This window comes from Mustela lutreola, chromosome 10 (genome assembly GCF_030435805.1).
Source record: "Mustela lutreola isolate mMusLut2 chromosome 10, mMusLut2.pri, whole genome shotgun sequence".
In the NCBI taxonomy this organism is placed as follows: Eukaryota; Metazoa; Chordata; class Mammalia; order Carnivora; family Mustelidae; genus Mustela; species Mustela lutreola.
In genome coordinates, this window is record NC_081299.1 from 34,143,699 (window position 1) to 34,387,491 (window position 243,793).

At 46.5% G+C, this 243,793-nt stretch overlaps 3 protein-coding genes and 1 pseudogene across 12 annotated transcripts; 2 read left to right on the forward strand and 2 right to left on the reverse strand.

The window, feature by feature from the left end:
- The first annotated feature begins 37,134 nt into the window (after positions 1–37,134).
- Positions 37,135–50,395, forward strand: KLF17 (KLF transcription factor 17). Its single transcript, XM_059138508.1, has 3 exons — positions 37,135–37,194; positions 48,019–48,874; positions 49,224–50,395. Exons 1-3 carry the CDS (start codon positions 37,135–37,137, stop codon positions 49,466–49,468), a joined length of 1,161 nt encoding a protein of 386 aa, XP_058994491.1. The 3' UTR covers positions 49,469–50,395.
- A 35,642-nt stretch (positions 50,396–86,037) lies between these two features.
- LOC131810492 (metaxin-3-like) lies at positions 86,038–106,823 on the reverse strand (annotated as a pseudogene).
- Positions 106,538–114,980, forward strand: DMAP1 (DNA methyltransferase 1 associated protein 1). Its single transcript, XM_059137934.1, has 10 exons — positions 106,538–106,936; positions 107,473–107,564; positions 107,824–108,019; positions 112,832–112,990; positions 113,117–113,284; positions 113,540–113,725; positions 113,855–113,926; positions 114,160–114,232; positions 114,367–114,662; positions 114,869–114,980. The coding sequence occupies exons 1-10, from the start codon at positions 106,832–106,834 to the stop codon at positions 114,926–114,928; spliced, it is 1,407 nt and encodes a 468-aa protein (XP_058993917.1). The 5' UTR covers positions 106,538–106,831; the 3' UTR covers positions 114,929–114,980.
- Positions 114,981–115,360: 380 nt separating this feature from the next.
- Positions 115,361–241,320, reverse strand: ERI3 (ERI1 exoribonuclease family member 3). Of its 10 annotated transcripts, XM_059137936.1 has the most exons (10): positions 240,853–241,125; positions 238,554–238,629; positions 226,155–226,432; positions 208,266–208,382; positions 201,930–201,989; positions 197,621–197,712; positions 175,835–175,907; positions 140,670–140,769; positions 128,506–128,603; positions 115,361–115,891 (listed from the first exon to the last, which is right to left on the reverse strand). In XM_059137936.1, exons 1-9 carry the CDS (start codon positions 240,985–240,987, stop codon positions 128,551–128,553), a joined length of 984 nt encoding a protein of 327 aa, XP_058993919.1. In that variant the 5' UTR covers positions 240,988–241,125; the 3' UTR covers positions 115,361–115,891; positions 128,506–128,550. The 10 variants fall into 10 exon arrangements, with proteins under 10 accessions (XP_058993919.1, XP_058993923.1, XP_058993921.1 ...); XM_059137940.1 differs by lacking the exons at positions 128,506–128,603; positions 240,853–241,125 and adding an exon at positions 241,221–241,282 and having other exon boundaries at positions 226,155–226,426; XM_059137938.1 differs by lacking the exons at positions 128,506–128,603; positions 240,853–241,125 and adding an exon at positions 241,221–241,281.
- Positions 241,321–243,793: the final 2,473 nt, after the last annotated feature.

The window sequence follows — 243,793 nt, forward strand, 5'->3', positions numbered from 1 at the left end:
AAAATACAAATACAATATATAATATATATGGAATATAAAATAAATACAAATACAATATATAATATATATCATATGCAAATAAATACAAATAAATATAAATATAAAATAAATATATTCTATATTATATATAAATAAATATAAATATGAAAAACGAAATCAATATAAAAACCCCTCTATAAAATGGCAAACAAAAAAACCCCAGTACAAAATCTAGGTTGCCAAGAATAGTAGCAGCGGCGGAAATCTGAATCTCCCCACCTTCCGAATAACAACACGGATGGACCTAGAAGGCATTATGCTAAGTGAAATAAGTCTGAGAACGACAAACACTGTGTCATTTCACTTATATGTGGAATCTAAAAAATAAAGCAAACAAACAAGCAACAGCAGAAGTAGACCCATAAATACAGAGAACAAACTGGTGGCTGGCAGAGGGGATGGGAGTGGGTGTGGGGCAAAATGGAAGAAGGGGGTGGGGCGTACAGGTTTCCAGCTATGAATGAAGAGGAAGCAGGGATGAAAGGTACAACACGGGGCATATAGCCAATGGCGTGATAGCGTTGTATGGTGACAGATGGGAGCTACACTCGTGGTGAGCTCAGCCAAGGAAGATGTTGAATCACTATGTTGTACACCTGGAAGTAATGGAACATTGTGTGTTAGCTATATTTCAGTTAAAACGAAAAAAAATTGAGAGGGGTGCCTGGGTGGCTCAGATGGTTAAGCATCTGCCCTTGGCTTAGATCGTGAACTCCAGGCCCTGGGATTGGGCTGCCGGCTCAGTGGGGAGTCAGCTTCTCCCTCTGCCTCTGCCTCTCCCCCAGCTCATGCTCTCTCTCTGAATTTCCCTGTCTCAAATTAATAAATAAAATACATTTTTAAAAGATTTTATTTATTTATTTGACAGAGAGAGACACAGCGAGAGAGGGGACACAAGCAGGGAGAGTGGGAGAGGGAGAAGCAGGCTTCCTGATGATCAGTGAGCCCGACATGGGGCTCCATCCCAGGACCCTGGGATCACAACCTGAGGGGAAGGCAGATGCCTAACGACTGAGACACCCAGGCACCCCAATAAATAAACTCTTAAAAAAAATTGAGTACCCTAAGGAGCTTTTGTAGGGGGTTACCTCTATCAATATTCAATATTGACTGTTAAATTAGATCTTAAGCAGAATATTAATAAAATTCACTCAGTGAAAGAATTCAGCAAAATAGCAGGACACAAAATTAACAAGCAGATATAAATAGCCATTATATAAATAATAATCAGCAGATATGATGGTAGAGAAAAAGCTAATTTACCATAGAGAAGACACTTAGGAAAAAAACTTAAGAAATGTGCAAAGTCTATCTGAGGAAAATTTGAAAAGTCTCCCGAAACATACAAAAGTAGACATAAGCAAAGGGGAAGACATCCCTTATCGTTGGACAGGATGATTCAACATAATTACATGTCAGCTCTCCCTAGGTAAGCTTAAAAATTTAATTGTGAACCCCCAAACTGTCAACAAGTTGGTACTAAAGTCCATGTGGAAAAATAAACATGTAAAAACAGGCTGGAAAGTTATGAGGGGGCTATAGCTCTGTCAGTAATTAAATTAATTAAAACACATTCTAAGACCTCTCTAATTAAAATAGTCCTGGATTACTTTTGCAGGCAATGTGTAATTTCTAAAATCATTAAGATTTGGGGGTGCTTTGGGGCACATGGGTGGCTCAGTGGGTTAAAGCCTCTGCCTTGGGCTCAGGTCATGATCTTGGGGTCCTGAGATCAAGCCCCGTGTCCGGCTCTCTGCTCAGCAAGGAGCCTGCTTCCTCCTCTCTCTCTCTCTCTCTGTCTGCCCCTCTGCCTGCTTGTGATTTCTGTCTGTCAAATAAATAAATAAAATATTTTTTAAAAAAAAGATTTGGGGATGCCTGGCTGGCTCAGTTGGTGGAGCACACAGCTCTTATTCTCCAGGTTGTGAGTTCGAGCTCCACACTGGGTGTTGATATTACTTAAAAAATAAAGAAATTTCTTTAAAAAAAAGTAAGATTTATAATTCTTTGATTTATTTTGTGACTTTCCTATTAATTCCTGTCAATGTTTGTTTTTGTTTTTAGGGAGGGCGAGAGAGTTGGAGGAGGGGCAGAGGAAGAGGGAGAGAGAGTATCATAAGCAGGCTCCATGCCCAGCACAGAGCCCAGTTTGGGTCTTGATCCCAAAATCCTGAGATCATGACCTGAGCCAAAATCAAGAATCCAACATTCAACTGACTGAGCCACCCAGGTGCCCCAAGATTCCTATGGTTTTGATAGATAGGTTGGATAACCTGATGAGATAGCTTTGGCTTATCTATTTTATTTGCTTGAGCAAATCAATTCCGAATTTTTGTTGTAATAACTAAGCCAGAGCTTTCAGCGAAATGCAGCTTCTGGTGTTATTGAAGAATCACATGTAGAGAGAAGTTAATGGAGAGCAATTTTGAGAGATTTATGGTAATGGTTTTGCTTTGTTTTTCTAATCTGTTACATAGGTTTATTAATTGAGTAAAAACATTTTTCGCCTAATGTGTACTCTACCAAATTTGTAATTGTATTATTAATACAAAAGCAAATAAATATGCCTTCTGTGTTAAATTCTTCAGCTGAATTTACAGGGGCTTTAATGCTAAAGTCAGATATCTCACCTTCAAGAGTAGAATCATTCAAAAGTTTTACTTTGGGGTACCTGGTTGGCTCATTGGGTTAAAGCTTCTGCCTTCAGCTCAGGTCATGATCTCGGGGTCCTGGGATAGAGTCTTGCATCAGGCTCTCTGCTCAGCAGGGAGCCTGCTTCCCCCTCTCTCTGCCTGCTTCTCTGCCTATTTGTGATCTCTCTCTCTGTCAAATAAATAAATAAAATCTTTAAAAAAAAGTTTTACTTTGAATGAATGGAATGAAAAAAATCTACCCATTATTGACTAATTTTTCTCTTTGATGCATATGATGTTAACGGATATCAAATTGGCCTAATTTCCACTGCTTTTATAATTACTAGTGTAGTCAATACTTAAACAGCTAAAATCATGCAAGAAAAAGGAAGAAATTGAAATGATTGAAATTAATTGAGAACAAGCACTTGATCCAGATGAAAATCATGTTTAACAGAGGGATTTTTAAATGTACCTTCTGCAGTGACACAAGTTAAATCTGACCATTTTTTTTTTTTAAGATTTATTTATTTTTGAGAGAGAGCACTTGCACAAGAACTTGGGGGATGGGGTGAGAGGGAGAATCACAAGCAGATTCCCCATGAGCTCAGAGTTAACTCAGGGCAACTCGGGGCTCAATCACACTCACGACCCATGAGATCATGACTTGAGTTGAAACCAAGAGTTGGATGTTTAAATGACTGAGCCACCCAGGCACCTCCATCTGACCATTTTTCAATGTAGTCACTAATGTCTTAGTTTTTATGAAGCCAAAGATTTTACCACATCCTCCAAAGTGGATGGTAAATGTCAGCAGACATTTTGTGCAACTCACACATTTGCATAAACCTTTTCGAGAAATGTAACACAATACATGTATTTTTATTAAATATGCACTTTTTAAAAAGTCATTGCTGTTGAAAGGATTTAAGGGAAATTTAAAAATAAGTTACTGAGCGATTATATAAATATGTATGTACAACTTAAAGTCAATGACAAAACCAGTTAGCAAGAACATTCGATTATTCTCTATACAAACTATGGGGCAATTGTTCAAACTCTATTTCCCCAAACATATTTAATGGAAAGCTGGCCTCTAATTTCTTGATTCCCACTAATACTGTTCATTGGGAAACTGATGTCTGGCTTGCGGATCAAGGTCACAGTGCACTCAGCCTAGGGCAAAATTGGCTGGTAAACCAGGTGTCTAAGTGACCAGAAGAGAGCAGCATCAATGTCACTGGCAGCTTGCTTCCAGAAGCACTTGGTTTAATCAGCAAGTGTCCCACATTTTGTCCCTGCAAGAGAAATTGATGACACATTTACATTTGACGACACATTTATGTGTACACATATATGCAACTAGAAAGAGTTGAGAGAAAAAGATAGGCTTCATCTCTGTTGATCTTTCATATTTTACCAAATGTTAAAGGAGGAACTTTGTTTCCGACACAGGCATTTTTTATGGTGTTGGATGAAATATGGAAATTGAAGGTCTACCAAATCCACAATGGCTTACTGAAGGGCAACTGTTAATAATAATACCTTTCTACTCACCAACAAGGTCAATGTATTCATTTCTTCTCATACCAAGCTGGAGTCATCTCACATGTTGGAGCCTTCTGCTTGGCCAGGTCTGGAAAGAGGAAAAGAGACAGTAACAGTTTTAACCCGTGTATGCCAAGCATAATCTTTACAAGAAAAAGCAGAAGTTACGTTATCCAAATTCCTAGTTGCCTTGGTAGCCATGTACAAGGACTCGGATGGTCTCATTTGTACTCTTTCTTGGGAAAGCTTACTGCCTTACACGGTGGTGCCAGTACCCTGCCCGGTATTGGCAGAGTTGGCAGAGGGCGCTTACACAATGTTGGGAGAAATTAGCAAGTCAGAGGGCGCCTGGCTGGCTCAGTTGGTGGAGCACATGACTCTTGATCTCAAGATTGTGAATTCAAGACCCACACTGGGTGTGGAGCTACTTAAAAAAAAAATAGCAAGAAAGCTTGTAAATAAAACACAAAAGATGTTGGCAAAGTAAATTGGGTAAGTCTGGGTAAGGTTTTCTTTTGAAGCATTTTGAAATCAAAATGAAGGAGAGAAAATTGCTGTAGTGGGGGTGGGGTGTGCATCCATGTGTGTACGCTTTCCTTATCTTCTAAAAAAATTTATTTTTAAGTAATCTCCACATGCAACTTGGGGCTTGAACTCGCAACCCTGAGATCAAGAGCCGCACACGCCACCGACTGAACCAGCCAGGGAGCTCTATAGCTCTCTTTATTTTATTTTATTTTTTTGACATTCCAGTCTCTCTTACATGTGTAGAAGTTGTGCTATTATTTGAGGGAGTGACCAGTTTCACAGTTTTCTCTGCAGAACTTCTGTCACTGCACAGACTTTGTTATAGATCACTCCTCTCCAACCATATTTTCTGAGGCATTTAAAAACTTTTTTTTTTGAAAATGAAATGTTTGATAGACTTAAGTTGGCAAATTCAGTTCTGGACCAATTCCACTGTGGGGGGAGGGGAACACCTGCCCCTACTCCAGCCCCTACTCCAGCCCCTACTCCAGCCCTCACCCCCACCCCTGCCACCAAGCTCTTCTCTGGACACCAGCTGGGTGTTCTACAATTTAACTCAGTTCTGACTCTATCCATCCAGGGATACCATCAGATCCCACAGGTGAAGGGGTCAGTCTTGCAAGACTGTCTTCTCCTACCCCACACTTAAGACACCAATTGCAACCCCAGATTATCACCTGTGTTACCGATCGACTGGCTATACATTGGAAGTTTGCACAACCCCTTCCTTGGACTCGAAACACCTGTCACAAGTTCAGGTTGTTACCTGTACTTCTGACTGACTGGCTATAAGTCAGAGGTTCTCACGAACTCCTCCTGGGCTTCGATTAATTTGCTAGAGCGGCTCCAAGACCTCAGGGAAACATTTTACTTCTTAGATCGCTGGTTTGTTGTAAAGGGTGTAACTCAGGAAAGAACAGCCCGATGGGAAAGGGGCATAAGGCAAGGTATGTATGGGGAGAAGGCCTGGAGCTTCCATGCCCTCTCGGGTGCACTGCTTTCCCAGAACCTCCATGTGTTCACCAGTCTGGAAGCTCTCTGAACCCAGGTCTTTTGGGGTTTTATGAAGGCTTCATTACATAGGCATGAGTGATTAAACCATTGGCCATGGGTGATTGAGTCAACCTCCAGGCCCTGTTCCCTTCCTAGAGGTCAGGGGGATAGGACTAAAAGTTTCAACCCTCTAATCACATGGTTGGTTCTACAGACAGCCACCCCACACTGTTAGGTGCAGTCCACCAGCCACCTCATTAACGTAACGAAAGATCTTTACTGGTCTCCTCATTTAGGAAATTCCAAGGGCTTTAGAAGCTCAGTGATAGAAGTAAGATGAAGACCAAATATACATTTCTTATTATAAATCACAATATTACAGGTGGAAATAGTTATTTTAACTTTATCATAATTTGCTAAATCTGAAAATCTATACACATTTCATCTAAAATGAAGTAAGTCAGAGATGCAATATTGGTTTATATGATAGTTTATACAGTTATTATTAACCCCTTATTAAAGAGTATATATGCATTTTCTCTGAAAAAGAATTTAAGGAAACAAGACCAAAACCTGTCAGAAACATGTGCAAGAGACATGAATAGACAATTCACGAAAAAGATATAAAAATGGCCTTAAGCAGATGAAAAGATGTCCAACCTCACTCATAGTAAGGAAAAACACAAAGTAAATTGACTCAGATATACCATTTTTCACCCATCAGCTTGGTAAAAATTTTAAATTGTGACACCTTCTGTTGGTAAGGCAGAGCTATGGGGAAACAGATCCTCTCCCAAACTGCCGGCACAATCCTTGTGGAGGAGGATTTAGGAATATCTGCGTAGATATTTATCTCTTGATCCATCCATGCCACTTGCACAAGATATGCCTCCAACAATACAAAAGTACTCATGGAAATGGGCGCCTGGGGGGCTCAGTCAGTTAAGCGTTTGCCTTCTGCTCAGGTCATGATCCCAGAGTCCTGGGATCGAGCCCCATAACAGGCTCCTTGCTCATCAGGGATCCTGCTTCTCCCTCTCCCTCTACTACACCCTCTGCTTGTGCTCTCTCTCTCTCCCACTCTCTCTCTCCATGTCAAATAAATAAAATCTTAAAAAAAAAAAAAACAAAAAACTTATGGGGCTCCTGGGTGGCACAGTTGGTTAAGCAACTGCCTTCAGCTCAGGTCATGATCCTGGCGTTCCGGGATCAAGTCCCACATAGGGCTCCCTGCTCAGAAGGGAGTCTGTTTCTCCCTCTGACCTCTCCCCTCTCACGCATTCTCTCTTTCTCAAATAAATAAATTAAAAAAAATACTTATGGACAAGGTTATTCACTTTAGTATTGTTTGTAATTGCAAATCATCAAAAGCAACCTCAATGTCAGACACAGGAAAGTGAATGAACTGTGGTACATCCATATGAATGAGTACTATGCCCTGTAAGAAAGAAGCTACACCAACAGATGCCGAGTGATTTCCAATATGTATTGTCAAGGAAATAAAACAGAAGTGCAGACGAGCAGCTACAGCGTGCCACCTTTTATGTAAGAAGAAAGAGAAAATAGGAAAGTATGTGTGTTTATCTGTTCCTTTGTGCAAAAGCAGAACAGAATGGAGAGCAGAGATAAATGATCTGGGCACGCTGGGCAGGTTGGGGTGGAAAGAACGGGGAGGGAAATGAGGGTACTGAGAAAGGGAAAGAGGAAAGATGTTTTACTGAGCACACCTTTTTGTACAGTTCTGAGTTTTAGAATCATGCTAATGTTTTGTATAGTAAAAAATAAAAAATAAAAAAATAAAAAAAAAAAAAGAGAGAGAAAGAAAAAAGCAAAAAACCAAGAATGGCAGAAGCCTACAGCAGAATAGAAAGAAACAAATGAAACAAAGTGTATTTCAAATGAAAAATATAGCCACACAGAAGGGGGGAAAGAGCAAGTTGGAATAACTCTTGAATGCGGAATTATGCGGATACACTCTCCAGTGAAAGAAAAACAGATACCTTGAGGTGTACTGAATATTGAGATCTGGTTTGGTTTTTTTTTTTTGGAATGGTATAAGCTGGATTTTTCTTTTTTCCCATCCCGGGCTAGGTTTTTCAAACTTCTTTTTCTGCGTATCCCCTGACTGGAATTCTAAGCCAGGTTTCTCACTGTTGGAGAAGGAAGTTACAAACATGGAAAGAGGGAAGGTGGGAATGAAACCCATACTCGTGTGCGCACTCGTGCGCGCGCGCGCGCGTGTGTGTGTGTGTGTGTGTGTGTGTATGTATAATCTTATTTCTTAGTTCAGGCCACTGAGGGTTTGAAAACAATGAGCTCATCTAGGGCCTAGATCTTGGTTTTTGTTTTTTTTTTTTTAATTAATATATAATGTATTATCTGTTTCAGGGGTACAGGTCTATGATTCATCAATCTTACACAATTCACAGTGCTCACCGTAAAATCTTGGTTTTTAGGGGCGCCTGGGTGGCTCAGTGGGTTAAAGCCTCTGCCTTCGGCTCAGGTCATGATCTCAGGGTTCTGGGATGGAGCCTAGCTGTCTGCTCAGTGGGGAGCCTGCTTCCTCCTCTCTCTCTCTCTGCCTGCCTCTCCGCCTAGTTGTGATTTCTGTCTGTCAAATAAATAAATAAAATCTTAAAAAAAAAAATCTCGGTTTTTAAATGCATACTAAAATGAAACCAGGGCTCTAAGGCTAGATTGGAGAACTGCACTTGAGGCTAGAATGTCTTGTGACAGAAATTAAGGTTAGTACTCAAAGAAAGATGGTGACATGTCAAAAGGAAACATAGGTGGTAGACGGAAGTGGCTCTCCCTGGCCAAATCTGGGACAAGTAGAGCATGAATATAAATAATGAGCATGGATTATAACCCATTGAGTCAAATAGGAATCCATGAGTCTATACCGTTATAGAGAAATAAACAAGAGAGAAGGAAAAGCTCTTCCATACAGTAGAAGGCCAACTAACAAATAAATGTAGGATTAGGAAGTTAGAATCTTACTGTCTAGCAACCATAATAGTAACAATTGATTCCGGCAGGACTCACAAATGGATACTAAAACTGGTGGGTGAATTAACATAGTTTCGAAGATTCTCCCCATAAAACACTGAGTGATTTTGAAAAGAAAATAGTAACTTTAATCTCCAAGTATTTGGGGATTTTCCAGCTATCCTTATATTGTTGCTTTCTAGTTTATTTCCACTATTATCTGAGAGCAGATATTGTTAGGATTTTAAATTTTTTAAATTTGTTAAGGTGTGTTTTATTGCCCAGAATGTGGTCTATCTTGTTTCATGTGAACTTGAGAAGAATTTCTTTTCTGCTATTGTTGGATGAAATAGTCTATAAGGTGTCAGTTATGTGTAGTTGATGGATGGCACCGTTGAGTTCAACTATGTCCTCACTGATTGCCTGCTGATCTGTCCGTTTCTTACGGAGGAGTATTGAAGCTTCCAACAATAATAATGGATTCGGTTATTTCTCATTGCAGTTTTATCAGCCTTTGCCCACATATTTTGTTCTTTCGTTAGGTGCATACACATTAAGGATTGTTATATCTTCTTGGAGAACCTACTCTTTAATCAGTATGTGATGCCTTTCTTTATCCTTGATAATTTTTCTTGCTCTAAAGTCTCTTGCGTCTGAAATTAATGTAGTCATTCCAGCTTTCTTTCGTTCAGTGTTAGCATGGTATATCTTTATCTATCCCTTTACTTTTAATCTACATGTGGTTTTTTTTTTTTTTAGAGATTTAATTTATTTATTTATTCAAGAGAAAAAGAGAGAGCACAAGTGGGGGTGGGGCAGAGGGAGAAGCAGACTTCCCGCTGAGCAGGGAGCCTAACGTGGGGCTAGATCTCAGGGCTCTGAGATCATGACCCAAGCCAAAGGCAGGTGCTTAATCAACTGAGCCATGCAGGTGCCCCATGTGTGTCATTATATTTAAAATGGATTTCTTAATCCCCTCCAATTGGAGCAAACCAAGCTAGAGTACAGAATAGAACTTCTGATCTTCTTCACGTTTTCATACTTCCCTCTTGCTAAAATGAAAGTATTACATACCATGAAAAGATAAAGTGGGTTTCTTGGAGAAATGTATAGTTAGGGTTGTTTTTTTTCATCCAGTCTGACAATCTCTGTCTTTTAATTGTTGTATTTAGACCATTGACATTTAAAATGATTATTGATTATAGTTGGATAAATATCAACCATATTTGTTATTGTTTCCTTTTCACGTTCTGGGTATTTATTGTTGAGATAAAATTCATATAATAAAATTCACCATCTTAACCATTTTGAAATGTACATGTTAGTGTGGTTTTTCTTAAGTTTATTTATTTTTAAGTAATCTCTACACCTACTGTGGGGCTTGAACTCGTGACCCTGAGATCAAGAGGGGCATGCTCTTGTTACTGTTTTCTATACATCACCTTTATTCTTTGTTCCTATTTTTGTCTTCCACTTTTTTTGCCTTGCGTGGTTTTACTGAGCATTTTATGTGATTTCATTTTCTCCCCTTTCATAGCATATCAATCAAAATGTTTTGGCACATCAATAAAATTATATTTTTATTTTTTATTTTTATAGTGGAGAAATTTGTGATCATATTAACATCACTAGTAAAAGGACAAATAGCTATCATATGTCTCCTGACATGTTGCGGTGAGAAGGGTACATTTCTTACCTGATATTCCTGCCAAAAAATGCATAACCTTAATTACTCTTGAGGAAACACTGAACAATCCCAAATTAAAGAACATTCCACAGAGTAACTTGATTTATTCTTCAAAAATGTTAAGATCATAAAGGACAAGGAAAGGCTGAGGAATTACTTCAGAATAAGGCTTTGTGGCATGACTACTATATGTAGCTCCTGGTCCTAGATTTTCTTTACTTAAGATGAATATTACTTAGGGGTGCCTGGGTGGTTTAGTTGGTTAAGGGTCTGCCTTCAGCTCGGGTCATGATCTTAGGGTCCTGGGATCTAATTTTGCTCAGAGGAGAGCCTGCTTCTCCCTCTCCCTCTGATGCCCCCCTTGCCTGTGCTCTCTCTCTTTGTGTCAAATAAATAAATAATAAAAACTTTTTAAAAATGAATATTTTTTGGACAATAAGAACGAGGCTATTTGGTATTATATCAGTATTATTTCCTTATTATGATATTTATGTTGTGATTTTATAAGAGAGTGTCCTTATCTTTAGGAAATATGCACTAAAGTTTTTAGGGATAGATAAAGCAAATGTGGTAAGATATTAATACCTGAGGAATCTGAGTGAAGGGCATATAGGAATTCTTTGCATTGTTCTTGGAACTTCCTTGGAAATACAAAAATTATTTGCAAATAAAAAATTAAAAATTGAAATAGGGTTTAGTCTATTGGTATTTAGATGAGTCACTGGGTGGCTCAGTCAGTTAGGCAACAGCCTTCAGATCAGGTTCTGATCTGAACCTGGGCAGAGCCCCACTTCATTAGGGAGCTCCAGGGTCTTGGGACAGAGCCCCGCTTCATTAGGGAGCCTGCTTTTCCCTCTCCTTCTGCAGCTCCCCCTGCTTGTGCACTCTTGTTCTCTCTCTCTCTCTCTCTGTCAAATAAATAAATAAAGTATTTCAAAAATAAAGAGTGCTATAAAAGCTTTATTTTAATATATCAATGTTTGTAGTACTCCAGAAATTAAATCCTTTGCAACTATTTAACTTACAGTGAACATTTTCGATATACTTGAAAATATGTGCCAATTCTTAGGCTAGTGAAACCATTCTGTATACTATAATAATGGTTCCATGTCATTTTACACTTGTCAAGAAACATATAGACTGTGCAATACCAGGAGTGAACCCTGATGTAAACTATGGGCTTTGGGCAATAATAATGTGTCCGTGTAGATGCACCAATTGTAACAAATGTTATCACTGGTGTGGGATGTTGACAGTGGAGGCTGTACATGTGTAGGGTTGTGTGTAGAGGCAGGAGGTATATGGGAACTCTGTGCATTCTGCTCAATATTTTTTGTTGAATTTAAAGCGGTGATGGTGAATTTTTGAATAAAAAACAAGGTCTATTAGAAAATGTGTGAGAGACAAACTGAGGGCTGCAGGGCTGGGGGTGTGGTAGGGAGAACGTGGTTGGGGTTATGGACATTGGGGAGGGTGTGTGCTATGGTGAGTGCTGTGAAGTGTGTAAGCCTGATGATTCACAGACCTGTACCCCTGGGGCAAATAATACATTATATGTTAATAAAAATTTTTTTTAAAATGTGTGAGAGAATGCATACATTTTTCAAGTATTTAGGGCAAGGGAGAAAAATTTGGGATCACTTTCCGAGAGGATGGTGCACAGAATATTTATATAAAACCAGAATATTTATTCTGGTTCACCATAATATTTATATAAAAACAATCATGGCATCATTTTGACAATAACCTCAACAACTCCATGGGGCATCAACAGCAGAAGAGATAAACACATTGTAACATATTCATATTCATATGGAAAATTATTCAGCAATAAAATGAATGAGTTACAATACCACAAAGGAATCTTACAGATCAAGTGCATGAAGTGCTATATACATGATTCCATTTATACAGAGTTCAAAAAATAAGCCAAACTAAACCATATTGTTTAGAGCCACATGCATATGTGGTATAAAAGAAAAAGAAGCAAGTGATTCACAGAAAATTTAGGATCATAGTTACCTCTAGGATAGAAAGGGTCATGTGATCTGGAAAGACACTTGTATGGGTGAGGAGCTGTTGTTGGGGTGCTAGTTAAGTTCCATTTTTTTGATTTGGGTGGTAGGTAAGTGGATGTTCACATTAGAATTAGTGCTTGTACTTTATATTTTATGCACTTTTACATGTGTTACATTTCACAATAAAAGAGATTTGAAAACTAATAGGGCTTATAATGGATTAAAAAACAACAACAACAACAACAAAGCACAATCTCAATTTTTCATGACACTAGTCTCCTGGAGTCCTTTCCTGAATTTGGCAGACGTGATCGCCAGAAAAGAATGCACTGAAGGGGGCACCTGGGTGGCTCAGTGGGTTAGGCCACTGCCTTCGGCTCAGGTCATGATCTCAGGATCCTGGAATCGAGTCCCGCGTCGGGCTCTCTGCTCAGCGAGGAGCCTGCTTCTTCCCTCTCTCTCTCTCTCTGCCTGCCTCTCTGTCTACTTGTGATTCTATCAAGTAAATAAATAAAATCTTTAAAAAAAAATGCACTGATGGTTGGCAGGGAGGGGGAAGACAAAAGCAGTGTGTGTCCTGGGAAAAGTACATGGCATCAGCCAGAGCAGTTTTTCTTAATTGATAGCCTGCCCACAAATCCCCTAGGGATCTTGCAAAAATGCAGATTTTGATTTCTAAATTCTGGGGAGGGACTGGAGATTCTGCATTTTTAACAAGCTCTGGGGTGATGCCGATGTTGTTAGCTCATAAACCACACTTTGAAGTGTCAAAGTTCTAGAGCGTTTCCGGGTAGAAAGATTTTTGAAGAATAATAACTTTTTTTTTTTTTTTTTTTTTTGGATAGCTGCAACAAAAGGTTAGGCGTAGAACAGAGTATAAAGACAGTTAGAAATGTTTTCTCCTCCAGAGGTGAAAAATTCCCATTTCCCCACAATGGTCTACAATCACGTATCACTTCAAATAGAAAAATGAATGGATATAAATCATGGCAGATTCATATGTAGCAAAGAAATAAGCTGGGGCAAGTTATCAGGTTTGGCTTCTTGTGCATAGCGTAAGGCAGAGGAAACCTCTTTATACCTTCCTGCTGAAACCAAAACTTCCTATGTGGAACTTCCTGGGAATATCTCATCGACCTGTCAAGATTGATATTCGGGGAGAAATTAACAGAAAATGTTATTAAATTGGTAATAACCTCAAAGCCATCACGAGCTTCTCTCATTATTGGAACTGAAAATAGGCTGGATTTAACAGGGGCATTTATTAAGGATCATGTGATCAGAAGAAGCAATATTTCATATCTGATTTGCTGGGTGTTGGAGAATGTTAGTGCTTGTTTTTAGGAGGCTATCACAGGAAGAGCCACTGTAGGAGGAAGCTTGCAGCTGCTAAGCCTACCAAACAGATTCAAGATGGCAGACCGACTGCCTCCAGTGAGCGCCACCCAACATTCGAGGAGACACAATTACAATCTAATGTTTCCAGAGAACTAATGAATAGGAAATGCTCTACCTTAGTCATTTTATGAACCTGCATAACTTTGAGGCAAAACTTGACAGGGACACTTTGAAGAAGGAAAATTATAGGCCAATCTCCCCCTTAAACACAAACACAAAAATGTGATACTTGTTAGTACACTATATCAATAGAAAAAGCATATGAGAAAATTTAATATCTATTCACAAAAAGTTCTAGCAAACTAAGAACTAAGTGACATTTCTTTAACCTGATAAAAGCTATTTACAAAAATCCCATAGTGAGCAATAAAACTCCTTTTTGAGATGGAAACAAGCTGTGGATGCCCACATTATTACTTCAGTTCAACGTTGTGCTTGAGATCATAGCCTGTGATGCATAAAAAGGAAAAGAAATTAAATAAAAGGTAAAAGATTGGGAAGGAATAAATAAAACCAGTATTGTTCACAGATGCAAGATTATCTATATTTAAAAACCTTAAATAATCTGAAAACAAATAATTATAATTCAGCATAGTTGCCAGATATGAAATCAACATAAAAATCAATTGTATTTCTATATTCCTGTAAGAAACCAGAATTGAAATTAAAATAGCATTTTTTAAAAAATGGAGTTATAGGAATAAGTCTACTGAAAATATGTGCAAGACCTCTTCAGGGAAAATTATAAACCTCTGATAAGAGACATTACAGGAGGGCGCCTGGGTGGCTCAGTGGGTTTAGCCGCTGCCTTCGGCTCAGGTCATGGTCTCAGGGTCCTGGGATCGAGTCCCGCATCGGGCTCTCTGCTCAGCAGAGAGCCTGCTTCCCTCTCTCTCTCTGCCTGCCTCTCCCTCTACTTGTGATTTCTCTCTGTCAAATAAATAAATAAAATCTTTAAAAAAAAAAAAAAAGAGACATTACAGGAGGTCTAAATAGATGGAGAGACATAATATGGATTGGAAGAGTCGTTAGTTTAAATATATCAAGTTTCTCCATGTGGATTTATAGATTCATTGCAATTCATTGCAAAAAAAAAAAAAAAAATCCCAACATGACAAGAATACTGTAAAAAATGTGTGGAAATAAAAAGGGCTAGGAATTACCACTTATCTCCTGAGAAAAACAATGCGTACATCCTATACTACCAGGGAACAGTACTTATTGCAAATCTATTGTAATTAAGTCAGTGTATTGATGCAAGGAATAGTTACAGGGAAAGTGTGAGTCTGAACAAAGGAAACACAAACCTTCGCATTGGTCAAGAGGATGAGTGAGCCCTGGGCTCCTCACATAAATCACTACCTTCCTCAGAATTGTTACTCTCCAAAGTTTGGAGTCAGAGTGTCCTTCAAGAAATGTAGCAATGGCTGGAAGAAGTGCCTTTAATGAGAGCTAGGAGAATGGCTTTGGCTACAGGCCTCTGGGAACATTCTTCTAGAGGATTTAGTAAGTCAGTTTATACAGGGAGCACACTGAAATTGAGTCAATAGAGGTCTTCACTGTCCATGACTGTACTTATGAGAGCACACCTTTTTCTTTCTTTTCTTTTCTTTTTTTTTTTTTTTTTTTTTTTTAGATTTTATTTACTTATTTGACAGAGAGAGAGCATGAGTGAGGAGGAGAGGGAGAAGTGAGAAGCAGACTCCCCACCGAGCAGGGAGCCCAATGCGGGACTCGATCCCAGGACCCTGGGATCATGACGTGAGAGCCCAAGGCAGATGCTTAACTGGCTGAGCCACCCAGGCACCCCAAGTACATCTTGTTCTGATGAAGAAATCTCACTCCGTTCATACTGAGAAAACCACTCACATCCATGAGGGGAAAACAACTTCTCAGCTCAATCTGGTGTGACCATCTCTTAGCTCAATCAATTCAATGACAGCGGTTATAATAGGATGTTGAGAGGGACTTTTGTTATTCCAGAGGGACCCTTAGGACCAGAGCTGAGGACAAAGCAGCATCGGGTACTCCAATAATCAAGGGCTAGCCACCCCTTTGAGGACTTGAGGGCTAACTGAACTAAATCTGCTACTCCTAACCATCATTCCAAACCCCCTTCTCCATGTGAGCAGAAGAAAGGGGAGGAAGGAGAGAGGGGAAGAGGACTGTTAGAGATGCGCGATGTGGGTCTCTGGCACAGGGAGAAGAGTGTACTCCTACGATGTGGAGTTGCCTGTGGGCCAGAGGCCACCATGGAAGACAGCTGAGTGTAAGCTATCCTGCCAGTTCCCTACTCACGAATGCTGCATGAGGAGACCCCAGCACTGGGAGCTGTGGAGTATACTGGCTCCATCCTGACTCATGTGAATCCCCATCTCCAACCTGATGCCACACACTTTATCGTTCCGTCCTATTCCCATCTCCACTTCCATTCCATCTCCACTCCTATCCCCATCTCCATTCCTCTCTCCTTCCCACCTCCATTCCCATCCCCATCTTCTCTAGCCCCCTCCCTATCCTCTGCTTCTTCCCCGTCTGCATGCCCATCTGGTCTCCATTCCATCCTCATCTCCATTTTCACTCTGATCTCCACTCTCCTCCATCTTTATCACCAGCCTCTTCCCAGTGTCATTCCCTTCCCATCCCAATCCCCACCCCTGGGGCCACTCGATCCCCATTACTATTTCATCCTATTCCCAGGGCACCCCATCCTTATTCTTACACATTCCTTTTCACCCTCACTTCCTCCAGGGTGAAAACCGAGGAAGATTCATGAAGAACACTAAAAGTTTGGAGAAATGTTAGGAACTATCAAGGTTGATAGTCCCTCTATACAAAATGTCCTCCCCAGGTTCCAAGTATAAACTTCAAAAGAAGTCACTCAAGTTAGATTTCAGATAGAACTTCTCCCACCATTCAAGGTGTTTACAGGGACTGGAATGCAGACAGAGTAGGAGGGAGTAGGAGGGAAACAGAGCAGCTCTGAGGGAGACACAAGGACAAAAACACGAAGAGAAGCTAAGGTGATGTCAGAGACCAGGAGACACAAAAGAGTAACAAATTGGGAGTAACAGATCTCAAGTCCAGTTCATCTGAATCTCTCTCCTGTTCTTCCCACTCTCCCCACAGGTCAGATTTTGCCACAGATACTTAGAGAAGGCGAAAGGTGTGGTCTGCCCCTTCATTCAATCCTTTATCTGTTCACTGTTGCTTTTTTATTCAAATGAAGCAGGAGAATGGAGCTGGAAATGGACAATTATCTCTGATTCACCTGGCTGCAGAGAAGATCCTCTTTAGGATGGAAAGGAAGAAGGGTGGGGTTTGAGGGAGCTGTGAACAGAGGGGCAACGGTAATGACGATAATGATGGGTTGATGAATAGGAGACTAGAGTTTTCAATTATACTGAATGACCGGAAGCTAATGCGCTTGCTCGGGACATTGTTAAGGCACTGGAAAGAGAAATGTGACAAGTGAAGTGTGACAAGTGATTTTCTAATCACTATTAGAAAAGCCAGTCACCTGCTTTGAAAATTAGTAAAGGGAAATCTCCTTTCTTTAGAATGGAGTTGGGAGGCCAGAAGAGGGCGCTCTCACCTCCTCCCACTCACCAGAGCAGGAGTCTGTAGCAGTCAAGGGCAGACCCAGCAGGGAGAGGTGCGCCTTGCAAGTTCACTACTGTAGCTCCTCCTTGACTATCCCAGCGGGAGGAAGAAAGGTTTCCTCCTACCCTGACCAACAGCCCAGCCAATGAGAGACTGTCCCAACTCAGACAATGAAGAACCGAATACACTGAACTCCCATTTTATTCTGGTAGACTTCCTTTCCTCTCTAAGAATGTTCCTACGTTTTGTTCTCTGGCCTTGCCTGCGGTTGTACGGTAGCTTGTTTGTTCCTGATTTCAATTCTCTGCTATTCCCAAAGAAACCCATTTTCCCCTGGTAAAATAACTGGCAGATTGATTGACTGATTGTAGGCGCCATGACGTGGAGCCCAACATGGGGCTTGAACTCGTGCCCTTGAGATCAAGACCTGATCTGAGATCAAGAGGTGGGCATTTAACCGACCGAGCCACCCAGCCACCCCCTGGCAGTTTTATTTTTAAGGTCAATACTGCAGTTTAGGGCCTCTTTTCCCAAGAGGCTGTGTGCTCTCCTGACCTTACCTAATAGTGAGCTTGGAGGTTTCAACGGTCAGATAAACCCATCCTAAGAAAGCCTTGCTCAGAGATTCTGAAAGTTTTCTTCCCTTAATTAGTGCTGGGAATTCAGCCCTGGAAGATCTGCCCAGTTGCCTCCTAGTAGGATTAGCAGTAGAAACGCATGGGTTCAGCCTAATCATGTATTTTCATGACTGCTGGAGTGAACCCTAGGAGGCCTTGTGACTCCACTTTTGCTCTTTTTCTTTTCTTTTCTTTTTTCCTTCTGATTCTTTGTTTTTGTTTCTGGTTATTGGCAGGGTCAGTTGGTCTATGACTTTTTTAGCTTATTTTGGGGATCCTTCCCTTCCCAGAGCTGGTCCAGGAACAGAAGGAATCAGGCCACCAGACCAGGCTGGACTGCACTGCTGAGAACATGGTGTGTACAGAAGAGCCCAGTGGTGCAGAGGTGGTTCAGTTTTCCACACAGGAAGCAGTGATGGTCAGGAATCTCGTTTTATGGTTTGACCGTTGGTGGTCTCTGCCAGGTGAGTGATGAGCTCTTTCTGTCAGGTGAGAGATGACAGAGAATCCAGTTTGTTGGTTTTGTTGGTCTTGATACCATTTGTGAGATCAGATCACTTAAAATATTTCATGCCCAATGGACAAGGGAAGGGCCCTTTGAGATGGGGACTGGTGAGTCATTGCGGTTCTGTGTCTGCTCAGACTAGTGACAGGTAAAACGGAACCTGCAAACACTGGGTATCTTCAGGCCTGCAAATGAGAAAAGCCTTAAATCTCATTGTGCGGGTGTAGGATGTTTTCCTACAGTTTAAGGGCATGAGCAAATTAGATTTTAAAGACTCTCGAATTAAAGGACATTTATTCTGATTGGTTCATAGAGACTAACAAGAGCTTATATAAATCCAATATTGCTCAAACCACCTGAAAACAAAGAAGCTGAACTTCTAATACTATAAATGGGTTAAGCAAAACCTTTTCTCCTAGAAACTGGCACCTTGGAAGCAATTTTTTGCAAAATCCAAGTTTATGCAATCAAGCAAGGCTGAATGCGGGACAAGTCAAACTGACCTGAAATTTTACCTTGAAAAAAATTTGTCTTTAAAAAATTGTCTTTTTCCTGATTTTTATCAGTGTAGAGTAGAATACAAACATACATTTTAGTTAGTTTGGTTTTTTTTTAAAAGAATTTGAGAGAGGGGGCGCCTGGGTGGCTCAGTGGGTTAAGGCCTCTGCCTTCCGCTTGGGTTGTGATCTCAAGGTCTTGGGATCGAGACCCGCCTGGGGATCTCTGCTCAGCGGGGAGCCTGCTTCCCCCTCTCTCTGCCTGCCTCTCTGCCTGCTTGTGATCTCCGTCAAAAAATAAATAAATAAAACCTTAAAAAAAAAAAAAAAGAATTTACGAGAGTTAGAGTAGGGAGGGGCAGAGGGAGAGAATCGTAGAGGGAGCCCCATGCCAGGTTCAATCCCATGACCCCAAAATCATGACTGGAGCCAAATCCAAGAGTTGAACGCTCAACCGACTGAGCCACCCAGGCGCCCCTAGTTTATTTGATTTTTAAGATTCATTTTTGTTTCCTCATGAAGAGAATTGGTGAGCTGAACATTTGAAGACACAATATACTCCTCTGCCACTTTTGCTCCTGGAATAGCGTCAATCATCTTTATTATAACCTTTACCGAAGTATCTAGGGTCTGCTTCAGAGAGAGAACAGTGAGGTAGAACACAGAGAACCCTCTATCGCTTACAAATAATGCAGGATATTGGGAAGAAAGGCAGGCAGGGACAAGTTCGCACCACCAAAAGGAAACTACCCTTTCAAGGAAAAAGACCCATCCTGCTATTACCATCACCCTGGAAGGAGGCGTTTCCCACATGAACAACTACCTGATAGGTCAATGAGCACGTGGACACTAACCTGATTGGGTGACAAATGCGTGGAGGGTTGATCAGATTAAAACAGCCTGCCTGCACTCTCAGGAAAACCGGAAGGGGGCGCCTGTGTGGCTCTGTAGGTTAAGCGCCAGCCTTCTGCTCCCGTCACAAACCCAGGATCGAGGTATCGAGTGCCCCATTGGGCTCCCTGCTCAGCGGGGAGTCTGCTGCTCCTTCTCCCTTGTCCCTTCCTCTCTACTCGTGCTCTTTGACTTACTCACTCTCTCAAATAAGTAAATAAAATCTTTTTTAAAAATCCCCAAATTCGGGGCGCCTGGGTGGCTCAGTGGGTTAAAGCCTCTGCCTTCGGCTCAGGTCATGATTCCAGGGTCCTGGGATTGAGTCCCGCATCCGGCTCTCTGCTCAGCGGGGAGCCTGCTTCCTCCTCTCTCTTTCTCTCTCTCTCTCTCTGCCTACTTTGATCTCTGTCAAATAAATAAATAAAGTCTTTAAAAAAAAAAATCCCCAAATTCGTTGATTTACCAGAGGGCAACCCTCTCTGGTCCCCTCCCCTTCTTTGGAGGCTTGGTACTATTCAACAAACTTTGCTGCCCACCACTTTTCGTCTGGCCTACCTCTCATTCTTCGAAGTGGCGTGACCAAGAACTGTGGGCACTTAGGAAAGACATCCTTAAGAATTTTATCAAATTATTTTAGATTCCTGGACCCAATTCCAGTGTGTGTGTGTGTGTGTGTGTGTGTGCGCGCGCGCGCGCGTGTGCGCCTGCCTGTGTGGCAGCTTCCCCAAACCAATAAGGAATTCTTGGACACCAGCAGGGGGTCCAAAAATTCAACTGCATTCTGGCACTATCTTCCCAGAGGTAGCAGCATCAGACTCCACAGATGAAGGATTTAGTCCTACAAGATTGTCCCTACCACTCCAACCTCAGAGGCCAGTGCTAAGTCCAGAATGTCCCCTATACTTTTGACAGACTGGCTATAAATCAGAGGTCCCACTACCACTTCCTTGGGTTCAATTAATTTGCTAGAATGGCTCACAGAACTTAAAAGGAAAGCATTTTACTCACTAGATCACCAGTTTATTGTAAAAAGGATAGAACTCAGGACCAGCCAGTTGGAAAAGATAATGGGCTGAGCTTTCATACTCTTCCCAAACATCCATGTGTTCAACCCAGAAGCTCTCCAAGCCCAGTCCTTCTGGAGTTCTATGGAGGCTTTATTATGTAGGCATAAGGGATCAAAAGAGTAACTGAGTCAACCTCCAGGCCCTGTCCCCTCCCCAGAGGTCAGGGGGATGGGACTGAAAGTTCCATCCCTCTAATCACCTGGTTGGTTCCTCTGAGGACCAGCCCCTATCCTTAGGTGCTCTAGGGGCTTTCCAAAATTTGCTTTATTAGCATAACAAAAGATACCTTGATCACTCCCTTCAGTCAAGAAATTCCAAGGGTTTTAAGTCCTCTTGGCCAGAAACGGGAGGAAAACCAGATATATATATATTTCTTACTATAAATCACAATATCACACAGACCAACAGAGTTTATTAGAAGAACACATGCTGCTTGATGTAAATGAATCAGGTCAAACACTGTAAGGCCAGAGTTTTGCGATGATTGAGAGTGATCTTTGGAGAATAGGTATGATCACAGCAGGGGACTATTAAGAAAAATTACATAAAATTGGTAATAAGGCAAAAGGATGACTATATGTCCTTTTAAAAAAAGTTTCTCTTAAAACTTATTTTGAAATAATTTTCAATTTTCAGAGAGTTTCAGTGATAGCACAAAGCGTTCTCATATACCTGTCACCAGCATCTCACAAAGTTAATATCTTATGTAACCAGGTACACTTTTTTTTTAGTTTCTTCAAGTTAATATTTTATTCTTGAAAGCTATCATGGTAAAAAGTTCAGTTCTTCCTCAAGCTTTTCTTTCATTTACTGATTATATTATTCTTTTAAAAAAATTTCTATTACTTCATGTTTGTATAATTTCATTTAAATTCATATTGCTGTAATATTTCTTATTCTATTTATAAACCCAGAAAACTTTATTAATCCCTTTAAGGTGGCTTTTACAATTCCATTACATTTCATTAAGTTTTTTTTTTTTTTTTTTAAGATTTTATTTATTTATTTGTCAGAGAGAGAGGGAGAGAAAGCAAGCACAGGCAGACATGAATGGCAGGCAGAGGCAGAGGGAGGGAGAAGCAGGCTCCCCGCCAAGCAAGGAGCCCGATGTGGGACTTGATCCCAGGACGCTGGGATCATGACCCGAGCTGAAGGCAGCTGCCTAACCAACCGAGCCACCCAGGCGTCCCGTTTAAGTTTTTTTTTTAAAGATTGTATTTATTTACTTGACAGACAGAGATCACAAGTGGGCAGAGAGAGAGAGAGGAAGAGAAGCAGGCTTCCCACTGAGCGGGAGCCCAATGCCGGGCTTGATCCCAGAACCCTGGGATCATGACCTGAGCTGAAGGCAGAGGCTTTAACCCACTGAACCACCCAGGAGCCCCACATTTCATTAAGTTTTAACTGCACATAGAGAATGCGAAACTCAGTTATCTTTTTTTGATTGGTTTTTCTAAGAGTTGATCAATACTTTTTTTTGGAAAAAGTTTATTTATTTAAGCAATCTCTACACCCCACATGGGGCTCAAACAACCCCGAAATCAAGAGTCACGTGTTTCACTGGCTGAACCAGCGAAGCACCCCAGGATTGATCAATTTTATTAATCATTTCAAAATGTCAATTTGGGCTTATCACTTTCCTTTGTTTTATGCTCATTTTCTGTTTCATTATTTCTGCCTTTTTCATTATTTCTTTTCTTCAACTTCCTATTTTTTCCCCCTAGCTTTATTGAAATATAATTGACACACCATATTGTATAAAGTTTCAGGTATACAACCTGACATTTGAAACCCACATTTATTGCAAAATGATTACAACCACTGCATTAACATTTCCATCACCTCACCTAATTACCTTTTCGTGCATGTGTCTTTGATGAAAACATAAAGATTTACTTTTTAAGCAAACTTGAAATGTATAATTAGCTATTGTTAACTATAGTCACCATGCTATACATTAGATCCACAGAACTCACTCATCCTAGAACTGAAACTTTGTATCCTTTAACTGACTTCTCTCCATTTCTCTCCACCTCCCCCATCCACCCAAGGCCCTGGCAACCACCACTCTACTGTTACTGAATTCAGCTTTTGTAGATTCCACATATAAATGAGATCATATGTTACTTGCCTTTCTCGGTCTGATTTATTTCACTTAGCAAAATGCCCTCAAGGTCCAGCCATGCAGGATTTCCTTTCTATGGCTGAATGATATACATAATATATACAATGTTACATAATAATAAATTACATGTAACAATATATATAATAATATATATAACACCATATAATATACATGCGTGTGTGTTTTCTGTGTATTGTGTATTGTTGGATAGAATGCTTTTCATATGTCTGTTGGTTCTGTTTGGTATAAAGTGCAGTTTAAGTCCATCTTTAGTTCCTGATTTTCTGTCTGGAGGGTCTATACATTGTTGAAAGTGGGGTATCGAATTCTTCCACGATAGTATTGTTGCCTATTTGTCCCTTCAGATCTGTTGGTATTTGCTTCATATATGTTAAATGCTCCAATGTTGGATGCATCTATTTTTATAATTGTTATATTTGTTGATGAGTTGGCTCCTTTATCATCATATAATGACCGTCTTTACCTCGTGTTACAGCTTTTTTTTCCTATTGAAGTTTATTTATTTATTTTTTAGTAATCTCCACGTCCAACATGGGGCTCAAAGTCACAACCCTTCTTGTTACAGCTTTATTTATTTATTTTCATTTAACTGTTGTTCGTTAACATACAGTGCAATATTGGTTTCTGGAGTAGAAATCAGTGATTCATCACTTACAGCCAACACCTACTGCTCATCACAAGTGCCGTCTTTAATTCCCATCCCCCATCTAGTCCATCCCCCATTCATCTCCCTCTTGATTTTTGTCTGTTACTGTAGAGCTCTCTTTCAGTTTCCATTTTTGTGGAATATCTCTAGTCATCTCTTCCTCTCCCTGCTGAACAGAGAGCCCGATGTGGGGCTCGATCCCAGGATTCTGGGATCACGACCTGAGCAGAAGGCAGAGGCTTTAACCAACAGAGCCATCCAGACGCCTGAGCCTACATACGTCTTTAAAGCTGATGTGAGTCTCCTGAAGACAGTGTATCTTGGGTCTTATTTTTTATCCATTCAGAAACCCTTTGTCTTTTGACTGGAGAAATCAATCCTTTTGCATTTAAAGTGATTATCGATAGATAAGAACTTAATAATGCCATCTTATTATTTTTTGGCCCTTTGTTCCTTTCTTCCTCTCTTGCTGTCCTCCTTTGTGAATTGATGATCTTTTTATGCAGTGGTATGCTTGATTCCCTTTTCCTTTGTGTACCTACCATAGGTTTTTGCTTTTTGGTTACCATGAAGCTTACACAAAACATCTTACAGATATAACAACCTGTTCTATACAGATAACAATTGTACTTGGGGTGCCTGGGTGGCTCAGAGGGTTAAACCTCTGCCTTTGGCTCAGGTCATGGTCTCAGGGTCCCGCAACAGAGCCCCGCATCGGGCTCTCTGGGCTTCCCCCTCTCTCTCTGCCTGCCTCTCTGCATACTTGTGATCTCTCTCTCTGTGTCAAATAAGTAAATAAAATCTAAAAACAAACAAACAAACAATTGAGCTTTGATTCCACAATAGACTCTACTCCTTACTCCTTCACTATGTTTTGACGTCTCAACTCATCTCTTTTTATATTGTGTGTTAACAAATGATTGTGGCTCTGGTTATTTTTAATATTCTAACCTTTCTACCAGATTAAGTGTTAATACACCGCCATATCATAATATTAGAGTGTTCTGAGTTTGACTGCACGCTTACCTTTACCAGTGAGATTTATACTTTCAGAAGTTTTCATGTTGCTCGTTAGTCTCCTTTCATTTCGGCTTGAAGAACTTCCCTTAGCATTTCATGTAAGGCAGGCTTACAGTTTTCATTCCCTGGGCTACTTGCATTAACTTGTTTGATCTCTGTCTTAGTAGGTTGGGCTGCTATGATGAAGTCCCCTGGATTGGGTGGCTTATGAAGAGCTACAAATTCTTTGTCACAGTTCCCAGGGCTGCATGTCTGAGGTCAGGGTGCCTACACAGCCAGGTGCTGGTGACATCCTCTTCTGTGTCATAGACCACCAGCTTCTCAGTGCAGACTTTCAAGGCCAGAGTAAGAGTGAGGGAGTCTGCTGGGGGACCTTGTATAAGGGCACTAATCCCATCCATGAGGGTTCCAGCCTCATGACCTAATATCCTCCCAAAACCTCCATCTCCTAATACCATCACCTTTTAACATATGAATTTTGGGAGAGTCACAAACATTTAGTCCGTAAAAGTGTCTCCTTTACAAACTTACTGAAATATCCCCTGCCTATGAAATTATGTAACTCCTCATTCCTTAAATGCTCTTTGAATCAGCTTTCCCAACCTTCTGATTAACCAGCTAACTTTTTAGAAATTCTACTTGGAAAACAATTTTTTTAAAAAACATTCTACTTTAGCAGAATTAGCATCAATCTGGGGTTGATAGTTGAAATGACATTCCTGAGAAATTAAGATATGCTCTATAGTTACATAATTTGACAACTCAGAAAGTCCTCCTGGTCTTTTTTCCTTTCTCAGAAAAAAAAAAACCCACCACATTAAAACATATAGAGAATAATATAATAATGAGTACCAATGTACTTGGCTCCCAGGTTTGTCAGATCTTAGCATCTGTGATATTTGCTCCAGATACTTCATTTTTTTAGCTTTAGGTAGAGTTTGGTGATTCATCAGTTGCATGTAACACCCAGCGCTCATGACATCATGTGCCCTACTTAATGCCAGTCACCCAATTACCCCACCCCCCCCACCCACCTCCTTTTCAGCAACCCTCCATTTGTTTCCTAGAGTTAAGCGTCTCTTGTGGTTTCTCTCCTTCTCTGTTTTGTCTTATTTTGTAATTGTTTTTAAAGATTTTTATTTATTTATCTGACAGAGAGACATCACAAGTAGGCAGAGAGGCAGGCAGAGAGAGAAAAGGGGAAGCAGGCTCCCTGCTGAGCAGAAAGCCCAATGCCGGGCTTGATCCCAGGATCCCGAGATCGCAACCTGAGCCAAAAGCAGAAGACCAACCCACTGAGCCACCCAGGCCCCCCTGTCTTATTTTATTTTTCCCTCTCTTTTCCTATACGCCTCTGTTTTGTTTCTTAAATTTCGCATACGAGTAAAATCATACAATAATCATCTTTCTCTGATTGACTTATTCCACTTAACATAATACCCTCTAGTTCCATCCACGTTGTTGCAAATGGTAAGATTTCATTTTTGATGGCTGAGTAATATTCCATGGTCTATATGCACCACATCTTCTTTATCCATTCCTCTGTCGATGGACATTCCCCCAGATTCCTTTAAAGAGGAAGAAACAGTACCCACATTTTTGAAATTCCATCACTACTTCTCTTGGATCTGCTTCCTTACTCTCTCCTCCTTCCTGCTCTGAGAAACCACTATCTTAAATTGGGTATTTTTCATTCTTATGAATTTTTTTTATATCTTTATTACATATGTATGTGTCCATAAGCCATTTGTATGGTTTGAAACTATGTATAAATGTTATCCTATTGCATTAACTAATTTTTATCTTTGAGTCTATGTTTTCTTTTTTCTTTTTTTTTTTTTTTTAAAGATTTTATTTATTTATTTGACAGAGAGAAATCACAAGTAGGCAGAGAGGCAGGCAGAGAGAGAGAGGAGGAAGCAGGCTCCCCGCTGAGCAGAGAGCCTGATGCGGGACTCGATCCCAGGACCCTGAGACCATGACCTGAGCCGAAGGCAGCGGCTCAACCCACTGAGCCACCCAGGCGCCCGAGTCTATGTTTTCATTTAAAACTTGCTTTTGGGGTGTCTGCGTGGGTCAGTTGTTAAGTGTCTGCCTTCGGCTCGGGTCATGATCCCAGGGTCCTGGGATCGAGCCCTGCATCAAGCTCCCTGCTTGGTGGGAAGCCTGCTTCTCCCTCTCCCTCTCCTCCCCCTGCTTGTTTTCCCTCTCTTGCTGTGTCTCTCTCTGTCAAATAAGTAAGTAAAATCTTTAAAAAAAAAGAAAAAAGAAAGCTTGCTTTTTTTTCTTTGAGCTTACATTTTTACAAATAAACTATCTGGGAGTCATTTAAATTTCAGGAGAGTTGCAAAGGTAGTCAGAGAGTTACTGTAAACTGCTCACTCAGCTTCTTGCAATGTTAGCGTCATACCTAACAGTGATACATCTGTCAAAGCTAAGAACAAATACTGGTAAAATCCTACTAAGTAAATTGTAGACTTTATACAGATTTCACCAGTTTTTCCACTAATGTCCTTTTCCTGTTCTAAATCCAACCCAGGACACATTACATTTAGTAGAGTGTGTTTTTGAGATTTATGATGATACCTGGCATTCTTATTCATTGTGCTTGAAGTTAGAATTCCACTTTTGATTGCAACACAATGTGTGTGTGTGATTTTTTTTACTAAGATTTTATTTATTTATTTGACAGACAGAGATCACAAGTAGGCAGAGAAGCAGGCAGGGGCAGGGCTCCCCGCTGAGCAGAGAGCTGGATGCGGGGCTCGATTTCAGGACCCTGAGATCATGACCTGAGCCGAAGGTAGAGGCTTTAACCTACTGAGCCACCCAGGCACCCCAATGTGTGTGTTTTTAAAAAGATTTATTTATTTCAGAGAGAGAGAGAGAGAACCCAAGTGGCAGGGGCAGAGGGAAGAGAGAGAGAATCTCAAGTCGGCTCCCTGCTGAGTGCAGAGCCTGACGCAGACTGCCTGGGCTACCCAGGCACCCCACACAGTGTGTTTTTTTATTCTCCTATTGGTAGATATTTGGGTTATCTCCAAGTTTCTTTTGCTATTATAAACCGGTGCAGGGGTGCCTGGGTGGCTCAGTGGATTAAGCCACTACCTTCGGCTCAGGTCATGATCTCAGGGTCCTGGGATTGAGCTCCACATCGGGCTCTCTGCTCAGCGGGAGCCTGCTTCCCTCTCTCTCTCTGCCTGCCTCTCTGCCTACTTGTGATCTCTCTCTCTGTCAAATAAATAAATAAATAAAAATCTTAAAATAAATAAATAAATAAATCGGTGCAATCCTTGTACCTTTGTCCATACCTTCTTTATACTGTCAGGAAGCAGAGAGAAAGCATCTTTCTGCAACTTACGATGAAGTTCAAGGCTGTACCTTTAAAATCTGGCTCTGACTTTCTTCTAGAGCCACCTCAGCACCCCCAGTCAGCCCTCCCGAGTTCACAGCTGAGTTCTGGCTCTCCTATGTTTTCTAATATGCCTTGTGCTTTCCTGGTTCCTAGCCTTTTCTGGTCTTCATCTTCACTGCCAGCCCCAGTGGTGCCTGTTAGAAGGCAGCACAGATTGAAAGTTGAACAGAGTTGGGCACCTGGATGGCTCAGTTGGTTAAACAACTGTTTTTTGCTCAGGTCATGATCTCGGAGTTCTGGAATCAAGTCCTGCATCGGGCTCCCAGCTCCAAGGGAGTCTGCTTCTCCCCTTTTATGCTCTCTCTCTCTCTCTCAAGTAAATAAATAAAAAGAAAAAGAAAAAAAAGAAAAAAGTCGAATTGGGTTATAAGTATGGTTTAAGGAACAATTTTGTTACTTGAAATGTGTGCATATGTGGTTTTAAAATTTTTTTTGGTTTTTGTTTTTTTATAGTCACACAGACTAAAACCACACAGAGATGTGTGAAAGAGAAGGTGGAGAAGAGGGAGGCTGGCATGCCCTGCCGAGGGCTATGAGGGCAGCACCAAAGGAACACGTTCAACCAAACAGATGGGAAACCCAGAGAGCAGGAACTGTGGACAAGTGCCTTTATGGGGGTCAGGGTGGAGTACCCAAGCAAAAGGCAGGAGGGGACGTCATTGGTGTGTTTGAATGCCACTAGTCACAGCCAGGGCAGGACAGAGGGGACTTGTAGCAGAGACCACACCTTCACACTGGTGCTCGGGGGCTCACAGCCTGTTTGTGGGGCTGTTGGGGCAGCAGGAAAATAAGAAGTTTAAAACACTTATTTTTTTTTTTTAAAGATTTTATTTATTTATTTGACAGGCAGAGATCACAAGTAGGCAGAGAAGCAGGTAGAGAGAGAGAGGAGGAAGCAGGCTCCCTGCTGAGCAGAGATCCTGATGTGGGGCTCGATCCCAGGACCCTGAGATCATGACCTGAGCTGAAGACAGAGGCTTAACCCACTGAGCCACCCAGGTGCCCCAGAAGTTTAAAACACTTATAATCCAATAAGGAAGAGTGTGGGCTTAGAATAAAATGGGCCCAGGCTCTTACCTAACAGCCTCTCTATTTGACCGAGAGTTGCTCATCGCGTCCATGTGTCAGACACGGTGCCACGCACCCAGAGGTTTCTGTAGCCACTTCTCTTCCTATTCTATATTCTAACGGCTTCAACTCGGAAATCTGCACTCTCCAGCTTTGATTTTGTGTCCTGAGCTTCTAACCCGTATCTCTAAATGCTTTCTGGGCATCCTTATGTGGCCATCTCATAGGTAACCTCAAAGTCAATCTGGTCAAATATGAATTTGTTATCTGTAAAATGTCCGAATCTGCTCCTCCTTCAATGTCCCCCATAATCTTAGGGAATGGCCTCAGCAACCGCCCAGCACTCAAGGTAAACACCTGGGAGTTTCCCTTGATGCCCCCCGTTCTTCCCCAGCATCAACGCAATGCAGCACCAAGTTCTGTTCTTTCTAATACCTTAGGGTAGACCCATTTGTCAAGTGCGTTCATTTATCCTTCACTTTTGCAGCTACTCAATGCCTTTCTATGCCAGAACCCAGGGAAATAAAAATAAACCAGTGCTTCTCAATCTGCCTGGCTGAGGGAACTTTTTCCCACCCCTAATCAGTCAGGATGGATTCTTTTCTAAAACACAGTGAAAACTAATTACCAGGAAAATAAAATGAAAAAAAAAAAAAAAGGATATACACAAGACAAGCCCCAGTTTTTCATTATTGGATTCAACACACAGAAATAACTGGCCACATAGCTAGAAGAATTTTAAACGTTTCGCTCAATTTCTGTCCGTATCTCGTTGCAGGACTGGTGAAGTCTGCAAACGGGTACCACCCATGGCCTGCACTTTGAGGAGCCCTGAGAGGCAAACACGGAATAGGGTGTGTATATGTGAGCCTCAGGGTGGGCGGGGAGAAGGCAGAAAAGGAAGATTCTTTTTTAAAAAATGATTTTATTTATTTAATTTAACCAATCAATTCAATCCATTTATTTTAATTTAATTTATATATTAACTTAATTTATTCATTACCTTAATTTATTTAATTAATTATTTTATTAATCCCCGCTGAGCAGGGAGCCGGATGCACTCGCAGATCATGACCTAAGCCAAAGGCAGACGGTTAATGACTGAACCCCCCCGTGCCCGGAAAAGGAAGACTCTTGAGCAAATAAATATCAAGCGCATTGTCAACAATGTTCTGCTCAGCAGAACAATTGGTTCAGCAATTGGTTTTCTGTGCCAGGACAGCAGGAGCATAGACGAGGCACCTAACCCAGCATGAATATCAGGATAGACTACCTTATAGGGAGTGCAAAATGGGCAGGAGTTGGTCCGGTTGGGGAAGCTCTAGAGACAATAGGGCAGGGTGTTCCCAGCAGGGAAACGAGTCTGGAGGTGTTAAGCAGCATACGGCTCGGGAATTACCTTTCCTATGATTTGAGGGGCTGCTTTTCTCTGAGTCAGCATCCATTTCTACCACATGTGTAAAGTGGGTATGCTAATCCTTTCTTTAAATGACAGAAGAGAGGCCATGAAAGTGCCTATGACAGAGCCTGACATTTGGCACTGTGCTGTGTGTGTGTAACGGGTACGCACAGGAATCAGAGATGCCTCAGGGGGAGGGGTACAGGGGGTTGGGGCACAGCTCATTAACTCAAGACTGGAGTCTAGAATGAGCCAGGTTCTGAAGGATGATAAGGCAATCAGGGGGCCATGCCTGTTAGACAGTCAGCCAATGATGGGGTGTAGTCTCAGGTTGGGGCATGAAGCAGGACCCCCAGAGTAAGCCCCTCTTTCCCACAAGCCTCTGGTGTTCAAGATGTCCACACCAAAATTAGGCTCTAGGGCAGGTACCTGGGTGGCTTAGTCAGTTAAGCATCTATCTGCCTTTGGCGCATATCATGATCTGAGGGTCCTAGGATTGAGCCCCACATTGGGCTCCCTACTCAGTGGGCAGTCTGCTCCTGCCTCCCTCCCTGTCCCTCCCCCTGCTCATGTTCTCTCTCTCTCACTCTGTCTCTCAAATAAATAAATAAAATCTTAAAAAAAAAAAAATGGGTTCTAAAGCTAAGGGGTAGTGCTTGCTCTGTCCTGCCCTGCCTGGCCTTTGCGGGGAGGTTAATAGGATAAATGACATTAATGGAACATTGATAAGTCACAAAGCTTATCTTCTCAGGGACTGGTTTCTTCCTTTCTTTTTTTCTTTTGAAGATTTTATTTTTATTTGTTTATTTATTATTTATTATTTTTATTATTTTTTCCTTAAGCTTTTTTGTTGTTGTTAGATTTTACTTATTTATTTGACAAAGAAACAGCGAGAGAGGGAGCACAAGCAGGGGAAGTGGGAGACGATGAAGCAGGATTCCACTGAGCAGGGAGCCTGATGCAGGGGCTCGATCCCATGACCCTGGGATCATGACCTGATCTAAAGATTTTAGATCACCCCAGTACCTCTAAAGATTTTATTTTTAAGTAATCTCTATACCCAACATGGAGCTCGAATTTAAAACCTGGAGATCAAGAATCCCATGGTCTTCTGACTGAGCCCTCCAGGCACCCCTCAGGGGAATCAGGAAAATTAAAAAATACATTCCAAAATCTCAGAACCAGAGCCATCACTAGGATTAAAACCCAGGCCCTGACTCCAGACCTCACCTCTTTTTTTTTTTTTTTTTAATTTTATTTATTCATTTGACAGACCGAGATCACAAGTAGGCAGAGAAGCAGGCAGAGAGAGGAGGAAGCAGGCTCCCTGTTGAGCAGAGAGCCCGTTGTGGGGCATGATCCCAGGACCCTGGAATTATGACCTGAGCCAAAGGCAGAGGCTTTAACCCACTGAGCCACCCAGGCGCCTCCAGACTTCACATCTTAACCAGATGATGCATTCAGAAAATTTTCCTGATTTTTATTTTGTTGAAAATGACTCATTTTTATTTAAAGCACAAAAAATGAGCTATAACATGTATACTTGTACACGGAGAAAAGGATACCACCGAGTATACAAAATGTTGATCACTGCCATGTATATACATATACACACAATGGAATATTATTCAGCCGTAGTAAAAAAAGAAGGAAATCCTGCCGTTTGTGACAACATAGATGGACCCTGAAGGCAGTTTGTATGTAAAATAAGTCAGGCAGAGAAAGACAAATATGATATCAGTTATATGTGGATCCTAAGCAAAAAGCAAAACAAGGCACTGAACTCATAGGTAGAACAGAAACTGCGGTCGTCAGAGGTTTGTGGGAGGCCGGTGAGGAGGTGAGGGGCGGGCAAAGTGGGTGAAGGTGGTCAAAGGTACACACTTCCAGCTGTAAGAGTCCTGGGATGTAATGTACAGCATGGTGACTGTAGTTAATAATACTGTATTGTATACCACAAAGTTGCTGAGAGAAGAAAAAGATTATAATGGTGGTGATGGATGTTAATTACACTTATTGGGGTAATCATTCTATGATATATACACATATCAAATCCTTATGTTGTACACCTGAAACTATAATGTTAAATGTCAATTATATCTCAATAAAAAAATAAAGAAAAAAACCATGAAAATAATGTACTAGCATATATTTACTACAGACCTTTTTGTAAATATTTTATTTATTTATTTGGGGGGTGTGGAGAGGAGGAGCAGAGAGAGAGGGACAAGCAGACTGAGCTAAACACGGAGCTGGGCACAGGGCCCCATCTCACAACCCTATAATCATGACCTGAGCCGAAACCAAGAGTTGGATGTTTAACCACCTGAGCCACCCAGGTGCCCCTACTGGAAGTTAATTCAGAGAGTGCTCAGTTGTGCTTGGAACTCACGTTAGGCATGGGTCATGTCTCTAACACGTGTGGTATGAGATATGCCTGTGTTCACACAGTAGCTTCCACAGCTTTACAGCGATTGATTATAAAGACAAAGAAACAGAACTTGATTTACCTCCATTCTGTCCTTCAGCGCAGCCAGCTGGAGTTTCGTGTTAAAATTTAGAACAGTGAAACAGTGCAAATGAGAGGCAAAATACTTCTGTTTGGTTAAGTGCAAATTTTTCTTTTAACTTTATTTATTTGAGGAGGGGGAATACAAACAGGGGGAAGAGCATACAGAGAGGGAGAAGCAGACTCCCTGCTGAGCAGAGAGCCCATCTCATTTCAGGGCTCAATTCCAGGACCCTGGGACCATGACCTGAGCCGAAGGCAGACAGACACCCAACTCACTGAGCCACCCAGGCGCCCCGGTTAAAGGCAAATTTTAATTCACACACGAAATGTTTTACTGAATTGGAATCACACTTTTAAAATGGAAATTTATTTTTAAAAAGTCTTAGCTGTTTTAAAATGAAAGATGAATCAGGAAAGTAAATGTTACATCATTGGTACAATTTAGCAGTTTTGGTTTTATTAAAATCATTTGTTAGTTACCGAAGATCACTTATATAAGGTCTCAGATTGCAGTGAAAGGATCAAAGTTCAAACAGGTTGATGTGAAAATGATGTAAACAGTTTTACTTTTTTCATTTTTTTGGTACTGTCATACTAATTGTATGTACTTGCTTTACAAGTAAAAGAAAATTTTCACTCCTATATTTCTTTTCTGCACATTCTTCTTCTTTTCATTTCATGGTCACTTGAAACTATGAAATTTGAAAAAAATAGCAAAATAAATTAACTTTAAAATAGTTAATTAATGGGGTGCCTGAGTGGCTCAGTGGGTTAAAGCCTCTGCCTTCGGCTCAGGTCATGGTCTCAGGGTCCTGAGATGGAGCCCCGCATCGGGCTCTCTGCTCAGCAGGGAGCCTGCTTCCCCCTCTCTCTCTGCCTGCCTCTCTACCTACTTGTGATCTCTGTCTGTCAAATAAATAAATAAAATCTTTTAAAAAATAAAATATTTAATTAAATTAACTAAAGAACTAATGAAATAATTTAAATTAATGATAATTATTAATGTTGTTATTCATAAATGATAAATGGTTTAAATTAATAGTAATTAATTAATTTAGTTTAAAAATAAATAATTTTATCCTATAGAGGGTAAGCAGTTAATAATTTGCTCCATGTATCAAATATGATTCATTCTTTTTTTTTTAAGATTTTATTTATTTATTTGACAGAGAGAGATCACAAGTAGGCAGAGAGGCAGGCAGAGAGGCAGGCAGAGAGAGAGTAAGGGAAGCAGGCCCCCTGCTGAGCAGAGAGCCTGATGTGGGACTCGATCCCAGGACCCTGCGATCATGACCTGAGCCGAAGGCAGCGGCTTAACCCACTGAGCCACCCAGGCGCCCCTCAAATATGATTCATTCTGCAGGCACAGTCGAGATGCCATGTTGGGAGAAACATTAGTTTATGGAAACTGGGAGAGGAATCACCTGAGAGTCAGAGATGGTCCCAGAAGGCAGTGACACCTGAGCTGAGACCTGAGCAGGTGTTAGTGATAGAGGCACAGCCACTATTTCCCAAGGGCCTGCTCCCAGCCCCACCATGTACTAGTGGCTGGAAACACGAAGATAGTCAAGACTCTTCTTACCCAACCTGTTACAAAAGAACAAAAGTCCCCCCTTTCACCAAAGTCCCACTTGCCCATTCGTACTCCGTCTGGGTCCTGTCTTTACTTGAATTATCAATGTCGCTCCTATAATTAAGCTATCTCCTTCAATATCAGTTTCTCTTTATTGGTGGATCCCTGTTTAGCCTCCCTCAATCCTCCTAACTACCATCTTATTTCTTTGCCCCCATTTATAGCAAAACCTCTTTTAAGCACACACACATGCTATGGGGCTAGAACTCACGACACCAAGACCAGTAGTCCCAGGCTCCATCTGCTTTTGTCAGTCACCCATGACTTCCATCTTGTCAAGTCCTGGTTCTTATCTCAGCAACCTTTGATGTGGTGGCACAGTCCCTCTTTTGAATGCACACTTCTCTTGGCTTCCCGAAATATAATCTCCTGACTCCCCTACTTCTCCGTCTGTTACTTCTCAGTCTCCTTGGATGAACTTTCTGTTCTGCTGAAACTTACATGTAGGAGATGCTCAGATTCTGTCCCCAGTCCCTTTATCTAACCAGCTCCTAGCTGATCCCACTTACTCCAATGGCCTTATGACCACCATAAGGTGTTGTGTTGTCAATGCCCAAATTTACATTTAAAACCCCTATCTCTCTCTGAGCACATTTAGTGGACCATCCAAAGTCAGTATGCCTGAAATTGAATTGGTTCAGCTGCCTCCAATCTGCTCTTCTTCTCTTTCCATATTCCCAAACAGGGCAGTCATCACTCAGTTGTTCAAGCCAGTAATCTAGGGGTCATCTTTGTTTCCTCATTTCCTCTCAGCCCTTTACCATTCCAACCCATTACCAAGTTCTTTTCCTTTTCATTCTAAAATATCCTCTAATTGCCATCACCAGCGCCCACCAAATACTAACAGCTCCTTCTTGGAGAGCTCCTTTAGCTTTCTTTCTTTCTTTCTTTCTTTCTTCCTTCCTTCCTTCCTTTCTTTCTTTTTCGTTCTTTCTTTTTTTTTTTTAAGATTTTATTTATTTATTTGACAGAGTCACAAATAGGCAGAGAGGCAGGCAGAGAGAGAGGAGGAAGCAGGCTCCCTGCTGAGCAGAGAGCCCGATGCAGGACTCCATCCCAGGACCCTGAGACCATGACCTGAGCCGAAGGCAGAGGCTCCAACCCACTGAGCCACCCAGGCGCCCTGCTTTAGTTTTCTAACTGGCGTCCCTGCTTTGATCTCATCTCCTATAATCCATAAACCTCAAAGGACCCCAATGATTATTTTAAAAACTTAGATCCTATTAATTTCCAGTTTGAAATCTTTCAGTGGCTTCCCATCACACTTTGAATGAAGTTCAGGCTGCTGTCCAAGACCATTCCCTATCATATCATTCCACTTTCCTCCACACTCACACAGTGGCTGTCCCCCAGTCCCCCTGGGATTCCTCCCGCAAGCCAAGCTCTCTTCTGCTTCAGATTTCTCCAGTCTTCCTATGGGGAGGTCCCTTTCAGGGACTCAGTGCTCAGCTCACATTTTCCTATATCATTTTCTCTGTGGCACTCGCCACCAAAGAATATATTAACTATTGACTTTATTATATTCATTTGCCCTCCCATTTCACATGAAAATTCCTTGAGAGTTAAGACCCTTGGTTCTGTCTTGTTTGCCATTATATCCCTAGTTCCGAAAAACAGTGCAACGCACAGGAGGTACTCAGTAAGAATTCTGGAATAAAGACACCGGCTAGGAAGGTCCCAGAATTTGGTTTGTACACACAAGGGAGAAAGGTACCTGGTTTATAGCAGAGAAGATCCAGGCCGCTGGGAGCTTATGACAAAGAACCCTGACCTGGTGGGGTGCTGGTTATGGTTCTCCTGTCTCCCGTACCCCTGTCTGTAGCTGCCTCCTGCCTCCCGCCCTGGTTTTTCCACTCTGAGGTCTCCAAGGCCTAGAGTCTGCAACCTCAATGTTCTTCCCCCCGCTCGGACCAAAAGGACCAAAAAGAGATGCTCAGACTGAAGGGCCAATGGGGTAAATCGGGTAGAGGCAGACTTCAGACACAAGGTGTGGTGACGGTCTGAGGTCCCCTGTTAGTGACCCTGTCGTGTCCGGGCAGGACCTGGGTGCCCCCTGCAGCGGGGCGGGGTGGGGCGGCTGCTGATGGGTGGGTCTGTGGGTGCGGCCCTTGGCTCCGCCCCCCCGGCTCGGTGAGAAGTAGAAGCTGAACTAGGCAATTGTGATTGTGGCGTGGTGGTGGCGGGGCGCTAGACCTGCGACGCCGAGCCGGAGCGTCTCAGCTGTGATCTGGCGTGGGCCTGGACCCGCACGCCGTCCTGATGTGCAGCCCATCCCAGGCTGAGATGGAGCGGGAGGCGGAGATGCAGATACAGTGGCAGCCGGCTCAGCATCAGCTCGTACAGGTGAGTCCAGACGTCAGCCCCAGGGCCGGGCGTCGGGGGGTGGGGGGTGGGTGGAGGGAAGCAGAAATCTGAGGTATCAGAAGTGTGAGGGTAGGGTTGGGAAGGGGAGGGATGGGAGATCGCGGACATAAATGATGTGACGTTTATGCAATTAATATTCACCCAGCGTTAGCGCCTGTGCTGGGCCCTGGGGGTAAAGAGGACCTGGGAACGCCCTGGATACCTGAATATCCAGGAAAGAAGACAGAGTTAGATTTCTGTCAGTAGGAAGCAAGCAGGGAGGAAAAAATTAGTAAGTAGCAGGCCTTTGCCAAGACGTTCGGGTGAGCTTACTGCAGGATACTATGCTATTATATTAATAAGTAGCTGAATGACTGGACACGTACAAATTACTATGAGGGAGAAGAACGGGGGCCACGGGAACAAATAGCAGAGGTCTTTGAGTTGATTTAGGAGGTGGGGAAGACAGCTGAGGATTTGGTCTGGACCTGGGGAACTGGCTAGGTGAAGGGTTTGCAGGGTCCGAGACCAGAGACAGGAAGGGAATCAGCCTTGGGAGGAAGTGAGAGATGGACTTAGAACTAAGGCCAAGAGAGTGATGGGTGAGTGGCCCAAGGGGAGGGAGGTGGAGATCCCACCTAACGGAAGGTCCTGCAGGGCCATAGCCCATAGGAAGCCTCTGAGGAATTTAAATGTGATCTGTTGTGATTAGATTTGCATTTTGTAAAGAGTTGCCCTGATAGGTGGGCAGAATTCCAGGTGATTGCTGGAAAGCTGCTGTGATGATCCAAGTGAGAACCAAGGTGGCAGCCTCACTAGGAAGGTGAGGGTGAACGTTGAGAAAACCAAATAGGTCTTGGACATGTTTTGGAGGTGGACACCACAAAAACTGGTCATTAACTTGCATCTAGGCGGTGAAGGAGTCATCGGGGACACCAATAAGGATCTCTGGCCTGCACGACTGGGCAAGAATAGTGACATTTTGTGAGAGAGCAAAGGATGAGAAGAACAGGCTTGCGGGGAGGGGGTGAGTTAGGATGAGTTTTAGAACCAGTCCATTGAGGGATGAGCCTTTGGGCTATCCACGTGGACTGAGCAGTAGGCAGTTGGAAGATTGCGGAGATTTCTGCCCTGGAGCTACTGGTCTAGAATAAGTGGAATATAAACCTAAATGGATCATTAGCATGAGAAAGATTGCCTGGAAAGTAGGCAGTATGGGAAACCTGTGGAGGTGGTTGAGGAAGAAGGAGAAAAACCAAGAAAGTGTGACAAAATGTGTTCCCAAGGCCGCAGGAGGAAGGCATTTGAAGCAGAGTGTGGTCAGTAGTCTCAGGAGCTCCGGAGAGGTCAAGCAAGAAGGGGTCTGACAAGTGTTTGGATTTAGTGACGCGAAGGTCGTTGATGACCTTCATGAGAGCTGTTTTCTGTGGAGAAATGGGGGCCAAATCGAATTTGGGGGAATAACTAGGCAAGGTAGTGGTGAAGGTGTATATTTTAAGCATTTCCAAAGAAGTCTGCCTGTGAAGGATCATGAAAATAAAAGAGGGCCGTCACTGAGAGGGAGGAAAAGGGGGGCTGAGCGCCCCAGAAATACCCACCTGATAGACATTATCTGGAGCCTGTTATGTGCTTGCTTTATGCGAGCTGCGTATAGTGGTGAATGAGACAGTTTCTCCCCAACCCTTCTAGGGTGAAAGAAAATTATTTTCTTTCATAGTCAGAACATTTTCAAACCTACCAGAATTCTAATTTCTTTTTTTAAATTTTTTATTTATTTTTTATAAACATATAATATATATATATTTTTAAGATTTTATTTATTTATTTGACAGAGATCACAAGTAGGCAGAGTCAGGCAGAGAGAGAGGAGGAAGCAGGCTCCCCGCTGAGCTGAGAGCCCGATCTGGGACCCGATCCAAGGATCCTGGGATCATGACCCGAGCCGAAGGCAGAGGCTTTAACCCACTGAGCCACCCAGGCGCCCCAGTATATTTTTATCCCCAGGGGTACAGGTCTGTGAATTGCCAGGTTTACACACTTCACAGTACTCACCAAAGCACATACCCTCCCCAACAGAATTCTAATTTCTTAATATCATCTTAAATGTAATTTGTTTTCAGATTTCCCTAGTTGTGCCTAAAATGTGCTTTACAATACTATGTCCAAACCAGGATCTGGTTTAAAACCACACGCCACATCTGGTTGTTCAATCTCTTGAGTTTCTTTGAAATTAGAGTAGTTTTCTTTTTTCCAGACTGACTTTCCATTTTTCATGATCCTGTCTTTGGTCTTGTGGGCTCTTCTTCTTCCGGATTTATCATCTTGCATTCTCCTGGTATAATTTAGCTTGATCCTCTGGCTCTTGGATCCATTTCTAAACTGAACTTAGACCTTAAGCTTCATTGGATTCCTGAAGAAGGTCTCATGGGTATGGTAGACTCCTTCTTCATCAGAGATGAATCTGGATCCCCACGTTTGGGTCACACTAGGCTTGGCCCTTGAATTAAGTTAGTGAAAAGCCTGATTGATCTCCTGATTCAAACTTAACTTTTAGCCTTGTGGTCAGAAAGTAATCTGTGTAACATTATCTTGGATAGATCCAAATGCGCGGTTCCCCACCAATCAGTCACCTATTGGTGTCAACCAAATGTTAATTTTTCCTTAATCGAAAGTTTTTTTTTTTTAATTTTTTTTTTAAATTTATTTAACAGACAGAGATCACAAGTAGGCGGAGAGGCAGGCACAGAGACGGGGGGAAGCAGGCTCCCTGCTCAGCAGAGAGCCCGACGTAGGGCTCGATCCCAGGACCCTGGGACCATGACCTGAGCCGAAGGCAGAGGCTTAACCCACTGAGCCACCCAGGCACCCCCCTTAATTGAAAGTTTTATGAAGGGTTGTAAAATAATGATTTTCCAATTCTACCACTCCTTTTACATTTATTAGTCTGTGTTCTTCTGTAAAGCAGGATTTTTCTTAAACCATTGGACTCTTCTGGTGATTTTGAAATGTTTCCTACCAGAACGAGATTAAAAAAAAACACTTAATTTTCACTTCAAATCACAATGTTCAAAGCTTCTGTTAAAACGAGTAGTCATTATTCTTTTTGATTCTCAAATTGTCACAAGTTTGGCCAGTAGGACCTTTTTTAGACATTTAAAGTGTGGTAAAATCTACATAACAAAAATATCATTATAACCATGTTTAAGTGTATAATTAGTGGCATTAGTCATACCACATTTCTGTGCGACCATCCCCACTATTAATCCTCACAACTTTTTTCATCTTCCCAAATTGAAACTCTTTTATTTTTATTTTTTAAATTTAAATTTAATTAATGAACATATGACGTATTATTTGTTTTAGGGGCTGTAATTCATCAGTCTTCTATAATACCCAGTGCTCATTACAACCGGGGACACCGTCCCATGTCCATCACCCAGTTCCCCCATCCCTCCATGTAGCAACCCTCATTTTGTTTCCTTTAAGAGTCCCCTGTGGGGGGCGCCTGGGTGGCTCAGTGGGTTAAGCCTCTGCCTTCAGCTTGGGTCATGGTCCCAGGGTCCTGGGATCAAGCCCCACCATTGGGCTCTCTGCTCAATGGGGGGCCTGCTTCCCCCTCTCTCTCTCTGCCTACTTATGATCTCTCTCTCTCTGTCAAATAGATTAATATCATTAAAAAAAAAAAAAAAGAGTCTCCTGCAGTTTTTCCCTCCCTTCACTATGTTCCTCTGCCTTCCAAACTGAAACTCTTCAACCAATAAAAAGTAACTTCCCAATGCCAGCCTGCCCATATCCCTGACAGGCAATCACCATTCTACTTTGTCTCTTTGAATTTGACTTCCTTAAATATCTCCTATGAATGGAACCATACATTTTTTTTGTCCTTTTGTGACCAGCTTATTTGACTTAGCTTAATGTCTTCCAGGCTCATTCATGTTGAAGTATGTATCAGAATTTCCTCTTTTTTTTTTTTTTAAAGGCTGAATAATAGAACATTTTAGGTATATGCCCCAGTTTGTTCATCCGTTCATCTGCTGATAGACACTTTGGGTTGCTTCTACATTTTGGCTTTGATGAATTCTGCTGCCCCGAATATGGGCATACAAATACCTGTTTCAGTCCCTGCTTTCAATTCTTGTAGGGAGATACCAGAAGTGGAATTGTTACATCATAAAGTAATTTTATTTTTAATTTGTTGAAGGGCTGTCCTACTCTTTTTTCCATAGTGGCTGCACCATTTTACATTGCTGCCATCAGTGCACGAGGGTTCTAATTTTTCCATGTCTTGCCATCACTATGGGGTTTTTTGTTTTTGTTTTTGGTAACAATCAAACGGGTGTGAAGTGGTATCACATTGTGGCTTTGGTTTGCATTTCCTTAATGGCTGGTTATGTTGAGCATCTTTCATTGGTTTATTGGACATTTGTATATCCTTGGAGAAAAGTCTAGTTAAGTCCCTTGCCCATTTTTGAATTGGGCTGTTTGTTTTGGGTTAAGTTCTAGGAGCTCCCTATATCTTCCAGATATTAGTCTCTGTTAGATATGTGATTTGCAGATGTATTCTCCCCTTCTGCGGGTTGCCCTTATAACTCTGCTGGTGGTGTCTTTTGATGCACAAAAGATTTTAATTTGATGAAATTCAGCTTCTCTTTTCTTCTTCTGTTGCCATGCCTTTAGTTTCATATCCGAGAAATCATTACCAAATCCAACGTCATGAAGCTTTCCCCTTATGTTTCTTCTAAGAGTTATAGTTTAGCTCTTGTGTGGAGGTCTTTGATCCATTTTGAATCAATTTTCATATGTAGTATTAAGTAAAGGCCTTTCATTCTTTGGCACGTGGATATCCCGCTTTGCCAGCACCATTTATTTAAAAGGCTGTCCTTTCCTCCATTGAACGATCTAGGCACCCTTGTTGAAAATCATTTGATCATATGTATGGGGGTTTATTTCTGGGCTCTATTCCTTTTGTTGATGAATAGGTCTATAGTTAATGCCAATATTACATTGTTTTGATGACTTAGCTTTGTAGTAAGTTTTGAAATCAGGAAGTGTGAATTTTCCAATTTTGTTCTTTTTCAAGATTGTTTTTGGCTATTTGGGGTCCCTTGCAATTCCATATGAATTTTAGGGGGTAGATTATTCTTGCAAAAAAGGTATTTTGGTAAGAGGTTGTATGGAATATGTAGGTTATTATACTTAGCATTGACATCATAACTTTTTTTTTTTTTTAAAGATTTTATTTATTTATTTGACAGAGGGAGATCACAAGTAGGCAGAGAGGCAGGCAGAGAGAAAGAGAGGGAAGCAGGCTCCCTGCTGAGCAGAGAGCCCGATGCGGGACTCGATCCCAGGACCCTGGGATCATGACCTGAGCCGAAGGCAGCGGCTTAACCCACTGAGCCACCCAGGCGCCCGACATCATAACTATTAAAGTCTTACAATCCAGGAACACTAAGATGTGTCTCCGTTTATTTTGTCTTTAATTTCTTTCAGTAATATTTTGTAGTTTTCAGTGATTAAGTTAACCTCCTTGGTTATTTCTAAATATTTAATTCTTTTTGATGCTATTATCCATTAAATTGATTTTGTAATTCCCTTTACAGATAGTTTATTGTCAGTGTATAGAAACAACTGATTTTTGTGTATTGAATTTGAATCTTTTTTATTTTTTAATTGAATTTTATTTTTATTTTTTTAAAGATTTTATTATTTATTTGTCAGAGAGAGAGAAAGACAGAGAGAGAGCACATAAGCAGGCAGAGTGTCGGCAGGCAGAAGCGGAGAGAGAAGCAGGCTCCGAGCAAAGAGCCTGATGCAGGACTTGATCCCAGGACCCTGGAATCATGGCCTGAGCCGAAGGCAGTTGTTTAACCGATTGAGCGATCCAGGCATCCCCAATTTTTTTTTTTTTAATTTGAATTTTACTTAGTTAACTTACAGTACAATATTGGTTTCAGGAGTAGAATTCAGGGACACCTGGGTGTCTCAGTCAGTTAAACGTCTGCCTTCAGCTTGGGTCATGATGCCAAGGTCCTGGAATCAAGTCCATGGTCGTGCTCCTTGCTCAGTGGGGAGCCTACTTCTCCCTCTGCCTGCTGCTCCCCTTGCTTAAGTGCTCTTGCTCTCCCTATGACAAATATATAAAATCTTTAAAAAAAGTAGAATTCAGTGATTCATATGACTGAATATATATAATATATAATTACATATAACACCCCGTGCTCATCACAAGTGCCCTCCTTAATACCACCCAACTAGCCCATCCCCACCACCTCCCTGCCCTCAAACCTCAGTTTGTTCTGTCTCAGTAAGAATCTCTTATGGTCTGTTTCCCTCTCTCCTTTTTTCCCTGCTTCCCATTTGTTCACTGTTTCCTTTTTTTGTTGTTGTTCTTTAAAGATTGATTTTTGAGAGAGAGAGAGAGAACACTGGCAGGAGAGTAATAGAGGGAGCAGGAGAAGTAGTCTCCTGACTGAGCAGGGAGCCCGATGTGGGGCTCCATCCCAGGACCCAGATATCATAACCTGAGCCAAAGCAGACACTTAACCAACTGAGCCACACAGATGCCCTGTTTTCTTTCTTAAATTCCACACATGAATGAGATTATATGGTAATTTGTCTTTCTCTGACTAATTTCATTTAGTGTAATACACTCCATCCACATCATTGCAAATGGCAGGATTTTTTTCTTTCCTTTTCCTTTTTCTTTCTTTAAGAGAGGAAGAGGGAGATGGGGAAAAGGGCAGAGGGAGAGGGAGAGAGAGAATCTTAAGCAAGTTCCACACCCAGTGCAGAGACCCATCTGGAGCCTGATCTCATGACCCTGAAGTCATGACCTGAGCTGAAGTGAAGAGTCAATCACTTAACTGACTGAGCCACACAGGTACCCCCAAGATTTCATTCTTTTTGATGGCTGAGTAATATTCCACTGTGTGATTGAGATAGATATATATCCCCCAATTTTGGCTGTTGTTGCTAATGCTGATATAAACATGGGGTGCACGTACCCGTTTGAATCTGTATTTTGTGTACTTTGGGTGAATACCCAGTAGTGCAGTTGCTGGGTCATAGGGTAGCTCTATTTTTAACTTTTTGAGGAACCTCCATACTGTTCTACTGAGTGGCTGTTCCAGTTTGCATTCCCACAACAGTGCAAGAGGATTTCCCTTTCTCAGCATCCTCGCCAACACCTGTTGTTTCTTCTCTTGTTAATTTTAGCCATTCTGACAGGTGTGAGATGGTATCTCATCCTGGTTTTGGTTTGTATTTCCCTGATGCTGAATGATGGTGAGCATCTTTTCATGAGTCTGTTAGCCTTCTGGATGTCTTCTTTGGAAAAGTATCTACTCATGCCTTGAATTTGAATCTTACTACTTATGGGGTGCCTGGGTGGCTCAGTTGGTTAAGTGTCTGACTCTTGGGTTCAGCTCAGTCATGATCCTCAGGGTCATGGGATGGAATCCTGAGTTGGGCTCCACACTCAGTGCAGTCTGCTTGAGATTATCTCCCTCTTCCTCTACCCCTCTCTGACACATGTGTTTACTCACTCTCTCAAATAAATAAATAAATAAACAATCTTTTATAAAATGACTCTTACTACTGAATTTGTTAGTTTTAACAGGTGTATGTGTAATCCTTTGGTTTTCCACATATATGATCATATCATCTGGGAACAGACAGTTCACTTCTTTTCCAATACAGGTGCCTTTTGTTTTTCTTATCTGATTGCTCTGGTTAGAACTTCCAATACAATGTGAAATAAAAATGGTCAAAGTGGGGATGCCTGGGTGGCTCAGTCGGTTTAGCTGCTGCTTTCAGCTCAGGTCGTGATCTCAGAGTCCTGAGATCAAGCCCCACATGGGGGGAGGGGGGATCTTTGCTCAGCAGGGAGCCTGCTTCTCTCTCGGCCACCTGCCACTCTGTCCACTTGTGCGCACGTGCTCTCTCTCTCTCTCTCTCCCTGGCAAATAAATAAATAAATAAATAATAAAAAGGTATAGGGGCAGAACATTTTTTTAAAAAATGGTCAAAGTGGCCATCCTTGTTTTCTTGATCTTAAAGAGCCTTCAGTCTTTCATCATGAATATGCTATAAGCTATGGGTTTTTCATAAATGCCTTTTATCAACTTGGAAGTTTCTTTCTATTCTTTGTTTTTTTGAGTTTTTTCCTTAATCACGAAAGGGTATTGTATTGTTTCAAGTGCTTTTTCTGCTTTCTCCCCCCTTTATTTTACTTTGATTTTCAGATGCTGAATCAGCCTTGTCTTCCTGGAATAAATTCCACTTGGTTATGTTGTATAATCTGATTAATATGCTGGTGGATTTGGTTTGCTGAATTTTTTTTAAAGGATTTTTTTGGTATCTGTATTCATGAAAGATGTTGTTTAGTTCACTTGTGATGTCTTTGCCTGGCTTTGGTATCAAGGCAATGCCGGAATGAGGTAGCAAGTATTCCCTCTTCTTCAATTTTTTGAAAGAATTTGAGAAGCATTGATATCCTTCCTTAAATATTTAGAATTCACCATAAGCCATCAAGTTCAGGGTTTTTCTTTGTCCTAGAGGGTTTTGATTACTGATTCAGTCTCTTTACTAGTTATGGGTCTGTATAGATTTTCTACTTCTTCATGATTCAGTGTTGGTAGATTTTTGTCTTTGTAGGTATTTATCCATATCATTTAGGTTATCCAAACTGTTGGAATGAAATTGTTCATAGTACTCTCATAATCTTTTTCGTTTCTGTAAAATGGGTAGTAATGTCCTCTCTTTCACATTTTTCTTGGCCAGTCTAGCTAAAGGTTTGGCAATTTGTTAATCTCTCTGAAGAACCAGTTCTTGGTTTCATTGATATTTTTTCTAATATTTCCTTCCTTCTGCCAGCTTTGGGGTTAGTTTGTTCTTTTTTTTAGTTCCTTAAGGTGTAAAGCTAGATGTTGAATTGAGATTTTTTTAATTATTATTATAAGCATTCACAGCTACAAATTCCCTCTTGGGAGGGAAAATGTACAGAATATTTCCTATTGAAATTCACCGTTATTTTTGCTTAATTTATTCTGATTTTAAATTAATTAACTAATTAATTATGAAAGATTTTATCTATTTATTTGACAGAGAAACAGTGAGAGAGGGAACACAAGTGGGGGTAGAGGGTGAGGGAGAAGCCGGCTTCCTGCTGAACAGGGAGCACGCGGGGCTCAATCCTAGGACCCTGAGATCATGACCTGAGCTAAAGGCAAAAGCTTAGCAACTGAGTCCCTGAGGTGCCTCTACTCTGATTTTTAAAATGGCATTTTTCACTTGCTGAAAATCCCAATTTCTTACAATATTATTTTGAAACTATTTTAATGAAAAATAACAAACAGAGAAGTGGATATAAGTGTACAGCCTAATGGATGATTACACAGTGAAGATCTGTGAAACACTGCCACCACTGCAGAAGCCCCCTCCATGCCCCTTATCATTGTCTCCCCTGCTCCCCTCTAATATAACTTGTTATCTGGACATAACTTCTTTGAATTCCGCTATCTCTGTTCTGTGATGTTTCTGTAATTGGTGTAAAAGCCGGAATTGCTTTCTTAAGTTTGCTTTCTTTTTGTGTGTGTGCGTGAACGATGCTCATTTTTCCTTGATCTGTGGCAACATTTTTCCCAGTCAATTTCTTTAAGATTTTATTTATTTATTTGAGAGAGAGAAAGAAAGCGGGAGAAGCAAGTGCCTGAGCCTGAGTTGGGGTAGGGGTGTGTGTGCAGAGGGAGAAGGAGAAGCAGTGGGGGAGGGACAGAGGGAGAAGATGCTGGGATCCATCCAAGGACCCCCTGGGATCATGACCTGACCTGAAGGCAGATGCTTAACCAACTGAGCCACCCAGGAGCCCTGATTTATTTTGTTTGTTTGTTTTGGTTTTTTGAGATTGCAATATTCAATTTCTCTTGGTGTTTTAGTATCTTCTGTGGATACTGTATTTTTTACTTACATTTTGGTTTTCTTATTTGAATGGATTGGCCTTTTCTGGACTGTCACAGTGGAGGGATAGATGGGAAACTATTCATTAAGATAGTTTCAAAATAATATTGTGAGAAATCAGGATTTTCAGCAAGAGCTCTCTCTAATGCTACAGTGATGGACAGCTTTAAAAAATATTTCCTGGATCTTGTCCTGTTTCAAGAGGTTCTACTGCCCATCTCTTCTTTATTTCCCTTTACACCAGTCAGTCTTCCAGGAATACCACCTCTTGACTTCCAAGCTCATCTCCTACCCTTGTTAAAAATCGTCCTCTTTTCCTTACCTCCTCCGGTGTTGATCTCAGACTTGTCCTCTGCAGTTCCAACTCAGTTCAGACCCTCTTCTGTAAGTAAATATTTGCAGATGCTTTCTAAGTTTGACTAGAGTCATGACCCATCTGAACCCTCAATTCTTCCCACTCTTGTGGCTTTCTGCACTTAGGCCAATTTTGTATGTTCTTTCACCCTTACACTTAAAGATATCTTTGAAGGTTTTCTCAGACTTTTACTGAAGCTATAGGCTATAGGCTAAAATATAGAATATTTTATTTGCTCTCTTGGTTCTTTTTTTTTGACATGAACATGACAAGGAGGAAAAGTGGCATGTGTCCCGTCCAGGCTTCCACTGTGCTCCTGTCAGCTAGACTTGCTTCTTAGAAAGGCCACCCAGGAGAATGGCCTGGTGCTGGGATAATTCAGGCAAAAGATCTTGGAGGCTGGATAAGGGTGGAGTCCGGAGATGGGAAAGAGGGATTGGAGTTGGGAAGGAGGGACATGTGGAATTGGAATTTGAACTAGGGGTGAATTTCACTTCTCTCTCTTCAAGGATACTGAGAAGTCAATGTCCATCTTGGACATGTCTCCATCTCCTAGACGCAGTGGAGTGCATACCTCTTGGAATGATGGCACATCAGGCATTCACTACCTCCTTCCGTGCACAGAGCTGGAGAGGATCCCTTTGGCCTTAGCTGAGGCTCCCAGGCAGAATGCAAGTGAAACGGGGCCACAGTTCAGTATGATGCTGCCTGAGCATGGTGTGAGCTACTGCTCCCAAGTGACTCGCACTCCTTCCCAGATGATTTACTGTGAGGGAATATCTCCCTCCCAGCCAGGCATGGTGATTTTCAGGGGGCCCCAGATGATGCCCTTAGGAGAGCCCAGTACTCCGGGGGTGGCCATGACCTTTGGTGGGAATCTAAGGATGCCCCGCAGTGGGCCTCCAGTTTCAGCTCCCAGTGGAATCTCAGTGACATCCCACATCAATGTTCCATCAATGCCTTATTCTGGCCCCCCCACAGTACCTTCTAACAGAGACTCTTTAACACCTAAAATGTTACTGGTCCCAACCATGCCTTCTACTGAGACCCAGGCAATGCTTCCTTCTTTGACTCAGATGTTGCCCCCTAAAGAACCCCATGACTTTAGGATGAGCCCCGCCGGGTCCCCATCATTTCTGGCTTTAGAATCCCAGGACTCTCTCAGCCAGCCAGGCTCCCAGGAAGACCCCTTACCCAAGCAGCGCATGCATGCCCCCCTGAAAGCAGAGCGGAACTCCAGGTCCCAGGAAAGGGCTCTCAGGAGGAGATCCCCGGTTTCAAGGCCTTACTGCTGCCAGTATGAAAGCTGTGGAAAAGCTTATACTAAGCGCTCCCACCTCGTGAGTCACCAACGCAAACACACAGGTGAATGAGGTGTTCAGATAGGTGGGATGAGGTTGGGTGGGGTAGAGGAGTCTCTGGGCTTTAGATTTGTGCTAGACCACTGGTTTGTAATGGCTTGGGATTAGCTTGTTATCTTTCAAGCTTGGGGTCAAACTGTATTGGCCCCACCAATGTGCTTTCCTGCTACCTAGTGTGACCATGCCAGAATCATGGGACTGCTGGTCTTGTTGCCTCCTTGCTCCTTTCCCTTGGTTTTCTCTTGGTTTCTCAACCTTGACTGCTCTTCCTCAATAGAGTCAGACCCCTTTCTAAGCACCTGCTGGCATGTTCTTCTACTTAATTTCTTCTGTCCCTTGTCACCTCCCCACAGGTGAGAGGCCCTATAAATGCATGTGGGAAAGCTGTATGTGGTCTTTTTTCCGTTCTGATGAGCTTGGACGACATATGCGGATACACACCAGATACCGACCACATAGATGTGATCAATGCGGCCGACAATTCATGAGATCTGACCATCTCAGGCAACACCGAAGGATTCACCAACGGGTGCCAGGATCCCCAGACCTCCAGGCCAGCAGTGGACAGATGGCTGGTCCTCCTGCTGCTGGTCTTTAGACGAATCTCCTCTCCTCATCTTGGTTTCTCTACCCAGATCTCGCCTGCCTCTGACCAGATAGTCTTCAGTAGGAATAGGCTTCGATGAAGACAGAGAAAGATTATGAGGTGGTGTTAAAGCCTATATGAGCTCTGGACCCAGTCAGAGACTCCTTGGAACTGTCTTGCGTGCCCTCGTCTCTCTGGGGCCACCTACTTTTGCCAAGGTTAGCCACATGGGAAAACGAAGGAAAGTAGAAATTGGGAGCTTTATCCAAAAGCTCTTTATCTTGTGTCACTGCCCAGCCTGAAACTCTTCAGCTACTTTCCTTCACCTGCTACATAAAATCCAACTTCCTTATCTTGGTCTTCTATAGTTTCCAGAACCAGACTATGTTTAAATCCTGAATTTACTTACCATTTACTAGCCATGTGACCTGGGAAAAGGTGTTTGGTCACTATGCCATGTTTCCTCATCTGGTACACAAGAAAAACAGTGTTGGACTGTTTTGGACCCATCTTAGGTACTGAATCAGATTCTCTTTGGCACTCACCAGCCACATGTCCAGAGATTGTTTCTCCTATAGCTTCGAGACTTGGATGGAATGCCACACTGCAGGGCATGGGATCTGGCATCTCAGGTTGCTATATTAGCGGCCCAGAAGTGTGGGGGAGTAAATGCTCCTGAAATAACATTTAATTCATGGGAGATGGGAGAGACTCAGGCGGATCAAGTACCTTCTTCCCTCCCTTTCCTCGGGACCTGCAAGGTACTGTTTCTCCAATGGGAGGATTGCCCGAGTAGCCATTGGACACACCTGCTGTGTTTCTTCAAGGCTTGTCATGAAGCAGGACCCAACTGCTATCAGTTTGCATTACCATCAGTTCTTCCCTGCCTTGCTTCCCTTTTCTCACTCGGTGTCCTGGGTTTGCACCTCTCAAATAAAACATAAGTACTTAGTTCTTGTTTCAGGCTCTGTTTTCTAGGTGACTTGGGGTGGAGGACAGAAGACTGGGGCGGAGAAGGACAAAGCCTACTGTAACTTCCTCTTCTCCCCTAACCGCTACCTGGGCTACCAAATACCAGGTATTAATGGCTCTGTCCTGCCCTTTTCCCTCCTGTAGGGTTGAGAGCATAATAGCTATCCTGAGTATTCAGGTGGTTTTGAGTCTCATTTCTAGACTTCTCAGCCAGCCATTCCACTGGCTGGCAAACTAAGAGGGACTTGCCTAAACTCAGGTGGCAGAGCTGGGATCCCAATCAGAATTGGGATTGTTGCCGAACGCTGCCAGGTGATAGCCACAGAGATATGAATCAGGTCCTGTGGCCAAGGGATCATCTTGATCTAGGGGCTGAGAAGTCCACCTAGGTGTGGTGGCCATGGAGAGGAGGAACACCTAAAGGGAAGGTCAGAGAGGCTTTCTGGAGGAGGTCACCCTTGAGCTCAGTGAGTGTATGTAATATTTAGTAATCCCTTAAGTGTTGGAATAAACTGAGCAGGTGAATGAAGAGAAAAGAATTCCAGACAGATTGCTAGACCAACACAACTGCTCAGAGGAGAGTCAAACCAGCAAGCTTCTATTCATTCAACAAACATTCTTTGAGTCCACTACAGAAGCATCAGAGCTGTGGGGACTCATGGTGGAGAGCACAGGAACAATGGAAGGGTGTGTCAGGGAAGAAAGACTTCCTCAAAAGGAGGTGCCTGAGCCAGTCCTGAAGGACTCATGGGCCTTAGCCAGACCCTCAATTTCCTGGATATCTACCCTTGGTCATATCCTATGTTGGACACTAAGGACTCAGAGCATGACAGTACCTTGCTGTGGGCCATCAAGACCACAGTTAAACATTCTGAAAGCACTCAGTGTTGCCAAGAAGAGCCGCCAAATCTCGGGGGGCTCAAATTTATTCCGGGCATTGTGGAAGCCCCACAGGTAGAGTGACACCTGTGACCGACCCCCATCCCCACCCTTACCTCCTCCTGCATGGCCACCTTGGTCTGTTACCTTGGTAGCCCCGGTGTACCTGCACCAGGCATTCAGTGCCTTCCACCCAAACTCTTGAGTGGGGGGAGTGGACATGATAAATAAGGGAAGGGGTGCTTGATTGGGACCCAATGCGTGGCCTCAGGTCTCAAGAGCCCAAAGTATCTCTCATTCCCACCTGGGCACCGGGTCCCTTCTGTGAAGCAGGACATCTCAAGGTCAGTGGGCCAGCACGGGTCTCCATTCCCTGCCCTTCCTGGCTCATACACATGGCTGCTGGTAGGGTCAGAAGGCCAGATTGCTTGTTGGGAGGTAAGAGCGAGGTCTGTTGGTGACCCATCACTTTCACCAAGGAATGGAACTGGAAGGAGCCAGAGAGGGCAGGGGTGTGCCAGACACTATAGAGTTGGGCAACAAGGGGCCCTGCCCTTGTGGAGGTCACAATCTAGTGGAGGAAGGACAACAGACATTTGGAATGCAATGAGGACAAATACCAGGGACTTGCATGTAAGAGGACAAGGGTTTGGAAGGCATTCCCTTGGGAAATAGGGTTTGAGCTCAGTGGTAAGGACTAACTAAGAGGAAGATAAGGAGGTGAGGAAGTTACTGGAAGGGAAAAAGTTTACAGGTTACCTTATCGCAGACCTTGGCTAAGCCTTTCCCAGAATTATCTTGTTCAACGCCAGGTAGTATGGGTGGGGTAAAGGCTTTGTGGGCTCCAGAGTGAGATTAATAGATTTTGAATCCTGCCACTGCCATTTTCTGCCCATGTGGCCTTGGGCAATTTCCTTATCTCTGCACCAGATAGCAAGTGGGGCAAGATTGACACCTTCCAACTGATGAGAGAATTAGTCCTGATTGTTCCTTCTGCTTAAGGGGAAGGGATCATTCCAGGGGAGAGTGGCAGAGAGTGGATGGTGGCTGGGACAGGGTGTGACCTGAGAGTAGTAGAAGGGTTTAAGAGATAAAATCATCCCCGGGATAGTTGGATCTGGTTGGCTAGGGAGAGGTCAAGGATAGCTCCCAAGTTAATAGCTTGTGTTCGAAGTGACGGGAAGGAGAATGGATGAAGTTTATTTTTCTGTATTTTTATTATTGATGTCAATCATGTGCAAAAAAGTTTGCTTATATACAGTTTAACGTATTTGCCCTTTAGGCCACTTAAAAAAGAAGCACACACTAATAACATTTGATGCCTCGGTGCTCCCCTCTGACCAGGGGCCTCATCCTCTACTGAGGTAACCACTATCCTGAATTTTGGTGAATTTGTGTTTGTTTTTGTTTTTACCATATGTATATATTCTTAAACCCTATAATGATTTGTTTTATGTGGTTTCAAACTTTGTTTATTCTGTTTGGGGTTCATTGAATGTCTTCCATCTAAAGGTTTTTTGTTTTTTAAAATTTATTGATTTATTTATTTATTTGACAGACAGAGATCACAAGTAGGCAGAGAGGCAGGCAGAGAGAGGAGGAAGTAGGCTCCCCGCTGAGCAGAGAGCCCGATCTGGGGCTTGATCCCAGGACTCTGGGATCATGACTTGAGCCGAAGGCAGAGGCTTTAACCCACTGAGCCACCCAGGTGCCCCCATCTAAAGGTTTATAGTCAATAAAATTTGGAATTTTTTGGCATGTTTTGTCAATTTTTTGTCCCCCTCCCCTTTTTCTCCTGACTCAGAATCTGCGCATATAATAGACTGTTTGCTGTTGTCCCACAGGCCACTGGATGCTCTGTCCATTTTTTTCAGTCTTTTCTTTCTCATTTTAGATCTTATCTTCTACAGTGTAATCTGCTGTGTTTTTCAGATACTGTACTTTTCATCTCTAGAAATTCCATCTGGATCTTTTAAAATCTCCTATTTCTCTCCTTGTCATGCCCATATTTTTCTCTCCCTCAAACACAAGAAGCATAGTTAAAAGAGCTGTTTCAATGTCCTCAGATGCCGGTTCCATCATGTTCATCATTTCTGAGTCTGTAATGGTTGGTTTTTCTCTTGATAATTGCCCTTATTTTCCTGCTTTGAATAGCTGATAATTTTGTACTCGAGGCCAGACCATTGTGAATGTACATTGTTGGTTGCTGGATTTTGTTTTATTCCTTTACATATTGTTAGTTTTAAATTCTGGCATGCATTGCACTTTCTTGGAGTTAGTTGGATCTCTTTGAGGCTTACTTTTCTTTCCCTCGGAGAATATTTATTTATTTATTTAAAGATTTTATTTATTCGTTTGTCAAAGAGCATGCAAGCAGGGAGAGCAGCAGGCAGAGGGAGAAGCAGGCTCCCTGCTGAGCAAGGAGCCCTATGTGGGACTTGATTCCAGGACCTGAGCAGAAAGGCAGATGGTTGAACGACTGAGCCACTCAGGCATCTGGGGTATTTTTATTCATGTGAGACTTACACTTTCAGCTTTTTTAGAACAGTCTCAGAACTGCATTTTTTTCTAGGGCTAATTCAACCCCACTACTAAGGCTACATTCTGAGGATTCTTCCTGATCGATATATTATGTTCTTGCATTCTGGTTGGTGAAAACAAACTATTTCCCATCCTGTGTGAGATCCAGGAATTGTTTGCCTACTTTTCAGTGTTTTTCTTCTTAGTCTCAAGTAATTTCTTCTCATGCTTGATCAGTACTTAGTCAAAGACGCAGAGGGAAACCTCTCTGGATCTTGAGCCACCCAGGTACTCCTCATCATTTTTTTTTTTTTTTTATAGAGTTAGAGGACGAATGGGGGTGTGTGTAGGGGTGGAGGGAGAGACAGAGAAGATCCCAAGAAGGCTTCATGGTCAGTGCAGAGCCTGACATGGGGCTTGATCTCACTTCTCTGAGGTCATGACCTGAGCCAAATCAAGAGTCTAATGCTTAACTGACTGAGTCACCCAGGCACCCCTCATTCCTTTTTTTTTTTTAATTGAAGTATAATTGACACACAACGTTACATTAGTTTCAGCTGTACAACATAGTGATTTGACAAGTCTGTTGGCCATTTGTGTATCTTCTTTAGAAAAATGCCTATTGAGGTCCTCTGTCCATTTTAAAATCTGATTATTTGTTTTTCTGCTGTTGAGTTGTGTAAGTTCTTTATATATTTCGGATATTAACCCCTTATGAAATACATAATTTGCAAATATCTGGGAGAACCATGTTTTTTAAGTAGCACCGTAGTGAGAGATTCCAAGGTGGATGAGATGGGAAAATGAATCTTCGGGTAGCTGGATGGGTTGGGATGTCTTCACAAGGCAGAGACGTGGCAGGACGTGAAGGCAAGAAGAAGAAACAGCTTCTTGTGGGGCGCCTGGGTGGCTCAGGGGGTTAAAGCCTCTGCCTTTGGCTCGGGTCATGATCCCAGGGTCCTGAGATCGAGCCCCGCATCGGGCTCTCTGCTCAGCGGGAAGCCGGCTTCCTCCTCTCTCTGTCTGCCTCTCCGTCTATGTGATCTCTCTCTCTGTCAAATAAATAAATAAAATCTTAAAAAAAAAATAGCTTCTTGGAGGAGATGGAGGATGTAGGGGAGTTCCCAGATTATGGAGCAATTTCAGAGCGTATAGTGGGCTAGTTTGGGAGGGAACTTGGCGGAGGGCAGGATGGGAAATAAAAAATAAAATGGGGGAAAGCTTTCCAAAGGTCTTTGGAACATTGTCCTTGAACAGTGTTAGAAGTAGGCATTCTCTTACATTCATCAGAAAATTTACTGGGTGTCTACTGGGTGCCCAGGGGTCTCAGTGATGGGGATGCAGTGGCCAAGTCGTCGGCTGGAACTTAACTCTCCCTGGAGCTCTCAGCTAAATGCAGGAAAGGCTGACTCCCAAACAGATGATTACGGTTGCATTTGGAAAGCCCATCTCGGTTGCCTTGGGTGAAGAATGGATGCATTATACTGGGCTGAGGAGCAGGCGGCTGCATTTGGAGACGATGAAGCGTGGTTTGCACAGACAAGCAGATTCACGAGAAGTGGTTGCATAAGATATGTGAGCTGAAAAGAATTTCTGACTTCCTGCTACAGGTCACCTCCCAGCCCTCCTCCACAACTGCTGCCGGTTGGCTGTGCTGGGAACTCATCCTGCCCTGGGTGCATTTGATGACGATCCTGCTCTTGTTAAACAGGTGCCGGGGGCTGCCTGGCTTGAGGCTCTGGGGCTGTAGCTAATGCCCTCCCAAAGGCAACTTTCCTGGGTCCGGCCTGGGTCCAAAGGAGAACACTCTGTCTGTGCTGGTGTAGAATTCAGCCACCTTCCACAGACTAGAGAGACAGTTTTTTGTTTGTTTGTTTGTTTAATATTTTTATTTATTTATTTGACAGAGATCACAAGTAGGCAGAGAGGCAGGCAGAGAGAGAGGGGGAAGCAGACCGATGTGCAGAGAGCCCGATGCGGGGCTCGATCCCAGGATCCCGAGATCACGACCTGAGCCGAAGGCAGAGGCTTAACCCACTGAACCACCCAGACACCCTGAGAGACAGTTTTTAAAGAGAATCCTAGGTTCTGGGGCAATGGGGATGGAAGCCACCTGCAGAATGGAGCCCCGAGTGAGTACAGAAACGGTGTGAGGAGTCAGGTGGGGGAGGGAGAGGAGGGATGACCCAGGAACAGGCTTTGTTTGAGAAAACACTGGCACAGCTATTCTACTCTTAACATATGAGGTAGCAAGAAGAGTGCCTCTTCCAATAAATACGTCTTCCTCTTTTGGCTTTCAGATGTTCATCCATTCATTCAATTCTCCCTTGCCTGACTCACACCTCACACGATGAATCAGACTTTTACTTGTATTAAATGTTGAGATAAAAGATAAGCAGGACGTCTGGCTTTCAGTCTTCTCTTCTCATTTCTGTTCTCCTTTTCCTTCGCCTGGCTCATGAAGAACATTTTAAATAGACAATATGTACATGTAGTACAAAATTCAAAAGGCGGAACATAGTAGTCAGGGAAAAGTCCTCCTCCTGCTCCTGAGCCTCTCTTTGGAAGTGATGCTTCTTTGGTAATGTGCCAAAGAATATTATATATTACATTTATATATTTATATATATCATATATGTATTAGATATATATTAATATTAATATATTATAACTATATATTAATATATTACTAATAATATTAATATTATATATCTGTAATATATAAATGGCAGATTATTCACACGGCTGGGTGTCTTGCTGTCTTTGCTTATCAGTACGTCTTGGAGCCTGTTTGGTGGAAGCAAATAGAGAATGACTAGAATCTTTTCAATGGGTGCACAGAATTCCGTTGTGTGGATGGACCATATTCATTTCTTCCATCTTCTGTTGCAGGATGTTTGGCTCATTTGCCATGAAACAATGTTATAATCTTGAGAAAGTTGTTTTATTTATTTGATAGAGTGTGTGAGAGAGATAGAGAGAGCACAAGCAGGGGGAGCAGCAGGCAGGAGAAGCAGCTCCTTGCTGAGCCAAGGAGCTTGATGTGGGACTCCATCCCAGGACCCTGGGATCATGACCTGAGCTGAAGGCAGACACTTGACTGACTGAGCCACCCAGTTGTCCCCACACTTTCCTTGTTTTTGGCAACCCTGACAGTTCTGAAGAGCACTAGTGAGATATTTTGTAGAATGTCCCTTGGTTGGGATTTATTTCTTGCAAATGGGCCACACATGTCCATGTGCATATGTATTTCTAGCCCAGTGGCCTCCAAACATTCAAAGGTTTCTTTATGGGAGCCTTGGTGGTCTGAATCAGTACTTTTCCACTTGAAGCCCTCCTCCCCATCCTCCCTCAGATTCCCTAGGTCCATAAAAAGGCAGGAGCCTTTCAGTTCAGGGCTCCTCGGCAGTGAGGGCATTCCCCTGTCTGTCTGTATCCAAGTGACTTGGGGGCTTTAGGGAGCCACCACCTCTCCTCTTCACCTCTTGCTTGTACTGTCAAAGAAAGTACATAAAGCCTTGACTTTTGCCTTCGTTTGGCTCATTGTCCTAATGAACCATCTCGGCACCTGGCAACTCAACAAACTGATGCAGCAAGACAGGGGGCCTGCTGAGCACAAAGCTGTTCTGGAAGAATAAAACCCCTGACGGCCCCACAAGGCACCTCCACAGCCATACCAACAGGATGTGGCAGTGGGGGTGCTAGCGGATTATTTACAGATACTTTTCAGTTCAAAGGGGAATCGTTGGGTCCCTTTTAGCTCTCCACTCCTGGCTGGGCTTGCCCAGTGGGTCCAGTGAGAAATCCAACTCTAGGAAACTCTAGGAACTCTAGGAAAGGCATCTGTTCCCTAGCTTCTACTACTCATGATCCTCCAGAAATGGGACCAAACACTGTGAGAACACACATGCTGAATTGCACCCCCTAACTACGAGCTCTCTTGCTGATGCCAAAGGATGTCCTGCGACGTAGTGTGATAGGAGACTTGACTTCAGTGAAAGAGTGTAGAGGTCTTTGTCCTGTGGCCCAAATAGACATAGAGACTTGGTGAATTTGCCTCTGCAATGAAATAGATCACCTTGTTGGACTAGCGACGGAGAGAGGCGCTCGTCGGACGCACTGCTACAAATTGTCTTTGCAAGTGCCCTGGCGGTGGGCAAACATCCGAGACCACCTTCCTCAATGGGTGCTATGTGGCTCCAACAGGTTTGTCCCACCTGTGACAAGTTCTGTGTTTGGACCACACTTGTAGAAGCTCTAATGTCGCCGCAAACCATCCTTGTGATCCCTTGGTCTACAATGAGGGACGGAGAACAGCAGATGGTCAGATTGTTAGCGAGACTCAAATTTCCAAGTTAGTTCATGCTACCCCTGCCGGCCCTGGTCACCAAGCCTCATTAAACCTCTGCATGAGATCAGGTCAGTTCATCTGTGATACAATCCAAGTCTTCACTGACAAATTCTTGGACAGGGAAAAAGCAGCCACTGGCAAGAAAGCAAATTGACCAGGACAAAGAGTGGCATTAAGAGTAATAAACTAGCGCCCTCTCCTGGGAAGCCTGGGTAAAGCCTTTCCAGAAAGATTTCTGAATTTGGTTCCTTTGTGACAGTCTCAAAGGAAGAAATTGGTAGGGCAAGGAAATCAGGGCTTGCGGGGTGTCTGATTAGCAGGTTCCTCCCAGTGAGTCTGGACCTCTTTGCATTAAAAAATAAGACTTTGGGATGGGCCAAGACCTCTCTGTTTCCATGGGGTATCAGAGGCCCTATGCCAAGGTCAAGGTTCAACACCGTTGTGGGGGAGAGTTGTACTTCTTGGGTCTCTGGCTGTTGGCGCATAGGTGACTTGTGATCCCTGAAATCCTAGCTCCAGGATAAGGGGGAAATAGATAAAGCTCTACCGCTGGGACCCTCCCCCATGCCTAGCTATGGGTGGGTCCTTTTGGGTCCCTGCAAACTTCCTTTGCTATGGCTCCCACTAGTGAATGTATTATTGGTATAGAAGTATTGTCTATGTCTATAAATGACTTGCCTTTGCCCCAAATCCCTGATAAGTACTGCTGCATTTTAGTGGGACCTGTGGATCAACCTACCCTATTGCCTACCAGTGCCTAGTACTGCTGTCTATTCCAAACAATACTGACTGCTTGAGGGAGAAAAAGAAATAACCATCCACACTGCCCATCTCAAGGAAGCCGAAGTTTCATGAGATGATTTCTTCATTCAGTAGACCGGTTTGGCCTGTGCACATGGCCTAGGGTATGTGGAGATTCATGATTGGTTAGAGGAGGCTCAGGACCATAGTTCTGAAGTACCTGGTTTCATGATTGTCACAGAAACTACTGCCCAAGCTGAAGAAACCTGGTATGTAGCAACTGCTATTAAAAATGTTTTTTTCTAGGGGTGCCTGGGTAACTCAGTGGGTTAAAGCCTCTGCTTTCAGCTTCCTAGGGTCTGGTCCTGGGATCAAGCCCCACATCAGGCTTTCTGCTCGGCAGGGAGCCTGCCTCCACCTCTCTCTCCCTGCCTCTTTGCCTACTTGTGATTTCTGTCTGTGAAGTAAATAAATTAAATCTTTTAAACAAATGTTTTTTCTAGCAACCCCTCTCTAGCCAGATGATCAGGATCAAATTCATCTTTATGTGCAATGCATTGCAATACACCTTTCATGTCCTATTACAAGGCTACCTAAATTTTCCAGCTCTGCCATCAGTGTGACCTGGAAAAAGTTCTGCTCCCAGAAGGAGCACTAGCCTTTGTTATATTGATAACATCCTCCTAGTGGGCCCACAAAAGGGCACCAGCCCACACCAACGGAATGCTCTATTGACCACCAAGCAACACAAAAGTGGGTCGTTAACACAGGCAGGGCACAATGACCTAGTGCCCAGTGAAACTCTTAGGCATTATCTTGGAAAGGGTGTGATGTCTCATTCCAGAGATGACTGCCCTGATAGACATTAGGGAGGCCTAGTGATTAGTGGGGTGCTCTGGCTATTGGCACTCTCATATAATCAATGTAGGAATATTGGGGGCATCCATCTATTGAGTTACCAGAAAGACAGCTCCCTTAGAGTGGGGCTTTTAACAAAATACCTGGAGGCTCTCCAATGGGCCACCCTGGCTGACCTTCCCCTGGTTCCCACAGATCCACATTTACCTTTGAGCTACAAGTTTCAGCGAACTCTGAGTTCACTAAGCACAGCTATGACAGAACTGTGCCATGAGCTAGTCTCACCACCTGGTTTTTGAATCCATAAACCCCTAGAGTTGGCTGAAAGGTACACATTCTTTGAGAGGCAATTACTGGTCTCTTAGGGTCTTTCTGGTACCTCAAGTGCACCAACTTAATGTGGATACAACACATTGCCACTGCTGGATGCTACAGGAGCAAAACAGCTCCCTAAATGTAAACTCACTCCTGTCAGAGGAGGAGACAACCAGAACATCTGGGAGAGCAGTGCAGGGTCTTCCATCAGAGCTGTTTTGGCTACAGGGGTGGCCTCCTTCCCTCCATTGACTCCTGCCCTACAGAGGCTATGTGGTTATTCTCATTGTCCTCCAATTAGAAAAGGCTGTACCAAAAAAAAAAAAAAGAGAGAGAGAGAGAGAGAGAGAGAGAGAAGGTCCTACACTTATCTGTCCTTGCTCTTGCATTGAGATTATTACTAATCCTATCCCAGCCTCAACTCCTTGGCCCAAGTACTGTTGGCTAACCGCAGAGTCCTTGGCTTCCCGCTGGCCCGCTGAGGAGGGTCTGTATAATGGCCAACAACTTGGATCAATGAATCTGGCAACAGAGAACGGTCCATTAGGTGGCTTAGATAGAAAGGCTCCTGGCTCTCTAGGATAGATGCTAAAGAGCTATGTATCTTTGTCTGGCTTGGCAGAAGTTGGGACTCGCAGCTATATTCACTCTTCTGGGCTGGCCTGATACTCTACTTAGAGTGACTTTGACCATGGCCGTCAGACTGATTAACCAGACTTATTGCAATGTCTGGCTCATCTGAGTCCCTCATGGAGCAGACTATGCTTCTCGCTCAGGCCCTGAAGGATCAAGGAGTGAAACTGAGGAGTCCAGCTCCAGGCCAAAATCCTGTTTGTGATCTTTCAGGCCCAACGGTAGGTAATTAATTACAAGACCTTGCCTGCCAGTCCTCGCGGGGAAAAAACTGCTCTCTCCACACCAGACTTGGTGCCCAGCAGGTGCAGCACAATTTTCTGAACAGAGCTATTGTCAAGAAGTCACTCCACAGGCCAGCCCTGCTCATATGCGTATCTGCATATCTGCATTCCCAGCCTGGGCACCTCCATTCAGAAGCCTCTCTTCACTGGGGAACCTGCTGAGATATTTTTTTTTTTCTCTGACTCAGTACTTTTCCAATCCTAGCACTTCCCCTATTCCTCCTTCTGTTATCCCTTCCATGAAAAGGTAGGAGAATGTTTTTACTTACGGCAGTGTGAGACTTCCCCCATCCTCACTGCATGCCCCTTAACCCTAGCCTGGTGTCCTTTCATGAGGAAAGATGCAACATTGAAGAGCTGGTGCCTCTTCTCTTTGCATCCTGCTTTCTCTATAGCCAGAAGCAAGACTTGATTGTTTTCAGTTTGGCTCATTGTCCTAATTGGTTGTCTTGACACCTGCCTGTGCACCATAGGGTGATGGGCTCCCACAGATGTTCACTTGTTTATACTTCTAATTTATATGGACTATTTCATATAATGCCAAATACAACATTAAGATAGGATTTTTAAAAAAGATTTTATTTATTTATTTGAAAGATATCACAAGTAGGCAGAGAGGCAGGCAGTGACAGAGAGAGGGGGAAGCAGGCTCCCCGCTGAGCAGAGAGTCAGATGTGGGACTTGATCCCAGGACCCTGGGATCACATCCGGAGCCGAAGGCACAGGCTTCAACCCACTGAGCCACCCAGGCGCCCCAAGACAGGATTTTTAAAATGCTGTCTGAATCCCTTAAAGACTCAGGGATCTAGTGTCTGGGGGTGAGGTGAAAGTGTGTGGGTCAAAAGCGCTTCAAATGCTGCAGAGCTGATTGAAGCCCTGGTGTTTTGTGGTCCACTCCCCTTTTAGGGTTCCAGATGGAAAGAGCTTTTCAAAGTGCTCCCTTTGGAAATGAGGAGTGGGATAGATCACATCCATGACTTTTCCCAGCCTTTTTTGCCAGGAGGATATTATATAAGCTGGGATTTGGACAAGAGCCAAGCCCAAAGAGGGAAAAATCTTTTGAGAGCTGGAAGAGTACCTAGTCAGCAAGGAAAGATGGCAGAGCTTCTCTGAAGCAGTTGTCAAATCATGCCCAGGCAAAGACCAACAGATTGCAGGTCACCCTGCCTGCAGAAGCAATGAGTGAAGGGCCTAGAGCCCAGTGGCAAGGATAGATCCTTCCCCTAGCAGCCATCCCATGACCACCCCTGTTCCAATGCGATCACTCTGTATCCTGACAGCATATGGAGAAGGTAAGGTGGGAAAGAGACACCTTGCCTGAGAAAAGAAACAGCCATGACAGGAAGTTCAACTTTTGAATAGATTTAGTACTCATCCAAATGAATTCCATTTAATTTTAGAGCTCTTTACACAAGATGTGACCAAGTGTCTCCCTCCTCTTAACTGCATAGAAATGGAGACCCAGAGAAACATGAGCTTAGATACAGAATGCTACATTCTTTGCACACTGGAACTATGTATAAATTTCAATCATCTACCTATATACATCTTTACTGGTACACATAGAGGCAAAGGCACAGAGCAAGATCTAGAAGGATCAATAGCACAGGATCAAAAGTAACCCTTGGAGTGGGAAGTGAATGAAAAGTGCTTCTGAGCCTATTGAAATGCACAGATGAATTCCTTGTATGTTTCTGGAAAAAAAATAAACAAAAACCTTAAAAACTTACAAATAATATCAAGCTCTTACTACATGCTGGCACAGTGCCAGGTACAGAGCAAACAAAGACTTAGTAGAGAGAATCTTTTAGCTGAACTCATTTTCTCTTGTTCTGATGAGTTTGTAGTCATGGGCGAGTATTATCTATGGATTCTCTGATGCTGCTTCAGGTGATCCGATCTTGCAAAATTCCGGTTGCATTTAGTACACAGGTAGGGTCGCTCCCCGCTATGCCTCCTCTTGTGTCTGTTGAGCTCATCTGAACGGGGGAATTTCCACATGCATCCCTTCACATTGCATTTGTATGGCTTCTCCCCTGGGCCAGAAAAAGAGAGAGATTTATCATGCTTCCGGGTAGCATGGGACAGGGAAGTAGAAAGAGAAAAGAGAAGATAAAGGGCTTGCGTGTGTTGCAGTGGGAGAGAGAGTGTGAGAGGAGAGGAAACCAGAGGTGGAAAGTGAAAGAGGAAAACAAGAAAGGCAGCGTGAGCTGGAAGGACAAGAGAAAAATGGTGAAGGAGGGCAAGGAAGAGAAATAGGCAAAGCCAAGGTCAGCAGGAAAGTCAGTGAGGAAATAAGGTCAGGGATAGCTATCTGTTGGGCCTCAGGAGAGGTCCATGTAGTGTCAGTCCCAGTAGAGGCAGGGTCAGAACCAACCACAGGAGGGCAAACAAAGCCTTCCACTTATTCCCATCATCCCAGCACAGGTAGCAACGCGAAAGGCTGCAGCCAGATTGGCTCTGGCCCAGAACTATGTAGTCTGTTTCTGGGACTGCTTTATATACCCTTTCAAATAGACCAACTTTTTCTAGTCTTCTGAGGTCCCAGACTTAGAGAGAGGTGACAACAATCTCAAATGATCCCAAAGTTTTATAAAGGCGCTTCCCAGTCCCTTAGCCTTCACTCACCGGTGTGTTTGCGCTCATGGATGCGGAGGTGGGAAGGCTTAGTATATGATTTCCCACAGTCCTGGTATGTGCAAGGATAGGTCTTCAAAGTCCCAGGATTCTTCTGGTATTGACGACTCTGGGTCTTGATGTTGCTCTTCTGCTTTTCTAAGGATTGTCCTTGGATCAAATGGGAACTTGAAAGATACAGGAACCCCGGATATGGCAGTGATGGTGATTGATGTGGCATCATATGGCCTCCATAGAGAGTGTGGTCATCAGCAAAGGTTGTCATATGATCCTCCTTAAGGGTCATCATCTGATTTCCATAGGGGGTCTGGTCACCACTGTATATTGTCATCTGGCCCCCAGTGAAGGTGTGGTCACCAGTGAAGGTCATTGTATAGCCCCCTTTAAGAGTTGTCGTCTGGCCTCCATAGAGGATCTGGTCCCCACTGAAGGCCATCTGTCCTCCATAAGGGGTCTGATCATCACAAAGTGTCTTCATCTGTCCCCCACACGGGGTCTGGTCCACACTAAAGGTAATCTGGCCTCCATAGAGGGTCTGGTCACCACTGATGGTCTGTATCTGCTCTTCATACAGTGCTGTCCTTTGGTTCCAATTCAGGCTATGGTCACTACTGGCAGTCATTGTATGGCCCTCAGTGAAGGTCTGGTTACCACTGACGGTCATCACATGGCCCTCTTTAAGAGTTATTCCTGGTCTTTCATAGAGGATCTGGTTGTCACTGGTCATCATCTTCATCTGGCTACCTTCACTGGGGATTGCTATCTTGTTTGCAGTGATAGTTACCTTTTGGCATTCAGTGAATGTTTTGAGGTTGTCAGTAGTATCTGTCATCCAAGAGGTTGTTGTGGGTTTTCTCTCATCAAAGAAGGGCACCTTTGGGTTCATGGAAAAAGTTTCACCTAGGTCTTCAAGGGGCATATCAAGGGCTTTAGCGGTGGGTATTATTGAGTTTTGAATCAAGTCTGTCCTAGGGATGTTAGAACATGCAGAAATCATCATTGTGGATGTCAAAGGAGTCATCACCCTCTGGGTTGACTCCTGTTGGTTGTCCTCACCAAGGACAGTCGGAGGTTTATCAAGCTGCGGTTCTGGTGCAGCTGAGGTTCTTGCCTTATATGTCTCAGAGACATCCTTCAGAAACTCTTCAATTTCCTCAACTGTTCGAAGTAAGGAGTCTGTGGAAGTCTCTTTGCTATTGCTGGATAACTGAACTGGATCTTCCATTGTGGGATCCTGAAAAAAAGTTAGAAGTTCAAGGGTCTCACCCAGCTCAAATTCCAATTCCATAAACCCTTCCTCTCCATCTTTGCTGATCCTATCCTAGTCTACCCCACCATCATCTCTTGTCTAAACCCCTGCAGTTGCCTCTCAGCTGGTCTTCCTGAGTCTGAAATAAGAAGGAACAAACACAACATAATGAAGGCCAGATATGGCAAGGCCACAGCTAACATCATACTGAAGGATGAAAGGCTGAAAGCTTTTCCTCTAAGATCAAGAACAAGACAAGGGTGCTCATTCTCACACTCCTTTTCATCACGGTGCTGGAAGTCTTACCCAGAGCACTTAGGCAAGAAAAAGAAATAAATCGTACCCAAATCAGATAAGAAGAAGTAAAATTTTCCTTGTGTACAGATGATATGATCTTATATATAGAAAACCCTACAGACTCCCCCCAAAAACCTGTTAGAACTAATAAATTCAGTCAAGTTGAAGGATGAAAAATCAATACACAAAAATCAGTTGTGTTTCTATATGCTAGCAACAAACTTGAAAAAAAAAATTTTTTTTAAAGAATTTTATTTATTTGACAGACAGACCACAAGTAGGCAGAGAGGCAGGCAGAAAGAGAGAGGAGGAAGAGGCAGGCTCCCTGCTGAGCAGAGAGCCCGATGTGAGGCTTGATCCCAGGACCCTGGGATCATGACCTGAGCCGAAGGCAGAGGCTTTAACCACTGAGCCACCCAGGTGCCCTGAAAAAAAATTTTTTTAAATCCCATTTACAAAAACATGAAAAACAATAAAATTCTTGGGAATAAATTTAACGATGGTGAAAAACCTGTATTCTGAAAACTGTAAGACACTGAAGGAAAAAACAGAAGACCCAAACAGAAAGCTATCACCTATTCTTGGATTGAAAAGATTATTGTTATAATGTCCACCCTATCCAAAATGATCTACACATTCAAAGTAATCCCTAACAATATTCCAAAGCAATTTTTCACAAAAATAGAAAAAAACAGTTCTAAAAATCAAATCAAACCACAAAAGATTTAAAATAACAAAAGTAATCTTGAGAGAGAAGAACATAGCTGGAGGGATCACCATTTCCGATTTCAAATGTTACAAAGCTTTAGTAATCAAAATAATATAGCACCGCCATAAAAACAGACACATAGGCCAACAAAACAGAATTGAGTGCACAGAGATTAACCCACACATATAGGTCAACTAATCTTTGACAAGGGTACCAAGAACACACAGGGGAAAAGATAGTTTCTTCCATAATGGTGGGAAAAATGGATATGCACGTGCAAAAGAATGACAGTAGATCCCTTTCTTATAGCACTTGCAAAATTTACTTAAAATGGATTAAAGACTGGGGCACCTTAGTGGCTCAGTCAGTTAAGTGTCTGCCTTCCGCTCAGGTCATGAACAAGCCATGCACAGGGATCCCTGCTTAGCCTGGAGCCTGTTTCTCTCTCTGCCCCTCCCCCTGGCTTATGCTTGTGCTGGCTCTCTGTATGAAATAAATACATAAAATCCATAAGCTTCTGTACAGCAGAAGGAAATTAGCAACAAAGTAAAAAGCAACCTGTGGACTGGGAGAAAAATACTTGCAAGCCATCTGTCTGATAAGAAGTTAATATCGAAATACATGAGAAAGTCATACAACTTAATAGCAAAAAAACAAACAATTCCACTGAAAAATGGACAAAACACCTGAATAGACATTTCTCCAAAGAAGATAGACAGATGGCTGATGGTATAGGAAAAGGTGCTGACCATCACTAATGATCAGGAAATGCAAATATAAACCACAACAAGCTAGCACCTCATTAACTGTAGAATAGCTATTATTGAAAAGACAGGAGATCCCACAGTTGGGGGAGCCCTTGTGCACTGTTGTTGGAATTCATAATCTGGTACAGTCATTAGGGAAAATGGTATGAAAGTTCCTCCAAAAATAAAACAGTAGAACTACAATCCAGCTGTTCCTCTTCTGTATGTTTATCTGAGGGAAACATAACCAGGATCTCAGGGATGGCTGCACACCTCATTGCAGCATCATTCACAATGGCCAAGATATGGAAACAACCTAAGTGTCTGTTGACAGGACGATTGGATAAATAAAGACAACGAAGGAGGTGCCTGGGTGGCTCAGTGAGTTAAGCCTCTGCCTTCGGCTTTGGTCATGATCCCAGGGTCCTAGGATCTGAGCTCTGCATGGGGCTTTCTGCTCCGTGGGGAGCCTGCTTCCCCCTCTCTCTCTGCCTGCCTCTCTGCCTACTTGTGATCTGTCAAATAAATAAATCTTTTATTTAAATAAATAAAATCTTTATTTATTTATTTATTTGACAGACAGAGACCACAAGTAGGCAGAGAGGCAGGCCGGGTTGGGGAGGGGGGAATCAGGCTCCCTGCTGAGCAGAGAGCCCAACTTGGGGCTTGATCCCAGGACCCTGGGATCATGACCTGAGCTGAAGGCAGAGGCTCTAACCCACTGAGCCACCTAGGTACCCCTTAAATAAATTAAATCTTAAAAAAAAAAAAAAGACAATGGGGGGGTATAATACACACAATGGAATATTATTCAGCCATTAAAAAGAAGGAAATTCTGTCATTTGTGACAATATGTGTGAACCTGAAGGACATCATGCTATGTGATATAGGTCTGATGGAGAAAGACAAATACTGCATCACTTTGATGTGGAATATACAAAAGAAAAGTCTGAACTCAGAGAGTAGAGGAGAGGTTGGTCAAAGGGTACAGACTTGTAGTTAAAAGCTGAAGAAGTTCAAGATCTTATGTACGGCCTGGTGATGGCTGCTAATAATGCTGAAATTACCGAAATTTGCTAAGGCAGTAGGTCTTAAGGATTCTCACCTACACAAAAAGGTGACCACGTGAGGTGATAGATGTGTTAATCACCTTGATTGCAGTGGTCATTTCACAAAGTATACACACATCAAATCATTGTGTTGTACACTTTGAATAAATTCGAGTTTGCCAACTGACTTCCATAAAATTGGGGGAAATTTTAAAAAAGATTTTCCTTAAAGAAAAAAAAAAAAAAAAAAGGGAAAGAAGGAAGGATGGCGGGAAAGGAGAGAGAGAGAAAGAAGAAAACATTCCCCCCGCCCCCCACCCCGCATCCCCCCCATGGCTCTGTCTCCAGATGCTAGCTAATTTTTAACCGAACCCACCCCAGGCCCCTCTGCCTCATCTGCCTTGCGTTCTGCCCATCCTTCCAACCCTTCCACGATGTGTGCAGTCGCCCAGAGCCAGGGCGGTAGTCTGGGGACCTCCAGCGCACCAGGCAGGGAGCAGACATGCCCCGAGACTTCAGGGACAGCAACCAGCAGGCCCAACCCCGACCATGTCTCCTCGGCAGGCCGCGTCCGTCTGTCTGGAGGAGGAGGGCACCTTCTCGGGCAGGGCAGGCACGCAGGGGTGAGGGTGGAGGGCTCAGGAAACATATCCCCCAAGAAATGAACCATTTCGAATGTTTCGACCCCCTCCTCCCCATGAGGGGCCAGGACCCTCGACCGTTCACCAGAAGACCGTCGGACCTCCCGCTCCCTTATTTTGCCCCAGGACTTTTGCCCCTGCGTGGGAAGGGCCAGACTCACCATAACTGGCTCCAGAGCGCGGGCACAGAGCGTGCGGTCGTGGGCCAGGGCGAAGCAGCTCTGGGAGGCCAGGCGCAGGGCCTGGCTTCATATAGGGCCCCGCCGGATGCGCGCGGCTCACAGATTCGCGCCTTCGGTCGGCCACGCCCTTCTGGGCGGAGCCCCGGGCACCCATTCCGCCACCTGTGCAGCCGCGACCGGACAGCGGCTGATCGCGTTACCTGCGAGGCGCCTCTGGAGGTCGTCGTCATCGATTCCCGAGTGTTCTCACTGGGCGAGGGAATGATGCGCACGCATTAGCCCATTCGTCCCCACGACGGTGCCGCGAGGTGGATTTTGTCGTTGGCATTTTACTATGTGAAAAGTGAAGTTCAGGGAGGTTAAGTCATTGGCTGGGATCAAAAAGAAAGTCGACCGCGGAGATCAGAACTAGATTTAAACTCAAATGGCTTTGCGAGTGTAGTCTGTCCCGAAACAGACGAGGCTTCAGCCCTAAATCCAATCAGCCACTGAGTTTGAGTCCACCTCTTTGCTGCAAAGTTAATCGAATTAACGGACAGAGGAAAGCTCTAGATTCGGTCAGGTCACCTAGAAAGGAGAATGGTCATTCTTGATGCCCTTCTCCCTTCCCCCAACTCCTCAGGTCCCGAGACTGTTTCACCCCCGTAAAGGCACTCGCGCCTGGGGTTGCATGAGTGACTTCGACCTCCTCTGGACTCTGCTCCAGGTCTCTGTTGGGTCCCCACTACCGATGGCCCAGCCGTCACCAACTAGCCTTGGGGCTTTAGCGATTCCCAGAAAGTCCCGCCCGAGGGCCACCCCGTCTCCAGCCTCGGGTCTCTAAAATTTTTAATGCAAGTCGACTACGCCCTTTTGCCTGGGGCCTGAGGTGGGTTGAGAGGTGAGGGGAGACGGGCGGCAGGGACTCCCAGGCACTGGCTCCGGCTCTCAGCGGCTGGAAGGCCTCGCTGAGGAACTGCCATCATGGGATAAATTTATAATCCATATTGGTATCTCGCTCCCACCATTCCATCTCCCGGCAAGTTCTCACCTGCTTTCTCCCTACTAATGTTTTTATGTGCTTTTAAATTCACTTAAATGGGGGCGCCTGGGTGGCTTAGGTTAAGCCTCTGCCTTCGGTTCAGGTCATAATCTCCGGGTCCTGGGATTCAGCCCCGGTTACGCATCGCGCGCCCTGCCCAGCGGGGAGCCGGCTTCTCCCTCTCCCTCTGCTCCTCCCCCTGGTTGTGCTTTCTTTCTATCCAATAAATAAATAAAATGTTAAAAAAAAATAAATTCATGTAAGTGTCATTATCCACCTTTTATTCCGAAATTTACCTCTTTTCACTGGATGTTATGTCTTGACAATCATTCATGTGGTTAGGGAATCAGCCTTTTAACTGCTGCTTTTGTCCCTTGTATGAACAGAAATGAGGAGGGGCCGCTGAGGTGTCTCAGGGTCCCCAGGAGAGACCGGCTTTTCTGATTTTGAAGCAAGGCAAGTAGGGAAGCTTTTAGTGTGACCGCACCACCAGGGTAGAGGAAAGTCGGTTCCTCTGCAGGTTACTGTTGAAGAAGTTGGGAAATGACCTTTAAATAAGGAAGGCCAGTCGTCTTTCGCAGATGCATGGAAAGTCAAGGGCGCAAGCCCCTCAACAACAGTGCTGCTGATTGAATTTATATCGATCTATTAAAGGAGTACAGTAAATAGTTTGAAGAAATTAGTCTTTCCTACTCTGGATCTTAATCTCTTAAATCTCTGAGGGAAAAAAAAGGATGGGGCAAGTGAAAAAAATAAATTGGACTAGAATGTGTTCTAAAACTTTGGTTAAAAGGTAAACATCACACTCTAATAAAAATTTAGAACTTCAGGGCGCCTAGGTGGCTCAGTTGGTTGAGCAACTGTCTTTGGCTCAGGTCATGATCCTGGAGTCCTGGGATGGGTCCCTGCTCAGCAGGGGGTGGGCTTCTCCCTCCAACCCTCCCCCACTCCATGCTGTCTCTCTCAAATAAATAGGTAAAATCTTTTTTTTTTTTTTAATTTAGAACTTCATGTAAATAACTATGTAAACAACTAGGTTATTGAAAGCATTTTATTTTGTTTAAAGATTTTGACAGAGGGAGAGTGTGCATGTGCACCAGCAGGGGGAGCAGCAGGGGGGGAGAGCGAGAGAAAGCAGGCCTCCCGTGGACCACAGAGAGGCGCTGTGGGGCTCCATTCCAGGATGCCGGGGTCATGACCTCAGTGGAAGGAAGCTGCTTAACCAATTGAACCACCCAGGCGCCCCTGGTATTTAGAAATATTAAAAAAAAAAAAAAAAAAAGATTTCACCTATTTATTTGACAGAAAGAGCCAAAGCGAGAGAGGGAATACAAGCTTGGGGAGTGGGAGAGGGAGAAGCAGGCCTGTTGCTGAGCAGGGAGCCTGAAGCGGGGCTCCATCCAAGGACCTTGAGCCATCATGACCTGAGCCAAAGGCAGACACTTAATGACTGAGCCACCCAGGCACCCCTAGAAGCATTTTAAATAGTATTCATCTAATTCCTTTGTCTGAAGAGTGTTTGATAAAAGAAAAGCCCTTGATTGGTGGCATCCGTGTCTCTGCTGGTGTGGAGATACAGAATGAAGACGTGCAAGTTGACAGCAAGTCAACAATTACTAGTCAGAAAAAAGGTTTTAAGGAACTCTTTTGTATCAAGACTTTTTTTTTTTTAAAGATTTTATTTATTTATTTGACAGACAGAGATCGCAAGTAGGCAGAGAAGCAGGCAGAGAGAAAGGGAGGAAGCAGGCTCCCCGCCGAGCAGAGAGCCAGATGTGGGGCTCCATCCCAGGATCTTGGGATCATGACCTGAGCCGAAGGCAGAGGCTTTAACCCACTGAGCCACCCAGGTGCCCCTGTATCAAGACTTTTTTATTAAGTAGGCTCTGAACCCAGTGTGAGGCTTGAACTCACAACCCTGACATCCAGAGTCACATGCTCTACCGACTGAGCTAGCCAGGTGCCTCTGTACTAAGACTTTTAACTGATATTCAGAAAGTAAATGAAATCAAGAAAATTGAAATTTCATCAATATTAATTAATACACTTAAGGTAAACCCTTTGATAAATTGTTTGGGGAGTCTGGGTATTTTTTTTTTTTTTAATTTTTTTTTTCTCACTATCTAGGAGACTTTTTTTTTTTAAAGATTTTATTTATTTATTTGACAGACAGAGATCACAAGTAGGCAGAGAGGCAGGCAGAGAGAGAGAGGAAGAAGCAGGCTCCTTGCCAAGCAGAGAGCTTGATGAGGGACTCAATCCCAGGACCCTGAGATCATGACCTGAGCTGAAGGCAGAGGCCTAACCCACTGAGTCACCCAGGCACCCTGGGTATTTTTTTTAAAAAGATTTTACTTATTTATTTGAGAGAGAGCATAAGCAGGGGCCAGGGGCAGAGGAAGAAGCAGGCTCCCCACAGAGAAGGGAGCACGACTCATCAGGACTTGGTCCTGGGACTCCAGGATCATGACCTGAGCCAAAGATAGTTAGTTGCCCAATGGACTGAGCCACCCAGACACCTAAATCTGGGGTTTAAATGATTACTGTATGACTTCTAGATTTTACTTATGTGATAAATAAACATGCAAACAGTTTAATTTATCTAAGGCTCTGGATTTGATTTCAATAAAAAGGCTAGATTAAAAGAATTACCTAAATTCCTTAAAATTACCTTATGAGGCATATAGTTTATTATTATTTACACCAATATGTAAGAATTATAAATGTAAACCCAGGTGTACAATTAAGTTGAATTATAATTTAAATATATAGTACTTTTAGATGGAAGCAACCTAAATGTTCATCAATAGGTGAATGGATAAAGAAGATGTGGCATACACCTACAATGGAATATTATTCAGCCATTATTGTAAAACTGTATTTCTCCCTTCAATTTTTCAGTTTTTGCTTTATATATCTTGACTTAGTATTACATACATAAATAAATGTTTGTAACTGTTATATTTTCTTCGTGTATTAAATATTTTAGGAATGCATAACATCCTTCTTTGTCTCTTTTAACCACGGAGCCCAACTTGGGCTTGAACTCAGGACCCTGAGATCAGTGCCTGAGTGGAGATAAAGATTGGACACCCATGGGGCGCCTGGGTGGCTCAGTGGGTTAAAGCCTCTGCCTTCGGCTCAGGTCATGATCTCAGGGTCCTGGGATCGAGCCCCACATCAGGCTTTCTGCTCGGCGGGGAGCCTGCTTCCTCCTCTCTCTCTCTCTGCCTGCCTCTCTGCCTACTTGTGATCTCTGTCTGTCAAGTAAGTAAATAAATAAAATCTTTAAAAAAAAAAAAAGATTGGACACCCAACTGACTGGGTCACCTAGGCATCCCATCTTGATTTAAACTCTGCTTTGTCTGATATTAGTTTAGCAACTTCCCCTCCCTCTTGGCTACTATCTGTATCTGTATCTATTTTGTAACAGAAAAATATCTCTCTTTTATTGTTTTCTCTTTTACTTTTTAAGATTTTATTCATTTATTTGAGAGAGAGAGAAAGTGCACAAGTGGTGGGGTAGGTGCAAAGGGAGAGGGAGAAGCAGACTCTTGGCTGAGCAGGGAGCCTGATGTGGGGCTCCATCCCAGGACCCTGGGATTATGACCTGAGTCAAGGAAGATTCTTAGTCCACTGAGCCACCCAGGTGCCCCTTTCTGTTTTGTTCTTTCACTTTCAACCTATTTGGGTCTTTGGATCTAAAGTGAGCTTCTTATACACAGTATGTAGTTGGATCATGTGTTTTAAATCCATTCTACTACTAATCTCTGTCTTTGGAGAGTTTAACACATTTACATTTAACCTAATTACTGACAAGAAGGGATTTAATTCTACCATTTTGCTATTTGTTTTCTATATGCCTTACAGCATTGTTCCCCATGCTACCCCCCACCACTGCATTTCCTGCACTACTGTCTTCTTTTGTATCTAGTTGATTTTTAAATAGGTTTTCATTTCTTTCTCGTTTCCTTTTGCATATATTGTATAGGTATTTTCTTCGTGGCTACCATGGGAACTATCCTTAATATCACAAAGCTTTAATGCTCTAATTTGAATTTATACCAGCTTAACTTTAATAGCATATAAAAACTGAGCTCCTGGGCACCTGGGTCTCTGGGTCACTCGGTTGGTTAAGTGTCTGCCTTCAGTTCAGGTCATGATCCCAAAGTCCTAGGATGGAGCCCCATGTTGGGCTCTCTGCTCAGCAGGGAGCCTGCTTCTCCCTCTCCCACTCCCCCAACTTGTGTTCCCTCTCTTGCTGTCTCTCTCTGTCAAATAAATAATTAGAATATTAAAAAAAAAAGAAGTTATTAAAAAAAAAAAAAACTGAGCTCCTATTAAAAAAAAAAAAAAACTGAGCTCCATTTCCCTTTCAGGAAGAGCTAATGAGAACAATGTTGCCTGAGTTGGGGCATGTTTAAAATTGCTTTCCTACAGCCTTGGTATTACAGGCAAACTGTCTCACAGTATCTCTCCTTTTGTAGGTGCTATTCTACTGTTGTCTACTGAATGTTTATGTCAGGAACATAATGTTGTACTGATTTTCCTTTTGTAAAATGACTTGGTCTTTCTTCCTAAAATCCGTAAGGTTTTTTTTTTTTAAATCTTTAAAGTCTAATAATTCTTTTTTTTTTTTTTTAAGTCTAGTAATTCTACCTGTCCTGAGTTGATTTCTCCAGGCAGATGTGGTGCTTTTTTTTTTTTTTTTTTTTTTTAAGATTTTATTTATTTATTTGACAGACAGAGTTCACAAGCAGGCAGAGAGGCAGGCAGAGAGAGAGGAGGAAGCAGGCTCCCTGCTGAACAGAGAACCCAATGCGGGGCTTGATCCCAGGATCCTGAGATCATGACCTGAGCCGAAGGCAGAGGCTTAACTCACTGAGCCACCCAGGTGCCCCAGATGTGGTGCTTTTAAAATATAATAAAATACATACATTTGTATCCTATTTAATGTCAAACCATTTTTAAAATTAAAATTTAAAAATTAGTTCCACTCCACTGCTTTTCTTTCTCAGAAACTCCAATTATACATCTGTTGCTCCTCCTTGCCTATATTCTGTATTGATCACTTTCTGATATTTTTATTTATTATGTTTGGACTTTCAAACATTTTTAATTTAACTTTCCGATCTTTAAAAAAACTTTTTACTTCTGAATCATTTTCTTGTCTCTTTTCATGTATATTCTCTATATCTTTTACTGTATTTGCAACTAATTTATTCTCCCTTGGACATCCTGTAATTTAATCTTCATTTCTGGGATAATTTTACCTTTTTCAGTCTCTTTCCTGAGCTAATCAACTCCATTTTACATCATCCTCTGGTTTGGTCCATTTTGTATTTTTTTTCATTTCTGTTTCTTGTGACCCCCACCCCACCCCCAGCCATATCTACAATTGCTTTTTTTTTTTTTTAAGATTTTATTTAATTATTTGACAGAGAGAGATCACAAGTAGGCAGAGAGGCAGGCAGAGAGAGAGAGAGGAGGAAGCAAGCTCCCTGCCGAGCAGAGAGCCCGATGCGGGACTCCATCCCAGGACCCTGAGATCATGACCTCTGCTATATGATAGAAATGTTTCCGAGTGTTTTCATCTGAAAATGCATAATTGATTTTCATTTTTAACACTTACTGTATCTTTGTATGTATGCTTGATTTTAATATTTTTTTCATTAGTATTTGGAATGTGTTGGGTTTTTCTGGACCATTTATTTGTGTTAGGCCCGATTTAATGTTGAAACCTGTTTAACTATTAGGGCCTGCTTAGCTAGAGCGACTCCATATTGCCTAGGTAGCCATATTGTTATTTACATCCACGGACTTCATTCCAGGAATTAATGCCCCAGTAGTTCCTGGTATCAGTTCCAGGTATCGATTCCGGGAGTAAACGCCTTAACAATAGAAGCCACCTACCTTGAGGTCTGCGGTTATGCCCTTTAAAACCAGCCTGTGAGATCGGGACGGGGTCGCTGTCTTTGGAGGCGGCCCTGGCTGTTCAGTCTGACTTCTAATGCTTGGCATAGAATAAAGCTTTGCATAACTTTCACTTTGTCTCAGTCTCGTTCCTTTGATAACAGACCCCAACAATTTGAAGGAGGAATTTCTGGAGGATAAAGAAGGAAGGTTTAAGTATTTTTACTAATGTTCATCTCAAGAGTTCCCTCTTCCATTGCCATAGTATAAGGCTGTTTCTTTACTGTAGGGTAACTTTATTTCTGGTCAAATTTTCTCTGATCCTTAGATCTCATCTATTTAAGAAGAATCCTTATTCTGAGCTACTTCTTTCCTTTTCTTAATCATCTACTGAGGCCTTCTGGGGCCACTGCTATCTTTCAGGGTACCTCTTTTTTTCTCCCTTAAAAGTAGTACCTTCCAAAGATTGCAGGTGCTTCCCAAGCCACTTCCCATGACTTCTCTCAGACCTGCTCTCAGTAGTTCCCTTCAGGGTGGGTTCTTCTCCTCTGAGGAGTGAATCTTGTTGATGTTACCTATGTTCTGCCACTGGTCGGACCACCTAGATTCTTTACTCTTGCATAGCCACATCTATGTGGGCTTCAGCAACAATTCCGCTAGGCTCTGGTATTTATCTCCTTCGCGTTCTCTCTCTTTTTTTTTTTTGAAAGATTTTATTTATTTATTTATTTATTTGACAGACAGAGATCACAAGTAGGCAGAGAGGCAGGCAGAGAGAGAGAGGAGGAAGCAGGCTCCCCGCTGAGCAGAGAGCCCGATGTGGGGCTCAATCCCAGGACCCTGAGACCATGACCTGAGCCGAAGGCAGAGGCTTTAACCCACTGAGCCACCCAGGTGCCCCATCCTTCTCGTTCTCTTAAATTGGAATGTGTAGTCTTTCCTGTTTGTGAGTTATACTCTGAGGATAAGTTCTGGGTATTTTTATTTGCTCTCAATTTTCTATTTGATGTTTAAATATCTTATTTATTTATTTGACTGACTGACACAGAGAGAGAGAGAGAGTAAGCAGGGGGACTGGCAGGCAGAGGGAGAGGGCAATTCAGGCTTCCTGCTGAGCAAGGAGCCCAATGTGGGGCTCAATCCCAGGACCCTGGGATCATGACCTAAACTGAAGGCAGATGCTTAACTGACTGAGCCAGCCAGGTGCCCCACAACATCCTTTCTTGATTAAAATTCTTCACAGTGATCTCTCTCTGTCAAATAAATAAATAAAATCTTAAAAAAAAAATTCTTCACAGTGTAGGGATAGAGGGTACATACATCAATATCATAAAAGCTGTCTATGGAAAACCCACAGCGAATATCATTCTCAATGGGCAAAAACTGAGAGCTTTTCCCCTAAGATCAGAACATGGCAGGGATGTCCATTATCACCACTGCTGTTCAATGTAGTACTAGAAGTCCTAGCCTCAGCAATAAGACAGCAAAAAGAAATAAGTCATCCAAATCAGCAAAGAAGTCAAACTCTCACTCTTTGCAGATGATATGATACTTTAATGTCAAAAACCCAAAAGACTCTACCCCAAAATTGCTCGAACTCATCATATAGGAATTCAGTAAAGTGGCAGGATATAAAATCAATGCATAGAAATGAAATAAGTTGCATTTCTATACACCAACGAGACAGAAGAAAGAGAAATTAAGGAATCAATCCCATTTACAATTGCACCCAAAACCATAAGATACCTAGGAATAAATCTAACCAAAGAGGCGAAGGATCTGTAAAGAAATTGAGGAAGACACAAAGAAATGGAAAAACGTTCCATGCTCATGGATCGGAAAAGCAGATATTTTTAAAATGTCTATGCTAACCAGAGTAATCTACACATCCAAGGCAATCCTATCAAAATACCATCAACTTTTTTTCACAGAAGTGGAACAAATAATCCTAAAATTTGTATGGAACCAGAAAAGACCCCAAATGGCCAAAGGAATGTTGAAAAAGAAAACTAAAGCTGGTGGCATCACAATTCCAGACTTCAAGCTCAGTTACAAAGCTGTAATCATCAAGACAGTATGGTACTGGCACAAAAACAGACACATAGATCAATGGAATAGAATAGAGAGCCCAGAAATGGACCCACAACTCTACAATCAATTTATTTGCAGGAAAGACTATCCAATAGAAAGACAGTCTCTTCAACAAATGGTGTTGGGAAAACTGGACAGCCACATGCAGAAGAATGAAACTGGACCATTTCCTTACATCATGCACAAAAATAGACTCAAAATGGATGAAAGACCTAAATGTGAAGCAGGAATCCATCAAAATCCTAGAGGAGAACACAGGCAGCGAATGTCCCTTGTGACTTTGTCTACAGCAACTTCTTGCTAAACATGTTTCCAAAGGCAAGGGAAACAAAAGCAAAAATGAACTACTGGAACTTCATCAAGGTAAAAAGCTTTTGCACAGCAAAGGAAACAGTCAACAAAACCAAAAGACAACTGGAAGAATGGGAGAAAATAATTACAACTGTCTTATCAGATAAAGGGCTAGTATCCAATATCTATAAAGAAGATATCAAATTCAACACCCAAAGAACAAATGACCCAATCAAGAAATGGGTAGAAGACATGAACAGATATTTCTGCAAAGAAGACATCCAGCTGGCCAACAGACACATGAAAAAGTGCTCAACATCACTCAGCATCAGGGAAATACGAATCAAAACCACAATGAGATACCACCTCACACCAGTCAGAATGGCTAAAATTAACAAGTCAGGAAATGACAGATGCTGGCGAGGATGCGGAGAAAGGGGAACCCTCCTACACTGTTGGTGGGAATGCAAGCTGGTGCAGCCACTCTGGAAAACAATATAGAGTTTCCTCAAAAAGTTGAAAATAGAACTACCCTAGGACCCAGCAATTGCATTACAGGGTATTTACCCTGAAGATATAAATGTAGTAATCCTTTGGGGCACCTGCATCCCCATGTTTATAGCAGTAATGTCTACAGTAGTCAAACTATGGAAAGAGCCCATATGTCCATCAACAGATAAATAGATAAAGAAGATGTGGTTATGGAATGGAATGTTATGCAGCCATCAAAAAAAAAAAATCTTGCCATCTGCAACAATGTGGATAGAACTAGAGGTTATTGTGCTAAGCAAAATAAGTCAGTCAGAGAAAGACAATTATCATATGATGTCACTGATATGTGGAATTTAAGAAACAAGGCAGAGGATCATAGGGAAGAGAGGAACAAATGAAATAAGAAGAAACCAGAGAGGGAGACAAACCATAAGAGACACTTAATCTCAGGAAACAAACTGAATACTGCTGGAGGGGAGTGGGGTTGAGGGGTGAGGTGGTTGGATGATGGACACTGGGGATGGTATGTTTTGTGGTGAGCACTGTGAATTGTGTAAGACTGATGAATCACAGACATGGACCCCTGAAACAAATAATATGCTATATGTTAATAATAAAAAAATAAAAACTTTTAAAAAAGGAAAAAAGAAACATGTTGCCTTTCTTCATCAGTATGAAACTACCTATTCTGGTGGAAAATTCATGGGTAAAATATATAATATAGGTGTTTTTTTCTTTTAGTTTCAGGATGGAATGTGTAATCATATTTCTTCTTTTTTTCCTTTTTTAAAATCATATTTTTATTCTGAGTATATATTTTTATTTTTTAAAGATTTTATTTATTTATTATTTGAGAGAGAGAGAATGAGAGAGCAGAGCAGGGACCTTGATGCTGGATGACAAAGGCAGTCATTTAACCAACTGAGCCACCCAGGCGCCCCATGAATGTATCTTTTAAAATCATGGTTGGGGGTGCCTGGGTGGCTCAGTCAGTTAAATATCTGACTCTTGATTTTGGCTCACATCATGATCACAGGGTTGTAGGATCGAGCCCCACACTGAGCACCAGGCTCAGTGCAGAGTCTGCTTGTCCCTCCCCCTCTGCTCTCCCACTTCTGACACTCTCACGGTCTCTCTCAAATAAATAAATAAATAAATAAAATCTTTTTTAAAAATTGTGGATGAATTGGGTCTGCTTATTTGAAAGGTCATTTCCATATGTCAGAACCCCTAGGTCACCATGGTCTTCATGTCTTCCATACTCTAGGTGTCACCTAAGTCAAGGAACTGTCGCCAGGTTCCATTTCTGATAAATTTTGACAAGTCCGTCTTCAGAAAATTTCAATGCTATGAGAATTTCTAATTAAATTGTGACTACCTCTCCCAATGCAAATGTTACCTCAGGGTCACTCTGCTTTTATTTATTTCTTTATTTTTTTAAAGATTTTATTTATTTATTTGACACAGAGAGATCACAAGTAGGCAGAGAGAGGAGGAAGCAGGCTCCCTGCCGAGCAGAGAGCCCGATGTGGGACTCGATCCCAGGACCCTGAGATCATGACCTGAGCTGAAGGCAGCGGCTTAACCCACTGAGCCACCCAGGCGCCCACTCTGCTTTTATTTAAATCCTTCCTTTACTGTCATCCCATTCAGTCATAATTCCCTTTTTTTTTTTTTTAAGATTTTATTTATTTATCAGAGAGAGAGATGGGGAGAGAGCGAGCATAGGCAGACAGAATGGCAGGCAGAGGCAGAGGGAGAAGCAGGCTCCCCGCTGAGCAAGGAGCCCGATGTGGGACTCGATCCCAGGACGCCGGGATCATGACCCAAGCCGAAGGCAGCTGCTCAACCAACTGAGCCACTCAGGCGTCCCGAGTCATAATTCCCTTTAAAAAGCTCCCTCAGGAGACCTGGTGGAGAATTTCTTTTTTTTTTTTTTTTTTTTAAAGATTTATTTATTTATTTATTTGACAGAGAGAGAGATCACAAATAGGCAGAGAGACAGACAGAGAGAGAGTTGAGGAGAAGCAGGGTCCCTGCTGAGCAGAGAGCCCTATGCGGGACTTGATCCCAGGCCCCTGGGATCATGACCTGAGCCGAAGGTAGTCTTAACACACTGAGCCACCCAGGCGCCCCCTTTTTTTTTTTTTTTTTTTTTTTAAGATTTATTTATTTATTTATTTGACAGAGCTGGTGGAGAATTTCTAGAGGACAAACCACAATCCCAGGGCAGGAGGCTTCTGTGCCTGTAGCTCTGACTAAATCTCCGGTGTCTACTTCTAAAAACCCTGTTTCAGTGGTCTTTAAACAACAAAAATTCTTCCTTCTATGCCTCTTTCCTTCTGGTCTTGACAGAGTTTGAATTATTTGTGGTGTTTCACCAGCAAAAATAGGTTTTGGGTAGGATTCTTCCAGAAGTTCTCTCTGAGGCTAGGGCCCATATGAAGTGGCTTATTAAGGAAAGTTCTCAGGAGAACCAGTGAGGGAATGGTGAACCAGATTCCTAAAGGGACAGGAACCAGGCAAGAGTGAGGTTGCTTGTGATGTCTCCGATACACCTGGTCCTGCTGGGAGCTCTAGGGCAATAATTAGGCTTCAGAGTTTGGTCTGGCCTAAAGACGGGCGAGTTTTTTCTGTTTTTTGTCTTTTAATATTTTATTTATTTGGGATAGAAAGAGCATATGAACACAAGCAGGGTTTGGGGTTGGGAGATGAGGATGGAGAGGTAGGGGCAGAGGGAGAGGGAGAAGCAGGCTCTCCATGGAGCAGGGAGCCTGATGTGGGGCTCAATACCAGGACCCTGGGATGATGACCTGAGCTGAAGGCAGACACTTAACCAACTGAGCCAACCAGGCTCCCCAAGACATAGGCTTTTGTACTCCTAGCCTGGCAGGCTGGGGTGGGAGGTCAAGTGGTCTTGGAAGACTCCCAGGCACTTCCAACCCTCTGCATGGTGGGTGGGGTGGAATGGCATATGGGGGTGGGGGAAGGGGAGGGGCAGCAGGAGTCCAGTGCCCAAGGGCAATCCTCAGAATGCTGCAAGTAAGTGTTAGCTTTTAGCAGCGAAGTCTGCAGGAGGTGGAGGAAGGGTGCACAGAGCTGATAAAGCAGAACTGAGAGCATGGGCCAGGGGAGCCCTGCAGGAACCAATTCCTGCAGATGAATCTATTCTCAAAGCACCTGTTATGGGCTGAATTGTGTCCCTCTCGGGTTCATATGCTGAATTCCTGACCCCCAGCACCTCAGAATATGACTGTATTTGGAGACTAGTCTTTGAAGAGGTAACTGAGTTAAAATGAGGACGTTAGTATGAGCCCTAATCCAATCTGACTGGTACCTTTATAAGGAGGAGATTTTGACACACACAGATAGGCAGAGAAGATCCTGGAAGACCCAGGGAGAAGACAGACATCTACATGCCCAGGAGAGGGGTTTCAGAAGAAACCAGTCCTGACAACACCTTGAAATCAGATTTCCAACTTCTGGAACTGTGAGAAAACAGACCTCTGTTGTTTAAGCCACCCAGTCTGCTACAGCAGCCCTAGCAAACCGAAGCATCCTTAGCATCCTTAGCAACCAAAGCAGAAGGCGTCCCTTCTGTAATTATACCACTTTTAAAGCAATAAATTAAAAAAAAAAATTCAAGCAAGAGTGTTTTTGTACCTGGATACCTTCTAGGAAGACCACAAAATTAGTAAAAATACTTATATTTTGATTCAATATTTCTACTTGGTGAATGAAATGATTTTGCTTCCACTTGCCCCTCATTCAGCCATGTTTGGTCCAACATGCCAGCTACTGCTAACCATTCCATAATTGCAGACTTAGATCCTACCTTTGTTGTTCCAGTCTACGTATAAAACATTCCAAGGCCTATCTGTTTCACCAAATGATTTAAAAAGTTTTAAATAATATTATGTTTCCTGGTTGCTTAGCCTCTTTCAACATAATGGTGATTGATTGCTCTTCCTTCCTTCAGTAGATGCCCTCAAACAGAATAACCATCTTTCCACAGTTCTGGTGCCCGGGGTCCACTACCTGGAACATAATATCTCAGTATGGAACAGCATCTCTACCACACCCAACAAACAGTTATTTTCGAGAAATCCAGACACACTACAATTTCACAGATGTACTCTTTATTGGAAATATTCCCTTTTCCTTTCATGAATAAAAATAAGAGAAAGCTCTGACTAATGGAATTCCATATTCAAATTTTTTTTGCATTGAAGTGAACTTTTTAAAAAAAGATTTTATTTACTTATTTGACAGAGATCACAAGTAGGCAGAGAGGCAGGCGGGGAGATGGGGGGGCGGGAGCAGGCTCCCCACTGAGCAGAGAGCCTGATGCGGGGCTCGATCCCAGGACCCTGGGATCATGACCTGAGCTGCAGGCAGAGGCTTTAACCCACTGAGACACGCAGGTGCCCCTGAAGTGAACATTTTTTGTAAGTATGGATACTAGAATTGCACACAGCACTTAACAAGCCTTGGTGGGTGGTGCTTCCAGAGACGTGGTGAGATGGGGAAACAAATCAAAATCAGAACAAGTGTCTATGCCATTGGGGTCAAATCACTACCACTTTATGATGTGAACAAACTGCCCCAGGGTGCCTAGCTGTCCCCAAGCGCATGTGGCTAAAGGTTAGTCACCTTGCTGGTGCATTGGGCAACGACAATGGCAGCAAGCCCGCTCAACCTTGGTAAGGGGAAGTCCATGCCATTGAGCCCATTTTATTTATGAATCCATTGAGCAAGTTCTGGGGTGACTGGGAGAGGAAGCTGACCAACCCCCAGAGAACAGGTCCTCTTGTCTTCCAGAGTGTGGAAAGTCTCCTCCATTTTGAAGATTCACAAGATGCATAAATGTTTATGGACCCATTTTATGCATAAATGTTTATGGACTCATTTTCAGAAGATCTTGAATCCATCCACAGACCTCTTCTCCCATCTTCCTTGTCATCCATTTTCTTTTCTTGCCCCTTCCAAGTTCCTGACCCTATAGCTAACAATTTACCACCCTTTTTGTATCACTGTAGGAACTTACCTCAGGTCAGCTTCCCTAATAGGGAAAGTGGACAAAAAGATGTGTTACCTGGGGCGCCTGGGTAGCTCAGTGGGTTAAAGCCTCCACCTTCAGCTCAGGTCATGATCCTGGGATCCTGGGATGGAGCCCTGCATCCGGCTGCCTGCTCTGCAGGGGGGCCTGCTTCCCCCCTCCCCTCTATCTGCCTGCCTCTTCTGCCTACTTGTGATCTGTCTGTCAAATAAATAAATAATCTTAAAGAAAAAAAAAAAGAAAAGAAAAGATGTGTTACCTGAAGAAAACCCAGAGTTTTCTTCTCTACAGTCCTTCAAGGACCCTCTGAATATAATATAATGGCACATATAGCACAATAGTATATGTTTGGCCACTGCCAGTGTCCTGTGCCAAGTAGTCTATAAAGGCTAAAAGCTTTCCTTCTTAGCTCGCTGATCACAGGAAGCTCTCTGTGAGGTCCTAGATATAGGCTGAACATGGATGACATATGACAGGAGTGGCCATACTAGGGACAGAAACAGCTCATGCAACTTACATGTATGTTCAGACTTGGGCCTGATCCTGTAAGTACCATTTTTAATTAATGGATGACGTGCCCTCTAGTTTATGGTTTGGGACCAGTCTGGGCTGTATAGTCACCAAATATTTCATGGTTAAGTGTTTTTATACTGTCCTGGCCTCCAGTAGCAAGCCAGGTGCTAGTTCTCAAATGAGCCATTTACTGGAGATGCTTTCCAAATGATACTCAGTGAGAGCAAAGCTAGCTTCACCTGGCAGTTTCAAATGATTGCCCTCCTGGCCTTAATGCATATGTCTTTAGTACACCAGTGCATCTCAAACTAAAGGCCACTGGCCTCCATCTTTACTTTGCTCTAACTGGTCAAATAAGAGATTACCTCATGCCTCAATTTTCCCCTACCTGCTCCCCTATCCCTGATGATTAAAAGAAGAAGAAGAAGAAGAGGAGGAGGAGGAGGAGGAGGAGGAAGAAATAATAAGGATGGTGGGTTAGAGAGTCCTTTGGGAAATTTTCCTATATTGGGCTCTGGGTCCCATAAAACTGCCATGTAAGTATTTATCCTTCTCACGGGGAGCATATGGGATTAACAGACTGTGACAATGGTCTTTTATTTTTCCATAATATTTTAACTTCTAACTGTTAAAAGCCTTTCAAGACCAAAGAAAGCAACTTAAAGAAAGCAATTTATATTATAAAACTTTTATTTGATCTAACACTTGATCTTGCTCTTTTGAGTTCAATGGCTTCACCAGGAGAGATGTGAGTGAGGGAATTCATACCTTTTTATTACGGAAAGTTTCAAACATACATAGAGAGAATGGAATCCTGAGCCTCCATGCACCCATTACCCAGTGTCAATGGTTATCAACACCCTGTTCTCTTATTTATAATTTGTCCTTCTCCCCCCCTAGATTTTTTTTCTTCTGCTAAAGTATTTTATTTTATTTTTATTTATTCTTTTAAGGATTTTATTTATTTATTTGACAGAGAGAGACACAGGGAGAGAGGGAACACAAGCAGGGGGAGTGGAAGAGGGAGAAGCAGGCTTCCCACCAAGCAGGGAGCCCGATGCGGGGCTCGATCCCAGGACTCTGGGATCAGGACCTGAGCTGAAGGCAGATGCTTAAGGACTGAGCCACCCAGACACCCCTTGCTAGAGTACTTTAAAACAATCCAAGACATCATATCATTTCACTTGTAAATACTTGGGTAAAAATCTCTTAACAAATACAGACTGATTTTATAACCAGAACAGGACCATAATTTTATCACACACAGCAAAATTAATAATCCCTTAATTCATCTAAAAATCAGCCCATGTTCAGTTTTCCCCAATTGTCTCAAAATGTATTTTTAGAGTTGGCTTATTTAAATCAGGATTGAAACAAAATCTACATATTGCGGGTGCCTGGGTGGCTCAGTTGGTTGGACGACTGCCTTCGGCTCAGGTCATGATCCCGGAGTCCCGGGATCGAGTCCCGCATCGGGCTCCCAGCTCCATGGGGAGTCTGCTTCCCTCTCTGACCTTCTCCTCGCTCATGTTCTCTCTCACTGTCTCTCTCTCAAGTAAATAAATAAAATCTTTAAAAAAAAAAAATCTACATATTGCGTTTGGTTGGTAGGTATCTTTAGCCTTTTTAAAAAGGCTCTTTTAAAAAAGTAAAATACAGACTTTCTATTGAATTAATTTGTATTTCCTTCCTAATTCCTAAAATAGACATCACATTTCTAAACAGAACAAAAAAGCCTTCACTGAAGAGCCTTGTATGAGACATTCAGACTGGTCTAGGAAAAACGATAAATGAATAAATGGATTTGAATAAATTAAGGTGCACATTCAGAACAGAACTACAGCTTTTAGTTAGAGACCCCAGAACCAAAGGCAAAAACCTGCCAAGATGAAGGCAGGTTTTTCACTGCTATTTATTTATTGATCGTTTACTGCTCCAGTCAATGAAAGGAAAACTTGACTGAGGCCCCAGGGCCTTGGGGCTCGGGCTGGAGGCCGACCCCCAGCCCCCCAGCCAAGGAAGAGAGGGAGCAGGGGCTTTATTTGACCTTCTTATTGGGGCCAGGTTGCTGGCGTGGGTGCATTTCTGGAGGCCGGGGGACAGGGCCTGGGTGCGGGCGAGCGTCACACTTGGGCCAATCATGTGTCGCAGTTGTGTTTCTGGGCCGCAAAAATCCAATGCTGCTGGGCAGGCGGGATGCCCTCCTTGCCTTGTGTTTCGGCTTTGACCTTCTTAGTGGTGCCGCTGGGGTCCACCTCGAGGGGACTGTCTTGCCGGCTAGGGTCTGCACAAAGGACTGCAAGGTCACCTCCTTGAAGAGGAGGAATCTTTTCTCACTTTTTAAAAAATAGGGGCGCCTGAGTGGCTCAGTCATTCGGCGTCTGCCTTTAGCTCAGGTCATGATCCTAGAGTCCTGGGATCTGGCCCATACTGGGCTCCCTGCTCAGGTGGGAGCCTGCTTTTCCCTCTGCCTGCTGCTCCCCCTGCTTGCACTCGTGCACTCTCTTTCTCTGACAAATAAATAAATAAATAATCTTTATTCTCTCTCTCTCTCTCACACACACACACACACAATGTGTTTTCTTTGTTTCCCTTCAAGTTCATGTAGTATTCATCTTGATATTAATAAACTGCATTACCAAACTAGAATATACGCTTTTAAATACAATTTAAAAGGTTAGTGGGTATTTCATGCAATAATAATAATAATTAAAAAAGATGACATAGAACGTTCCTTTTGGTTTTAAAGTCTTATACAAAAAAATGTCTTTCTCATACATACACAAGAAGTGTTTCCTATTTGCCTTCACATACTTTAGTGTAAGACATTACTGCAAAATCACAGGACTCCAGGGCAAACACTTGGTCACAGAGCAGGATGATGGCCATCGTAAGGAACTGCTCTCTTCCTGTGTGAGAAGCTGCTCGTGTGCTGCCAGTTTCCTAGGAGGAAGTGGAAGGCTTTGGCAAAGATTGTCATTCATCTCCAAGGCCAAGTCTACAATGATTTTTTTTTTTTAATTTTTAAAGATTCCATTTATTTCTTTTACAGAGACAGACAGAGTGGAAGAGGGAACACAAGCAGGGGAAGTGGGAGAGAGAGAAGCAGGCTTCCCACGGAGCAGGGAGGCCGCTGCAGGGCTCCATCCCAGGACACTGGGATCATGACCTGAGCTGAAGGCAGACACTTAACGACTGAGCCACCCAGGGGCTCCTAAAATGACTGTTTAGGATGTCATCACAAAAGCGACATAGCCTGGAGAGCTGTTTCAAATGTTCTTATAACTGAACTTTGGGAAAGCTCACTTTGTAAAGAGGTGCAAGAAAACCAAACACACAGGCACCCAAAGTAGGCATATCTCCAAAGAAAAACAGAGATGTTCCCAATCTGTTTGCCAGAAGGTTTAGGCACCCCTTGGCTTGTCTGTGTTCATGTGTTCCGCTTCTCAGAGGTGGAAGAGGGGAGGCTGTCCTCTGATCAGGAGAATACGATGCTTAATACTCCCCAAGGCATTTTTCCAGGCAGGATCAAACTGGAAAGAAAAGGAATTTAGGAAGCAAACCCAAGAATTCTGTCACAGTCAAGAATTCTCAGTCATTCAAGAATGTGGAAAAACTGCTAGAAGCAGCTTCTTTTCTAGAAGAGCAATGTAAGCCAGTGTACCTGTCCCCTGCATTGCCCAGAGTTCATAGTCATATCTGCATTTGTGTTCTTAAAAAATTTAGTGTTTTTCCAGCTGAGAAATAACGTCATCAGTGATCAAAATTGCTACTTCCCCTCTTGAACCTCTCTGTGTATCATGTATGATGCTGATGTTCAAGAGTGCACCACAAAATTTGTCATAAAACATCACCACCAGGGACTCACCATGTACAATGGGAACCCCTTACCACCACCACCACTTCCCCAGCAGCTGAGCTCTGAGCTCCAAGGGGGCCGCCATCTTGCTGGGCCTGAACTTTGCCACTCTTAAGTCTCTGTCAATCAATAGAATGACCACTCTTTCTTTGCTACTGGTTTCATTTTGGTTTTGTTTTATGCAATTTATTTTTTTATTTTTATTTTTTTATTTTTTTAAGATTTCATTTATTTTTCTTGACAGACAGAAATCACAAGTAGGCAGAGAGGCAGGCAGAGAGAGAGGGGGAAGCAGGCTCCCTGCTGAGCAGAGAGCCCGATGCGGGGCTCGATCCCAGGACCCTGGGATCATGACCTGAGCCGAAGTATGCAATTTATTTATTGAGAAACTGGGTGCTTCGGCATGTGGGATTTCCCACATTATGGATTTGGATTTGTACTTTTGTGATGTCATTTAACATATTTTTCTATCCTCCGTATTCTTTATAAACTGATACCTGCATCTAGAGGCTTGATGATTTTTGTTTTTGTCGTGAGTACTTGGTAAGTGGTGCTACAGGTTCTACCACATCAGGTCAGGAGGCACAGCCAGTTTGTAATGAGGTTGAAATTAATCAGTGAGGTCAAGAGTTTCCAGCCTCCTTTAAAGTTTGTCATCAACTTCCACCCAAAACTCTTATTTTATTTTAATTTTTTTAAAGGTTTTATTTATTTATTTGACAGAGAGAGAGAGCACAAGCAGGGGGAGCTGCAGGCAGAGTGAGAAGCATGCTGCCTCCTGAGCAAGGAGCCTGATGTGGGATTTGACCCCAGGACCCTGGGATTACAACCTGAGCCTACGGCAGATGCTTAACTGACTGAGCCACCCACGTGTCCCCCATCCACAACTTTTATTTATAATTGATGATCATTGCCTAGATCCATTATTTCATAAAGGAATGTGAAGCAGAAAAAAAAAATTCTGTTTCCACATTTTTTTTTTTGCATTTATTAGCTGTAGTTTTTCTATAAATTACTTTCTCTTATCATTGATTCCAATACCCTAAAATACAAGATATTCAGGAGAGGCCCCTGGATCCTTCCCTTAAAAAAAAAAAAAAATCAACTTTTGGAATAATGAGATCATACTCTAGCAATGTCCAGGGGTGGTCAATGAGTCATTACATGATCATATGTATCATGAGGTTTTGGAGTTTTTTTAAGCCGCTGCATTTTGTGGTGAGCTTATTATGCAGCAGTAGGTATTCAAAACAATGAGTCACAAAGGATTAGGATGTAACAATGAGGTATCGAAAAATTGTTATTATGAACTCATGGACATTTATATATTCCATGTGATTCATTCTTTGTAGTAAATATTTTTCTCTCTCTCTCTTTTTAAGACTTTGTTTATTTGAGAGAGAGAGCATGAGCTGGGGCAGAGGGAGAAGCAGACTCCCAATTGAGCAGGGAAGCCTGATGTGGGGCTTGATCCCAGGACCCCAGGACCATGACCTGAGCTGAAGGCAGATGCTTAACCAACTGATCCACCCAGGACCCTGCATTTATTTTTCTATAATTTTCCCATTTTTCTACTGGGTTGTTAGACAAGGATTTGAATTTCTTTTTAATATTTAGAAAATTTGCATATATTAGAGATCTTGGCCTTTGAGATATTAGTTACAATTTTGTCATTTGTTACATTTTTTAATTTAACTTTTGACATTGCTGATGGTGTTTTGGGCCGGCATTTAATTTTTTTTAAATTTTAGATAGATAAATTTATCCATTTCCTTTATTGATTCCAGGTATAGAATCACAGTTAAGAAAGTTGTCCTCCTTCCTACGTCATAAAGAAACTGATTTATACTTTCCTCAAATATTTGTATGACTCCATTTTTTTTTCATTTAGGTATCTGATCCATTTGGAACTTATCCTAATATAAGGTATGAGGAATGAATCTAGTTTTATTTTTACCCACATGGCTATCAGAGGATAAACTGTTTGTTTATCAAACATTAAATTTCCATAAGCTTTTGGAGTCCATCTTTGGATTTTATATTCTCTTCCCTTAGTCATCTGTCTACTTATGCAGCAATAGCATAATGTTTTAATTACAGGGGCTTTATACATGTTTCAATGTATGGGTAATTTCCCCATTGCTATTTTTGGGGGGCAAGGGCAAGGGAGAGGTTTTTTTTTTTAATGGGAAATGCCACTTAGATTTTTTTTTTAATTTATTTGACAGAGATGGAGAGATCACAAGTAGTCGGAGAGGCAGGCAGAGAGAGGGGGAAGCAGGCTCCCTGCTGAGCAGAGAGCCTGATGTGGGGCTCGATCCCAAGACCCTGAGATCATGACCTGAGCCGAAGGCAGAGGCTTAGCCCCCTGAGCCACCGAGGTGCCCTGATTCCTGGCTAGTCTTGTATTTATTTTTCAAAATAACTAATAATTAACTTGTCTGGCTCCAGGAAAAAAAAAAATTTAGTAACTTGGATATTTTTATTGGGATCACATTAAATTTGTAAATTTTAACTTGAAGAAAATTGGTATCTTTCTGGTATTGATTCTTCTGATCAAAAATAAGGCATCTTTTTCCATTTGTTCAAGTCTACTTTCTGTCCTGTAAGATTGTTTTACGGTTTTTCTCATGTCGGTTTTACACAATTTTCATTAAATTTGCGCCTACATTTGTCCCTACATTTATTTTGCTTATGCTATTGTAAATGGGATCTGTGACTTTCTTTTCCATTATTTCTTCCGAGTGGTTACTGTTGTTACTGCTTCTTCCAAGTGGTTATGAAAACTATTTCTGTATGTAATTTTTTATCTTGCTACTTTGCAAAATGCTTTTACTATTCATAGGAGGTCTTCATTCATTATAAGGTTCCTGAAAACATATCATCTACACATGTATGTAATCTTATCTCTTCTTTTTAAATTCTTATGCCTCTAATTGCCTCTTCTTGTATTAAAATAGTGGCCATCCTCTTCTTGTTTCTGATTTTTGCAATGAGTTCCAAGCCAATTATCTGATACCAACTGAGTGTTCAACAATTCAGTTCAGTTCTGACAATAACTACCCACAGGGGGTCTGTGAAGACCCCCACAGGGAAAGGTTCTCAGTTCCACAAGACTGGCGCCATGTGGAATGTTGGTTGAAAATCCTTAAGCCATTAGTACTTCTGCCTTGCTGGCTACAAACTGGGGTCCTCTTACAACCTCCTCAGGTTGGTAATTCACTATTGACAGTTACAATTTTGTTATAAAGGATACTAATGAACAGCTAAATGAAATGTACATGAGTAAGATCTTGAGGCCACAGAGTCTGTGGCCTATCTTGGGCCACAGAGTTTCCGTGCCCTCTTCTTACAGAATCTGAGACGGCTGCCCTTTGAGCCCATCAAGGTGTTCACCAAATGGGGAAGTTCCCTTGTGCTCCAAGATTATTAAATCACATTCTTCATGAATGAACTCTATCCCCAGTCCCTCTCCCTTTCCCCAAGGTTGGTATGTGTGCGTGTTGTGTGGGAGGTTGTTGAGATTTCCAACCTTCTAATAGCATGGTTTGTTCCTCTGGCCTTAGCCCCCAACCTGAAGCAATCAGATCCCTCTGCCTGTGAATCTTTGCCATGAATCATTTTATTAGCATGAACTCGAGTATTGAGTTGATAAAGTATTGAGTTTATAAACTCAAGTATCAAGGAACTCATGAATAACAAGACATTCCTATCATTCGGGAAATTTCAAGGGGTTTGTTTGTTTGTTTGTTTTTAGATTTTATTTATTTATTTGACAGAGATCACAAGCAGGCAGAGAGGCAGGCAGAGAGAGAGGGGGAAGCAGGCTCCCTGCGGAGCAGAGAGCCGGATGCGGGGCAGGACCCGGGGATCATGACCTGAGCCGAAGGCAGAGGCTTAACCCACTGAGCCACTCAGGCGCCCCAATTTCAAGGGTTTTTAAAGCTCTGTGCCAGGAACCTGGAACAAAACCCCAAATATATTTTTTATTATATCACAAACAGGAAAGACTCTAGTGTTTGCCCATTAATATTAATGCTATATTTGGGGATGAGATATGTAATGGAAATATCCCTCAACTTCTATTTCATTGAGTCTTTAACATGTATGGGCTTTGAATTTGTCAAATGCCTTTTCAGGGTCTGTGGAGGTTATCTGTTCATTTTTTCCTTAAGTGTATAAATTTGATACGTTATGTTAACAGATTTCCTATTATTAAATTATCTTTGTATTCCTGAAATAAACCCCACTTGATTATATATTTATTTAATTTGCTGGTTTATGATTGCTAATACTTTATCTGTTTTATTCATTTACTATCAATATTATACTTTGTTTCACAAGAAAGAAATTAAAAGTATTTCTTCACCTTCTATGCTCCAGAATTGTTCAAGTAACTTTCAGATGACCTTTGCTTTAAAGATTTAGTATAAATCTTCTGTGAAGCCATCTTGGTCTGATACTTTTTTGTTGGGTTTCTGTTTTTACAAAATTGCATTTCTACATAATTCTATCTGTTGAGACTTTATGTGTCTACTGGGTTCAACTTTGGTAAATTTTATTTACTTCAAAAGTTATCTATTTCTTTGAGTTTTTTATTTATTTGCACAAAATCATACAAATTAGTAGGCTATGTTTTGGGGCCACATGTCCCTTATCATTTAGCTTGTATATTTGTTCCTTCTCTCAAGAAAAAGTTGTCTAATAGTTTGTGTACAGTATTAGTGTTTTCAAACACTAAGTCTTCTTATGTATGTACTATTTTTGCTCTGTTTCTGTTTTTTAATTCACGAATTTTTCACTCTTATCTTAATAATTCTTCCTTATACTTTCCTTTGAGCTTTTTCTAGCCAATGTTTCATTTATTTACCTTCATTTCATTGACAGACATATCTACTGTAAGAATTTTCCTCTGATAATGATTTTTACTGTAGATCATTTATTCTGATGGGATGATTTCATTATTAATAGTAGTATTTCCAAGAAATCCTATTTTTTTTTCTTTCTTTTTTTCTGCAGGAATCACTGATCTCCCTACTCACTTTTTTTTTTAAAAGATTTTATTTATTTATTTATTTGACAGACAGAGATCACAAGGAGGCAGAGAGGCAGGCAGAGAGAGAGAGGAGGAAGCAGGCTCCCTGCCGAGCAGAGAGCCTGATGTGGGACTCGATCCCAGGACCCTGAGATCATGACCCGAGCCGAAGGCAGCGGCTTAACCCACTGAGCCACCCAGGCGCCCTTATTATTCACTCTTAATAACTATAAGGCAATTGGTGAGCTTATCCTGTTTTTTATATATTCTTCCTTTCCCCATTTAAAAAAAAAATTAAAAAATTTTTTTCCTTTCCCTCATTTTTTTTTTTAAAGATTTATTTATTTGACAGAGAGAAATCACAAGTAGACAGAGAGGCAGCCAGAGAGAGAGAGAGAGGGAAGCAGGCTCCCCGCTGAGCAGAGAGCCCGATGCGGGACTCAATCCCAGGACCCTGAGATCATGACCTGAGCCGAAGGCAGCGGCTTAATCCACTGAGCCACCCAGGCGCCCCCCCTCATTTTTGATATGCACTTTATCTACATTGTCAGAGCACATAACAAGTACATGCCATTCTGTCACCCTTAATCTTTTTTTTTTTTTTTTTTTTTAAAGATTTTATTTATTTATTTATTTGACAGAGAGAAATCACAAGTAGATGGAGAGGCAGGCAGAGAGAGAGAGGGAAGCAGGCTTCCTGCTGAGCAGAGAGCCCGATGTGGGACTCGATCCCAGGACCCTGAGATCATGACCTGAGCCGAAGGCAGCAGCTTAACCCACTGAGCCACCCAGGCGCCCTGTCACCCTTAATCTTGACATTTGCTTTTAGTTCTACAACTAAATAAATTCAGTGTTTACTGCCAATCCTTGTGTTGAAGTTTTTATAGTTATTTCATGGTTGTTTAAAGGCCATTTTCTAGTAGATTCCTCAGGAATGATCTCATGGGAACAACATTTGCTAAACTTTCACATGTTCATAACAACTTGTCTATGGCCTTTATACTTTCTGGTCATTTTAGCTGGATATAAAATACTTGGGCCATATTTTCTTGAGTATTTTAAGGATGTTACTTTATTGTCTTCTGGTATAAAGTATTTTGGTGGAAAACACTGATGCAAAACTGATATCCTTTCATTTATAAGTAATTCAGTGTTCTTGCCCACATTGATGACCAGCTGGGATGGGAATGCAAGGGCCTGGTTTCCTCACTCCATCTAGAGACAACTTGGAAGGGTCATCTCACCTTCAGAGCATCTTTTGGGGCCAACTGAGGTCTTGCTGGGATTTTATCACAGTCCAACTTCTCCCTTGAACTAATACAATAATGTTAATAACATAAAAACCCAGACCTGCTTTTCCCCTTTCCCTCTACAGATATTGGTACTAAGAGTACCTGTTTAACAGATATCATGATATCTATGTTTCAGAGTACGCTTCTCAAGGACTTTAACCCACAGTAACGTTTGCATGAATCAAAACAGCCCCTGATCACATCTCCAACTGACACTGTTCTTTTGCTCTAATGCAACCTACGTTTGGTCTTTCTTAGAGGTGGAAAGCAAATGTGTAGCTTCAGTAAACCCCCTGCTTAAAAACCCCAACCCCCAATTTGTTTAGAACCCATCTTGGTCAGGTTTCCTTTCTCCTTCTTAAAAAACAACAACAACAACAACAATAACAATAACCAAAAAAAAAAAAAAAAAGGAATTGAGGTACCTGAGTGGCTCAGTTGGTTAAGCGTCTGACTCTTGATTTCAGCTCAGGTCATGATGTCAGGGTTGTGAGGTCAAGTCCTGCATTGGGCTCCATGCTCAGCCTAAAGTCTGCTTAAGATTCTCTCTCTCTCTCTCTCCCTCTACCCACCCCCACTGTCTTTGTCTCTGTCTAAAATTAATAAAAAAGGAATAAACCTAGACTTGAGTATCTAAAACAAGCTAAAATTGAGATGGGATATCAAAAGGTGCCACATGAGCATGAGGAGAGAGGTGAAAGGTGCCAGAACCCACCTCCACTGGTGTGACAGCATTTGCACCCTTGGGGCTTGGCTGCACTTCAGACCCTCCTTCCTGCCACCGGTCCCCATTACCCCCATCACCCCCACTGCCAAAACCAGCTCTGGGTTTTAGGACTGTTTGGATAATTTAAAACTCTTTCCTTCAAACAGAGGACAGGAACAGTATGAATAAAATCTGGATAGTGCTTGGCAATGGCTTTAATAGGAAAAAAAGAAAGTAAGACCCTTTTGGGACACCTGGGAGGCTCAGTCCGTTAAGTGCTTGTGTTCAGCTCAGGTCATAGTCCCAGGATCCCAACACTGGGCTCCCTGCTCAGCAGGGGAGTCTGCTTCTCTCTATACTCTTCTCCCTGCTCTCTCAAATAAATAAAATCTTTAAAGACAATCAAAAATGAAAAATCAAAATAAAAAACAGAAAGTAAGACCCTTTGGTCAGTATTGGTCTCTGAGTGTGACTTCAATTTCCATCCTATTTGTATAATATGAAATCAAAGTAGTCTTGTTTACAGAGGGGGCATTCCCCTCTACATTTTGGTGGGCTCTGGAATGAGATCTGCTATATGAAGTTGTTACTCCCATTTTTCTCTTTCTTTTTTTAAAGATTTATTTATTTATTTGAGAGTGCAAGAGAGAGAGCATGTGCACGCGCACATACATACAAACACACACACACGTGTGTGTGTGTTGGGGAAGTGCAGAGGGAGAGAATATCAAAGACTCCTCACGGAGCACAGAGCCCAATGTAGGCTCTTCCAAAACTGATGAGATAATGACCTGAGCCAAAACCAAGAGCTGGACCCTCAACAGACTGAACCACCCACGTGCTCCTGTTACTCCCATTTTCAAATCCTATTTCACTTTTACACGAAACCAATTTTGAGGGACAGCAATGATTGCTGCCTTCCCTGTTCCTGACTTTAATGGCAGTGCATTTAGCCATTTGATATGATGTTTGCTCTTAGTGTCTTAGAAAAGGAAAATAGACTAACTCTTTATCATAGTTAAGAAATGTCTGATGCCTCTTGTTTTACTTAGGGTTTTTTCCAGAAATGGTTCTTGAATTTTCTCAGCTGCTATGTAATATAATTGTATAGCTTTCAATTTGATTTTATTAATGTGATTAATTAGGTTGATGGATTTCCCAATTTTGTACTATCCTTAAGGGCCTGAAATAAATTCTATTTTTTAGGTTTATTCTTAGGTGGTTAATAGTTTTTGTTGCTATTGTGAATGTCATCTTATTTGCTATTACATTTTCTAATTGGTTATTGCTGGTATATAGGAAGGCTATTGATTTTTGCACTTCGATCTTGTATGTGGTCCCCTTGTTGAATTCTCTGGTTCGTTCTAATACTTTGTCAATTGATTTTTTTAGGTTTTTCCATGTAAGCAATAGTGTCATCTTCAAATAATCACAACTTGCCTCTTGCTTTTCTAATGTTTATGTGTCTTATTACTCTTCTCCCCTTTTTGAATTGGAGAGAACATCTGACACCAGTTTGAATGGTAATAGTGATAAAGGTCATTCTTGTCTTACTCTTGACAATTGGAATGTGTCTATTGTTTCACCAGTAAGTGTGGCATTTGCTGTGGGTTTTGTTGTTGTTGTTCATTTTATTGTTGTTGTTGTTTTTAAAGATTTCATTTATTTTTAGAGACAGAGAGAGGGAAGAGGAGAGGGAGAATCCAAAGCCGACTCCATACTGAGCAAGGAGCCAGACACGGGCTTCATCTCACTACCCTGAGATCATGACCTAGCCCAAACCAAGAGCCGGATGCTTAACCAACTATGCCATCCAGGTGCAACCATTTGCTATAGGCTTTTATCATTGCTTTATCAAAAACAAATAGTATATATGCCCTCAAAAAAAAAAAAAAAAACAACCAAATAGTGTATCAAATTAAGACTATTCTTTTCCTAGTTTGCTAGGATATTTTTTCTTTTAGATCATTAATGGGTATAGAATTTATTAAGACAGTCATATTTAAACAGGCTCCCTGCTGAGCAGACAGCCCGATGCGGGGCTCCATCCCAGGACCCTGAGGTCATGATCTGAGCCAAAGGCAGAGGTTTAACCCACTGAGCCACCCAGGTGCCCCATATTTAAACATTTAAAATTATTTTTTTTCTTTTTTTTTTAAACGATTTTATTTATTTATTTGTCAGGGAAAGAGAGAGAGAGAATGCGAGCAGGAGAACACAAGCAGGCAGAGCGGCAGGCAGAGGCAGAGAGAGAAGCAGTCTCCCCACTGAGCAAGGAGCCCGATGCGGGACTCGATCCCAGGACCCTGAAATCATGACCCGAGCCGAAGGCAGCGGCCCAACCCACTGAGCTACCCAGGCGCCCCAAACATTTAAAATTATTAATATAATAAGTTAAATTGATATTTATATATTTTAAAGTGTGTGTGTATATATATATATAGAGAGAGAGCACATGCTCATTGAGTCTAAGGTGCTGTGATCCTGGCACATTCTTCTTCTTCTTCTTCTTCTTTTTTTTTTTTTTAGATTTACTTATTTATTTGAGAGAGAGAGAAAAAAAAAGCACAGGAGGAGGGGCAGAGGAAAGGGAAAGAGAATCTTAAGCAGGCTCCGTGCTAGTACAGCCCAAGACCAGGCTCAGTCTCATTACCCTGAGATCATGACCTGAGCTGAAATCAAGAGTCAGACACTGAATTGACTGAGCCACGCAGGCGCCCCTAAATTGTAAGGCAGATTCCAACACCTGATTTATAATTCTTGCTTCACATTCTGTAACCCCTATCTCCTTCAGGGTTTTAGCCATTGTCTGTGCCTCTTGGCATACCCTTGGGAGAAGCCATCTCACCAGACTCCACAACATCCAGTGATCACACTTCTTGGGCTAAATCACCCACATGAATGTATTTCATTCCTGGTCTTGATGCAAGTTCTTTGCCTGACATGTTTCTCCAACCTCTGGTGTAGCTTGCCTTTCCCACCCTCCAGCTCTGCCCCCATGTGCCCTGACCAGGGAGCAGAATATTCAGCCTTTTCTTATTTCCTTAAATTGTTTACATTAGGTGAGAATTTTTTCTTTTTTAAAAAAAATTTTATTTATTTATTTGACAGACAGAGGTCACAAGTAGACAGAGAGGCAGGCAGGGGCAGTGGGGGGAAGCAGGCTCCCTGCTGAGCAGAGAGCCCGATGTGGGGCTCGATCCCAAGACCCTGAGATCATGACCTGAGCCGAAGGCAGAGGCTTAACCCACTGAGCCACCCAGGCACCCCAGAGAATTATCTATTTTTCAATGCATTCCCCTCTTACGTTCGGATATTGTGCCATTTTCGTAATTTGAATTGAGAAAAATTTCAATTTCTTATATGCTCTAAAGTCAATTTGAATAAATGAGGAAACTTCTGTTCCTTGGAGGTCAACTAGAACTTTTCTCTTTGTAATTTTCAGCCTGCTACCTTTTAAAATTGTAGCTCAATAACAATATTTTGAGTTTTTCTTGCTTATTGCTCTATTATTCTCCTAATTCTTCTTGGAACAATTTTGGCTGCTTGTTTTTATTATAAAACATAACTAAAAATTATGCCTTTAACTGATAAACACGTTGATATCAGAATAGTCATGAATTTGTATTTATTTTTGGACAGTAAAAACCCAGCTAATATCAAAGGCAGCCCAGGGCCTGCTACTAATAGATTATCGCCTGAATGAAAGTTGCACTGAATGCAAAGCCTTGGGGAACCAAATGGCCTCTGTACAGAGCAGCATGAGGGCAGGGGGCTTTGGGAACTGCAGTGAAGAGGGGTTTCTTTCTGGACAGAGTAAAGAAAAAGAATGTCAATCTGAATATTCTGAAATTTTGGCTCAAGACAAGTCCCAAATCATCGACTTTCTAAGTCTATGATAAAAATAACTTATCTCTTGCAGTCATGGGGCTGAGTATAATTGAAAATCAAATCTAAAGTGTGATACCAAGGGACACCTGGGTGGCTCCGTCACTTAAGTGTCTGCCTTTGGCTCAGGTCATGATCCCAGGGTCCTGGGATCCTCAGGCTCCCCGCTCAGCAGGAAGCCTGCTTCTCCCTCCCCTACTTCCCCTGCTTGTGTTCCCTCTCTCTCTGTCAGATAAATAAGCAAAATCTTTAAAAAAAAAAAAAAAAGACAGAAAGAAAAAAAGAAAAGAAAAACTTAAAAAAAAGTAAAGCGTGATACTGAGAATTGTCATAGTATAATATCAAGTAAAATGACAGCCTTGCCATGTCCCCTATGTAATATTAGAGCACTGATCAGAAAAGAAAGCATTCAGATGACTTGGAGCATCCAAAATTTTACCCCCTTGAACTTCCCTTGCTGGCAGAAGTTCCTCTTTCTTCCTCTGTGGAGGTTAATGAGTGACTCCTGACCATCCCTGTCAGCAGGCGGGAACTGTGACATAATTTCTGTCAAAGCCTTCTATTGACACCTTCTGGTAAAGCAAGAATGCACCAGGGGATGCCTGAGTGGTGTGGTCCATTAAGCGTCTGACTCTTGGTTTCCACTCACGGCATGATCTCAGGGTCTTGAGATGGAGCCGGCGTCAAGCTCTGCACTCGGCACCGATTCTGCTTGAGATCTCTCTCCCTCTCCCTCTGCTCCTCCCGCTGTGCTCTCTCTTTCTCTAAAATAAATAAATAAATTTTTTAAAAAAAGAATGTGCCAGGATCACAGCATCCTAGATTCAATGAAATAAAGAAAACCCTGTGGAAATAGACAGCAGGGCGTGTCTGGAGGAAGTGCCTGTCTTACATACATGTTAACTCGCCTTACACCCTCCTACCGTATGAAAGGGCCAGAAGATCATCTCATTGGTTCACATTAAAAATAATTTAAAATTCACATACCATAACATTAACTATTTTAACCTGAACAATTCAGTGGTGCTTTGTACATTCAAAATGTTTTTTCTTCACATTTTAACATCTCTGACATGAAATTCTTCTTACAATTAATGGTATATTATGGCTGAACTGCTAGTGCTTTTAAAAATTCTTCATGGTGGAATATAAATGAAGGTGTGCTCTGCAGTCAATGGTGACTTAGATTAGTGGAAATGTGGTACTTGGTGGTTTTCTTGGATTTTTGAGGAGTAGACATTATATTTGGGTATCTGGCTCCCCACTCATTTACTGAGTCACCTGAAAGGCTGTCTGCTTTGAGAGGAATTCAGAACAAAGGAAAACTGCCCAGTTGTTCGAGGCTGCCAAATAAATAGACAGGCCACTCGGTCTCCATGACCCCCCCAGATCCGATCATGTTCATGTCCCATGTTGATGGAGTCTATAGCAAGCCCAGGAGGAACAATGCAGAAGAAGCCCCTGGAATTTAGGAAGAAAGCTGTACCCTGTTTGGCAAATAACTGATCTCCCTTTGAGAAAGAGCTTTATCTTATGTTGGGCCCCTGGTGGAGACTGACTGCTTATCCATGGGACAACCAGGTGACCTTGCAAACTGAACTGCCCAACACAGCCTGCAAGTTATTGGGTCCACTACAATGTCTGTAGTGTCCAATAGCACTCATCATCAAGAAGAAAGGATCCACATGTGGGCAGGCCTAAGCTTGTTCTTTTTTGCTACCCATCCAACACCTATGGTCTCAAGAGGCAGAGGTTGTCCAAATGGATGAAAAAGAGTAAAACTCAAACATGTATAACAGAAGCACTTAAAATGTAAACATAGCAAAAAGATGAAAGAAAATGGAAGGAAAAAGATATACCATGCAAACAGCAAGCTTGTGAAAGCTGGAGTCGCTATTACTATCAACTGAAGTATACTTTAAGACAAAGACTATTGCCAGAGATAAAAATAGATAGATAACAATAATTAATGGGTCAATTCACCAGGAAGCTATAATAATTATAATAATAACAGAGCTTCAAAATATATGGAACAAAAAAATGGACAGAATTAAAGGAAGAAAGATATGATTCCACAATCATAGTTGGAGTTTTTAAACCCTCTTCAGCAATTGATATAATAGACCAAAAAAAAAAATCAATAAAGGAGATTTTATGAACAATACTGTCAATTGTATTGACCTAATTGGTATTTCTAGAACTCCATACGAAACTGTGGGACACCCATTTTTTTCAAGTGTACCTGGTATATTCACCAATGGACCATATGCGGGGCCATAAAAGGGCTTTCAATAAATTTAATAAATTCTCAATAAATTTAAAAGAATTGAAATGATATAGAATATGTTTTCTGGCCACAGTGAAATTAAATTAGGTATCAATGATCATCAGATACCTAGAAAACTCTCAAATATAGTGAGCCACATAGTTCTAAATAACCCATGGATCAAAGAAGCGATCACAGGGAAATTAGAATGATAATGAAAACGTAACATAATTTGCAGGATGCAGCGAAAGCAGTGATTATGGTGAAACTTAGAGCATTAAGTATTTATAATGGAAAAGAAGGAAGATCTACATACCCCTTACATTTTAGCATGGGATGCTGACTTGCATCTCTATCTTGATGGTTTAGGGGATAGAATAATTCTCAGCTCATGTTCGAGAGTTTGAGTCTCATACTTAGTGTCTCATGGTCAGGCGTTCAGTTTCTACTGGGTCCAGCTGTAAGCCAGAAACTGCTTTTCAAGTGATGGCTGCTTATTTGCAGCCTGGGTGCTTGTGCTGTGACTTTCCCCTTGGGACTACCTGTGGGTATGTATAAGATCCTTGTCAGACACAGAATCTTCCCAGACCATCGGGTCTGCTGGCTTATCAGGCCAAATTACTAACATAGCTTGCACTGCAACCTGGACCTACTGGGGAACCCCTTTTTGAGCCAGACCCCTCTCTGACCTTACAGGTTACCCGGTAAATGGGTCAGTGCAGCAGGCCCGGATCTTGGACATGTGGACTCCAACCCCAAAGAAGTCCACTGAGCTTTGTAACACTTTCTTTGCGGTGGCTGGTGCAAGGTGCAAGGTCTTACCTCTGACTTTGATTTTTATTTATTTGGTTAATTTAGAAAAGCAAGAGAATTGAGTTGCAAAGAAGTTTTATAAGGGACTCCAGACTTTAGAAGGAGTGGCTCGCCAAAGATGGACATGTATTTAAAAGAAAAATATCTCAGGGCACCTGGGCAGCTCAGTGGGTTAAGCCTCTGCCTTCAGCTCCAGTCATGCTGGGATCGAGCCCCGAACTGGGCTCTCTGCCCCACGGGGAGCCTGCTTCCCCCTCTCTCTCTGCCTGCCTCTCTGCCTACTTGTGATCTCTGTCTGTCGAATAAATAAATAAAATCTTTAAAAAAAGAAAAAAAGAAAGAAAAATATCTCAGTTCAAGCTGTTCCAGCAGAACTCCTACAGACTGGGTGGCTTAAACAATAGAAACTTATCGGATCATGGTTCTGGCAGCTGGGAAGACGGCTCTGCGAAGGAAAAAAAAAAAAAAATAAGGAGCCACATGGCATAAGATAGTCAGGAGGTGAGGGTGGGGTGAGGGGGGTGAGGGCAGGAGCCAGGAATCCACTCTGGAAAGTTGGCAACTGTCAGTAGGACACTGGCAGGGGAAGAACAGAGATGTATGCGAGAGAGAGAATTCCAGGGACCCCTGGGTGTCTCAGTTAGTTAAGCGACTGCCTTCGGCTCAGGTCATGACCCTGCAGTCCCCGGATTGAGTCCCACTCCCTGCCGAGCAGGGAGTCTGCTCCTCCCACTGACCTCTCCTCTCATGCTCTCTCTCTCATGCTCTCTCAAATAAATAAATCTTTTAAAAAGGGAGAGAGAGAATTCCAGAAAGGTTGAAATGGGGGGCGGTACAGAACACCCAAGAGACCCCGAAGTAGGCAGAGGTGAGGGGACCAACAGCAAGCTCTTCCTCTGTGGCCGATAGGGGAGGAGTGTCTACTGGGCTGCATGTCTGGAGACTCAGTGCTGGGCGTTGGTAGCAGCCCAGAGAGCCCCCCAAGAAGGCCTTGCCCCACTCTCAGACAACTGGCTGCTGGTGCGGCCTGTGTCCTTCAGTCGTTTCCGGAAAAGGGCTTCATCCTTCTTGATCCCAAAACTAATCAGGGCCCATACAAGCCTCCTCAAAGCTCCTACCCCCAGCTTCTTGCCCTGGACTTCCTAATCGCAGCCAGCTCCCTATGGGCTTTCCCCCCCAGGGGCTCCATCTGGAAGTCTCCGGGCCTTGGGGAGGGGCCATCTTGATCGGGGCCAGTCAGAAGCTCTCCTCCCTTTACTTGTTTCTTCTTATTGAGGAATAACTTTCCCAGTCTATTTCTTAAGATAAAGGGCCCAAGATCCCTGCTGGAGGCAGCGATGGTGTTTGTCTTTACTGCTGTATACTCAGGACTAGCGCAAGGCTTGGCATAGAGTGCTAGGCTTCTTCCGCTTTTAAAACAAAATTTATTTACCTAACCTCTACACCCAACCTGGGGCTCGAACTCATGACCCAGAGATCATAAGTCACATGCTTCACCGACTGAGGCAAGCAGGCACCCCAAGTGCCACACTTCTAGGTGACTACAGTAAGTGCTAAACAATTTGTTGAGTGAACTAATGATCAAAATCGCATTATTCGACATTCTCATAAAACCAGTAGGCTGGAGACTAGGGCAGAAGTACTCTTGCTGAGAATGGGTATCACAACGGTTATTTTGGTTTTCACCTACCCAATAAGGCAAACACTGATATCTCATTATCGTTTTCAATTTCTCCATTTCCTTTCGTCAATGTACTTATTTCTCATTTCATTTCACTTCTTTCATCAGGTGATGCTGCTTGTTTACCTGTACATGTGTTGGCTGTAGCACTTTTTCTGGAGCTTTCCTAATCACGCTCTTTGCCTATTTTGAAAAGTGGGAAATCTGTCCTCGTTCGTTGGAAGTTGTTCCTGATAATTAAGTTGAGCAAGACCAGGTCAGAGTGAGAGGCTCTGGATCTTGCACACAGCACATACAGATTGCCTCCCCTTTCCCACAGGTTCTAAGGAGCCTCATGCATATAAAGCCTGTGGGCACCTTGTGTGGGGAGAGCTCTGGGGATGAGGAGATCTGCTGCCGCTGCTAAGGAGAGAATAGTCTTGGTGAGGAGCAGAGTGGAGGGTGAGGAGGTAGCGGGGAGAGGGAGAAGGGAGAAGAAGCAAGGAAGGGAAGAGCCAGGCCCGGTCCTTGGGAGCCCCAGTGTACTATTTCTGGGCCCAGATGTGAATAGACAAGCTGAGGAGGGATGGGTTTCTGGGTCCCTCTTAAATTCTGTTTTCTGTATCCACACGCAGTCATACATGTTCCTAATTCCAGGGGATGCTACCACTGCCTCCCACCTGGTTCTTCTCCTCCAGCTTCCCCTCCCACCCCGCAACTGGCAGGCTGTCATGGCCACTCCCACATGCATTTCAGTGGCTTCATACTGCTCTTAGAGATAAACAAAAATTCCTTTAAGGTTGGCTCTGCAGCCCCAGAGTGTCCTGGCCTGAAGTCCCTCTTCCTGGCTCCGCAGTAGGTCACTGTAGTGAAGAGTCTCTCCAGAAGTGATGTTGTGTTCCCGCAGAGGATCTGATGGGTGTTGCAGAACAAGCCCCTCTCTGGGTGGACAGTGGAACTGTTGCCACCTGCAGTCTGGTTGAGGAGGTGTGGGCAGTGACTCCTCAGATGGGTCAAGGGGGGCATCCTTCTCTTGTCCCCTTTTCCCAATCCCTGGACTCCGTTTTCCCAAGGGAAGAGAAGCTCTGGACCATGCATTTGGGGAATTTCCCAATGACTGGCAGCTACAGTGGTACACTCCAAGGATGAGGATAGAATCTAGACTGTGGCGAAGAAAAGATACCATCTAATTGCTTATTGGGTAAGACCCAAACTCTTTACCATGGCCCTCTATACCTGCCTTTGATCTCAAGTCTTTCTATTCTCCCCCTCCTCACTCACCACTGGCCACACTGGCTTTTTTTCTTTATGTGCCTTTAATATGGAGAGTTCCTTCCATCTTAGGGATTTGGGGCTTATTATTCCTCCTGTCTGAAACATTCTTTCCCCACGTAGTCTGTGGCTGCTTCCATCATTTAAGCCTCAGCTCAGATTTCAGGGAAGGTTTCCCTGACCACACTGCGTAAAGTAGTCCCCTATCCTATTACCCTATTTTATTTTTTTCATAGCTCTTGTCACCATAAAAACTAACATTGTTTTGTTGCTGAGTTTCTCTTTTTCCACCAGGGGACATTTGTATCTCATTCACCTACTGCATCCCCAGAGCCTAGAACAATGCCTGATACATACCTACATTTATGTATCATGATCCTCAAAGAAATAAATATATCAGGGGAGGGGCACCTGGATGGCTCTGTTGACTAAGTAGCCGACTCTTGATTTCAGCTCAGGTCATGATCTCAGGGGTGTGAGACTGAGCCAGCATCAGGTTCTGCATTGGGCATGGAGCTTGCTTAAGATTCTCTCTCTCCTTCTCCCCCTGCTCCCCCACCCCATACCCCCACTCATATGTGCTCACTCTTTCTCAAAAAGAAAACAAAAACAATAAATTTCCAAAAAAAAGTCTATCAGCAGAGATAGATATAAAACAAATAATTACACAACTAACTACAAGTAGAGTCAAGTGTTTGAGGCACAGGTGCAGGACTCTTTCCCATTGCTCTGTCCTCTTCTGGCTTCAAGGACCATTCCTTTACCCTGAGGGCAATTTCTGCACGAGACCCTGGCTTTGCCTAGAAACTATTTAGAGCCCAGAGGATTCACCCAGAAACCAGGTCTCTGCAAAAGCACAAGATTTCTATCTCCAGATCCAGTTCTTCAAAGTTTTGGGATCTAGGTAGGCTGGCAGCTGCAGCTGCTGCGTCCCTGTCCCCTCCGAGCCAGAGCAGGCTACAACAATGATCGCTAACTTGTGCAGGCTATGTGCTCCTCAAGTCCCTGCTTGGTTCTTTGGCAGCCTGGGGTCTAGTTTCCTCAGGGCCTTGCCAAGCCCTCACTCCATGCTCAATGGCTACGTGTCTTCCATATTTGTGGGATGGTATGCAGAGACTGAAGTTGGGAGCTGCATTCCCTGTCCCTTCTGCGCTTCCTCCGGACCTCCTGTTCCAGACGTTTCTCTCTCCAGGGAGATTAATAAATTTCTTCCTTTGAGACTTCTTCTGGCTGCTCCCTGCTCTGGGCTGTGTTCTTGGGCCGCTGTGTAACCCACACTAGCGCCGTTAGCTCCCAGACCAGTTTAGTTCCAGGAAAGCCCCATGGGAGGGGGAGCTCCCTCAGAGAAGCTGTAAGTGAGGGTGCAGGCCTCACTCCATCCTGGCAGCCATCCTGGGATGCTCCGCTTTGACTACTTCATCTCTTCACCTCTGACGCTTAGTACAGTGCCTGGCACACACTTAACGTTTAATGAACAGGGGCCGTTAATACCACTAATTTATTTAATAAAAAAATTAAACGTGCCAGGCAATTTGCTAACGTTTTGCATGGATTATCGGTCCTTCACTTAAGCAGGTGCCATTACAATTTCCATTTCATAAATGAAACGGCCTCAGAGGAATTAAGCGACTTCCAAAACTCTGCGCTGTTTTTATTGCCCGAGATGCAAGAGAGCAACGTAGGGCGGAAATGCCAGAAAGCAGGCAGCACCCGAACGTCGGCGAGCGGGTGGGAGCCGAACCCTGCCAGGAGCTCACCACAGTCAGCCGCCTTCGCACTGGGTTGCCAGCCGGCTCCATTTCCGCGCAGCACAGACCGGAAGTGTTCCTGCCGGCCGCGTTTCGAGTGCGCACGACCGGAAGTTTCTGTCCGCGGCTTTGCGGGGATAGGGGAGCGGTGGACCCTGCAGTCAGAATCCGGGTGCCGAGGCGCTGGGGTTTAGGAGGCAGACGGGGCAGTTAGGGAGACCCAAACGGTGGGAAACAGGCCGAACTCCGACCACATCTGGACTGCCCTCCTCGTAGCGGTCTGCCTCTTCACCCCGCCTCAGTTGGGGCAGAAGTGGTTCCGCCCCCCGGCCTGAGCCTGGTCCCTTCTCAGGCACTGACCCTTGACCTCGGGGCGCTCCCCCATCAGGCGCGATGGCCACAGGCGCGGATGTGCGGGACATACTAGAACTCGGAGGTCCAGAGGGGGATGCAGCTGCCGGGACCATCAGCAAAAAGGACATTATTAACCCGGACAAGGTAGCCTTGGGTACTGGGAGTGAAGTGGGGAGCAGTGACAGTGGGAGAGAGGGGGGGAGAAGGGGGCGGTGCTGCGCTCCTAGAGAGATGGGCGATAAAAGGTGTGACATAATGGGACAGACAGTGTTACCTTGATGAGATGGGATGGAGGTGGTGGGACACCCATGGGAAATGGTGGGGACCAAGAGAGTGTGATACTCCTAAGAGATGAGAGTACCAAAAGAGTGAGACTCTTGTAGGATATTGGGGCAGGGTGGCACCAGGTCGGTGTGACGTTCTCAGAGATGGTGGAAAAGTATTTTCTACCCTGACAGGTCAGGGCTCTACCCAGCGGGGTGGGGTTGGGCAGGAATGACCTGCTCCAACTAGAGGTTTCCCTGTGAGTGGGCCTTCCTGGTGTGTTGTTATGTGTCAAATAGGTACGCATTATCATTGTACCTGTAGGTGCTATTTTGTTCAGGGATTAGGCTGGGCTAGAGAATTTTCAGGGAAGGGAGTCTAGGCTGTGGTTCCTATCCTGTGGTTTCTCTTCTCAGAAAAAGTCCAAGAAGTCCTCCGAGACATTGACCTTCAAGAGGCCCGAGGGCATGCACCGAGAGGTCTATGCACTGCTCTACTCTGACAAGAAGCAAGTACTAAAATCCCAAGCGCCCTAGGTTCTGGTCCCTGACCAATCTGCATGTCCCTATCTCCTGGTTTTCTCTGCCACTTCTCTCCCTGCTGCCCTGCCCAGTCGGGGCTCCTGCTTGCCTAGTAGGATGTAGGAGGAGCTCAGACCTCTCATTCCAGGATGTGACTTCCTTGCTCCAGCGTAGATCAGCCTGGGCCCAAAGGCTCTCTGCACACCTCTGACTCTAACCTCTCATCTCTCCAAACTCTTCTGTCAGGGATGCACCCCCACTGCTGCCCAGTGACACTGGTCAAGGCTACCGCACAGTGAAAGCCAAGTTAGGCTCCAAGAAGGTGCGGCCCTGGAAGTGGATGCCGTTCACCAACCCAGCCCGTAAGGATGGAGCTATGTTCTTCCACTGGCGACGGGCAGCTGAGGAGGGCAAGGACTACCCCTTCGCCAGGTTCAATAAGGTGAGCCATCACCATTTGGACATAGGCCAACGTAGCTCAGCCACTCAGAGCTACCTCTGGGAGCTCTCAGCCTCCTGGGGTTGGCTCCAGAGGCACGGTCAGTCTTTGTGTCAACCACGGTTACTCACTCAGTCCACATGGCAGATACCTGCAGGGTGAGACTTCATGGGTCTTATCTGCCCATGGGATCCTGTCCTTTCCTGGGCCTGGTCTGGTTTTTGGTGGTTTCTCTTGGCCCTTCAAATGTTGCTGTTCCTCAGAGCTGTGTCCCTGTCTCTCTGTACTTTCTCCCTAGTGGGTCTCATTTTCTCTGTAGCTTCGGTTGCCTGCTATATGCAAGGCATTAAGTGACCCCACTTAATATCTTCAATCATTTACTTAATGTCTCTTTGGGAAGGCCCCACAAGAACTGCAAGTAGGTACCCCTGAGCAGAACACATCTGTTCCCTCTCTTCCTCACCCATATCAGTGAATGGTACTGCTGCCCACCCAGCTACCCAAACCAGAAACATGGGAATCATCCTTGATATCACTTCTCCTGTAGTCTCTAATTATTTCATTCAACAATAGGACCAAGAAGGCAGGGAAGGATAGATGACAAAAATGGAAGCAAACAAATAGAACTCTTTCAGATAAGAGCCATCTTATCGGAAATGAAAAGTAAAAAGTAAAAGGTAAAATGAAACCAGGATATGAATGGAATATGAAATGAGTTAAAAGAGTGAACTCGTAGGCCATAGGGGAAGCCTAATTCAGATCATGTGGTTAGGACGGGCCTCTGTGAGAAGGTGGCATTTGAACTAAATCTCAGCGATACATCGAATCATCGAGTCCACTGATTCTGTTTCCATAATAAATCACATCTGCCTTTGTTCCTCATTCCCTGTGCTGGCACCTTGGTCCGAGCTGAATCCTCTCTGGTCTAGATTACTAAGGCTCAGACGGAGCAGGGCCTTACGCACACTCCCCCAGCCAGTGAGAGGCAGAGCTGGACTAGGCTAGGATTTCTTGGGCTGTTGTTCAAGCCATTATATGATATGGTGTCACAGTCCCTGCAGCCTGGAGCAGCCTTGACTTGGAGGCCAAAAACACTGGGCCCTGATCCCAAGGCTTCAAGTCCTGACTTTTCCTCCCTCAGCCCAGTGTAGCCAGCTGTACCTGCACTGCTCTGCCTGGGTGGCTCACAGGCTTCCCGGACTGAGCACATCCGGGTGTGACCCATCATTCTCCCTCACCTCGGAGAGCTGGTTTTCCTCCCTCTCACCACCATCCTCAGACCTCCTAAGTTCCAGTGGAGGGAGAAAGCTGGAGGTACAGGACTGAGAAGGGACAACCAAGAGGTGAGGTGTTGAGATGAGAGGGAAGGTTGAATGAGACCATTTGAGAAGACAAAAAAATGTTCATTTTGTATTTGGTAAAAGCTGCTTCATGTCAAGTCAAACCTTAGGTATTCAGAACACAGAATTACACCAGCAACAATAACTACCCTCAAGAAACTCTCCATATTGTTGGGGAGGGAGTGGGGAAAGGCACAGGTAATTACAGTCCAGTAGGATGCATGCTGTTTGGGGAGGACTTGAAGGCCATGGAAGCTTCCTGGAGCAGTTAGAGCTGGAATTGTGTCCTAAAGTATGTCACCAGGCAATGTTAGGAACAAAGTGTAGTGACTTTTTCAGGCAGAGGGCCCAGCAGGAGTAAAGGCATAGATAGAAAACCAGTCACATGTATGGTGTGCTGCAGGAGTTTCTCTCCTGATGAAGCCTAAACCCGGGGTAGGACATGGTGCAAGATGAGGCCCAAGAGGTCAGCAGGGTCTGGTCAGGCAGGGCTTGGCAGCCCCGCTCAGGAATCTGGGCTTGCCCCTACTATCTTTGGGTAGCAACTGACAGATTTTTAAATAGAGTACTGTCAGGATCCGATTTGAGTCTTAGAAGGATCGTGGTGACTGCAGGTGGAGCATGAAGTCAGAGAAAGGTGAACTAATAAATCTTCCTTCCAGTACTGCTGGTTCCTGGGCCCCCACTCTCAGTCTGTGGCTCCCCAGCTGCTCTCTTGCTCAAGCCTGAGACACAGGGGTCACCTGTGATGGTGTCTTCTTTTACCCCTTATGTCCAGGTGCCAAGTCTTGTGGTTTTAACCCAAAATTAGGTCTGTGCCCTGTTCCCTACCTTCCACTGGTGCGGTTTTAGTTGAGGCCTCTTCACTTCTCACCTGGATTGTTTCTAAAACCTGCCAACTGGCCTCCCAGGCTCTTGTTTCCCCTCATCTGTCCTTACTGCTGTCAGGGTGGTCTTTATAAAAGAGAATCATGATCATTTCACTCTTCTCTTTCAAAATAACCTTACTGTTTCCTGTCACCTCTTCCCTGACCAACCCTTGTCCCCAGGCTGGATCAGGTGTCACTTGTTACACCCTTAGGTGTACGGTTGGCATCAAACTCGCCACACTGGACTAAATTATTTTTTCAGCAGAATCTGAGCTCTGAGAAGGTCAGGCCACTGTCTGTCTTACTCAGCATTCAGCACTGGTGTTCTCAGCATAGGTCTGGCAGGCCCACGATAAATATATGATATATGTTGAATGAATGAATGTCTCCCTCACTTGACTGTGAGGCCCTTGAGAGCAGAACTGGCTATACAGGTCCTGAGCTTTTTTTTTTTTTTTTTTTCTTAATTAAACGGAATTGAAATACTTGGAAGGTATACTTAACCAAGCCTGGGAAACCAGAGAGACTTCCAAGAGGAGCTGATACCTGTAAGAGGCCAAAAGGATGAGAAGTTAACCTTTGTAGAGGAAGGAATGTGGAAGTGGAAATGCACTTTAGGCAAGAACAACAAAGGCTGAGGGGAGCCTAGTGAGTTCCTAGCACTGCTAGTCATTTGTTTGGAACCTGGGGTATGTGAGGGTGTGGCTGCAGAGAGGCTGGGTCATCCACCTCTGTGTTCATTGGTTGATTCTGTAAATATTAATTGATCCTTAGAGTGTCCTGTCCCTGTGCTGACCTGTGCTTTTGAGGAGTTTGTGAATTAGCTAGAAGACACTTTTAGTGTAGTAGAGAACTTCTGAGGGGTTTAGGAAGAGATGGGTGACATGATCAGATATTTATTCTAGATTTTATAGATTTATTCTATATTTATTATATATATTATGTATATATTATTATATAGATTTATTCTATATTTCTCAAATTATCTGTGATGAAGGGCTTAAAAAAAATAATTTCCAGTCCATCAGAGACTGACAGTAAGGTGACAAGAAAAGACAAAATACAAGTCCGTGGGTTTTTTTTTTTAAACTTTACTTATTAGAGAGAGAGCAAGGTGGGTGGAGGGGCAGAGGAGAGGGAGAGGCAGATTCCCCACTGAGCAGGGATCCTGACACGGGGTTTGATCCCAGGACCCCAAGATCACAACATAAACCACCCAGGTGCCCCCCAACCCGTGTGTTTCTTCATATTCAATTCAGTAGGATGTGATTTCTGTGAAATTGTCATAAAGGTTTCTAAATGCCTACTCTCACTTTCCATACTTAACATAGACCACTGGTACCAGTTTGCAAACAGCAGTCTTCTACAGGCTGTCCTTTAGGTAGTAGCACTGGTCAGAGAGATCACATCTTGGATGCAGATGGAGTATTGTTTGGAGGGGGATCAAATGGAGACAGAGAGGCTGGTGGGGAGGCTGTTTCTCTGATGCAGGCAGTGGTGGTGATGGTCTGGACTGGGATGTGGCAGGTAGAGGTAGAGATCCTGGGGGTAAAAGCCCCAGCTTTGTGGAAGGGGAGGGGTCAAAGGTAAAGGTAGGAGTTAAAGATGCTTAAAGATGCTTTCTAGTCTTCTGGCTTGGGCACCTGTGTTGGCTAATGGTGACATTGACTTGAGAATCGACCTGAAAGAGCTAGAAGTTTGAGGGAGGGTGATGAGCTCAGTACTGAACATACAAACATATATTTCTTATGAGGTATAATCAACATACAATATTGTTTCAGGTTCATATTTGTGTATATTGCAAAATGATCACCACAATAAGTCTGGTTAACATCTGTCACCTGAGCATATTAAGTTTTAGGTATATGTGGGACCTCCAGTAGGAGAAGTCCAGGAGGCAGCTAGAAACAGGGTCTTGAGAGCAGGTTTAGAACCAGTGTGGTCTTTGATAGAGAAGGAACTTCCCTAGTCTGGCCTAACATTGACTCCTTCCTGGGGTTTCTGACTGACTGGCTCAGTTGGTGGTGGTGCTTTATGTCCCCGAGGAGGGTCTGGGGGTTGGGGCATGGCAGGAGGGAGGCAGGGATGTGTGCAGGGGTGCACGTGCTGAGAGAGGAGACTTTGGCCTGCACTGGGGAGCTGCAAGTCTCATTGTCACCACTTGGTGGCAGCAGTGCTTCAGAGAAGGGTTCTACAGGCTCCCGCATCCTGGGCCTTTCTCCAGTATTTAGCCATCTGCTCTACTCCAGAGTTAACCTTTGGACTCCACAGAAGCCCTTACATGTGAGCCCCTCACCTTAACCCTGGGGACAGGAGCATGTATCCTGTTACTGAGGCTCTGGAGCTGAAGGCATGGTCACATTGCTCCTGGGCCCAATCCAGAGGCAGGCTGCAGCCCTAGCTTGCTGGGGTCTCTGGGCAAGCAGTGTGTTTCCTCACCTGGAAGCATCGTTTCCAGGCTGCAGTCTGCAGGGCCCTAGGCAGAGGGTTTGCTTTGGTTCCGCCTAGGAATGGGTGGTACACAGATCACAGGCTGTGACCACAGGGGGCTGAAGCCCGCTGGCCATGACGTGGTGCGCCCATACTCTGTCCCTCTGTGCCAGTAGACTGTGCAGGTTCCCGTGTACTCAGAGCAGGAGTACCAGCTGTACCTCCACGACGATGCCTGGACTAAGGCAGAGACGGACCATCTCTTTGATCTCAGCCGCCGCTTTGACTTACGTTTTGTAGTAATCCACGACCGCTATGACCACCAGCAGTTCAAGGTGAGCTGGTGTTACGCATTTGCATGTGTGTCTCCGCTGTGCCTGGCCGGCCCCCTGCCTTCATGCGACCCTGTCCCTGTGCCTCTGGGCACTCACTGTCCATTCCCACCTTGTCTTTATCCTTAGAAGCGTTCTGTGGAGGACTTGAAGGAGCGGTACTATCACATTTGTGCCAAACTTGCCAATGTGCGGGCTGTGCCAGGCACAGACCTCAAGATACCGGTGTTTGATGCTGGGCATGAGCGACGGCGGAAGGAGCAGCTGGAGCGTCTCTACAACCGGACCCCGGAGCAGGTCAGTTCCTGAAGCCCTCTGCTTTCATCCCGCAGGCTTGCAGTTCCCTCCCTTCCCGGTTCCCCTGCCGCCCCGCCTAGTCCTTCCTTGCTAGCCACTCTCCCCACTGCACACCCCTCCCCCTCCCTCGTGGTCCCTTGCCTCTTGCTGTGGCTCACGGACAGGCTAGTGGCCCTACAGCTCCCCATCTGCCTCGCCACAACACCCCCCCCCCCCGCCATGCACCCTCACATTTGGGGTGTCTCGCTTTCCCAGGTAGCAGAGGAGGAGTATCTGCTGCAGGAGCTGCGCAAGATTGAGGCCCGGAAGAAGGAGCGGGAGAAGCGCAGCCAGGACCTGCAGAAGCTGATAACGGCAGCGGACACCACCGCAGAGCAGCGGCGCACCGAGCGCAAGGCCCCCAAGAAGAAGCTACCCCAGAAAAAGGAGGCGGAGAAGCCGGTGCGGAGACTGAGTCAGCCCAGTTCAGGGTGCAGAGCAACGAGGGCACTCAGAGCTGGCAGGGCGTCAGGACTAACTTGGGGCCCTCCCGCCACTGTGCCTCGGTCTCCATAACTTCTTCTCCCCCAGGCTGTTCCCGAGACTGCAGGCATCAAGTTCCCAGACTTCAAGTCTGCCGGTGTCACCCTGCGGAGCCAGCGGGTACGTGTCGCCTCCATCGCCGTGCTGGGGCCCTGGGCTCCCCGCAGCCTGTGCGTGGCAGCCGTGGCCCTGGAGCACCGGGAGGGAGCGTGGCCGGGCTGAAGTCAAAGCTCTTGCTCTGTTCCACAGAGCTCCCTCCAGGGGTTCACTTCTCTCCCGCTCCCCTTGCCTTTGGTCCCTGTTGTCCTTAACCACTTGTCGGGGAGAGGGCTAAGTGTTTTGGGTCATTGCAGATGAAGCTGCCAAGCTCCGTGGGACAGAAGAAGATCAAGGCCCTGGAGCAGATGCTGCTGGAGCTTGGTGTGGGTGAGTGGGGACTGGGCCCACGGGACCTGGCCGTCTGTGGCTTGCGATTGAGGCTGGGCTGGGGAGGGCACTTTGCGTCGCTGGCCTTCCTGCACACCCTGGCTCTGCCTCCGCCCTCCACCTACCGCCTGCAGAGCTGAGCCCGACGCCCACTGAGGAGCTGGTGCACATGTTCAACGAGCTGCGGAGTGACCTGGTGCTGCTCTACGAGCTCAAGCAGGCCTGCGCCAACTGCGAGTACGAGCTACAGATGCTGCGGCACCGGCACGAGGCCCTGGCCCGGGCCGGTGTGCTCGGGGGCCCCGCCACGCCAGCGTCTGGCCCAGCCCCAGCCTCTGCGGAGCCGGCAGTGCCTGACCCCAGTCTTGGCCCCGACCCCACCAAGGACACCATCATTGATGTGGTGGGCGCGCCCCTCACGCCCAATTCGGTAAGAGCCCAGTTGGGCAGGGGGAGCGCGAACGGCCGGTCCCGCTCCCTCCAGTGCCCGCAGTTACTGTGACAGGGTTCTGAGACTGAGGGCAGGACTGGGTGGCTGTGGGATCACCCGCCCTGAGTATGAAACGCATGCAATGAGCCTGAGCAGAGCTTGGGGGGGGGGGGGCATTGACTCCGTTGCCTTCTGTGTCTTCTCAGAGGAAGCGTCGGGAATCAGCCTCCAGTTCCTCTTCTGTGAAGAAAGCCAAGAAGCCATGAGAGGCCACAGTGGGTGCGGGTGCTGCTGTGTAAATAGAGCTGCTGAGTCGGACTGGGCTGCTTCCTTTTCCTTCCCACCCCTGGCTAGGGGGGTGGGGGCGCAGTCACCACACCCACTCCACAGGGGTGGCCTTGGGACCTGCCTGCGTGGATGCCCCGAGCAGCCTTCTCACCACTGCCAGTGTTGCCCAAACATCTGTACTTGGTTCTGCTCTCAAGATGGTTCACACATAGTGGTGGCTTCAGACACTGCCTTGTGCTTAGACAGTGCCCGTGGCCCTGTGCTTATTTAGGAGGTTCTCACAGGTGCTCCAGTGACTGCAAGCCACTCCGGTGGCCTTCAGCCCCAGAGCAGCCCGGAATACGCGCTAACCCCTGTACACCTTGGACGGCATCAGGCACAGCAGTGTCCGGTCCACACACACCCACAGCCTCGTTTCCCCGACTTTATTCAGTGGCACGTTCACAGCGGGGATGGGGGTAGACACAAGGTGGGGCCTGATCTGTCCTGGAGCCCTGGGGGCACCACACACCATGCACTACAGATGGGAGGGGGCACAGGGGGGCTCGGTGGCCCCAGCAGAAGCCTGTGTACCAGGGAAGAGGCGGTGAGTGCCTGGGTCCCCCTAGCCCAGGCCCACAATGGGAGGGGCTAATACTGGGCTGAGGTTGAGGGATTGGGGTGGGGGGCACAAAGTGTCTGCTCCAGAGGGGCCGAGTGGCCAAGCCCTTACCCAGGGCGCAAGCCCACAGGGCAGGCTGGGGGACACTCTGGATGTAGAGCTGTGCCACTCTCCCTTTTCCCCTCTGGTGAGGGAAAGGAGGGTTCTGGGCTGGGCCAAGCAGCTACCCTGTCCTGCCCCATCCCGTCCTCGGCCAATCAGAACGGCTTTGATGTCTGCTTGAAGATGAAGCCTTGATACGCAAGTGTCTTCATGATGTTGGCAATATTCTTGCAGTCATCTGAGAAGAGAAAGAGAGGACATTTAGATGGGGCCCAGATCCTTCCCCTCTGTGCCCACAGGTGCTCTTACATAGCTGGGGGAAGGGGAGCAGGGTCAGATTCAGGAGCCACAGGCTCTTAACCAGGGGGTCCTGTCCCCTGGTGGCCGCATCTCCAGCCTCACGTTGGGCTGGATGAGGCCGGGCCAGCAGGAAGCACGGTCTCAGTGCTGCTCGGTCCCATAATTCATGCTGGAAATTGGCCGGCATGTCCCGCCCCAGCCCCAGTGGTGATGTATGGGCGCCGTCGCAGTAAGAAAAAGGCAGAGTAAATGTGTAATTTCTCCCTTGACGGCCCCCGGCCGCTGGGCGATCCTTCTTGTTGCCGCCGCGTGGGGACGGCCCGTCCGCCACACTCCGTCTTCCCGCCACCCGCCTTGATGTCTCCATTTCATTACTGTGCGGCCATTCATCACGCCCACGGCCAGGGTGACTTTGCCGGCACTTGCGTGTGTGTGTGTGTGTGTGTGTGTGTGTGTGAGAGAGAGAGAGAGAGAGATGTGGCCCAGGCCATAATGGCTGGTAACGAAGCACAGGCCTTGGCACTTTTGGGCCGGGAGCCTGGGAAGCCTGCTCTGGGCCCCAGGCTTGTGCACTCCCAACAGCAGCCTGCCTGGGCCCCTTCTGTGGAACCCAGAGCAGTGGAGAGGGTCCAGGTCTGCAGTCCTCCCACACCCTGGCCAGCAGTCCTCCACTAGACATGCCGTGTGCTCAGGCTAAGCTCTGCCTCTCCTACCCCACTAGGCTCGAAGCTGGTGCCGGTCAGGCTTCAGTAGTCCTGTCTCTGGCTGTATCTAAGTACATCTGCTCCTGCCAGACCCTGTCACGGCAGTTTCTCCAGTACTGATCCCTGTGAGAAACTCCTGGAACACTGGCGGCTGCAGGAGCAGGTACTCTGGTCCTTCAGTATCATGGACACCGGCCAGGACTTGTTCTAATGCCACCAGCAGGAGGTGCAGCTGCCCAACTCTTGTCCCTCTACAGAAAGCCAAGGACAGAAATACCCAAGTGCCCAGAGTTCTTCTGTTCCACTGCCAACACCACCAGCCCAGTCACCATCGCTTCGCCTGCCTCTCCTCCCATCCCTCTCCCACCTCCTACAGATGCTCCTGGGCCATAACCAGGACCTCAGCCGCTACCAGCCTGCATGGGATCGATGCTGTGATTGCAGAAGCATTATACTTCGATGTCATAATCAGGTGCAGGGTGGTGGTAAGGTCAAGGTGGGGTCAGGAGGCCTCTGCATCTGTCAAGGGCCAACTCTTTCCACTGAGCCCTCCAGCCTGCCCTTGCTAGAACCTTAGACTAGGAAACAGGGCCCAACAGAGCTAGAGAAGGGCTGTGCGAGTGGGAGTCGGCCGTCCCAGGTCCCATGTCATTAGCCAGACACGACTCTGAGCCCTGTTTAGGGCAGATCAGTCGCACATGGTCCTCTTTAGCTGACCTCAACATGAACATACTCAAGGGGGATATGGACATGTAAAAGTGATACAGGACCCAGACACGGGGACACCCTTTTCCTCCAGGGATTCAGGAAGCCACGAGGGCTGGTCTGAGGCAGGACAGTGGGAAGACAGATGGGTGGGTAGTGGCGGCCATGGCAACTCCAGACGTGACCCGTCCCCGTGGTTTATGGGCCGGACACGCACCCCGCTCAGCTGAGGCCCCGTCATTTGTCTCCCTTAGTGTGTATGCCTGTGCTGTGGGGGTAGAAGGTGGAGGGAGGGGGCTGCGACAGGAGTGAGGCAGCTGACAGGAAGGAGAAGGGGGCAGGAAGATCTGTGTAGGAGGGGCAGGCTGGAGATGGGTCAGGAAGGGCCCTGGGAGCAGGAAGGTTTATGATAGGGTCCAGAGGCTGTGATGGCACCATCAAAAGGTGCTACGATAGGATGATTTTCTTCCCAAAGATGTCTGGCCTTGTCAGGGCACCTCCAATCCTTCCTGTCTCCTGCACTCTGGGGACCATGGCCACTGTGCATATTAAGAATAAGTCCCCTCGTTATCTGCAATTACCCAGCGGCCACACACCTCATTTCTTCCAGCAGAAAAGAAAATTAGTTTTCTATTGACTTCATCTGGCTCCTCCCTCAATCCTGGACAAATCGCTCAATCTGCCTCCCCTGGTCCAAGTGAATATGCCCAGCCCCTCCCCCCAGGCCACCAGCCATCCAGAGAGCCAGCACTGACCTCCCACCTGTGCCTGGCCCCAGTCAGTCCTTGACCTCTCCTCACTGGACACACTGGCTGGCTTCGTCCACGCCCTGAGCTTCAGTGAGCCCTGAAGATCGCCGTCTCTTGCCTGCATCTCTCCTGAGCTCTGGAACATCTCTTTCTAGATCATGTAAACTCAAAACATCCAATAATGCACCAGTGTCCTTCCCACGTGTCTTCACTACCCAGTGTTCTCCATCCCAATGAACAGCACCCCAAGTGCTCCCAAAGAAGCCCGAGAATCAGGCTTGACACTTTGCTCTCTCCCTCCCCAGTTCTCAAGCATCAACTGTGAATTTTATCTTCTTACTGTTTAATCATCTACTTCCCTTCATTCTGGCAGCACCCCCCCACCCCCACCACCCAGGGCAGACCCCATTATCTCTTGCTCTTACACAGCCTATCCTCTTTCTTCTCCCTCTAATCCATTCTCTTGTAGCCCAAGTGATCTTTCTTACACAAATCTGATCACATCCTTGTCTCTTTAAATCCTTTCAATGGCTCCTGCTGCCCTCAGGTTCAAGGCTATACTCTTTAATATGACTTAAAGGCAAAGGCCCTATAAAAAACAGGTCCCCGCTCTCTCTGGTCTTACCCCTGCCATTCTCTACCCCCAATCCCTGTGTTCCAACCACTGTTTTCTGAAAATGACAAAGACAGACCCATTTCTAGTCTTTGCCCACTGGCTGTGTGCTTGTGGCAAGTGCTTAAGTTTCTTTGAAGTTCAGATTCCTCCACTAGGGGTGATCAGGGATGCTACCTGTGTTAACTGTGAGCACTGAGCAGGTGACACCCCTCCACACCCCGTCTTTATCGGTACTTTAAATTTGGAGTACTTCCTCTTTTTGGAGGGAAGGCAAGGATGCTAGTTTTCCCGGTGACCCAACGGCAAGAAGGTAAATCCCGTACAATCTATGGCGCAGATGACAGAGAGGCCAGCACATGTGCTGAGACCAACTGGGATTCACTGCACAAGCTCACACTGACTACTGATCCTGTTTACTGAGCATTCTGGAGTCTTAACTTGTTGTAACTGGTCCACTACAACAAAGACCCAGACTGGGGAAGACAGCTGCTTCAGTTCGCCAAGTCCGCGGTATGGCAGTTGTGGGCTTCCAGCCCAGGCTCTTTTTCTAGCCCCGGAAACCTCGTGAGTCAGTGCAACCTACTAAGCCGGTTAAAAAGTCAACGGTATGGTTAGAAGTTGAGGAAATGGAGCAGAAGTGAAGAGACAAATCTGGGCCTTTTAACAGGCCACAAGTTCAGCGAGAACAGCAGGATGAGTCTGGTGACAAAATGGCCTCTGGGAGAGTCCTCTGCTTAAAGCCCAGGGGCCACATGGTCAGCAGCTCCCCCTTCTGGAACCTCCCACTGAACTAACGAGACCAGCCTGATGCTGGCATGGTGTAGAAGGTGAGGGGCAGGAGGCACATAGCCTCTTGCCCACAAAGAGGCCTCCAAGGTGGGTCTTCCTTACTTTCAAATTCTAGAAGACTGCATGATTTTATGTTCCTGCAGGGTTATCAGCTTGTGACAAGATGACTCTCTTCTGTTTGGGGCATTAATATTCTTAACATTGGAAATATTTTTATATTGCCAACTCCATAACGGGAGATGTGCAGCTGCTTAAATCTGTCAGAGAGGTGAGTGGGGCTAGCACCTGACAAAGGATAAGCTTATTGGCTGGGCCCAAGGGTAGTCAAATATCTGCTTGGCAAAGCTGCTAGCGGAAGGAGGGCTCAGACCACAGAGGACACCCAATGAGGGCTTACACAGGACCATGACCTGAGGCTGACACGGGCCAGTTAGGAGCACTTGTCTGGGAACCGAATAGTAGAGGGCTTCTGGGAAGCAGGGCCTGGGTGAGGGCCACCCTCAGGAGGGAAAGGGCACACGGAAACTCTTAGAGAACCATTTATTCGTGCATGCCTTCACTCAGCAAACACACACGGACACCTCTGCATGCTGCGCGCACACGGGCCAAGCTGGGTCAAGGGCCTGGCTGCAGATCCGTCAGAGGTGCGGTGTGAGCAGTGCTTCAGGAAAAGTCAGCACAGAAAAGGCACTGAGAATGGGGAAAGGGGTCCCCAGGGACAAAGCCAGGCAGAAGTCTAAGGGCATGTGGGAGGGGGCCCGCCAGCAAGCTGGGCTTGGAGTGGGGAGGTGACCCTGGCATAGTGAATAGCACACAGGCACCTGGCTGAAGGGGAAATGTAGTGTGTCCAGAAACAAGTACTTAAGTCTAGCAGGTGGTGGGGGTGCTGAAGAGTAAGAGGCAGGCGCGCGGCGAGAGACGAAGCTGGACAGGCCGGCAGTGACTGGTCAGAGGAAGCCCTGCAGACGGGATGCCAAGCTAAGGAGTTTCAGAGCTTACTCTGGGAATGGCGGGGAGACGCTAACCTAGGTGAGGAGGGACAAGACAGAACCACATCCGCAATTCATAACAATCACTCAAGGACTGGAGGGGTTAACCCTGAAGGCACAGACACCGATTAGCAGACTATACCATGGTCCAGGCCAGAAACAGTGGCCCAGAACCGGCCCAGTGGCGGTGGAGATGGAGGTGGGGATGTACGGATGATGCGGAGACATGGACAGAGGCAAGAGCTTTTAAAGGAACAGAATGAGCAAGGCTTATTGGGGGCAGACAGAGTGTTGGGCTATGGGTGGGGTGAGTCTAGGATCTTAGCACCACTCAAAGAGGTAAGGCAAACCTGAGGTGGTATAGGTTTGGGGCAGTCTTGACCTTAGTGTTAAATCTCGAGATTCCGGGGTGCCTGGGTGGCTCAGTGGGTTAAAGCCTCTGCCTTCGGCTAGGGTCATGATCCCAGGGTCCTGGAATCAAGCCCCGCGTCGGGCTCTCTGCTCAGCGGGGAGCCTGTTTCCCTTCCTCTCTCTCTGCCTGCCTCTCTGCCTGCTTGTGATCTCTGTCTGTCAAATAGATAAATAAAAATCTTTAAAATAAATAAATAAATAAATAAATCTCGAGATTCCTATGGGACATGTCAACATATCAGGCATTTCCCTTACAGCTTCTAGGCTTTTATCTCACTGAAAAAGGCCTTCCTTATCCCAGTGCTATTAGAAAACTATCATATATTGGGGCGCCTGGGTGGCCCAGTGGATTGAGCCTCTGCCTTCGGCTCAGGTCATGATCTTAGGGTCCTGGGATCGAGCCCTACATCAGGCTCTCTGCTCGGCAGGGAGCCTGCTTCCTCCCTCTCTCTGCCTGTCTCTCTGCCTACTTGTGATCTCTGTCAAATAAATGAATAAAATCTTTAAAAGAAAAAACTATCATATATTTTCTTCTAATACTTTTGTTTTTATATTTAACTTTTTAATCCGTCTGGAATTTATTTATTTATTTTTTTAAGATTTTATTTATTTGTCAGAGAGAGAGAGAGTGAGAGCGAGCACAGGCAGACAGAGTGGAAGGCAGAGGCAGAGGGAGAAGCAGGCTCTCTGCGGATCAAGGATCCCGATGTGGGACTCGATCCCAGGACGCTGGGATCATGACCTGAGCCGAAGGCAGCTGCTTAACCAACTGAGCCACCCAGGCGTCCCGTGGAATTTATTTTCTTATATGGTGAGAAATAGAAGATCCAACTTTACTTTTTTCCCCCAGTGGATGGCCACTGTCCTATCACCATTGATTGAACTGTCCACACTTTCCCCACCCTTCTGAAATGATGCCTCCATTATATATACAATTCCCATAAGTGCATCTGTTGGAGTGAGGAAAGAGAATGAACATGAAATGATCAAAGAGACAAACTGGACTGGGAGACATCAGGGGCAGAAGGGTGACATGCTGCTGACTTTATGGGGCTGCAAGGCAGTGTGGCCTAAAGGAAGATTCAGACAAACAGGAGGCCTTCTGTCTCAAAAGCTCAGCCTGGTAAGCACACTTTCTTAGTGATCTCCAGGAGCTGGTGAGGAATGGGGGCCAGAGCCCATGGAGCAAGAGCCAGGAAAGAAGGGGTGGGAACAGCTCCACTGGGAGCAGGAACCTTGGCAAGGACGAAGAGCAAGAATCCTGATGTGTTGACATTCTAGAACCTCATTTTGCTGCTACATCTTTCTGTCTGTTAGCACATCTTGGCAGCATCGTGCCCGAGAGCAAAGGGCCAGTGGGTTAATGCTGGGCCTGCTTGACAGAGGACTGCCATATTATTAAGTCCCCAGCTCCAGAGGGGACATACTTATACTAAAAAATTATTTGTTCTGAGCGCTTGGGTGGCTCAATGGCTACGTATCTGCCTTTGGCTCCGGTTGTGATCCTGGGGTCCTGGGATTAAGCCCCACCTTGGGCTCCCTGCTCAGTGGGGAGCCTGCTTCTCCCTCTCCTACTGCCTGGTTGTGTTCCCTCTCTCGCTGTCTCTCTCTGTTAAATAAATAATAAAATCTTAAAAAAAAAGTTACTTGTTCTTTGGCTGACATTTAAATTTAACTGGTGCCCTATATTTTTCTAACTGGGCAACTCTATGCTGGGGGCCAGCATCTCAAGCTACACTGGGTACAACTCAGGGTACAGCAGCACAGGGTAACTCAGAAGGAAGACAGGAGCCAAGGCACTGAATTTAGGACTGAACCAGCAGAGGGCCCTGGATATCCTGAGATTCTGGGTTCAAATCCAAAAATCCATCACTTCGTAACTATGAACTTGAACAAGTTATGGTCTTATTTCACCTCTCTGTGTCTTGGTTTCTTCTCTTCTAAAATGGGAACGATAATGATAATTATAGCAACTACTTCCCTCAAAGGGTTGTTGAAAGATGAAATGAGTTTTTATTTGTGAAGTGCTTAAAACAGTGGCTGGGTTAGTGATTATTATTATGGTTGCTATTCCAATAATATCCAGTAACAATGTTATTCCAGGAGTAATCCCCTGATATCCCACAAGCCCCTATTCCTTGTCCCAGACATGGCCCAGGCAGTCCCCTGGGTGCCCAGACAGGGCTACCCTGGCCCACCTAACACCACCCCCAGATACAGACCCCTGTCCTCAGACACGGCTCCCACAGCTCCCTCTGCTCCCCTCCAGTCAGGGCCCTTATAGCCTCAACTCCAAAGTGACCCCTTCTTCTAGCCCCTCCCCTCCGCCCCCTCCACCCCACCGAGGTGCCTGGAGGTGCCACAGGGCTGATGGTGAAGGATGACGGTGGTTCCACAATAAGGGGAAAAGGCAATTTCATCTTGATTAGCAGGCGATTTCTCTCTCCGTAATAAGCGCGCTCCAAATAATTAGCGTGTTTTACGTAATAATGAAATTACAGAAATGCAGTCCACTTATTCAAACAACTCACCATTACCATATTTTTAAATATTAGACTTAATTAGAGTTTATCACTTCAGAGAAGTATGCGGACCGAAGATGTTTTTAAAAAAATCCTCATAAAGTGTTTATTAAGCGCTGGTAAAGCTGGGATAATGATGTGTTTGGAAATTAAGGCAATCAAACACTTACCGCCGCTCCTGGAGGCCGGGCATGGAAATGAGGCCATTACACGCCCATTACCCGCCAGCTCACAGCCACTTGGGGGGCGGGGAGAGGATGTGCCCGGCCGAGAGGGCATAGTGCCCGGAAACGCCTATGCCAACAGCCCGCAACGACCTGGCCGGCGAGCAGGCGTCAAAGCCTTATGTCACTCACATCGCATTCGGTCACCAGGAACCCAACTCAGACTTGGCCACACAAATGACCAGAGCGGTCCCAAATGCCAAAGAAGACACCCAAGACCAATCCTGAACTAGACTCCCAGGCTGGGCAGGACCTGTCACCTCCATTTAGACCCTAGTGCCGAAGGGGACAGAAGCCAGCTTGGGCAGCCAAGAAAGGTCAACGAGTGGAGGCGGAGGCTGAGAAAGCCACAGATCCTGAGCAGGTGACAGCTCCCAACTCTGGGCCACACAGGAAGGGCTAGCTACAGTTCGGGGAGAAGGGTCTAGGAGGGAACTGTGGAACTGAACCAAAAGCCAAAGGTAGAGAGGAGCCAGGGGTCAGGCCCGCAAACACACCTGGATCAGGGAAAGCAGACAAGAAGGGTGGTGGGAGAGGGGCCGGTGGCTCCAGGCCCCATTTATCCCAGTGAATAACTAATTCCAGAATTTATAGTGCTGGGTTTTTGTTCTGTGGCCATTTATATCTGCGAGGGGAGGAAATGAAGAGGCAGCGCGGACGCCACATCTTTCTGTGTTATTGCTTGTCTGCCATTTGCAAATCATTATTAATTGTGGGCCCTGGTGGCGGGCTGGGCGGGGGCCGGGCTGGGTACATCCACATAGCTCTTCATCAAGGACCCCAGCCGCTGCCCCAGAGAGCCAATTACCCCGCCCTGATTGGGATCAGATAAAGAGGGAATTTTTACAAATTAGGGAATAAATAGAATTTCCACACAGGGCGCGGGCAGGACCTGAGAGGCTGTAATGAAAAACCATCCGTCACCATCAGCACGGCCTGGGTACGCAGCCCCGGCACTCCCTCCCCTTGTGGGCCGGCCCTAACGCTCAGGGGCCTGGGTGTACAGGTCTAAGGACACCACTACCCTCCACCCCCATCCCAGGCCCAGAAGCAGGGAGAGGACTTCCCTGGCGGGGTATCTCTACACTCTTTGGGCTGAAGAGGCCTGGGCCCCAGCTCCAACCCTTTCCCTATTGCCTCCTCTTCCTCTGGATGTTAACAAGAAGGACACTGAGATGGTCAGGAGAAAAGCCAGGGTTAGGGACCATGGGGCACCATAGCCTCTACAGCTATGGCAGCTCTAGGGCAGAGCCCCAGCCCTGTGGACCACTCACTCTGGGCTCCCATTAGCGCTCCTCCCCTTGGATCATTAAATATGTATATCTTATTACACGCCTTGTTAGAGTATCGAGCTCTATTGACTGATGATAAATCCTGAGCCTCGTCCTGGCCATAAATTTATCTGGAGATGATGAAGACTCAATAATCTAGTCAGGCAGATAATATCATCGGGCCTTAAAAAAGATCATTACATTATATGTCAGAATTAAAAGTGAAATACGCCGTAGTAACAGGGCGGCTGCTCTGGCCATTACAATGGGTGCCGGCCTCCCCCACTCATTCCCAGCCAAGGCCCCATCCAGGTAGAGGAGCTGAGAAGGCTCGCCCTCCTCCTCCTGACTCTGGGATATTACATCTAGAAGAGCCAGAGGTTAGCGAGATAACTCAAGGCCGAGTCAAGGGGACCTGGCCAGGAGTGGGGTGAGGAGCAGAGGCAGCTCCAGAGCAGAGCTGAGCACCTCTGCCCCATTCCACCTTACCCTGTCCCTAGGGGTCTCCCGTGGCACTATCTTCTGAGGGTACCTGAGTGGCTCCAATAGGAAGGTGACAGGGCCTTACCCCCTTCCAGAATGGCCTGACCAACCAGGGTAGATTTTTTCCAAAATGCCAACACTGGGATACTGACAGGTTAGGCCACTTGCCTGTACTGCCCCAGGCACCTGTGACCTGTCCCCAGACCCATGTGCTAGCAGCCTGAGGCCTTTCTCAGAAGCATGTGCTGGCAATCCAGACCCTGACCACCTCCTTCCCAAGAGACCTGCCTGCCACAGCCTCTACAACCTGTCCTTAGAGAAACTTGCTGCCAGGCTCTTGGATCTTTGACCTCAGCACTAACGACCGTTTCCGCTGTATTCCATTTCTACTCATTTCCACAGTTACACCTTCTACCTTTTTAACATCCTCCACTGCTCTTCCTTTGAAATATTAAATTCAAATCTCCCTAGTTACTGGCAATAATACACTTTTCTTTCATCTCATGAAACCTCAAAACATGAATACCTCTGCTCTCTCCGGATACACCACCTGCTTCCTGTCTACTTTCTCCCCCGTATACTTGTGACTGCTTACCCAACAGTCATTCTCTTGCTGCCAGCCTGGCAGAGCCCACTCCTCGCTCATGGGACCAGGGGTGAGTCCCTTGGGTCTGAGCCACCTGTGGTAATCCCTGCCCCCTTGTGGGTCATTGGTATAGGGGTGGCTGTGTATTCTGGCTAGTGAGAATGAGGGTAAGTTTGCTGAAGGACCTGCACGGAAAACTTCACTCTTATGAAGAGAAACACGGGGAGGAAATAGTCCTTTATATTCTGCCGGATATTTTCATGTCTGCATATAATGTCTGGGACTGCAGAAGCCATCTTCCAACCATTAGAGGAGTTAGCCTGTGAAGAACACGCTGAAGATAACAGAACAGAAAAATGGGAAACGTCTGGTCCTTTAGACATTGCTGAGATGCTGAATTAACTAATCCTAGGATCACCTTATATCCAAACTTTTGTGAGCTAATAAATCCTATTTTTAAAAATATTTTATTTGTTTATTTGACAGGGAGAGCCCACAAGGAGGCAGAGAGGCAGACGGGGGGTGGGGAAGCAGACTCCCCCCCTCCGATGTGGGGCTCGATCCCAGGACCCTGGAATCATGACCCAAGCCGAAGGCAGAGGCTTAACCCACTGAGCCACCCAGGCACTCCAATAAATCCAATTATTTAAGATACGTTGCATTGAGTTTTCTTTTTCTTGTAGCCAGAAGCATACCAACTGATACAGAATGTAAAGACAGGAGAGAGAATGACAGAACAAACGGGCCCTATAACATAAACTCGGCTGAAGGGCGGAGGAGCAGAGGGCAATGAGGGTGCTGTTATTTCGAGCCAGGAAGCTGGTAACTCTTGTTATGCTCTCTTGAAATATCTGACCAAATTGTTTCCTGCTATATCACAAGACACAGGCCATGTTCCACTAGAAAGGCTAAAAGAGTCAGGTTTTGACAGGAACCCACATGAAAACAGAGAGGGAAAAAAAATGCAGCTGAATGAAGAAAAACTGTTTATGTCTATGGTTTGTGATCTAAGTTGCCTGAAAGCCCCGTGGCTCCATAAAGCCACGAGGGGCTTAACTACTTCCTTCTGCCCTTTTCAGCTTGTTGCTTCCAATTTCCAGGTTACCTCCTGGTCCAAAATGGCTTCGGGAGCTCCAAGCATCACACCCACATTTCAGGAAAGAGGAAGTCAAGAACAGCAAAATAATGTACTTCCCGGCTGAGTCACTTCCTTTTAAAAATATCATTCCTGGAGGTCTCGCATGCTTTTCCTTTTACCTCACTGGCCAGAACTCAGGGATGTAACCGTTATCTAGCCGCACGAGGAACTAAAATAAGTGGTGTTTTAACTGGGCACACGCTGCTGCCCCTAGTGATACAAGGGCTCCATTTAGTGAGGAAGGAAGACAATGGCTATCGGGTATGTACCAAGCAGTTCCCATCCTAGCAACATGACCAACACACCTCACACAGGAGCCGGCCTTCCATGGGTGATCATCTCAGTCCTTTCTTGCCAATATTCTCAACTCTCTTGCTTCCTTTTCTTCCCATCACCCTTGCCTGGAAAAACCTAGACTGCCTTCTCTCTGCTTGCATCTGGGTGGAGGGTGACTAGAGAACATGGCAACCATACAGATCTGTGCCCCTTACAATCAGTCCGCAAGCTTACCTGGTTGTATAAAGCCACCCAGCTGGCCTCCTATGTTCCTGATCAGCGTGCACGCTCTCTCTTTCTCCCGGCAGCAATGTCGAATTTTCTCTACTTCCCCCATTCTCAAGTCCCCCACCCGACCCCTCTCCCACAGTTTGGTCACCTACTTCACAGGAGACATAGGGGATGCTCTTCTCTTACCTGCTATAGAGGGAGAGGAGAGGGTGTGTCCTGATGGCACTTCTAAAGCCTGCCCTCACTCTACCTGGGTTCTCCACCATACTTCCTTTTGGGGGGCATTCCATGCTAAGCAAGCCCCTTTTTCTCTGACAGAGCCGCAATGGTTTTTCTGCACTGCTTCCTTAACATAAGCATGTAAACATATCAAATCTCTCCCATCTTTAAATACAACCTCGTCTTAACTCCTTTTCCCAGTGACTGGTACCCAACCTCTCCTCCCTTTCATAGCCGAACTTCCCAGTCAACACTCAAGGCCTCCTTTCCTCATTTCCCCCCCTACAACCTGATTTCCCCACCTTCGTCCTACTGAACCACTTTCTCGAATGATTCCTCCAACCTCACAGGGCTCAAGTCCAGTGGTTTAGATCACCCCAGTGGACTAACTTGTGTCCTGAAGCTCTTCTCCTGGGGCTACGGTGACAGCATCTTCCCTTCCTCCCCAACTCCTTCCGCTTCTTTGTACGTGTCTTTCTTCTGATTGTCCTTACAGAGCAGGTATTGCTTAGAGCTGCCACTGGCCCCCTTCTCACTCTCCATCCAGCCCTGAGCCTTATCCACCATAGATATCCCAGTGATTTTTAACCCCATATTCACACTACCACCACCCTGGTCAAGGGCACCACCACCTCTCACCTAGGAGACTGCATTGCCCCCGTCAATCTCCTCCAAGGTGTCCTTCTAAGCCACAAATCTGGTCATTTCACTCCCTGTCTTAAAACCCTTCAATGATCCTGGAACAGAAAAAGGACAGCATTGGCGACACTGATGAAATCCAAGGAAGCCCTCCAGTGTAGGGCACAATATAGTAGCCACTTTTGTTTCCTGGGTGCTGATAACTGCTGCGATTATGTCAGATGCCAACATGAGAGAAAGCTTGGTGAGAGATGTATAGAAAACTTCTCTGCAAGTAAAATTGGTTCAAGGTAAAAAGCTTAAGAGTTAATCATTAAAATCACCACCACCACTCCAATAGCACTTCACTGCTCTCAGGATAGCACCCAGACTTCTTTATACAGTTCTGGGGATCTGCCCAGCTTCCCCCTTGGGCCTCGTCTTCCCCACTCTCTTGCTGGATCCCGGAGTTCAGGCTCTTTTGCTTCTCGGCATGCCCTCCTTCTGCTGGAAAGCCCCGCCCCTTGCTATCATTTCCTCTTGCGTCTTACCTGGGCCCTCATGTTTGTGTTAGGGATCCTTCTCTGTCACCTCCTGCTAGATCACAAACCCGATGGCACTAATGTTACCTGTGCAGAGGCCCTCAGTAAACACATGCTAAGTGGAAAAAAGGAAGAACTGGAAGAAAAGAAAGAGGGAAGGCTAGGAGGCAAAATCATAGGCAAACCTATTACAGCCCTGACATCTGTTGCCCGAAGCCTAGACGTGCCGGGGCCCTGAAAATGAGTCAAGGTCCTTGTCCTCAGCTTCCAAAGTGCTGGGGGCTGAGCCCCTTCCCCACCTCCCCTCCTTCCTAGTATCTTCATTTCCCCAAGACCTGCTGGGCCAGGACACTGGCTGGGACCTGAGCTCTCAGCAGTCTGGCCACAAGTCTGTCCAGCAAACTGATACATCTGGGGGCAGCAGTATCAGTGGTGGGACTCCCCAGTCCTAGCAGTGATGCCCTGGGGAAGGGCCTGGCTCTGCCTGGGGACTCTGTGAGGGGGGCTGCCTCCCTGAAGCCCAGTCCCACCTGGTAAATATTTCATCCTCAAGCTGCTCAGCTAATCCCTATTAATTTCAATACTGCCGCCTTGCCTGGCTCAGCTCCCAATGCATTATTTATCCCCTTTGTTTGTTTGTCGCTAACAGGTGGGCCCCAGCGGAGGCGCTGACTGGGGACAAGCCCACTCCATCACAGTGTGGCTGTGAATTAATCATGAGGACTAATGGGAAGCACCTCAGCTCCAGGCACTGCCCTCGCCGCCTCCCCCTGCCCTGGCACCCAGGGGTGGGCCACGGCCACCTCAGCTGAACTTCATTCAAAACAACACATTTTATTTACTATCTGCCTACACGAGCCAGACACAAGCTTACCCTTTGGGGATACAAGGTGAACAAACAGGCGTCAGTTCCTGCCCTCAGGGAACTTACAATCCAGCTGAGGAGAGAGGTGTTAAAGGACTATTAATTAGGATTGTGAGGAAAGGCTGCGCAGGTCAAGTGCTGGGTGGTAAGCAGGTGTGCCCAGGGGAGGACCTGACCGAGTCTAAGAGTCAGGGTAGGCTTCCCTGGGGAAGCAAACTTTGAGCTGCTCTCTGAAGGATGGGCAGGAGTTAATCAGGCCAAGGGATGGGACTGGGGGGCTCCTAAGGACCATAAAGCCATGTGGGAAGGCCTTGAGGTGAGAGAAGGAATGGCAGTTTCCAGAAAATGGGGGAGGGTCCTGTGCTGGAGTGCAGAGGGCATGAGGAAAGAGACTTGAGAAGGGGCAGGGGACTGGGCGACAAGGCCCAGCTTGGGGATGCTCTTCTCCCTACACGACCGGCATTTGTTCCTGGTGGACGGCCATGGACATATCCTGAACACCTGATATGCACACTCACACCACCTTTGCTGATGTGAGCAACATCCGATTTCTTGACCTTCTGCTTGTGGCTTCTGAGATGGTCATGATCATTACTCCTCAATTGCACCGATTAGGAAACACAGGTGGGCATTCAACCTGGGGCTTATGTGAAGGCCTCTATGGGCTCCTCAGCAACCTGAAGCTTAGGTGTGCCCGTGGCAGGACCAGGCTGGACCTGGCCCACTGACTCTATGTGGGGACCAGGCACAGGGCTGGGAACCCTGAGCTGCCTCAGCCACAAGTGCTCACATCACCTCCCGGCAAGGAACCTTCCTCACCTCTGAAAGCCAGCACTGGCCTGGGCCCCCAGAAGACCTCAGCAAACATTTTCTGAATGAATGACTGAACAGAAGTGAATGAAAGCCCCACAATTCCCCACAAAGATCTTTCCCTCAGATACTCTCCTCAGAACTTTTACAAAGATCTAAAATAGACAAATGAGCTAACTGGTACTCGGTGGGCAGGGAGGGTGGGGTGGTCTACAGTATTTTCAAATGCATTACCTCCTTTCTCCTCATAGTAAGCCTGGGAGGTTGGAGTCACCATCAACCCCATTTTAAAGAGGAAGAGACAGAGGCCCAGAGTGGTGAATGACATATCCAGGACCACACAACCTGGAAGTGGTGAGTCTTGACTAGAACAAGGACATCCTGTTTCTAGGATCTAGGCCCCAGCACATCCATAGGTCTGCCCCTCTGTGGTCATTTCCCCAGGGATCCCTTGGTGGCTCCAGGGACCCTAGTTCTCAAGAATGATCCCCAAATGGCCCCACCTCATTTTTGAACCAAATGTAGCTCTGCCAGGGCAGAGGTTTCACTGTGCACATGGTCAGGGTTTGTAATTCTATTCAAAGTGGCCACTTTGAAAATCCATATGTCTCCAGGCTCCCTGTACATCATGGTGTCAAGTCCTGGAGCAGAGGCATCCATCAGCACCTACCGACGCCATGGTCTGTGTGCCCACGCGCCTCTTCCCACCCTGTGCCTGTCCTTGGCTCCCGGCTGCTCGGGCAGAACTAGCCAGCCCTGGGCAAAGGCTCACGCTGGCTTGCCTGCTGGGCCCCACAGTACCCTTGCCTGCAGACCAGTCCGGCTGCCGGGCCCCACCCCTGCCCCAAATGCTGCCTCCACCCTGCCTGCTTCTCCAGTCTCTTGGAGCTAGGCAGCCAGCACGGAGGCAGCCTCGATAACTTGCTAACGTGCTGCCCATGCTGTTCTTAAAAATTTATGACTGTGCAACATGAAAAATCCGGCCGAGGAGCCGTCATTAGCGGCACTGCCTCCCTCCCCCACCAGAGCCGCCCTCGTAAATTGAGATTTATGGCTGCAGCAGGCGGGGCGGGGGCGTGTGCAGGCGGTGAGGATGTTGTGGGGGAGACAGGGAGACCGATGAGCCGGCGGTGAGGCCGGGGGCTCCCCCCTGCGGCAGCTCCAGCTTTTCACAGTCTGCGGTGAGACCCGCGGAGGGCAAGGTCTTGGCTGGGGTGCAAGCCTGGCACAGGTGCTAGATTCTGCCTAGCCGCAGGACTGGACAAGGAGGGGCCTATCCCCTGCCAACACTGCCTCCTTCAGGTGGAGGACCAGATCCTGAGGTCCAGGTGCAGGGCAAAGGCCTCTCAGGAGGTTGACCTGAGGAGGAAGAAAATTGGACCGAGGGAGGCGGCATCGTGCTTGCTGGAGTCACAAGGCCTGGGCCCCAGAGCCAGCTTCTCCAACCAGAAGCACATAGGTTGGCTGTGACTGTGGTAACCCCACAGAGAACGGGAGAGCAGACAGGGAGTGGGGAAGGAGGGTGCCAGCCTCTTCCCTGCTCCTCTTTTCTCTTGTAAGGAGGGCTGGAGGAGAGCACCTTGGTGTGGGGTGGGGGTTGGGGAGGGCAAGCCCTAGACCCAGGCTGGGGCTGAAGAGGAGGTAATCCTGCAAGCCATTCCCCACTGAAACCCCCTCAACACTCCCCCCAGACCCCTCCTATTACCTCCCTGCTGCCTCCTCCCCTGCTCACTTAGCCCTGTCAGCCAGGCCATTATGAAATTGGGGTTTCATTTACAGACTAATTAAACATTACAGCTTGTTCACAATTACAACGCGGGGATGAGGGAGTAACTAATTACGGAAGAAATGAGCTAACATTTATCTCTGCTCCCACCCTCCCTCTCCCCACTGCCCCCCCCCCCCCACCAATCTGGCTTCCTCCCACTCTCTGGTCAGTACCTGCTCTCTAGGTTTATTTCCTAGGATGGGGACTGGAAGGGCCCAGCTCCCAACCACCCCAGACACAGGATCTGACTATTGTTCCCAGACACTCTGGGGGGGGGGGGGGTTGCTCAGCTCCAAGGACTCTGCTGCAGGAGACAGGGGTTTTGTGCAAGACCTTGGGTGTGATGAAAGTGAGGGTCCCTGTGATGGTATGTGTGACTATGACATGGGCGGAGGGTCGGAGAGACACTCTACTTCGGTGTGTGAGTGTGACAGTACAGTGGGGCTGTGTGGCTCTATGTTGCTCTACCTTGCAGAGTGGGGTTTTGGTGTGACTGCTGCAGACAACTATTTGTGTGATGGGGCATGCGTGTGAATGAACCACACCCTCACCCTCAAACCCCAGACAGAACAGACAAGAACTAGGTGGTTGCAGGAGGTGATGGTCAAAGCAGCCCTAGGCCCAAATCTCCACTGGGCAGCCCTGTTCATTCCTGCCTCAGAAGCAAGAAAGGGAACAAGGTTACCCTGTGCTGGGAGCTCAGCTCATCTCTGCCCTCAGGTTGGTCTTGGCCTCTGGCCAGATGCCCCCTGGGGCCCAAGAAGCCTCCTGGGGGCCTGGGGTGCCCCCTGTGGGCAGGAGTCCTGGGGTCTGGCTGGCCTGCCGCAGAGTTTAATAATAGTAACAGTGAGAGTAAGCGTTTCCATCCTTCCTGCCTTTGGGCAGAAGAAGAAAGAAAAGAGGAGGGAGAGGAGGGAGTGGAGGGAGCGGGCTGAAGGGAGGCTTTGAGGCCTCAGAACTCACATCAAACGGCCGGATCTGGGCCTAATTGTCTGACCCCTGCCCCTGCCTTCAATCAGCTCTGCGGCTCCCCGCCCGCCCCTCGCCTAACTAGCAGCCATGTTCTCCTCATTAGGACAAGCTCCCCTTGCACACGTGTCCCCGGACATGTCCCCAGCACTCTCGGCTTCCAACCCTGCCTGGTGGGAGGGTACAGTGGGGACCCAGTTTTGGAGGGGCCCCTGGGACAGCTCTACCCTCCGCCACCACAGCTGCCTGGACCGAGATGCTCAGCCCCTCTTCTTGAGCTGCAGGGGCCTCGATGCCACATGCGGTGACATATCCTGGAACTGGCTCAGCCGCTGGGTGCGTTCTGTCCTCTGTGCGTCCTTCTTGCTACAGCCCGACTGTCTCAGACACACTGCTCCTGAGGGCGGCATGTGTTTGAATCCTGTCCCTTTTGGTCTGGTTCAGCCCGGCAGGGGTTCTGGTCTGGGTCAGGGTCTGTGTTCAGAGGCTGGGAGCGGAAGGAACGTGTCTGCCCACTCTACAAGGGTGGCTCCCTTCCACAGGCCCAGGCATGCTGATGTGTGGAGTGTCTGGGTCTGCTGCCACAGCAGGGAAGCCACTGAACTTGGTGGTTTCGAGCTCTGGCCTTAGATACATGCTTAAATTCCGGCTCTCCCACATCCCTGCTCTGCTGCCTGGGGTGAACGGGAACCTTCCTGAGCTCCAGTGTGCTCACATATGCTAGCGCGGACAGCTCACAGGGTTTGGGAATAAGATGACAGCTGGGAACTCCTCTGTACTACATCAGGTGCTCAGTAAATGTGGCGTACTGGTGTTGGAAGGTGATTTAGATCAAGTTGCCCCATCTACAGGCCAAAGCCCCACTGTGCCCAGGTGGGGTCTGGGCCCTGGTCACAAGGTGTCAAGGAGGAACTGTGGGCAAGGGGCTAATACCAGGGGCAGAAGCACCGGATGCTGGATGCTTGGGGCAGGAATGTCACACAGAGGCTTCAGGTGGCAAGGTCAGGGCCCAGTTTAAGGACTGTTGGGGGACAATAGGTCAGCTAAGTGGGTCTGGGGCTGGTCCATGAAGCGTGGCCCCACCCAGGAGTATTGAGAGCCTGGGAGGAGGCATGCCGTGAACACCACCAGAATGAAGGCGGTCTGGCTACACATGGCACTCATTTCCAGGGTACCAGACCTGGATGCAATCAGGGGAGGGGCTGGCCTGGTCTGGGCCCTGACATTGTCTCTCACCTTAAACCAGTGGTAATGACTTGCAAATATTGATGAAAACGCAAACTAGAGAGATTGTGTTTTTCGGGGAGTGAAGGTGGGGAGCGGGGATAAGGAGGAAAATAAACTGAAATGAAGTCCAGTTATCTCCCATCTGTGGCTGCTCCTAATCCCCCAGCCCAAAGGAATCCAATGCAGCCCCTTATCTGCCCTGTCAATCACTCCATCACCGCCCAGTGCTCAGTGGGCACCACACACCCTCACACACACTCAAACACATGCTCACACATGCACATACACGCACACACTCACTCCACCGACTCTTGCTCCAACACTCCCGCCCACCCCCAGCCCATTACTCCTCTGAGTAGGAGCCGACAGCACGCAGGTCCTGCCAGATGGATGCAATTTGCATAATATCAGCAGCGGAGGCTGCAAGATCACCGGGGGTCAGGGCGCTGACATCCCCGCACAGTCTATCTGCAAGTGCTAATTTGGCCGGCATTGATCTGTCTTTCTGATTTCTTTGTCATTTACGTGTGCGACGGTTTGACAGGAGATACAGAGAGAGACAAGGGGAGGCCAGGCCGGGCCTGGGGCTAGGAAGGTAGGGAAACAAAGATTATACTTCCCAGTGCATCACACACACAACACATACACACATATACCAGAACCTTCCCCCATCCATCCGGCAGTCTACTTGTCCATCTGTCCAGCCATTTTTCCACCTGTGGTTGCTACTGAAGACCAGAGCCTGGTGTCTGGCAAGGACCCATTCCTCAGATTCCCCGGGGCTCTGAGGGCACCAGCTCAGGAAGGAAGGAGTACCCCTCCAGGGGGACACTGCCTCCAGGCAGGCCAGTGGAGCCCATCGATGCCTAGAGAGCTATCTCTTCCCATAGCCACCCATCCCCCAGCTGCTCATTTTCTCTGGGCCACACCAGAAACAAGCAGATGAAGTGGGGGTTGAGGGTGGAGCCAAGGAAGCACATACTCAAGCTCTCTCTGCCCCCTCCTAAACCCAACCTGAAGACGGCCAAAGTAGAGGGACTCGGGGGTGGCCTGAGCAGCACCTTTCTGCCTCTCTGGGATAGCCAGGGAGAGGGCTATTAGGTCTGCAGGGGCCTTATATCAATACTCACCACCCTCAGGTCTTCCAAAGCCCAGACTGGTTTTTAGCTGATTCTGAAGGCCCTAACCTCAGCCAGAAAGCCTTAGATCAGGCCAGATCTAAATGCTACCCGCTCAACCCTCGGCCACTGTCCCCACATTCTTCCGTGCCTTGGGAGAAGGGTGCCCCATAGGGACGGGGCACTGCCTGGATAGATGTCAATGGTAAGGGGGAGGGGAAGATAAGACCGCAACTCTGGAAAGAAAGAACCCACTGCAGAGAAGTGAACATGGTCACTCTGTCAAGGGAGGAAGAGGGGCCTCAGCCTTCCAAGGGTGAAAACCCCCTCCCTGACAGCCACAGTGGCTCTGTCTTGGCCCCACCTCCTTTCCCTTGCCGATGGCAGCAGAGCAGGGTGATCAGAAGGAACTCCCTGCTGGGCAAGAGGGGGGCTGGCGTTTGGTGTGTGCTAATCCCGGGCCTGAGGTCTTCAGAGGGACCTGGGGAACTTCAAGGAGGGGAAAGCAAAGCTGTACTGTAGACGAGCTCATTAGCCAGCACCCCCACACCCCCACGAGGAGGAGGGCGGGCGGCCCAGGGAGCGTGGCGGCAGAGGCGGCAGAGAAAAGGCTGTCACTGTCCTTTCTTCCTTTTGGTACAAGCATCTCCCTGAGCCGACAATTCTCCTGCAGTGACACCTCTCACGGGAGCTAATGAGATCCGTGTCACAGAGCTAATGCGCTCTGACTGGACTCTTGATAGACACCCTACTCCTTCAGGGGAGACCACAGGCCAGTACTGCCCCCCTGGGGCCAGGTTCCCACCTTGCCTCCTGCCAGCCCAGCTCTTTTTGCCGAACCACGCTGGGCAACGACCTCCTCAGAGTGCACTTGGGTGTCTGGCTGCTCCTCCTTACCATGAGCCTCAGAGGGACCCTCCTCGGGCCCTGAGCAGAGGAGCTAAGGAACAGGGCAGGACCACCCAGTCGGCATCAGGACGTTTCCAGTTACTCTCCTAGTCAGCTGAAATCAGTAGTCTGTGGGGCCTCCATGTCCCCAAAACAGGTGAGATTTTACTGACGTTTCCTGTGCAGATTTTTGGGACCTGCTGTTAGAGATATCAAGTATGGAGGGCCTGAACATCACCTCTGACAAACTGTGAGTGCGGTCCAAGGATGTATTTTGTACATGCACACTGGGAAGTCCAGACAAGATTCCCAGAAGAGGTGGCCCCTGGAAAACGGGCAGGATTTTCCTGGTCAATGAGGTGGAGAGCAAACAAATCAGAGTAAGAACTGTCAGAGCCAGAAAGAGGTCAGAAGCCAAGAGTTGCTGGGCTCTGGCTCTGAGGGCAACTGTAGCAGGCGTGAAAGGGTGGCAATGCCTCCTTTCCTTTCTTCCTTGACAAGGCTTTGTCCCTTGTCAAGGCCTGTCTGTTCACACTGATTGAGGAAAATGAGGGAAGTGAGCCTGTATTCTTCCTCATGTCTCTGTTGGTAGCACAAAGCCCAACACCAAAAAGGTGCCTCCTAGTTCAGCACAGCAGTAAGAACACAGAACCTGCACTCAGACGGACCTGGGTTTGAGCCCTGCTCTTCAATTCAACCAGCTGTGACCTCAACTTCCTAGTCTATAAAACGGGAATGCTAATGCCTGCCTTCCATAAAACTGATGTGAAAATTACATTAGTTAATAAAGAGCACCCCCAAATACTTGCTGACCCTTTGCAGAAACACGAGAAGCACTGCACAGCGCTCCGAAGCCACCTGTGGAGGCCACTCTGCCCTGAAGCCTTTGGTCCACAGCAAGGGTGCAGACGGAGTCCGCGGACTGCCAGGCGTCAGCAGTCCCCCACATGTGGTCCCTCTTCACCCACACCCCGCTCTACACCACGCTGTTCATGGGGCTCGCAAGGCCAAATCCACCAACCGAGAAGGACATGTCTCTCTCCTGACTCAGAGGCCATGCTGACAGCCCCTGACAACCCTGTCTGCCTGGAGCTCCACCACCTCTCCTGAGACATATAACAGGTGCAAGGTAAACATTCACTGATGGGTCTTCTGCCTCCATTCCCACGGCTCCTGCTGGCTCTGAATTAACCATTGCCTCCATGAACCTTACAAAACCACCCCCTCTGCAGTTTCTTCTTGCTAGTCCTCCCCGTGAAACCTCTCAGACTGCTCGAATTGCAGCCCAACTATGACCAGGGCATTGCTCTGCCAGGATGCCCCTCGGCTCCCCTGCAAACAGTTCAGCCATGCACATTCATCCCAGCGCGCCCTCTCCCCTTCTATAGCCTACCGTCCAGCCCTGGGCTGGCCGCCCAAACCTCTAGCACACCTGCCCCTTGCTCTCTCAGCACCACGAAACCAGGCGCTCAGCCCACCCAGGTAGGCCCACAAACTGCCCCTGCCACCCATACCTTAGAAAGAGGCTCAAGTAGGTCCTAGGATCATCATTGATTTGCACACAGAGAAACTGTCTACCCACCCCCACATTGCATCATGGGAGAGCCAAGCGGATCCCAGAGATGGCTAAGCTGTGGGATCTGTGGAACCCTTGGCCCCCATCACCAATGCCGCCCCCCCCCATATACATACCACTCCCCCCTTCAGGCTGGCAGCTCCTCACGCAGTTAATTAGCACTATGTCACTGAGGACCAGCCTGAGTGGCCAGTGACAGGAGCTGACCCTTGACCCCAGGGCTGGGAAACAGTCCACATCAAACTCTTACAGCGCGACCCTTTTAGCACGCACAGTAACTCGGGGCACCGCCAGCTGAAGCTCATTAAAGCTGTCTCTTTGGCGCGAGGGCCATTAACCTCACTGCTCAAAACCAAGGCCTCCCCTCCCCGCCTCTCCCAGCCCAATTAATGCCCTGCATCCTCCCTCCCCTCCAAACACCCTCACCCACACCTCGGAGCCAGCTGGGAGCTGGCAGGGCAGCCCTCTGTGCTCAGAGATACAAAGACCCAGTGCAAGGAACCCCACAGGCCCTGGGGAGGCCACGGTGCTGGCAGGGCAACAGGGGGGGCGGGGAGCTGCTTGAGCACCTACTGTGTGCCGGGCCAGGCACAGCACAGCCCTTTAGACAGGCAGCTTCACAGAACCTCCCCAACAGCCCTGAGAGGCACTGGCACTGTCCCTTGTCTGAGGTCACAGGGCTCTGGGTGGCAGAGCCAGAAATACTTCTAGTTCCACTTGTAACTTGTAACCGTGGGCTGCCCCCTGTGGCCCAGCCAGATGGAAAAACCTTCTTCCCTAGAGATGGAACACCTCAGGAGTACTAACAGAGAGGGAGGAGGAAGCTCTTCCTCTTACAAACACACCCTGGGGCACATCCGCAGACACAGGGCACCTAGCTCAAGGCTGACCCAGCCCCATGATCCCTATAGCAGCAAGACTCAGCTACTGGCAGTGCGTGCTGACTCCTGATCATCCTGCAAGGGTCTCCTGACTCAGAAGTCTTTCTTCTCTAGGAAACTCCCTGCTGAGCTCCCACACATATGACCTTGCTAGGTTTGGGGTCTCCTTCAGGTTGTATGAGATAACTCCTATGGAAGGGAATAGTAGCTGCCTTGGGGTACCCCTAATTCCTTAGAGCTGTTGACTTTTTCCTCTTTCCCCCCACCCTGGACCCCAGAGGGGCCTTGGGGTATCCCAACAAGAATGATACATGGCATCCCTGAAGTCAGTGAGATGTACATAAATTAGCAGAAGTCACTTTGGCCCCTGAAGACAGGGGAATCCTCCCTTGGGACAGCCTAGGTGCTCCTATTACAGCCCTTAGTATCCAGTTCAGTCTCCATCTCATCCTAGGATATGACCTCCTTGAGGACAAGCGTCTCCACTCAGCATGCCCAGCACCCACTAGGTACCAGTGATCTCCGTGCAAAGGATGAAGGGCTAGTTTGTGACAGGTGACTAGGTCCTTTTGGTGTATCTTGCTGGTGCCTCTGCCACCATAGCTCCCTACAGGTACACAGGTTATGAATATACCACTTCCCCGGAGTACCACCCCCCGCCCCTGCTCCTCCCCACAGGAACAAAAGCCTGTGCTTGTCAAGTACCCCGCCTGAAAGCATTTGCATGACGTGTGCTCACACACAGAAAATCAGATACACAGAAATGAACAGACACACTTTCGGGTGGAGACACATACAGGTTGATGGTCGCTTCCATATACAGACCAATGCCCTCAGGAAAATCAACCCAGATATATCATTACACTCACTCGCACCCCCGCCCAATACTGATATATCCGAAGTTAGCAGAGCCTCCAATGCCTAGAACCACAGCCACTCCAGCCCCCTCCAAGCAGGGATCCCTCTGAGGATGCACCCCCACCTGGTACCCCAAGTGGCCCCTCCCAACCCAGGCACCGCTCAATGGAGGCTGCTGCTCCTGCGGGGGAGTCAATACCCTGTGGATGGAGCCATCGGTCAGAAGGACCCCGACTAATTAAAAGCTGGTGAGGTTTAAATAATTCATCTCCTTAACTCCCATTGATCGCCCAGTTTAGTAGCCACAGACTTGAAACAATATTAAACAGCCTCCTCTAGCTCCACGGGGGTGGGGAAGCTGACATGTGCCCACCCCTCTGAGGACATCACCCACCAGAGATGCAGGCAGGTTTGGGGGCATCTTTCCCTGAATCCAAGGCCACCTGTGACCCACCCAAAGCCCAGACCCCAATCTCCTCCTAAACAGTGTTTTGAGAGATCTTTTCCAGTGGTCTGGTTCCATTTTCCGGTACACCACCCTCCTTCCCCACTCCCCCCAGCTACGGAAAGCACCCCATTAGAGCACACGATGAGCCACAGAACCCCTCTGTGTGCCAGGGGACTGGGGCATGCGGGCAGGGGGCTGACTGAGCTGCCAGGGGGGTATATGTGGAGGGACTGACCAATGCCGCTGTGGGGCCGGCCTATGTGTTGAAGGCTGAGGCCCTTGTTCATGTCTAGAAGTCCATTCTTGGGCCAGCAGCCCATGGCGAAGCTGTAAGCCTGGAAGACAGGAGGCAAGAATGGTTAACAGAGGCCCTGACCCCCAGGACTCACCACCTCCACCCTCCAGCCAAATCTTCCCCCTAAGGGCTTACTCTCATTATGTCATTTCATGAGAGTCTCTACGCTAGGTCCCCTTTCCACCAGGGCCCCCACCAGAAAATCCCTTCCTCTTTCAGGGGTCCTTTTGTCCTAGGCATCTCCCCATCAGACACCTCCAGCCCCCAACAGATACCCCCTTGCCAGGCTCCTCTAGAGAGCTCCCATTTACTAAGACCCTCCTTCTCAGGACCATCATGTCATCAGGGCACCCCCTTCACCAGGCAGCCCTGTTAGATAACCCTCCTAGGGTACCCAGCACTGTGCTGGGCCCCTCCCCACAGTACTGCTGGTCACAAAGCCTGGTGTCAGGAAGTACTTGGAGACCAACATATGCAAACTGCACTCTGTATAGGAAAACTGAAGCAGGAGGGGGCTGACCACCTGCCCTTGGTCTGTTTGCTTTAGACTGAGAGGCAGGCCAGGCTGTAGAAGGCTGAATGCCATGCATGGACTCAACAGAGGAGGGCTAAGGTCACCTGGTCGACTCAAGCAGCTGTGAGGGGAACACATGAAGAGAGAGAGAGAGAGAGAGAGAGAGAGAGAGTGTGTGTGTGTGTGTGTGTGTTTGTGTGCGTGCACACCAGAATGTGTGTGTGTGGTAGGGGGAACAGATCTCTGCTGAAGGTCAAGTGCTCACTTATGCATATTCAAAGCGGCCACCCATCGATCTGTACTTAATTGTTTTCCTGGGGTTGGGGAAGGAAGTGCTGGGGGCATCGATCTGCTCAGGCCCCTAGCACTTCATTGCCCCCCCACCATCCCCTCTCGCGCCACCTGGCTGCCACCAACCTCCATGGTGTGGGGGCGGTACATGGCAGGACAAGGGATGGCACTTTTCTTTCACAATCCCTTACAGGCACAACAGACTTGACATCACAGATGAGGAAACTGAGGCCCAGAAAGAAGAGAATTGCAAGGGTCAGAATGTTATTAAGTGGCCTAGTGTGAACTGAATTCCTGCTCCACCTGCTAGCGAAGTCCTGGGCTTCTACCAGGGGGCTAGTGTAGCTGGCTGGCCTTCAGACATTACCCATCCTCTCACCTTTTAAGTCCTGGAACCCCAGGCTACCCTGCTCCCAGTGGCAGGAAGCATATGGGATATGGTCAATAGGAGTGTAGCCTGGGGGAGTTCCCAGAAGCTCAGTGCAGAGACCATGAGGCGAACTAAGGGGACTGCGGCCACATTCAGACAGGCACTGCGGTGTCCCCACCCACGCCCCGGCCTGGAGGTCCCCATCCCACTAAAGACTCCCTCACAGCAAGGAGGGCCTAACACGGGGTCAAAAACCAAAGACAGGAGGCTGGACACAGAGTCCGTGCTGAGGCCAAGGGGCTGGTACCCTTCCTTCCCAGCTGCAGGAACCAAGCTCTGGTTCTGAGAGTCCTTCAACCTGAGCGCCATCCGGAGCCGCTTTCCTTGACCACAGAGGTACCAGCCACAATTCAACGTCCCAGCCAACCCTTCCCCACTTTTCCAGGCAACAGCTGGACCCCCAAATCAGGGGCTGAATGTGAGGCTCAAGGGCAGGGGAAAGAACACTGGCTTGTGGCCATGACAGAGCTGGGGGAAGGCAGGCAGCGAGGGAAGTAGCCGGTGGGTGGTGCACAGTTGGATGAGCTGCTGAGCCTGGTCAGGGCCATGGCTGGAGCGCAGCGGGCCAGAGAGCAGTGGCGGGCCGGCTTTCAAGTACTTTAAAATCACTTACAAAGGCCGGATTAAACGATCAGAAATTCCATTTAATAGGACAAATAAAGAAATAACAATCTACCCTATCAGCCTGGAGAAGGCGAGCTGGATGGGTTTTTTTCCCCTCTAAAAAGGAAAAAGGGAAGGAAGGGGGAAAAAAGAAGGATAATGTGTGTTTACTCAAGCAAAGAAAAAAATATTTAAGTGATGTCGGGGAGAAGATTGCAGTAACTAGTGAAGAATAACATCGTCTACTTTGCTGTCAAATCACACCCGAATTTCAGTAATAGATTCTCGGCTGACACTCAATTCAATTCGAAGGTGATCCTGCTTTATCCCAGCCCATCAAATATTAAACACTTGCATTAGCAGGTGCTGCCGCTTCCCGGCTTAAAGCGGCGGGCGGGCAGCGGGCTGGGGAGGCCCCTCTGCTCTGTTCGCGGCTTGGGGACAGGGCAGCTCCGTTATCTGCCCGTCACCCCGGGTCTTATCGCAGCTCAGCGGGAAGACCACTTCAGATAACGCTTGCCCCGACGCGTCACCATGATTAGATTATTATAATAATTATGACTCCCCAAGATCTCCCCTAGACTGGGACATGTGGAAGGGGGGTGGCGGACCGGGTTGAGCCTGGCTGGACGAGGGCAAGCCGAAAACCCAGGCAGGGAAGCAGAGGTAACAGGCGAGGCAGCGGCCCCAGTCCCGCCTGACGGATGCCTTTCAGGAAGGGCATCCTAGCTTGTCAGAGCGAGGGCGAGATGAATTGGCGTCTCCAGCGTGGCCGCGGGTGTCACGCGCACAGTTTCATACTCCCAGATAAGGCATGATAACCAATTGCTGCCGTGACATGGCCTCATCCAGTACTTCCTCAGGGGGGCACAGGCGGGAGGAAGGGGGCAGCACGTGCACATGGGTCTGCCAAGCTCCTAATAAGAGGGATTTAATTTTTACAAATGCTGCTTCCAGCGGGGCCTTCACATATCAGCCAAAGTCCAAAATGATATTAAAAACGGTTAATTAAAACTGCTCTCCTTCAGCCTGGGCTCTCCCCCTGCTGCCCCTGCTGAGAACCCTGGCCATGTCTCCCCCAGGTACTGTCACACACCCTGCAGAACTGAACCTTCAGAAGTGACCACCAGCCTCAAGGAACCCCCACAGGCAGAGTCCCAGGGCACAGTCTCACAAGCTCCCTCCAACTCCTGCCATCTGAGGTACCCCTCAGCCACAGCCAGCAGATGCAAAAGCCACTCAGAGAACACAGGGTCCTTCAGCAATCTGTGTTCCTACTTGTGTGGTCTGGATCCTCACACCTGCTACCCTTCTACACCTGTACCCACATGCCCACCACCCCCAGGCACTCACTTCTAAAGTCCCTCGCTGCCAGATACATAGACCCTCAAGTGCGCACACCGCACAGGAACCAAACTCTCCCTTGGGTTACTCGGTGCATCCTTCCACTCCCCACTCCCTCCAGACATCCTCCCCAAGATTACATCCATCTGTGAATCTGAGCAGAGCCTTCCCAGGAGCCCCACTCAGGACAAGGTGATGTGGGTTGTGTCTCGGAGATTCTGGCTGAGAAGTCAAGGCTGGGACCTACGGAACCAGGGAGGCTATCCCCTGCGGCTGCCCACAGGGGCACTGGAGAGAAGCAGGCCTGTGTGGGGTTGGAAGCAGCTAGGAAAACTTCCTGGAGGGAGTGGTAGTGGAGGGCTGGGCGGGGGTTTGACAGCACTCCAGGCAGGAGACACAGCAAGGACAAAGGAGAATGGCAGGAGCAGGCTTGGTGAGAGCACAGACCAGGGCTTGGGTGTGGCTGGGGCAGCCCATGAGGACAGAAAGAGCCCCATCTTCAGGTGCTGCCTCCCAGCTCTGTGTTCCAATGGCAACACTGACATCAATCAAGGGACCCTATTACTTGTCCATCCTCTTTTTTCCGCCTGCTCCTTTTCCCTGCTCCCTCCTTCTCTCCTGCCAGCCTGCAAGGACCTAGGAGTTTCCTGACCTCAGTCAGCAAGGGGTGGGAGAATGTTTTAAGAGCTCTCACCAAGAGCCTGTGCCCAAGCCCCTTCTCCATACTGGTTCCAAATTCTTGGGGTGCCACTTCCCCAGCTGCCCCTCTCCTGGCCACCAGGACCCACCTGCCCAGCTGTGGCTTCCTGGCCAAAAAGTGGGGCAGGTGGAGCTGGGGTGAAAGATGCTGGGTCTACCAAACCACCCCACCGCAGCCCTGTGCCAGACAGGCACACACACTTCCCATCCCCTGGGCTGCTGTAATTTCCATGCGCGGGGAAGCAGGTGCCGAGCTGCTCCCGGCTGGCTCTTCTCTCTCGCGGCTCTGCCCGCCTTGGCTGCTGCCCCATTAGCTTAGTGGCCAGCCATCTGCGACGGGCCTGCCGTGCAGCCCTGCTGTAGGCGCGGCGGGTGGCCCCCTGTGTAACAGGGAGCTTTGCCATTAGCGCCTTTAATATTCTGACACCTCAGCACAGCCTGCTATTACATGCAAACGCTGATCGCCCTGTGAAATTACATTGCTGGGCCCGCGAAATGGAATCGTGTATAATCAGCCTCCTCCATGCACTGTCAGTCCCATCACAAACACAGCGCCCGGCGGCTTACGGGGGCTTAGCAGCTGCGACAAGTGTATTGGGTTTAATAGATGAAGTAGCCCTCATCGGCAGCAGCATCAGATCCTTCAAAGAGGAAGGAAGAGGCATCGATGGCTGCGAGGGTGCCTCTGCCCACCCATTCACTACCTGCCAGGGCCCTGAAGGGGGATGGCCACTGAGTGGGCAGGGCAGTGGCGGGGTTAGAACCCAGCTCAGACTGCACACACAAGCACAGACGGCTCTGTACTTCCGGAAAACCCAGAGCTTCCAAGCTGCAACCAGCACGTGGGACCTACCCAGCTTCCTCATGATGGGGGGAGGAGCAGGCCTTTAACCAGACTTCTGGGTGACAGGTCACCTGGTGGACCCAAGGCTGATGGGTCATTTCCCAAGATGAGGAAGCCAATCAAATCACCTGCCATTCCCACGAACACCCAACAGAGGAAGCTGTAAGGGAGATGTTCTGGACGATGGGGAAGAGAAAACCTGACAGACACAACTACCACTTAAGTCCTTATCTAATTGGCCAGCACTTCTCTAGCTGGTGAACCAAGTACCAAGGACAGAGGTAAACACAAGGGTGGCAGACCCAGCAGCCCAGGCCTCGTAGAAAGGCAGTGTGGTTGGGCTCAGGAGTCAGACAAGCATGAATTCAGTTCCCAGTCTGCCAGTTATTAGCACTGTCACTTGGGAGGAGTTACCAAATGTCTCTGAGCCTCAGTCCCCTATACTATAACATGGGAGGACAGTTCTTTCTCCGGGTATACCTGAGGTCACTCAGAACATCCACTCCCACTGCGACCTCCAGATATTCTTGGTGCTGTCACCTGAAATGCCTTTGAGAATGCAGTTCCCTCTCCCTTTCCTGGGCTCAGGCAAGCACCAGTTGTGGCAGACTGTGTTTTCCAGGGATGGCTGCAACACCATCTCCCACCTCATATGCTCTTCTTCCAATGTGACTTTGACTCCCCTGTTATCAAGAGAGGGAGTCTATGCCCCTCTCTTTGAAACAGCATAGGCTGTTGGGACTATTTCAACTAGCAGAGTAATGCAGAAGTAATGCTATGCGACTTCAAGGCGATTACAGAAATAGAGGAGGCAGCTTCCTCCTCATTCACTGGAACACTTGCTGAGCGGCTCTGTACATAGCCAGGGCAGCCATCTTGTGAGGAAGCCCACACTAGTCTGTGCAGAGACCACATACAGAAGCCATGAGAATAGGCAAAGAAAGAGAGATGCCCGCAGCCAGCTCCCAGCTGATCCAATCACACCCTGTGCCAGTTCCAAGGACTAACTACAAATGAATGAGAGAAGCTGAGCCAGAACCTATTTACTGAGCCCCTCCTAAATTCCTGACCCATAGAAACCATGAGATAAAATCAGATAGCTATTGTGTTAAGTCACTAAATTTGGGGGTGACTATTTATGTAGCAATACTCGCTAGAAAAGCAGTACCTACATAATTCTAGATATACTCTGCCAATACCCCTTCAACTTCTTGCTGCTTTGAGACTAATCCTCTCCTCCCTTTGAGACTATTCCTCTCTTCCCTCTGGGACCCCATTCAAGATCATCATCATACTGGGTAACTATCTACAGGACAGCCCAGCCATGAACCTCGCCTTTCAGTTTCTCAACTTCTGTGTTTTAATGACCTTCTCCTCTACCTATTTCAGCCATCCATAGGGAGTGGGTGCTTGAAGTGGTAGATCCCAGGGCTCCAGGCCTGGTAGACAGAGGATCAAGACCAGAAGGGAATGGACAGACTAGGAAAAGAGCAAGAGAAGGTACAGAAGCTGGCAGGATAGGAGGATGGGGGTCAGAGTGGAATCTGTCATTGTAAGATTTCTGAGGGAGAGCAGTTCTGGTTGATAACAAGGCCCCAGGATCTACCAGTTCAAGCACCCACTTCACGGTCTTCAAGCCCCCTGCCCACTTATCCAAGTACACCTTCCCTGAGAAAACCCGATGGTGACTCCATTTCTCCACACTTGAACCTGAGCTAAGTGATGCCAGAAAGTCACTCTGATGCATAGAAAGTGGCCACAGTGGGTCCAAGATCACAAACTGAGCAATTCTCAGTGGTATGCAACACTCCTACTCTTCTCTGACTTTCACAAAGCTCATAAAAGCTGTGGCGCAGAACTCTTTCAACTGCATGCCCCTCGTCTACAGATGCGTCTGTACCCTTCCCTACCTGCTCCTCCATCAATGCTGTTGCAACAGAAGGGACACCTCGCTTCTTGTCTAAGGCCAATCTGGTACTTGTGCTTGACCTCTCGCCCTTCTCCTGCCTGCTTGGTCCTCCTCCATCTGGGATCCCCTTTCTTTCTAATCTTTAACCTCCCCCCTCTCTGCTGGTTCCTTACCACTAGCATTCTAGCAAATGTCTGAATCTCTATCAACTTTATAGAATTTGTGTCTCAGGTTCCTCTTTATAAAATGGGGGTAATAACAGTTTCTATCACACAGAACTGATGGGAGGATTAAATGAATTATTATGTGTAAAATGTTTAAAACAATGCGCGGCCCTCTGAAATTTATGTCACTATTAGATTATTATTTTTAAAGCCCTCCATTTACTCCAGGTCCCCACCTGGCGACTGACTGTTTTCCTGTTAACAACCAAACTTCTCAAGGTTATCTCCACTCGCCTCCACTTACCTCCCCCGTTGCTCCTTCACCCCTGCAGTCTGCCTTCTGGCCTGACCGGTGTCATTCAGCTCCTGCTAAAGCCAACAGTCCTCCTCACGCTGCCCACATCTAGGGACGGTTTCAGAGCTTTGCTGTCCCCGCCTCTCTGTGGCCTGCTTCAGCTTTTACACTCTTCTTTGGTTCTCTTTGAGTTCTATTACCTCTCTGCCCCGCCACTTTCCTCATACTCTCCCTGTAGTCCCCTCTGCGTGCAGACCATCCTCCTCATACCCTCAGGTCTTCTCGCTTCCTGTCTTTGTCTACACTCTACCTACCTACCCTCTCTCCGAATGACTTTTTCAACTTCCTGTCTTCCAACTCTCCACCTTCCAAATCGATACTCTTTGCCACTACTTGAGTAAAAACACATATTTTCTATTGCCTACCTGACATTTCTACCTGGATTTCAGCCAGGTACTTCATTCTCAAACATCAAAACAAAACAAAAAACCCCAAACTAAAAAATCCTGTTCCAACATCTCCTCTCCCAAGTTATCCTTCTCTTGGGTTCCCAAATCCCAGTGAAAGCCATTATCATTTCTGTGGTCTATCAGAAGTTCTTTTTCTTCTTTACTGCCCCCTGAGTCCTGGGATTGCTGTTTCATGCCTCCAAGACTTGACTTGAGCAATTCCTTCAGCCTGCCTAGAATGTCCCTGGGCCTTCTCCCACTTTTTGTCCTAGTAAACACGTATTCTTCTTTCACCGCTGACTCAAAGTCTTTACCAAGTCCTCCTTGACTTGTCCCTTCTTTAAACCCATCCAAACTCTGAACAGCATCTGTAACACCAGATTTGTTCACGTAACTGTTACCCCACAATGGTGCTGGGAGATTCTGAAGGTCAGGGGCTGGCTCTGCTGTTTCTCCATATGGTCTTCATTGAGGGGAAGGGAAAGTAAGACCTCTCTTTGGGCCTAATTTTGCCAAGCAGGAAAGCCTGGTTTTCAGAGTTGCTGCTCCTGTTGACCCTATCTGGTCTCTTTCGAGAACCACTGCTGTTCTTGCCCAGCAGACCAGCAATGCCCCCATAGCCAACCTTAGAACTGAGGGCTCCGCTGTCTGTGTTAGGAGAGAAGGGGAGACTGTTCCTGTCCCTCCTTCTCTTTTTCTGAGCTCTTTGGCTTTACAGGTAGCTCCCACTCCATTCCCGTGACCCAGCAGAGCAGCAAGAGGATGGACACTCACATCAGCTGACACATCCCATCCTCTCTACGTCTGGTGGATAGTATGTCCACAGTGTTCCCTGGTCAGGGGTCCCAGAGCTGCCGCCGCCTCTGTCCCTCAGCAGACCTTGAGTGGGATGATTATTGTCTCTGTGTACTTAATCTTCCTCCACACGGCCCACAGCAGGATGGCTGCCTCCAGCGAGCTGGACCACCACTACAGCAAAGGCTGGGGCAGCAGCACTGGGAGGACAGCTGCCAACTTAGCTGGATCCCATGAGGGTCCTGAGTCTATTTTCAGGTGGAGTAATCCAGAGCCTTTGCTTCACTGCTGAGTCAGAGGGGACTTGGGGACACTGAGGTTTCTGAGGCGAGAACCACATAAGGAGCTCCTGAGCCACGCTGCCTGAGCCCCTACAGAAGAGGCTGGCTTCTCTGGGGCCCCATACGCACTGTCACAGAGTCAAAGGCAGCAGGTCTCAGCCAGCTGCCCAGGGTGAGAGCTACCTTGTGAATTTTCTTTGTTTTCATTACAATTTCCTCTCCCATTGCTTCTTTTTAGCCAGCCCTCTCCTCCCCGGGGTGCTGGGGATTGAATGAAACACCACCCCCGGCTCCAATAAGTGTATTTCAATTACATCTGTCACTGCATAACGATATAATGATATATCATGTGATATTAAATCCATGGTAATCATATCAGGGATTTTTTTTAATCGTGCACTAATCGCATTATTACATCTCTATAATTAACAACAGGAGGTATGGAAATTCAGTTAAGGCAGAAGGCTCAATGTACTCCCCTCACCCCATCCATGCCCTAGCTTCCCCAGATTAGGGCCCGATTAGGAGTTGGGAACTGCAGGGCACCAACACGATGGGCCAAAGCTTCCACCTCCCAGTGCCTTGGCCATGGGCAGAGCCTTTAGCATCCAGGGCTGGCAGAGATAGGACAGACTGAGACCAGGAGCATCTTGCAGACGCTCAGAAAAGAGCCTGGGGTGGAGGCCACACAGAGAGGCCCAATGACCTTCTAGACCTCCTGTTCCTGCAGCACCAAATCTTCTCCATGGGGAAGGGTGTTACCTTTCCTTCCAACCAGCAAGGTTCTCAAAGGTGCTTGCAAGGCACAAGGCAAATTCCTGCCTCATGGTCTCCTAGATCAGAATTCCTCTTGCTACTGCTACACACATTCCCTCTATCTGACCTGGCCCACTGTGGTGGCAGCTCTTAATATCACCAGGTCCAGCAGCTGTGATGTTGCTACCTCTTGGTCCTAAAATCCCTGAGCTGAACAAACCAAATCTGCCCTGGGTCCATTCCTCCCCAATTCTTTCTCTGAAGCCTGTCCCTTCAGATTGCATGACAAGTGGGGTTTTTGATAACCACTGGGGTTGTTCCCCCATCCCCCAGAATGGTCCAGGTTCTTACGTCCTCCCACCCAGACCTATATGGAGAGGGGAGGGGCCTGGGACTGCAGCTTGAACTATGTCAAATGACCCTGTCTCTCCCACTTTCCTCCCCCCACCCTCCTGATACTGAGCTGTTAGGGCTAATCCCCTCAGGGGTGTCAGAACCAGTCTGCAAAGCAGAATTCTGTGTTTCAAGTCCAAAGCTTTGAACTTGGCATGTAACTAGTCCTCAGTGAGGGGCAGGCATTTTGCTAAGTTTGACTCTCAGAAGTTGGACAGGCCTGAAGATAAAAGAGAAAAATCATGTCCTTTTTCCTAATAAAAAGGAGACACTAATAGCAGTCAGCACTTAGGCAAAGCACTTTAAGTTTCTAAAGTGCTTTCCAAATTAAAATATAATCCTTTACTGAGCATGTGACACCACCACCACGACCACCAACCCCTCACACACGAAAGCATGTGCCTGCTTGCACATAGCACGTACACCTTCGCTTTCCTTCTCCCTGGGAAAAATGAAAAAAAAAAAAAAGCTTCATCTCAGAGCTCTCTGCATCTTCATTGGCTTGCTCATATAACACACACTTACTGAGCAATGACCACGTGCCAAGCTCTGTGCTAGGTGCTGGAGACACAAAGATCAAGTGGACTAAGCCACTGCCTTCAAGGAGTGTCCAAGTTAGAAGAAGAAACACAGAAATTTACATGCAGTGGTAGGGGGAGCTTAGATCCTGTAACAAGAGGCAGAAACCCTAACCAGGCCTGGAGGGAAATCAGCTAGAAGACTGACATGGCCTTCTGTAGGACCCTAACCAGGCCTGGAGGGAAATCAGCTAGAAGACTGACATGGCCTTCCGCAGGACATCCAAGGCAGGATGCCTAGAGAAGGTGGACATGGTGGACATGTGGGCCTAGAGCTCAGTTCAGAGGTCTGAGCTGAGACAAGAAAGTCCTAAGAATGTGTAGGGGCGGCACTTGAAACTGAGTAGGTTAAGATCACCCAGAAAGAGAATAAAAAACCTTTGAGGGTCACAAGAGGCCCTCTCTTCTTTGATGTTTGGACAGAAAAGAGAAAGGCTGAGAGATGGAAGGTTGAAACCCTAGAACCTCTCGGACTGATACCCAAAGAGCCTCCTCTCTGGACATGCCCACCATCCTGTCCCCTGTAGGCTCTTGTCACTGCCAGCTTTGCTCTGCCTAGATGTGGTTCAATGAAGGACTGCAGGCTCTGCAATCACACTGACTCACTCGTGACAAACATTATGGACAGCATATCGTATGCGAGGTCACATGCATACATTAGCAATAGAGACACAGTACTGTCCTCAGAGAGCTTCGGTCTGTCAGAAAAAGCGGATGTTAAATAAAGAGCAACGTAAATAACCACTAAGGACTTACAGTAAGGACTCAAAGAAGAAAGGTAGGCTGTTAAGACAGGACAGAAGATGGAAACCTGACCTAGATGGGGAATACTTCCCTGAGGACAGGGAAGCAGAAACTGATGGACTGGAGGGAGAGGTGTTTGCGGTCAAGGGTATGATGCGTGCTAGGGCCTTTAGGCAAAGGGTAACAGCACTTGGAAGGAATCAAACACTTGGTATCTCTGGAGCACAGGAGACAAGTATGAGATGCGGCTGATGAGGAAGACAGGGGATGCCTAGACATGCAGGGCCTCAGAGGACACAAAAAAGAGCTTCATTATTGTTTCCTAAGGTGATGGGAAGCCATCCGAGGGTCTACCACTGTCATGTGAGGTGATGTTAGGGTGCTATACCAAAGTCAAAAGTTAATTGCTGTGCACACCTACCCCTCCCTAGTCCCTCCCCATTCCTAAGGGCAGTCAGGTCTGGGAAAAGCTAATAGAGAACCAAGACCATTTTCTTCTGAAAGGAGAGGGAGAAACTGCACAAGCGGCTGAACTCATTCATTTATTCACTGAAGACTCATACAGTCACTGAAGGCCTGCCAGACCCTGGCACCTCAACTGAATCCCATGTACACCCTGCCCTCAAGAACTCACAGTCCTTCCCAGGAAAATGAATACAGATGCCATGAAGCGCCCAGTCACTGTGACAAAGTGATCAGTGAGAACTGCAAGAGCGTTACGAAGGAGGAAAGTGCTTAGGCCCAGAGGCATCTGGAGCCCGGAATCTGTGTGCTGCCTCCTGGTCCTCTCCTCACTGCAAGCAGCAGCTGGCTGGCTGGGACAAGCACTCCCACACAGACTGCACACTGAGCAGTGTAAGGAGGACCCTGAGCCAAGGCTCCCAGGAAAGGGCTGGATACCAAGCAGCAATGAACTTGAGCCAGGATCTTCTGATTGCACAAATGAAGGTTGGAAGGATGTGACCAAAGCTACAGAGGACAGAGGAGGGAAAGGATCACTGTATCATCCCAGGATGATGCAAGGGGCCCCTTCAGAAGAAGCAACAGGGCTTAAATAGGAAATCATTCCCGGACATGATTCAGGCAATGCTAGTCCCCTGCCTTGTCTTCGCTTTGGAAAGTGAGGGGCGTAGTTACTTGACTTCTTAGGTCTCTTCCTGATCTGAAATTCACTGGATCTGAGGTGAAACTCCCACAAAAGTCAGGTTTATTTCTGATCCCACATCTTTGCTTACACCATTTTACCTCCAAAACACTGGCCTTCTTCCACCCTCTCCAAATCCTGCTTGTCTGCCAGGACACCACTTTCAGGAAGCCCATCCTGATTTCTCTTCCTCCCTCCCCCATGTCCCACCTGACCTCCACAGTTCATACTATGGTTCTCCCTACAGCACTTTGCTTAATTACATATCACAGGGGTCTGGTTCTCTTACTCAACTGGTCTGGGGACTGTCTTGTCTCTCCCTGACCCCTGACATCCATTTCAGAGGCAGGAGGGGAGCTCCCCTCTTGCAGGCCCTAGAGGCAGGCAGAAGTCTGGGTCCCCACTCCCTCTGCCCATAGTCCTTTGAGAACTCGACAGGCCTCCACTTGAAAAGGGTGCTAAAAGCAATGATGTCTCCAAGTGCGATGGGAGATATTTGTGTCTGCTTTACCCTTGGCTTTTTGCTCCCGTTCAGGCAGGAGCGGGGTGGGCCGGCTGGCAGATCTGAGAGCGCGGCACGCCCCAGCGGGCAGGGCGCACAGCGCGGGGAAGGCGCGAGTCAGTCTGGAGTGCTCCCCATTTATCAAGCTCACGCAGGCCGCCAGCCGAGCGAGTCTTTCTATCATTACACCTCTCAAAATCCGATTCATACCACTAATCCTGCCTTCATTCTCCCAGATTAATAACATCTCTTTCAACCTTCACAGTGTGATAAATAGACAAAGAGAGAACAAAAGGAGAGACAGAAGAGAGAGAAAGAGCTGGAGCAAGTCCCCATAATAGAGAGAGCCGAGAAAGAGGAGAGGGAAAAAAGGAGAGCGAGCGAGAGCAGGCAGCGGCCGGAGACTACAGCTACCTCAGAGAGCCGCTGAGGAGAGCGGGCCGCTGCGCCCCGCTATGCGCTCCGCTCTGTCCCTGAAGAGAAAGAAAGGCTCGTTAACAGCTCCTTCCTGCCTGCACTTTTGTTCAGATTCTTTTCTTCCCTTCCAATCCTGCTTTAGGTCAAATTCTAGTGAAAATGAGTCTCGTGGTTTCCCGGGCTCCTCCCAGCCTCCCTACCAGGCCCAGGGAACCAATCGGGCCCCTGGCAGCAGGGCTGGATCTAGGCCCAGGCAGGCTGGAATGGGTTTAGCAAGGGAGGGGTAAGCTGGCCTAAAGCTTCCCCAGAACTATTGCCTTAGCCGGGCCCCCTGCCTTGCTCTTTAGGCTGACCAGGAGAGGAAACAGAGGAGAGGGAGGCTCCGGGGTCCATTTCCTAAGGCTCTGTCCTGTACAGTTCTCTGACCTAAAGCTCTGGCTGGTCCAATCCAAGGCTCCTAGCCCCCAGCAGCCCAGTCCTAGCTAGATGGTGGAAGTAGGCCTCATGAAGGCTTGCTAAAACTGAGGTGTGGCCCATACAATCAAATTATGATGGAGAAGTGTGCTGGGAAAATAAATCCCACTGGGTCCCAGCGCTAGGCCTAACACAACTGATCTGTGACGATTCTCCTTGTTCTCTCTGCCCAGAGGCTTACCCACACTTGTCTCCATAGCACACTCCCCATCCTCCTCACAGACTGATTTCAAGAGCCCCCCTTCTTCCCATGACCCCGGCTTCTGGATGCCAGTCTGAGCTCTTCCAGGAGAATTCAGCCACTCCTTCTTCTGGGCTCTGGAAAGCAACACCATTTATATCACCCTGTAGTGAATGTCTCCCTCACTCCACTGGGAGTCTTTCAGCATTCTGAGCTCTCTGTTCCCAGGTGCAAGTTACCCATGGCACTTCTGCTCTTTCTTGACTTTGCCCAAACTAGCCCTAGCAGAAAACTAAGCCAAACAAGAGCTGACCCTCCCTCTGGACTGCACAGTATTCCTAGGGAGTTCACAGGCCTAGCTGAGAGGCAGGGGCAGAGGCATTCAGTCCTGGGAAGCTCTCTCGGCTCTGAGCACCCACTTCTTTCACAACTCACCAGACGGGACAATGTGGATTTTTAAAAAAATAATCCAAAGACTTTAATGGCTTAAACCTGATTAGAATATGCCACATGAGAATCAATATTTTACAGAAAGTTGTACAGAATTTTTTACAAAGAAAACTTTATGTCTGTACCACATACATTTTATCTATTTGAAAAATTTTTTTTACATTAAGCTCCTCAGATTTCTCAATCCCTTAGTATACTCTTATGGTGGGATGTGGGTGGTGTGTGCACAGAACAAAGGCCTGTCTTGCCCAACCCAGCCTAGTATGAGGAGCCGTCCAAGAAAGTCAAGACTTCTCCAAGGATGGAGGTTGGTGGTAGAGAGAAGCAGAGCCTCAGTAAAAAGATGGTGGCCTTGTGGTCTGCTTAGAGACAAGTCCTATCTAGGAAATATCCTGCAGACACTTGTCAGCTACTTTACTCTAAAAAGCCTCCCCCTATCCCCTGCTCCCAAACACAGCCCTGCTTTTGGATCAAAATGGCTGCTACCTACCCCCACCATTCATTCCCGGAGACCCCGTTACTTCTAACTCCAACCCTCAGGTTTGGGGAACTTGAAAAAGCTCAAAGAACTGGAGAACTGGAGGCTTCACAGGGCTAAGTAAAAGAAACAAGTAGGCAAAGGGTAGTCTTTGGGATCATATCCCTCTCACAAAAAAACCTAGAGAATCTGTTAACCTTCCTTCAGCCCTGTATCAGAACTCTCCACACTCACCTGTGCCACCAGACCTCTAAGATCAGACACCTACAATAGACAGGGTGAAGGAATGATAGCGACTGACATTTGTCCATGGGTCCAAGTGACCCAAGGAGCTGGGTAAGAGGGGGAATCATACAGTCTCAGTAAAGGAGAATGGTCCTCCCTACAACCGACCTAGCCCACTTATACCCTGAACTCTGGAGCAGGCTGGGTGCAGCTGGCACACAGGCCCATACTGCTTTCAAGCCCAAGGCCACAGGAGAATTCCAGAAACATGGAACTTGGCCCCTCCCTTCCCTTAGAGTCCACATTACTGGCAGATCAGAGAGCCTCAGCCAGTCAACGCCCCTGCAGCCCTCTAGACACAGGCAACCAGCAGGTCCAGACACCTCTAAACTTGCTCTAACCAGCTCCCATGCTCTAAATTCCCAGGCAACTTCCTGGACAACTTTCCCAGGGGCTCAGCAAGATGCTCTAGCTGCTGCAGCCCCATCCCAGACAGAAGGACAACCTCAGAGTCTGCTTCTGCTGCCGATCCTTATTCAATACACAGTCTTACTGCCACCCGTGTGGGTAAGACTCTGCCCCAATGCACCCAACTCTGAGGGATGAACCTCATTCCTTCAGGGGGGCTGACTCCTTCAACTGAGAGGGATAACCTAAATCCCAGTCAGGGACCTGTCTGAGAAACAGATAGAAGGACGTCAGCCAGACACAACAGGGTCTCTGTCAGGTCAAGAAACTAGATCCCAGTGATGCTTTTCCTCTGAACTGGACTTGGAGAGTTCACCCCCGAAGTTTCCAGTTCTAGAGCCCACTCCTCCAGGCAGCCAGTGGCACAGAGCAGGCAGAAGTTGGGTCCTAATGTGTAAAAAGCTCCAGCAAAGCAAAATCATTTACTCTTCGGTGTGACTGCTCAGCAGAGCTAATAAATCTTGCATGAGCAGGGCCGATTCTAATTTCCTAATATGAAAAGGCATTTGGATTGAGAGAGGGGGGGAGATAAAAGTGATTGAATCTCCAATAGTCCAGGTTACTGACAAGAAACATCCTGCTCAGCCCTGAGAGAAGGATGGCAGTGCCTGCCCGCCCGCACACACCCATCCGTTCTGCCCCCCTCTTGGCGCGATACATCTCAGTCTCGTCTATTGACAGGACGTGGCTTTAAACACAGTTACACAAGTTATCATTTCTGCCTTCTGATCAATCTGAATTTTCAGGACAATTACCCTCTTAATCAATGATTGCTATCAGCAGCCCTGCGCCTGGACGGATTTCTCAGCAAGGTAATCATGCCGCCAGGCTGGACGGCGCGTGCATAGGCAATGAAGCTCCGGGTGGGGTCTCCTCCCTCCCTCCTGAGTTCCCCGTATCCCAGCGCTCCTGCCAGTATCGAGGACAAGGACGGCAAAGTGTGAAGGCCACTTCAAGGAGCGATGGGAATAGAAGGAAGGGAGGGGAGGGGGCCCAGCCACCCACTCAGCCTTTCAGACCACCTGATTATGGAGCAAGCCTATTAAAACCCTAGATTTACTGCCCAGCACCCTGATGCATCTCCACATGCCCTCCTGCCATCATTCCTACCTCCTAATTAGCCTAATAAAGCCCAATTCTAATTATGGGCTCAAACTATTAGGGTGAGTAAATGCAAAGAAAAGAGAAATATTGGCTTTACCAATCTCTCAGAGGCTATTGGTTCTAGAAATTCCTTTTCTTTTATAGACCTGGTTCATATGGGCTACTGACTAGAATGGCAGAGGCAACCTCCTCTCCTCAGATATTCAGGTATCTGGAGCTGTCACAAAGCCAGCCTGGCCTAGAGCCAGGAGGCCACCCAGCTTAAAAGCCCCTCCAGGGCCTTTCCACAGATCCTACCCTCCCTGTACAAAACAATCTGGGGCCCCTCAGGAGAAGAGGGAGAGGAGGGGGTAGAGTCAGCCTCTACATCAGTGTTGAGTTAGCCAGAGACCTTACTGACCTTACTTGCCATCAAGGGGGCAACTCAGGAAAGCTTCTCAGACTAGCTGTTGTTGGGCAATGAACTTACACCAGAGAGGCCAACAGTGGAAATGAGAAGGGCATGGTCTGGGACACTGATGAATGAGCTTACACCTCAGTGTGGGTGGCAGATAGGTGAATACAGATACAGGGGACAGAGCGGCTTGGGGAACTGCTATCACATCCCAAGAGGGAAGAGAATTAGAAAGCATGCATGTACTCATTCACTGATATTTACTGAGAGCTAGCCAAGCCTAAGTGGTGGGGATACAGCAATTAATACAGGAGTGACCCTTACTCTGAGGTGCTCACAATCTACTTGAAAGACAGGTGTAACACAAACAAAACACCAAAATGCAAAAATAATAAAGTGAACTTGTACACGAATATTCATAGCGGCATTATTCGTAACAGCCAAAAAGTGGAAACAATCCGAATGTCCACCAACTGATGAATGGATGAATAAAATGTGATATATCCATGCAACGGAGTATTAGTTGGTAATGAAAAGAAATGAAGTGCTGATTCACAGTGCAACATGGACGAACCCTGGAAATGATGCTAAGTGAAAGAAGCCAGTCACAAAAGACCACATATAAAAAATTCCCAGAACTATGGGGCGCCTGGGTGGCTCAGTGGGTTAAGCTGCTGCCTTCGGCTCAGGTCATGATCTCAGGGTCCTGGGATCGAGTCCCGCGTCGGGCTCTCTGCTCAGCAGGGAGCCTGCTTCCTTCTCTCTCTCTCTGCCTGCCTCTCAGTGTACTTGTGATTTCTCTCTGTCAAATAAATAAATAAAATCTTAAAAAAAAAAAAAAAAAAAAAAAAAAAAAAAAAAAAATTCCCAGAACTGCAAGAATAGGCAAATTCATAGACTGAAAGTAGATTAGTGGTTGACTAGGGTGGGGGCATTTTGGGGAAATGGGAAGTGTTGGGGGCAACACTCAGATGGGGATGATGGCTACACAACCCTAGGAATATACTAAGGAAGACTGAATGGTACACTCTAAGTGTGTAAATTGTGTGGTATGTGAATTACAGCGCAACAATATATATATATTTTTTAGCACTACCACAGAAGTGGTGCCAAGAGCCCACAGCAGGCTCACCTAAGTAAACAAAACCAGAAAACTCTACCACACTACATAGGCACTTAATGAATAGGTGTGTGAAAGAGCAGGAAGTTGCCAACGGGAAACACAAGTCTTCAAAGAGCACATAAAGGGGTTAGGTCTTGAAGGGTAGTAGAAGTTCACGAGGCAGAAATGCAGCAAAGGGCATTCTAGATAAATAGAACACAAGTATGAATAAGGCCTGCGAGTGACCATGCAGGCTGTCTTCGCACAGCTAAACACCCAAAGGGGTTTCAAGAGATAGGCTAGAGAGTTTGTACTGGACCTAGCAAGATTTTTCAAGAGTAGTACAGGAATAGCTTGGGCGGGTTTAGGCGGGAAACAACATGTTGCAGGTGAAAGGCCATGGTTTCTGGAATCACATGTCCAGCATTTAAATCCTTCAATTTTTCTCCCAATAAACTCGAATGACCAATGAGGGCTGGGATTTTGTCTATTTTGCTTGCTATTTTATTCCCAGTGCTTGGCAGAGTGCCTGACCTAGTAGGTGGTCAACAGCTGTTTACTGAATGAAAGTGAAAGTGAATGAATGAATATGTTGAATCCAGTCCCATTTGACAAACATTGATTTACCATCTACTGCAAAGTTTGCACTGGTTATGCAGTATGAGCAATTCGTGGGCAGGGTCCCTGTCTAATCTCTGCCTCAGTGACTCACAGTTTGTTTGGAACGGGGCAAGTATTTGAATTGTATTAATTCCTCTCCCTCTCCTGGTCTGGGAGGTTTCCCTCAAACGCAGTGACTCTTGAATAGGTGTGGCACAAACACACTGCAGTGGCAGACAATAAAAGGGGACCTGAAGTTGTTGGGGTACAAGGCTTCAGGAGCAGGTGGTGGTACCCAAGGTATCTGTCCCACAGCAAGCCATGTGCTCTAGGAAGCTAGCAGGCAATTCCAGTTATCAAAACCCGTGAGGACCTGAGTGGGAATTCACAGAATCCTCTGCAAACTACCCTGCACCCAAGGCCCCCAAGCAGGGCGGGGGCCAGCAGAGACGTAAGGTGGGAACATAAGCTGTGGGGTGTGCAGGTAGATGAGGAGAAGAAGGTCTGGCCTTACTTCCTGAGCACCTGTCCTGACCCCAGAGATCGGCCATTTCAACTTCTCTCCTCCGGTCGGGAGAGCCCTTCAGCTCACGGCTGACCACAGTATGAAGGGGGCTCCTCAGTCTCCCAGCCCCCAATTCCTGTAGGGCCTCCCCCTCCCCTCCCTGTTCTTCCCTCCCTTTCCTTCCTGCAGAGCTTCCCTTGAGCCATAAAAATAAAATAAAACACAAACACCCACAGTCCAGGAGGAGGGCGTCAGACAGATAATGGGCATTTTATATCTTTTTATGACACTCCCCATAGGCAGCTCGGCAATCACAGCGCAATAAAGGCAGGCATGCAGCTTGCATAGTTAAACAACTGCCGGGTAATTAGGCACAGCAAACACACCACTGGGGAGGCCTCAGGGTTGCCCTGGGATCTGCCTGCAGCCTGTCCTCCTGCCAGCAGCCAAGTAGGTGCAAAGCCCAGGCCTAGTGCCATAAGCCCTGGTCGTGGTGCTGAAGACGGGCCCCTGGCTGCTGCCCTATGCACACTTGGGCTCATGCCCATGCACTCACAGCCACAGCTGTCTGCACCCATACAGAAGTACCTCCCAAGCAGCTAGCCTGGACCTCATCTTCCCAGAAGGACCACTCCTCTTTACCATGTAGGGCAGCCTAGCGTCTACTGGGGCCCTGCATTAAGGCCCCTGAAAAAGTCACTGGCCCAGATGCAGCTGGGATGAGCTCACCTGGGTAGCTCTGAGCTTACTGAGTCACATAGGCAAAGGACATACATACACAAAGACATGCCTACATGGATTCTCTCTCTTGTGCATTCTAACTCGTACAAAGCTGAATTCAAAATAAATTATTTTTAAAAGCACACCTAAACATACCATACACATAATTCCTATTATTGTACTTAACTACCTCTATTGTATATTTCCCCATTTTCCCTGCCAGACTGGGAGCCCTGTATAGGTAAAGACTAGACCTGATTCATCTCAGAGTCTAAATGCCCAATACACAGGCCTTTGGAGAGTGACTGGTGGCTCAATGTGAATGTAGAGGTCCTGGTGCAGGCAGGGCACAGGTCACCAGGTTCAGGCTGATCTAAGCTTAGCTTACAGATAAATGTCCTCCCAGCACCGAGGACACCTCACTGTGAGTCTACACAATGCCTGTTCCTTCTCTAGTGACCACCCAGCCAGTCAATTTCAGAAATTTCAGGGAGCTGGTGGCTAATTCATGGGACAGAATAGACAAAACCCTGCTATAATCCCATCTGAAGACCGAGATGGCCAAAGGTCCCATATTTTGAAGCCACCCTAATCGGCTTTGAGGAATCAGTCAGGGGAAATTAAAGCACCCAACCCTAAGCCACTCTTCCCCCAAAAGAGCTCAGAGCAGGCCAAGTGAGCTCACACAAAGGCTATGGGTTGAACCAGCAAGTTCCATATGAAGGTGAACACACATCCAGCTCTTTGTTCTGGTCTCTACCTGACCATCACTCTGCACCTGCCAGGACAATTAACAATGGGGATCAAAGGCCAGAGGAAAGGACTGGGCTGCACCCTGCCTTTAAAGGTATCAAGAGGCCCCCTTCCCACCACTCCCCGCAAAGAAGCAGGGAGACAACAAGCTTCACCTCACCCCATGTTCTCATGGAGAAGTCCAAAGCCTCCAAAGCACTCAACTCTAGTCCAGGCCATCCCAAACTGTGACAGGAACAGCTATCCAATACCTGAGCCCCAGCCCTTCTGAGCTGATGCCAGGCAATGCTCTGCTTTCCCTGGACCCTCAACTTCTCCCAGTGGGATAGTGGAAGAGTCCCAAGGCTGGAGATCAAAGTAGGTACGGGTTTAAGGGAAACTTCTCTCACCTTCCTTACATCTGTCTCATTTTTTACTGAGAACAAAAAAGAGGAAACAAAGGGAGAAGAGATTGCCTTCTCTGGCCCCCTTACTTGTTAGATAAGGAAACTACGGGCTCAGAAAAGGCAAGAGACCCAACACCAGAGTCTTTAATCTTCCAGCTTTCAAGTTTGGCCCAGGAGTCTTTGTATTGTTCTATGTTGTCCTCCAGAGGTAAGGGCCTCATCTGTTCACCTTCAGGTGCACATGTATTTCCACAGAACCCATATTTACATACTTTCCATATCCCTATGCCATGTGGGCATGTGCAAGTACCCAAGTATACATAGACACAAGCCTCCCACATGGACAAATACAATTCTTTAAATACAGATAGATATCCACGTACACCTGGGCATACCCCATACATACACCTATAGATCCCCATTAAGTAAGTGCCACTCTCAAGAGACCTGGATCATGAGGCCAATCCCTATCCTTCCCCAGTCACTGCCTTTCACTGACCATACAACTAGTAATGGCCAGCTATGTGTTTGCCCTAGGCTCCTGTTCCAACCAGGCCAGACCAGAGGAACTGCCTTTAGGTGGTATCTATTACAGGACAAGTGACAAGAAAGAGGCCATGAAAGGAGAGAAGCTGAATTTACATCCTGGTCATGGGGCCTTGGGCAAGCTTAGTTTCTCTGAGTCTCTACTTCAGCACCCAAAGCACAGGGACAACAACCCTCCCTTGCCGCATAGTCGTGAAGATGAAACGAATGAACGTATGTAAGGCACCGAGTACGGAGGCTGGCACCAGCTGGGGCTCCGAACGTTGGTGCTCTTGTTATTGACAGTGACAGACGTGGTCAGCCCTGTTTTTCCAAAGTGGCAGCAGGGCAACCGGGGAGGGACAAGGGAGGCAGGCAGGGCTGTGCCTCCTGCCTTCAAGAAAGTCTCCTTATCCTTTTCTCTCCTTTTCTGTAACTCCTTTTGGTTTCTAGGGTCCAGAGTAGCAGTAACAATAACAACAAAGCAAAACAAAACACAAAAAGAAAAAAAAAAATGAAACAAAAACTTGGGAGAAGGCAGAGTAACTCAGTTCCCTTACTTCTCTCGACTTATCACGGAGTGTAGATGAGTCAACCTCTCCCTCACCTCGCCTCTCTCCCTAGTGGCCCTCAGCTCTTCCACAGGGTCTTCCTGACATCTCCTCTGTTGGCCTAGTTCTGTGGATCAAGAATTCTGATGGATTCAAGAATGAGATCTAGTCCCTATGCTTGAGCGGCTCATGGTCCTGCACAGGGACAGACCAGGCCACATAAGATAACCAAGAGGCATGGCTCTTGGGTTACACTGCAAAATAACCTAAAGGATAGCCCGAGGGTTACAGTGCAGGCTGATAGTCAGGATGCCTAGGCTTAAATCCAAGCCCCACACAGATCCAGGAGAGCTCACACGCTCCCCTGTTCTCAGGATTCACTTCCTCAAGGACACAAGAGAAAGACAGAGGAGCTACAGAGTGGGACCAGGAGATAGTGGTGGCATCACCTGACAGAACACAGGCTCTGAGCCACGGCCAGCAAGAGGCAAACCATGAGGTGGGCCTCATTGCAAAGACCTGCCATGGAGGCCACTGCAAGCAACTCCAGGGCAGAGTTGCTTGTTCCCTCATGGAGGGAGAAGGAATCCCAGCTGGCTTGAGTGGACTCCCTCATTCGTTCCACTTCCCCTTGTGGCCACACTCATGGGGGAGGCAGAACAAGGAGGGCTGGCCCCTTAGCTGTGAGTGTGCTAGGCTAGCCAATCACACACCAAGTGCCAGCACATGCTAAAAGATTTACACACATCACCTAATTGATTCCTCACACTGTACTGCATTTTTTTTTTTTCTTAAGAAAGAGAGAGAGAGTGGGGCGCGGCAGAGGAAGGGCAAGAGAGAGTATCTTAAGCAGGGCATGGTGGCGGGGCTTGATCTCACAACACTAAAATCCTGACCTGAGCCAGAAGCAAGAGTTGGATGCGTAAGTAACTGAGCCACCAGGCACCCCGGTTCCTCACCGTAATCTGCCACCTTCTACTGGAAGGATATGGAGGTCCTCTGGCACAACAGTGTCAGACTGCCCAGAGCCGATAATGCTACAAGGCATGGTGCCCTCTTTCCCATCCTGCTATCCTGCGCCCATGGACTCTTTCTTCCCACACATGGACATAAACGTAGCATTTTTCTGGAGCTACTGCCACATTTTTAGAAGGAAGCTTAGGCTAGCTCCACCGAGACACTGGGCAATGGTACCTTCTTGTCCTTACTCTCCCAGCTTCTCTGGGAGAAGGCATACACAGGGCTGGCCCACATCAGTAGCTTAAAAACCCTGTAAACTACTTTGCAGGTCCCCAATTCGAGAAGTTGCTGCATTCCTCCAGGCCTCTGGACATTGCTGCCTCCACCTGGAATGCCCTTCCCACCCTATCTCCCCAACACTTTCAAGGCCCAAGTCAAATATTCCCATGAAATCTTTGTTGACTTTCTCTCCCGCCCCCAGATGAAAACGACTCTTCCCTCCTCTGCGCTGGAGACAAAAGAGCAGTAAAAGCACGGTCTCGGAGCCTGCCGCCTAGACTCGGAGGCTGCTCCGGCTCTCGTTAGCAGGTGAACCTTGTGCCAGGTGCTCTGCCTTTCTGGATCTTCGTCTCCTCATCTGTAAGATGCCAATACCAGTGCTAAGCTCTTAGAATGGGGGATTAGGGACCTAATTAATATAAAGCATTTAGACCAGTACCTCTTCATTTTTATTAATTACCTCTACTTTATTTACAAAGGAGGAAACCAAGATTCTGAGAAGGGAAGTAACTTGTCCAAGGTCATAATGCAGATAGTGACAGAGCCAGGGATCGTCTGAAGGTAAATGTGAACATGCACTCCACTATACACCAGCCACGCTGATGGCAGCTGGAACCAAGAAGAGGAGATGGACAGCTCCGTTCACTACCTTCACACGCAGGGTGAGCTCGTCCACAGATGGCATGAGGCTCCTCCTCCCTGTACCCCCATGAATTCTGCCAAGGGGCCTCTTTCTCCTAGCTCCTACAGACAAAGTCTGCCTTGAGCTCCTCTCTCCTTTATCCCCCATATCTAGTCACCTCGGTCCTAGTGGCCAGTACGAGGACAGGGGAGGACATTTCACGTCCAAGACAACTCTAGGAGTAATGGCATTGTATTTCTTCTTCTATAAAGAATGATGCTGAAGCTTAAAGAAGCGACTTTCCTGAAGCCCCACAGCTAGTAAGTGCAGTCAAGATTCTAAATCAAGCCTACTGGACTCTGGAGCCTGCTTCTGTGGTATTAGTTGTCTTTTACACGTTCAGGGAGGTTCAGGAATTTGCTTCAGATCACATAGCTAGTTGGGAGCAATGTTAGAAGTCTGAGCCAGACTCATCTGATTCTAAAGCTCCTTTTCTTGCACGAATGGTCTCCAGCCTGTGAGCAACATCCCCAGGAACCAGTGTCCACACCAAGCATCACCTGAAGACTAAGTGAAGGGTCCATTTCACATGTAGCCAGGCCTGGTGTTTAGGTAGGTTTATGCAGATAGCGTTGTAATTAACAATACAAATCCATTCACTGTAGCTTTTTCCATTAGTACTTTCCTTATCTTATCTTTAAACACCCCAAACATCAGTTCCACCAAGTGCTGAGGGGAGAAGGAGGGGAAGAATGCCTGTGAAGTTTTCCAACATTACTAAGAGCTCCAGGTACTCTGCCTGCTTACCAACTTAAGGGCTCTCTGCAACGGCAGGCAGGCACTTTGTCAAGGCACTTTTCCCCATCCTTAGTTACAAGCACACAGTAGAGAAGAGTCTTTTGTATGGAGTAACTGTCCAAAGGTCCTTAGCAGTGACAGGAGGCACAATCCCTTCAAGGACTTGAGACATGAATGCTAAGAACCAATGCCATCTCTAGCAAAGGGGACTCAAGTCTGGAGCTAGAAAGGAAGGAAGGAGTCAAAGAAGTGAGTCTGTCTTTCCAACTCTGGCTTCCAACTCCTTCCCTGCCCATCTGCCTAAGTTATATGGTCAGGGAAAAGAGCACTTCACCCAGGCTCAAATCCTAGCTTTACCTCTTCCTGGCTATGTGCCCTCAGACAGGTTACTTAACTTCTCCATTCCTATTTGTCTGAGAGATCTGGCAAGGGACTAGGCATGGACTCCTGAGCTCATTAGTCCAGCCCGATATTCAGTGTGGCTTCAAGTAGTTCTTGTTGATGCCCAGTGTGTGTCCCATCCAGTGCTGAGTACCAGAAATACAGAGATGGGTGGCATGTAGGCCTCAAAGTGCTCACAGTCTACTAGGAAATACAAATGTATTAGCAGATAATTGCAAGAGCATGCAATACACTCATTATAAAGTGTGAAACCATCCAAAGGAGGAGGTGATTGACTATTTCTACCAGGGGTCAGGTCAGAGAAGCCTTCACAGAAGAGGGTTTTGAAGGATGAAGAGGAGTTTTCTCAACAAACTAAAAGGGGGAAAGGCAAGGTAGGCAAAGGGAATAGAACGAGCAAAGGGAAGTGAAACAGTCCCTTTGAAGAGTGTATTTAAAGAATGGCAAGAAGTTTGATATGGTCAGAATGTTAGAGGGACAGGAGAGACGAAGCTAGGGATGCTGCAAAGGGCCTTGGGTACTTTGCTCAAGAGAAAGGATGGGCCACAGCTTTCCATACCTACCCTCTTGGCTCCAGTGCTTTTCCTGTCAAAACAAGCACACTGCAATCGCACCCTTTCCTGTGCCTTTGATTTAAGAGTTCCTCTCCTGGCCCTGACAGTAAGGCATTTCTGTCCCACAGATTATAACTCACTCTGGGCTATTATTCAGCTCCCCAGCCCTGGCCCTGCTGCAGTTAGTCCAAACATAATATCCTTCATGCATATATTATCTGTCTCCCTATTATCTGGAATCATTTCGGAATTAAATTTCAGTCCTGCAATATTGGCTTCAGGAGCGGCGCGCTTTATGGGCTAGTCAAAGGTTAGAATACCAATCAAAATAACAGTGCCGATGCAGCGAGACATTTTAATATTCCAAAACCCGGTAATTGTAAAAGGACATAATATTTTTTCCCTGATTACCCCAAAGGCAACACATGTTAACAAGGCGAGGGAAGGAGTGAAAGAAATTTCAGAGTTCAGACAGCTGTAAGACATATTTAAAGGAAAAGCCAGGCAGGGCACTACACCATGGGGGCAGGGAGATGCGAAGAAAGGAGACATTCTCTCCAGCTCCAGCTGCCCCGATTCCAAACACAGCACTGTTCCCTCTGCTACTTCTGGACCACATCCCAAGAACTCATGCCCAAGGGCAGACATTGGAGCGGGTGGGATGAAAGGAGAAAGAGCTCAGCACATGGAGTCTTGAGGCCTGGGTTCTAGTTTCAGCTCTACAATCCAGGAGCCGCCCGCCCCCAAGACTGGCTCTTCCCAGGGCTTCAGCATCAAACCCAACCGCAAAAGCTCCAGGTTGTTTTCTCACTCGCCCCCTCCTTGTCCCATGCCTGTGCCCCCACTTCTCCCTCATTTACACCTGATGCTCTGTGTCTTGTCCTCTGTGTACATATTTCTTCCCCAGCACAGCCAGAGGCCCTGGCCTCAGAGCTGGCTCCCACCAGGATAGTGGCCCATAACTGCCCCACACAATGCTCTGTACTTTGGATGATGCCAAAGACGTGGACCACAGCACATCTGGTTCTGACCACCGAGTGGTCCAGAAGCATCTGTCTTGATGCAAACCCTCTCGGCCCTCCAAAATAAAACACCTTGCAGGGCCCCTATATCTTCATACCCCTCCCTCAGTTTTCAGTTCTATTTGGTCTGTTTTTTCCAAATTAGCTTGTGAATAACCCCAATGGAGGGACTCTGCAGGAGGCACCATGTGGCCACCATTCTATAGAGTCCCAGCCTCTGTTAGGCTGCCTATCACTTGAGCAGCTTAATTCCCAGAGCTCCAAAATAGTGACCTGACCAACAGAGTTTCAGATCTTTTCACTCCTGATGGCTTCCCAGCTAGCTGAGTCTACTCGCTGGGGCCTCCAATCTGCATCACTCCGACCTGCTGACCTGCCTATGGCCCCCAGCAAAGAACTTCATTAAGGCCAAGAATTTATTCCTCCATAAGCCCTTAATTTATTACTGCACTGATTGGGACTCTGAATGCTCCAAGGTCAGGAAAAATCGTGCTCAATCGTAGACACCAACCTCCCCTTCAGCAGTCTTTCCTGCTGTCCACTCCCAGGGGAGGGGGAGATAGAAATGCTTCTTGGAGGGACCCAAAAAGGTCTCCTCCTCCTTATTCTCTCTTTCACAGCTGGCCCCAACCCCACCCTTTTCAGAGCACCCAGAAATTACAGCAGGGTGGAGAGCACAGATGGCACAGGCAAAGTGGAACAACAGTCTTCACACTCTGGCACATCTGGGTCTGTTAAATTCTAGGTGACCCCCTCCCTACAACTTCTGCGTGTGATTGGCTGAGCCCTGTCTGTCAGTGCTCAGAATCCTCTTAAGACTCCTGCCTGCTTCCCCCAAAACCTGTCTAAACAGGCCAAGAGGGAATTCCAGACGATTTGTGAGCGTATGTGCATACACCTACCTGGCTTGGTCTGAATGTACGTGAACTGTATATGCATACATGTGGGCATATCTTTGTATATACATTTATCCCTCTGCGTCCATACGTATGCAGAGAGAATATATACATGATGTGTGCGTGTGTGTGTCCACATACTCACTTCCTTATGGAAGTCGCATCTGACCTATCCCTTTGTTAACCTCTTGCTTACAGTAATATTTTCTTCCACCCAATCTTAGCTACTCACTCCCATGGGCACACCTTGGAACCTGCCAACATGGAGAACTGCCCCATGTCTGAAATCACTAAATCACACACCCTATGCTAACCATAATCTCTTATCTCTCCATGTGGCATGCTCAACTACACCTGACACACCTTTCCTCGCCTTACTAGGACCTAGCTACTTCTTCCATATCCATCAGGCCCCCTGCTGTCTTCCTTCTCCTCAGTATCCAGCTGAGATCTCCTAGTCCATCTTGGCAACCACCGTCTTGCCAGTATTTTCAACTCCTTTGTTCATCATACTCCTCGGGAAAGTCTTCACCCTGGATGAATTAAGTGTTTGCTGCCAGCCTGCCTACAACCAGGCAGCTGAATTCTCTAAAGACAAGTCCTATAGCAGAAGAGAGTGGTTCCACCATGGATAAATGCCATCAACCTCGAAGAGACCCTCAATACTGTCTAGAAATCCTACTCTGTTTCTCAAGCTGGCTCAAACTTCTACTCTTTTTTTTTTTTTTTTTAAAGATTTTATTTATTTATTTGGCAGAGAGAAATCACAAGTAGATGGAGAGGCAGGCAGAGAGAGAGAGAGGGAAGCGGGCTCCCTGCTGAGCAGAGAGCCCGATGCGGGACTCGATCCCAGGATCCTGAGATCATGACCTGAGCTGAAGGCAGCGGCTTAACCCACTGAGCCACCCAGGCGCCCTCAAACTTCTACTCTTTACTCTTCGCTAAAACTACAGCAATCCTTTCCACTTTCTACAAACCTTCCCAGTCCTCCACTATTAGCAAGTGGCTCATCTACTTCAAAGGGGAAACGAACCATCAGATGGGAATTACTTCACCTTGCCGTCAAATCCGCATGCCTTCTGCCTCTGTCGCACCCACCTTTCCCTTCCCCCTCATGGCAGAAGAATGGTCCTCCTCCTGCAGAGAGCTGATTTCCATCCTTTTCTCCACCCCTTCTCCTCCTCATCCTCTCAGAGACCTCTCTCACTCCTGTATTTTTAAACTTTCCTTCTCTAACGGTGCTTACAACCAAGCACATCTCCCATCTTAGGACACGCCACCTGCTTCAAGCCCACGCTTGCCCCATCACAGTTCTCGTCCTTTCTCTCTCCTTCAAAGCTATGTTTCTGAAAAGGTTAAAATATCTCTGTCAGCTCATTTACTCCCCAATTCGCTCCAATTTGGCTCCAGTTCCTCTCTCACCATTGAGTTTTTACCAAGGTCACCGAGCTCTTCCGTCCCAGGCGCTCGGGGTTCAGTCTTTCTGTTACGTGGCTCCCTGTGAGCCGACTGGTCCTCTTGTTCTGAAAATTCTTTTGTTTCTGTGGCTTTTGTGGCACCACATCTGGTCTACCCCTTTTCTACCACTCTTTACTCTCTCATTTTTACCCTCTCTTTAGCACAAAAGGTTAGGAAAAACTAAATTTCAGTTCTACACCTACCAGGTATCAATGTGGGACACTGAGCAAGTTGCATCCTCACTCCCTTATTTTCTCAACAAGGTAGTACCTGTTTTCTCAACCTTAAAACATGAAAAATAGAGATATGCAAATAGTAACAGATTACTTCAAGAAGTAATCAATATAAAAATTACTAACGAATAAAAAATTAATAAACCATTTTGTATTTAAGTATGTAACTTATACTTAAAATGTATATCAATTCAGGGGCACCTGGGAGGCTCAGTGTGTTAATGCCTCTGCCTTTGGCTCAGGTCATGATCCCAGGGTCCTGGGATCGAGCCCCGTATTGGGCTCTCTGCTCAGTGGGGAGCCCCCTTCCTCCTCTCTCTCTCTGTCTGCCTCTCTGACTACTTGTGATCTCTGTTAAATAAATTAAAAAAATCTTAAAAAAAAAAAAGTATATCAACTCAGATGCTAAATCTTCATTAGAAATATTAGATCTCTATTTAGATTTTAAGCAGCTAACAGTTGAAAATGTAAACTCACCAACAGAGGTTGTTCTAAATATACTTAAAAGAAGTTCTTCAAGAAAGTTTATTTACATAAAAGTTAACTAAACTTTTAAAATGAGAAAAAAAATGGCAACTATAATGGACAATACAGGTAGAGCACACAAAATGCAATCAATAAATGAGAATTTTTACCACTACTACCAGTGACCACTCCTTCTCTAGTCTGACTCTTTCTTCTCTATTAAGTACTGGCATTTCTCAGTGCTCATCCTAGGCCCTCTTTCCTTCTCGCCCTGTATATTCTACACTCCCATGGCTTCGGTGAGCATTCCTATACCAACAACTCCCCTGAATCTGTAGCTCTTATTCAGACCCTATCCCTGAACCCTGGCCCTATATATTCAACTACTCTGTAGTTTCACAAGAACATCTGAAAGCATCTAAATTCTTTGTGCCCCAATTGATCTTCTCCTCTAATCCCCACACTTCTCTTCCTTCCATTTCATCAGTTGCTCAAATCATAAACTTTAAGAGTCACTGTGGCTTCCTCCTTCATCATCAACCGTCACAGCCAGTCAGTCACTCTTTCCTGTCCATGGTACAGTCTGTTCTACTAGAATAACCGTTTTGCAAGAGCACATTCATTTCAATGCAGTCAATATATTAGGAAACAGTCTGGCAGAATGTGAATTTTACCTTTGTTTATGTGTGATTTTGTCCATAATCAATACCAGATAGGCACAGGAAAGTATACCAAGCTGAAGAGAGCTGTGTAAGAATATGCAGAACGCACACACGCTTACACTTCAAACTTATCGTAGCTTCCTGGAACACTACATCTGTCATAAGCTGCATCCATCTGGCTCCAACTTTCCAACCAATTCCAGAGAACTCTCCTTCTACCACTTCGCAATAACTCACAAGCTGCAATCTTTCTCATGCCTACTGCCAAGCAAACTTCATGGTTTTTTCAAGGTAGAGTGCCATATCTTTTGTAGTATTTACATATTTCTTAGCCATTTAACATGTGTAAAATTATGCTACCATTTTTATTAGGTTCTATCTTTTTTCATACGTCACTGATGAAGTTTCTGAGTATTGTGCTCCTAACCCCATTTTTATTGCAACTTTTTATTACAACTTTTCATAGCACGGTGATTTTTAAGAAGGTCTATGTTGCCTTATAGCAGAACTGACTGTACCATTTAACACTCTAGAATCAAATCCATTTTTCTACATTTCCACTCCTATCAGTTCAATCCTGGTGACTATAGTCTTTCACCTGGACTGTAGCAATGGTCTAATTCTGTGGTTCTCAACCAGGGACAAGACCTCCCCACTCCTACCCTTGTCTAGGCCACTGGAAATGTATGTGCATATGGTGGGGATGGAGCAATTTTGGTTGGAGCAACAACTTGGAGCAAGGCACTACTAGCAGGACAAGAATGCTACAAGTTCAGCAATGCTGTCCATAATTTCTCCCACCCCAAGATGCCAACTATAGACCCATTTAGAAAAATCAGTACTGATCCCCCCATATCAACACTCAGCTCTCTCTACACTGTAGCCAGAAAGAGCTTTTTCAAAATCCACATCAGATGACAACTCTCCTACATTTAATAGCCTTTAATAGCTTCCCCTTACCCTAAGGATAAGGATCAAAATCTCAAGTGTGATCTCAAGGATTAAAATCTCCCCTTCCAGCTTCATCCTTCACCACTCTCCTCTCTTCCCCACATTCACTATGCTCCAGGCAGTCCTTCATTCAACAAATAATGACTAAACATCGCTGTGTGCCAGGAACTATTCAAAATGATGAGGACAGAACAGTGAACAGAGGAGACAAAAATTCTCCACTCTCATGGAATTCACATTCTAGTTCCATGAAGCTCCCAGGCTTCTCCTTACCTCAGGGCCTTGCCACACGCTTCTTAGCGAATTCCTACTCATCCTTCAGATCTCAGCATAGATACCCTTCCTCAGGAAACCATTCTCTGCCTCCCTAAGTCAGGCCCCCTTATGAAATGATGCCATGACTCTGGATCTTAGCAGTGTTACAACACAATTAGAATTATTTAATATCCATCTTTTCTGTTGTATCTTCAGGCCTAGTACAGTACCTGGAACACAGAGGGCACTCAATAATATGTGTTTACTGATGAAGATGTGTATGTTTATATATCTATATCTATATATATCTCTACACATGTCTTCATGCTTTATGAATATGTATGCATAAACATTCATGCCTGTGTTATATTTCCATATTTCTGAGGGTGAATATGTAACTATATATTTATACCCATATGTATGAATGGAAACATACATACAATTTTGGATATGCCTATTTGGGTATATTCATTCACTTGAGTAAACACGTGTATATTCATGCACGTGTGTGTGTGTGTATGTGTGTGTGTGTGTTCTTCTGGCTCCTCAGTGACAGCTCTGACCTCCTGGAGGGAGCTGGGAGCAGGGCCCCAAGTCTTCTCTAAGCTGACAGTTCAATAAGAGTGTAAGATCATTCAATGACACTCCAAATGTCAGCAAACACTGGCTTGCTTCACTCTGCTACAGGGGAAGTGGGTGGAGGCGGGCAGTATGGCAGCCTGGCCACTGAGAACCTGCTCTTCCCTGATGCAGTACACACCATTTCTGGACAAGAGAGGCTTTAGGAAATGGGGATGGTGAATTCAGTCCCAGTTCACTCAATGGCTAAGTCTTGGCAGCCAAACAGACCACGATCCCTCCCCCTCTACTTTTGCCATTGGTAAAAAGTTCTGCTTGTGGAGTTGAGGAGGAGAGGAAAAGGAAGGAAAGTGCGGAGGAAAGAGTCAGATCAAGGACAGGAGAGGGCCCTGGAGACAGTCAGGGCCTGGTCACACACAAGGAAAGAAGGGCACAGAGTAATACGTTGCACAATATCCACACAACCCTGGCGATGACCTCTCTGGCTGGATCTTATTGTTACTATTTTTAAAGGAGCAGGAATCTTTGTGCAGCCTGCACTAACTCATGCTGTAAAAGGTCAGAAAGATCAACATGCCCCTGGAACTCCAGGACCCTGCAGCCTCTGGAATGGCTGCTGGCAAAGACAGGCCCAAAGTCTGGAACTGAGTCATCTCTCCCGCTGGGCTCTCAGGTACATCTGGAACATGACGTGGCTAGAGGACAGAGAGGAAGGGATTAGGCCTCTCTAATGCCACTTGCTTTATGCCACTCTTGTTTTTCCTAGACCTGCTCAGTTTACCTAACACAATCACAAGGCCAACTGGGAACAGGGTCTCCAGTGTCCACTGGTACCCATGTCCCTCTTATAGCTTGGCACAGCCCGAAGAGAACCACGCTGAACAGGCTCAGGACAGCTTGCCTCCAACCCCAGCAGCATCAAGGTAGCCTTGAGTGGCAATGTTAACACACGGGTCGGCTCTTTTCCTGCCTCTCTGCCAAGGAACCTGGAGGCAGGGACCTATCTGGACACTAAAAATTCTAGTGAACTTCACAGAGCAATTGTTCATGGTCAGCGCCCACTTCGCCTGGCCGGGCCTTCACATTGCATTTGCTGAGGCCAGCAAGCAGCCTCAGATGCACGCTGACAGCTGGCACGCTGTCTTTCAGGAGTGCAGACCCAGCCACACCCCCGTGCAGAGCCCCGCCAAGCCCTGCGTGAGAAGGCCTGTGGAACCAGCTCTCAAAGATCAACGAGCCAGCCAGCCACTATTCGCTGAGCACGTACTCTGTACCTAGCCCTGGCCTGGCCGCCTAGGACACAGAGAGGAAGCAGCCTCATCTCTGTGCTCCAGATGGACAGGTCTGTGAGGAAACACAGAGGGACTCGGTTTCAATACTCAAAAGTCACTGATATCCAAAGGGCCAAGGGGTCTCAAGACTAGAAACTAACTGCTGACCTCTCAGAAGAGATGATGCCTGAGCTGAATCCTCAAGAATAGCAAATGCATTTTATGAAGGTGACCAGGGGCGCTTCAGGCAGATATAAGGCCACAGGCCAAGACCTGAAGGTAGGACAGAGCCTGGCCCCTCACCCACAGATGGAAGGCAGTAAGTAGCTACTGCTCAGGTCCAAGGGAGGTCAGCTGGAGAGGTGGGTGAAGGTCAAAATATAAACAAGACCAAGGGTAAAGGACCTGAGTACCAGAGGAAAGCAAAGGAGTTCACAAATGATGCCACAAAGAATGGCTGCCCCGAGATTGACAGAATCAAGTCCAGGATCATTCTCCTCTACTGTTCCTCTACATGTTCACTCAGCTCCAGTCCACACACACACATCAAAAGCATGCTGTTCCCCTCACCTGGAAAGTCTTCTTTCCTCTTCAGATTCATATTCCACCTGCCTTGAATGCCTAGTTCATGATCCAAATCCTTACAATACCTAGTCTTACCCTTCAATGACCTCTCTCTTCTCTAAGCCCCCCTGGGAGCCACTACTCTGACCCCTGGTGTCTTCTCTCTTCTCTGATTTCCTGGGGGTCACTAAGCTGATCAGCGGCATGGGGTTCTTGAGGCTGCTCCAGGGCTGTTGCCCTTACTTGAGAATTATGGGGGTGAGTCTCTCTAGCAGACTGGGGCTCCAGGAGGAAGCAATCCAAAAGAGTGATGGGAATCCCTATCTTAGGAGTCTATTCCTACATCTCCTTTCTTCTGCTTACCTGAGCACATATTAGAAAAGTACAGTTTTCTGGGTAATTCATTCTCTGCCAGGCTCTAATTTTGTAGCCACTTGGGGTTCCCTCCCAGCCCATAGCCCCAGTATGCACTCCCCAGGTACTTGGTGCTATATTAGGGCCAGACTCCTTCCTCATACTCGAAGGGAATTGGGCTCCAGCTTCCACGGTCCTTCTCACAAGGTCCTTCTCACACTCTGCTGGGGTGAGGCACGACCAAAGCTAGCCTGAACCAATTCTACTTCCCAACCAGAGGGAGATATCAGGGCCACTCAGAATGGTCAGAGGCCATACTCATGATCACATCAAAGCAGGATACTTTCCCAGACAGTCAGCTAGCACCACACCTCTCCTAAAGACAATGTGGCTCAGCCCAGTGATTCAGTTTTGAGCAAGAACTGAGAAAGTCCCCTTCGTTGCGACTTCTCTGCACATCAGGATGACACGGCCATAGGACAATGTTATACTCTACCCCAAACAGCTCCCCACTTCCAGAAAGGTCCACTTCCAGTGTATGTTAGCTAGGAAAGAGGAAGGAGGGATGTTGAGAAAAGAGAACAAAAAGAAAAGGAAAAAGGTGACAACAAAAAGAGAACAGAGATGAGTAGAATAAAGAAAGCAAGGGGGGAGGGGATCTAAGGCACAGGAGACCCAGAGGAAGCACCCGAATGGGGCTCAGACACAGTACCTTTTTCAGATTAATCCACTGCTTGAAGTAATCCGCCACCGGCAAGCCCAAGTATTGGCACTGGCCTGGGAGCCTACAAGAAAGGGAAAAGAGAACAAGTTGGGAACATCCATGTCCCAGGTAAGGAGCGTGAATCTAGGTGTGCAAACACACCTCCTCAGAAGGCTAACCCATTAGCCATGGTCCCACCCTGCCCAGGAAAGGCACCCCACCTCTAGCACCCCGGACACTGGGCTGCAGATCTACATGTGAGCACCTGGAGCCTCTATTCAAACTAACACAAGCAGCCACTATTTTCTGATGGCCTGTAGAATGCTAAGGCTCTTACTTGCATTGGCATGTGATTCTTCAGCATGGCGCTAGGAGGTACCATTGCCTACCTTTTACAGATGAGAAAATGAAATTCAGAGGGGTCACCGAAGGTCCCACAGCTAAAAACTGACAGTGCCAAGAACTGAACCCAGGTCTATCTCACCCCAAAGCCTATGTTCTTTCCAGTGTACCAGTTTGCAGTTGTTTTGTTATAGCAGAGATGCAGGCATCTAAGATGGGAGGAGAGAGAAGGAGCATGTGAGTTGGTGATAACTAGACAGGGGCTCCAGTTCACGTGAAGTCTCTAGCAAGAGGTTTTCTGCCGACAGAGAAGAGACCGTGCAAAAGGATAAGAGGTCAGAATTTAAACCAAAAGCCCATTTTTACTTTTCCTTGTCATTTATAAATGGTCTTTCATTGTAAATAGGATGTTGTACCTGCATAAATCCATTCAACCAATCATTTACTGAAGTTTAATAATAGATGGGCACCTAGGGCTCAAAGCGAAAGTCTCAGCCCCTGCCCCTAAGGGGCTCACGATCTGTTCAGTGAGATGGACAATAAAAGAAACAGACTAAACAGCCTTAAGTTGGAGCACTGGGATACATGAAAACATGGAGGAAGATACCAGAAATATTAGCTGGAACAGAACATAGGATTTTCTTGCTAAAAGAAGAGCTTGGCCTTAGGCAATGGAGAGCCTCTGAAGAGTTGTGATTTACAATGATTTATCTGGGGACGACAAAAACAATACCCTGAAAAAGCTGGATAGTAGCCGAGAGCTAGATAGAGGCCGTAGAAACAACGAGCAAGGAACAGACAGGAGATGTGAAGGAGGCCTTGGCAACCAAATGGGATGTGGGGCCCAATGAGAGGAAGTGGTCTAGAGCCCAATGCAAAGGTGTGTGGCCTGGCTAGCTTCCTGCTACTCTATGAATCAGATAGAGAGAGGGAGGGAAGGGGAGAGAGAGGCTATCAGACACCCAGCGCAAATCAGCATTTTAGTCAATTTTACGGCTGTTTCTAAATTCTCTACCCAAATCACGGTGCACTGCTTACTGCCTCACCCCTGATGCACTGCTGGAAGGAGGCACAAATTTGGGAATGCAGCTTTACGTACATGTATGGCACATGGTGGGTACTCAGTGTCTGCTGAGTTCAAAGTGCCCATGAGATATGTGGCAGGTGAATGATATCTACAGAGGTGGCTGCATATCCAGTTTTGAGCAGATGCCTGAACTGGAGATATAAACTGCCGAATCATTAATGTAATTTAAATGAAATTAAAGCCACGAGAATAGATCAACAGGGAAGAGTATGGAGTAGGATAAGCAGAGGGCCCAGGCTAATGTCTCGAAAGTGTTACTAAGCAAATATGCAATCAGGTCTCCCCAGAAGATCATCACCACACACATGGAACTCACTACTTTACGTAGCAATCAGCTCTAGTTTTGAACTTCAATTCTAGAACATCCTTTCTTGATACTGAACTAAGATCTCTCTCTATAACTTCTGCCCATGAGTCTTTAGAAACTGGACAGAAAGACTTCCATCTCTTCCTTACAGAATACTCCCAAGATCTGAGGGCCCAGGAAGCCTCCTCCCCCAGAGATCCCTTCTCAGCCCTTCCAGAATTCCACAGCAGGTAATGTACCATGAATCAGGACTCACCCAATCAACCCTCATTCTAGAGGGCAGAGCTCCTGGACCTTTTTCAGGGTACCAGATACCCAGAGTTACACATGTACTTTTGACCTCAATTTGTGTCAACCTGTGGTCAACCTAAACAACCTAAAAGCACATTTCCCTTTTCTGGAATATATATAACTGATTTTTGAGCTTAAATTACAGGTCATTAGTGTCAAATGCCACAGAGTGGTCAAGCAAGATGACAGCTGAGAAAAATCCAATGAATCTGGCATCAGTGCTTGGTGGGAGCAAAAGGTAGCATGCAACATGTCCAAAGGTGAGTAAGAGAAAAGAAAGTGGAGACCACAGTGTAAAGTCCTTTCTGAGGAAATCTAGTAAAGATTCCAGTTAGGATGACTGGTTCCAGCCCAGAAAGTTCCAGGGCAGTCCAGCCTCCCCTCCATTACTCCATTGTTTGGCAGACACTGAGAGGAAACTGATACCCATGTTTAGGGCAGTAGAGTAAGAATTCACTTTTCTAAAACCTGAGATAAAACCTGAGAGGGAGATTCCTCTCAAATATCCAGGTGGCACAGGAACATTAACTACAACCAGTCAATTTCCCAGAAAGAAAGTTCTGGCTGAGACCATGATGAAGGAGTATCCACACAGCCCGTCCCTACATGGGAACCGAGGACCAAGAATATAAGGATACTAGGAAAGGTTTTGAAGGCTGAAAGATAGCCTTAGGAGCTAAGGCTTAAGGAGAACTGTATTGTTTGGATAACTTTCTCATTTCCTTCCATTTTTCTTTTATGTTCCTTATCCTTGTTATTTGTGAAAATGTTTGCTGAGCTCAGCTATTTTTGAAAAGCCACATTAGTCTGTAAGTGAAGGGGCTACCAGAAGCAGCAGAATCTGCAAAGGACTAAGTCAGGGGCACCAACCAGCCAAAGGCAGGGGTCCTGAGCTACCTATCATATTCTCCCTTAGCCATTCCCAGTGCCCTGATTCTTTTGGATGACATGGACCAGGAGTCCTACTGGCTGTGGCTTACACTGGTGGGGGGCGCAGGGAGGGATTGGAGGGTGGTGACTCCCTCTTCAGCAAGATCTCAAAGGTAGACATTTCTATCCAGGTAGGAAGGTCTGGCACAGAAGAATCCGACCTGACCCTCTTGGAGGAGGGCCTATATCAGACAGGCCGCATCAAAGACAGACTAGACAGACCGTTGGGCAGGTTGGTCAGCCTCTGATACAGCTCAGCAGCAGCCCTGCACGTTATCTGTACCCATGGCTGACTGAGGCAGGGGACGATGGGACTATAATTCTCGCTCAGGCTCCAGGACTTGCAGGTCTACACGCAGTCTGCAGACTCACAGGCACTCAGGTTGCGGAGTCCTTCAGTCTGTGGCTGGTCCTAGCCCTGTGACTCCAAGGCACAAGCAGTTGAGATGCAGCAGCGTCCAGGCCCATGCCCACAAGAGACACAGAGCCAAATGCCAGAACCTGAACTTCCAGTTACCTCATGGAAGACAGCTACACATTTCTATGACAGAACCCTACCCAGATCAGAGAGAGCACCAAGAGAAACTGGGTGAGAAAGGTAGGTCAGAGTAGTTGTCATCCCCTACATAAAATAGGAAAGTGATGCCCAGAGAAGAAAAAGGATTTGCTTGATCACACAACAAGCCAAGGGGAGAACAAAAAGTAGGACCTCAGGCTTCCGACTGCACAAGGCATCAGTCACGCACATGCACATGGAGTTCTTTACAGTCCCTAGGAAGGCCATTGCTGGGGCCTGAGAGGCAGGTAGCATGGTAAGCATGGTGGTTACTGCTCAAGGTCACATCTGGCTCCAGGGTCCTTAGGAGCCTAAGGCTACGGTCCGTGGGTAACAGGGGGTACATGGTTCCACGAATTTGGAAAGGAAGAGGGCAAAAGCGGTCTGAAAGCCGTTCCTACCAGATACTGATCCCAGGAAAATAGCCACTGGCAGTGGGCCCTGGACTACCCTGCGGGCATGAACGTGCAGGCAGGTTTATGGTGCCCAGGTCTCCGTGCAGCTGGAATCACTGGGCACAGAGCTCTTCAACTGCCCAAACATCATCTGGCCATGCTTATTACTGCTGCCCAATGAAATTTTATGCACCGAGTCCACAGGTGTGATTTCCCCTTCTTTATGAGGGTCGGAATGACATCACTGATGGCCAATAGAAAAGAACCAATTATGTCCAGGCCATAAAAAGGAATGAGATTTTTTCAACCAAATCAAAACTTCCTTCAGCTTCATGAATGCAAGGGGCCCCCTTTAAGGAAGGGCCCCCCAGTCCTGCCGTGGGCTCTAAACCGAGGGATTACGATTGCTTTCCAAATACTGTGGGGCCTAGGGCTGGAAAGGGGCTACACCTTCCACATTCACCATGTGATGATGCTCCTATCACACTGGGACCTGGGGTCATCAGCACAGAACATCAAACTCTCCTCAAAGATGCCTGATTAGCTCCTTACTACTTCAAACTTCAGGCAGGAGTTAAAGATGAGGTATTCTTCAAGTTCCCTTATTACTCCTTTCAAATAACAAACAAGAAAGCAGAGAGCCCTCCCCAACTTAGAAAGAACAGTGTGGGAAGAAGAGGGGTAAAAGAAACTGCCCCCTCCAATAAGCATAGGGCACAAAGCATAAGGAATCCAGCCCTCCCCACCCACCTCTCATCCAGCCCCACCACCTGCAGCCCAGTGCTTGGGCTGGGCCCAGACAGCCCTGATGGCAAACAGGTGTGACCAGCTCGGCGCCAGCCAAGGCAGGGGACTAGCTCATTAAGGGAACACCACCCTCACTAATGGGTAAGGGCAGGATGAAGCCATTGTGAACAGTCGCTCAGCTTTGAAGATTAGGTGAAGCAGAGCTGGGGGCTCTGCTAGAACTGCTAGGCTTGAGTTGAGGAGGCCAGCAACATTTGCGGAGGTCGGAGAGACACAAACAGCCAGGATGAGGAGAAGCACAGGCACCAGTGCTGGCAAAGGTTATGCACAGAATTCCTTCTGCGCTTTTCTAAGTCTAAGGAGCAACTCCACATGAGGGAGATATAGGTCACTTGCACTTTTAGCAGACCTGAGCCCTGAAAGAGCAGGAGGCCAGCCAGATCTGGAGCCTCATGCAATCCCTTTCTGCCTCTCTAGGAAGGCCGTGAGACCTGGCGTCCAAAAGCTCGAGGAGACACACACTGCTCACCTGCAAAGGCACACTGTTTTGTCCCATCTGATATGCAGAAATGGGGAGGGGGTACTGAGGGGCAAAGGGAAGAGTAGGGAGAAAGGCTCGGTCTTCTCCCAAGCCACAGCTGTGCCACAGAGAGACGGAAGGCCCAGCCTAGCAAGGGGTAGGCCAACAGACAAAGCCAATCAGCCAGGTGGGTGCTCCTGCCAAAGTGACACGTTGGAGGGAGTGGGGCTTGCTTCCACGTGAGGTCTCTATGCTTGCTCATTCTGATACAAACGTGCACGTGGAGTGTTGTCATGCTGGCTGTCCTGTGTTCCAGAATTGCCATGTTTCTGAGGCCTTGGGAAAGGTCCCATTCCCAGCGGATCCCAGTCTGGGAAGTGCACCCATTAGGAGACTTTACAGCCAGGGTGATGAGTCTGCATCCAGCACAGGCAGGCTATCCCAGGCGAGGCAGCACTTAGCCAGGGACACAGCTCTTTGTCTCTCCTGTTTCCAGTCCCCCCCCCCCCCCAGAGGAGATAAACAGACCCTGGGTGATAAACGGCCCGCCTTTCACGATCACTTTTCCTCAAGTTGAGGAGAGTAGCTAGTGATGGATGGGCTGGAATTTGGTTATCGGGAAGGGCTGTCAGCCAGAGGTGCCTATCTCCTCCCCCACTACGCAGGGCATCATTACACTGTGGCATCGAGGTAAAATATGAGCAAGGGGAGGGAAGGAAGGAATAGGGGAAGGCTGGGCTTCCACACAGAGCAAATTGAGCTACAATGAGAGCGGGCACAAGGCTGGGACGTTAGTTATCTGCCACGACACCTTTATCTCTGTGCAAATTGGTCCTTCCTCCCCCACCGCATCCTCTTGTACAAACAGAGGCAGGCACAATGTGTCACCACTGCAACAGCGAAGCAATTTAACCCGAATTAGTGAGGGGGTCAAGCCAGGAAATAGGGTTTTCTCATTTCAACAGGTTCCTTAGTCTCTGCTTTGAACCACCACATTGGAAGGAGGAGGGTGGACAGAAAGCAGACTCATAACTGAATTCACTCACTTGGCCACTGCTGATGTTTTAAAAAATGAATGCTGGAGCCTCCTACTTATCAAAGCCGGTTAGTTTCCATCTCACCTGCGAGACGCACTATGGCAAAAGACATGAATCTAGGCCACCCTTGCAGGATGAGCTTCCAGTGCTTTAAGACCACGTGGGAATCAGCAGGGTCAGGAAGGCAGACAACAGTGCTGTGCAAGATAGCAGCCCCATGCCAACATCCCCTTCTAGAAGCCTACAGGATAGGGATGCTGGGTGGCTCAGTCATTAAGGGTGTACTTTCGGCTTAGGTCATGATCTCACAGTCCTGGGATTGAGCCCCACATCAGGCTCCCTAATTGGCAGGAAGCCTCCTTCTCCTTCTCCCACTCCTCCTGCTTGTATTCCCTCTTTCAGTTTCTCTTTCTCTCTCTGCCAAATAAATAAATAAAATCTAAAAAGAAGAAGAAGCCTAGAGGATAGAGTGCAGGGTGGGGTGAAGGATGCAGGCCAGGGAAAGGGGCAGTAGAAGGTAGGTAATCACATTAAAGATGATTCTGGACAATTCAAGAATATACTTCAGTCTACAGACAGAAGCAGTACGCTGGCTCCACTCTCCACCCAACATCCAAGGTGCTTTAAGAGGGGTGTCCTGTCTCTGCACCCCCGACAGATAAGACACACACACACACACAGAGTTGTGCTGAAATTGAGGAAGCCAAAGGCAGCACTGATGGCAATGACAAGACTAAAAGAGCAGGAATAGAGGAGTCAGGCCCATTCCCCAGTGGCTCCCCTACTGCAGACCCTGGAGCTAGAAGCGGGCAGGGGGGCGGGAGAGGGCAGCACAATCCCCAGCCAGCACATGGCTCTGCTGCACGAGGAGACAACTTGGTCAAGTGCCCACATGTCCTTGAGCAAGTTACATTACCCTCACGCCCTGCTCTATGAAGGTTGTAGGAGCCAGCCAAGGGAAACACGTTCCTACATAAGCACTTGTACAAGGGAATCTGGCTATAAAGAGGTCAGCTGTGACCAAACCTGCAATAGCCTTTGGAGAGGCTTCCAGGCTACCAGCCTCAAGAAGACAGCACCTTACTCAGGAAAAATACCCTGGAGAAGCTCTGCTAGGGATGACACAGAAAGGGGACATTCTAAAACCACTGAACAATTTCAAAAAATGAATTCCAAGAATTCATTTGGGGATGAAGGAAGGAAGCACCTTGGGACTCATTCTCCAAATCCAAAGAATCAGCACACAAATAGGAGGGAACAAAAATCAAGGCCACAGTCTAGACACAAAGTTGAAGAACATTCTACCTCAACTGACACTACAGACTTAAGGGTGGCACTGAGACCCAGAACCCTCAAGAGCAGATGCCAATCAAGCCTGATTCCTAGACTCAGGGAGCTTCTAAGACCACCCAGAAAATAATCACAACATGAAACCTAATGATCACTCCAGGAAAGATGACAGAAAGGGCCATCCTATTTTTGGTGATGGGAGAGCACTGCTGGGGGAGCACTTACAAACACTTCGCTTTAGTCCCCTGATAGAACACACACACACACACACACACAGTCTCTCTCTCTCTCTCTCTCTCCCCCTCCCTCCCTCCATTCATTCTTCTCTGCCTGCCCACAGCCCTGGGAGAGTGCCTACTTCTCAGCCCACTTTGCTCCCACACTTGCTCCCATCCTCTGGGACAGCTGCAGGTTACAATTCCAACCACAGGCTTCAGAAAGATGATACACTTGCTGGAGCCTGCAAAGGGTCAGGAGAGAGTACTGTTTGAAATACCAGCGTGACAGCTGGCTCCTTGTCTGTCTCTTCCTCCCCCACCCCCCTCCCCAAACTTGTCATGGTACAAGAAGTCTATAAGCAGCCCATCAGCTTTAAATATCAGTGTGCGTGAAGCAGGAGCACGAGAGCGAGGGAGCGGGAAGCAGACAGCGAGCGCCTCTGTCGCCACTGCCTGTCAGGGAACACTAATGAATTTCACCACCAGCAGCCATGCTTCAGATTGGGAGGGGGGATGTGGTGGGGGTGGGGAGTTTTCTAGGGAAAACCTCGCAGTATTAAAACATCTTTTCCCAAAGCCCTGTTAATAAATGTCACTGCAGAGCCGAGAACTGCAGCCTACCACTAGGACTTCAAGGCAAGGGAGGGGTAGTGACAAGCCCTAAGGTCCTCCCAACAGAAGAAGAATGCCAAGTGTGAGGCTGGAGGGGGCCAGCTGAGCTCTGCAAATTGGGAGGGTGACCACCATGACCCATGCTCATCTTATAAAGGCCTTGGGCTGCCTAGCTTGAGGACCAAGACAGGAAGGAAAGGCCTCAGGTTGGGGGAGATCACCAACTGTGTCTCCCAGGCCAGAATTACTGTCCACCCCACTCCCCATCAACTTTAGCTACCTCATTTCACAGGGAGGCCCGTGGGCAAGGAACTGCTGGGGCTTCTAGATCTCCTAGATCTAGGGAAGGTAGGGGGAGGAAACTCTGGCACCAGTCCCAACAGGAAGTATTCCCCCATAGGTGGCAGGATCCAGAGCTTATCATAATCTTCATTTTACAGATGAGGACATGGAGGTTGACTGGGAATGTGACTTTCCCAAGATCCTACAATTACTAAGTAATGGAGTCAGGACTCGAACCCAGGTCTCTTAATTCTAAAGGCCCATCTCTTTCCACAGCACTATGCAGGTTCTCTGAGGAAGGGCCAATCACCTTATGGCCTCCTGTGTGTCCTCTATTCCCAGGCCCCGCCACTCCCTCCCACTGGTACACATGCACCTTTGGCCTGGCATAAGCCGCAGCTGCCATGTAGCACAGGGCTGGGCTCCAGGCCAGGGTGAACCCAGCCTGGCAGAGAAAGCCCTGGGAGTGAGCCAGGCCATCACCTGGGAGTCTCCACAGCTCAGAGGGCATGGCTGCAGGCCTAAGCCTTCCCTTGGGTACCTTCTGCACAGCTCTGATCAGCAGAGTCTGATCTGGCAGCGACCTGCTGTGCAGGGGGCAAATGACATTTAATTTCCTCTTGGTTTCCCTATGGTACAGACGAAAGGCCGTCACCTGCGTCTGGGTCTGGCGGCACAGCTGGAAGTGTTCCCAGACATGCTGCTCTGGAGAGTTCCCAAACAGAAACCAGAACACAGGCAGAGCAGAGGGACACCCCATAGGCCAGGCTGCTGGTCATCCCTGAGAAAACCAACCTCAAATCCCCATTGCCAAGCAGTTGCTCAAAGCCTCCAAAGGCACTGATACGTAAACAGCCCCTCCTAGCTCTGCTGCTTGCTGGCCCACTGGCCCACCATTTCTCCCCCACGGAGCCCACAGAAATGACCACAAGCACACAAGTGCCACAAGTGCCACAAGGGCCAAACGCACCCTGTGGTGTTTAAGATGTATATGAAGTATAACATGCACTTCCCTGTGCCACAAACAGTTCAGGAAGTCAAATACCTTCTATCTCCCCACCCCCTCTCCAATGAAACAATAAGACAAGCATCCCTCCAGGGTCTCCCCAAGGCCAGTTCCTCCAAGGAAAGGGCACAGTGCCCCACCTGTTGTGACTATGGGAAGTGTCAGAGCTGCCACCAGATCCTGGCTAGAGCTCTCTCCCCGGATGGAATGGCCCCAGCAGGCAGCAGGGAAGAGGGCAGAGGGAGGAGGGGGAGCAGGTGATAGGAGGTTTCCAGGGCACTTTGGTCAGTGTCTCAGCTGATGAACTATTCTCTTTTTTGGCCAAGGAAATCAAGAGCTCCTTAGCAGTTTGAGCTGTTTCCAAGACATCTCACTTGTCCCCCACTACAGTCTCCACCTGGCCTGTGGCCATCTTGACCCTTTGCCTGGGCTGCTTCTGTATGGCCTACAATGCCCTCTGGAGGCTCCATGGAGAGGCATCCTGCAAGCGGCCAGGTTCCGGGATGTAGACTGATCTCTGCTGTGATACACTAGGACATAGCTCTTCCCCTTACCCTCTGGCTGATCTCTGCCCTGACCCCAGCTCCCCTGGCTCCCTTAAAACAGGTAACCACTAGGCCTACACAGAGTCGCACTTCTGGGTGGGCATAAGACCAGGCTAGCGGTTTTTAAACTGTGCTCAGTGGGGTTCTAGGTCTCTAGAGGGCACATGAGGCAACTCTGTGGACTGGGGAAACAGGAGGAAGGAGGACAGGGTCTTGCCCTAGCTTCAACCAGAACAGTTCAACTTTTATATACTTCGTATTATTGGGATTTCTTTAATATTTGTTTTTTAAGAAAAGTTTCCTGCTAAAAACTACTACTCCTTCAGTCTCTCTACTGTGCACCTGTCGGCTCTCACGGCATTTGTTCTGTATCTTCTCTGTAGTGTTTCCATCCTCCACTCACTCAGCCTATAGTTAGTCACATGCATGCCACGTTCTGTCCCGACCACCTGTGTTGCTGACAGTCTTCCCGACTTTCCGGCTGGAGCGGCTCTCAGCAAGGGCTGACTCTGGGCTATTGCTGGAATACCAGCACTTCCAGCAGACACAGTGGTCAGCATCTTCAGGGGCAGTTTCTGAAAGACTTCTCTGAAAAAGAGCTGCAGTGGAGGATGACTGACACTCACAAAGAAGGTGACACTCACACGTGGCATATGTCACTCTTAAATCACCAAGTGGGACACACCCACTATCATCATTGATCACCCAAATCGACCTTTGGGGTAACCAAAGAGACTTTCGCTAACGGCCAATCTTTAGGCAAAATGCAGACATTCCAACCGGAAATATCACTCATTAAAAGTTTCCAAACCATGAATGTGAGACCATCCATGGAAACACAAGATGATGCTCATCAGCTGAGTACTCGGGATCTGTGGCCTTGGAAAAGAGTCACTAGTCCCACAATTCTGCTTGTAGCACTGGAAATGGGTGAAGCCCCTTGGCCCCATAAACCAACTCCACTGCCTGACCTCCTCCAGCCAGCTCTGGGGAAGGAGCAAGAGGGAGGCAGGGGTTTGTGCTCCTCCTAGCTAAAGCCACTTGTTAATAGGCCCTAGATTCCCTTATCTCTGGGGAAAGGAAGGTAGCAATGAGCCCTCTCCCTTGCACCCCCCCCCCCCAATATGCCTCCCAGCAGGGCCAGGGAAGAGAGCCATTAGTGTGTGCCTCAGCAGACAATGGGGAGGAGAAGTCTCCAGAGCAAAGGACAACTGCAGCAATTAGAATGCAGGGAGGTTCAGAAGCTATTTAACTGGGTGACCCCTGAGGTCGCTGCATCTGACTCCCATCCCTGGATAAATATTGTATGAGAGGGGAGGGGGGAGAGCGAGGGAGCCCTCAGAGCGCTGCTCCTCCTTCCACTCTGTTCCCCACCCCACACGGCTGCCTCCAGCCACACACACCAGGAACATTATTTACAGCCCTGACAGTCAGAGCAATCACTCTGCTAACCAAGAGGGAATGGACAAAGTCGACTTACCAAAAATTGACTATGGCAATTGAAGAAGAAACCAGGGCTGTGGGGGAAGGGAGCTGAGCCAACACTGAGATGCAAGGCTTCCCCCACATTCTGGGTCTGGCTGGAGCAAATATTTCCCAACACCCCAAGACCAATGGCAGGTGAAGCTGGTCCCAACTGGCAGAGTAAATCAGAAATGGTGTCTCGCTCCATCTTTTGGGGGCTTTCTAATTGAAAAACTCCTGGATCTCACCACTACCCAGGTGTTCCTTAGCAAAGATGGGAGTTCTAGCAACCTGCCCAGAGGACGTGGGACTAGCCACATTGTCACTCATCCAGCGGGTTCCTCAGCTGACCTCTAGGAAAAGGCCACAGGCAGGAGAGTCTGCCACAGCAGAAAGGGGTCAGGCTGGGGAAGAAGAGGAGGGCATCTGAGTGCGGGCTGCGCCTCAGCCCCCACATGTTTCACTCCTCCAGTCCTGCTCTAATGCACCCTGACATGCCTCTGAAGACAGAGAGCTGTTTGCAGTCAGCACCGTGATTTGTTAGTAATTATTTCCATGGTGTCACATTGCTGTCACTCTGTTAACAAAGAGACAGGCTGCCTCAGGCTGCCTGCAAGAAAGAATCGCAGAGAAAAAGGCCTGTCAGGCTCCCGGGATTCTCTGGGCTGGCTGGCTTTCTTCCCCAAACCAACATCCTTGCAGGCTTAGGAAGAAACAGTTTTATAGAACTATCAAGTCTGAGTATGTCACCCTTTAGCCAGGGACACTGAAAATTTACCCCACCCACTCACAGCCCTCTCTCCCAAGCCCTCCTGAGTTAAGCCCCCGAAGTCCACAGATCATACAGGCCTAGGCCATTACGCCAGTTGCAGCTTCAACTTCCCCAGCCTTCATCTTCCAAGACCCTTGCCTCCTGACTCCTCTCCCCCACTGGGGTGTTTGCAGCCTCTCATGTGCTGTTAGGAGCCCAACACAGGAAACCTACTTCAGACCAAAGTGAAGCAGCTGCCCCCCTGGCATCGAGAGTGGTTAAAGAGAATACGATGGCAGGGCATCTCCCCTCCTTGAACCTGCCAACCACAGTTCAGGACCAAAGCTGCTCCGGTGTCAATGCCCCTGCATTCTCTAGACGCCTGTGCACCTGTGAGGAGATCCCCACAGACTGTCCGTCATTCCTAGTGCCTGGATCGGTCCGGTATCCACACAAGAACTGGTGGTTTGCTTTAGCACAGAGTAATGTCTCCATTACCCTGGCTGGGAATTAGAGGACAGATTGGCAAGCGCTGACAAAACAGAGGTCACTCACCTTACAGGCATGGAAAGTTGGAGATTAATTCTCTCCTCTCACGGAGGGAATCAGACTCCTAGACAGTGGAAGGGAAGCACCAATACTGAGAAACCCTTTCAATGCCAAGCAGTAACAGCAGGAGAGGGAGACAAAAGCCCTACAGAGGCCTTGTTAAGCTGGCAAGGGCCATTGCCACCCAGCTCCCTTGGAGCCCCACAGGATAGAGGAGCCTGGGCAAAATCAAGATTCTTCTGGCACCAGGGTCCAAAGGGCAGGGCTGGCTGCATGCACTGGAATGTAAACTCTATGAAGGCAGAATGTTTTAGAAGTTTTATCTCCTAACTTTGCTCCTCACCTAGAATAGTGTGAGACAGAGTGGGTATTTAATCAACATCTGCTTAAAGAATAACGAAATGGGTCAGTATGGCTCAAAGTCCACTTTCACAGGTCTGGGGCCAGCCTCTCCCTCAGAGAAGAGGGAAGCCAGTGCAGATTCCAGAAGAGACAGGGAGGCCACATATCCAAAGGACTGGCGTTAGGTTTTAAAGGATGAGGGAGATTTGGATAGGCCTTGGGAGATTCTCATAGCGAACTGAACATTCCCATACTCATTTGACAACCATGTACCGAAGGGCTAAAGAAGGTATGTAGTCCAACAAAAGGAGAAGGGATAAAGTACAGTACAGAAATACAAGGGGACACTATACGGCAATGAAAAGGCTGAACTGCTAATACATACAACAACCATGGAAGACTCTCATATGTTATGTTAAGCAAAGGAAGTCAGACATAAAAGACTACATTCTGTAGGATTCTACTCATTGGAAGTCAAGAACAGGCAAAATGAACCAAAAGTAACAGAAGTCAGAAGAGTGGTTACCTAACAGCAAAGGGCATTACTGAGAAGTGGCACAAGGGGATCTCTAGGACGATGGAAAGGGGTTTTTTAAATCTTGAGCTGGATGGTGGCTGCACAGGTATGTATTTGCATAAAAACCTATGGAGCTGTACATTTCACATTTGTATGCTTTATGTACCCTACTGTGCCTATTTCATACTAAGATTTCTAAAAATATTAGGGAAAAAAAAAGGTTAGGTCTCAAGAGTCACACAGAGTTGTGTTGTTGCTGTTGTTGTTTTTAAAACACAGAAACATCTCACCCAGAGTAAAACATTTTCCAGGAGCAAGAGTGTCTCCTTCTCCTTGGGAGTTCAGGGGATAGGCCCTCCAGCTTTCACTCTCTAGCTGCCAGAGGACAGAGGAGCCCAAATGGGCAAGGCCTGGGAAGGTTCAGAAATATTCAAAACACAAAGGAATGTAGCCCGAGTCCCCAGCCCAGGAGGTAGTAACAGCCTCTATTCCATACCAGGTGAGCTTCGGGGAAGCAGAGAGGGAACATATGGTCAAACCACGGCTCCAGCTGGTTCTGAGGCTCTCTGAAGCAGCCTGTCAGAGACTGCCACAAAGGATAGAACCAGACTTCCAGAGACAGTCTCCAAAAGCCACAAGACCAATTTGTCTTCCTGACAAGCCAGGCAGACACTGGCTGAGCTACCCCAACTCTGGGTTACGCAAAGGTCTCAATGCCTATAGCCCCTACTGCCAGGGAGGAGGAGGTGGTAAGACCCTCACAGATGGTCAAGGGGAGTGTAACTTGGGACCAGTACTTAGGCAGCAGCTCTTGCCTCAGGACCAATGAAGCAGCTAAGAGCCATCCGGTCAGCGGCCTGGCAGCAGCCTACCCCGCATGAGGCTCCCCTGACCACACACACCTCAGAGCCTCGTCACTTACCACACAAATGTCTTTATGTTTTATCAGGATTTTAGCCAAGCAAATCTTCCATTCCAGGGGTTCCAAAAAATCACCAGAGTGCTTTTAGATCCTTGGACACCTTCCTAGCAGATGAGGAGAGGAGGCCAACATTACAGTCCCACCACTGGGCCGAAAAGTGCCCAGAAAGTGGATCACTAGATGCTCTGCCTGCCAAGGAGGGGCCGGAACTTATTGATCAGACAACAGAACTTCTCCCCAGTGCCCCTCCAGGTCCAAAATCCTTCCAGACCAGACCAGCTGCCCCAAACTCAGGCTCCCAGGTAAGGACACGGGCTGAACTGCCTGCTGACATGTGGCTCCAGGACCACATGGAGAAGAAAGGAAAGGGGGCTTGGGCAGGGACCTAGGAGTCCCCTGGGCACTCCAGAGAAACCTGCTCCTGCCCTAGGACCCGCCCACAGAAAAGGGGATAATCCCAAACCCACACTCAGGAGCCCCTTTACTATTAGTGCTGGACACCAGGACATGTGCCAGAGGGAAGTCTCACGTGTCTGTGAGTAGGCTGGCTCCAGAGGCCTGCAGGCTCTCAGGGGGAGGCGGGGCACCCCTCGCTCCTCGGAGCCCAAGAACTCTCGGCCCAAGGAGCTGTCAGGCTAACGAGGCTACCCCACCGCCACTCCATCTGAGCATGGCAGGCTGCACCGCACGACTGGCTTCAGGTGGCTCTTCTTTAATTAATGGCATCCCAGGCTCTGCAGGGAGCTTCACCCTACAATGAATGGCCCTCTCTCATTAGAGGCAGGCCTGCCATGATGTATTCAGGGCGAGGGCCAGGATTCATTTCCCTGTCTGTGGGCTGGGGATGGGAGGGAGGGAGGGGAGAGGCAGCGGGGAGAGATTTATATCGAGTGACTTGGATTAGCTGCAGCTGAAACATGACCCCATCAACTCCAGCTGCCTTCTTGGGGCTAACCCGATGCACCTCTGCTGACGAGAGGGCTCTAGGGAAGCTGAAGGGAGGGCAGAAGGTCTGGTTCTTGTTCTCTCTGGGCTTAGACTATAGCTTGAAGGCCCAGAATTCCTATACAACCTCCAGAACCCCCTCCCCAACCACCACACACACACACACTGGGAGCCTGGCCTGACTCTGAGCTCGTCTTGCCCACTGAGAGCCTCTGCACGGCCAGGAAGCTGACATACTGGCCTGCGAGCTAGAGGGCTGCCCGCGGCTGGCTTTCCTAACTACTTTGTGTAGGAAACACCCTCCCTCCCTACTTCAGAGGACAAGTGCACAACATAGTAATGCCCCCATATCTGCTATCTGGACAGGATCCAAGAACATTCTGCCACAGGGCATCTCAGACCTCAGGCTACCCAGCCCCAGGGAAAAGGCACTGACACTAAAACATGCTGTCAGCTATCACCTCACCAAGCATCCAAGGTGGGGAGATTCTGTACAAAACTGCTCGTCTCCACCTCCCTCTGAGGCCGTCTCACAGGGATCACAAGACTGAGCACGAGGACGTGGGGTCTTCAGGGCAAAAGGGTATCCACATGTCCAGCGTACTCAGAGACTCAGAAGTCTACCCTGCGTGCTGCTATTCACACAGGTGGTTCTAGGCCTGGGGGCTAGGTAGGCTCAGGTTGGCAGCAAACAGCACACAGCCCTACAAACCCGCCCTGTAAATCCCACTGAATTTGACATCCAGTCTTGCTTGTACTTGGGATAAAAATCATACATCAGAGCCTGTCCTCTAAGCATCCTTAGCCCTCACAGAAATGCCCAATTCACTAAGAGAGCTGGAGAGTGGACCCTCACCTGCCCCTGCCAGCCAATCAGAAGGCTGCTCTGCAAGCCTGCCACATCCCTAGGAAGGCCAAGGCAGTACGCCTATCATCTGTACACACACCCACTCCATGTCATCCACGCTTCTCCCTGGCCCTTGTGGAAGAGCATTCATTTACCCTTCCTTCCCTACTCGGAAAGAGATGTAGCTCAGTTCCGCTTTGCTAAGCCCTATTTGGCAATGTGTCTAAACACATGCAAACTTAATTAGTTCAGGAGGGGAGCCCAAGCACTTGCAGTGACAGATAAAAGTATCGGGAAATGAGACAAGTCAGGACTGCCAGGGAGTTCTTACTCAAGGCCCTTCCCCCAGCAGGCTGCTAATCAGAGGTGATGCAGCTCAGAGCTGGGACTAACTGGCACACCCATGGGCAAGGGGCAAGGCTTTCATGAGCTTGGTGACATGATGAGATCCCCTACATGCTTCCAAACATACTATAGGAAAGAAGTATCCAAAATGACACTGGCAGTGTTTTCCTTAGAACACATTAGAGGACTCATTCATTTGTAGCTCATGGAGGAAGCTCTTGGACACCCCAAACCATCCCTCACAACCCCTGGCCAATCATGCCCCCATATCAAAATAAACCTAACAGTCCAGACCTCCACCAATACCAGGTACCAGAAGCCCAGGGTGTCAGAGAACACCTGCCACTCAGTGCAAACAAAGGAAAGAGGGAAGGGAATCACCACCATACCATGAAGGGCAGATGGCACAGTGGTTAAATACAGGTTGAGTCAGAATGTTTAAGTTCAAATCCCCACCACAAACTGGTTGTGTGCCCTTGACAAATTACTTACCTCTCTGGACTCCAGTTTCCTCATCACTTATTTTACAAAAAAAAATTATAAAGTGAATTTATTTCATAGGACTGTGGTAGAATTAAGTGAGATAATGTGTAAATAGAACGGCAGGACTCCTGGTATATAATACATGCCTGATACATGCTGGCTATCTTTATTAACTAATGTAAATGTCTCCAGAGCAATCCCAGCCCTCAGTCTTAGAAGGCACAAACTCTCAGAGAGCCCTTCAGCCAGCTCCTAGGACCAAATTCTTCCACGGCCCAGGCTTGTGGGCCATCTCACCCAGTACCCACCATGGAAGGAAGACCCAACACCCTGTGCTGGCAGTGAGAAAATCCAGGAGCTTCCTGGCATTAGCAGCATAGTTCTCCAACCCTTCATACTCAGCCTGGTGCAGGAAGGCCCAAGATTTCCTCTTCTGTTCCATTCTCCCTGAATCTACCTTCCACTGATCTCTGTCATTCTTCCTGAGTACAGATTCCACAGGCTTACTCCATTCCTGAGCTGTTATTTATTCAACATGCATTTATTGAACAACTACTACATACCAAACATTGTTCAAGATTATAACGGAGCCCACAGTCTAGTGAGACAGACAGACAAGTAGAGACAGACACAATACAATTTCACGTATAGATAAGTACATGTGCTCCAGAAACACACAGGAAGGCACCTAGAAATTGATGTTCTGAAGGGTCATGAGGAACTGGCCAGCTAGAGCACCTGGCTGGGGTTGGGGGTGCACAGAAAGTATTAAAAGATGAGGTTCGAGAAGTATGCAAGGGACCCATTAAGCAAGATGACTTTGCCTTGAGGGCAAGAGGAAGCCTTGAGAGTGTTTTGCGGGCATGTGACATAATTTGCTATAGTCAGAATGGCAAGGAGGTAAAACTAGAGTCAGAGAGACGACTTAGAAGACTTTTGTAATCCAAGAAGAATATGTTGACCTGAGGGGCACCTGGGTGGCTCAGTCGGTTGAGAGTCTGACTCTTAGTTTTGGCTCAGGTTGTGATCTCAGGGCTGTGGAATTGAGCCCTGTGTCAGGCTCCAAGCTTCACTGAGTCTGTTTGAGATTCTCTTCTTCTCCCTCTGCCCCTCCCCCTGCTCGCACTCTCACTCTCTCACATAAATAAATAAATCCAAAAAAAAAAAAAAGGTAGCACCTGGTGACCTGAACTACAACAGCCGTAGCAGGGATGGAAAGAAGATAAAGGCTTTGAGAAACCTCTGGCAGGAAGAATCAACAAGATTTGGCAGTTAATTGGTTGTGGCTAGAGAATAGGCATCAAGGATGAGTCTCGGGTTTCTGACAGAACAACCAGACTGGTTCCAGTCACAACTTGAGAGCAAGTTGGAGGACTAAGTGTTGGGAAGAGGAGGACACCTGAACTTTAAGCATTCAGGTGGAGATACAGAATAGGTAGTTGGATGTCAAAGCTTGGAGTTCAGCTGGCAGATAAGGCAGACTGCTTTTCCCCAGCAGGATCTCTGCTGCCATGTCAAAAATGCAACCCCTTTACAGGGACATTCCCCTGCCTGGGTAGGCAGAGAAGAGAGAAAATTGGAAAAAGAATACTAAACGCCATGAAGAGCTTCAAGAACCATGAGGTAAGGCAAAGGAAAGGTGGGTCAGGTAGGGGAGGAAGCCGACCAAGGGCCAAAGCCCTAACAAGTGTCATTACTTAAACAAGTTGAGAAGGAAAATTAAATCCGTGCCCACTAAATTAAAACCCACCTCGGCAGGATCTGTGACTATAGCATCAAAAGCCCACAGAGTATCAACTCATCTGGCTTTGACAAAAGATGGACACAAAATGATTCTGTCGGGACCGGAGCAGATTTCTTTTCTCCAGTGGGATTTCTGCTGCCACTTCAGTTCCCATTTCTCAGTGCCTCACTAATCAGGCCCTTTCCAATGAAAGTGATGGGAAGCTGGCTGGGGGTGAGTGTTGGGAGAGAGGGGAAGAGCAGCAATGAGAAAAAGCCATGGCTCTGGGAAACTAGAGTGGGAAATGAAAATATTTGCTGAATTCCTTAGACTTAGTTAAATCTGAAAATGGATGTCAGAATAAGAAGCGAGCCCCATACTAACAAGTTGCGGGTGTCAATTTACCACCACCCTTGTCAGGTTCCTCAGCAGCCTTTACTGGGTGCATAAAAAGGTGATGGCTCTGACGAGAGCCATCTGATGAGAGGTTCCAGGAACACCGATAAGCTGTGCACTGTCACGAAACACTACTTAGGTTTCCTCTCTGGCTGTTTTTATTTTGTTACACATTTAATTAAGAGCCTTCCCAGCAGTTATGCGGAGTCCTGCTTCTAAAAGGCAGCCACAAAGCTCTCCTCCTCCAGCCCCTACCACCTGACATCTGCTTCCTTCTTGCATATTCTTTTTCAGAGCTTCACTGATCTTTTCAATACTAACCCAAACTAGCTACCAAAGTCTGCCCAATCCCTCTCTTTTAGAAGCAACATGGTCTTAGAATTCAATTTTGTCTAGCTACGAGTCTACCAGCTTAGGCCTCGGTTTCGAATTCTGTTTTGTTTTTTCCCTCTATAAAAGGGAATATAATTAGGAGGACCGAATGAAGTGTGGTACATGCTCATTAAAATCTGGTTTCAGTGTGGCTGGTGGTACAATTGATTAAGCAAATGACTCTTGGTTTTGGCTCAGGTCATGATCTCAGGGTCCTGGGATGGAGCCCCATCTCAGGCTCTGTGTTCAGTGTGTAGTCTGCTGTCCGCCCCGCCCCTCCATCCCCCATCGCCAGCTCATGCTGTCCCTCTCTCTCTCTAAAATAAATCTGCTCTGGTGCTACAGGTCAGAATGGCCAGACCCAAAGAGAACACCCTCTTTGTCTCATGGAGAAACCCAACTGAGGAGACCTGGCCAAATAGTCCCCACAGGGATGCACAGGGACGTTTTCATACACACACATGTACATGCCATTCCCAGTTAATGCAGAAGATTCTGGAATATGGGTGTCTGGGATATGAATACACCAAAGAGAAAAATCCACCTGGAAGAGTGGGAGTCCTGCGAGGCTATCTGGAGAAACTGCACCTCTGGACTGGGTTACATGAGCCCCAGATGCTGGGTATGGCCTGAACCGTGCCTACCCCAAACAGCTTCTGTTAGGCTGCAGAGCTCCACCTAAATCCCTTCTCTGCTTCAGGCACTCAGAGTGGCCCAGATGCCATAAATAAGAGCAACAGCCTTCTTCCTCCTCACCTTCCCCACAGAACCTTCCCCCTGATTCATATCTGCTTCCAGATCCAGCCTCTGTAATTTCTCTGCCCCATGAGTGTCATCTGGGAACAGATCATCTGGAGCTCTGGGAGTCCTGTGCATATACCTAGAGGTATCCAGTTAGTGTGTGTACACGACCTGAGGGATGTGGACATGAGGTGCGTGGGTGTTTATATGCTTTGGATTTGCTTCTCCTCCTGTCTCAAGTCAGTGTCCAGCAGCAGGCTTGATATCCACCTGAGTGTGTAACTTCACCTCAATACCCAGCATCCAAAAGGCATAAAAAAAGACCTTGGTGAGAAGATCATGCCTAATTTGGTAGGAAATGTCACTCCAGAGCCACTATTCCTCACCCCCAACCAATACCCCAAGTATGCGCCAAGTATGCACACACACATGCACACACACACACACACACACACTCCCAGAATGCCTGCAGCTGCCTTTGGTCACAAAGAACACAGAGGTATCGATTCTATCAATCCTCAGCAAACAGTGCCCCCACCACCTCCACCCCGCTTTAGCTCCCTTGGGGCTGTCTGAAGCCAGGTATCCATGAGGACAGACAAGAGGCAAAAGTGTCAACCCAGCAACAGAACTAGTTCTGCTTTCCATGACCAGGGCAAGACCCGGAGACAGAGGAGAAAAAGCAGTGCGGACAAAGGAGGGACAAGGAGGCTGGGGAACTGGGTAGCTCCCTAGAAGCAGCCCTCTCTCATCCCACCAATGGGCCTGCAGTTGAATCATCAGGGCCTTGTACCTCTCTGTGCCTTAATTCCCTTACCTATAAAACAGGAATAAAAGTACCAAGGTTTATTAAACAAATGACTATTTCTAAAGCATTAAGGGTAGTAAATACTAGACATTTGGTAGGGGAAAAAAAAGGATCTTTTAATTCCTTCCTTCCAGGGCAGTAACATGCAGCCCCGCAACTAGAAGGGCTGTCGTGAGCAGTGGGACCTGGCAAAGGCAGGAAGGTCCAGACAACTGCAGTCCCAGTAGGGTCCTTGATTGGTCTACTCCCAGCTCCAGAGTCTGAAGGCGGGGTTCCCAGCCCTCTTCGCACCGTGGCAGCCCCAAAGATCCAGGGACTCGCTGAGCCAGCTGCCCTGTAGACTTGGACGTGTTGGCCTGTGAAAGGCATGACCTGGTCCCATAGTTTCCAAGCCCTGCCAGTAAAGCAGTCCTTCTCATACTCACATGACTTTCAAGTCCCAGTCTCCACAGGTGACAAAAATTGACTTGACGTTTGGATCTAAGAGGCCTTCTTTCGCCATCCACTCATCGACCCTCTGAAAAGTACACAACAAGAACAGATGAGATTTTCCATTTTTTTTCTTCCCAAGTCTGTGAAGAGCCACACCAAAGAAACGCAGATAAGCTGCTTGTAATCAGAGCAGAAGAAAAATGTAATCTTATCTGGCCATGGCTCTGCTCTGGGCTCTCAGCCTTGGCTCAGGGCTGTGGGGGCAGCGGGAGGGTGATCCCTGCAGGGAAGATCCACAAACCTGAATGAGTGGAGGAAGGGAGTCCCTCCACTGCCCCGATGCCTGGCAACCTAACCCCAGACGGGGTAAGGTCATATCCCGGTAAGTTGGTCCTCAAAAGCAAAGCCTAGCACAGGCACAGGATGCCCTGGGCCATGAGGACAGGCGGGAAGGAGGCCCCAGGCAGGAACTCCAATTCACAGGTTCATTCATTCACCTGTTCATTTCACCCTCCCGCCAAAGGTTTATTAGCCAAATTTATGAATTTCCCAAATGAGGATGAAGTTAATATTCACTGTGAGTCTAGCAGAAAAAGCTCCCTTGCTGGCCTGGAACTCCACCTTGATCCCTGTGGTGGCACTGCCCCGCTTCGGTCTCTTGAAAGCTCATAAACTGGCCCCGGATTTTACGTTTCTCCTCTCCTGGTTGAGGATTCAAATTCAGATTCAGGAGAATCTTTTCAAAGCTGAGCTCAATGCCTAGACAGGGATTAAAAACTGTTCCTAAACACACTTTAAGTATTTCTTTCCCTTCATCCCTTTAATCAGTTTCAGCATTTGCACTCACATGGGAAGTACAGATACCAAAATCAGTATATACTGAGATAATTATCATAAAGCGCTCGTGAAGCATTGCCTATTTTTCAGAAGATCCAGGCATGGGGTGGGAGTACAGCAGATGACCACCGTGCCACTCACACAGAAGGATTCGTTTTTAAAGGCTACATTGCAAAGTCGCTACAAATGCAGGATTGAAAGTCAGACACATCTGGGTGCTAACCTTGGCTCTTCCATATCCTGGCTGTGTCACTGATGGGAAGTCATTTAAAAGTCATTTAACCTCTGTAAACTTCAGCTTCCTTCATCTATAAAACGAGGTAGCATGACTAACCTTACAGGGTTGTTTTGAGAATTAAATGTAATAATGTATTAAGTGCCTACCACAAAACAGACAGTAGGCTGAGAAGGCGAGAAAGGCAAATCATCTGAATACAATAAAATAGATGCAGCTACGGAGAAGCGACCAGAATGCTGTAGGACCAAGAGGAGGAGGTGACCAGCTCTACCTTTGACAGAGAAAGGAGTCAGAAAGGAAGGCTTCACAAAGACGCCACTCCCAACTAGGGACCTGGTGGCTGGGTTTGCATGACGGGGTGGGGCAGAGCAAAGGAAAGCACAGGCACAATCACTTTTTATCTGAGAAGCAGTTGTGTGCTCGGTATCTGCTTCCCCCAGCAGACTAGAAGCACCGTGAAGCAGGGACTTTCATTCATCTTATTCACTGTGTAAATCCTTAACCCAGCAGGGTCCTCTCAACAGATTCCTGCTGATTCACTAAAACATGAGTAGGGAATAGTGTGACCGAAGTCCAGTGTGTAGAAAGGAAGGACAGGATATGACACTGGGGGGATACATGGGCCAGACTGTGAAGACTCCAGTGGGTAATGGCGAGCCCACTGAAATCATGAAGGAAGCTAACTCTTAGCAGGTGTAGGCTGGCTCCCTGGGACATCTCAGAGATACTGGGATGCCTGGTCCACGCCAAAGCAGTCTTTGAGTAGGGCCAAAGGTCCTAGGTCATTCTCTGGCTAGAGTGGTCCTACCTCTCAGGGGGTCAGAGCTGCTCCTTGAGCCAGACTGTGCAGACCCTTCTCACAGTCTGCACACCAAAGAATTCCCCTCAGCCAAAGAGTCTCCCCAGCAAGCTAAATTCTGGAACTTCCACTGCTGAATGGCTTGTTTCCCCAGCCTCCATGGCCCACTTGCACAGAGGACATGTACACATTCACACTCATGTATCCTTTCCCAAGACTTTATGTAAGAAAGGAAGTAAGGCAATCCTAGGGCTGCCTGTGTCATCCAACCTTGCTCTATTTCACTGGCCTTATATCCCCAAGGTAAGTGCCCTATCTGCTGGTGGGGCTCCCAATGCCCCAACTCATCCACAGTAGTCTTGGAAAAGATAGCAAGACAGGATGGTCAGGAGCCAGTGCCCAGAAGGACCTTCCCCATGAGAAGCACTTACTATTCCATGGGGTTACTCCTTGGAAGCTTAGGACCCAGCCCATTCACTGGTGCAACAGATGTTTAGTGAGAACCTTTTAGGGTGAGCTGTCCAGGGACGTGATACTATATTTGGAATAAAGCCTGTCTTTTTCCTTCCCTTCTCTGCTTAAATGGACGAAGAGTTAGAGGAATTACCAAGACAATCCCCAATCAGCTGTGGCCACCCTCCCAGCTATTGAAGGTCTAGCATGAGTCCTACCTGAACCAAACTAGTCAAGACAAACATCTAGCTGACCACTAGCTCAGGGCCTTGGTTAGGACAAGAAGTCAGCTTTTTAGCTATTTGACCAACTCAGGCCTAATGAGACAAAGCAGAGCCCATTCTGGTCTCCTGGCCAGAGACTCCCTTTTCAGGCTGATGCCAGGTGTCTTCCCTTTTCACCCACAAAGTATGCTGAAGTAGCAGAAAGTAGCCTCATGGATAAAACTCAGAATCCCCCCTAGCATTCTGCTCCAGGCTGGCCTGAGATTAGCAGGAGGAAGCCTCCTGAAGACCATAGCTCCCTCAACCAGCACCACTGAGGGAAAAAAAAAATCCCATAACCTCAATAACTCTGGTTCAATGCTGGACTACAGCAGGCGTCTTCCTTCTAGGATCCTGGCCGGAGACATTCCAGGAAATAGCCATGTGGCCTCCCTCAGGGGCTAGGCCCTGGCTGGGACACAGGAAAGGATGGGTTGGTCCCCTCTTTCTCCTTGAGTCTGGTCTTATAGGGAGCATCGATGCTGAGGTGCCCCCTCAATCATAGGAGCGAATCTCCCCTCAAAAAAAGAGGGTCAGTGGGGCTGTGAGACACCTCACAGTTCATCTTCTCTTCTCCCAACCCAGAGCTTGACTGATCAGAGAACCCAGGCTTGTACACTCCCAGGGACAGGGAGCATACCGGCCACCGGGCCTCCTCCATCCTGAGGAGTCCCAGGAAATTCAGTCTGTATCTCTCTCTCCCATGGGACAGGGCCTCTAGATCTTCTTCCCTCCCCAGGCTACCCCCCAACTTCCTCTAGGCTGACTACTTCCAATGTAGACGTGCCCTGCTACCCACCCCCAACTCTGCTTCCTCCTGTTCTTCGATAGGGGCTGAGCTTTCGGTTTACTGGTCTTAAAGATAAATAAAGCACTTAATAAGATCCATGGGCTTTTTCTCTTCTCCCCTCCCCCTAGAGAGGAGCGAGGGGGGAAAGGGACCTTCTACCTCCCCCAGGCCAGAAGGGGTGGGAGAAAAGCTGAGGCCAAGCACAGCCCTTGCTTATTCCCTCAGGCTGGAGCATAAGCAGCAGCATCTTAACCTTTTCCAGCTCCCTGAGGAGAACATCCTAGAAGTGTGGTCTCTGCCAAGGGTTCTAAAGCCTTTAATTTGATTTCCCTCACATAGGCAATTGTTGTAATTATTCTGATTAGGAACCATTACCCAGTGCAGCCTCTGCACCCCTGACAGGCACAGTGCATCCAGCGGCAAGCTGCAGTGGGGCAGGCGGGCCCAGCCGTACCTCCTGGAGGAGCTGACAGCAAACAAAAGCCGTCGACGGGGAGTTCTGGGTGAGTTAATGAAGTGCTCACATGCCACAAGAAGCCAACACTAAAGCTAAACAAAAACACCTTCAGTCTCCAGGGCTAGCCCTGTGGTGCCACGGCTCGGCTCCCCTCCTCCCCGATGCGCCCAGCGCCGGCTGCCCGTGCTGCCCAGCCCAGGGCCAGGGGCCAGGAGGGGGGCGGGGACCCCGCGTGGAACTCAGGGCAGCACTCGGACATCTTGCCAGTAACCCTGACGGGAACAGCTGGAGATGACAGATCAATGGTTCAATACTCTCAACAGCATGTCACTGATGTGACAGCAAATGTTATTCTAATCAAGCCATAATCATAGTCAAATTACACGGCTACATTCTCAGGAGGGGAGGGAGAGAAAGGCAGCGGGAAAGGGTCAGAGGTCAGGAATTAAAGGTCACTCAACCTACCTCCAGCACTTGCTGCAGGCTCGGCTGACCATCCACCATGGCTTGAATAATCCCGGTGAGCTGAAAGGAAAGAGAAATAGCCAATAGGTGGAACAGCAGGACACAGGGTCTCAAAGCCGGACTGGATCCTCTCCTTTCTCCTGCCATAAAAGACTGGCCTGCACTGCTTTTGGCTCAGAACCTGCCAGAGGCCTTGGGAATACAGTTCCAGGACATATGGTGAACTTTCTCCACAACATCCTGCCCCAAGAGGGGGAAACACATCCACACACAGGGTATGTTTCATACCTATTTCAACTTTCACTTTGAAAAGAAAAAAAAAAAAAAGGAAAAAGATTTTATGTGTCTTGTATTCAATAAACTCCAATAAATCCCTACAAATTATAATCTAAAATACTATTTACCTCCAAGCTTCACAGAAGTTCTTGTAGACCTTGAGGAATGCTCACATAGGACAGCCACACCTGGGTTCAAGTCCACCCCTTCTCTGGGTCTCAATGTCCAGCATTTTCCCCTCTAACATCAGAGAAGAGCCAGGGGAACCCCACAGGCATCTACCCTTTACCCTGAACACCTGGGTCCTCGATACCAACTAGGCAAGCAAGAAATAGACATCTTTAACTGACAGGGAAACACAGATGCAAAGGCCTAATAAAGGAACCTGGTCTAGAGAATTTCTAACTCACAGGTCTATGCTCCACCCACGTCAGACCTAGGTTCAAACAGGCTTGTTGCTTTGCTTTGTTTTGTTTTAAAGTGAAAATATCCTTCGAACACAGAAGAGGACAGACTGCCTCAGGGATCTGAGGCAGGAGGCCCCTATCCACAGACCTGGACCTTGCTGGAAATCACCATGCCCAATGTGCCCGGGGCTACTTCTACAGAGAGCTGCATCTCAGGCTTGCTGGGGAACTTCTTCTTCTTCCTTTTTTTAAAGTGTTGGGGGGGGGGGGATTAAACTCCAATTAAACTATAATTACATTTAATGAATATCAAATACCCAACTCACAGGAACCGCTGGCTCTAAGAAGGAAGGTTATTTTCTCATAGCGACTTACATGGAATGGTAATACACACCTTTTAGGGAAGAAATTTTCATTTTAAGAACGCTGAGTTCCTCTAGGTGGGTTTCTGTAGTTCATCAAGTCATTATTAGGTGGTATTTTAAGGAAGTGTAAGGACACAGCCACTCTATTTTATATTCCAGAAACTGTTTTTATATTAATCTGTATTTTAATTGGGTAACAGCTGCTGCCTACAGACTTCCCATGGTCTAAAAGGAAAATAAATTAGAAAGATTAACTACACTGTTGTTTCGCAAGGCTTTAACCCACAGCAGGCCCGCCCGGCTGGCCCCTCCACACCCTTTCCTTGCTTGGAAGACCGAAGAACTGCCCAGCAGAGGGAGGGCCTGAGCCAAAGAGAAGGCAAGTTGGTCCACTGATGGCTAGGGGTGGGGCTGGGGGGGTGAGGGGTGAGGAAGACCTCTGGGTCAGCAGCTTTAATCTTCGAGGGCTAACACTCCTCCTTTCATTTAGTCAACAACTACTCTTGGACAGCCTACAATGTACTGGGCCCCATTCCAGGAACTAGGGATCCAGCCGTGAGGAAAAACTGAAATCCCTGCCCTCATGGAATCTGCATTCTTCTTGGCAGCCCCTTCTAGGCCCAGCCCTGCCAGCACCCGGAGCCTGCACACCTTCCAGAGCACACCCTGAGCAGGCAGCAGCCCTGTGTTTTGTCTCAGGCACACAGAGGCCAGAGTCCAGAGTGGGCTTGTTGCTGACTCTAGGTGCAATACCCAGGTGACTAACGAGCACCCACCACTGCTCTTCCTGGCCCTGCTTCTCTCCTGCTTCATTCTTCTAGGACCAATCCATACCCCCTTGCTTGGAGCTAAATAAGGACTATCCTGGAAAACCTTTAGCCACTTGTGCTTCTTAGAAAGCTCTGGGGGGTCTGTGTGAGACATTCCCATGTCTCATCTGAGTCTTCTGGGGCAAGGTTAGGTCTTTCTCTTGACTCCTTATACTCAGGGTCACTGAGATGAGCTGAGCACTGAAGGGTTTCCAGAAAGGCTCACTCACAGAAAAAACCAATGGCACCCTTGTCAAGAGACCTCCCTCCTTGGCGATGGGTCTTGGGTCAGCATCTATGTACTCCACAAGCACCTGTTCTTGGCCCCCGGAAAATCACTAATATGGGGAGAGAAAGTCACTGTACTATAAAGGAAAACCAGGGCACTGCTCTGCACGACCTCTCACTACAGACTAGGCCCGCCTTTTCCACCCTGGTGGTAGGCAGTAGGGCTCCAGGGTCCTAGGGCTTTCTCACACTCCTGTCCAGCGGTCAGAAAGCCTGGAATCATCAGCCTGGGAGAGGCCCAGTGAGCCCATCTCCCTCTCTCTCTCCATGCTTCCTAGACCACTCACGGTTCAGCCAGACACAGCTTACAGCTGACCTTCTAAAGGGCTTGAACTCAACCTCCAGAGACACATGGGCTTGCACTATTGGTTCAGCTAGAGGCACCCTTCCAGGGGAAGCCCTCACTCCCCTGTATGAATCCTTCCAAGGACAGACTACATCTTACTGGCTCGACCAAGGCACTAGTTGAAGAAGAGTGTGAAATTAAGAAATTAGTCCCTGTATCTGATACAACCTAAGACATCTTTAAGACTTACAACAGAAGCCATGAAAGCTAGTTTAATAAATTTAATAAATACTGGAAAGTTCTACCTTAGGCATAACTTAAGTCCTTCATGCTGTAGTTTGAACCCAATCCCACTTGGGTTAATATATATTTGTAAAAAGCTTTTACATCCTCACAATGAAAGGTACTAGAGCAAAGCCAAGTATTATTAAGCTGAGAACCAGGGCTCACAGGCTAAACAGAACTCAAAGACCTTAACCACTTAAAGCTGGAGAGGTGAGAGGAAGAATTAATGTGTGCTCTATGGCTCCTTTCACCGAGGGATTACAGATTAACTCCCGCTTCTCCAGACTCGGAAACCACAAGGCGAGGGGCTTTTGACCCTGACTGATAACATGACTGGTTACTGAGATCCCCTACCCTCACAAGGGCTTTGTCCGGGAACAAGCTGGCTTCATCACAAACACTAGCCACTACAGAAGCAGCCCAGGACACTCAATGCCAATAGCATGTCAGCATCCAGCGCTTTCTCCTTTCACAGTTTATCTCCAACACAATCGTATTCTGACACCAAGACAGTTTGTTGATTACATAAGCACTTGTCTCTGGTGTACAATCTGATAATCAGACCCACTCTTTCTCCTCAGACAAAGAGACCAATAAATCTCACCCTTTATAAGTACAGGTGCAAGACAAAGCCCTTTACTGGCATTTAGCAAAATTGGTATTTTTTCTAGGGTTTTTTTTTTTCCCCAAGACAATGACAACAACAACAAAAAAGGCTACACATGGTCAGGGACTGTGGCAGCAGCCCAGCTGCTAGAAGCAGAGATCTGACAGGTTGGAGCAGATTCTAGATGTGGGAGAGAAAGGGCTTGGGAAGGAATGAAACTTATCCCATCCGGTCTCTGTTAGAAACAAGTCAGACTATGAACTGGAACGAAGAAAGGATGTGAAGAAGGATACTAACATGCCCATTACAGAGAGCAGTAAAAGTGTCTGTATATGGGTCACAGACCCACTCAAGGAAGCATCCCTCTTTCTGGATGCCCAACACTGAGCCTGTCTCTCCCTGCACGAGCATGTGCTCATATGTGTACTTATGTGTCATGATGTGTGTGCACACACATATACACACAGGTCAGGGTTCTTAAGAACTTCTTGTGCACAAGAGGGAATCCTACTGGAGGAGATGCTTAGGCACAATCCTTACTGAAGAAAGATCCTCTCTGACCGTGATGATCTCTCTCTGCCCCAAAGGCAGCCCACTGCCACACAGGACAAGGTCGCACAAGACGGCCTACACCCTGTGCCCATGCCTCTCTCTACATTCCAACTCCATCTGGAATGGAAATAGGGCAATATTTAGATGATCTGAGGTTTTCCAAAGAAGACTTCACTTGCTCGAAAAGACCAAGTGAGCAGGACAGTTACCAGGGGCAGGGGCAGGGCGGCAGGCAGCAAGGTGTGGTTGAATACTCTTTTGACAATATTCACTCATTTAAGGAACATGTGTCAAGTGCTTACTTGGCACTAGGCTCCAATGATGGGCCAGAGATAGATCAGAACCTCAAGGAATGCACGGTCTAGTGGGGAGACACATAAGTAAATACAGTATAATGCATCTGCTCAGGTCTTTGTGGTGGCACCAGCCATGGGCTCAGGGAAGGCTCCCCAGAGAAGGTGACCCTGAGCAAAGTCCTAGAGGAAAAGTGTTGGGTGTGGGGAGGGGGAGGACAAGAGTGGGAGCAGCGTACAGGCAAGAGCATCACGTGCACAGGGAGATGGTGAGGGGGCGACCTTAGGTGAGCAAAGTGTGGGGCATTAAGCAGGAAGATGTGAGGCTGGACAAAAGGCCAGGACCAGGTCAAGGAGAGTTGGAGGCTCCAGAAGCCTGAGGCGAAATCGCACCCTTGGTGCCACAGCTCACTCACATCGTCACTTTCAGATAAGGCTTCAGGACAAGGGTCCCAGCCTCACCATGCCTCCTGCCCTCCAAATTATGCGTGTGTGTGTCCTGTGGTGAAACTTTCCAGAAAAAAGAAGAATAGCTCTCATCATAGTCTCACAATCCCTCCTCCCCCTAACCCCCAAAAGCAGCAGCAGCAGCCCTGATCTCAAAAAGATCCCTTTTCCCAATACTCTCAGGTACCCACTCCTGCCCAGGGTTGAGCTCCAAAAGCACTGTTCCATGCCAAAACAAGAGTAACCTTTCCCAAATTTGGCCCTGCCCAGCTGTGCCAGGTAGCCTAGCTGCAGCTGGAACACCCATGGGGAGTCTGCACACAGACAGAAGGAAGAGAAGGACAAGAGGATACTGCATTTTCAGGCCAGTGGCTTGCTTAAGGAAAATTTTCCCTTTCCACAAGGAAGGGGATCTTCACCATTAAAATGGTGACTTTTTCCCCCCAAAAGGGGCAAAAAGAACAGATTAGCGCCCCCTGGTGGTACAGGTAATTTCCAGGGGACAAGGAGGAAAAAAACCCACCAGGATTCCAGAGGGAGCAAGAATCTTAACATCATTAGTGGGAACAACAAAGGGGGTGAGAGACTACACACCTTGGGAGATGGATGCCTGCACCAAAAGGCCTATCTGGGTTGGGAGTAACACTGGCATCAAGCCCAGTAGCAACCCCCTGAAACTGGGCTTCATATCTGGGCTGAGTCAATCTCAGAGTCCATGGGGCCCTCCCACCAGTGGCAGGCAGCCTCTTTCCCAGCATTCCCCACACCAAAACAATAGTTTTAGGATCACTCAAGAACTTTTTTCCTCATGTTTCACTTATATGCAGAAAGTAGATCTCTAAACAAAGGCACACTATCTTGAATATACCCCAGCCCCAAATTCTTAAAAAAAAGATTCCAGAAACACTCATGTTTTCCCTTTACTTCTGCGCCACACATACACGGCCCATGATTCCACTACAGCCCATGGCTACCACAGAGTGCAAAACATGACATGTCACAGGGGAAACCAGTCACAGAAGATCCTGAGAGTAAGAACTCTGCAAGGGCACCTGTTCTCCGCTATTAGCTCTTTTAAGCCTCTAGCAAGCATCAAGATCTCAAGTTAGCCCAGTTTCACAATCTGCAGAATGGGGCCAATACTAACCTGCTGGCAAAGTGGCTGAGTCCAACACCAGCACAGCATAAGGGTAAGGCCATTTCAGCCTCATATACCACTTAGACCACCCTTCTCTTTCCTCAACGACAGGGTTGTGCTTCCCACAAACTCAAGCAGGGCCACTTTGCTCCAGGACAGAAAAATATCACCAGAAGCTAAGAGAGCCTTAACATAACCTCTCCTTCCAAGAAGCTGAAATCTTTACTTCTTGTCAAGAGGCCCCAAGGGAAATGGAACTGAAGAGAAACTGAGCCCCGGAAGCACCACCCTTGAGTGGGGCAGCACTCCAAGTGCTGGTCACCAGGAGGGGTAGGGACAATAAGGACAATAAGGGAGGGAAAAGGCTGGGGACAGATTGTGCCACTTCTTGGGTCCCCAGTGACCACAGCAGTGCAAGTGGAGTGGCAGACTTTGTAAAATGCCAGCTGCTTGGCTGGGTCCCATGCTTACCTGCCTTAACCAGCAGTAAGACTCAAGCTGCCCCTAAGCAGCAGGGACAGTGTACCAGTGACCCAAAACTCCTGTCCCAGCAGCCCGGGCTGCCCCGCTCCAGGGCCCTTACCTCTGTACAGAAGGGAGTAAGCTGTGGATGGACTACGGGCTGGACATACATGTGAAAGGTAGACTCAATCTCCATGGTCCGACCATTTAGCTTCAGGATGGGGAACTCGATGATTTCCTGGAATGGCAAAGACACAGAAAAAGAAGAATACACTTTTTTAACCAACCACTTCAAGGAACTCAAGAATGAGGGACTGTTTTGGACTCCTGAACTCCTGACAGAACAGACCCAAGACTGAAATGGCACCAGCTCAGTTTCCATCCTAACCTTCCCACTATCACTACCCTCACAGGTGGCAGGGACTAGACACACACCTGACTCCCACTGTCTCTGGAAAGAGGAAAGAAGACAGTAGTACAAGCTGCCCCACAAAAGTAGCCCCACTGCTTCCAATTGCCCAGGCCTCTGCCCTGGATGGGCCTGGATCTCCAGTCACCTAGACAACCAGCCATAAGACCAATCAGAGCCTTCTGCATTTGAAGTTTAAGCAGAACTGATGAGTTTCTTCATTTGTTTTAAAAAAAAAAAAAAAAAAAAGATAAATAATAAATAAAGCCAAAGGGGATACTAAAGAGAAGCAGAAAACTGAGTAAGAGTAATAGGAGCTAGTGCTTCCCACCTTTCTTTCAGGCAGTACACCCTCCCCCAGCCTGCTCCCCCCAATCACTTAGCCAGCCCTTCCCAGTCCACTGGAACGTAATGGAAGAGAAGGAGGAGGAGTGACAATTTGTTTGGTGTCTCTAAGATTAATTTGTCTCCGTTATTTAATAGAGATGCACAGCACCAAGGTCCTGGTGTGCAAACAGGCTTGCAGAATGCTGGCTGTGCAGCACGCCTCCCACATCGCTCCTGGGAAGGGAGGAATGCACCAGAGGGGGGAGAGGGCAGGAGAGCACACACGCACCAGAGAGAAAAGGGAAAGCGAGGAGAGAGAATAAAAAAAATTATTGCTTTTTAATATTCAAAAACAGTTTGCAAAATTTAATCAAAGCAGAGGAAAAGCTAACATTTTTACCACTTTGACATTTTTATTAGCGCTTTCATAAATTTTTAAAACATGAATGGAATTAGTTTACAACACAAAAAAACTGCCCTGAAAACATCTGGAAGAGACAAATAGGAAATAATAAAAAAAATAAATAAAAGCAAAATCCTCCGAGTAAAATTAGCATGTGGAAAAGGCCTCCACTGCAGAGAGCGAAGGGGGGTTTTGCCCACTCCGTGCCCCCAGTAGTCAGCTCCAGCGTAATCCCTACCCCAGGTTCCCAGTTCTGGAGGGGATCTTTCTAGTATCACTAAAATCAAGGCAAACTGGTTCTCTCCAGGGACAGCCTGGAGGAGCAGCACGGAAGCTGTTGACACCTGACTGTGTGCAGGATGTGGACGAGTGGGAAGATGGGAGAAATGGCCAATCTCCTTGATGTCGCAGGGCAGCCAGGTAGCCTCTCCCTCAAACGCACCTGTGATATCGGGCTTGTTTTTAAAGCATCTATTTTTACCCAATACCTTAAAGCAGGACTGAAGACCCAATCAAGGCAGTGAGATTTCATGACAGAAAAACCCAGAGGTTCTGTTTGCCTGATCCCCCAGCTGATCCCCCCAAATGGGGAAGCTGATAGGAGCCCCCTGAGATAGGAAGGGCAACAAGGCTGAGGCAGAGGGGGCAATGGCAAGGAGGCCCCAGCTTTTGCTTAGGTTAGGTGATATTTTTCCTCCCAACTTGAGACGAGGAGACTCCCCTAGTCCCCCGAGGCCTTTCTCACTCCTCACAAAACACTCTTTAGCAGACCTGGCAGAAGACAGTTTTGCGCTGAAAAATAAAATGGAGGCACACATACACAAAAATACATACTGGTCCCCCTGAAAAACCAGACAGCCAAGATTTCCAAGCATTCCCTCTGAAGCAGAGCTCACCGGATGCCCGAATTTCTGATGTATCCTGCTTCTCCTGCTACAGAGAAGCAGCACTTCCCCAGAAGGAGCTCCAAAGCCTGGTGAGTTTGGCTGCCCTGGTGTCTAAAGAAACAAATACAGCCAGTTCCTCACTAACAATGTTAGCTTGGCCCACAATGAAATTGAACCTGTGACACAACTGTACTTTTCATTTAAACTTTCATTTGGAGAGAAGCAGTGTTTGGAGACCTGCAGTTTGTCCTGCTAATAAAGACAAGTGTTGGGACCTTTAAGGATGCCATTCATCTCTGGCTTTTATTAAATTCAATTTTCTTAAGCCCATGATACATTATGAAATTAGGAGTTGACATTCCTCTGGAAACAAAAATATCTATCAAACATAAATAGAAAAAAACCCTCTATTACCAAGAATTTATGGCTTAAAGTTGATCTCTTTCCACTTTTTTACAAGCACATGGTTTGTTTTAGATATCTGAAATGTTATTACAGATCTAGAATTTCATTAGTATTTATTATAGAATAGTAAGCGCTTCAGCTCCTGCTCTGACCAGCCCCAAGTCGGCATCCCCGGTAGATTCTCTAAAAGTGGCCTTTGGGTTTCCCCACTGCAGCTTGCTCTTCCACCTCTCCTGCTGCTGGCTCCCTCACCCCGAGGGAAATGGAGCTAACCTGTGCTCACACTCAGTAGTACCCTTCCAGGGATGAAGCAGCAGCTAGCCTCAGCTCTAAGCAAACCGAGAAGGGAGATCCCAGAGATACCTGGGGGCCAGGGACACAGCGAACTGGACCTATCCTAAACATACCTCTCCAGAGGTCCATCAACCAGGCCTTCTCCCCAAGCCCAAGAAGAGGGACTTCCAAGAGCCAATCTTAGAACACTACTTTGCATGCGCCCCTTCTCAGGACCATCAGCGGCTGCTGTGTCAATAAACCTTGCACACTGGCATACTCACTTAAGCCAATGAGGATGGAAAGAAGAGCTTCTGACAGAAGACTCTCTGGGCAGTCAGAGCACAAGGGATTTCACTTAGGTAATTCTTACCCTCGCATATTACCCATCCAAGCCCAGAACCTCAAAATCCTGGCCCCATCAACCCATTCATGGGAGAAGAACCCTAATCTCTACTAAGGGGGCATGACTCTGCAGCCAGTGCACCCATAGCAGGCCAACAGTTTTTGGCTCATAAGGATCAGAAAGGTAATACCAAAGTTACAGGTTGATCACATTAATTCCAACCAGGAGCTTAGGAAGCTGTGCCTCCATGCTAGCTTTGGGAGGCAGGCGCTCTGGTGATGATCAAACTGTTATTCCTGCCCCTCCTCCTTTTCCCTCCCTCAATCTCCTCATTCTCCTGGGAGAAGTTCTTAGGAGTAGTTGAGTGTCTGCTTACGCAGCGGTAGCACCAGGAAGGAAAGAAGGACCAGTGTGTGTTCACCAGCCCTCTCTTCCTCCTCTAACAGTTTCCAAATTCCTTATATCCGTAGGTCATGTGCATTCAATTAAACTACCTGGGCAGCATCTACTGGGAGCACTGTACGGGTGTTGGGAGTGGGATTTAGAGGGAAGATGTAGCCTCTGCTTTGGAGAAGTGCACAGACCAGTGAGCAGAGAAGATACTGAACAACTAATGAACAACGCATTACGATAAATATCTTAGTGGAGGGACATATTGAGTTTAGGACTTTCAACTTACAGGTGTGCTTGCAAATACATTTTCTTATCTTTCCCTTATTAATCCTGGAAGATAGGTTATATCAGCAGTAGCAGCAGCTCATAAACTAACACTATTAAGCACATACTATTTACCAGGCAGGGGCTGGGTGTGGACATAGAGACAAATATAAGGAGATGTTCCTCCTCTGTCTGAGGGTCTTGGAGTCTGGGCAAAGGGTAGAGAGGAGCTGGCCCCAACGCCCTCAGGGCCACGTGGAAAATGGAATCATTTCATTCCTTCTATTTGTTGTTTACTACATGGCAGACCCTCCGCCAGATGCTTAACAGAAATGACCTCACTGAAGCTTCCTAACAACTCAGGAGGTGGGAATCACTAAGATCTTTATTTTACAGATAAACTCAGGCCCAAAAAGAAGTGGTGCTTTGCTCAAGGTTACACTCCTTGTAAGGGGCAGAGCTGGGACTCCAAATGGGGAAATGAGACTTAAGAGAACAGGACTCCCAGCTTTCAGAATCTGACAGGTCAAGAGATGATTCTTCCAGGCTGAAAGGCTGTCTTTGGGAGGCTTGGCCTGCTATCTCCTCGGAAAAGAGGCTGCTCTCAAGTTACCAGAGCACAGAATGTAGCCTCCCTGGGCAGAAAGTTCTGGAGGACCACTGCTACTCAGTGACACAGATGGCACTATGCTCTGAGGGCAGGGACAGTGGGAACCAGAGCCTTAGGTCTGCATCTCCAGCACCCAGCTCTATCCTGGCACACAGACCTCACTCTCTCCACTTCTGATGAGTAACACCAGAGGGGGCCATAAATGGTGAGGCAGAAGCCAAGCACTTGGCTCTAAGAGAAACATCTCAGCTTTTACACAGCTCCCCACAGCTCAGGGAGATGAAGTGATCTACTGAAGGTGACGAACAGGGTAAAGGTGGTGGTGGAGCCAGGATTCAAATGCAGACACAGAACACCCCAAAGCACCTTGTCTCTCATCTTTAAGCAGCTTCTCATCCTCCCTCAACTGCTACAAACCACCAGCATCCAGCTTTCTGTCTGTCCAGACCCAGGGTTCCCTGGAACACAGAATTTTCAGAGCTAAAACTGGGACAGCTGGTCACCCTTCACTATCCACAAGCTACCTGGACCACTAGGTTGTCCAAGGATAGAGCATAATAGTCCCCAAAAGCTGGTCTGCTGATGGTGGATGGGAATTAGCCACAAGTTGACAACTCAGGACAAAAGCCTCAGAACTTGAATTGTTCAAAGTATCCAGGGTACCAAACCTACTGTGTCTGTTGTCTCCCTCAATAAAATGACAGCAGCAAACCTTTGTTTTTTTAAGGGGAGAGAAGACAGATAAAAAGGAAGAACTAAGTAAATACTCTTTTACCTTTTTAAGGGAGCAGAGGTATAAGTTGGAGCAAAGGTTTTAGACAGAGCTGCTTTCTAGTTGCTCAACGAGGAATACCAGAGACTGTCTTGATTAACTGAGGACAAAAGTGTAATAGCATCTCAAGTGAAATTTCACACCTACAATCAGCAGATTACAAGAAATAAATGTGTAGGTTGCTTTCAGGGTATTCAAACTCCCTTCAACTAATGTGTCTTCAGTGATAAGATTATATTTGAAGATAGAACAACAATAACAAAAGGATTTTTAAGGAGAAGGGACTTAGGTTAGACTGCTGGACAATGGGACAGAAGATTTAATAGTGTCACGTTCTTATAGACCTTTTCTCCAAAGCACAGATTCTCCTTTGCCTGAGCTGATGGCTCTATGATCCTGTCTGAAATAAGGGAATCAGCAAATCATTCTTCATGGCTTCCTTCTCTCAACCCAGGAACTGGCATTCCTTCAATTTAGAGATGGTAACAACTAACCTACCCCTTCCCTCCAGCCTCAGAATAAAATACCAAACTGTGCAACACCCCTGCAAGGAAATGTTTGATAAATCCAAAAGCGACATCGCACCACAAGGTAGAAAAAGCAGTACATGGCAAAAACATGAGTTTTCTGCAAATACTTGGGTTTTGCCGACAAGTCCATGCAAAGGCAGGCCCCTCCTCAAGGGATCGAGGAGCCTCCTGGCCACAGGGAAGAGGGGAAGTTGAGAGGGGAAAGTGAGAGCTGCACTGGGCAAAGAACAGGGCACAGTTTGCTTAACAGTTTCTCCCTTGGGGGGGAAAAAAAGACATTTTATGCACAAGGAGCTTATTTCTTAAACAAACACTCGTGGTTTTGATTTACACCACAGCCTGCTCCTAAATAATTTATGGCGGGTTAAATTTATTGCCGAGCCCTGGCTGGCTGCAAATTCGAATTGCCAAATAATTAGATTTTAGGGCAAAGCTTATAAATTACCCGTCGATTTGTCCGGACTTGTTTGTCAGTTGCTTTGTGCTTCAGGTCATCTTTGGCATTTGGCTGTTTGGGTTTTAATTGCTGATTTACACTTTGACAGATGAGAGCTGATGCTCGAAGTTTCAGGACAAGGAAGGGTAAAAAATTGGAGCTTTAAAAGACTGGTTTTTCACCTACATGTCCATTTTCACTATCCCTACAGACCCCAAAGCAATTAAAATGTAGAAAAGAGGCTGAAAATAGACAGTGCTATTCTTTATGGGGGGGGGGGGGGACGGTGTGCAGAATGATTTATAATTCACTTTTACTATAATGTGAATTTTAAAAAATAGTAATACCAATAAATGAAGGGGCCCAAAAGTTTTCAAAACTGCATCCTCACCCGGGAGTGTGCCTGCCCGTGTTTACCTTCACGTGACTCTGGATCCACCTCAGTTCAAGCATTTTTACATACTAGTTGTAAATAACTGCAGATATTAGTGGCCTCTTTGAAGCTAACCCTCCAGGGCAGCAAACAACCAAATGATTCCTTTGTAGCTACCTGTATACATATTGGTCATAAAATTAATTTAAGCAAATCTCGGGGTTGTGTGCAGGAGAGGCCCCCCAGAGGCAGGACTAAGGGAGGGCATGGAAATGGAAGGGTTCCAAGTCCAACTTACCATTCCAGTACAGGAAAACAAAATATCTCTAGGTGGTACCTCAGCTCTACCCACTATGTTGATAGAAGGCCTAAAGGCTTTCTCTATGCTTCCAGAAGGGCCTTCTTCCCAGCCACCTGTTCTATCTCAATACCCAGCAATGATACCATGATTAAGAAGACTACTAGTACTAATTCCACTAGGAAAAGCTAACTCCTATCGCTATGACATGTAAGGCACTGTTCTAAGCACTTACACTTTATCCTCCCAACAGTCCTCTGAGACCGGTGCTATTATTAACCCCTTTTTGCCAGTAGGGCAACTGAAGCATGAAAAGTATAAGTAACTTGCCCAAGGCAAGTCATACCATTAGTAGGTGGTGGAGACTGGGCTCAAATCCAGAGTCTAGTTCTGCAATCTATGCTCCGAACCATTATGTTGTATTACTTCTCATCAGAATAGCCTCTCCCTCAATTTCCCTCACTTTGGGGATCCAGAGTCCACATTCTGGGACTTTGGCACATGCAGCCAATGACTGTTCATTTACTCAACCAGTAAGGTGAGGAAAAGTCATGTAACATGCTCAGGATCACAAGACGAATCAGAGGCTTGGTTAGTCAATCAAGTGCAAATACTGCACCAAAGATCTAGTACTTTGGCGTAACAGGTGATCGGGAGAGGCCCAGGCCCACTCAGGCAGACAGAGGTCCTGGCCAGGCAACTTGGGCAGGAGACCAGAGAAATTGGCTGGGCTTCAGGAGGCCCTACTCCTGAAAGGGCTACTGGTCTCTTCACAGAAGGCTTAATTCCATGGGGTGCTTCATAGATTCCCTGTTCTCTGCACAAAGCTGCTGGCCAGAAGCCAGAACAGGAAAACCTTTGTGCTGGCATGACAGCAGATTTTTAAAATCACTGACCATGGAGCAAGCAATACACAGACTGACATCCTGCCTACAATGCATGGAACACTTTTGTTACACATTGGCTCATTTGATCTTCCATCTCTGTAAGGCAGGCAGGAATCACTGACCTATTTTATAGACGAAAAAGCCTGGGAGGTCAGTGGGCCTCAAAGCATGTTCCCTCACAAAGAGCATCCCATCACCAGGGAATTTACCAGAAATGCAAATTCCTAGCCTCTACCCCAGACTCTGGATCAGAAACCCTGAAAGTGGGACCAATAATCCATGTTTCAACCAGCTCTCCAGGTTAATTCTGATCACTATTCTGACTAAGTTTAAGAACCACTGGTCTAGACTAGAGCAGTGTCTCTCAGACTTCAAATTACCCAAAGATCTTGTCAAATTACAGATTCTACTTAGTGCTGGAGTAGGGCCTGATATTCTAAAAGCATTTCTAACAGGCTCCTACATGATGAGGATGCTGCTAGTTCTTCCACCACACTGACAAACAAAGGTAGAGTCTAGAACATCTATGAGATTATCTCCTTATACTGACCAAGTGAGAATCTGTGCCACAAGTCTTAGTTCCTTTCTTAGAGCAAACCCTTACTTGGCCCACTTGTAAGCACTTGGGACAAGCCCTTTAGATCTGCCAACCACTCCTGGCTCTAGCCATCAGACATTTCATTCTCCTTGCTGCCACAATCCAGGGGAGAAAAACTGGCAAGTCACACCCCAGAGCTCTACTGAGCAAGCTGGCAACTCTCTGCTAGAGAGCCAACAAGAGGTCTTCTTTCATGACAATACGTGCTCCTCTCCAGAAAAAAACACCTTCCTTCTGTCCAAATGAATTAATAAGCAGCTCTGGATCCTTCTCCAATGAAGACTTCTTGAGAAATACCTAACTGTGGGCACAGATCCGGAACAGGGTCCCAGCAATTCCTACAAATATCCCGAGGTACCAACCTGGGGATTCCTCCCCAACATCAACCAACTGCTACATTCCACACCATCACCATGAACTCCCTTTTAAGGTCTACCCCTGGCCTTGTTTCTCTAGCCACTTACCCTTCCAGTGAAAGTAGACCTTATCAAAATGGCATGTTTCATACCCATTCTTCAATGCCTACCTCCTCTGTCCCCAATAAACTACCAATCCCTTTCAGTCCATCAGTTGGCCTTCCATTCAAATGCTGCTAAGACTGGGGAAAGAAAAAAAAGCAATCCATGAACAATTCAGACAGATTCCCTGGAACTCCACTTTCAAAACACCACAATCTCAAGCCGTGATTCTGTTTCTTTCTTTTTTTTCTTTTTTTTTTTAAGATTTTATTTATTTATTTGACAGAGAGAGATCATAAGTAGGCAGAGGCAGGCAGAGAGAGAGAGAAGGAAGCAGGCTCCCTGCTGAGCCGAAAACCCGACGCAGGGCTGAATCCCAGGACCCTGGATCATGACCTGAGCCGGAGGCAGAGGCTTTAACCCACTGAGCCACCTAGGTGCCCCATGACTCTCAGTTTCTATCACACTTCTGGAGAGCAAGATTCCAAGCTTTCTTTCCAGTTATCATCCTATCTAACTAATCATCACTACCTACCTCCCCTAGGCTTCTGGCCAAATGGCTCATCAAAAAGATCCTACTTGCAACACCACTAAGGAACTCAGCTTATCGGTGCTCCCTGATAGGAATCTTCAGTTCGGAGCACCCCTTTTACAACCGCCATAGGTTCCACTTTTACTCCTTGCCAAATCTCAGTGCCACTGATCCTCAGGGGCCCACCAGTATCCAAAGAAGCCACCGGCTACTTTAAAGCATGGTTCTCAAGCTCACTTCTTTCCCAGCACATCTAAAAGCTATAACATAACTTTTTCTCTCCAACTCCACCATCACTACCTTAGTCCAGCCTACGAACAACTCTTTCAAATAATGCCTCCTAATCAGGTTCCCCACGTCCATTTCTATTTAAAACCTTCGAACACCTTCCCCACCATTCCCATGAACTCTGGCTTGCAACATCTCCTCCTGTTTCTTCTACTCCATTCAATAACACCTTCACACTTTCTCTTCTGGCTCACCATCTTTCCCCCAGCCTCACTGTGGGACCCTGTATGCTCCCTTCCTTTCAGCAACATCAGCATCTTCAAATAAGAGCCTCTGCCAGCATTCAACCTTCAGGCCAACCCTTGGCTGGGAAAGGCCTCCCTAAGACTAGACACTGAGCACAGTACTGGAAAAGAAGTGGACTGATCACATAACAGATGTGTTTTCCTGCCCACAAACCAAGATCGTTCATTGGCCACTACATACAGGGATAGGACCAAAACAGCAGGCTATTCCAAGGTACCTGCACATCAGATTAAAAGCTTTGCTGATGTTTGTCTCTCCCTCCAGGGTCCACTTACCTCCTTTTTGATTCTCTCAGCACTGAATGGGGCGTTGCCTGTGGCAGCACTCTATACTCACAAACCCTGGTCTGCCTGTCCCAGCCTTCTCACCCTTCCACTGCAGACCTGCCGGCCAGTCGGGGGTGGGGGGGGGGGGGGCTAGTGTCAATCTGAAAACACTCTTGTTTCAGGCTTTTAGGCTATGACTCAATTTTCACAGCTAGAGCTCAAAACTCATCACATAAATGTATAGCTGTGGGGTTTTTGTTTTTCTTTTTTTTAAGTATTGTGAACACCCAACATTAAGAAAATAAAAAATAATCACTCCAGTGGCATCTTAATCAAAATGATGCAGGATCCTTTTCCCCAACAAGATAAAGGGATGGAGAAAGCATCTCCTAGTATCAGTTTTCTCATGTCAAACAACTGAGATCAGTCTACAAAGTAAGAAATGTAATCAATATCGGAGAGAAGAAAAAACAAGACAGGATGGAGGCAGGAAGAAGTAAAGCCTATGAACTTAGCTAAATAAGCCTCTGGATTTCATTTCACTACCCCCATCCCAAACTACTTGTTTTCTTTCTATGGCTGTGTACCTGTTGCTCCTGCTCAGAGGGAGAGCTTACCCCCATCTCGACACTTCTTCTCTAGCACATTTTCTCTTGTTACCCAGACCCGCCTGCCTCTTCCTTAACCCTTCCATCGAATCTCTCGGTGTTAGTCAGCCAGCTTATCTGTTTGACGGATCCGGTCTAAGGAAGGTAGCTTCTTCCCAAGGGATGTCTCGCAAATCCAGATCCAAACTGCCAGTACTTTGGGGGGTCAGAGGGAGCCACTGTGTCATTCTCTAGCCCTTCTTTTTCCCTGAAGGACTAGTAGCCCAACCCTGTGCTACCTTAAATAGCACTGGGGTATCCGATTAGCCCTCCCCAGCAATGCTTCAAGGCCTCAGCTTACATATTTTTTTGTTGATCCTTATGTTTTTGCTCACACTTTATTGGCTAAAATTCTCTCAAACCTCTGCTAGCCTTTATACTCTCAGAGATCCCACTAAGACCTTCTAGCTCCCAGGGCGCCTGGGTAGCTCAGTCCGTTAAGTGTCTGCCTTCAGCTCAGGTCATGGTCCCAGGGTCCTGGGATGGAGACCCACATCAGGCTCCCTGCTCAGCAGGGAGTCTCCTTCTGCCCCTCCCTGCTGCCAAAAACAAAACAAACAAAAACTACCTTCTCGGTTGAATATGAGAAATAACATATAACCAACATAGATAATCCTACTAAAAAAACCAGTGAAATATTTGTCATATTCAAAGCCTTCACTCTATCTCTTCCTCATTTTCAACATTTCCACAAAAAACTCTGCAATCCATGTCAGTTTTTCAGACTCGGGTCAATTCATCCTGGCTTACTCTGTGAGCACCCTCTTTCACTCCTGCTACAACAATTCTAGAGGCCATAGGCTGACTTGGCTCTCGTGGATCTCCTAAACTTCTCTAACATCAGGCCTATGTGACCCCTCCTCCACACTTTCCCCTCCTTTGAGCCCCCACTGCACCAAGTACTTAACTACAGGATATAATCAAATGCTTAACAGTGGTTACATGCAGGTCTATCCTCGACTACCAGCTCCTTGAGGGTAGAGACTGTTTCTTGTTTCTATGCCCCCAGAATCTAACACGGAGCTTGAAGTTGCTATCCAAAGCATAAAAAGAGGCCTTTTCATTGCCTCTAAGGTAGTTACAATGAGGTCCTCCCCATTCCTTTGCTTACTTGGTTGGTTTTGTCGTATCTAACAAAAACTTTAAAAGGCAGCTCAGTGTCACTGTTCGTTTACAGTCCCTGATTTCATTCATCATTTATCAATGGCCCTATTCTTTACAGCTCTTCCCCACCACCAACCTTAGCCCAGTGTCTAACAAAATCTGCATTCCAACAGCTGTCTCAGCCCTGGGGAGGCCACCAGGATAATAAGAGGCTAGGGGGAGGTTTCCTGATTTGTACTAAATTATGTGGTGATTTTGTTACCAATGACCCAGTGCTCCCCAAGGAAAGTTCCTGGTCCCACCCCCAGGCGACTCCACAGCCCTAACTACACACCACAGCAGCTTAAAGGTATAAACCCTGGGGAAGATAGAGAAGCAGTGTGAATAGAGCAAATAAACCCACTTCGATCTCTGCCTCTGCTATGCCAAACACATAAGGCAGCACCACCACGCATCGGTGCTCCACTCCCGGGGATGTATATTTTACTTCGACATTGCTATGTCTGCTCCAAATAAAGAAGGGCCCTTCGGCTTTCACGTGAAGTTACAACAAGGCCAAGACCCGGACACAGCAAATGCTTGTTCCCATTCAGGGAGCAGTTGTGAGGAGCCACAGTGATGGTCAGAGGGAAGGGATGGTGGGGGTGGGGGGTGGGGATCCCTGTAAGGGACCACCAGGAAACAGCCGTCTGTGAAGGAGGGGGGGTTTTGGAGGTGGAGGGGGAAGCACCACTTTTATGGAGGCAGCAACAAAAAGGACAAAAGCGCCTAGTGGGCTGTCCCATTCCCACCACCATCACTGGCCACCAATAGAGGAATTCATTTACGGTGACCCTGGAAAAAGAGATGTGTTAAAGCAGAAATATAACTAAAAAGAAAGGCAATAATTGGTCTGATGGGCAGGGGAAAAATTATACCAAGAGTCGGGAGCCTGTGCAAGAACACTTACAGCTCACACAGTCGTCATAACTCAGCCCCCTCAAGCATTTTGTGCTCTGCTTATGGTGTTAACTTTAATGTCTTAACATATAACACCATCCGCACTAACACAAAATACTACACACGCCAGATGAGGCTGAATTATAGTTGCTGTGGGAAGCATAACTTTGAATTTCCTGATTTTGGTGCATTTAATCTCAACCATAATGTTACATTAACGTCGGTTTTGCATTTCATTTCCCAGTTTAGAAGAATAGCGTCAGCGCCTTCGCCTCTCTGTAGAGAAAAAAGTGCAGGCTGACTGGGGCCACAGGCAGATGGCCCACAACCCAATAATTGGGCCCTCCCAACAGAAAGCCTGGCTGCACCCCTCCTACTTGAAGGAGCTGGGACTGGGACAAGTAAATGGGGCAGGAAGGGTGGGTTCTTTCTCTAGAGAACTGCCTTTCCGTCCACTTGGAGGGTGCAGAAACCAAGAGCAGGGAGAAGGAAAGGTGACTACATAGGAAGATAGTATGTGTGTGCACACTGTTTGGGAGCATGGGGAAAGGATTGGGGGATCCTGCTTTTTTAGCCCTGAATGGATAAGGGAATCAATATAGTTTGATTTGTAGGAAGCTTAACAATTTCCTGTAAAGTTTCCCAAGATGTCTTTCTCACAGAAGACTAATAATGATATACCAATTCTAAGTCATACTGAAATCCTCCAAATGCCTTTCTTCCGTATTATTCCTTCTCCTGTCACCATTAACCTTCCTCCACCTACCCTCCCAAAATAACCCAGCATCTGGACAATTCTCTATAAAAGAGAAACCCTTTTACTCATAGTTCTAACTCAAAATGCAGATGGAGTTTCTTCAAGGTTTCTTTTAAAAAAGAAGGAAGGAAGGAAGGAAGGAAGGAAGGAAGGAAGGAAGGAAGGAAGGAAGAAAGAAAGAGAAAGGCAGGCCCCTGTGGACAAAGACCAAACACTAGAAAACCTCAACCCCAAAGGTCATTTTTTTCCAAAGTTATGGGCACTTGAATACAGATGAGAAGGAGAACAGTCACAGGGCTGCTGCAGAGCAGTGAGAAAAAGACCATACCCAGAAGCCTCATGGATGGCTAGAGGGAACTCAGGGAGGGAGGGCAGGCAGTGGCCAGGACTTTGCTCCACAGACAAGGAGAGCAGGGCAGCCCTCTCCCTGGCCATTCAGATAGCTGACTTTATTTCCTTCTCCTGGTGGGCTAAGGCCTACACCTCACTGTCCTCACATTTGCTTTGTTCCTTTCTAAACAGTGAGGTGGGGAGAGAACTCGCCCCCAGGTTAAAGATGGACAATTAGAGATCCCACCAAAGCTTTCAGGCTGCTCCCTGGGCCTCAGGGTCACAACCACCATTATTCTATGTACATCCACACCAAAATGAGCACATGAACTCCTGCTAACCAGGAGAAAGGACTCAGGATTCTCCTAAACCAGATAAAAACCTACTTACCTATCAGGAAACAACTCCTAAAGTAAGAAAGGAATCCTATTCCTCAAACTTAGAGTCTCTAAAGCAATTTAAACCATGTGAATAAACATTTAAGCAGAAAAATGTTTTCAAATGTGAAAGTCTCGTATTCTGCCAATATCTATCATATTAATCTGAATTAAAATGTAAATCAAAATGAGTGCAAAACCCAGAAAAGTGAAGCCTATCACTAGTAAACCAACCACTCCAGCTACACCTAGCTGAACAAAGTACAAAAATAAACAGCAAAAATGATGACAAATGGAATATACCAGATATTTTACCACATTTATAACCAATACTGTTACTCACCCAAGTACAACAGAGCTTATACATGTTCGTTTTCACGGTGCCATTCCTTAAGAACAGTCTCAATAAGCTGACTCGGGAACTTCTGAAGACTAAAGATGGATCAGAAAAATGAACCCCGTAACAAGCCTTCAGATAGATCCTGGACCCAAACTTATTTCTCCCTCCTACACCCCACCCCCAAGGGGTAACGGCACACTCTCATAAGGACTGGAAATGTACTGTGTAGATGCCTTGAGTATTCAAAGCAACTGGGAGCCAGGGAGGAGGAAGGCTGATTCACAGTCCCAAGCTCATCCCCAGGAGGCACAGAGACCTTGCCTATAAAGCATCTCTGTCGAGTGGATAGCCATTAAGCTATTCTGAGAGAGCAACAGGGAGGGCTGGATTCAGCTAGCAGCCCATCTTTTCCAGTCTCTTCTAAAAGTTCATTCTCATCCCAAATCCCAATCTGTTTCCATTAAATTCATTTCTTTTTTTATCCTTATTAAAATGAAGAGCAAGTTATTAGTATACTCCTTGGAACACCTCCCATGTGAAGAAATAAGTCACTAAAACCATATTCAATTTCTCTTCTCTTCTAAGTCCTATTTTTGTACCCCTCATGATTTTTTTCCCCCTCTTATCCTGAGCTTTTCCAATTTCTCCACTGCCCCTGCTGACTGGAAGACCTACACAGCCCAGAGGCTCTAATGACAACATGACTATGATAACCTCAGTGGAAGGACGCTAGCCTATGTGGGACTGACAAATTCTCCAAACCATCTTCTAAGATTCCTCAGAATCCTGTCAGGATCCTGCTACTTACAAACTTTAGAGAAGATTTTTTTTTTTCAAAGAGAGATAGGCTTTAAGTTGCCACAAACAAGTCTCAAATCACTCCTGAGCTACCCATCCTTTTCCTGAGAATGATCCAATGGGTAGTCCAACAGAGCTGCCTGGCCCCAACTCACCTTCCCACCTGTTGATCACAGCATTGTGGAGGCTTAATGAAGTAGAGATGCATTACATTTATCACTTACCCCAGATCCACTCAAATCCATCACTGTGTCACAGCAAGAAGTTAGATTGATCTGACAGGATTTGCTCTTCTTCACAAACCCATGTAAGTTATTACTCAGTACCCTATGTTCTTCTAGCTGTTTGCTGATTGATTATCTGACGATCAGGTCAAGTATCTTCTCTGGAATCACAGTAAACTAACGGGTCTATAATTTCCAAGATCATTCGTATTCCCCTTTTAAAGATAAGCAAGACAGCAAATGCTTCTTCCTGAGTTCTCTAAAGCAACAGCTAATGCTTCCTAATAATGAACCAGGGCAGCCAATTCTTTAAGTGCCCTTGGAATCACATCATCAGGGTTCATTGATTCTGGAGATAATCTTCAATCAGGCCCAGAACCTGGTAAACAGCAAGAAGTCCTACCTCGGCCTAGGTCAGGAAGGCCTTGGTGCCTAAGTCTGGGTGGGAAGTTGGTGATACAAGTGATTTAAATCTGTATTGCATTATATCTTTAGCATTGCAATAAATAACTAAAAAGAACAATGCCCTTCAAAGAGAGATGGAAGGTGATCCTGACAGACTAAATTGAGACATGAATCAAGCTTCACCTTCAGCAACATTGATGGGACTCTCTGTAGGACAGAGCTACAAAATTATCTGAGCTTACAGTCTAACTGAAAAGTTCAGAAATAAGCATATACAAGCATATGCCAGAAAGAAAATGCCACAAAGGAGGTGCCAAGTGATTACAAGAGTTCAGAGAGGGATGAATCATAGGCAATCAGGATGTGTTGGATCTTGGACTCATGTCCACTAGGGCTTACTCAATAACTGAAATCTACATCAGTAAGGGAAATAATATGGTGTGTTATGATTTGGATGCTTGATTCCTAAGCTGGGAGAATCTACATAACCAAAATTCCCACCCACCACCCAGAAACAGCCAGCAAAGAATCTCTAATAGTTTGGGGAGGCAGAGAAGACTCTAGAGAATGGGCAGGAGCAAGAGGCTGAGAAAATAAGTGTGGCTCAGGCAGCACCCAAGCTATATTCCTTTTATGCAAAATTCCTCCCCTCAGAACCTTCTCCTCATCTTGCTCCTGTCTTCCCAAACCTCCATAGGCCTAATTCCAATACTCCCAAAGATAGACCACTACTTGAACAGAGAACAGGAAAAAAGAGAGAGAAGGAGGAAGGTAAAAGGGTGGTGGCATCTGCTTTATGGAAAATAATCTACTATTCTAAAGAGAGAACCTCTTCATGGGAAAAAAAAAACAACCATGAGAAATGAACCCAGTTCATCTTTGAATGAACCCCACTCCTCCCTGTCTCCCAAGTGCCTGATGCTACCATCCTCCCCCTTTCCCCCTCCTCCCTACCACTGAATGCTGCTCCAGACTAACATGTCTACACATCCCAAAATTACACTCCTAATAACCCAGGCCCACAGGGAAGAGTAACAGTCCTAGAGCTGGGCATTCTAAAGGCCCCCACAGCACAATGAACTGCCACATCAGCCCCCAATCGTTCCCCCCAAAGAGACACCAAGCATGCCAATATCTCTAAGCACAGGTGCCTCTGTGCTGCTAATCCAAACCTCCTAGTAGAACTACCTTAAAAGGTAAAAGGTCTCTGAACTCAGTTGATGACAGGAAAAAAAGCAAGCAAAGAAATTTTCCTTTCCAACAAACCAACAGTTGTACTTTTTCATGTTCTTGAATGCTGCAAAACACATCATCCCCAAACTTAGTGGCTTAAAACACCAATAATCACTTCTTAACTCACAGTTTTTGCCAGCCAGGAAGGAGTGGCTCAGCGGACCAGCCTGGCTCAGGGTTTCTACTGAGGTGAAGTCAGATGTCACTGGGGCTGGCAGATTCACTTCTGAGACAGCACCAAGAAACATGAATGGTACTGGTTTTTAGCTAAGAAACTCAGTTCCTATAGATGCATGCCTCTCCCCAGGCCGTTTGAGAGCCCTTGATGCATGGCCGCAAGTGATCCAGAGCAAGTGATCCAAAAGAGCAAGGCAAACCGCAGCGCTTTTTATGACTCAGCCTCAGAAATCCCACTATGGCTTTTCCTCTCTATTCTACTGGTTATACAAGGCTAACCCAATGCAGTGTGGGAGAAAAACTACCAAGGGTTAGGAATCTCAGGAGGCAAGGGTCACTGGGTGCCATCTTTGGGGCTGACTTCCACAAAATAACGTGCAGCAATAGCAGGAGAAGGAAGGAGGGAAGGGAAAGGAGAGAGGAAGGATGGGACATTAGGAAATATTTCGATTTCCAAAGGCCGAGAAACAATATGCCCAATTCTCTCCAGAGACTTGTCAGGCCAACCTTACCCTAAAGCATGCCTGAACCAAGCCCGGCTTCCTAGGCAGGAATTCCCAATGAGTAGCTAGAAGCCAGGAAGACATGAGAAAGTTCCTCTGGAACCCAGAAAGCAAGACTAACCTCCCTCCCTCCTTGCCCGCCCCCCCCTTTCTGAAGCAATGATGCAACAGTTACCTGAGGATGAATCTGTGGCTTGTCGCACGTGGCCTCAAAGTCCAGCACTAAAAAGTAGTGATACCTCTGGGGAGGGAAGGGCACCATTGCCGCCATGGATGCGCCAAAGCCGTGGGCCGCCAGTTTTCTGGTGGATATGGAACAGAACTCCGGGACACCACAGGGAGAAAATAAGTGGGAGCCCAGCACTTTTCTTGCTCTTGAAAGTAAATATGAAGAAAATCGAGCTGCTCCAGTCTGTAAAGGTGCTAGCATTGAACATCCAGAAGCATCTAAAACTTAGGGGAGGAAAGTTTAAAAAAAAAAAAAAAGAAAAAGAAAAAGAAAAGAAAAAACAAAAAAAGAACAAAGAGCCTGGGTTACTCCCCTCCCACGGTGGCCCTGTTCCATCTGGTCTTCAGGAATAGTCCCACAACATGAACCACTCCCCAGTGTTTCTGGACCCCTTTTCGAAATCAACAGTATTCGTTACTGCAGTTCAAGACCCTAATACTGGCCCCCGCAGCATTATGACAGCTCTGAGTCTCCAAGACCATCCTCAGAACAATCTGCCACGCTGGCCTTCATCTTTAAATGGAGCTCTAAAGTTCAAAAGAGAGAGAGAAAAATTTTGTGGTCATTTCTCAGGTGGCAACAGTTAATGTAAAGTTAAGGTTCCCAAAGTCACATGAGGTGACCAAGCCACACAATCCGTCCTGGGAGCTAAGGAGCCTCAAACAGTGGAAAATGCCAAATATTCTCTCCTCAGCTCATGACAAGCCATTTGCCCCTGGGTTTCCAGTCCATATGGCACACCTCCACATTCCCTCCCTCTGGTCTCCCAAGGTAAAATGGAACACAGCCCAGCCAGGGAGCTTGCTCCTGATGTGCTGGTGATTCCCCAGCTCCCATACCAGTAAGTGGCACCCTGGGGAATGAATGACGCCTGGAGAGCACAGCTGGCAACAGCCTCAGGCCTTCCCTTCCCGTTTGCTGCCTTTAGACTCACTCTCTACTAGAGACCTGAATGACTGTGGGATTTTTTTAAAATAGGGAAGTAAAAGAGAAAACCCAGATGTGGCAGTAATGGGAGCATTGCTTAAAGAAAAAAAAAAGAAAAGAAAAAGAAAAAGAAAAAAAGGTCTAGTAAAGTTTTCTGAGTGAACATGTGCAAAAAAAAAAAAAAAATCCAAATCACTTTTCAAGTTTTTCCTTTAAATTTGCAGAATGTCTGCTCTTTAGAGGGTTAAGAAAATTTAAAAACCAAAGCTTAAGTTTTACTCACAAATAACTCAGGCTTCCTTTAAAAAAAAAAAAAAAAAAAAAAAAAGGAACAAAGAAGAAATTTTTTTTTTTTTTTAACCCATCTTACACCCAATATTCAAATTCCCTCAACTTTAATCCTCAAAGTCAAAAGAGGAATCTCACTGCTCAATGCAGAAATGGCCATAGTTTATGCCTTCCGAAGCCCCATTCTAATAGAGCCAAAAGCTTGCCTCTGAAAGGCTGCAGATGGGCACTGGCTCCTTCCTGCAGGGCTGAGGTGGGTAGCAGCCTGTGAAGTCCAGGACACACTCAGAGGCAATGAGGTGACCACTGCCTGAATGGACGTATACAATGCCAAGTATCACTTTTCCTTCTGGCTCTTCCCTGACTCACTGAATGACCTACAATAACTTGTCTGCATATTTACTAGGACACATGTGGGTCCTCGATTTCCCCATCCCCATAGTGAGATTCCATGGGGATGCTAAGACTGAAGAATATTTGAAGTTCTTCATGGATCCTACAGAGCACAGTGTTTGCTTTCACCATGGCTTTACAGCATTGCCAAAAACGCAGCCCCAACTTTTCAGCTTAGAGTAGACAAAGGCTGGCTTGGATTTCACTATGGAATCCCTTGGAAAGGCAAAGGGGCCAACATCCCTCTGAAACCCAGAATCCAAAATGACTTCACATCACTCCCCCCGCCCCCCACACACACACACGTCTCCTGGCCTTGAACAGTACTGGAAGCCTTGCTGAGATGGGAGACCCACTCTGTTCAGATTATGCATTACAGTTTGGACCCAAAGTCCCGCAGGGCCTTAGAATGCTCCTCTAACTCCTTGAAGTCAGGCTGTATGGATAAGGACTATTGAGAGTCCTAATATTTGTCAATATTCACAGCGAGTGTATATAGTATATGTAGTCAACCAGACCCCATCTGTCAAACACTACCGGCAATTAAGCATCATGATTAAGGAGGCCTTCCAGGTTTGCATCCTGGCTGAGCCACTCATTTGCCATGGCACCTTTGGCCAAGCTCTGTTCTTCCATCCTTCACCTGTAAAATGACAACAATAGTTCTTATTCCATAAGTGAGAATGAAATGAGAGGACACATGTAAAGCATTAAGAGCAGTGTTGGGCACATAGGGGCTCAATATAGCTTACTATTATTACTATTACTACTATTCTATACTACCTCTGCCTGGTCAAGCCTGTACCCCCCTAACTTGGAGCCTATATATCCAATTAATGCATAAAGCAATCTCAGAGAATAACAGCCAAATCTCCTGCATGCCCAGAATGCTCCAGGCCTCCCATACGGCATACTATATGTGTGCTATCCCTTTTCATGAATGACACATTGATGACTAGGAGTACTCTTGCCTGCAGGCCTTGCTTTCTCAACTGATTTCACCCACATCAAAAAAATTCTCTTACAGGAAATCTTGAGAATAGACAATAGTAGGAGACCAATCTTCCACATGTCAGTAATCACTGGATTTCACACTTCCTCTACTTCTAAAAACCAAGTTCAACTCAAGTCAAGAAACAGAGGGCAGCTCTTCCTCTTCCCTTCCTGAAAAAATTTATTCTTATGGCTTTAGAGTCATTAGTTGTGGCAGAGGAACATAGTATCTACAAGTTGAAATGGGGGGGAGCAGATGAGTCTGGCCATGGGGGTAGAGGGTATCAGAGCCCATGCAAAGTAAGGCATCTGTATAGAGGCAAGAAGGTGTGACACAGCAAGTCAGAGCCCATGTGGGGTGTGGAGGGTATGGGGAGGAGGAGAGCAAGCCTGATGTAGGGAGTCACAGGCAAGGTAAAAGAGGCATTCAAGATGGGGAAGGAGCAATGGTAACAAATGGGAGATTGGTTACATACAGAGGGATTGATCAAAGAGCATATATTAAGGGTAATGAGAACCAGGTTTCTCACTGTTACAGGATGGAATTAAACTATGGAATGAAGAAAAAAAAATACATGGAGTGAAACTGAAATTGGAGGAAACAGTGTGAACTCATGGTTTATGATATATAATATATAAAAATAAGCTAGACATGGGCACCTTGGTGGCTCAGTCATTAAGCATCTGCCTTCGGCTCAGGTCATGATCCCAGGGTCCTGAGATCAAGCCCCACATTGGGCTCCCTGCTCAGCAAGAAGCCTGCTTCTCCCTCTCCTACTCTCCCTGCTTATGTTCCCTCTCTCACTGTGTCTCTCTTTGTCAAATAAATAACTAAAATCTTTTAAAAAATAAATAAATAAATAAGCTAGGCATAACTGTGAGTATGGACACACACCCACCCACACACACACATCTGTTTTCTAGCTCTATTGAAGGGTCAGGGAGCAGAGCAACACTCCAGCAGCACTAAGCACACCTAGCACCCGTTGCCTTCTAAATAATATTCTTCAGTGGAAGAACGAGAACTCTTCGGAGAAATGGCTAATTCTGCAACTATGGCAGGGAAAGTACAAGATGAGTCTAGAACATCTTGTTTTGGGGCCAGAAAACAAGGAAATGCTAAAAGAATGACGGGAATTATTAATCAAAAAAATGCAGAAGCCAGTTTGAAGGGGCTCCCACTGGCAGTAAATAATGATATTAACAGATTACACTGCATTGAATAAAAAAGGAAACCATGAATCTAAAATACACAAATTAACTAACTAATTAATAAATAAAAGTCTGGTGAGGGATATTCACGTATTTCAAACTATCTCCCCACAGAATGCTTACTAACTGTAACAGGAAGTATACAATGGAGAAGCCTGGTAGACATCACCTTAATCAAGTGATCAAAATGAACACAATGGGAAAAATCAAAATCATGCACCACATGATAGAAGGCCATGAGAAGAAAGCATCAGTTCTGTGATATTTCTGTTAAAGATGCATAATCTAACTCTAATCATGAGAAAATATCCAACAAACCCTAATTGAGGGACAGTCTACATAATAACAAGCCTATAATCTTCAGAAGTATCAAGGTCATGAATGTCAAAAAACTTACTGAGCAAAATCTAAAGGAGATTAAAGGGGCTCGATAACTAAATGCAATGCACATTCTGAACTAGATCATTTTGCTACAAAAAACATCACTGGGACAACTGGCAAACTTGAATAGAACTTCAGAATTAGAAGGAGGTAAGGTAGCAATATTAATTTCCTGGTTTTACTGGTTGTATAATGGTTAGGTAAGAAAATGTCATTGCATGTAAGAAATACACTCAAAGTATTCAGGGTGATGGGACATTAAGTTAACATTAGCTCTCAAATTGTTCCACAAAAAATTCTCTGTACTCTTAATTCCAACCTGCATGTAAATTTGGCCTATTCCAAACTGTCTAAAAATTATTTTTTTAGGGGTGCCTGGGTGGCTCAGTTGGTTGAGCTACTGCCTTCAGCTCAGGTCATGCTCCTGGAGTTCTGGGATCAAGCCCCACGTCCCTGCTCACCAGGGGGTCTGCTTTTCCTGCCCTTCCCCCTCTCATGCTCTCTCTCTCTCTCTCTCTTTCTCTCTCTCAAATAAATAAAATCTTTAAATTTTTTTTTAAATCTATATGCTGCAATGCGGTTTTAAAAAGGGGTGGGGGGAGGAAAGAGAGCGAGAGAAGAGATGGTATATGAGGGCTCAATCTCTCCATACTGCCCATGAAAGGTAGGCTGTGCATACAGCCTACAGTCTACCTTAAGAGCCAAAGCCAGTCCTTAAAGCATCAAGTCTCAATGCTAAGAGCCCCCACTCAATGCCTCCTCACTGGGCATTCCTGCCACCATTCTCAGGAAACAGCCCTGCACTCCCTGCCTTGTACCCTCTGGCCTCTTGGAGATGCCCCTTTCCTACTGCTGCTTTGTACTTTCGTCCCAAGCTTGTAGACTCTAAGCCTGTAACTTGTATCATCAACTGGGACTTCAAGGATCTAGTCAAGGGGCAGAATTCAAAAGGAACAGTTTATTATTCTATGTATTTCTGCATGCTATCTTTCATCAGAGACCAAGACTTACACACCTTTATTCTCAGACACCCTTTTTCTTCTCCTAGCAATTAAAGGTAGTAAGTAGCCCGTGGTAAGGAGGAAAATAAATGATTCCCTCCTCAAAATGAAAGGACCAGCCCCCAACTGAAACAGGGGAGTGGTAAATAGGGACTGCCATGGGGCCAGTCCGATTTGGAGAAACAGGCCTGCGCCACAGCCCCTGGAGGACGGTCTCTGTGCACAGTATTTACACAACAGACACCAATGGCTCCTCTGCAGCCATTACTGTCGGTCAGGTAAATAACGCATGTGCCAAAACACACATTTAATGAGGGAAATAATATGCCTTTATAAAAAGCCTCAATCTGTATTTACCTGAGAGACCAGAGAAGCACCAAATCACCAGATTAGTGGAACCACAGAGGAGTCATTCTGGTGTCTTGGGTAAATAGACATTTTACAGCCTTCCATTACTGAGGGAGGAAGAGAGAGCAAAGGGAGGGGGCCATCCTTGAACATCCACATACACAGACCACGGGAACATGGGGGATAGGAAAGAAGAGAGGGCCATCATGAAATACGGGGTCCACACCCACCCCATCTCCCCAACGGCCCATACAGTTGACCCTTGAACAACACAGAAGTTAGGGCCACTGACTCCCCCATACAGAGAGGAATCTGCCAATAACTTTTGACTCTCCAGAAACAACTACTTATAGTACTGTTGACTGAAGCCTTACCAATAACATAGAGTCAATTAATACATACCTTATGTATGTATTATACACTGAATTCTTACAATAAAGGTAGAAAAAAGAAAATGTCAAGAAAATCTTGAGAAAGTACACTGACAGTACTGTACTGTATTTATTGAAAAAAATCGACAAGTAAGTTGGATCTGCACAGTTCAAACCCATGGCGTTCAAGGGTCAACTATACTTGGAATCCCTGGGGAGGGTTTAGGCTGGTACCATCCCTGGATTCAATCCATTCCATTAAAAACTAGACTGGGGGCGCCTGGGTGGCTCAGTGGGTTAAGCCGCTGCCTTCAGCTCAGGTCATGATCTCAGGGTCCTGGGATCGAGTCCCGCATCGGGCTCTCTGCTCAGCAGGGAGCCTGCTTCCTCCTCTCTCTGCCTGCCTCTCTGCCTACTTGTGATCTTTCTCTGTCAAATAAATAAATAAATCTTTAAAAAAAAAAAAAAAAAAACTAGACTGGGAGGCAGAAGCACACGCCAGAGAAACTCTAAGGCACTAGAGGCAGGCTCTGAGTCTAGCCAACTAGAAGCACTTGAGAGAGCTACAGCTTCCCAAGGTCCCAGTCCAGGGCAAGTCCCTGACCCAATCTGACTGACAGTATCACAAGAGCTCAGGTACCTGAGGCACAGAGGCATCAGCAGAGAGCACAGTAATACATGTCCGGAACCACTCAGTCACGGGCTCTGTATTAGGCAGCTAAAAATGGCCTGGGAAAAATCTAAATAAACCGCAGGCCTTCAAATGTCACCATCTTCCAGCTAATGAATGCATCCTTGCTGCCAGAGCACTTTCTGTGAAAATCACAGACTGTTAAAGGTGAAAGAAAACCTAAGGGGAGAAACTGTACTGCCAGCCAGGGAAAAGGAAACCCAGGAAGAGTAAAGGACTGCCCAAGACTCACATCGCAAGTAACAACACAACTCAGCGCTCCTGACTCCCACACCAGGGTCTCAGACCACTGCCCCAACACAAGGAGCAGGCCTCACCGCTCACCTCCCAAGCTTCTCTGCAGTCTCACCATGGAGGCTGGGGGCCTGAGGGTTCAGCCTAGTCTGCTGAAAGCTAGAGGCTGAGGCAGAACAAAGCTTGACATGCCCTGGAACCTCTCTACACAGCTTCCTGATGGCCCCAAAGTAGAATGGAAGCAGGAACTCTAAAGCTGTTGTCACCTCAGCAAAACACTCTCCTGCTCTCTACAACCTGTCACTCCCTTGGACGGTAGCTACAGCTGCTTCTGTTCCAAGGTGGAGCGAGGGAGAACATTCTCAGCATCGGAAGCAGCTGCTAACCCTAAATTACCAGGAGAGCTACAGTCACTAAAGACCTTCGGGAACACCATATTCCGATGGCAACATCACAGGCCACAGGAGGCCTACTCTCCTTTTCAATTAGCCGTCTCAGCAGCTCAAGGCAGCACCTAAAAAGAAATGATTGTGATCTGCCTGCTGTTTGCTAACTAATCACTACACCAATAGTTGGACAAACTCCTTCGAGGGGCCAAAGCTGGGAGACATCTCTTTGCAATGTCCTACAAGTCAGCTGTGATGTCCATTGCACGTGAGACAGGACAAAGGTTTGTTTCTAACACACCGTAAGTAGGACAGAAATGACCAAAGGGCAGAGTATGGTACTCTTAACCCTTTAAGCACCTCTCACACTTGTAGACAGCACCTGACCCCAGAGGAGAGGTACCAAGAACCTGCCAATCCCCTGCTTCCAAGATGGAACTGGTATAGAAACAAGGAGTCACACAGCCCAGATGTTTAAACACTGGAATCAGACAAATCTAGGTTCAAATCCTGACTCTGCCACATATTCTTTTTTTTTTTTTTAAGTAGGCTCCACACCAACGTGGGACTTGAACTCATAACCCCAAGATCAAGAGTTGCATGCTCTACCGACTGAGCCAGCCCCTCTACCACATATTTTTAATAATAACAGCTATAATAACAATACCTATCTCTTTGGGGTTCAGTGCAACCACACAACGTATATAAAGCACTTTGTATAGTTTAAGCACTCAATGGAAGGGAGCTACTGTCAGTAATGCATGAGAAAGAGGAGAGGGAAACACAATTACAAGCCAGAAGCCAGGCACTGTATTAGTGATCTACATATTTCATCCCCCTCTCAAGCAAAATGGGGGAACAGTATTTCCATTTTACACACGAGAAAACTAAGCCTCAGAGGTCTTTAGCTCTTCAGGGCCCTGTTCTCTCCCATGTTTGAGGGCCCACATTCCCCATTTGATTGAGTCCCCTATCCACTGAAGGGCTAAAAACACATGAACTTCAGTTTTTCCTTTGAGGTAAGGTGTGACTTTAACTAAAAATAGCTCAGCAATAAGCAATGATCGGGTCTGTCCAAATCACCCAAATCTGTTCTCATAATACATTTACCACATTTTAACAAGAAAAACAAATTGCAGCCCTGGGTACAAAAAAGCAGAAAAAGGAAGGGTTGCCTTGGACTAAAACAAATGGAGCACAAGAAACTCAAAGCCGCTTCTCAAACACAATTCCAGAGGACCAGAGAAACTGGCAGGAGCCAGGGTGACGACTAGCTCTTGCACAGGTCCCCAATATGATGCTTCCCCAAATGTGATGTTTCCTTTCACAAATCTGTGCCTTGGCAAATGCTACTCCCCCTGCTCTGGAATGTTACTTCCATTTTCACCAGGCTCCTTCTTCAAAATGCAACTCCAAACTCCCTTTTAGTAGCTTTCTCCAATACTCCATCAGAAAGTTAATTACTTAAGTGTAACACACTCTATTCCTATGTCATAACTTTTTGTCTCACTATACTGTACATAACTTTTTGTTTCACTATATTCTAAAATTATAATCTAGTTCTCCTACTATAATTTTCAGAGCGTTTGGTGAGAAAGCTGTAAGATAGCAGGTAGAGGTATGTGTGCATGTATGTGTAAAAAAAGCATGATTTCTTTGGCTTGTTCTTTTAAAGACCCTTTGATGTATTTTAAAATTTCAAGTAGCATTAAAGAAACGCACCAGATTAATTTTTCACATGCATGAGCTTAAAAACTCTGAAAAACACTGAGATTCCCATAGATCTTTAAGGGCAAGGACCACATTTTAATCAGTTCTGTATTCCCAGCACCCAGCACAGGGCCAGGCACAAAGTTAGTGTGAATCAGTGTTTGCTGAATGACTATGCCCGAAGTCCCAATGTCAACTGCTCTGGAATCGGAACATGTTAGAACAGAGCAGACCCTAAGCACCAAGCAAAGCTTCTTTTTTTCCCCTTTTTCTTCCTAGCCCACCCCATTCTGTCCTCCCCAGTTAAAGACAGAAAGACACCACATTGCCTTGGTGCTAGAATACTATTAAAAGGATTAATTTAGGGACCGGTGTTTGGATTGTCACATCCAATCACTACCCACAGATCTACAGCTTCCCAAATCAAGCTCATGCAAAGAGGAATCAATTGCAAGGACACAGAGGGTCTGAACAGGCATACTAATGGCCTCCTGAGGTGCCAGCGGCCAGCTCTGACACTCCCATAAATTATCCGCCTTTTGATTTTACCTGTAGCTGTGGGGCACAAGGCACAATTTTGAACATATCAAAGCAATCTCTTGTAACCCAAGGCTCCCCCAAGAATGTCCCCAAAGGAGGAGGGGCTAAAAACAATGACCCAAAGGGAATCTGCTTCCCTGGTCCAAGCAATCGTCAATTAAAACCCAACAGGACCAAGTGGATAAAGTGGGACCCAAATCACTCCTAGCACATCTGGACAAAGCATGCATCAGTCTGCAGTTCTGCAATGACGACACATCTCTCACTCAAAGGAAGAGAAATCACAGCAATAAACACAATTTCTTCTGGAGGCAAATCTGCACTGGCTCCGATGGTACCTCACAGCGTGTCCTCAAGCAACATACTTAACCTTTGTGGGACTCAGTTTCCTCACAGGGGTAAGCAGGGACAATAATACTGACTACCTAACTCATTCCCAGAGTGATGGTGAAAAGTAATTAAAAAAAAAAATTCAAGAGGCACTTTACAAAGATGTAGGGCCACAAGGGTGGCAACACTAATAAATGACCCTGACGAACTGGGAGAAATGACAGGTCACACTTTGGTGAATTTCTTTTGGGCAGCTGCTCATTCAATTCACTTCACTGATGGTACTGGGGCTAAGGTCCACCCTGAAGAAAGTTCTGATTTTCTGGACTCTTGATGGCTGAAAATTTTCCATTATGAAGAGTGGCCCTTTCCATTAGTTATAACTCCCTTCTATCTACTGGCTCTCACCCAGTGGTTATGTTTCAATCATACAGCCATCATGACAACTGTGAGGACCCAAAACATACAAAGGCAAAGGCCAACTCACCCACTTGTGGGCTGCTTTTAAAAAAAAAAATTATTGTGTAAAATAATATTAGTAACTAAAGTTATTAAAACACTGTGCTAAGAGCTTTACATACATTATCTCATTAAATCCATTAATCGACCGTCTTAAGACCCATTATCTGCATTTTACAGATGGGAAAGTAAAGGTCAGAGAGGTAAGTCACTTGCCCAAGGTTACACAAACACCTTAAAGTGGTTATCAGAAACCTACAGACTTCCCTTCAACAAGGCAAGTAGGCTTGCAGGAGGAGGAAGACAATTCATCAGACACTCAACAAACACTTTGGCTCCTGTGCCTAGCATATACCAGTGTACCTGAACCAGGAGACAATACCCAAAACAGAAAAAAGGTCATCAGGTAGCTATAAGCAAGGAAAGTTAAGACTGAGTAGGGCATGCAACAGAATGAGGACAATTCCTTGGAAAACTTATGAAAATGTGTCCTCCTCTGTTTGTATAGTTCAAAACATTTAAAGCAATGACACTAAGCTAGGAGCTTGAAGACGAACATTCCTACCAGCTCTCCATTTATTCCCAATTTTTTTTATTAGAAAAGAGGTCCCCAAACCTTTTCATTCATTCCACACCTACTTTCCCTTCCTACATCTTTTCTAGTCTGTAAAATAGGAGCTGGTATTACCAACAAATTCTTTGGTAGACATGCTTTAAGTTCTAGTCTATAGCTGAGAAATTAATAAAGATAACCAGTATGCACATTATGCAAAAATTCAGTTGTGTTCAATTTTTAAGTGTCAAAATGCTGCCTCAAAGGGTTAAATATAAAATGCTATCATGCAATGGTCACCAGCTCCTTTAACTGGTTTCTACCTCCAGTATTGTCCCCTCAGTTCATTCTTAAGGTTCTAAAACACAAATCTAATTATCAGTCCACAGCTTAAAGCTTTTTAATGGCTTCTTACTGCTCTTATGATAGTCTAATCCAGGCGTTGGCAAACTAGGTTTCCATGGGCCAAATCCAGCAGCCACTGGTTTTTATAAAGTTTTACTAGATAGTAGCCATGCTCATTCATTTTCATACTATGGCTGCTTTCGTGCTGTAACAGCAGAGTTGAATGGAGTTGAATAGTTTTGACAGAGATCACAAAGCCTAAACAGTTACTGTTTGATCCTTTATAGAAAAAGATCTAGTCTAACCTAATCCTAAGAGCCTATAAGGCCTTGGCCTCTACTTACTTCTCCTGCTTCGTTTCTCACCATATTCTCTAAACCCCTGTCCACTGAATATGCTGTTTCATCACACTGAACTTCAGTTTCTCAAACTCAACAAAACTCTGACCTTTACACTTGGTCCCTAATGTCCTCATTTAATTCTAGATGAGGAGCCTACAAGTCTGAGTTGTGGACCCTTTTGAGTACTCCCAAAGCACCTAAATTTACCTTATTATAGCACTCCCAGAGTGTATCAGAACTGCTTCTTTACTACCCATCTCTCCCCTGAATTTGTAAGCCCTGTGGTATCAGAGACAGAAGCTGTCTTGTTCACCACTACAATTCTGGTCCTAGCAAAGTGTCTTGGCCCTTTGTTACTAAACAGTCTCTGAGATCCAGGAAATTAGTCAGAGTCTGCCTTTTCAGCCAGCCCTGATCCTTGCAAAATGGAGACAGGCTGGGATTCACCATCCACCCAACTCTGACTCCCAAACCAAACCAAACCAAGATCCCAAAGGCCTTGGTCAAATGCATTATCAAAAGCCAAATCAATGTGTTCTTCCTGTTATCTTAAGCTGTGTATTTCTCAGGATGAAGGACTATTTCTGAACCTATTGTGGGGTGCTCATGCAATGCCCACAAAGAAATCCTAACAGAACTTGAGAGTATGGCTACCCCACCTCTAATCCTTGCCACTTTATAGACATTGGGTACATTTCACTGGTCTTTGAGCACATGGTGTCTAATCAGATAAAACTACAAAAAAACACAATCTGCACCAACCACCACCCCTTTACCCTCTGAACCCAAATACTCATAAGAAAGAAGTCAAGCCAAACTTGACCATGCAACAAGATTCTCACCTCTCCTTACTTCGAAGATGCCAAGACTGCCAGCTGGGGATGCTGAAGGTTCTGTGAGAGCTGGAAACCCCCAATGCTGTGGATAAACACACATCTCTGCAACAAGTCTATTTCAGTATAAAGGATCAAATCCCCAGGGGACGGCTGCTATCTGACACAATTTTAGGACCACCTGAAACCTCAAACTCCTAAACTCAAACTACTTTGGGGTAACAGTTACCTATGAGGAAGAACAAGACCCAAACAGAGCTTTCAGAAGCTACTAGCACTATATATTTTTGGAACGATGAATTTCATGTTCTCTAAGAGCACACTTTTCTTCCTAAGGAGGTTATCTCCTAGAAACACTAAACATTTATAATAGCTAAGCTTGGCCTAAGAAAGATGGCCGTGAAACGGTGTCTCTCGGGATCACACGAGAATCCTAGTCTAGTCAAGGAGTAGACACTGGTGGGGTGCCTGGGTGGCTCAGTGGGTTAAGTCTCTGCCTTCGGCTCAGGTCATGATCTCAGGGTCTTGGGATCAAGCCCCACATCAGGCTCTCTGCTCAGCAGGGTGCCTGCTTCCCCCGCTCGCTCTCTCTCTGCCTGCCTCTCTGCCTACTTGCGATCTCTCTGTCAAATGAATAAATAAAATCTTAAAAAATTTTAAAAAAGGAGGAGACACTGGTAAGGCTGACGATATTCAGAACTCAGGAACTGAGACCAGGACTAGGGGAGAGGTTGGCTGCCACAAACCCAGAGGCCACATTGAAAATGGCCAAACAAACCATTACACGCTTACAGTATACTTCCAGGTCTACCTCAAGTCCTAAGAAAGTCAAAGTGTAACCAAACCCTAAGTCAAAACATTAATGGACACCTATCATATTTATCACCTAATTCAGATTTTCAAAAGACTAGAAGTTGCAGAGGTGCTCCTGTAAGCTAGCAATGCCCCTGGTGCAGAGAAAACACTTCAGTTTGGAACCAATCTATTCCTGTCTGCCACTCTACTCATTTAAGACTTTATGCTACTCAGATCCCCTGGGAAAGACCAGTTACAGACTCACCCCACTACAAAGAAAACACTTTTCAAAATGAAACGGAATAAAGGCACTTTGGAAATTTCAAGTTGGAAGGAGAGCTCTCAGCCAAGCTCTAGGACCTAGCTAGCTGATTATTTACACGATCTTTGGGCAGGAATTGTTAATGAGCTTTTAATTTGGAGTGCTTAAGTTGCCAAAGTGCTCTGAGCTCCAGTGAAGCACCACAGAATCCATAAAGGAAACCTTATCAATCACTTCCCGGCAGCTCCCTTCCCCCACACCCCACCTCTCTGAGGAAAGGCAGCCAAGTGGGTTTCTAACCAAGATCACAGACATACACATTAGTGGAGTCACACTCCAAGTCCCTGTTTATAAATTGGCTTTTAAATGCTAGGGGATTCAGGTATAATATACTTAAGCTCCAGGAACGAACCCACTAAAACAAGGCATGCCATGTATGATAAAGTCAGAATAAAGCAGAATTTGATGAAGCCAATTTCTGGTAGAAACTCTACAATCAAAAATCATTCAGCCAATCACAGCCTACTATAGTTCAAATAGTGCACAGTCTTTAGCCAATGGGATTCGTGGTTTTTTGCCCTTCAGCTCCAAGATTGATAAAATGTCTGATAAGAGCTAATCCCATAGAGGTGGCCAGAGACCTAGAGCAGAGACAATGATGGGCATTAACCATTGCAAAATCCAGTCCTAAGGGCAGAATCCAAACCCCGAGGAAGGAGCCACATGCACCATCTTCCAAGTCAACCAGGAAAAGTTACACTATGCAAGAATTCGCAGTCAAGCCTCAATTCAAGTTCATACTTTTTTGTTTTAAGAGAACACCTGTTGCTGGAACACTTGCAGGAAAAGCTAGCTAGGTTAGGCCCGTTACTCACTCGTTCCACCATCACTGCTCCTACCACTGCTACAGATTTACAAAGAGGTACAGCGCTAACCTTGTGTACGTGGAGAGGGAGGAATGGGGTTATTCTATCTACGACCTCTTTGCTGAGTTTCTGTACCTACTGTGGTCAAACCTCTCTTCCTCTTCCCTAGTAATCCCAAGAAAAAGTCAGTACCCTTAATCACCCCACCCAGTCGGTCTGGCAAAGCCCTGCCCTGCTCCCTCTCGGCCAGAACGTTACTCAGTAGATCATGCATCCAGGGTGAGCACATGGGCTAGCACCCAGACTGCACAAACTGCGCGCCGCGACCCTCACCCCGCATGCATTAACGAGGGCCCAATCTGGGGGGCCTCTCCGCATCACCCACCCCAGGGTGTTGCCCCCAACTTGGGCCCATCCAAGTCCAGGGGAGAGTAAGGGGAGGGGCAGGGGGCCAGGAGACCAGCCCTCCTTCCCAGGGCCGCCCCCGCCCCCCGTCAGCGGCGGGAGAGGCTGTCGCCATGGCAACGCCCCCTCCTCGGGGCCAGCGCGGCAGGCTCCCTCCAGGTGCAGGCCCCGACGTCTCCCTCGGCCTCAGCCGGCGCTCAGGGCAGTTTACGGCGGCGGGCGCGGCCCGCGCCGACTGCGGCGCCGGCCAGGCAGAGGCAAGGCCAGCTCCGCCCGCTCCCCACCGCCCGTTCCCGGCCGCCTCAACAGCGGCAGCCAGCACCACGAGTCCACAACACACCGACTCACCTCCGCGCACTCTGACCCCGACCGACGCGACTGACGGGCGGGCGCAGTGGCCAACCGCTGAGCCCGCCGCTTGCTCCTTCGACCAGTGGGCTTCAGGGGGGCGGGGCTTCTTCTCCCCAAATGCTCGCTCTACCGCCGACATGCGCGCTAAGGTGTGTCAAGATGGTGACTCCTCGCGGCTGGCCTTATGGGACTTGTAGTTTGGGGGTGGCACGTACTCAGAAGAAAGTGAAGGGGGAGCTCCCCTTCCGAGCTGGAAAAGAAATATTTTAAATAACGAAAACTTTCTAAGGCCTAAAGCGACCCAGGTCCCCCACTTCCGTTTTCCCACCTCCCAATATACTCATGAGGTGAGTATAGGCTCATAAGATGACGTGTTATATTTAGATAACTCCTCATGATCTGTTCATTCAACAAGTCATTATTACCAGCCACTCTCAGAGGTGGGCCTGGAGCGAGCTGAGAGGAGGCAGATTTTAGGCTAAGAAGAAAATTCTTAGATTTCTGCTTCCTGCATAAGAGGGAACCGATTTGTTTGGGTCGGCTCCGGAGGGAACGTCAGAGTTGAAAGGATTCTGGCCTCAACTATAGGGAGCTACCACAGACAGGCTATTCTGTCATCTGGAGAGAAGTCTGGCTAAAGACAGAAATGTGTTTCTTCAACTGGTTTATGGCACGTTGGGAAGTCATGGGTAACAGGTTCTGGGGCGGGAAGCCCCCACCCTGGCCAAACCAGTGATGGTTTTGACAGCTTCCCAGTCAGCCAGGAACCATCTTCTGGGCCCAGCTTTGATCACCAAGCCCTCTGTCTTCCATTTGTGTGTTTTCACATAAGAAAATGATGTCATTTCTGGGTCCACCGTTTCTGTGAGATCTGACGTTAACATAATGGTTCCTGCCTGAGCTGAGAATGCCTGGTAATACCCATATTAGGGAATGTCTTCCTTAATCCCATGTAATGGGCTAGGTGATTCTACTCTGGCACCTACAGAATTTATTGCATTGTTTTATAATTGTCTATTTCCTTGTTGTCTCTCCCCCAGGCCTGTAAATTCATTTAAGGTAAGCATTATTTCCGTATTCTTCATGGTGTATCAGTAACAGCCAGCACAGTTCTGAATATAAAGCAGGAATCTGGTAAATGGTTGTGGACAAATGAGGAAATAAAGATCAGTAGGGACAGATGTCACTTAACCCAAGGTCAGTAAAGTACATCTTCCTCTCTGATTCTTGGGGCTGGAATTGGGTCTTCCTCCTCCCATTAATGTCATCTAGACATTAATCCCAGTTGATTAGTCAGTCAACATATACTTATAGTGCCGTGGCTAGGTGTTAGCAACTGTTTTTGATGTAAGGATGCATTGGTGAATAAGGCACCCAAAACCTGGTCCTTGAGGAGCCTTTATATTGGGAAGGGGAAGGTAGAGGCAGAACAGACAATAAACAAATAAGTAAATAGATAAATTAAATTAGACAAATGAGAGGCTCTGAGATGGTCTCTCCTGTCCCTGGCTTTCACATGTCCTAAGTCTGGCCTAGGAATAGGGCACAACCAACCCTTTTGGCTATAAGAATGAAGTCAGCCTACACTGTATGGATTCGAGGCTTCCATTAAGGCCTAGCACCAATATCCTCCATGGAGCCTTCCAAAGTGCTCGTAACTTCCCCAAAATGTGCTCTTTCCTCCTTGGTGCTCTAGAACTCACCCCTATAGCTTCCAGGACCTCACCAAAAGACTTTGTCTTTTTGGACAAAGACAAGGCCAAATGTATTCAAATAATAAACAGTTTAAGAGATCGATATATATTTGGTACCTTACACTGCTGCCTAACCCAGCATTTGGTTCCCTCGAGCCTTTGGCTCTGATGTGATTCCCTCTGTTTTCTGATTTTGTAGAAAACAGAGCTTGAGGTAAAGCTTATGTGGTAAAACTTCTTTGGGAAATATAATCCCAGGGCAGCAACAGTTGAAAAGGTAAAGGGAAGTGAGGCAGAGAAGAAAATATAAGGTTGTATATGATAAAGTTGACCAGAGCTTCATAGAAAACACAGCTAGTCATTGAGGCCTTATAGAACCATCATTTAAATAAATAAAATCCTAAAAAAAAAAAAAAGAACCATCACTTATTAGGGAAAAAGGTTGTATTACCCCCACCACACCAGTAGCCACAGGGGGTGCCAGATCCCACACCCCAAAGCATAGCAGTGCATCTGAGACTAGAAATGATGAGAGGAATCATAGCCCCTGGTTTGGCCAATTAGGCCCACTGCAGTCCCATCACAGTGGGCACAATGGAAGCTCTGTCGAAACCTAACCCTCCTCCCGAGGAGGCTAAGACAACCAGATGTGTTAGTAGATAAGAGGATAGTAATGGCAGCTGGGCTGTGCAAAAAACTGGTGGCCAAGGGCCAGGGTGGGGTTACAGATGGGGCAAGTGAATCTTTGGAGGCAGATGAACTGAGTCTGGTACACAGACACAGATATACCTTGGGCAGCCTCCTGGCTGATGGATTTTTTTTTTTTTTAAGATTTTATTTATTTATTTGACAGACAGAGATCACAAGTAGGCAGAG

What these genes read in the sequence shown, in the direction of transcription:
- DMAP1 (XM_059137934.1), top strand. Translation starts at nt 106,832, where the DNA reads ATGGCCACAGGCGCGGATGTGCGGGACATACTAGAACTCGGAGGTCCA. An exon ending in CCTTCGCCAGGTTCAATAAG is followed by an intron (nt 108,020 to 112,831) that starts GTGAGCCATCAC and finishes CTGTGCCAGTAG; the next exon opens with ACTGTGCAGGTTCCCGTGTA. An exon ending in AAAAGGAGGCGGAGAAGCCG is followed by an intron (nt 113,726 to 113,854) that starts GTGCGGAGACTG and finishes CTTCTCCCCCAG; the next exon opens with GCTGTTCCCGAGACTGCAGG.
- KLF17 (XM_059138508.1), top strand. Translation starts at nt 37,135, where the DNA reads ATGGAGCGGGAGGCGGAGATGCAGATACAGTGGCAGCCGGCTCAGCAT. An exon ending in CTCAGCATCAGCTCGTACAG is followed by an intron (nt 37,195 to 48,018) that starts GTGAGTCCAGAC and finishes TCTCTCTTCAAG; the next exon opens with GATACTGAGAAGTCAATGTC. An exon ending in TCACCAACGCAAACACACAG is followed by an intron (nt 48,875 to 49,223) that starts GTGAATGAGGTG and finishes ACCTCCCCACAG; the next exon opens with GTGAGAGGCCCTATAAATGC.
- ERI3 (XM_059137941.1), bottom strand. Translation starts at nt 240,987, where the DNA reads ATGGCGACAGCCTCTCCCGCCGCTGACGGGGGGCGGGGGCGGCCCTGG. An exon ending in TTACTCCCTTCTGTACAGAG is followed by an intron (nt 201,990 to 208,265) that starts GTAAGGGCCCTG and finishes CTTTCCTTTCAG; the next exon opens with CTCACCGGGATTATTCAAGC. An exon ending in CCGGCCCCACAGCGGCATTG is followed by an intron (nt 115,892 to 140,669) that starts GTCAGTCCCTCC and finishes TTCTCTTCTCAG; the next exon opens with ATGACTGCAAGAATATTGCC.